Source organism: Triticum aestivum, chromosome 4A, assembly GCF_018294505.1.
Source record: "Triticum aestivum cultivar Chinese Spring chromosome 4A, IWGSC CS RefSeq v2.1, whole genome shotgun sequence".
Lineage (NCBI taxonomy): Eukaryota > Viridiplantae > Streptophyta > Magnoliopsida > Poales > Poaceae > Triticum > Triticum aestivum.
Genome location: NC_057803.1, coordinates 28605975 through 28894332, shown reverse-complemented (window position 1 = coordinate 28894332; position 288358 = coordinate 28605975). Strand labels below are relative to the sequence as shown.

Sequence of the window (288358 nt, the reverse complement as noted above, 5' to 3'; positions counted from 1 at the left end):
ATTCATTGCCTGAGCTGACAGCATATCAAGGTCAACATATTAACGGTTCTTACATCAATAGAAAACCGGGCATAACTCACAAATCCAGTACACATGTGAGTTCTAAATTGAATGAATTAAGTTGCAGGGTAGGCATAAAGACTAGTCTTACGTCTTAATTCCCATGTACATGGGGAACTGGGATCATTAAGTTGACCCCGAATGAACTTGGGTTTTTTGATGATTTTACGCTTCTCTATTGCACTGGTGCACGATCCCTTGGCTGACAACTAATCAAAGTCATCGTACTCGTCCTGATCGGCAACATCGTCGACACCCAGTACCCTTCTCTTCCCATGCATCGCTGAATGGCCGTTCTTATGCAAGGGGTCTTCCACAAAGAAAATCTGGGTAGCATCACTGGCAAGAATGAATGGGTTCGCGTGATATGCCATCGTTTTCCTGTTAACACAGGTCTTCCTGTACTCATCAATCCTTACCTGACCAAGAGGGATCCATGCGCACCTGAATAATGTCACCTCAACTTTCACATAGTCAAGCTCCCAAATCTCTTTGATGGTTCCATAGTATACCCTTTTATCCGCTTCATTTACAATCATGCATTCTATTCGAACAGGGCTGTTCTGATACGAGGTCTTCTTATCACGTTCCTTAGTGTAGAACGTGTATCCATTTATGTCATATGCTTGGTACGTCAACACCGTAGGTGATGGCTTTTGTGCCAACCTCGTAGCAATGTCATCGATGGATCCTTGTGCCAAACGATTCTTTAGCCATTCGGCGTACTTCTTAGTGTGCTCCTTCATCTCCACTTCTGATGAAGGCACCATCGGTAAGAAGCTTTTGACGTATCTCCGCCAAGTGTTCTTCGGCATAAGCGATGAGAACTGGGCTATTAAGCAGTACCGTAAAATGGGCTTTCTCTGCCAATTCTCCGGGTGCAGCCATTTGCGTGCCAGCAAGGGCCGGCTTACCTTTCAGCCTTCCCTCTAGGCGAGAGAGGGGAAAACCTATAGGTCTTTGTTTCATGTATTCGGTGCAAAACTCAACCACATCCTCTGCGGTATAACCTTGTAGGATGCTTGCCTCTGGATGGTTTCGGTTCCAACAAAAGCGCTTCAGTATTCCCATGAACCGCTCGAAAGGATACATGTCGCGAAGAAACACATGACCACAATACTTTATCTCGTCGACAAGGTGCACAATGAGATGCACCATGACATCAAAGAATGACGGTGGGAAAAACATCTCTAGGTTGGACAATATTCTTGCAATATCATCTTGCATATTATCCAACTCTTCAGGATCTACAACTTTCTGCCATAGTTTGTTGAAGAAATCACAGAGATCAATGAGTGTGTTTCTTATATCTTTGTCCATCGGATTCCTGATGGCCACCGGGAGGATTTGTGTCAACATTACATGGCAATCATGTGACTTCATGTGTCCCAACTTCATTTTACCTGAGCTCACATCCACGAGACTTCTGATGTTTGTGTAGTAGGAAGAGGGTGTCTTAACTGACAACAAATAGGTGAAGAACTGTATTGCTTCTTTTGTACTGAAACTGTAACTCTGGCGAGCTTTGATGAATTTGTCATCATCTTCTACTTCACTCTTGCATTGTGATTGATCAACAAGCATATCGAGCTGTGAACCGTCACCATCCTTTCTTTTACCTTTTATCTTGAGCAGAGTACCAAGGATGCTTTCACATACGTTCTTCTCTACGTGCATGACATCGATGCAGTGACATACACGTAGAATCTCCCAGTAAGGTAATTTCCAGAACACCGATTTCTTCTTAAACACTTGATCCTTGGGTGTTAGTTTCACTGTCAAAGGGTGGTTCTTGCCAAGCACATCATTAATTATTTTAGCCATGTTGTGGACCACCTCCCCATCATAGGGTCTTGGGGCCACACCTGCCTCTGTCGTACCATCAAATTCAGCTTTCATCTTTCGGTATGGGTGATTCATCCGCAAGAACCTATGATGATGCAAATACACTGTTTTGTGCCAGTTGGGAAGTCTTCTGCTAGCTGTCCTATCCATGCATGTGACACACCGTACATCTCCCCTTGTTTTCTACCCCGATGTGTTGCCTAATGCCGGCATATCTTGAATGGTGTGCACCAACATCGCATGTAGATCGAAATTCTCCTTTCTGTAAGCATCATAACATTTTACAGCAGGCGCATCTATCCACACTGTCAGCAGTTCTTCTACCAGTAGCTGAATGTAAATGTCGATGTCATTTCCAGGTTGCTTCGGGCCTTGGATAATCATTGACATCATAATGTATTTGTTCTTCATACACAACCAAGGAGCTAGGTTATATATGCACAGAAGCACCGGCCATGTGTTGTGATTGGTGCTCATATCGCCAAAAGGATTCATCCCATCAGTACACTCCCCAAGCCTTATACTTCTAGGATCCTTGGCAAATTTTTCAAACTTGTTGTCGATTAATTCCCACTGATCCCATCTTTCGGGTGCCTCATAAACCTATCCGCAATTCGCTCATCATGATGCCACCGCAACCTCTTTGCCTCTCTTGGGTTTGCAAACAAACGCCTCAACCTTGGAATTAAAGGCAAGTACCAAACAACCTTGAACGGTATTCCTGTGTTGATCTCGGCGTCCAATTTGTACTTGTCATTTGCTCTCCTGTGCTTGTATCGTGCATGCTTGCATGTGGGACATGCACGATAATCTTTGTACTCACCATGGTACAATATACAATCATTCACACAAGCATGTATCTTTTGTACTTAAAGTTCTAATGGGCAAACAATTTTCTTCACTTCATTCGTGCTTCTGGGGAGCACATTATCTTCCGGAAGAATTTCTTTCAAAAGACCTAACATCTCTGTGAAGCCCTTGTTTGATACACCGTTTGCTGCTTTAAATCTGAGAAGCGCCAGGGTGGCACTCAGCCTGGAATATTTCTTTTTGCAACCTGGATACAATTCTTTCTTGGAGTCTGCATCAATGGTTGGTAGATCCTTGTACCCAATCATATCCTTTTCTAGGCCCTCAAAATCTGCAATCATAGCACCAAAATCTGGCATATCAAGATCATCGTCATCTACGTGGACATCTTGGTTTTCCAGTGGGCGTTTCGGCTTTGCGGTGTTCCATTGGTAGCTTGACGCCTCTGCCCCGATGTTAGATTCAACATCCATGTGACACTGATCGGGGTTTGGCATCTCGCTGCCCTGGGTATCTTCATCCATGACCTCCTCTTCACTGTGTCTAGTCCAACGTGTATATCCATCCATAAATCCCCTAGAGACTAAGTGCATCTGGACATCTGCAACTTCATGTTACTCTGTATTGGCACAATCAGTACATGGACACATGATGTAATCCGTATCGCCAATTCTCCTCTTTGTACTTTCAGCCAAATTCATGAACTCTGTCACGCCACTGATAAAATCTGCGGTTTTCCGATTTTTCATCCATCAAGATCGTTCTATTTGCAGCAAATGAATGGTAATTAAAAACAAAATAGCAACATTAATACACGGATTAACTGCTGCCCAGAGATGCGTGCATAAATCACAAGGTTTTATTTTAATAATTACTGAGGGCGCTCCATGTTGTTATCCAGACGTGCAATGACAAAAATTAATGGCCAGTCAATTTACACGCAGAGATACTAGCACAACACTACACTTAGGTATTGAATACCTTAATTAAGCCACTCAAGAAAAGAATACCTTAATTAATTAGCCGCGTGGCGACCTCCACCCAGCAGACAGACAAGCGTGATGCGGCGGCACGCCGAGACAGCAGGGTCGAGGAGCAAAGCTTAGTGCGGCTACCGCCTGAAGTTCGACCATCACTATCATGCCATCGACCGTGATGGATGTGCTTGAATCACGCCGCCGCCGACCTCGATGGTTGAGCTCTTCCTATCTCCCGTCGCAGGCCGAGGATTCACCTCCTATGACGCCGCCACCGCCCACCGACCGAGGATTGACCTCTTCTTCGGTAGCCCCTGCCTAGGCCGCGCCGCCATCTCTATATGCAGAGCGACTGTTTTTTTACGAATATCCGCGAAGCGACTGCTCACACGGTATCTCGTCGTAACTCAATTATATGGACAGTGTAGTACATTGCATACGGTTATGTAACAGCAATCGTGTCTAACCTACGTTGTCTTCTCACACGGTTTGGTGCAGAAATCGTGTGTGACATTGTAATACCCAACACAAACGACATGTATAAACAGTGTGCCGTATACAACATATATATAGTGCCATTTGTAGTTCCCGACCGTTAGCTTATCTCCACAGTTTCCCCATTTGCCCCAAATCCCTACATAGCCTCCAAATTCCCTCACGCGGCGCTGACATTGGGGGAATGCAGACGAGTGGTGCTGATGGTTTCGCTGCGGCTGCTCCTGCTTGTATCGCCGCCATGATGACGGTCGCCACCGAGCACTTGCCTAAGGTCATCAGAAGGCAGGTGTACTACGGATCTGAATCATCTTGTCAGGTTCCAGTCTATCCCGATCTTTTTTAGCATGTCCAAAGTATAGATCCTTGCTGAATCCGTCCTGAATGACCCCCCTAGGAAAGCGATCTGCCACCGGATCTGGAGCTTGACTCCAGACTCCCGCAACACGAGTTCGACTCTGAGTTTTGCGCCACCGAGAAGTACCAAAAGCTGAGTTGTGTGCACGGGCACACTCCCGCTCAACGTGTATGCACGGAGGGATTCGACATTGGCAGGCGGTTTCTCAGTTTTCCCTTAGAGGTTAGTGCTAATTAAGTTCATCATTTTACTTCAGTTAATGCCACCGCTCATCCAGAATACTATTTAACATTGGCAGGGATACGAGGCTTGTGCCTTTGTTAACTGGCTGGATGAAGAATGGCATGGTAGGGCTCGGAGTGTTATCACCAAGCTCACAGAAGATAACGTAAAGCTGAAGAAGAAACTGGCTGATCTGGAATGTACAATTTGTACGATGAAGCAAGAAAGAATCAATCACAAGCAACAGATGAAAGCAAGATACAAGAAGGAACTAGCATGTGTAGCTGTGGTTGTCGCATTAGCCATGTTCTATGCACTGTTTGTAATGATGATTAGGGGTTTTGTTTGACAGTATTGCTAAAGCACATCTAGATGTGCTTTAAGTAATGCACATATAGGTCCTATGCCATTGATGTTACGCGAAGATTCATGCAGATATTTTTCTTTGTCTTTTTTATTTTCCTTTCTAGTTTGATTATTACTGGCTTTATCAATAAGAAGAGCTCAATGTATTGCTTGCCAACTGTCCTACTCCGTTTGTACCGGTACCGGTGTATAATCCCAAAACTCGTTCCTTGTTTTTGTCCTGAAAAAGGAAACCAGCCAAATAGCCAATAGGAGTCCTGCGCAACCAACCCTGAAAAAAAGGAGTCCTGCACAACCCCGGGAATTTGGAGTGACTGGGTACAAATAATTGCAGTTGATTATATCAGCGGTTAGATAATACGTCAACCCCCGCTTCAATCCCTGCTTTAATTGGCAGTTCCTCTTCTCTGCATACCCCGCTTAAGTGTCCACCATCTTCATCATCCCCGGCAGGCCGTGCTACACACTAGAATACACTCTGCAGCCATGTCGAGCGATACTGAGGACGACAGTTCGGCCAGCAGTCTGGTGCCCGATGATAGGTCAACATGGGAATCATCCCACTCGTCTTCCATGAGTCCGACGTCAAGCCTAGACATCGATTATATCCGGTTCATGGAAGGGACGCCGCCTCCGGAGTCATCAGACGACAACCAGATGGACGAGGAGCCATCGAAGGACGAAGAAGAGGATGACGATGATGATGAGGAGGAATGGTCGAACGAGGAGGAGGAGGACGACGACAGCAATGACGATGACGACGGCGGCGATGAAAAGCCAATGGTCAGCGGCAAGAAGCGTCCTCGCCAAGACGATGTCGCGGGGCCATCCAACAAGAACAACAACAAGAAGAAGGACTAAATTAAGCAGAATGTATATATCTCTATTTATCCTATCAATCTCATCGCACATGGTTAGTAATATGTATTCGACAGAGATCTAGAAATTCACCCAAGGACACACATGTGATTTTTCAAAGAACTTTGGTGCTCTAGAGCATGTGCTTATAGTTAAAATTTGAATTATGCACATTAAATGCCTAGAAACTCAATTAATGTATACAAAAGGCCAAACGAACACGGAATAATTCCAAATTTTAGCACGGTACTTCTATTTGGTCTAATATGCCAGTGCACAAAAATTAAGGCGGGAGAAGGCAGTGTACGTATGTCGTTTCGCACATGGAGGTGACACGTTCCCTCTCGGAACCAGAAGCCTTCTTGAGGGAAGCTCCGGTTTGCAAGAGGCTTACACCAAAGCTTGTCCTAATTCGGCCAAAAAATTTACTGCGGCATGTTGGTGCCATGTCATGACACCATGCGAAGTTTCATGATTCTCAGCCGTGTTTTGGATTTACAGGAATTAAAAAACCAAGTTTCTCAATCATTCCGGCCGAGCCACGACACCTAGATGTTTGAATTTTATTCCCATTTCTTGCATGGGACCTACAAAATTCACCCAAAGACACACATGTGATTTTTCAGCAAAGTGTGGTGCATTGGAGCATGTGCTTGTAGTTCAAATTTGAATTATGCACATTAAATGCCCAAAAACTCAATTAATGCATAAAAATGCCAAACGAACCCGGAATAATTCCAAATTTAAACATGACACTCATGTACTAGTTGCATGTTCACTGTATGTAAATGTTCTAGCAATTCAAACACCATCCTTTCCCTCCGTAACACCATTTTGTCTTTCAAAACATAATGAAAAAAATTAGGTATACCACAAACAGTTTACTAGAAAGAATCATGTGGGATGCGATATAAAATATCATGGCGCACCGTCTTATCTGGCTTACGCAGGAAGCTTTGTCGTCTACAGTCCACCGCCCCCACTTGAACCACACTTGTGCACCAGTTTCTCGCGGCACCGAGCGAATTTTTTTGCCACTGCGGAAATATCTATCTCCCCGCCCCTCCCTCCTACCAAAAGCCACATTTCCACTGTTCCTCCTTGCTTTCCAAGTTAAAACCTTCACTGCTGCTTACTGGCAGCTCAGCCTCCTCGCCGGCGACACTTCTTCTTGCAGCGCCGCCTCCTCGCCGGCTACCCTTCTTCTTGCAGCGCCTGAGGGAGTCCTGGACTAAGGGGTCCTCGGGCATCCGGCCTGTTAGCTATGGGCCGGACTAATGGGCTGTGAAGATACGAAGACCGAAGACTGCACCCGTGTCCGGATGGGACTCTCCTTTGTGTGGAGGGTAAGCTTGGCGATCAAATATGTAGATTCCTTTCTTTGTAACTGACTTTATGTAACCCTAGATCCTCCTAGTGTTTATATAAACCAGAGGACTTAGTCTAGAAAGAGAGATACTCATTACCATTACCATACAAGTTAGACCTCTAGGGTTTATCCATTATGATATCGAGGTAGATCAACTCTTGTAATACTTGTATTCATCAATATCAATCAAGCAGGACGTAGGGTATTACCTTCATAGAGAGGGCCCGAACCTGGGTAAACATCGTGTCCCCTGTCTCCTGTTACCATCGACCTTAGACGCACAGTTCGGGACCCCCTACCCGAGATCCGCCGGTTTTGACTCCAACATTGGTGCTTTCATTAAGAGTTCCACTGTGCCGTCCTCAAAAGGTTCGATGGCCCCTTCAATCGTCAACAATGACACTGTCCAAGGAGAAATCTTCCTCCTCGGACAGATTTTCATGTTCGGCGGCATCGCACTACGGGCCAACTCGTTTGGCCATCTAGAGCAGATCGATAGCTATGCCCCTGGCCACCATGTCCGATTTGGGAGCTTGAACTATGTCACGGACATCTGTGGAGATCTGATCTTCGCTGGATTCAAGACTGCGACGATCGCTCCTGGTCACCATGATGAACATGACCTAAATCTGTCATTGGACCACATTCGGGAGATAGCTCTTGTAACTGCTCTGGCCTTAGATCTGGAGCATACGGCGCCATCTAAGGACTGGAGGTTCAACCCCACCACAGGGGCCACAGATCCCCCAGCGTTGGAGCCGCACATGGACTTAAACTCACACAACATTTTTGTCACCGGAACCCCGGACTCGTCTCCGGGTGTAAGTTCTAATCCATGTGAGTCCGCGGAAGCCGAACTTGATCGTTTCTCAATCTTCGAGTTCAATGCCACAGACATCTTCTAGCACTCACCCTTGGGCGACGTGCTAAGCTCATTAAAGAACATGTCCTTGGTGGTGGACTCACGGCCGAACTATACCCGGTTCGAACTAGAAGTTGATGATAGGGAATTTCGCTCCCCACCCGCCACCCACTTTATAGCCATTGTCGAAGAGTTAACCAACATGCTCGATTATGGCTGCGATGACATCAACGGTATGGACGACGATGCCGGAGAAGAAGAGGCCCAGGACCCGCCGTTCACCGGATGCTGGATGACCACTTCCTCGTACAATGTGTACATGGTGGATGCTGAAGGAAATATGCCCTAGAGGCAATAATAAAGTTATTATTTATTTCCTTATTTCATGATAAATGTTTATTATTCATGCTAGAATTGTATTAACCGGAAACATAATACATGTGTGAATACATAGACAAACAGAGTGTCACTAGTATGCCTCTACTTGACTAGCTCGTTGATCAAAGATGGTTAAGTTTCCTAACCATATACATGAGTTGTCATTTGATTAACGGGATCACATCATTAGGAGAATGATGTGATTGACTTGACCCATTCCGTTAGCTTAGCACTTGATCGTTTAGTTTGTTGCTATTGCTTTCTTCATGACTTATACATGTTCCTATGACTATGAGATTATGCAACTCTCGTTTACTGGAGGAACACTTTGTGTGCCACCAAACGTCACAACGTAACTGGGTGATTATAAAGATGCTCTACAGGTGTCTCCAAAGGTACTTGTTGGGTTGGCGTATTTCGAGATTAGGATTTGTCACTCCGATTGTCGGAGAGGTATCTCTGGGCCCACTCGGTAATGCACATCACTATAAGCCTTGCAAGCATTGCAACTAATGAGTTAGTTGCAGGATGATGTATTACGGAACGAGTAAAGAGACTTGCCGATAACGAGATTGAACTAGGTATTGAGATACCGGCGATCGAATCTCGGGCAAGTAACATACCGATGACAAAGGGAACAACGTATGTTGTTATGCGGTCTGACCGATAAAGATCTTCGTAGAATATGTAGGAGCCAATATGGGCATCCAGGTCCCGCTATTGGTTATTGACCAGAGAGGTGTCTCAGTCATGTCTACATAGTTCTCGAACCCGTAGGGTCCGCACGCTTAACGTTCGTTGACGATATAGTACTATATGAGTTATGTATGTTGATGACCGAATGTTGTTCGGAGTCCGAGATGAGATCACGGACATGACGAGGAACTCCGGAATGGTCCGGAGATAAAGTTTGATATATGGGATAGTAGTGTTTGATCTCCGGAAGGGTTCCGGAATTCACCGGAAGGGGTTCTGGATGTTTCCCGAAATGTTTGGGCACGAGAACACTTTATCTAGGCCAAAGGGGAAAGCCCACGAGGCTTTTGGAAAGTGCAAAAGGAAGTTTTGAGGAGACCAGAGGCTAGACGCCAGGAACCCTGGCGTCTAGGGGGTAGACCCCGGGAACCCTGGCGTCTAGCCCTGGAGTCCGAGAAGGACTCTTGCCTTTCGGGTGAAACCGACTTTGAGGAGGCTTTTACTCCAAGTTTCGACCCCAGGGCTGAACATATAAATAGAGGGGTAGGGCTAGCACCAAAGACACATCAAGAAGCACCAAGCCGTGTGCCGACAACCCCGTCCCCTCTAGTTTATCCTCCGTCATAGTTTTCATAGAGCTTAGGCGAAGCCCTGCGGAGATTGTTCTTCACCAACACCGTCACCACGCCGTCGTGCTGCCGGAACTCATCTACTACTTCGCCCCTCTTGCTGGATCGAGAAGGCGAGGACGTCACCGAGCCAAACGTGTGCAGAACTCGGAGGTGCCGTGCTTTCGGTACTTGGATCGGTCGGACGTGAAGAAGTACGACTACATCAACTGCGTTGATATAACGCTTCCGCGAACGGTCTATGAGGGTACGTAGACAACACTCTCCCCTCTCGTTGCTATGCATCACCATGATCTTGCGTGTGCGTAGGATTTTTTTTGAAATTACTATGTTCCCCAACAGTGGCATCCGAGCCTAGGTTTTATGCGTTGATGTTGTGCACGAGTAGAACACAAGTGAGTTGTGGGCGATATAAGTCATACTGCTTACTAGCATGTCATACTTTGGTTCGGCGGTATTGTTGGATGAAGCGCCCCGGACCGACATTACGCGTACGCTTACGCGAGACTGGTTCTACCGACGTGCTTTGCACATAGGTGGCTGGCGGGTGTCAGTTTCTCCAACTTTAGTTGAACCAAGTGTGGCTACGCAAGATCCTTGCGAAGGTTAAAACAGCACCAACTTGACAAACTATCCTTGTGGTTTTGATCCGTAGGTAAGAATGGTTCTTGCTTAAGCCCGTAGCAGCCACATAAAACTTGCAACAACAAAGTAGAGGACGTCTAACTTGTTTTTGCAGGGCATGTTGTGATGTGATATGGTCAAGACATGATGCTAAATTTTATTGTATGACATGATCATGTTTTGTAACCGAGTTATCGGCAACTGGCAGGAGCCATATGGTTGTCGCTTTATTGTATGCAATGCAATTGCGCTGTAATGCTTTACTTTATCACTAAGCGGTAGCAATAGTCGTGGAAGCATAAGATTGGCGAGACAACAACGATGCTACGATGGATATCAATGTGTCGCACCGGTGACGATGGTGATCATGACGGTGCTTCAGAGATGGAGATCACAAGCACAAGATGATGATGGCCATATCATATCACTTATATTGATTGCATGTGATGTTTATCTTTTATGCATCTTATCTTGCTTTGATTGACGGTAGCATTATAAGATGATCTCTCACTAAATTTCAAGATAAAAGTGTTCTCCCTGAGTATGCACCGTTGCCAAAGTTCGTCGTGCCCAGACACCACGTGATGATCGGGTGTGATAAGCTCTACGTCCATCTACAACGGGTGCAAGCCAGTTTTTGCACACGTAGAATACTCAGGTTAAACTTGACGAGCCTAGCATATGAAGATATGGCCTCGGAACACTGAGACCGAAAGGTCGAGTGTGAATCATATAGTAGATATGATCAACATATTGATGTTCACCATTGAAAGCTACTCCATTTCACGTGATGATTGGTTATGGTTTAGTTGATTTGGATCACGTGGTCACTTAGAATATTAGAGGGATGTCTTTCTAAGTGGGAGTTCTTAAGTAATATGATTATTTGAACTTAAATTTATCATGAACTTAGTACCTGATAGTATTTTGCTTGTCTATGTTGATTGTAGATAGATGGCCCGTGCTGTTGTTCCGTTGAATTTTAATGCGTTCCTTGAGAAAGCAAAGTTGAAAGATGATGGTAGCAATTACACGGACTGGGTCCGTAACTTGAGGATTATCCTCATTGCTGCACAAGAAGAATTACGTCCTGGAAGCACCGCTAAGTGCCAAGCCTGCTGCAGGAGCAACACCAGATGTTATGAACGTCTGGCAGAGCAAAGCTGATGACTACTCGATAGTTTAGTGTGCCATGCTTTACGGCTTAGAACCGGGTATTCAACGATGTTTTGAACGTCATGGAGCATATGAGATGTTCCAGGAGTTGAAGTTAATATTTCAAGCAAATGCCCGGATTGAGAGATATGAAGTCTCCAATAAGTTCTATAGCTGCAATATGGAGGAGAATAGTTCTGTCAGTGAACATATACTCAAAATGTCTGGGAATCATAATCACTTGACTCAACTGGGAGTTAATCTTCCTGTTGATAGTGTCATTGACAGAGTTCTTCAATCACTACCACCAAGCTACAAGAGCTTCATGATGAACTATAACATGCAAGGGATGGATAAGACGATTCCCGAGCTCTTCGCAATGCGAAAGGCTGCGGAGGTAGAAATCAAGAAGGAGCATCAAGTGTTGATGGTCAATAAGACCACCAGTTTCAAGAAAAAGGGCAAAGGGAAGAAGAAGGGGAACTTCAAGAAGAACAACAAACAAGTTGCTGCTGAGGAGAAGAAACCCAAATCTGGACCTAAGCCTGAAACTGAGTGCTTCTACAGCAAGCAGACTGGACACTGGAAGCGGAACTGCCCCAAGTATTTGGCGGACAAGAAGGATGGCAAGGTGAACAAAGGTATATGTGATATACATGTTATTGATGTGTACCTTACTAGAGCTCGCAGTAGCACCTGGGTATTTGATACTGGTTCTGTTGCTAATATTTGCAACTCGAAACAGGGACTATGGATTAAGCGAACACTGGCAAAGGACGAGGTGACGATGCGCGTGGGAAATGGTTCCAAAGTCGATGTGATCGCGGTCGGCACGCTACCTCTACATCTACCTTCAGGATTAGTTTTAGACCTAAATAATTGTTATTTGGTGCCAGCGTTGAGCACGAACATTATATCTGGATCTTGTTTGATGCGAGATGGTTATTCATTTAAATCAGAGAATAATGGTTGTTCTATTTATATGAGTAATATCTTTTATGGTCATGCACCCTTGAAGAGTGGTCTATTTTTGATGAATCTCGATAGTAGTGATACACATATTCATAATGTTGAAGCCAAAAGATGCAGAGTTGATAATGATAGTGCAACTTATTTGTGGCACTGCCATTTAGGTCATATCGGTGTAAAGCGCATGAAGAAACTCCATACTGATGGACTTTTGGAATCACTTGATTATGAATCACTTGGTACTTGCGAACCGTGCCTCATGGGCAAGATGACCAAAACGCCGTTCTCCGGTACTATGGAGAGAGCAAGGGATTTGTTGGAAATCATACATACAGATGTATGTAGTCCGATGAATGTTGAGGCTCGTGGCGGATATCGTTATTTTCTCACCTTCACAAATGATTTAAGCAGATATGGGTATATCTACTTAATGAAACATAAATCTGAAACATTTGAAAAGTTCAAAGAATTTCAGAGTGAAGTTGAAAACCATCGTAACAAGAAAATAAAATTTCTACGATCTGATCGTGGAGGAGAATATTTGAGTTACGAGTTTGGTCTACATTTGAAACAAAGCGGAATAGTTTCGCAACTCACGCCACCCGGAACACCACAGCGTAATGGTGTGTCCGAACGTCGTAATCGTACCTTACTAGATATGGTGCGATCTATGATGTCTCTTACTGATTTACAGCTATCGTTTTGGGGTTATGCTTTACAGACGGCCGCATTCACGTTAAATAGGGCACCATTGAAATCCGTTGAGACGACGCCTTATGAACTGTGGTTTGGCAAGAAACCAAAGCTGTCGTTTCTTAAAGTTTGGGGCTGCGATGCTTATGTGAAAAAGCTTCAACCTGATAAGCTTGAACCCAAATCGGAGAAATGTGTCTTCATAGGATACCCAAAGGAGACTGTTGGGTACACCTTCTATCACAGATCCGAAGGCAAGACATTCGTTGCCAAGAATGGATCCTTTCTAGAGAAGGAGTTTCTCTCGAAAGAAGTGAGTGGGAGGAAAGTAGTGAAGGAAATATGCCCAAGAGGCAATAATAAAGTTATTATTTATTTCCTTATATCATGATAAATGTTTATTATTCATGCTAGAATTGTATTAACCGGAAACATAATACATGTGTGAATACATAGACAAACAGAGTGTCACTAGTATGTCTCTACTTGACTAGCTCGTTAATCGAAGATGGTTATGTTTCCTGACCATGAACAAAAGAGTTGTTATTTGATTAACGAGATCACATCATTAGAAGAATGATGTGATTGACTTGACCCATTCCATTAGCTTAGCACTCGATCGTTTAGTATGTTGCTATTGCTTTCTTCATGACTTATACATGTTCCTATGACTATGAGATTATGCAACTCCCGTTTGCCAGAGGAACACTTTGTGTGCTACCAAACGTCACAACGTAACTGGGTGATTATAAAGGAGCTCTACAGGTGTCTCCAAAGGTACATGTTGGGTTAGCGTATTTCGAGATTAGGATTTGTCACTCTGATTGTCGGAGAGGTATCTCTGGGCCCTCTCGGTAATGCACATCACATAAGCCTTGCAAGCATTGCAACTAATGAGTTAGTTGCGAGATGATGTATTACGAAACGAGTAAAGAGACTTGCCGGTAACGAGATTGAACTAGGTATTGAGATACCGACGATCGAATCTCGGGCAAGTAAAATACCGATGACAAAGGGAACAACGTATGTTGTTATGCGGTCTGACCAATAAAGTTCTTCGTAGAATATGTAGGAGCCAATATGAGCATCCAGGTTCCGCTATTGGTTATTGACCGGAGACGTGTCTCGGTCATGTCTACATTGTTCTCGAACCCGTAGGGTCCGCACGCTTAAGGTTTTGATGGCAGTTATATTATGAGTTTATGCATTTTGATGTACGGAAGTTTGTTCGGAGTCCCAGATGTGATCACGGACATGACGAGGAGTCTCGAAATGGTCGAGACATAAATATTGATATATTGGAAGCCTATATTTGGATATCGGAAGTGTTCCGGGTGAAATCGGGATTTTACCGGAGTACCGGGAGGTTACCGGAACCCCCCGGGAGGTATATGGGCCTTAGTGGGCTTTAGTGGAAGAGAGGAGAGGTGGCCAGGGCTGGGCCGCGCGCCCCTCCCCCTAGTCCGAATAGGACAAGGAGAGGAGGGCGGCACCCCCCCTTCCTTCTCTCTCTCCTCTTCCCCCCTCCCGAATCCTATTCCAACTAGGAAAGGGGGGAATCCTACTCCCGGTGGGAGTAGGACTCCTCCTGGCGCGCCCTCCTCCTGGCCGACTGCACCTTCCCCTGCTCCTTTATATACGGGGGCAGGGGGCACCCCTAGACACACAAGTTGATCCACGTGATCATATTCTTAGCCGTGTGCGGTGCCCCCTTCCACCATAATCCTCGATAATATTGTAGCGGTGCTTAGGTGAAGCCCTGCGACGGTAGTACATCAAGATCGTCACCACACCGTCGTGCTGACGGGACTCTTCCCCGACACTTTGCTGGATCGGGGTCCGGGGATAGTCGTCGAGCTGAATGTGTGCTAGAACTTGGAGGTGCCGTAGTTTCGGTGCTTGATCGGTCGGGCCGTGAAGACGTACGACTACATCAACCGCGTTGTGCTAACGCTTTCGCTGTCGGTCTACAAGGGTACGTAGATCACACTCTCCCCTCTCGTTGCTATGCATCACCATGATCTTGCGTGTGCGTAGGAATTTTTTTGAAATTACTACGTTCCCCAACAAGTAGAACTTGATGAGGTAACTGTACCCGCTCCCTTATTGGAAAGTAATTCATCACAGAAACCGGTTTCTGTGACACCTACACTAATTAGTGAGGAAGTTAATGATGATGATCATGGAACTTCAGATCAAGTTATTACTGAACCTCGTAGATCAACCAGAGTAAGATCCGCACCAGAGTGGTACGGTAATCCTGTTCTGGAAGTCATGCTACTAGATCATGATGAACCTACGAACTATGAAGAAGCGATGGTGAGCCCAGATTCCGCAAAATGGCTAGAAGCCATGAAATCTGAAATGGGATCCATGTATGAGAACAAAGTGTGGACTTTGGTTGACTTTCCTGTTGATCGGCAAGCAATTGAGAATAAATGGATCTTCAAGAAGAAGACCGACGCTGACGGTAATGTTACTATCTACAAAGCTTGACTTGTTGTAAAAGGTTTCCGACAAGTTCAAGGGATTGACTACGATGAGACCTTCTCACTCGTAGCGATGCTTAAGTCTGTCCGAATCATGTTAGCGATTGCCGCATTTCATGATTATGAAATTTGGCAGATGGATGTCAAAACTGCATTCCTGAATGGATTTCTGGAAGAAGAGTTGTATATGATGCAACCAGAAGGTTTTGTCGATCCAAAGGGAGCTAACAAAGTGTGCAAGCTCCAGCGATCCATTTATGGACTGGTGCAAGCCTCTCGGAGTTGGAATAAACGCTTTGATAGTGTGATCAAAGCATTTGGTTTTGTACAGACTTTTGGAGAAGCCTGTATTTACAAGAAAGTGAGTGGGAGCTCTGTAGCATTTCTGATATTATATGTGGATGACATATTACTAATTGAAATGATATAGAATTTTTGGATAGCATAAAGGGATACTTGAATAAAAGTTTTCTATGAAAGACCTCGGTGAAGCTGCTTACATATTGGGCATCAAGATCTATAGAGATAGATCAAGACGCTTAATTGGACTTTCACAAAGCACATACCTTGAAAAAGTTTTGAAAAGGTTCAAAATGGATCAAGCAAAGAAAGGGTTCTTGCCTGTGTTACAAGGTGTGAAGTTCAGTAAGACTCAATGCCCGACCACTGCAAAAGATAGAGAGAAGATGAAAGATGTTCCCTATGCTTCAGCCATAGGCTCTATCATGTATGCAATGCTGTGTACCAGACCTGATGTGTGCCTTGCTGTAAGTCTAGCAGGGAGGTACCAAAGTAATCCAGGAGTGGATCACTGGACAGCGGTCAAGAACATCCTGAAATACCTGAAAAGGACTAAGGATATGTTTCTCGTTTATGGAGGTGACAAAGAGGTCTTCGTAAATGGTTACATTGACGCAAGCTTTGACACTGATCCGGACGATTCGAAATCGCAAACTGGATACGTGTTTATATTAAACGGTGGAGCTGTCAGTAGGTGCAGTTCTAAACAAAGCGTCGTGGCGGGATCTACGTGTGAAGTGGAGTACATAGCTACTTCGGAAGCAGCAAATGAAGGAGTCTGGATGAAGGAGTTCATATCCGATCTAGGTGTCATGCCTACTACATTGGGTCCAATGAAAATCTTTTGTGACAATACTGGTGCAATTGCCTTGGCAAAGGAATCTAGATTTCACAAGAGAACCAAGCACATCAAGAGACGCTTCAATTCCATCCGGGATTTAGTCCAGGTGGGAGACATAGAAATTTGCAAGATACATACGGATCTGAATGTTGCAGACCCGTTGACTAAGCCTCTTCCATGAGCAAAACATGATCAGCACCAAGGCTCCATGGGTGTTAGAATCATTACTGTGTAATCTAGATTATTGACTCTAGTGCAAGTGGGAGACTGAAGGAAATATGCCCTAGAGGCAATAATAAAGTTATTATTTATTTCCTTATTTCATGGTAAATGTTTATTATTCATGCTAGAATTGTATTAACCGGAAACATAATACATGTGTGAATACATAGACAAACAGAGTGTCACTAGTATGCCTCTACTTGACTAGCTCGTTGATCAAAGATGGTTAAGTTTCCTAACCATATACATGAGTTGTCATTTGATTAACGGGATCACATCATTAGGAGAATGATGTGATTGACTTGACCCATTCCGTTAGCTTAGCACTTGATCGTTTAGTTTGTTGCTATTGCTTTTTTCATGACTTATACATGTTCCTATGACTATGAGATTATGCAACTCCCGTTTACCGAATGAACACTTTGTGTGCCACCAAACGTCACAACATAACTGGGTGATTATAAAGGTGCTCTCCAGGTGTCTCCAAAGGTACTTGTTGGGTTGGCGTATTTCGATATTAGGATTTGTCACTCCGATTGTCGAAGAGGTATCTCTGGGCCCACTCGGTAATGCACATCACTATAAGCCTTGCAAGCATTGCAACTAATGAGTTAGTTGCGGGATGATGTATTAGGACCGAGTAAAGAGACTTGCCGGTAACGAGATTGAACTAGGTATTGAGATACCGACGATCAAATCTCGGGCAAGTAACATACCGATGACAAAGGGAACAACGTATGTTGTTATGCGGTCTGATCGATAAAGATCTTCGTAGAATATGTAGGAGCCAATATGGGCATCCAGGTCCTGCTATTGGTTATTGACCAGAGAGGTGTCTCAGTCATGTCTACATAGTTCTCGAACCCGTAGGGTCCGCACGCTTAACGTTCATTGACGATATAGCACTATATGAGTTATGTATGTTGATGACCGAATGTTGTTTGGAGTCCGAGATGAGATCACGGACATGACGAGGAACTCCAGAATGGTCCAGAGATAAAGTTTGATATATGGGATAGTAGTGTTTGATCTCCGGAAGGGTTCCGGAATTCACCGGAAGGGGTTCCGGATGTTTCCCGAAATGTTTGGGCACGAGAACACTTTATCTAGGCCAAAGGGGAAAGCCCACGAGGCTTTTGGAAAGTGCAAAAGGGAGTTTTGAGGAGACCAGAGGCTAGATGCCAGGAACCCTGGCGTCTAGGGGGTAGACGCCGGGAACCCTGGTGTCTAGCCCTGGAGTCCGAGAAGGACTCTTGCCTTTCGGGTGAAACCGACTTTGAGGAGGCTTTTACTCCAAGTTTCGACCCCAGGGCTCAACATATAAATAGAGGGGTAGGGCTAGCACCAAAGACACATCAAGAAACACCAAGCCATGTGCCGACAACCCCGTCCCCTCTAGTTTATCCTCCGTCATGGTTTTCGTAGTGCTTAGGCGAAGCCCTGCGGAGATTGTTCTTCACCAACACCGTCGTGCTGCCGGAACTCATCTACTACTTCGCCCCTCTTGCTGGATCGAGAAGGCGAGGACGTCACCGAGCCGAACGTGTGCAGAACTCGGAGGTGCCGTGCTTTCAGTACTTGGATCGGTCAGACGTGAAGACATACGACTACATCAACCGCGTTGATATAACGCTTCCGCGAATGGTCTACGAGGGTACATAGACAACACTCTCCCCTCTCGTTGCTATGCATCACCCCGATCTTGCGTGTGTGTAGGAATTTTTTTGAAATTACTACGTTCCCCAACAGATGCACCAAAGGAGAATAGCGGCGACGACAAAGATGACCCAGTTGAGGATAAACCTCCCGAGATACAATCGAAACGCTGGTGTCAGCGGCGTCTCCCTAAGTCACGCCACAGTAAAGATAGCAACACCGGCACACGAGAAGATAACACTCCGAAAGGTGCCGAAGACAACAAAGACCCCATTGACGCAACTACCGAACGGGATGAACGGTAAGATTGGCAGGTTAGCCCTGGTAGACAAGCCACGCACGAGGACTCGGAGGACAGTAGTTATCTTCCGCTCTCCGAGGATGAGGCAAGCCTCGGCATCGAGGATTTCATCGTGCCAAAGGAACCTCTTGAGCAGGAGTGCTTCAAGCGCCAGCTAATAGCCACTGCAAGGAGCCTGAAAAAGAAGAAGCAACAGCTTCAAGCTGATCAAGATCTGCTCAACGCTTAATAGACCAACGTCCTAGCAGCCGAAGAATACAGCCTCAAGCTCCCGGCCAAAAGCTACCCGAAACGCAAATTACTACCTTAGTTCCACGACGAGGCACCGGAACACATACCACCATCGTGCAATGCGGCTGACCGACCACCACGTGGACGGGACAAAGCGGCAACTCAAGACGAACACCAGCCCACCCCGCCTCATCGCAAAGGCAGAGGTAAATCAGCTCACGGTCATACATATGACCTTCGACATGACCTGAACAATAAAGCAGGATATACCCGATCGATTTATGGATCGCAAGGACGTTCCTTGACACGTGATGATGGCTACCTATTCGAACGTGACAAACCTAGTCACACCCGAGCCGACAACCGTAGACGGACTCCATCGGAGCTACATTGCGACACGGCCCGATATAGAGGCGTTGCACACCCTCTTTGCTTCACCGATGAAGTAATGGATCATGAATTCCCCGAAGGGTTCAAACCCATCAACATTGAATCATATGACGAAACAACCGACCCCACGGTATGGATCGAAGATTTTATTCTCCATATCCACATGGCCCGCGGAGATGACCTCCACGCTATCAAATACCTCCCACTAAAGCTCAAAGGGCCAGCTCGGCACTGGTTAAATAGCCTGCCTGAAAATTCTATCGGTAGCTGGGAGGACTTAGAAGAAGCCTTCCTCGACAACTTCCAAGGTACATATGTCCGGCCACTAGACGCTGATGATTTAAGCCACATAGTCCAACAACCTAGAGAGTCAGCCATGAAATTTTGGACTAGGTTCCTAACCAAAAAGAACCAGATCGTTGACTGTCCGGATGCCTAAGCCCTAGCGGCCTTTAAACATAGCATCCGCGGCGAATGGCTCGCCCGCCACCTCGGCCAAGAAAAGCCAAAATCTATGGAAGCCCTCACGACACTCATGACCCGCTTTTGCACAGGTGAGGACAGTTGGTTGGCTCGTAGCAAAAACACAGCCAGCAAGGCAGGCCCCTCCGTGGTTAAGAACCACAACGGCAAGCTCCGACGCAGCAAACACAAACGCCGAAGCAATGATGACAACACCGATGACACTACTGTCAATGTCGGATTCAGCGGCTGCAAGTCCGGTCAGCGGAAAAAGCCATATAAAATAAACAATCAGGGACCATCCAGCATAGACCGCATACTCAACCATTCATGCCAAATCCATGGCACCCCAGACAAACCAGCCAACCATACCAACAGAGATTGCTGGGTTTTTAAGCAAGCCGGCAAATTAAATGCCGAGAACAAGGAAAAGGGATCGTAGAGCGAGGACGATGATGAGGAGCCCCTGCAGCCAAACACAGGGGGACAGAAGAAGTTTCCTCTCAGGTCAAAACGGTGAACATGATATATGCTACACACATCCCCAAGAGGGAGAGCAAGCGCGCACTCAGAGAGGTCTAGGCGATAGAGCCAGTCGCCCCAAAATACAATCCATGGTCATCGTGCCCGATCACTTTTGATTGTCGGGATCATCCGACCAGTATCTGGCATGGCGGATCAGCCGCATTAGTCCTAGACCCAATCATTGATGGATTCCACCTGACGCGAGTCCTCATGGACGGTGGCAGTAGCCTCAATCTGCTCTATCAGGATACAGTGCGCAAAATGGGCATTAACCCATCACGGGTCAAGCCCACAAGGACTACCTTTAAAGGAGTCATGCCAGGCGTAGAGGCCCGCTGCACGGGCTCAATCACACTAGAGGTTGTTTTCGGATCTCCGGACAACTTTCGAATCAAGGAGTTATTCTTTGGTATCGTCCCCTTTCGCAGCAGCTATCATGCGCTGCTCGGACAAACCGCATTCGTCCGATTTAACGTAGTTCCACACTATGCTTATCTCAAGATCAAGATGCCCAGCCCATGTGGCGTCATAACAGTCAATGGAAATACGGAACGCTCCCTCCATACAGAAGAGCACACAGCTGCCTTAGCAGCAGAAGTAGAGAGCGGCCTTCTCAAGCAGAACCTTCATTTGGCTGCCGAGCCCACGGACACCGTCAAGAGGATCCGAACTACCCTGCAGCAGGATAACTCGGCTCTTCAGGAGCTCGACTAGCAATCCGTCCGCCGTCTTAGTCCCGATCAAGTGGTGGCATTCACACTGCGCGTACATAACTACGCACTCAAAATTCCATTGGCATCGACGAAGGCATAGCTAGCTTGTGATCCACAGTACGGCTTAACCGACATCGGATACACACATACTTTCACTTTTATTCGTTTCTTTTTCAGGTTTCAATCCTGCAGGCCCCATTTGATGGCCTGATCATCGGTACTCTTGAAGGACAAACACACCAAGGCGGCAAGAATCACAAACATATGGGGGACTTCTCTATTTGGTTTTGTTAACGATCACTCTACCTATTTTTCAGGACCCACTTGCAGCTCTCCCTTGGTTAAGGCATAGTAACTACCCTCCTGCTTATTGCATTACTTGTATAAACGCGCTTTAACGCACCAATGAAATTATAATAAGAACAATTTGCGGCTCAAATTTTATGTCCCTAGCTTATCACTTGTTCTTTATTTTTCTTCCTGTTTTGTCTTTTCTGGTAACTTTATTAGGTAGCACCCTGATAATCCCCAAGTCCAAGGAATCATCGTAGCAATTTCCAAAGGTGGAAGTGATAAGTATGGAGTGTCGAACCCACAAGGAGCTAAAGGTAAGACCAATATTCTCTCAAGCCCTATCTGCCACTGATACGACTCTACGTACAACGAACGTTTGCTTCCAACTAGCAACGAGAAATAAAACTAGGTTATGGGTATAAAGAGGATAACTTTGTGTGATATCGGAGAGCTAAAATATAAAAGTAGGTGCTGTTATCATGAAGTTAGAATTTATTACTAAATATTATAAATAGCGAGTGTGGAATAATGGTGGACCGGTGTGTGGAATTGTCCTAGGCAATCGTTAACAAGACCGGTAATCACTGTTGCAGTTTCATATGAGGGAGAGGCATAAGCTAACATACTTTCTCTACTTGGATTGTATGCACTTATGATTGGAACTCTAGCAAGCATCCGCAACGACTAAAGATCATTAAGGTAAAACTCAACCATAGCATTAAAGCATCAAGTCATCTTTATTCCCATACGCAACAACCCCCTTACTCGGGTTTGTGTTTCAGTCACTCACCAACCCACTATAAGCGAATCATGAACGTGTTGCAACACCCTACAACGGGAACCCCTCACTCTTGCGCGACACGGAGGGCACCATAGGACATCATCAACGTAAAGCAAACAACTCATACCAATCTAGATCATCAATCAACCCAAAGACAAAAGATATCTACTCAAAACATCATAGGATGGCAACACATCATTGGATCATAATATGTGGCATAAAGCACCATGTTCAAGTAGGGATTACAACGGGGTGCAGGAGAGTGTACTGCGTAAAAGAGATGAGGATGGTGATGATGACGGTGATGTTGATGAAGACGATCACCGCGGCGATGATTCCCCTCCTGACGGCACTCCGGTGCCACCGAGAGAGGAGGAGGAGAGGTTCTCCCCCTTGTGCTTCCTCCTCCATGCCCCCCCTAGAATGGGAGAGGTTCTCCCTCTGGTCCTTGGCCTTCATGGTGATGATGGCCCCTCCGGGATCCTCCTCCGTGCCCTCCGGTGATGATGGTCCACTCTGGCAGGGTGCCAGATGAAGGAAATATGCCCTAGAGGCAATAATAAAGTTATTATTTATTTCCTTATATCATGATAAATTTTTATTATTCATGCTAGAATTGTATTAACCGGAAACATAATACATGTGTGAATACATAGACAAACATAGTGTCACTAGTATGCCTCTACTTGACTAGCTCGTTGATTGAAGATGGTTATGTTTTCTATCCATAGACATGAGTTGTCATTTGATTAATGGGATCACATCATTAGGTGAATGATGTGATCGACATGACCCATTTCGTTAGCTTAGCACTTGATCGTTTAGTTTGTTGCTATTGCTTTCTTCATGACTTATACATGTTCCTATGACTATGAGATTATGCAACTCCCATTTACTGGAGGAACACTTTGTGTGCTACCAAACATCACAACGTGACTGGGTGATTATAAAGGTGCTCTACAGGTGTCTCCGAAGGTACTTGTTGGGTTGGCGTATTTCGAGATTAGGATTTGTCACTCCGATTGTCGGAGAGGTATCTCTGGGCCCTCTCGGTAATGCACATCACATAAGCTTGCATGCATTGCAACTAATAAGTTAGTTGCGGGATGATGTATTATGGAACGAGTAAAGAGACTTGCCGGTAACGAGATTGAACTAGGTATTGAGATACCGACGATCAAATCTCGGGCAAGTAACATACCGATGACAAACGGAACAACGTATGTTGTTATGCGGTCTGACCGATAAAAGATCATCGTAGAATATGTAGGAGCCAATATGAGCATCCAGGTTCCGCTATTGGTTATTGACCGGAGACGTGTCTCGGTCATGTCTACATTGTTCTCGAACCCATAGGGTCCGCACGCTTAACGTTACGATGACAATTTCATTATGAGTTTATATATTTTGATGTACCGAAGGTTGTTCGGAGTCCCGGATGTGATCACGGACATAATAAGGAGTCTCGAAATAGTCGAGACATAAAGATTGATATATTGGATGACTATATTCGGACACAGGAATGGTTTCGGGAGTTATCGGATATAAAATGGATTACCGGGGGTTACCGGAATCCCCCGGAGGTTAATCGGCCTCATGGGCCCAAAGTGGAGCAGAGGAGGGGCGGCCAGCACAGGCTGCGCGCCCCTCCCCCTCTAGTCCGAATTGGACAAGCAAGAAGGGGCGGCGCCCCCCTTTCCTTTCTCTTCTCTCTCCCTTCCTTCCCCCTTTCCTAGTTGGACAAGGAAAGGAGGGAGTCCTACTCCCGGTAGGAGTACGACTCCTCCCTGGCGCGCCTCCTCCTGGCCGGCCGCCCCTCCCTCTTGCTCCTTTGTATACGGGGGCAGGGGGCAGCTCTAGACACAACAATTGATCCTTGAGATCTATTAGCCGTGTGCGGTGCCCTCCTCCACCATAATCCTCGATAATATTGTAGCCGTCCTTAGGCGAAGCCCTGCGACGGTAGAACATCAAGATCGTCACCACGCCGTCGTGCTGACGGAACTCTTCCCCAGCATTCTGATGGATCGGAGTCCACGGATCATCATCGAGCTGAACGTGTGCTATAACTCGAAGGTGCCGTAGTTTCGATGCTTGATCGGTCGGGCCGTGAAGACGTACGACTACATCAACCGCGTTGTGCTAACGCTTCCGCTTCCGGTCTACGAGGGTACGTAGACAACACTCTCCCCTCTCGTTGCTATGCATCACCATGATCTTGCGTGTGCATAGGATTTTTTTTGAAATTACTATGTTCCCCAACAGTGGTATCAGAGCCTAGGTTTTATGTGTTGATGTTGTGCACGAGTAGAACACAAGTGAGGTGTGGGCGATATAAGCCATACTGCTTACCAGCATGTCATACTTTGGTTCGGCGGTATTGTTGGATGAAGCGGCCCAGACTGACATTATGCGTACACTTACACGAGACTGGTTCTACCGACATGCTTTGCACACAGGTGGCTGGCGGGTGTCAGTTTCTCCAACTTTAGTTGAACCAAGTGTGGCTACGCCCGGTCCTTGCGAAGGTTAAAACAGTACCAACTTGACAAACTATCGTTGTGGTTTTGATGCGTAGGTAAGAACGGTTCTTGCTAAGTCTGTAGCAGCCACGTAAAACTTGCAACAACATAGTAGAGGACGTCTAACTTGTTTTTGCAGGGCATGTTGTGATGTGATATGGTCAAGACATGATGCTAAATTTTATTTCATGAGATGATCATGTTTTGTAACCGAGTTATCGGCAACTGACAGGAGCCATATGGTTGTCACTTTATTGTATGCAATGCAATTGCGCTGTAATGCTTTACTTTATCACTAAGCGGCAGCGATAGTCGTGGAAGCATAAGATTGGCGAGACGACAACGATGCTACGATGGTGATCAAGGTGTCGCGCCGGTGATGATGGTGATCATGACGGTGCTTCGAAGATGGAGATCACAAGCACAAGATGATGATGGCCATATCATATCACTTATATTGATTGCATGTGATGTTTATCTTTTATGCATCTTATCTTGCTTTGATTGACGGTAGCATTATAAGATTATCCCTCACTAAATTATCAAAGTATAAGTGTTCTCCCTGAGTATGCACCGTTGTGAAAGTTCTTCGTGCTGAGATACCACGTGATGATCGGGTGTGATAGGCTCTATGTTCAAATACAACGGGTGCAAAATAGTTGCACACACGGAATACTCAGGTTAAACTTGACGAGCCTAGCATATAACAGATATGGCCTCGGTACACGGAGACCAAAAGGTCGAGCGTGAATCATATAGTAGATATGATCAACATATTGATGTTCACCATTGATACTACTCCATCTCACGTGATGATCGGACATTGTTTAGTTGATTTGGATCACGTGATCACTTAAAGGATTAGAGGGATATCTTTCTAAGTGGGAGTTCTTAAGTAATATGATTAATTGAACTTAAATTTATCATGAACTTATTACCTGATAGTATCTTGCTTGTCTATGTTTGATTGTAGATAGATGGCTCGTGCTGTTGTTCTGTTGAATTTTAATGCGTTCCTTGAGAAAGAAAAGTTGAAAGATGATGGTAGCAATTACACGGACTGGGTCCGTAACTTGAGGATTATCCTCATTGCTGCACAGAAGAATTACATCCTGGAAGCACCGCTAAGTGCCAAGCCTGCTGCAGGAGCAACACCAGATGTTATGAACGTCTGGCAGAGCAAAGCTGATGACTACTCGATAGTTCAGTGTGCCATGCTTTACGGCTTAGAACCGGGTCTTCAACGACGTTTTGAACGTCATGGAGCATATGAGATGTTCCAGGAGTTGAAGTTAATATTTCAAGCAAATGCCCGGATAGAGAGATATGAAGTCTCCAATAAGTTCTATAGCTGCAAGATGGAGGAGAATAGTTCTGTCAGTGAACATATACTCAAAATGTCTGGGGTATCATAATCACTTGACTCAACTGGGGGTTAATCTTCCTGTTGATAGTGTCATTGACAGAGTTCTTCAATCACTGCCACCAAGCTACAAAAGCTTCGTGATGAACTATAATATGCAAGGGATGAATAAGACTATTCCTGAGCTCTTCGCAATGCTAAAAGCCGCGGAGGTAGAAATCAAGAAGGAGCATCAAGTGTTGATGGTCAATAGGACCACCAGTTTCAAGAAAAAGGGGAAAGGTAAGAAGAAAGGGAACTTCAAGAAGAACATCAAACAAGTTGCTGCTCAGGAGAAGAAACCCAAGTCTGGACCTAAGCCTGACACTGAGTGCTTCTACTGCAAGCAAACTGGTCACTGGAAGCGGAACTGCCCCAAGTATTTGGCGGATAAGAAGGATGGCAAAGTGAACAAAGGTATATGTGATATACATGTTATTGATGTGTACCTTACTAATGCTCGCAGTAGCACCTGGGTATTTGATACTGGTTTTGTTGCTAACATTTGCAACTCGAAACAGGGGCTACAGATTAAGTGAAGATTGGCTAAGGACGAGGTGACGATGCGCGTGGGATATGGTTCCAAAGTCGATGTGATCGCGGTCGGCACGCTACCTCTACATCTACCTTCGGGATTAGTATTAGACCTAAATAATTGTTATTTGGTGCCAGCGTTGAGCATGAACATTATATCTGGATCTTGTTTGATGCGAGACGGTTATTCATTTAAATCAGAGAATAATGGTTGTTCTATTTATATGAGTAATATCTTTTATGGTCATGCACCCTTGAAGAGTGGTCTATTTTTGATGAATCTCGATAGTAGTGATACACATATTCATAATGTTGAAATCAAAAGATGCAGAGTTGATAATGATAGTGCAACTTATTTGTGGCACTGCCGTTTAGGTCATATCGGTGTAAAGCGCATGAAGAAACTCCATACTGATGGACTTTTGGAACCACTTGATTATGAATCACTTGGTACTTGCGAACCGTGCCTCATGGGTAAGATGACTAAAACGCCGTTCTCCGGTACTATGGAGAGAGCAACAGATTTGTTGGAAATCATACATACAGATGTATGTGGTCCAATGAATGTTGAGGCTCGTGGCGGATATCGTTATTTTCTCACCTTCACAGATGATTTAAGCAGATATGGGTATATCTACTTAATGAAACATAAGTCTGAAACATTTGAAAAGTTCAAAGAATTTCAGAGTGAAGTTGAAAATCATCGTAACAAGAAAATAAAGTTTCTACGATCTGATCGTGGAGGAGAATATTTGAGTTACGAGTTTGGTCTACATTTGAAACAATGCGGAATAGTTTCGCAACTCACGCCACCCGGAACACCACAGCGTAATGGTGTGTCCGAACGTCGTAATCGTACTTTATTAGATATGGTGCGATCTATGATGTCTCTTACTGATTTACCGTTATCATTTTGGGGTTATGCTTTAGAGACGGCTGCATTCACGTTAAATAGGACACCATCGAAATCCGTTGAGACGACGCCTTATGAACTGTGGTTTGGCAAGAAACCAAAGTTGTCGTTTCTGAAAGTTTGGGGCTGCGATGCTTATGTGAAAAAGCTTCAACCTGATAAGCTCGAACCCAAATCGGAGAAATGTGTCTTCATAGGATACCCAAAGGAGACTGTTGGGTACACCTTCTATCACAGATCCGAAGGCAAGACTTTTGTTGCTAAATTCGGAGTTTTTCTAGAGAAGGAGTTTCTCTCGAAAGAAGTGAGTGGGAGAAAAGTAGAACTTGATGAGGTAACTGTACCCGCTCCCTTATTGGAAAGTAGTACATCAAAGAAACCGGTTTCCGTGACACCTACACCAATTAGCGAGGAAGCTAATGATAATGATCACTAAACTTCAGATCAAGTTACTACCGAACCTCGTAGATGAACCAGAGTAAGATCCGCACCAGAGTGGTACGGTAATCCTGTTCTGGAAGTCATGCTACTAGATCATGATGAACCTACGAACTATGAAGAAGCGATAGTGAGCCCAGATTCCGCAAAATGGCTAGAAGCCATGAAATCTGAGATGGGATCCATGTATGAGAACAAAGTGTGGACTTTGGTTGACTTGCCCGTTGATCGGCAAGCAATTGAGAATAAATGGATCTTCAAGAAGAAGACTGACGCTGACGGTAATGTTACTGTCTATAAAGCTCAACTTGTTGCAAAAGGTTTTCGACAAGTTCAAGGGATTGACTATGATGAGACCTTCTCACCCGTAGCGATGCTTAAGTCTGTCCGAATCATGTTAGCAATTGCTGCATTTTATGAATATGAAATTTGGCAAATGGATGTCAAAACTACATTCCTGAATGGATTTCTGGAAGAAGAGTTGTATATGATGCAACCAGAAGGTTTTGTCAATCCAAAGGGAGCTAACGAAGTGTGCAAGCTCCAGCGATCCATTTATGGACTGGTGCAAGCCTCTCGAAGTTGGAATAAACGCTTTGATAGTGTGATCAAAGCATTTGGTTTTGTATAGACTTTTGGAGAAGCCTGTATTTACAAGAAAGTGAGTGGGAGCTCTGTAGCATTTCTGATATTATATGTGGATGACATATTATTGATTGGAAATGATACAGAATTTCTGGATAGCATAAAGGGATACTTGAATAAGAGTTTTTCAATGAAAGACCTCGGTGAAGCTGCTTACATATTGGGCATTAAGATCTATAGATATAGATCAAGACGCTTAATTGGACATACCTTGACAAGGTTTTGAAGAAGTTCAAAATGGATCAAGCAAATAAAGGGTTCTTGCCTGTGTTACAAGGTGTGAAGTGGAGTAAGACTCAATGTCCGACCACCGCAGAAGATAGAGAGAAAATGAAAGATGTTCCCTATGCTTCAGCCATAGGCTCTATCATGTATGCAATGTTGTGTACCAGACCTGATGTGTGCCTTGCTATAAGTCTAGCAGGGAGGTCCCAAAGTAATCCAGGAGTGGATCACTGGACAGCGGTCAAGAACATCCTGAAATACCTGAAAAGGACTAAGGATATGTTTCTCGTATATGGAGGTGACAAAGAGCTCATCGTAAATGGTTATGTTGATGCAAGCTTTGACACTGATCCGGACGATTCTAAATCGCAAACCGGATACGTGTTTTTACTGAACGGTGGAGCTGTCAGTTGGTGCAGTTCTAAACAAAGCATCATGGCGGGATCTACATGTGAAGCAGAGTACATAGCTGCTTCGGAAGCAGCAAATGAAGGAGTCTGGATGAAGGAGTTCATATCCGATCTAGGTGTCATACCTAGTGCATCGGGTCCAATGAAAATCTTTTGTGACAATACTGGTGCAATTGCCTTGGCAAAGGAATCCAGATTTCACAAGAGAACCAAGCACATCAAGAGACGCTTCAATTCCATTCGGGATTTAGTCCAAGTGGGAGACATAGAAATTTGCAAGATACATACAGATCCGAATGTTGCAGACCCGCTGACTAAGCCTCATCCACGAGCAAAACATGATCAGCACCAAGGCTCCATGGGTGTTAGAATCATTACTGTATAATCTAGATTATTGACTCTAGTGCAAGTGGGAGACTGAAGGAAATATGCCCCAGAGGCAATAATAAAGTTATTATTTATTTCCTTATATCATGATAAATGTTTATTATTCATGCTAGAATTGTATTAACCGGAAACATAATACATGTGTGAATACATAGACAAACATAGTGTCACTAGTATGCCTCTACTTGACTAGCTCGTTGATCGAAGATGGTTATGTTTCCTATCCAAAGACGTGAGTTGTCATTTGATTAACGGGATCACATCATTAGGTGAATGATGTGATTGACATGACCCATTTCGTTAGCTTAGCACTTGATCGTTTAGTTTGTTGCTATTGCTTTCTTCATGACTTATACATGTTCCTATGACTATGAGATTATGCAACTCCCGTTTACCGGAGGAACACTTTGTGTGCTACCAAACGTCACAACGTGACTGGGTGATTATAAAGGTGCTCTACAGGTGTCTCCGAAGGTACTTGTTGGGTTGGCGTATTTCAAGATTAGGATTTGTCACTCCGATTGTCGGAGAGGTATCTCTGGGCCCTCTCGGTAATGCACATCACATAAGCTTGCATGCATTGCAACTAATAAGTTAGTTGCGGGATGATGTATTACGGAACGAGTAAAGAGACTTGCCGGTAACGAGATTGAACTAGGTATTGAGATACCGACGATCAAATCTCGGGCAAGTAACATACCGATGACAAAGGGAACAACGTATGTTGTTATGCGGTCTGATCGATAAAAGATCTTCATAGAATATGTAGGAGCCAATATGAGCATCCAGGTTCCGCTATTGGTTATTGACCGGAGACGTGTCTCGGTCATGTCTACATTGTTTTCGAACCCGTAGGGTCCGCACGCTTAACGTTACGATGACAGTTTCATTATGAGTTTATATATTTTGATGTACCGAAGGTTGTTCGGAGTCCCGGATGTGATCACGGACATAACGAGGAGTATCGAAATAGTCGAGACATAAAGATTGATATATTGGATGACTATATTCGGACACAGGAATGGTTCCGGGAGTTATCGGATATAAAACGGAGTACCGGCGGTTACCGGAACCACCCGGGGGGTTAATGGGCCTCATGGGCCCAAAGTGGAGCAGAGGAGGGGCGACCAGGGCAGGGTGCGCTCCCCCTCCCCCTCTAGTCCGAATTGGACAAGGAGGGAGGGGCGACGCCCCCCCTTTCCTTTCTCTCCTCTCTCCCTTCCTTCCCCCTCTCCTAGTTGGACAAGGAAAGGAGGGAGTCCTACTCCCAGTAGGAGTAGGACTCCTCCCTCGCGCGCCTCCTCCTGGCCGGCCGGCCCTCCCCCTTGCTCCTTTATATACGGGGGTAGGGGGCACCTCTAGACACAAAAATTGATCCTTGAGATCTATTAGCCGTGTGCGGTGCCCTCCTCCATCATAATCCTCGATAATATTGTAGCGGTGCTTAGGCGAAGCCCTGCGATGGTAGAACATCAAGATCGTCACCACGCCGTCGTGCTGATAGAACTCTTCCGTGACATTCTGCTGGATCGGAGTCCAGGGATCGTGATCGAGCTGAATGTGTGCTAGAACTCAGAGGTGCCGTAGTTTCGGTGCTTGATCGGTCGGGCCGTGAAGACATACGACTACATCAACCGCGTTGTGCTAACGCTTCCGCTTCCGGTCTACGAGGGTACGTAGACAACACTCTCCCCTCTTGTTGCTATGCATCACCATGATCTTGTGTGTGCGTAGGAAATTTTTCGTAATTACTACATTCCCCAACACCAGAGAGGGCCTAGATTTGTTTTTGGTGGCTATAGAGGCTTCTGGCAGCGGAACTCTCGATCTAGGTTAATTTTCTAAGGTTTCTATATTTATAGGAATTTTTGGCGTCGGTCTCACGTCAAGGAGGTGCCCGAGGCATCCACGAGGCAGGACCGCACGCCTGGGGGGAGGGGGGCACCCCCACCCTCGTGGATGCCCCAGGACTCTCCTGGCCCAACTCGTTTACTCTGGGGTCTTCTTCTGGTCCATCAAAAATCATCAAAAATTAGCACGTCAATTGGACTCCGTTCGATATTCCTTTTCTGTAGAACTCAAAAACAAGGAAAAACAGAAACTGGCACTGGGCACTAGGTTAATAGGTTAGTCCCAAAAATCATATAAAATAGCATATAAATGCATATAAAACATCTAAGGTTGATAATATAATAGCATGAATACTTCATAAATTATAGATACGTTGGAGACATATCAGCATCCCCAAGCTTAATTCCTGCTCGTCCTCGAGTAGGTAAATGATAAAAGAAATAATTTATGAAGTGTGAATGCTAGCAAGTGCATAAGTTTCATCAATGATAGTTCCAATCACCTTTTCTAGCATCATTATATATCATAACAGTAGCTCATTTTCATAAAACTTTTCATGATCTAGTAACAAGCTATTCACATGTTAAAGTATAGATCATAAACTCTCTTGAAACTAACAAACTATATTCTCAGTCATCAAACAATTGCAAATCATCTTATTTTTCAGGAAGGGTCTATGTTAGAGCTTTGATTTAGCAAACTCCACATACTCAACTATCATTTAGTCTTTCACAATTGCTAACACTCACGTGATATTTATGGGTTCAAAGTTTTAATCGGACACAGAGAAAGATAGGGGCTTATAGACTCGCCTCCCAACTTTTACCTCAAGGGTAATGTCAACAATAATAGTTCATGATAATTTACATCCAATTGGATATATATATATATATATATATATATATATATATATATATATATATATATATATATATCAGGATCTTTCCAACACAATGTGCTTGCTAAGGGATAAAATGTAAAAAGGAAAGGTGAAGATCACCATGACTCTTGCATAAGGTAGAAGATAAAAGTAAAATATAGGCCCTTCACAGAGGGAAGAAGAGGTTGTCATGCGCTTTTATGGTTGGATGCACCAAATCTTAATGCAAAAGAACGTCACTTTATATTGCCACTTGTGATAGGGACCTTTATTATGCAGTCCGTCGCTTTTATTTCTTCCACATCACAAGATCGTATAAAGCTTATTTTCTCCACATTAATAGATCATACATATTTAGAGGGAAATTTTTATTGCATGCACCAATGACAACTTACTTGAAGGATCTTACTCAATCCATAGGTAGATGGTGGACTCTCATGGCAAAACTAGTTTAAGGAATGTTTGGAAGCATAAGTAGTATCTCTACTTGGTGCAAAGAATTTGGCTAGCATGAGGGGGGAAAGCAAGCTCAACATGTTGGATGATCCAAGACAATATACTTTATTTCGGATATAAGAAAACATAACCCATTACGTTGTCTTCCTTGTCCGACATCAACCTTTTAGCATGTCATATTTTAATGAGTGCTCACAATTACAAAAGATGTCCAAGATAGTATATTTATATTGAAATCTCTCTTCCTTCAATATTCTTTCATGAATTTTTCAAGTGACCAATTCTACGTTTGCTAACTTCCAATAAGTTTACTAACTATACTTATTCTATGTGAAGTCATTACTCCCCATGGTATAAGCATATGAAACATATATAAATTGAGATTTATGATATTCAATTCATTCAACCATTTACTCATAGGATATATGTGAAGCATGTGAGTAATGACAAACTACTCCAAAAAGATATAAGTGAAGGACACTTAGTAGTCAAATAATTAACTAGCCATGAGAGGATTCTTTTCCATTTAAGATTTCAGATCCAATGATTTTATTCAAACAACAAGTAAAATTGAAAATGCGCTCCAAGCAAAACACATATCATGTGAGGAATAAAAATATAGCTCCGAGTAAGGTATACCGATAATTTTGAAGACGAAAGAGGGGATGCGTTCCGGGGCATCCCCAAGCTTAGACGCTTGAGTCTTCCTTGAATATTACCTTGGGGTGCCTTGGGAATCCCCAAGCTTAGGGTCTTTCCACTCCTTATTCTCCTCATATCGATATCTCACCCAAAGCTTGAAAACTTCAATCACACAAAACTTAACGGAACTTCGTGAGATAGGTTAGTATGATAAAGAGTAAACCATTCACCTTGGTACTGTCAAATAGAAAGATCATAATTGTTCACACACAATGCCTACTGTACCATATCATTTCTATAATTTGTATTGAGGAATATAAGTCATAGAAACTAGAAAACAAGCAAATTATGCAATGAAAACACAATCTGTCAGAAACAGAACAGTCTGTAATGATCTGAACACTAGACATACTTCTGCTACCCAAAAAATTATGAAATAAATTGGTGGACGTGAGTAATTTGTCTATTAATCTTCTGCAAAAAGAATCAGCAACAAAGCACTCTTCTGTAAAAAATGGCAGCTAATCTCGTGAGCGCAAAGTTTCTGTTTTTTTACAGCAAGATCACATTAACTTTCACCCAAGTCTTCCCAAAGGTCTTACTTGGCACTTTATTGAAACAAAAGCTATAAAACATGATTACTACAGTAGATTAATCATGTAAACACACAGAAACAGTAAGGGTAAATATTGGGTTGTGTCCCAACAAGCGCTTTTCTTTAATGCCTTTTAGCCAGGCATGATGATTTCAATGATGCTCACATGAAAGATAAGACTTGAACATAAAGATAGCATCATGAATGATTTCAACAATATAACCATCACATAAAGAATTATTTTAATGATCTACAAGCATAGAAATTTTTCTACTCTCCACATAAGCAAAATTCTTCTCACTCGGAATAGCGGGATCACTAGTTCCTAGAGTTGACACTCTTCCAAACCCGCTTTAGATGATAGTATTATTCATACTTCAAAAGATATAAGTGAAGTTCATGTGGCTTTCTACAATTAATATAAACTAACCAATGCCCAAGCTCAAAATGTATAAGTGAAGCACACGAAGCATTCTATAAAACCATACTCACAAGATTTAAGTGAAGCACAAAGAGCAACTCTATAAGATCATACTTAAAAGATATAAGTGAAGCACACGAAGTATTCTATAAAGTGATGAAGGGACATTCTCATAAGAGAAATAAAAACACAAAGGACACAAATCATGTGAACAAAACAAAAACCGAGGTATACCGATAATTGTTGAAGAAGAAAGATGGGATGCCAACCGGGGCATTCCCAAGCTTAGATGCTTGAGTATCCTTAGAATATTTACTTGGGGTGCCTTGGGCATCCCAAAGCTTGAGCTCTTGCCTCTCTTTATTCTTCTCACATTGGTAACTCCTCGTTCTTCGAACACTTCATCCACAAAAAACTTAACAAAAACTTTGTGAGATCCGCTAGTATAATAAAGCAAATCACTACCTTTACGTACTGTTGCAAACTCACTCCAATTTCATATTAGAACTATATCTACTGTATTACAACTTCACCATGGTTCATACCCCCCGATACTTCCCATAGATTCATCAAAATAAGCAAACAACACACGAAAAGTAGAATCTGTCTAAAACAGGACAGTCTGTAGTAATCTGAAGGTTTAGTAAACTTCTGTATCTCAGAAAATTATGAAATAAATTTGAAAATTTGAACAATTTATACAGAAGTAATGTGCATAAAGTTTCAGACCCATTTGACTTTTCAGTAAAAAAATGTAAAATCACGCGCTACAGCCAAAGTTTCTGTTTTTGTTCTGCACATAGTAAACAAGCAATCTAATCATCCTAAAACCAAAGCTTGGCACATTATTTTTTATAATACAATGGATATATACAAGGGGATAATTATTTACAGAGAAACTTCCATGAAAAATTCTACATTGTTTCCGTGAGCATGAACACAAGTGCTCAAGGTCGACCCTCACTTCTTCAATGCATAACTTTCCAATCACTTCTCTTTTTGAAAAACTTTTTAGGCATGAGTGGCAAGTAATTTTTTTTGGTATTCTCATTCTTTTAATTTTTTTTGTATGTTTCACCCACAACTAAACAGAAACAAAAAGGAAAAACAAAATCTACTTAGTGAAGAAAGCAAACAAACACACACGAGAATATCAACCCCACGCTATTGCTCCCCGGCAACGGCGCCAGAAAAGAGCTTGATAATCCCCAAGTGCAAGGAAGCATCGTAGCAATTTCCAAAGGTGGAAGTGATAAGTATGGAGTGTCGAACCCACAAGGAGATAAAGGTAAGATCAATATTCTCTCAAGCCCTATCTTCCACTGATGCAACTCTACGTACACCGAACGTTTGCTTCCAACTAGCAACGAGAAATAAAACTAGGTTGTGGGTATAAAGAGGATAACTTTGTATGATATCGGAGAGCTAATATATAAAAGTAGGTGCTGTTATCATGAAGTTAGAATATATTACTAAATATTATAAATAGCGAGTGTGGAATAATGGTGGATCGGTGCGCGGAATTGTCCTCGGCAATCGTTAACAAGACCGGTAATCACTATTGCAGTTTCATATGAGGGAGATGCATAAGCTAACATACTTTCTCTACTTGGATCATATGCACTTACGATTGGAACTCTAGAAAGCATCCGCAACTACTAAATATCATTAAGGTAAAACCCAACCATAGCATTAAAGCATCAAGTCCTCTTTATTCCCATACGCAACAACCCCCTTACTCGGGTTTGTGTTTCAGTCACTGACCAACCCACTATAAGCGAATCATGAACGTGTTACAACACCCTACAGCGGGAACCCCTCATGCTTGCGCGACACGGAGGGCAGCATAGGACAACATCAATGTAAAACATACAACTCATACCAATCTAGATCATCAATCAACCCAAAGACAAAAGATATCTACTCAAAACATCATAGGATGGCAACACATCATTAGATCATAATATGTGGCATAAAGCATCATGTTCAAGTAGGGATTACAGCGGGGTGCGGGAGAGTGGACCGCGTAAAAGAGATGAGGATGGTGATGATGATGGTGATGTTGATGAAGACGATCACCGCGGCGATGATTCCCCTCCCGATGGCCTCCCCCCTCCCCCTTGTGCTTCCTCCTCCATGGCCTCCCCCCTAGATGGGGAGAGGTTCTCCCTCTGGTCCTTGGCCTTCATGGTGATGATGGCCCCTCCGGGATCCTCCTCCATGCCCTCCGGTGATGATGGCCCCCTCTGGTAGGGTGCCAAAGAGGGCCTAGATTGGTTTTCGGTGGCTACGGAGGCTTTTGGCGGCGGAACTCCCGATCTAGGTTAATTTTCCGAGGTTTCTGTATTTATAGGAATTTTTGGCGGCGGTCTCACGTCAAGGAGGTGCCCGAGGCGTCCACGAGGCAGGACCACACACCTGGGGGGGGGGGGGTGGGCGCGCCCCCCACCCTCATGGACGCCCCGGGACTCTCCTGGCCCAACTCTTTTCCTCCGGGGTCTTCTTTTGGTCCATAAAAAATCATCAAAAATTGACACGTCAATTGGACTCCGTTTGAGATTCCTTTTCTGTAAAACTCAAAAACAAGGAAAAACCAGAAACTGGCACTAGGCACTAGGTTAATAGGTTAGTCCCAAAAATCATATAAAATAGCATATAAATGCATATAAAACATCCAAGGTTGATAATATAATAGCATGAATACTTCATAAATTATAGATACGTTGGAGACGTATCACACCCGTACACTTCGGTATGTTTGATGTTTGCCAGGGGCTTCATAGCACCCCACACTACGGCAAAAAAAGTCCGAACACTTTTTATAAGTATAGTTCGGCACCCCGAATTTAGCATTATATGCATTGGCTATGAATCATGTCTTGGGTCAATAGTTGGGTTGCATGGCTCCTGTGCTTGCTACCTTACATTCCACTATATCGGCTAAGGTAGTAAAGGGAGAACTACTGCGATTGTGCCTTGGTTTACCCAAAGGAGCACCTCAGTAGAGAAAGCCGAAAACTGACTGTCATGATGCGGCGAGAGCCGGTCAGCTGTTCGGAGGTTGCAAATCATTGGAGATTTCTTCCGCATCACGCGAAGGATCTGTACTTCCCGATCAGACGCTTATAGCACTCTAATTCGGATACTAGGGGCTGCGCCCATGTTTTCATTATTGAACTCCTATGGCTGAGTGAGGGCGTTAAAGCCGCATAGTATGGTTGCCTGGTTCGTTGCGCTAAACAACTCCTTCAAGGACCATAAAAATTGGATCAAGATTGTTTAGATTCCATCCCGAACACCTCCGTACTACCTACATGGGGGCAGAAGCCGATGACTGGTTAATCCTCAGATTTCATACAACACGGACGCACAGGAGGTAAAATTTAAAAACATAACAAGCATTATAGTACAAACCCACTTTGTTCTATCATACAAGGTAGAAGGAACTTGAATATATTCATTCAAATATCGTGTCTTTTGCACATTGATCCACAACAATGCGGGACCCCTCCACGACATCGCCAAAATATCTCTCGGGTGTGCGATGCTCCTTGCCCTCAGGCGGCCCCTCGGTCGTCAACTTGACGGCGTCCATCTTCGCCCACCAGACCTTGACATAGGAGAAGGCCAGACGCGCGCTTCAATGCAGACGGACCGCTTGATGACGTCCAGCCGAGGACATGCATCAACCAGCCTCTTCATGACGCCAAAGTAACTGCTAGGTATAGCTTCGGCTAGCCACAACCGAATTATTAAATCCTTCATGGCCAGTTCGGCCACCCTGTGCAGCTCGACCAGCTGTTTTAGCTGATCGCTGAAGGGCACTAGATGTTCTGGCGCATGATATTGCGACCAAAACAGCTTCTCCGTGGAGCCCCCTTCTTCGGCTCGTAAGAACTCCGCGGCGTCGGTCACATTGCGTGGCAGATCAGCAAAAGCCCCTGGAGAACTCCAAATCCGGGTCAGTAAAAGATATTTTCTCTTCACAATCTTGCTTTGCATATTCAATGCCTTACCCGCCGCGATCTTCCTGGCCTCCTGGATCTCCTGGAGGGTGCCCTGGGCTTTGCTCCGGGCCGTCTCCGCACTCTTAAGAGCCTTGGCGAGTTCGGCCTCTTGAGCCGACGCATTGTGCTCCAAGGTCTCGCTCTTCCTCATCATGTCCTGGAGCTCCTTTTGGACTTCGTTGACCCGGGCCTTAAGCCTCTTACGGGCGGCCTGCTCCTTGATAGCCTTCCCCTCAGCTTCGACCAGGGCCTCTCTTAGGGCCTCGACCTCGGTCGTCGCTTCTGTACATATCATGGCACTTCAGTCAAATGCAGGTCATTTTACTTTTTTCAAATACATAATGGGTTATCACATACCTTCTTTTTCTTGGAGCTGCCTCCTCACCTGGCCGAGCTCCTCCTCGGTCTGCTCCAATCTCTGCTTCAGTTCGGAGACCTCGGCAGTATGTGAGGCTGTGGCTAACAGCGATGCCTGCGTATTCATTTCAAACAATTTAGTTAGTTTCCTGCAATAAAGGATTGATCCTCTGTCTGTCTTTTCTTTCCGAACACCGAACAATGTCTCAGGGGCTACTGTCTATATTGGGATTTTCTCTTCTTGCACCGCTTACCTCAAAACCCATCAGCAGGTTGCTGCAGGCTTCGGTTAGTCCGCTCTTGGCGGATCGAACCCTTTCAATTACTGTGCCCATAAGAACAAGGTGCTCGTCCACAATGGAAGCGCCTCGTAGCACCTCCATCAGATTATCCGGTGCCCCTGGTTGGACAGGGGTCACCGGCGGAATAGGCATACCCCTTCTTTCGAAGGAGGTTGCGTACTGGATTCTGGAACCATACCGGTCTCTGGAATGGAGTCCGGCTAAGGGCCAAATTAAATACGACCCTCCTCACCACTAGTCTCCATGGGGATCGGCTCCCCCTGGTGTCCGGCGACAGAGGGATCACCTTCTGGCGCCTCCTGAGCCTCTCCCCGGCCTAGGAAAGTCCTTCGGGATAGCTCCTCTGCATCGTCCTTGGCCTTGGGGGAGTGACCGGCCGGCGGTGAGTCGCTGGCCATCGCCTGTGAATCCAACGAACCTCCTGACGAGGATCGCTGGGGGCGGTCATGGGCCGGACTGTAATAACGTAACCAATCATGTCAATATAATGAGGAGGAGAGACTTGGTTTATGGGCAGATATGAGTCTTAGCACTTACGATGCGGCCCGAGGCTTAGTGCGGGGGCGTTGCTCCGTACTATTTTCGACGTCCCATGCGGAGCTGCCCACGAGTGGGACTTTCGCATTCTTGGGCACCTCCGCCTCCAGAATTATGGAGGCTGCCCTCTTCTTCCTCCCCCCATCAGGGGGAGAATCGCTTTCCTCCTCCTCGTCGTCGTCGTCGTCTTCGGCGGCGGAGGTGTGGGTCTTGTTTTCGGACATCGCATCCGAAGCACCCTTGCGGCGGGGGCCACTCTGGACCCCCATGGCCTTCCCCTAGGCCTTCTTCTTCGGCGCCTTATAGGGCGCCGGTTCTAGCATCTTTGCTAAACGCGGGATGACCGGTTCTTCAGGCAGTGGAGCCGGACACCGGATCTGCTTTGCCCTCTTCATCCAGTTCTGAAGAAGCAATGATAATAATTGCTTAGATGTCATCCTCGAAACAAGCAAGTAGGGGATGTGTTAAAGATAACATACCTCGTTGGGGAGGTGGTTAATGTCGTGCCCGCGGTCCGAATCTATGGCCGGCGGTATCTCGTTGCCCTTGAAGATCAACTTCCACGCATCTTCATGAGTTGTTCCGAAGAGCCTCTCCAGGGTATGGTGCTTCTTCGGATTGAACTCCCATAGAGGGCGGCTTCGGCTCTGGTAGGGGAGGATCTGGTGCACCAGCATCACTTGGATTATGTCGACGAGCTTGATGTCTTTGTCCATCATGCTTTGGATGCGCGTTTGCAACGCTATCAGCTCGTCTGACGAACACCAGTTCGGGCTCTTCTCGACCCAGGAGGTGAGTCGCATGGGAGTGCCGGAGTTGAATTCGGCAGCCGTGGTCCAGGTGGCATCGCGGGGTTCTATGATGTAGAACCATTGTTTGTGCCATTCCTTGACGGTCTCAACGAAAGTTCCTTTTGGCCAGGAGACATTGGCCAGCTTGCACACCATGGCGCCTCTGCACTCCGCGTGCTAGCCATCCACTACATTCAGTTTCACATTGAAGACTTTGAGCCACAACCTGAAGTGGGGTTGGATGCGGAGGAAGGCTTCACACACGACAATGAACGCCGAGATATTGAGGAAGGAGTTCGGGGATAGGTCATGGAAGTCTATCCTGTAGTAGAACATCAGCCCGCAGACGAAAGGGTGGAGCGGAAACCCTAGCCCGCGGAGGAAATGGGGGATGAATACTACCCTCTCGCTGGGCTTTGGCGTGGGGACAATTTTTCCCTTGGCTGGAAGGCGGTGGCGATTTCCTTCACCAGGTACTCGGCCGCCTGAAGCTCGGCAATGGCCTTCTCCCTGACGGAGGAGGCCATCCACTTGCCTTGACCTCCGGATCCGGACATGGTTGAGTGCTTGCTCGAGTGGGAAAAAGATGAGGACTTGGGCGCTGGAGCTCAAGAGTGGAAGGGAAAAGGAAGAGAGAAGGCGTGGGAGAAGAAAGGGGATTCTTATCTCCTTATAAAGGCAGTGAATATCGAACGCCTCCCCACTCGCCTTAAACCTCGCCTATTCCCAAGGGTTGTGTAAACATGCACGGTTGGGTTACCCACGCCCGTATAGAGAAAAATCCTGCAATAAGGGGACACGATCTCTGCTTTGACAAGACGTGCCAATGGCCACCGCGACTCGAAACGTGGAGTGGCAGACAAAAAATGGTTTGAAATTATGACCGGACTGACGTGACGTCACATTACTAAAGTGGTCAGCAGATTGGATTCATGAAATATTATACTCTCTACGGCTGTGTGTTGTAGATCCGGACACGATTGTTTCATTCGAAGACTATCTTGAAGTTCGGAAAGTGGAACCCGCCTTGCAATGCCGAAAACAGATCTACGTGTCGGATACCTTGTCATTGAAGCTAGGTTCAGGGGCTACTGAGGGAGTCCTGGACTAAGGGGTCCTCGGGCATCTGGCCTGTTAGCTATGGGCCGGACTGATGGGCTGTGAAGATACAAAGACTGAAGACTGCACCAGTTTCTGGATGGGACTCTCCTTGGCATGGAGGGCAAGCTTGGCGATCAAATATGTATATTCCTTTCTTTGTAACTGACTTTATGTAACCCTAGATCCTCCTGGTGTTTATATAAACCATAGGACTTAGTCCGGGAAGAGAGATACTCATTACCATTACCATACAAGTTAGACCTCTAGGGTTTAGCCATTACGATCTCGAGGTAGATCAACTCTTGTAATACTCGTATTCATCAATATCAATCAAGCAGGACGTAGGGTATTACCTCCATAGAGAGGGTCCGAACCTGGGTAAACATCGTGTCCCCTGTCTCCTGTTACCATCGACCTTAGATGCACAGTTCGGGACCCCCTACCCGAGATCCGCCGGTTTTGACACCGACAGCGCCGCCTCCTCACCGGCGACCCTTCTTCTTGCAGCGCCGCCTCCTCGCCGGCAAACCTTCTTCTTGCTGTGCGGCCTCATCGCCATCGACCCTTCTTCTTGCCGCGCGACCTCTTCGATATGGCCAGGTAATCCACACCCCACCCACACCATCCTCCTCCTTTCCCATCCCACATGCCCTGACTGACAGAGCGACACCTTCCACCGAAATCACTGCCCCCTCCTCCAATTAAGAGCTGCCCACAGCCATTTTATATGCAGTATAACATGGAGCTGAGTAGCATGTGGCCGCACGCATGAACGAGGTCGCTATGGCTGCCATGTGTGACGACCGCCAGATCTTGGAGGAGCACCTCGTCTTCAAGGCCACCATCCACACCGCCGCACGGTTGTCTACTTTAAAATACAGTTCATGATGTTTTCTCGAGGCCACCGCCAGTGCCTTCTAGTGATTTGTCCTCTGTAATGTTAATATGCAATCTGATGTTCAATTAACAGTTTGGTCCTCTGAAATGTATGTTCAATTAACACTTTGGTCCAACAATTGCTACATTTCGTAGTACTGTTCTCAAGCATTCTTTGTTCTGTTAACTGTCTTATCTTCTAGTACATGTTTCCATTCTGCAATGTCGTGCTCAATTAACTGTTTTGGTTCATTTGGTCTGCTGTCCATTTAACTGTTTGGTTCAATTCTGCAATTTGATTTTCATTTGCTGTGGGTACAATTTTGTATTGTTATGCATGTGACACCAATCGAATTTGGCCATACTCAATACATATTCTACTGATAGTATGGCAACTCTTAGTTAACCCGATCAAGATCTTCCTTATGTGTGTTGCAGGGAAACAATGGGAGACACTATTGTTTACCATCAAGGTTTGTTCAAGCAGGGTCCTTTGGCTAATAGCACATTTTTGTGCAATTGCAGGAATCGTTCTAATATTTAGGTTTGTTACAATTTGGTCTTGCACATGTAGGTCCTGCTATCAGAGGCTTAGACCGACTGTTCGACCGATTTTGCATATGGGGAAATGAGATGTCCATGAATATCAGTCAAGTCAAGAAACTCAGAAAGATTTTTTGGATGAAGAAACTTGCGACTAATAACAGCAAGATCTTTGTTTGCACAATGAAGAAGACATCAGCCAACTATAGGATGGTACCAACTCTTTCACCTTGTTTTTACCCCTTGCGCCGTTTCAAACTTTACAACAACGATTTATGCATAGCTTTGTTTTCAGTACTTTTCAAAGCAGTTCACCGATAATTACCTCTCAAACCACCTGCATGGTCAAGAGGCGAGGAAGGTATTCATTCAACACCCACAGTACAATATTGAAGTCTTGCTGAATAGGACGAAGGTTGGGCGGGCAATTATCCATAGCCACTGGCCTAAAGTCGCAAGGATATTCAACATCACTGAAGGCTCAATATTTGCCTTCCGCTTCTGCAGTTTCCCAGACGAGATTCATCTGTCTATTTACCATGTATGATGCTAATTTCCAAAGGTTTTTGATGCTGCATGTGAAACTTGGTGCTGTTGTGTAATGGCGTAACTGAGTGCCGAAGCTATCTGATGTAATTCGATTATGAAATCCCGGTTGCTTTTATACGGATATGAAATATCTAGCATGTTTAATAAGAAATATCAGTTTGATTAGTACATGGATTATCAATAATAGGCTAATTGCCTTGCTTATTGGGGTTTTCTATTGCAAACGGTTACTCAGACAACACCGTGGGCGATGAACTCAAACAACCGCACGGTTTCTAGAAAGTAGGCGTGTTCGATCAACTAAAAATCACACACGGCTTCCGGCAGCGAACTGTTTGCGTTAGGCCACCTTGCACAAACGTTTCCACACAAAGAACTGTGTGGGATGTACATACCTATGGAAATGATTTTCTAGGATTCACCGTGTGGGATGTACATACCTACGGAAATGATTTCTGGGATTCACCATGTGGTATGTACATACCTACGAAAACGCTTGGATTTTCATGCCTTGCCCGATCGCACACGGCCCCAGCCTGGGTCCCAGGAGGGCCTATCCCCGACGATTTCTGGGTCATGTGGGAAGGACCCCCTATCGCCCACACTCACTTGGCGACGGTTCCAAATGCCGTCGGGGAAAGGGGTTTTAAACCGTTTGTTTAGGACGTCATTGTACCAGTGATAGCACTTGTATATGTTTCTCATGTATTAAGTGAAGCCAAATTCGATTTATTCCTGACATGCACAACAATACAAAATTCTACCCACGACAATTGGACATCGCAGTGTAGAATTGAACCAAGCAGTTAGCTAAACACCACAACAAATGAACCAAACATTAACTGAGCACCACACTGCACAATATAACATATTCCTAATGGAAGATCAGACAATTAACCAAACCAAGCATGCTTAACAACATGGAAATCTAGCAATTGTATTTGTTTCTCATGTATTTAGTACCGCCAAATTAGATTTATCTCTCACATGGTATACAAATAAAAGAATGCACCCACAACAATTGAACATCGCATTGCAGAATTGAACCAAATAGCCAACCGCGTCACGTCGGTGGCTCACAAGGCGTCGACGGTGGCCTCGACGGCGAGGTGCTCCTCCAAGATCTGGGGGTCAACACGAATGGCAGCCATCGCGACCTCATCCGCGTGTGCGGCCGCGATTTGCTTCTCTGCTGCCAAATGGTCCGTGGGATCCTGGCTATACCGCGCGCACCATGGCTTAGGGCGGCGCTTATTTGGTGGAGGGGTCGGTGATTTGGGTGGAAGGTGTCGCACCGGCGGTCAGGGCATGTGGGATGTGGGAGGAGAAGGAGGATGGCGGTCGGGTGTGGATTACCTGCCTGGATAGGGGAGGCCGAGCAGCATGGAGGAGGGTCGCCGGCGAGGAGGAGGCACTTCAAACAAGGAGTGAAGGTTTCAACTTGGAAAGGAAGGCGGAAACAGGGGAAATGTAGCTTTTGGTGACGGGGAGGGGGCGGGGAGGTAGATATTTCCGCGGAAGCCGAAAATTTGTAATCGCTTCAGCGAAAAAACTGGCGCGCAAAGTGTCATCAGACACGGTCCCTTATTCAGAAATGTGTACGATACGTGAACATCAAAATGATTCAAATAGCTTAACCCGTGTGTGTTGAGTTTGAACCTCGAAAATTTTGGTTCGAATTTCCCTGGTTACAGTCGTCATCCATGTCATTGCATAATTTGGGTACACAAAGGAGACTAACTTCTTAATCGAGCAAGTTCAACAATTAAACAGAGCTAGCTGACCTAAACATTACTCTAACAAATTAAAGACCGATGCTCTTAATTAAATAAAATAAAGAGTACTACTATGGCTGGTGCTCGTCGATCTCCACCACCGCCTCCATGTCCAGCTCACGCCCGACGGTCTCCTGGGGAAGGGGCTCCATGGCATCAATTTTACCATACTTGGCAAGCATTTCGCCATCCGCGTACGCCATATCTTTGGAATAGGCCGCCACGAGCTAGGCGTGGGCGGCCGCGATCTGGGCTCTGGCGGGCTCCGTCGTGCCAAGGTATGCTGCGCAGGAATGGACGGCTGCTCGAACTCTCTTGGTGATTGCCAACTCTTCGGTCGTGGGTTGCCAACCGTTGTCGGAGAAGCTTCGTTCGATTTGTCCGGTGACCGCCACGAGCTGGGCGTGCACGACCTTGACATAGTAGTGGGCGGCCTCCATCAGGGCTAGGGCCGCCACTGCGGAACGAACAGCTGTTGTGCCGCTCTTGCCAGTTGCTATCCCCGAGGCAGATGCTGCTGCCGCCGCCTGAGAAGCAACAACGATCGTTTGGGCTGCCTTGGCCGCCTAGACGCAGACTGCAGTCACCCTCACGAAGCTTATTAGCACGCGCCTGGCAGCTACGGCCGCGCTCTTGCTAGAGTGGGCGGCCGAAGTTGCCCTCACAACGTGGGTCCACGTCCCCATCTTTCACCACCGATGAATGAACAGTGAAATGATATTTGGGGAGTGAGTTAGTGTGCTTGACACGCCGGCTATGGACTATAGCCGACGCAACTTCTCGCGTAAGCCGTAGGCATACTATACACCGACGGTGCTCCTAGATATTTTGTGCTGCATCTCACTGATACGTCTCCATCGTATCTACTTTTCCAAACACTTTTGCCCTTGTTTTGGACTCTAACTTGCATGATTTGAATGGAACTAACCCGGACTGATGCTGTTTTCAGCAGAATTGCCATGGTGTTATTTTTGTGTAGAAATAAAAGTTCTCAGAATGACCTGGAAATCAACGGACAATATTTTTGGAATATATAAAAAATACTGGCGAAAGAATCAAGGCTAGGGGGGCCACACCCTGTCCACGAGGGTGGGGGGCGCGCCTACCCCCATGGGCGCGCCCCCTGCCTCGTGGGCCCCCTGATGCTCCACCGACCTCAACTCCAACTCTATTATTCACGTTCAGGGAGAAAAAAAATCAGAGAGAAGGATTCATTGCGTTTTACGATACAGAGCTGCCGCCAAGCCCTAATCTCTCTCGGGAGGGCTGATCTGGAGTCCGTTCAGGGCTCCAGAGAGGGGAATCCGTCGCCATCGTCATCATCAACCTTCCTCCATCACCAATTTCATGATCCTCACCGCCGTGCGTGAGTAATTTCATCATAGGCTTGCTGGACGGTGATGGGTTGGATGAGATTTATCATGTAATCGAGTTAGTTTTGTTAGTGTTTGATCCCTAGTATCCATTATGTTTTGAGATTGATGTTGCTATGACTTTGCTATGCTTAATGCTTGTCACTAGGGCCCAAGTGCCATGATTTCAGATCTAAACCTATTATGTTTTCTTGAATATATATGTGAGTTCTTGATCCTATCTAGCAAGTCAACAGTCAGCTATTATGTGTTATGATCCGTTAACCCCAAAGTGACAATAATCAGGATACTTATCGGTGATGACCATAGTTTGAGGAGTTCATGTATTCACTAAGTTTTAATGCTTTGGTCCGGTACTCTATTAATAGGAGGCCTTAATATCCCTTAGTTTCCAATAGGACCCCGCTGCCATGGGAGGGTAGGACAAAAGATGGCATGCAAGTTCTTTTCCATAAGCATGTATGACTATATTCGGAATACATGCCTACATTGTATTGATGAACTGGAGCTAGTTCTGTGTCACCCTATGTTATAACTGTTGCATGAGGAATCGCATCCGACATAATTGTCCATCACTAATTCATTGGTTACGAGCTTTTCACATATTGATCTTTGCTTAGTTACTTTTCCGTTGCCATCGTTACAATTACTACAAAATTGCTACTGTTACCTTTGCCACCATTACCGGTACTATCATATTACTTTGCTACTAAATACTTTGCTGCAGATATTAAGTCTTTTAGGTGCGGTTGAATTGACAACTCAACTGTTAATACTTGAGAATATTCTTTGGCTCCCCTTGTGTCGAATCAATAAATTAGGGTTGAATACTCTACCCTCGAAAACGGTTGCGATCACCTATACTTGTGGGTTATCAAGACTATTTTCTGGCGCCGTTGACGGGGAGCATAGCTCTATTCTTTGAGTCACTTGGGATTTACATCTACTAATCACTATGAAGAACTTGAAAGATAAAAGAACCAACATTTTTCCCTCAACTACGAGGGGAGGTAAGGAACTGCCATCTAGCTCTGCACTTGATTCACCTTCTGTTTTGAGTAAACTTGCGACACCTACTAAATTATATGATATAGCAACCCTGTTCACTAATGATGAGAAAACTCGCTATTACTTTATCCTTAAGTTGTTTCCGTTCTCATTAAAGGGTGATGCTAAAACATGGTTTAATTCTCTTGATCCTAGTTGTGTGCGTAGTCCCCAGGATATGATTTATTACTTCTCTGCTAAATATTTCCCCGCTCATAAGAAACAAGCTGCTCTAAGGGAAATATATAATTTTGTGCAAACTGAAGAAGAGAGTCTCCCACAAGCTTGAGGGAGGCTTGTCCAATTACTTAATGGTTTGTCTGATCATCCTCTCAAGAAAAATGAAATACTTGATATCTTTTATAATGGACTAGCTGATGCTTCCAGAGACCACCTGGATAGTTGTGTTGGTTGTGTTTTCAGGGAATGAACTGTTGATCAAGCCGAATTGCTATTGAATAATATATTGAGTAATGAAATGATTGGAAACTTCCTGAACCAACTCCTAAGCCAACTCCGAAGAAAAGGGGTATTCTATTTCTCAGTCCTGAAGATATGCAAGAGGCAAAGAAATCTATGAAAGAAAAAGGTATTAAAGCAAAAAATATTAAGAATTTACCACCTATTGAAGAAATACATGGTCTTGATAACCCGACACAAGTAGTAAAGGTAAATTCTCTCTATAGATTTAACGAAGGTGATATTCCTCGTTATAAGTCTGCTAGCGAATGGTTGAATGAGTTTGATAATTTTATTGTTGAACAAGAAAACTTCAATGCTTATGTTGGTAGACAATTGAAACGTAATGCTTATATGATTGAACACTTGAGTGATTATATGTCTAGAGTTAAAGGTGAACTTAAACTTATTAGTAAACATGCTTATATGGTTACCGCTCAAGTAGAACAAGTGCTTAAAGTTTAGAATGATTTGCTCAATGAAATAAATAATAAGAAAAATGATAATGTTGTTAGAGTTATGACTAGAGGGGATAAAATGACTCAGGAACCTTTGTATCCTGAGGGCCACCCTAAGAGAATTGAGCAAGATTCTCAGAGAACTAATGTTGATGCACCTAGTTCTTCTAAGAAGAAGAAAAAGAAAAATGATAGGACTTTGCATGCTTCTAGTGAACCTGTTGTTGACACACCTGAGAATCCCAATGATATTTCTATTTCTGATGCTGAAACACAATCTGGTAATGAACATGAACCTAGTTATAATATTAATGTTGATGCTCAACCTAGTAATAACAATGATGTAGAGATTGAACTAGCTGTTGATCTTGATAAACCACAATCAAAGAATCAACGTTATGATAAGAGAGACGTTGTTCCTAGGAAGCACGGTAAAGAAAGAGAACCATGGGTTCAGAAACCCATGCCTTTTCCTCCTAAACCATCCAAGAAAAAGGATGATGAGGATTTTGAGCGCTTTGCTAAAATGATTTGACCTATCTTTTTGCGTATGCGTTTGACTGATATGCTTAAAATGAATCCTTATGCTAAGTACATGAAAGATATTGTTACAAATAAAAGAAAGATACCGGAAGATGAAATTTCCACCATTCTTGATAATTACACTTTTAAAGGTGGAATACCAAATAAACTAGGTGATCCAGGAGTGCCAACTATACCATGCTCCATTAAGAGAAACTATGTTAAAACTGCCTTATGTGATCTCGGAGCTGGTGTTAGTGTCATGCCTCTCTCTTTATATCGTAGACTTGATTTGAATAAGTTGACACCTACTGAAACATCTATGAAAATGGCTGATAAATCAATTGCTATACCTGTCGGTATTCGTGAGGATGTGCATGTTGTGGTTGCAAACGTTACTATTTTAACGGAGTTTGGTATTTTTGATATTCCCGAGGACGATAGTATGTCCATTATCCTTGGTAGACCCTTTTTGAATACTGCAGGGGCTGTTATTGATTGCAACAAAGGCACTGTCACTTTTCATGTTAATAGTAATGAGCGTACGGTACACTTTCCGAGGAAACAACCTCAAGTCCACAGTATCAATTCTATTGGAAAAATTCAAACAATTATTATTGGAGGTTTTGAACTTCCTCTTCCTACTGTCAAGAAGAAATATGATATTCTTATGTTGGGGACGTGCATATCCCCGTTGAGGTAACCTAGTGTTATTCGAAATTTCTCCGGTTTCATGTGAATCGGAATGACTTTGTTAACAGGATTTGATTAACCTTGTTAGTGGATTCCTTTTGATGAGCATGAGATGCATGAATTTAGAAAGCACAACTCTCTGTACGCTCCTTTCACTTTCTGTTGTTTAGATTAAATAAAGCAAAAGTAGTATTTTTTGTCTATTTTCTGAATTATCCTTGCAATAAAAATACCCCAAAAATAAAAGTTCTCCAAATGTCCCAAAAATGAAATATGATTTTTTATAGAATATTTAAGAATTATTGACACTAAGAACACACTAGAGGGGGCAACCACCTGGCCACGAGGGTGCGAGCATGCCCCCTGCCTCGTGGGCCCCTCGTGGCCCCCCTCCACTTATTCCGGCACCCACACACTCCTTCTTCCTCTAGAAAAAATCACCACACAGCTCAAACCCGAGTTCTAGCTCATCTTGCTGCCATTTTCGATCTCCTTGCTCAAAGCTCCATTCAGAAAACTGCTTTGGGGGATTGTTCTTCGGTATGTGACTCCTCCGATGGTCTAATTAGTTTTTGTTCTAGTGCATTATTGATTGCAGATTTTTGCTGCTTAGGTGACCCTGTTCTTGAGCTTGCATGCCAAATTTATTTGGTCCCAAGTAGTTTTAATGCATGACATAGTCTCTAGGCACTAGTAGGAGTAGTTGCTATCAATCTTGTTGAGTATGGTTCACTTTTATTTTGAGTTACTAAAAATTTCAGAATTTTTTCAGAGGAAGAAATATGTTTAGGAAAATGTACCAAGGTGGTTCCTCAAGGAAGCAAGGACCCAGGCCCGCAATACGTGAGCCGGACTATGAACTACCAAGAGAAGCTCAAGTGCGGCCTTGTGAATGGCCGTCAGGATATTTTATGGTCCAAGCAGGAATTAAGGAGGAATTTGACGCGTATGTGCATAATGCTGAACTTGAGGGCTTCGTGTCAGATAAGTGCTCCCAATATTATCACCTAACTGATTCCTTTTTGAGAAGGTTTAAATTTACATTATCACGCAATTCTCACACTGTCCTATTTGATCTGTATGATAAATCTTATACCATGGACTTAGAAGATTTTAATACTGCTTGTAAACTCCCGGAGTGGGGTAATGTTAGTGAACCTCGCAAATCTAAATTTAAAGAATTTCTTGCTAGTATCACTATGGGGGAATCTAGAGAGATAACACAGTCTACCATAGGGAGCATTCATTTTCCTGCCATACATTATTTCTCTCTTTATAGGTAGATGCATTAATGGTAAGGATGAGGCTTGTCACATGTGCATTCCAGATCTTACTGTCCTCAAGAGTGCTGTATTAGGTGATAAACAATATAACTTGGGGGATATTGTTGCGCGTAGGTTGCATCTTAATAGTTTAAGTGGAGACTTGTTTGGTGGAATTTATGCAGCTCGTGTAGCTAATTTTCTTGAGATACCCATACATGAAAATGATATGGAGTTGCCTCCTTGTTATGTAGATTTTAATGCTATGGTTCGTCATCAGTTTATTGAGAGGAATGAAAAACCTCTCTAGTACCGACTAATCTTTGACATGCGTCGCACTGTCCATGTTGCTCTCCCTGCTCCTGCTTTCTTTGACTTTCAGACAAAAGGGAGATATGTTATAACCAGGGAGGAGGCAAACGAGTACGAGAGGACGACGGAGGCAGCTCGCCTCCAGGCTGCAGCTCATCAGGCAGTAGCTGCTGCCTCTCAGTACGACCCCAGCTTCAACTTCGGATATCCACCAGGCCAGCCATGGCCATAGACCAACTTTGGCCAAAAGCCTAAGCTTGGGGGGGGGTACGTACTTCTCACCGACATTACATTCATGTTCACACACTCATGCCAGTTGTCGGTGCTCATACTTTTTAATTGTATCATCCATGCTAGTTAATTTTCTGTTTTAAGCTTTCTTCTTGTGTGTTTGAAAAACCTTTAGAAAAACCAAAAAAATTAGTTGTAACTTTTAGCTAGTTTACTTTCCATGCCTGTAGTAGTAATAATTAAAAGAAAACCCCAAAATATTTCTTGTTCTTCTTTTGCTTGTTGGGAGCTTTCCCGTGTAAATAGTTTTATTTCTTTTCTTTGGGGGTCGAGAGGAGAAGACCATAATGAAAATGTTGATGTGGCTCTCATATGCACCATTGTTGATTTAACCAAGAGCCCATATTACCTTGTCTTCTCCTTTGTATTGAATGCTTGCAGATTCCAGCTTGGTCCAATTGCACGTGTACTATTATTATTATCCACACTGTTCGGTCGTGCAAGTGAAAGGCAATAATGACGATATATGATGAACTGATTGAGATGAGAAAAGTCGGTATGAACTCGACCTATCTTGTTTTTGTAAATATGATTAGTTCATCGTTCGTGATTCAGCATATTATGAATGAAACATGTTGCAATGACAATTAGAGATTATAGTAGCTCATGCCATGCTTAAGTAGCTAGGAGTTTATAATGGTTTACCTTGCGTGTCAACATGCTATTAAAATGGTTGTGATGTGGTATGATAGGCTGGTATCCTCCTTTGAACAATTCGAGTGGCTTGACTTGGCACATGTTCACGCATGTAGTTGAAACAAAATCAACATAGCCTCCACGATATTTATGTTCATGGTGAATTATATCCTACTCATGCTTGCATTCAGTGTTGATTAATTTTAATGCATGTTCATGACTATTGTCGCTCTCTAGTTGGCCGCTTCCCAATTTCTTTCTAGCCTTCACTTGTACTAAGCGGGAATACTGCTTGTGCATCCAATTCCATAAACACCAAAGTTATTCCATATGAGTCCACCATACCTTCCAATATGCGCTATCTACCTGCCGTTCCAAGTAAATTTGTATGTGCCAAACTCTCAACCTTCAAATGAAATTCTGTTTTGTATGCTCGAATAGGTCATGTATCAACTAGGGCTGTCTATATCTTCCATGCTAGGCAGGTTATTCTCAAGAGGAGTGGACTCCGCTCCTCACTCACGAGAAAATGGCTGGTAACCGGGATGCCCAGTCCCATGCTCAAATCAAATCAAAATAATTGCAAACAAAACACCCCCAGGATTGTTGTTATTTGGAGGCACCCGTTGTTTCAGACAAGCCATGGATTGATGTTTGTTGGTGGTAGGGGGAGTATAAACTTTACCATTCTGCTTGGGAACCGCCTATAATGTGTGTAGCATGGAAGATATTGAGATCTCTCGGTTGTTATGTTGACAATGAAAGTATACCGCCCAAAATATTATTCATCTCTATTTCAAAAATCGAGCCCTGGCACCTCTACAAATCCCTGCTTCCCTCTATGAAGGGCCTATCTATTTATTTTTATGTTGAGTCATCATCCTCTTATTAAAAAGCACCAGTTGGAGAGCACCGTTGTCATTTGCATGCATATTAGTTTACATTGAGTATGACTGTGACTGGATCTCTTTTACCATGAATTACAATTTCCAGTCAGCCCTTGATCTTCAGAGGTGCTCTGCATTTATGTTTTGCAGTCTTAGAAAGGGCTAGCGAGATACCATCTTGTTATATCACATTATGATTGTTTTGAGAAAGTGTTATCATCCGAGATTTATTATCTTTGCTCGCTAGTTCATTATGTCATTGATATGAGTAAACATGAGACCCAAATGTCATTGTAAATATGGTTAGTTCATAATCTTTGCTGAAAATTTGAATGCTGGATTTACATATTACAACAACAAGAGCAAACAGAGTTTGTAAAAGTTTTTCTTTATTACTTCCAGTTTATCAACTGAATTGCTTGAGGACAAGCAAAGGTTTAAGCTTGGGGAGTTGATACGTCTCCATTGTATCTACATTTCCAAACACTTTTGCCCTTGTTTTGGACTCTAACTTGCATGATTTGAATGGAACTAACCCGGACAGACGCTGTTTTTAGCAGAATTGCCATGGTGTTATTTTTGTGCAGAAATAAAAGTTCTCCGAATGACCTGAAAATCAATGGAGAATATTTTTGGAATATATAAAAAATACTGAAGAAATAATCAAGGCCAGGGGGCTCACACCCTGTCCACGAGGGTGGGGGCGCGCTTACCCCCCATGGGCGCGCCCCCCTGCCTTGTGGGCCCCCTAATGCTCTACCGACCTCAACTCCAACTCTATATATTCACATTCGTGGAGAAAAAAACCAGAGAAGGATTCATCGCGTTTTACGATATGGAGCCGCCGCCAAGCCCTAATCTCTCTCGGGAGGGCTGATCTGGAGTCCGTTCAGGGCTCCAGAGAGGGGAATCCGTCGCCATCGTCATCATCAACCTTCCTCCATCACCAATTTCATGATCCTCACCGCCGTGCGTGAGTAATTTCATCATAGGCTTGCTGGACGGTGATGGGTTGGATGAGATTTATCATGTAATCGAGTTAGTTTTGTTAGTGTTTGATCCCTAGTATCCATTATGTTTTGAGATTGATGTTGCTATGACTTTGCTATGCTTAATGCTTGTCACTAGGGCCCAAGTGCCATGATTTCAGATCTAAACCTATTATGTTTTCTTGAATATATATGTGAGTTCTTGATCCTATCTAGCAAGTCAACAGTCAGCTATTATGTGTTATGATCCGTTAACCCCAAAGTGACAATAATCGGGATACTTACTGGTGATGACCATAGTTTGAGGAGTTCATGTATTCACTAAGTGTTAATGCTTTGGTCCGGTACTCTATTAAAAGGAAGCCTTAATATCCCTTAGTTTCCAATAGGACCCCGCTGCCACGGGAGGGTAGGACAAAAGATGTCATGCAAGTTCTTTTCCATATGCACGTATGACTATATTCAGAATACATGCCTACATTGCATTGATGAACACGAGCTAGTTCTGTGTCACCCTATGTTACAACTGTTGCATGAGGAATCGCATCTGATATAATTATACATCACTGATCCATTGCCCACGAGCTTTTCACATATTGATATTTGCTTAGTTACTTTTCCGTTGCCACTGTTACAATTACTACAAAACTGCTACTGTTACCTTTGCCACCGTTACCACTACTATCATATTACTTTGCTACTAAATACTTTGCTGCAGATATTAAGTCTTTCAGGTGCGATTGAATTGACAACTCAACTGTTAATACTTGAGAATATGCTATGGCTCCCCTTGTGTCGAATCGATAAATTAGGGTTGAATACTCTACCCTAGAAAACTATTGCGATCCCCTATACTTGTGCATTATCACTCACATGGTTGGTGATAATAAACTGTGTGCGATCTACTTGATTTATCGTCTTGATTTGAATTACGTAATGAGGTCACAGCTACAAAGGATGGTGTTTGAATTGCCAGAACTTTTATCTGCAGTGAACATGCAACTATAGGTGTGTCGTCAAAAAATGGAATTATTCATGGTTTGTTTGGATATTTTTATACATTCACTTGGTTTTGTAGGCATTTCAGGTGCATAATTCTAATTTCAACTACATGCACATGCTCCAGTGCATATAAACGGGTTGAAAAATCAAATATGTGTCCTTGGTTGCATGCTTAGGTCCCATGCAAGAATTGGGAATGAATGTCACACACCCTGCCACTGTCACTCGGCCGCAAACATTGAGATACCTGGTTTTTAAATTCTAGTAAATCCAAAACTCATTTGAAATTCATGAAACTTGGCATGCTATCATGGAGCGGCATCAACATGCCGCGGTAAAATTTTTGTCCCATATGGGACAGGCTTGGGTATAAGCTTCTCACAAACCAGACCTTCTCACAACAAGCGTGATGGTTTTGGTAGGGAACGTTCCACCTTTAGGGACGAAATGATATATGTTGCCTCTTATTGCTTTCAAAAAATTTCCAGTGTCAACATAGAACAACATGAGTGTTGTGTTTAATTTTGGAATTTTTCGGGGTACGTTTGGACATTTTTATACATTAACTGGGTTTCCCAGGCATTTTATGTGCATAATTCAAATTTGAATTACATGCACATTCTCCAGTGCATATAAACTGGTTGAAAAATCAAATCTGTGTCCTTGGTTGCATGCTTAGGTCCCATGAAAGAAATGAGAATGAATTTCAAACACCCTGCTATCGTCATTCGATCGCAAACATTGAGATACCTAGTTTTTAAATTCTAGTAAATCCAAAAGTCGTCTAAAATTCATGAAACTTGGCATGCTATCATGGAGCAGCATCAACATGCCATGGTAAAAATTTTGTCCCATTTGGGGCAAGTTTGGGTAGAAGCTTCTCACAAACCAGAGCTTCTCACAACAAGCATGATTGTTTCGGTAGGGAACGTGTCACCTTTGGGGACGAAACAATATTCGCTGCCTCTTATTTCTTTCAAATTTTTTTGTGTGTCAACATAGAACAATAGGAGTGTTGTGTTTGATTTTGGAATTTTTCGGGGTTCGTTTGGACATTTTTACACATTAACTCGGTTTCCCATGCATTTTATGTGCATAATTCAAATTTGAACTACATGCACATTCTCCAGTGCATATAAACTGGTTGAAAAATCAAATTGGTGTCCTTGGCTTAGGTCCCATGCAAGAAATGGGAATGAATTTCAAGCACCCTACTACCGTCACTCGGCCGCAAACATTGAGGTACCTGGTTTTTCAATTCTAGTAAATCTAAAACTCGTCTGAAATTCATGAAACTTGGCATGCTATCATGGAGCGGCATCAACATGGCGTGGTAAAAAATTTGTCCCATTTGGGGAAAGTTTGGTTATAAGCTTCTCACAAACCTTAGCTTCTCACAACAGGCATGATGGTTTCGGTAGGGAACGTGCCACCTTTGGGGACGAAACGATATCGGTTGCCTCTTATTGCCTTCAAAAAATTTCGAGTGTCAACATAGAATAACAGGAGTGTTGTGTTTAATTTTGGAATTTTTTGGGGTTCGTTTGGACATTTTTACACATTAACTGGGTTTTCCAGGCATTTGATGTGCATAATTCAAATTTGAACTACATGCACATTCTCTAGTGCATATAAACAGGTTGAAAAAACAAATATGTGTCCTTGGTTGCATGCTTAGGTCCCATGCAAGAAATGGGAATGAATTTCAAACACCCTGCCACCGTCGCTCGGCCGCAAACATTGAGATACCTGGTTTTTAAATTCTAGTAAATCCAAAACTCGTCTGAAATTCATGAAACTTGGCATGCTATCATGGAGCGGCATCAACATGCTGTGGTAAAAACTTTGTCCCATTTGGGGCAAGTTTGGGTATAAGCTTCTCACAAACCTTACCTTCTCACAACAAGCATGATGATTTCGGTAGGGAACGTGCCACCTTTGAGGACGAAATGATATCCGTTACCTCTTATTACTTTCAAAAAAATTCGAGTGTCAACATAGAATAACAGAAGTGTTGTGTTAAATTTTGGAATTTTTGGGGGTTCGTTTGAACATTTTTGCACATCAACTGGGTTTTCCAGGCATTTTATGTGCATAATTCAAATTTGAACTACATGCACATTCTCCAGTGCATATAAACTGGTTGAAAAAACAAATATGTGTCCTTGGTTGCATGCTTAGGTTCCATGTAAGAAATGGGAATGAATTTCAAACACCCTTCCACCGTCACTCGGCCACAAACATTGAGATACCTGGTTTTTAAATTCTAGTAAATCCAGAACTCGTCAGAAATTCATGAAACTTGGCATGCTATCATGGAGAGGCATCAACATGCCGTGGTAAATTTTTTGTCCCATTTGGGGAAGGTTTGGGTATAAGCTTCTCACAAACCTTAGTTTGTCACAACAAGCGTGATGGTTCCGGTAAGGAACTTGCCACCTTTGGGGACGAAACGATATTTGTTCCGTCTTATTGCTTTCAAAATTTTCTAGTGTCAACATAGAACAATATGAGTGTTGTGTTTACTTTTGGAATTTTTCGGGGTTCATTTGGACATTTTTATACATTAACTGGGTTTTCTAGGCATTTCATGCGCATAATTCAAATTTGAACTACATACACAAGCTCCAGTGCATATAAATTGGTTGAAAAATCAAATCTGTGTCCTTCGGGGCATGCTTAGGTCTCACGTAAGAAATGAGAATGAATTTGAAACACCAGGGCACTGTTGATTGCAGGCAAAACGTTGAGATACTTTGTTTTTAAATTCTAGTAAATCCAAAACTCGTGTGAAATTCATGAAACTTGCCATGCTATAATGGAATGACACCCGACATGCTGTGGTATTTTTCATGTCCATTTTGAGAGAAGGCACACTCGAATAATATCCAACAAAGGAATTTTGAAATAAATAGCTGCCACTGTAACATCTCTAACATTTTGTATAATTGAAATTGTGTGCGTTCTGTTAACTATTCACGTGACGCCATGCCTCACTCTTTTAATTGCTAGAAGGTGCCATGTGGACAGGTGCTTGAGTGCTTGACTAAACGGAAGGCGTGCCGACAGCTTCCCCAGGAAGCCAAGAGAAAATGTGTCGTGCATGATTTCTGTAGCTCTTGATCGCAAACGTTTTAGATAGAACACCCGTATGCAAAGTGAGAGCTATGGTCTTCCCCCTTAAGTCGAGGGAAAATCTGTAGCGCGGGATTTGTGCAACCCTTCAACGCAAATGGTTGTTTTGGATGACCCGTATGCAACCACGTACAAACAATTTGGTAAGATTTGCATCTATCATATTGGGTATGTTGCCATTTGTCAAACTGGAAAGATTTACATTTGTTGATCTAGTAATGTTACCATTTTTCAATCCTTGTAACACTGCGATTTGTCAACATATGCAGCTAGAAATCACTAGCACTATCTAGTTTTTGCAACTAAAATTCATTAATTCAGTATATATTTCATTCATAGATTAAGCAATCGTTCTTAATTTATACAAACAGTTCAACTCGATAGCTGAACCGACCAAACCTTTCCCCAATTGTTGCCAACCACGTAGTGAAATAGCTAGTTCAACTATATATACTAGCTAATTTTAAGTACGTTGTACAGTTCGACCACACATCTATAGTCAGATGAACTAAAAAATAGCCCCTAAATACTACTACTACCACGGAGGGGCTTTGTGGTACTTTCGACAACCTCTCCTCTCCCGAGCGCGCTCAGTAAGAGTCAGAGGAGGAGGAGCCTACCGACGAGCTCGAGAAATGGGGTGCCTGCCGCTGTTGCACGTTCAGCGATGCTCGCAAGCTCGAATGCCCACTATCTCTCCAGACGATCCCTCTTGAAGGGGTCGGACTGCTCATAGATCTCCTGATTCCTCGCCTCTGCGTCGACATGTGCTGCGCCCACTGCTGCGGTAAGGCCCTTTGCGTGCTCGACGAGGCGCTCCTCCTCCCGCAGGAACTCGATGTAGCGCACAAGGTCACTGACGCATGTGCTGGCCTCCACCTCCGCCTCCCTCCTTCAGGTTGCAATGGCAGAGCGGGTGATGGTCCCGACGGTCGATGGTGGGCTGGCGGCCACGACGGCCAATGATGGGGTGGCGGCCACGACAACCACCTCCCGCCTTCGGGCCGCGGTGGCAGAGCGGGTGATGGCCATGGTGGCCGGCAGTGGGGTGGCGGCCACGACGGCCACCTCCCGCCTTCGAGCCGCGATGGCGGAGTGGGAAATGGACCTGGCTTTCGAAGGTGGTGTGGCGGCAACGGCGGCCGGCAACAGCTGTCGACGGGCAGTGGCGGCAGAGCCTGTGGTGGGTGTTCCGTGCACACCCAAAAGGGACGCCAGCCGCACTACACTATGCCGGGGACTGCGCCGCCACCGCGGTGTAACCTCCCAGTTGGAGCTGTCCTCTGATGATGATGGAGTGGCTGAGCAACGACGACAGACCGGTGCCATTAGCGGTTGTGGGAGAAGCACACGAGATAAGCTACAGGGAGGGAGGGGGAGGGGAAAATGTGACGCAGGACTCGCCGACCGTGAGGGTTTTTATAGCAGGTCGGTAAGCATTGGGATTTTGGGGGATTTCACCGAGTCAGGCAGGAAGCTTGCATCGGAACCTGCGAGGTTGCGTGGGAACGGGCTCACCAACAATTCAGTGGCGCCACCGTTTGGCAAAAGAACGGCTCCGCGTGATGTGCAAGCTTGCGTTGTAAGCCGTCTGAGGCAGCGAGGTGACAAGACGTGCGAGAGGAGGACGAAAGGACACGTACACATACGGTTAATACAAAAAAAATGTTTGCGATTTAATTACCTACTATACCCCTGTCCTGGTTTATAAGTAGGATTTAACTAATAAAATACGAATGCATGTCGCCAAAGATTATATCGTTGGAGTCGTATTTGAACATAGTTTTCAGCTATACAATTTTTGTAACATGCATTAACATTTTTTTGGTTAAATTTAAGGTTATATACCAGCAAGCGTTTGCCCACAAAACACATGGCTTATTCCATTACAAATAGCTCGGATGGATCAATTGTATGCCACGTATCGCACATGCAACTCTAATCTGATTCGTGCTTGATGTCTCCGACATCGCTCGTACAGTTTGTCTTATTTGCCACGTATCACTGTGCTGGCGTCTGCTCGCGTCCCTCGGCAAGCTCTGCTCACTGTTAGGCGCCGCGGCGCACTCTGCTCGCGTCCGTTGACGCGCTCCGCTCGCGTCCGTCGGCGCGCTCGGCTTGTGGACAATTTTTCCTTGCGCGTTCAATTCCTATATATATATATACAGCCGGTCTATTCTGATAATATTATCAGAATAGTTATTCTGATAACACTTCCGCACTGCACACTCAATGCAAGTGCACGTCATTGTCTGAACCAAGTGTGCTGCAGTACTCACACGAGTGAACTTCGTGTCGAAAAAAACAACACGCAGTGTTTTTCTGGTACTGTTTTCACTCTAACTTTTTAACCGTTTATCGAAACAAGGCGTATAATATATCGTTGGAAAGCTATTGATTAGGCGCAACTTCGCCATGTTGAACACTTTTCGAAATTCCTCTCGGTTTAAGAGCAGTTTCAAAAATAGTGCGGCGGATGACGAGTGGCAGCAAGTGTATTTTCATGATTTTTTTTCTAAACCGCTCATCAGTATAAGGCAAATGATACGCCGTTGGAAAAATATCGTCGAGGCACATATTTTTCATATCTATTATTTTATCTAATTCGTTACGGTTTAAGAGCAGTTTCGAATTACTAAATCGCGGAATTCTGTTTTTTATTTTTATTTTGCAATTTTCGGTACTGTTTTCGCTCTAGTTTTTGAACCGTTTGTCGAAATGAGGCATGTAATACATCGTTGGAAAGCTATGGACGAGGCGCAACTTTCATGTGTAGAAATGGTTTTCAGATTCCTGACGGTTTTAAGTTAATTTTGAAAATCGTGCGGCAGACGACGAGTGGCAGCGGCTGTTTTTCGTGAAATTTTTACAAAACGGTTGTCGAAATGATTCAAATGATACGCCGTTGGAAAGATATCGATGAGACGCAACTTTTTCATGTAGAACACTCTCTCTAATTCCTTACGGTTTAAGAGCAGTTTTAAATTTACCAAAATGCGGACACTGTTTTTTTGCGACACCCAAATCGACGTGGGTACTTCATCCGACTGAAAACCGCACTGCATCGGATGAAAAATTGCACTGCATCAGACGTGTTAGAGAACTGCATGGTTGATTTTATTCAAACATAATTTTTTTCAAGGACGAGAAAGTAGAGTGCAATTCACATCGGTTGTAAATGAACAACAACACTATCAAGAAGTGAACCGCATTACTTTTTTCACTTTCGTAACAAATTTTCTGCACTTACGGGATGAACAACATCATACAGCCGACCACACTGCTTCAGAATGAAAACCGCACTATATCGGACAGGCAAGCGAGCTGCATAATTTCTTTTGTCGGACAGACAAGTGCACTACATGATTTTTTTTAAATGCATTTTCAAGAGTCTGACTTTCTTTAAGAACAAAGGGCACTGCATTTTCAAGTCTCCTTTTTTTGCTGCTTTCTGGCAACAAGCGAACTGCATCTTTTTTCCTTTGGACTACTTTGTCGAGAGCAAGGAACTACAATATGGTTTTTTCATACATCATTATTTTTTATAGTCTAAACGAGGGAACGGTGCAAAATGAACTGCAACTGAGTTTTTAATTTATGTGTTTTTAGCACAATGAGAACTCCATGATCATAAAAAAATTGAGAAAAAAACTCAACCCGTGGATCACGGCACCCATGTACAACACAAACTGCATAGTCGCCCAAGTTGGCTGCAAAACAACGTTCAAAAAAGGCACAACAATGCTCATCGGTGATGTGTGGCAGAGAGGACTGCACGGATTGAAGAAACGTTCTTCATGCATCCAGTGACTGGACTAAAAGTGTAGATGGGGAACATGAAGGGCGTCGGCGTACTACATGGGCTCGTGGTCAGAACTGCAAGCCGCCATCGATAGAGCCGCATGCCGCCCTGGGCCGAGCTGCACACAACATATAAGTGAAATGCGCCTCCCATGCCATTTAAAAAGAAGTGAACCGATCACTCACGGCGATGCGCTAGCAAGCCACGCAAAATGGTGCCCGAGCCTTTTTTGTGTGGACTGCGCGGAGGGCAAGCTGCATGGTGTGCACTGTCGTACTGCACATCCATGGCCATGCACACGTGAAACTTGAACCAAATGAGCTACAGGCAGTGGACGGAAGCACGGGCACAGTTCATTGGTTGTTGGGTACTGCATCGACGACCAAAGTGTCCTGCAACAAAAGAGCAACCTGCACTGCTCGCCGTCAGTGAAGAACAAATATTTGAAGAATTTGATGTGGGCATTTTTTTGTACCTGCGGCATGGATGGAGGCAACAAGAAACTGCATGTTGGTGAAGAGAGAGCTGCACGCGAGGGGTTCGCCGAGCTACAGGCAATAATCGCGTGAAGGACAGGGGTGGTAGTCTTTTCTTCTTTCCCTGTTGACATTGGCAGTAGGGGGGAAATGAGTGTGAGCGCTGACAGTAGGGAAGGGGAACGACTGCGAGCGCGAGGGTGGGTGGACCAGCAGTTTACAATCTCTTGTCCCTGAGAATTTGCAAAACAAAAAGGACTTCATCAAATAAATGGAACGGCATTGCAGGGTTGAACGAAGCTCTCAAATATAAACAGAGGACTTCACAATACACACAAACTTCATAATTTATCAAAAGAAACCCAGGGGTGCTCCACTAAGGACAAACGAAATGAAGTGCCTGTAAACTAAACAACCTGCACAGTCTTGAAATGGGAGGCAGTTAGGTCGCTGGTTCTTGTCGTTGGGAGGCCCTGCGTGTGGGGAGAACTGCTCGACGGAGACACACCGGAGAGATTATGAACCAAGGGCGGAGCCATTCCTTATTTTTGCAATTCTCTCCTAAGAAAAAAAATCAAATGTAAATGCACATAAACATTGAACCGAACTTCATAACACTAAAAACAAAACCAAATTTGAATTGGGTCGTTGGTTGTGCTGGGGAGGAGATGTGCCTCGGCTGCGGCTGGCAAGCCGGAGCGGTGGAGCCTTTCGCCGCTACGGCTGGTCGCCGCCCCGAGGTAGAGGAGGAGAGGAGGTAGGCCAGGAGAAGTGCACCAGCGGCGGCGGCTCGATTCAGATCGATGGCGAGCGACGGATCTGGGCATGGGTGATGGGCGACACAGAGCAGGGATGGCGCGAGCCTAGGCCGACAGTGGGGTGGGTCGACGGTGAAAGGGAGGTGCGGTGGGAGGTGGGAGGCGGCGGGACAATGCGAGGCCTGACCGGCGGAGGGTTGGGGCAATGCTCCCCATGGTTTGGAGGGGCGACACCATGGCGCGGACAGTTGGAGCACCGGCGGGGGTAGGTGGCCGGGGAAGGGAAGGGAGCCGCGGCTGGGGAAGGGAGCACCGGCGGTGGGCAACGAGACTGGATCCACGGCGGTAGAAGAAGGTCAGGAGGAAGGTGGGTGGGGAGGGGGTCGGCGTGTATCAGAGTGGCTAGGGAAAAGCCAACTAGTGGGGGACTTCTTTTTGTTTATATCTGCAGTTCGCTTTGCGGTGGGTGGGTGGTCGGTTTTGTTTCTCTGCGTTAGCGAGTGTTATCAGAATAAGGGTAGGTGTTATTAGAATAAGGTCGTAAGGGGTGTTATCATAATATATATATAAATATATATATATATATATATATATATATATATGTATGTATATATATATATATTTATATATATAGGAAAATGATTGTGTACTTCTGGGAGTACGTACTCCCTCTTCTCATATACCACATAGATGAATCTTTTATACCACTTTATTATTTTTAATATACTTCATTAGTAATTATTAGATACCCCAAAATGAGTTCCATGAAAAAATTCATGTGAGTCTACATATTTTTAAATGTTTACGTATATACTGATGTGTTTATACGTGAAAAAGGTATATTACAAAAAGTACATCGTAGATGATATTTTTTCAACAAAACTCGTATTGGGGTATCTTAAAATATTTAATGAAGTATATTGCGAATAATAAAGAGGTATAATTAATGCGTATATGAGGTATATTAAGAATGGGAGTACATGCTCCCAAGAGTACAGAAGAGGAGTCACATATATATATATATATATATATATATATATATATATATATATATATATATAGGGAAAATCCATCCTACCACCCGGTGGTAGTTACCCCACATATCTCATATACTACCATGTGGTACTATATATACCATTTTATTATTTTAAATATGTTCATATAATATATCTAAGATATTTCAAAGCAAGTTACATGAAAAAATTGCATATGAGCCCATAATTTTTGTTATATTTGTGAAATACGTACATATTTGTACGTAAAAAAGAGCATACTCAAAAAATGGTACATACTACCTAAAAATTTGTATATATACTACCTAATCATTGTTATATACTACATACTACACGTACATACTCTCGATTTCGATAGATACTACATACAACATACAAAACGCAAGTGGTGGTAACTACCACTGCTTGTAGGAAACATTTGTCCTATATATATATATATATATATATATATATATATATATATATATATATATATAGGAGTAATATTTTCTACAAGTGCTTGCCACAGAACTAGTTAAGGGTTTCAACGGTGCAAAAGTTCTCAAAAATTCTGAAAAAAATACTGAACCAACACACCTATAATATAACATGATCCAACGAAGGGATTAAAAAAATACGACTGTATGTGTCCTGGACAAAAAAACAAATATTTCAGTATATATTTATGTCGCAGTGACCTGAAATGCTTATTATTTTTGCCGAGGACACATAGATGCATATTTTGACAATCCCTCCGTTGGATCATCTTATTACATTAGAGAGATGCTCCCATATTTATTTCATATTTTTTGATAACTTTTGAACCGTTAAAAGTTTAGGGACACTAAACTAGTTCTGTGGCAAGCTATGGTAGACACAGTTTTACCTATATATATATATATATATATATATATATATATATATATATATATATATATATATATATATATATATATATATATATAGGAGTAGGATTTTCTACAAGTGCTTGCCACAGAACTAGTTAGGGTTTCAACGGTGCAAAAGTTCTCAAAAATTATAAAAAAAATACTGAACCAACACACCTATAATATAACATGATCCAACGGAGGGATTAAAAAATACGACTGTATGTGTCCTAGACAAAAAAACAAATAGTTTAGTATATATTTATGTCACAGTGAGCTGAAATGCTTATTATTTTTGCCGAGGACACATAGATGCATATTTTGACAATCCCTCCGTTGGATCATCTTATTACATTAGAGAGATGCTCCCATATTTATTTCATATTTTTTGATAACTTTTGAACCGTTAAAAGTTTAGGGACACTTAACTAGTTCTGTGGCAAGCTATGATAGACACAGTTTTACCTATATATAGGAGTAGGATTTTCTACAAGTGCTTGCCACAGAACTAGTTAAGGGTTTCAACGATGCAAAAGTTCTCAAAAATTCTGAAAAAAATACTGAACCAACACACCTATAATATAACATGATCCAACGGAGGGATTAAAAAAATACGACTGTATGTGTCCTGGACAAAAAAACAAATAGTTCAGTATATATTTATGTCGCAGTGAGCTGAAATGCTTATTATTTTTGCCGAGGACACATAGATGCATATTTTGACAATCCCTCCGTTGGATCATCTTATTACATTAGAGAGATGTTCCCATATTTATTTCATATTTTTTGATAACTTTTGAGCCGTTAAAAGTTTAGGGACACTTAACTAGTTCTGTGGCAAGCTATGGTAGACACAGTTTTACCTATATATAGGAGTAGGATTTTCTACAAGTGCTTGCCACAGAACTAGTTAAGGGTTTCAACGGTGCAAAAGTTCTCAAAAATTTTGAAAAAAATACTGAACCAAACGAGATGGGTGAATTTCGTCCGGCTTTCGTTTTTTCGGACGAAATCCAAAACTCTGCCGCGGAGCGCTCTGCTCGTGTCCCTCTGCGCGTTTTGCCAGCGGTTGGGCGTGCACACGATCATGTCGGGGGGGGGGGGGCATATGCATGTGGTTGCGCCACGCGCATTGCCATGCAATGCAGTTATGTGCGACGCGATGGAGTTACGCGCTGCAAATTAGAACTGCCATCAGGGCCTGACGATATTCCTGGCCGTCCGGCTTACCCTTTAATTCCCGCGGCTATTATAACCTTAGTCTCTTCAACCTTTCAATCGCGCCCCACAACAGAACAAGCACACCCACGACGACACATAGAGAGGAGATGTCCAGCGGAGCTCCAATGGAGTTCGGCGAGTATAGACTGGAGACCCACGCGAGGGAGACGGATCTCTCGGTGGTGTACACCATCGACCGAGCCGTGGTGGACAACTACATCAACAATGTTGAGAAGTTGCTTACTCGAGACAAGTACAAGGTGGTCGGCATCAACCTCCAGTACACCATTGGTTGTCCCGACATAGATCAGAAGGTTGCCGTCGCCCAGTTGTGCATGGGCCATCATGTCCTCATCTACCACTATTGCATGGCCACAGAGCCTTGCGACCGTTTCAACAGGTTTGTCAACAACACCGACTACAAGTTTGCCACGGTGGAAACCACCGACAATGTAAACACGCTCCGTGTTACGGGCTTGGCCTACAAGAACCTTGTCGGAATCCGTGACCACTATAGGGTCTGGGGTAGCACGATGAAGGACTCCCTGGTTGAACTCGCCTCGGCCATCATCGACCCCTACAACGAAAAGATGAAGCAGGATGCCCAGAGAATAAGCCCCCTATCCTGGCACAGGGTCTGGATGCGGCAACTGGATGAACCTCACCTTAGGTTCGCGGCCAAGAGCGTGTACACATGATACGAGATGCACAGGCGGATCGTTGACATGAGGAAGTGCCTCGTTACCAAAATCGACGAGCCCGGATCGAGCCACAAGCAGAGTAAGCGTCACAAGAAGTAGATGATTAATTGATGATCATTTATGCTAGTTAATCATGCATGTAATATATAGTTTACTTTATTGGTGTGTGGAAATGTCATGAGTGTAGTAGCCACCTATGTAATTATGCATGTAATAGTTTACTTTGGTGTGTGCAAATGCCATGGTTGTAGTAGCCACCTATGTAAGTGGATGTTTAATTTGGTTATGCAAGCATATCCTTATAAGTGTGTGTGTGTGTGTGTCTATATATATATATATAGTGTTACTATTCATCACTCAGGGTGCAGAATAAGTTATTCTTTACCCGAGGTAATCTTAGATCAGCTCATAATTAAATTACGTTTGGAATTCAAATAGTTACATTCCTATTGATTCACTACGTAAAATTTGACATAAGAAAATAAAAATATAGGTCATAAGACAAGAAAATTTGCAGTTTATATGTATTTTAGACTATGTTTTTACGTTTGTAATTTTACATAACAGAAAATATTTTTTACGGTGATTATATATTTTCTTACGGTCTTTTTTGCGTCGGAAATAAGACAAAACTTACGGAGCGTAAAATTATGGTGCATTGATGGTAAAATAGAGGGGGTGAAGAACAACTATTCCTCACCCAGGGTAACGAATAGCACGACCCTATATATATTCTGATCACGGGATCAGAATAATATTCTGATCATAACCTGAACTGCCTGAGTAACGCGCCTGACCTTCCCCGAGTACTAGGTTGAACTTCAGCAAATAGGTGTCCAAATGGGGCTTGCGATATACCGTTGGAAAGCTATGGACACCAGTATCATGACCCAAGTTAAATTTTTAGCAAAATGTAAGCGGTTTAAGAGCAGTTTTCAAAACCATTTTTTTGTACAAAAAACGTGAATCATATTTTCGATCACATTTCTAAACCGTTTATCGGAATGAGGTCAATAATATGGCGTTGGAAAGCTGCTGCAAAACCGCTCCTTCCACATGTTGACAGTTTTCTCTAATTCCCTATGGATAAAGAGTAATTTGGAAAATCGTAGAATTTCGCAAACCGAATAGCCGAGTTTGTATTTTCAATGTAATTTCTAAACGACTAATCCAATTGAGGCAAATGATATGGCGTTGGAAAGCTTATGAAAATGCGCTACTTTTTCATGTTTAAAGTTCTCTAATTTTGAACAGTTTAAATGTAATTTAGAAAACGGGCCAAGTTCCACCGAGTTCATATTTTTGAGCTAATTTTTTAACCGTAAGTCCGAATGCAGCAAATGAAACGGCATTGGAAAGCTTGAGGAAATGCGAAACTTTTTTGTATGTATTGTTTCCCCTAATTCCTGACGGTTTTAAGTCAATTTCGAAAATGGCCGAAAACGTATTTTTGCCGTAATTTCTACAAACTTTATGGGAATTGGGCAAATTATATACCATTGAAAAGCTACGAAAAATGTGAAACTTTTTCATGTTGATGGTTTTCTCTGATTCCTAGCTGTTTTCAAGTAATTTCGAAAACGGCGGTATCATTCGTTCTGCCTCTATCGCGAAACAGATTCTTCGAAAATGCACCGCGTGAAGAACCTGAACTTCTCGGCATGTCTACCTGAACTTCACTCTGTTTTCGAGGTGCTTTTTTTTGCTCGTAGTTCTCCATCCACTCCCCGGAATTCAACGAGTGATATACCGATGGAAAGCTACTGTAAACACACAACTTTCCCGTTTTGATTACTTTCCCATACTCGCGATGGTTTTAAAAGTATTTCATCTGAAATTCATTCAGTGTAGTACTCGCGATGGTTCCACCGCGTCACGAAACGTGGAGTGGCAGACGAAAAACGGTTTGAAATTATGACCAGACTGACGTGATGTCACATTACTAAAGTTGTCAGCAGATTGGATTCATGAAATATTATACTCTCTACGGTTGTGTGTTGTAGATCCGGACACGATTGTTTCGTTCGAAGACTATCTTGGAGTTCGGAAGGAGGAACCCGCCTTGCAATGCCGAAAACAGATCTACGTGTCGGATACCTTGTCATTGAAGCCAGGTTTAGGGGCTACTGAGGGAGTCCTGGACTAAGGGGTCCTCGGGCGTCCGGCCTGTTAGCTATGGGCCGGACTGATGGGCTGTGAAGATACGAAGACCGAAGACTGCACCCGTTTCTGGATGGGACTCTCCTTGGCGTGGAGGGCAAGCTTGGCGATCAAATATGTAGATTCTTTTCTTTATAACCGACTTTATGTAACCCTAGATCCTCCTGGTGTTTATATAAACCATAGGACTTAGTCCGGAAAGAGAGATACTCATTACCATTACCATAGAAGTTAGACCTCTAGGGTTTAGCCATTACGATCTCGAGGTAGATCAACTCTTGTAATACTCGTATTCATCAATATAAATCAAGCAGGACGTAGGGTATTACCTCCATAGAGAGGGTCCGAACCTGGGTAAACATCGTGTCCCCTGTCTCCTGTTACCATCGACCTTCGATGCACAGTTCGGGACCCCCTACCCGAGATCCGCCGGTTTTGACACCGACAGCGCCGCCTCCTCACCGGCGACCCTTCTTCTTGCAGTGACGCCTCCTCGCCGGCAACCCTTCTTCTTGCTGCGCGGCCTCATCGCCACCGACCCTTCTTCTTGCTGCGCGACCTCTTCGATATGGTCAGGTAATCCACACCCCACCCACACCATCCTCCTCCTTTCCTGTCCCACATGTCCCGACTGACGGAGCGACACCTTCCACCGAAATCACTGCCCCCTCCTCTAATTAAGAGGTGCCCACGGCCATTTTACATGCAGTATAACATGGAGCTGAGTAGCATGCGGCCGCACGCATGAACGAGGTCGCTATGGCTGCCATGTGTGTCGACCGCCAGATCTTGGAGGTGCACCTCGTCTTCGAGGCCACCATCGACCCTGTCGCACGGTTGTCTACTTTAAAATACAGTTCGTGATGTTTCCTCGAGGCCACCACCAGTGCCTTCTTGTGATTTGTCCTTTGTAATGTTAATATGCAATCTGATGTTCAATTAACACTTTGGTATTTTGAAATGTATTCAATTAACACTTTGGTCCAACAATTGCTACATTTTGTAGTACTGTTCTCAAGCATTCTTTGTTTTGTTAACTGTCTTATCTTCTAGTACATGTTTCTATTCTGCAATGTCGTGCTCAATTAACTGTTTTGGTTCATTTGGTCTGTTGTCCATTTAACTGTTTGATTCAATTCTGCAATATGATTTTCATTTGTTGTGGGTACAATTTTGTATTGTTATGCATGTGACACCAATCGAATTTGACCATACTCAATACATATTCTACTGATAGTATGGCAACTCTCAGTTAACCTGATCAAGATCTTCCTTATGTGAGTTGCAGGGAAACAATGGGAGACACTGAAGTTTACCATCAAGGTTTGTTCAAGCAAGGTCCTTTGGCTAATAGCACATTATTGTGCAGTTTTAGGAATCATTCTAATATTTAGGTTCGTTACAATTTGGTCTTGCACATGTAGGTCCTGCTATCAGAGGCTTAGACCGACTGTTCGATCGTTTTTGCATATGGGGAAATGAGATGCCCATGAATATCAGTCAAGTCAAGAAACTTAGAAAGATTGTTTGGATGAAGAAACTTGCGACTAATAACAGCAAGATCTTTGTTTGCACAATGAATAAGACATCAGCCAATTATAGGATGGTACCAACTCTTTCACCTTGTTTTTACCCCTTGCGCCGTTTTAAAATTTACAACAGCGATTTATGCATAGCTTTGTTTTCAGTACTTTTCAAAGCAGTTCGCCGATAATTACCTCTCAAACCACCTGCATGGTCAAGAGGAGAGGAAGGTATTCATTCAACACCCACGGTACAATATTGAAGTCTTGCTGAAGAGGACGAAGGTTGGGCGGGCAATTATCCATAGTCACTGGCCTAAAGTTGCAAGGATATTCAACATCACTGAAGGCTCAATATTTTCCTTCCGCTTCTGCAGTTTCCCAGACGAGATTCATCTGTCTATTTACCATGTATGATGCTAATTTCCAAAGGTTTTTGATGCTGCACGTGAAACTTGGTGTTGTTGTGTAATGGCGTAACTGAGTGCCGAAGCTATCTGATGTAATTCGATTACGAAATCCCGGTTGCTTTTATATGGATATGAAATATCTAGCATGTTTTATAAGAAATATCAGTTTGATTAGTACATGGATTATCAATAATAGGCTAATTGCCCTGCTTATTGGGGTTTTCTATTGCAAACGGTTACTCAGACAACACCGTGGGCAATGAACTCAAACAACCGCACAGTTTCTAGAAAGTAGGCGTGTTCGATCAACTAACAATCACACACGGCTTCCGGCAGTGAACTGTTTGCGTTAGGCCACCTTGCACAAACGTTTCCACACAAAGAATTGTGTGGGATGTACATACCTATGGAAATGATTTCCTGGGATTCACCGTGTGGGATGTACATACCTATGGAAATGATTTCTGGGATTCACTGTGTGGGATGTACATACCTACGGAAATGCTTGGATTTTCATGCCTCGCCCGACCGCACACGGCCCCAGCCTGGGTCCCAGGAGGGCCTATCCCTGATGATTTATGGGTCATGTGGGATGGACCCCCTATCGCCCACACTCACTTGGCGACGGTTCCAAATGTCGTCGGGGAAAGGGGTTTTAAACCGTTTGTTTAGGATGTTGTTGTACCAGTGATAGCACTTGTATATGTTTCTCATGTATTAAGTGCAGCCAAATTCGATTTATTCCTCACATGCACAACAATACAAAATTCTACCCATGACAATTGGACATCTCAGTGTGGAATTGAACAAAGCAGTTAGCTAAACACCACAACAAATGAACCAAACATTAACTGAGCACCACACTGCACAATATAACATACTCCTAATAGAAGATCAGACGGTTAACGAAACCAAGCATGCTTAACAGCATGGAAATCTAGCAATTGTATTTGTTTCTCATGTATTTAGTACAGCCAAATTAATCTCTCACATGGTATACAAATAAAAGAATGCACCCACAACAATTGAACATCGCATTGCAGAATTGAACCAAATAGCCAACCGCGTCACGTCGGTGGCTCGCGAGGCGTCGACGGTGGCCTCGACAGCGAGGTGCTCCTCCAAGATCTGGGGGTCGACACGAATGGCAGCCATCGCGACCTCATCCGCGTGTGCGGCCGCGATTTGCTTCTCCGCTGCCAAATGGTCCTTGGGATCCTGGCTATATCGCGCGCACCATGGCTTAGGGCGGCGCTTATTTGGTGGAGGGGTCGGTGATTTGGGTGGAAGGTGTCGCGCCGGTGGTCGTTGCATGTGGGATGTGGAAGGAGAAGGAGGATGGGGGTCGGGTGTGGATTACCTGCCTGGATAGGCGAGGCCGAGCAGCGTGGAGGAGGGTCGCCGGCGAGGAGGCGACACTTCAAACAAGGAGTGAAGGTTTCAACTTGGAAAGGAAGGCGGAAACAGGGGAAATGTAGCTTTTGGTGAGGGGGAGGGGGCGGGGAGGTAGATATTTCCGCGGAAGCCGAAAATTTGTAATCGCTTCAGCGAAAAAGCTGGCGCGCAAAGTGTCATCAGACACGGTCCCTTATTCAAAACTTTGTACGATATGTGAATATCACAAATGATTCAAATAGCTTAACCCGTGTGTGTTGAGTTTGAACCTCGAAAATTTTGGTTCGAATTTCCTTGGTTACAGTGGTCATCCATGTCATTGCATAATTTGGGTACACAAAGGAGACTAACTTCTTAATCGAGCAAGTTCAACAATTAAATAGAGCTAGCTGACCTAAACATTACTCTAACAAATTAAATACCGGTGCTCTTAATTAAACAAAATAAAGAGTACTACTACGGCTGGTGCTCGCCGATCTCCGCCGTCGCCTCCATGTCCAGCTCACGCCCGACGATCTCCTGGGGAAGGGGCTCCATGGCATCAATTGTACCATACTCGGCAAGCATTTCGCCATCCGCGTCCGCCATATCTTTGGAATAGGCCGCCATGAGCTGGGCGTGGGTGGCCACGATCTGGGCTCTGGCGGGCTCCGTCGTGCCAAGGTATGCTGCGGAAGAAGAGACGGCTGCTCGAACTCTCTTGGTGATTGCCAACTCTTCGACCGTGGGTTGCCGATCGTTGTCGGAGAAGCTTCGTTCGATTTGTCCGGTGACCGCCACGAGATGGGCGTGGACGGCCTTGACATAGTAGTGGGCGGCCTCCATCAGGGCTAAGGCCGCCACTGCAGAACGAACAGCTGTTGTGCCGCTGTTGCTAGTTGCTATCCCCGAGGCAGATGCTGCTGCCGCCGCCTGAGAAGCAACAACGATCGTCTGGGCTGCCTTGGCCTCCCGGACGCAGACTGTAGTCGCCCTCACGAAGCTTATTAGCACGCGCCTGGCAGCTACGGCCGCGCTCTCGCCGGAGTGGGCCACCGAAGTTGCCCTCACAACGTGGGTCCACGTCCCCATCTTTCACCATCGACAAATGAACAGTGAAATGATATTTGGGGAGTGAGCTAGTGTGCTTGACACGCCGGCTGTGGACTCTAGCCGACGCACCTTCTCGCGTAAGCCGTAGGCGTACTATACACCGACAGTGCTCCTAGATATTTTGTGCTGCATCTCACTGACACGTCTCCATCGTATCTACTTTTCCAAACACTTTTGCCCTTGTTTTGGACTCTAACTTGCATGATTTGAATGGAACTAACCCGGACTGACGCTGTTTTCACCAGAATTGCCATGGTGTTATTTTTGTGTAGAAATAAAATTCTCGGAATGACCTGAAAATCAACAGAGAATATTTTTGGAATATATCAAAAAATACTGGCGAAAGAATCAAGGCCAGGGGGCCACATCCTGTCCACGAGGGTGGGGGGCGCGCCCCCTGCCTCGTGGGCCCCCTGATGCTCCACCGACCTCAACTCCAACTCTATATATTCACGTTGGGGAGAAAAAAATCAGACAGAAGGATTCATCGCGTTTTACGATACGGAGCTGCCGCCAAGTCCTAATCTCTCTCGGGAGGGCTGATCTGGAGTCCGTTCGGGGCTCCGGAGAGGGGAATCCGTCGCCATCATCATCATCAACCTTCCTCCATCACCAATTTCATGATGCTCACCGCCGTGCATGAGTAATTTCATCATAGGCTTGCTGGACAGTGATGGGTTGGATGAGATTTATCATGTAATCGAGTTAGTGTTGTTAGGGTTTGATCCCTAGTATCGATTATGTTCTGAGATTGATGTTGCTATGACTTTGCTATGCTTAATGCTTGTCACTAGGGCCTGAGTGCCATGATTTCAGATCTGAACCTATTATGTTTTCATGAATATATGTGAGTTCTTGATTCTATCTTGCAAGTCAATAGTCACCTATTATGTGTTATGATCCGTTAACCCCGAAGTGACAATAATCGGGATACTTATCGGTGATGACCGTAGTTTGAGGAGTTCATGTATTCACTAAGTGTTAATGCTTTGGTCCGGTACTCTATTAAAAGGAGGCCTTAATATCCCTTAGTTTCCAATAGGACCCCGCTGCCACGGGAGGGTAGGACAAAAGATGGCATGCAAGTTCTTTTCCATAAGCACGTATGACTATATTCAGAATACATGCCTACATTGCATTGATGAATTGGAGCTAGTTCTGTGTCACCCTATGTTATAACTGTTGCATGAGGAATCGCATCTGACATAATTGTCCATCACTAATTCATTGGCTACGAGCTTTTCACATATTGATCTTTGCTTAGTTACTTTTTCGTTGCCATCGTTACAATTACTACAAAACTGCTACTGTTACCTTTGCCACCATTACCGGTACTATCATATTACTTTGCTACTAAATACTTTGCTGCAGATCTTAAGTCTTTTAGGTGTGGTTGAATTGACAACTCAACTGTTAATACTTGAGAATATTCTTTGGCTCCCCTTGTGTCGAATCAATAAATTGGGGTTGAATACTCTACCCTCGAAAACGGTTGCGATCACCTATACTCGTGGGTTATCAAGACTGTTTTCTGGCGCTATTGATGGGGAGCATAGCTCTATTCTTTGAGTCGCTTGGGATTTATATCTACTGATCACTATGAAGAACTTGAAGGATAAAAGAACCAACATTTTACCCTCAACTATAAGGGGAGGTAAGGAACTGCCATCTAGCTCTGCACTTGATTCACCTTATGTTTTGAGTAAACTTGCGACACCTACTCCTGCTATTCATTCTGATATGTCGCATGTTATTGATGATGCCACTTTTGCTTTGCATGATACTTATGATGAAACTACTTCTATGCTTGATAATACTGTGCCACTAGGTGAATTTCTTGATGAACAACTTGCTAGGGTTAGAGAGAATGAAATCATTGAAACTGATAAAATTGATGAAAGTGACGATGAAGATTCTCCCCTAGATATGAATTGCCTGTTGTGCCTGAGGGTTATGTTATGGATGAAGAAACTGCTAGAGACTTCTTAGCTTGCAATGATAGATATGATCTTAAGAAACTGCTAGCTAAGCTTAAAGAAAAATCTTTGAATGCTAGAATGAAATATGACCCTGCTTTTGCTACTTCACATGTCTGTATTTCTGATAAGGATTATGATTTCTCTATCGATCCTGAGTTAATTACTTTGGTTGAATTTGATCCTTTTTATGGCTATGAATCTGAAACTGTTGTGGCGCATCTTACTAAATTATATGATATAGCCACCCTGTTCACTAATGATGAGAAAACTCGCTATTACTTTATCCTTAAGTTGTTTCCGTTCTCATTAAAGGGTGATGCTAAAACATGGTTTAATTCTCTTGATCCTAGTTGTCTATGTAGTCCCCAGGATATGATTTATTACTTCTCTGCTAAATATTTCCCCGCTCATAAGAAACAAGCTGCTCTAAGGGAAATATATAATTTTGTACAAACTGAAGAAGAGAGTCTCCCACAAGCTTGAGGGAGGCTTGCCCAATTACTTAATGGTTTGCCTGATCATCCTCTCAAGAAAAATGAAATACTTGATATCTTTTATAATGGACTAGCTGATGCTTCCAGAGACCACCTGGATAGTTGTGTTGGTTGTGTTTTCAGGGAATGAACTGTTGATCAAGCCGAATTGCTATTGAATAATATGTTGAGTAATGAAATGATTGGAAACTTCCTGAACCAACTCCTAAGCCAACTCCGAAGAAAAGGGGTATTCTATTTCTCAGTCCTGAAGATATGCAAGTGGCAAAGAAATCTATGAAAGAAAAAGGTATTAAAGCTAAAAATGTTAAGAATTTACCACCTATTGAAGAAATACATGGTCTTGATAACCCGACACAGGTAGTAAAGGTAAATTCTCTCTATAGATTTAACGAAGGTGATATTCCTCGTTATAAGTCAGCTAGCGAATGGTTGGATGAGTTTGATAATTTTATTGTTGAACAAGAAAACTTCAATGCTTATGTTGGTAGACAATTGAAACGTAATGCTTACATGATTGAACACTTGAGTGATTATATGTCTAGAGTTAAAGGTGAACTTAAACTTATTAGTAAACATGCTTATATGGTTACCACTCAAGTAGAACAAGTGCTTAAAGTTTAGAATGATTTGCTCAATGAAATAAATAATAAGAAAAATGATAACGCTGTTAGAGTTATGACTAGAGGGGATAAAATGACTCAGGAACCTTTGTATCCTGAGGGCCACCCTAAGAGAATTGAGCAAGATTCTCAGAGAACTAATGTTGATGCACCTAGTTCTTCTAAGAAGAAGAAAAATAAAAATGATAGGACTTTGCATGCTTCTAGTGAACCTGTTGTTGACACACCTGAGAATCCCAATGATATTTCCATTTCTGATGCTGAAACACAATCTGGTAATGAACATGAACCTAGTGATAATATTAATGTTGATGCTCAACCTAGTAATAACAATGATGTAGAGATTGAACTTGCTGTTGATCTTGATAACCCACAATCAAAGAATCAACGTTATGATAAGAGAGACGTTGTTGCTAGGAAGCACGGTAAAGAAAGAGAACCATGGGTTCAGAAACCCATGCCTTTTCCTCCTAAACCATCCAAGAAAAAGGAGGGTGAGGATTTTGAGCGCTTTGCTGAAATGATTTGACCTATCTTTTTGCGTATACGTTTGAGTGATATGCTTAAAATGAATCCTTATGCTAAGTACATGAAAGATATTGTTACAAATAAAAGAAAGATACCGGAAGCTGAAATTTCCACCATGCTTGCTAATCACACTTTTAAAGGTGGAATACCAAAGAAACTAGGAGTTCCAGGAGTACCAACTATACCATGCTCCATTAAGAGAAACTATGTTAAAACTGCTTTATGTGATCTCGGAGCTGGTGTTAGTGTCATGCCTCTCTCTTTATATCGTAGACTTGATTTAAATAAGTTGACACCTACTGAAACATCTATGCAAATGGCTGATAAATCAATTGCTATACCTGTTGGTATTTGTGACGATGTGCCTGTTGTGGTTGCAAACGTTACTATTTTAACAGACTTTGTTATTCTTGATATTCCCGAGGACGATAATATGTACATTATCCTTGGTAGACCCTTTTTGAATAGTGCGGGGGCTGTTATTGATTGCAACAAAGGCACTGTAACTTTTCATGTTAATAGTAATGAGCATACAGTACACTTTCTGAGGAAACAACCTCAAGTCCACAGTATCAATTCTATTGGAAAAATTCAAACAATTACTATTGGAGGTTTTGAACTTCCTCTTCCTACTGTCAAGAAGAAATATGATATTCTTATGTTGGGGACGTGCATATCCCCGTTGAGGTAACCTAGTGTTATTCGAAATTTCTCCGGTTTCATGTGAATCGGAATGAGTTTGTTAACAGGACTTGATTAACCTTCTTAGTGGATTCCTTTTGATGAGCATGAGATGGATGAAGTTAGAAAGCACAACTCTCTGTACGCTCCTTTCACTTTATGTTGTTTAGATTAAATAAAGCAAAAGTAGTATTTTCTGTTTGTTTTCTGAATTATCCTTGCAATAAAAATACCCCAAAAATAAAAGTTCTCCAAATGTCCCAAAAATGAAATATGATTTTTTATAGAATATTTAAGAATTATTGACACTGAGAAAACACTAGAGGGGGCAACCACCTGGCCACGAGGGTGCAGGGCGCGCCCTACCCCCTGGGCGCGCCCCCTGCCTTGTGGGCCCCTCGTGGCCCCCTCCACTTATTCCTGCACCCACACACTCCTTCATCCTCTAGAAAAAATCACCACACAGCTCAAACCCGAGTTCTAGCTCATCTTGCTGCCATTTTCGATCTCCTTGCTCAAAGCTCCATTCAGAAAACTGCTTTGGGGGATTGTTCTTCGGTATGTGACTCCTCCAATGGTCCAATTAGTTTTTGTTCTAGTGCTTTATTGATTGCAAATTTTTGCTTCTTAAGTGACCCTGTTCTTGAGCTTGCATGCCAAATTTATTTGGTCCCAAGAAGTTTTAATGCATGATATTCTCTCTAGGCACTAGTGGGAACAGTTGCTATCAATCTTGTTGAGTATGGTTCACTTCTATTTTGAGTTACTAAAAATTTCAGAATTTTTTCAGAGGAACAAATATGTTTAGGAAAATGTACCAAGGTGGTTCCTCAAGGAAGCAAGGACCCAGGCCCGCAATACGTGAGCCGGACTATCAACTACCAAGAGAAGCTCAAGTGCGGCCTTGTGGATGGTCGTCAGAAGATTTTATGGTCCAAGCAGGAATTAAGGAGGAATTTGACACGTATGTGCATAATGCTGAACTTGAGGGCTTCGTGTCAGATAAGTGCCCCCAATATTATCACCTAACTGATTCCTTTGTGAGAAGGTTTAAATTTACATTATCACGCAATTCTCACACTGTCCTATTTGATCTGTATGATAAATCTTATACCATGGACTTAGAAGATTTTTAATACTACTTGTAAACTCCCGGAGTGGGGTAATGTTAGTGAACCTCGCAAATCTAAATTTAAAGAATTTCTTGCTAGTATCACTGTGGGGGAATCTAGAGAGATAACACAGGCTACCATAGGGAGCATTCATTTTCTTGCCATACATTATTTTTCTCTCTTTATAGGTAGATGCATTAATGGTAAGGATGAGGCTTATCACATGTGCATTCCAGATCTTACTGTCCTCAAGAGTGTTGTATTAGGTGATAAACAATATAACTTGGGGAATATTGTTGCGCGTAGGTTGCATCTTAATAGTTTAAGTGGAGACGTGTTTGGTGGAATTTATGCAACTCGTGTAGCTAAGTTTCTTGAGATACCCATACATGAAGATGATATGGAGTTGCCTCCTGGTTATCTAGATTTTAATGCTATGGTTCGCCATCAGTTTATTGAGAGGAATGAACAACCTCTCTAGTACCGACTAATCTTTGACATGCATCGCACTGTCCATGTTGCTCTCCCTGCTCCTGCTTTCTTTGACTTTCAAACAAAAGGGAGATATGTTATAACCAGGGAGGAGGCGAATGAGTATGAGAGGACGACGGAGGTAGCCTGCCTCCAGGCTGCAGCTCATCAGGCAGTAGCTGTTGCATCTCAGTACGACCCCAGCTTCAACTTTGGATATCCACCAGGCCAGCCATGGCCATAGACCAACTTAGGCCAAAAGCCTGAGCTTGGGGGGGGGTACGTACTTCTCACCGACATTACATTCATGTTCACACACTCATGCCAGTTGTCGGTGCTCATACTTTTTCATTGTATCATCCATGATAGTTAATTTTCTGTTTTAAGCTTTCTTCTTGTGTTTGAAAAACCTTTAGAAAAACCAAAAAATTAGTTGTAACTTTTAGCTAGTTTACTTTCCATGCCTGTAGTAGTAATAACTAAAAGAAAACCCCAAAATATTTCTTGTTCTTCTTTTGCTTGTTGGGAGCTTTCCCGTGTAAATAGTTTTATTTCTTTTCTTTGGGGGTCGAGAGGAGAAGACCATAATGAAAATGTTGAAGTGGCTCTCATATGCACCATTGTTGATTTAACCAAGAGCCCACATTACCTTGTCTTCTCCTTTGTATTGAATGCTTGCAGATTCCGGCTTGGTCCAATTGCACGTGCACTATTATTATTATCCACACCATTCGGTCGTGCAAGTGAAAGGCAATAATTACGATATATGATGAACTAATTGAGATGAGAAAAGTCGGTATGAACTCGACCTATCTTGTTTTTGTAAATATGATTAGTTTGTCGTTCGTGATTCAGCCTATTATGAATGAAACATGTTGCAATGACAATTAGAGATTATAGTTGCTCATGCCATGCTTAAGTAGCTAGGAGTTTATAATGGTTTACCTTGCGTGTCAACATGCTATTAAAATGGTTGTGATGTGGTATGATAGGGTGGTATCCTCCTTTGAACAATTCGAGTGGCTTGACTTGGCACATGTTCACGCATGTAGTTGAAACAAAATCAACATAGCCTCCATGATATTTATGTTCATGGTGAATTATATCCTACTCATGCTTGCATTCAGTGTTGATTAATTTTAATGCATGTTCATGACTGTTGTCGCTCTCTAGCTGGCTGCTTCCCAATTTCTTTCTAGCCTTCACTTGTACTAAGTGGGAATACTGCTTGTGCATCCAATTCCATAAACCCTAAAGTTATTCCATATAAGTCCACCATACATTCCAATATGCGGTATCTACCTGCCGTTCCAAGTAAATTTGTATGTGCCAAACTCTAAACCTTCAAATGAAATTCTGTTTTGTATGCTCGAATAGCTCATATCAACTAGGGTTGTCTATATCTTCCATGCTAGGCGGGTTATTCTCAAGAGGAGTGGACTCCGCTCCTCACTCACGAGAAAATGGCTGGTAACCAATGCCCAGTCCCATGCTCAAATCAAATCAAAATAATTGCAAACAAAACTCCCCCAGGCACCCGTTGTTTCAGACAAGCCATGGATTGATTTTTGTTGGTGGTAGGGGGAGTATAAACTTTACCATTCTGCTTGGGAACCGCCTATAATGTGTGTAGCATGGAAGATACCGAGATCTGGCGGTTGTTATGTTGACAATGAAAGTATACCGCTCAAAATATTATTCATCTCTATTTCAAATATCGAGCCCTGGCACCTCTACAAATCCCTACTTCCCTCTACGAAGAGCCTATCTATTTACTTTTATGTTGGGTCATCATCCTCTTATTAAAAAGCACCAGTTGGGGAGCACCGCTGTCATTTGCATGCATATCAGTTTACATTGAGTATGACCGTGACTGGATCTCTTTTACCATGAATTACAATTTTCAGTCAGCCCTTGATCTTCAGAGGTGCTCTGCATTTATGTTTTGCAGTCTCAGAAAGGGCTAGCGAGATACCATCTTGTTATATCACATTATGATTGTTTTGAGAAAGTGTTGTCATCCGAGATTTATTATCATTGCTCGCTAGTTCATTATGTAATTGATATGAGTAAACATGAGACCTAAATGTTATTGTAAATATGGTTAGTTCATAATCTTTGCTGAAAATTTGAATGCTGGATTTACATATTACAACAACAAGAGTAAACAGAGTTTGTAAAAGTTTTTCTTTATTACTTCCAGTTTATCAACTGAATCGCTTGAGGACAAGAAAAGGTTTAAGCTTGGGGGAGTTGATACGTCTCCATCGTATCTACATTTCCAAACACTTTTACCCTGGTTTTGGACTCTAACTTGCATGATTTGAATGGAACTAACCCGGACTGACGCTGTTTTCAGCAGAATTGCCATGGTGTTATTTTTGTGCAGAAATAAAAGTTCTCTGAATGACCTGAAAAATGGAGAATATTTTTGGAATATATAAAAAATACTGGCGAAATAAACAAGGCCAGGGGGCTCACACCCTGTCCACGAGGGTGGGGGCGCGCCTACCCCCCATGGGCGCGCCCCCTGCCTCGTGGGCCCCCTAATGCTCCACCGACCTCAACTCCAACTCTATATATTCACATTCGGGGAGAAAAAAACCAGAGAGAAGGATTCATCCCGTTTTACGATACAGAGCCGCCGCCAAGCCCTAATCTCTCTCGGGAGGGCTGATCTGGAGTCCGTTTAGGGCTCCAGAGAGGGGAATCTGTCGCCATCGTCATCATCAACCTTCCTTCATCACCAATTTCATGATCCTCACCGCCGTGCGTGAGTAATTTCATCGTAGGCTTGCTGGACAGTGATGGGTTGGATGAGATTTATCATGTAATCGAGTTAGTTTTGTTAGGGTTTGATCCCTAGTATCCATTATGTTCTGAGATTGATGTTGCTATGACTTTGCTATGCTTAATGCTTGTCACTAGGGCCCGAGTGACATGATTTCAGATCTAAACCTATTATGTTTTCTTGAATATATGTGAGTTCTTGATCCTATCTTGCAAGTCAATAGTCACCTATTATGTGTCATGATCCGTTAATCCCAAAGTGACAATAATCGGGATACTTACCGGTGATGACCATAGTTTGAGGAGTTCATGTATTCACTAAGTGTTAATGCTTTGGTCCGATACTCTATTAAAAGGAGGCATTAATATCCCTGAGTTTCCAATAGGACCCCGCTGCCACGGGAGGGTAGGACAAAAGATGTCATGCAAGTTCTTTTCCATAAGCACGTACGACTATATTCGGAATACATGCCTACATTGCATTGATGAACTGGAGCTAGTTTTGTGTCACCCTATGTTATAACTGTTGCATGAGGAATCGCGTCTGACATAATTACACATCACTGATCCATTGCCTACGAGCTTTTCACATATTGATATTTGCTTAGTTACTTTTCCGTTGCCACTGTTAAATTACTACGAAACTGCTACTGTTACCTTTGCCACCGTTACCACTACTATCATATTACTTTGCTACTAAATACTTTGCTGCAAATATTAAGTCTTTCAGGTGCGATTGAATTGACAACTCAACTGTTAATACTTGAGAATATGCTATGGCTCCCCTTGTGTCGAATCAATAAATTAGGGTTGAATACTCTACCCTCGAAAACTGTTGCGATCCCCTATACTTGTGCGTTATCACTCACATGGTTGGTGATAATAAACTATGTGCGATCTACTTGATTTATCGTCTTGATTTGGATTACGTAATGAGGTCACAGCTACAAAGGATTGTGTTTGAATTGCTAGAACTTTTATGTGCAGTGAACATGCAACTATAGGTGTGTCATCAAAAATGGAATTATTCAGGGTTCGTTTGGATGTTTTTATACATTCACTTGGTTTTGTAGGCATTTCAGGTGCATAATTCTAACTTGAACTACATGCACATGCTCCAGTGCATATAAACGGGTTGAAAAATCAAATATGTGTCCTTGGTTGCATGCATAGGTCCCATGCAAGAATTGGGAATGAATGTCACACACCCTGCCACTGTCACTCGGCCGCAAACATTGAGATACCTGGTTTTTAAATTCTAGTAAATCCAAAACACGTTTGAAATTCATGAAACTTGGCATGCTATCATGGAGCGGCATCAACATGCCGCGGTAAAAATTTTGTCCCATATGGGGCGGGCTTGGGTATAAGCTTCTCACAAATCAGAGCTTCTCACCACGAGCGTGATGGATTCGGTAGGGAACGTGCCACCTTTGGGGACAAAATGGTATATGTTGCCTCTTATTGCTTTCAAAAAATTTCCAGTGTCAACATAGAACAACATAAGTGTTGTGTTTAATTTTGGAGTTTTTCAGGGTTCATTTGGACATTTTTATACATTAATTGGGTTTCCCAGGCATTTTATGTGCATAATTCAAATTTGAATTACATGCACATTCTCCAGTGCATATAAACTGGTTGAAAAATCAAATATGTGTCCTTGGTTGCATGCTTAGGTCCCATGAAAGAAATGGGAATGAATTTCAAACACCTTGCTACCGTCACTCGACCGCAAACATTGATATACCTGGTTTTTAAATTCTAGTAAATCCAAAACTCGTGTGAAATTCATGAAACTTGGCATGCTATCATGGAGCAGCATCAACATGCCATGGTAAAATTTTTGTCCCATTTGGGGCAAGTTTGGGTAGAAGCTTGTCACAAACCAGAGCTTCTCACAACAAGCATGATGGTTTCAGTAGGGAACGTGTCACCTTTGGGGACGAAACAATATTCGCTGCCTCTTATTGCTTTCAAATTTTTTTGAGTGTCAACATAGAACAATAGGAGTGTTGTGTTTGATTTTGGAATTTTTCGGGGTTCGTTTGGACATTTTTACACAATAACTGGGTTTCCCAGGCATTTTATGTGCATAATTCAAATTTGAACTACATGCACATTCTCCGGTGCATATAAACTGGTTGAAAAATCAAATCGGTGTCCTTGGCTTAGGTCCCATGCAAGAAATGGGAATGAATTTCAAACACCCTACCACCGTCACTCGGCCTCAAACATTGAGATACCTGGTTTTTCAATTCTAGTAAATCCAAAACTCGTCTGAAATTCATGAAACTTGGCATGCTATCATGGAGCGGCATCAACATGTCGTGGTAAAAAATTTGTCCCATTTGGGGAAAGTTTGGTTATAAGCTTCTCACAAACCTTAGCTTCTCACAACAAACATGATGGTTTCAGTAGGGAACGTGCCACCTTTGGGGACGAAACGATATCGGTTGCCTCTTATTGCCTTCAAAAAATTTCGAGTGTCAACATAGAATAACAGGAGTGTTGTGTTCAATTTTGGAATTTTTTGGTGTTCGTTTGGACATTTTTACACATTAACTGGGTTTTCCAGGCATTTTATGTGCATAATTCAAATTTGAACTACATGCACATGATCCATTGCATATAAACTGGTCGAAAAAACAAATATGTGTCCTTGGTTGCATGCTTAGGTCCCATGCAAGAAATGGGAATGAATTTCAAACACCCTGCCACCGCCGCTCGGCCGCAAACATTGAGATACCTGGTTTTTAAATTCTAGTAAATCCAAAACTCGTTTGAAATTCATGAAACTTGGCATGCTATCATGGAGCGGCATCAACCTGCCATGGTAAAAACTTTGTCCCATTTGGGGCAAGTTTGGGAATAAGCTTCTCACAAACCTTAGCTTCTCACAACAAGCATGATGATCTCGGTAGGGAACGTGCCACCTTTGGGGACGAAACGCTATCCGTTGCCTCTTATTGCTTTCAAAAAATTTCGAGTGTCAACATAGAATAACAGAAGTGTTGTGTTAAATTTTGGAATTTTTGGGGGTTCTTTTGAACATTTATGCACATCAACTGGGTTTTCCAAGCATTTTATGTGCATAATTCAAATTTGAACTACATGCACATTCTCCAGTGCATATAAACTGGTTGAAAAAACAAATATGTGTCCTTGGTTGCATGCTTAGGTTCCATGCAAGAAATGGGAATGAATTTCAAACACTCTTCCACCGTCACTCGGACACAAACATTGAGATACCTGGTTTTTAAATTCTAGTTAATCCAAAACTCGTCAGAAATTCATGAAACTTGGCATGCTATCATGGAGCGGCATCAACATGCCGTGGTAATTTTTTTGTCCCATTTGGGGCAGGTTTGGGTATAACTTCTCACAAACCTTAGTTTGTCACAACAAGCGTGATGGTTTCGGTAAGGAACTTGCCACCTTTGGGGACGAAACGATATCCGTTCCGTCTTATTGCTTTCAAAATTTTCTGGTGTCAACATAGAACAACATGAGTGTTGTATTTACTTTTGGAATTTTTCGGGGTTCATTTGGACATTTTTATACATTAACTGGGTTTTCTAGGCATTTCATGTGCATAATTCAAATTTGAACTACATGCACAAGCTCCAGTGCATATAAATTGGTTGAAAAATCAAATTTGTGTCCTTCGGGGTATGCTTAGGTCTCATGCAAGAAATGAGAATGAATTTGAAACACCAGGGCACTGTTGATTGCCGGCAAAACGTTGAGATACTTTGTTTTTAAATTCTAGTAAATCCAAAACTCGTGTGAAATTCATGAAACTTGGCATGCTATAATGGAATGGCACCCGCCATGCTGTGGTATTTTTCATGTCCATTTTGAGAGAAGGCACACTTGAATAATAGCCAACAAAGGAATTTTGAAATAAATAGCTGCCACTGTAACATCTCAAACGTTTTGTATAATTTAAATTGTGTGCGTTTTGTTAACTATTCACGTGACGCCACGCCTCACTCTTTTAATTGCTAGAAGGTGCCATGTGGACAGGTGCTTGAGTGCTTGACTAAACGGAAGGCGTGCCGACAGCTTCCCCAGGAAGCCAAGAGAAAATGTGTCGTGCAGGATTTCTGCAACTCTTGATCGCAAACGTTATAGATAGAACACCCGTATGCAAAGTGAGAGCTATGGTCTTCCCCCTTAAGTCGAGGGAAAATCTGTAGCGCGGGATTTGTGCATCCCTTCAACGCAAACGGTTGTTTTGGATGACCCGTATGCAACCATGTACAAACAATTTGGCAAGATTTGCATCTATCATATTGGGTATGTTGCCATTTGTCAAACTGGAAAATTTACATTTGTTGATCTAGTAATGTTGCCATTTTTCAATCCTTGTAACACTGCGATTTGTCAACATATGCAGCTAGAAATCACTAGCACTATCTAATTTTTGCAACTAATATTTAGTAATTCAGTATATATTTCATTCATAGATTAAGCAATTGTTCTTAATTTATACAAACAGTTCAACTCGATAGCTGAACCGACCAAACCTTTCCCCAATTGTTGCCAACCACGTAGTGAAATAGCTAGTTCAACTATATATACTAGCTAATTTTAAGTACGTTGTACAGTTCGACCACACATCTATAGTCAGATGAACTGAAAAAATAGCCCCTAAATACTACTACTACCACGGAGGGGCTTTGTGCTACTTTCGACAACCTCTCCTCTCCCGAGCGCTCTCAGTAAGAGGCAGAGGAGGAGGAGCCTACCGACGAGCTGGAGAAATGCAATACGGTGCCTGCCGCTGCTGCACGTTCAGCGATGCTCGCTAGCTCGAATGCCCACTGCCGCTCCAGATGATCCCTCTCGAAGCGGCCGGACTGCTCGTAGATCTCCTGATTCCTCGCCTCTGCTTCGACATGTGCTGCGGCCACAGCTGCGGTAAGGCTCTTTTGTTGGGGAACGTAGTAATTTCAAAATTTTCCTATGCACACACAAGATCATGGTGATGCATAGCAACAAGAGGGGAGAGTGTGATCTACGTACCCTCGTAGACTGACAGCAGAAGCGTTATGACAACGCGGTTGATGTAGTCGTACGTCTTCACGGCCCGACCGATCAAGCACCGAAACTATGGCACCTCCGAGTTCTAGCACACGTTTAGCTCGATGACGATCCCCGGACTCCGATCTAGCAAAGTGTCAGGGAAGAGTTCCGTCAGCATGACAGCGTGGTGACGATCTTGATGTTCAACTGTCGCAGGGCTTCACCTAAGCACCACTACAATATTATCGAGGACTATGGTGGAAGGGGGCACCGCACACGGCTAAGAGAACGATCTTAGAGATCAACTTGTGTCTAGGGGTGCCCCCTGCCCCCGTATATAAAGGAGCCAAGGGGGGTGCGGCCGGCCCTAGGAGGAGGTGCGCAGGAGGAGTCCTACTCCTACCGGGAGTAGGACTCCCCTCCCTTTCCCTAGTTGGATTAGGACTTGGGGGGAAGGAGGAGAGGGAAGAAAGGAAAGGGGGGGGGGCGCCGCCCCCCTCCTTGTCCAATTCGGACTTGGGAAGTGAGGGGCGCGCAGCAGCCCCTAGGCCTCCTCTCCTCTTTCTCCACTGGGCCCATTAAGGCCCATTAGGTTACCGGGGGGTTCCGGTAACCTCCCGGTACTCCAGTAAAATGCCGGTTTCACCCGGAACACTTCCGATGTCCAAACATAGGCTTCCAATATATCAATCTTTATGTCTCGACCATTTGAAGACTCCTCGTCATGTCCGTGATCACATCCGGGACTCCGAACTAACTTTGGTACATCAAAACTCATAAACTCATAATATAACTGTCATGGAAACACTAGTAGAAAACATGGCTTTGGTCCAGGGCGGGTCAGCCCATTAGTCCCGGTTCAGTCCAGAACCGGGACCAATGTGGGCATTGGTCCCGGTTCGTGAGCCCAGGGGGCCGGCCGGGCCACGTGGGCCATTGGTCCCGGTTCATCTAGACCTTTTGGTCCCGGTTGGTGGGATGAACCGGGACCAATGGGCCTCACTCCTGGCCCACCACCATTGGTCCCGGTTGGTGGCTTGAACCAGGACCAAAGGCTCCCCTTTAGTCCCGGCTCATGTCACCAACCGGGACCAATGAGGTGCCTATATATACCCCTCGCTCGCGAGCAGAGCACCCCAGTGCTCTGTTTTTCTCTGGATGAGGGGGAGAGGGCTTGGTGGTTCTCTAGCTCACCTCCTATGCACATAAGGTGTTCGATGGAATGCCTGAGCCACACTACTTAACCTTTCTCCTCTCCAAGCTCGACCTCCAAGCTCCATTTTCCATAATATTTGTCTAGGTTTAGCGGTCCATCATGCCCCGTCCCCGTCTTCACCGCCGTCGATCACCCGCGCCGAGCTCATCGCCGGCACCACCGTGGTGAGCCTCTTGTTCTTATTTTCTTTCTGAAAGGAAAAATATTCTTACTTGTATGTTTACATAGATACTTGTATTATTTTCTTACTTTTATTATTGCATCTTATATAGTGCGATGGTTTTGGTATCCGCCCCGTCAGCCCTCGTCCTGTCTATGATTCGGATGTGGTATATATATTATCTTTATAACTATTGGTTCATTTATTGTTTATGAAAATTATGCCGACCAACATGACATAGATTTTATTTATGTTGGATGTATGTGAATCGGAAATGCCAACCGACCCTATTGTCGAGAGGTTAAATTTAGTTGAAGAAGAAAACAATTTGTTGAAGGAAAAATTAAAAAAATTGAGGAGGAGAAGATGATATTGGAGTTGCATGTTGCGGATGTCGTCGATGATCACAAGATCAAGATGGATGCAATGCGCTTGAAGATTAGAAAGTTTAGAAAATATGCCATTCATACCAAGGCTTGGTATCATTATGCCGTTGGATCAATTGTTACCTTGGTTGCGATTATGATCGCATTTGTTTTCACATTGAAATGTTTTACATAGTTTCAATGTATGGTTTAATTAATTAGATGCTCTGGAGAGCTATATGTTGTTAGATGAGAACTATGTATGCACTTTGGTTTTAATGTGATGATGAACTTCTATTAATTTGGACACTTAATTATATATAATGCACGCAGATGAACCGGCAATGGATGTACGGTGACAGACACACCTACGAGTACATTAAGGGCGTGCATGAGTTTCTCGATGCGGCTGAGGCAAACAAGCAGAACGGTTTTATGTGTTGTCCATGCACTGAATGTGGGAATATGAGGTCTTACTCTAACCGGAAAATCCTTCACTCCCACCTGCTTTACAAGGGTTTCATGCCACACTATAATGTTTGGACGAGGCACGGAGAAATAGGGGTTATGATGGAAGACGGCGAAGAAGAAGAGTACGATGACAACTATGTGCCCCCTGAATACGGTGATGCTGCAACGGGGGGAGCTGGTGAAGATCAAGAGGAACCAGACGATGTGCCCAATGATGCTGCAATGGGTGAAGCTGCTGAAGATCAAGAGGAACCAGACGATGTACCCGATGATGATGATCTCCGCCGGGTCATTGTCAATGCAAGGACGCAATGAAAAAGTCAAAAGGAGAAGCTGAAGTTTGATCGCATGTTAGAGGATCACAAAAAAGGGTTATACCCCAATTGCGAAGATGGCAACACAAAGCTCGGTACCGTACTAGAATTGCTGTAGTGGAAGGCAGAGAATGCTGTGGCTGACAAAGGATTTGAGAAGCTACTGAAAATATTGAAGAAGAAGCTTCCAAAGGATAACGAATTGCCCGATAGTACATACACAGCAAAGAAGGCCGTATGCCCTCTAGGATTGGAGGTGGAGAAGATACATGCATGCCCTAATGACTGCATCCTCTACCGCGGTGCATACAAGGATCTGAACGCATGCCCGGTATGCGGTGCATTGCGGTATAAGATCAGACGAGATGACCCTGGTGATGTTGACGGCGAGCCCCCCAGGAAGAGGGTTCCTGCGAAGGTGATGTGGTATGCTCCTATAATACCATGGTTGAAACGTCGGTTCAGAAACGAAGAGCATGCCAAGTTGATGCGATGGCACAGTGAGAACCGAAAGAAAGATGGGAAGTTGAGAGCACCCGCTGACGGGTCGCAGTGGAGAAAAATCGAGAGAAAGTACTGGGATGAGTTTGCAAAGGACCCAAGGAACGTATGGTTTGCTTTAAGCGCGGATGGCATCAATCCTTTCGGGGAGCAGAGCAGCAATCACAGCACCTAGCCCGTGACTCTATGTATGTATAACCTTCCTCCTTGGATGTGCATGAAGCGGAAGTTCATTATGATGCAAGTTCTCATCCAAGGCCCTAAGCAACCCGGCAATGAAATTGATGTGTACCTAAGGCCATTAGTTGAAGAACTTTTACAACTGTGGAATGGAAACGGTGTACGTATGTGGGATGAGCACAGACAGGAGGAATTTAACCTTAAGGCATTGCTGTTCGTGACCATCAACGATTGGCCCGCTCTCAGTAACCTTTTAGGACAGACAAACAAAGGATACCACGCATGCACGCAGTGTTTAGATGACACTGAAAGTATATACCTGGACAAATGCAGGAATAATGTGTACCTAGGCCATCGTCGATTTCTTCCGACCAACCATCAATGTCGAAAGAAAGGCAAGCATTTCAAAGGCGAGGCAGATCACCGGAAGAAGCCCGCCATGCGTACCGGTGATCATGTACTTGCTATGGTCAATGATTTACACTACGTAATCTTTGGAAAGGGTCCCGATGGACTAGCTGTTCCGAATGACGCTGAGGGACACGCACCCATGTGGAAGAAGAATTCTATATTTTGGGACCTACCCTACTGGAAAGACCTAGAGGTCCGCTCTTCAATCGACGTGATGCACGTGACGAAGAACCTTTGCGTGAACCTGCTAGGCTTCTTGGGCGTGTATGGGAAGACAAAAGATACACCTGAGGCACAGGAGGACCTGCAACATTTTCACGAAAAGGACGGCATGCCTCGGAAGCAGTATTAAGGTCCCGCCAGCTACGCTCTTACGAAAGAAGAGAAAGAAATCTTCTTTGAATGCATGCTCAGTATGAAGGTCACGACTGGCTTCTCGTCGAATATAAAGGGAATAATAAATATGCCAGTGGAAAAGTTTCAGAACCTAAAGTCTCATGACTGCCACGTGATTATGACACAACTGCTTCCGGTTGCATTGAGGGGGCTTCTACTGGAAAACGTCCGATTAGTCATTGTGAAGCTATGTGCATTCCTCAATGCAATCTCTCAGAACGTGATCGATCCAGAAATCGTACCAAGGCTAAGGAGTGATGTGGCGCAATGTCTTGTCAGTTTCGAGCTGGTGTTCCCACCATCCTTCTTCAATATCATGACGCACGTCCTAGTTCATCTAGTCAACGAGATTGTCATCCTGGGGCCTGTATTTCTACACAATATGTTCCCCTTTGAGAGGTTCATGGGAGTCCTAAAGAAATATGTCCGTAACCGTGCTAGGCCAGAAGGAAGCATCTCCATGGGCCATCAAACAGAGGATGTTATCGGGTTTTGTGTTGACTTCATTCCCGGCCTTAAGAAGATAGGTCTCCCTAAATCGCGGTATGAGGGGAGACTGACTGGAAAAGACACTCTTGGAAGAGACTCAATAATATGCAGGGATGGATATTCTTGGTCTCAAGCACACTATACAGTTCTACAGAACTCTACCTTGGTGACCCCGTATGTCGATGAACACAAGAACAGTCTGTGCTCCAAACACCCGGAGCAGTGCGGCGACTGGATTACATGTGAATACATTAGGACTTTCAGCAGTTGGTTGGAAACACGTCTCAGAGGTGACAACACTGTTTGTGATGAGTTGTACTTGTTGTCCAGGGGACCATCTTTGACTGTATTGACTTACAAAGGATACGAGATAAATGGGAATACATTTTACACGATCGCCCAAGATCAAAAGAGCACCAACCAAAACAGCGGTATCCGCTTTGATGCAGCAACCGAGAGCGGAAAGGACACATATTATGGTTACATAGTGGACATATGGGAACTTGACTACAGACCTGATTTTAAGGTCCCTTTGTTTAAGTGCAAATGGGTCAATCTGTCCGGCGGCGGGGTACATGTAGACCCACAGTACGGAATGACAACAGTGGATCTGAAAAATCTTGGGTACACTGACGAACCGTTCGTCCTAGCCAATGATGTGGCACAGGTTATCTATGTGAAGGACATGTCTACCAAACCGAGAAAAAGAAAAGATAAGGAAGCGAATACATCATACGATGAGCCAAAGCGCCACATAGTTTTTTCAGGAAAAAGGGACATCCTGGGAGTGGACGGCAAGACACACATGTCTGAAGATTATGAAAAGTTTCATGAAATTCCTCCCTTCAATGTCAAGGCTGACCCAAGCATCCTGATAAACAATGAAGATTATCCATGGTTACGGTGCAATAAGCAAATGACACAAGCGAAGAAAAAGTGAAGACTTTCTCCCGCAACTATTATGATGATACCATGCCAACTTTGTAACACACGAACATGCTATCATTGTCTGTTTTGTACATGCACATGCTATGCGGGTGAAATTATGATACCATGCCAACTTTCAACTTTTTCAGAGTTCATTTGAAATGCTTTCATGTCTTATGGTTCGGCCCTCGTAATACCATTATTCAAATTTTATCTATTCAAATTTGAAAACTAATGGCACTAACAGAAAATTCATAATTTTTTCTAAAACTGATGGCACTAACAGAAAGTTTATAATTTTTCTGACCCAAAAGCAAAAAGAATTAAAAAATGCAAAAAACAAAAGAAAATAAATAATGCAAAAAACAAAAAAAATGGAAAAGGTAAAGTTAATCACAAACTTGTGATTCAAACAAATATCAAAGAATTCAAATTTTAACTATTCATATTTGAAAACTAATGGCACTAACAGAAAGTTTATAATTTTTCTAAAACTAAAGGCACTAACAGAAAGTTTATAATTTTGCTCCTCGCCGCCGGCCCATGACCATTAGTCCCGGTTTGTGCCACAAACCGGGACTAAAGGGTTGGTCCTCGTTGCAGGCAGAGTTTAGTCCCACCTCGCCAACCGAAGGGGGCTCACACCGGTTTATAAGCCCTTCCCTCTCTACCTTGTTGAGCTCCTCTCAAAGTGAAAATAGATGCCCTAATAGAGAAAAGTTTAACCTAAATTCATAGTGAATTTCTCTGAAATTCATAGAAATTTAGTATGAATTTAGGTTGAATTTTCTCTATAAGCGCATCTATTCTCATTTTTTTAGTAAGTTAATCACAAACTTGTGATTCACACAAATTTCAAAGAATTCAAATTTTAACTATTCAAATTTGTAAACTAATGGCACTAACAAAAATTAAAGCAAAAAACAAAAGAAAATAAATAATGCAAAAAACAAAACAAAAAAACTGGAAAAAATAGCAACAATAAGTATTTTGTTGTAATTAGAAACAAAATAAAATAAATAAAGCAACAAAAAAACAAAAAAAGTGTTTTCAAATTTGAAAACTAATGGCACTAACAGAAAGTTAATAATTTTTCTAAAACTAAAACCAAAAAGAATAAAAAATAAAGTAAAAAACAAAAGAAAATAAAATAAAGCAACAAAAAAACAAAAAATGCCACCTACTGGGCCCCCACGGCCTGAATACGACTAGAAACCCATCCAAGGGCCAGGATTCAGGACCGCATGAGGCCCAGTAGGCCCATAGGCATAGCAGTGACAATTAGGCCCGTAAGCCTGCAATGGAGAGAAGCCCGAGAGGGGTGCGGCAGTGGGGCTTATAAACCACTGCGCACCCCTCTCAACTAGCGAGGTGGGACTAAACTTTCAACACAGCAGCCGCATAAGGCCTTTGGTCCCGGTTGGTGGCACCAACCGGGACTAAAGGGGGTCATTGGTCATAGTTGGTGACACGAACCGTGACCAATGCCCCCCTTTAGTCCCGGTTGGTTCTACCACCCGGGACCAAAGGCCGCCGCTTCCCGCCCTTTGGGCTGCTGAAAATAGGCCTTTGGTCCCGGTTGGTGGCACCGACCGGGACTAAAGGGGGGCATTGGTCACGGTTTGTGCCACGAACCGTGACCAATGCCTTTTCTATATAACTAGCACTTGTGAACATTTCCATTCAGTTTGTCTTCCCCGCCCGACGCCGCCAGGCTGCCCCTCTGCGCCTCGCCGTCGCCCTCATCGCCCTGCCTCCGACGCCGTCCCACGCCGCCCAAACGCCGTCGCCACCCCGCGCCGCCCCGACTCCGTCGCCACGCGCCACCCCGCACCATCGCGGTCACCTTCCCGCGCCGCCCCGCGTCGCGCCCCTACGCTGTCGCCGCCCCGCGTCGCCACCCCGATGCCATCGCTGCCCCGCCTCTACCTCGCCGTCGCCGCCCCGCGCCGCCATCGCCTCTCGCTTTGGTCAGGGCCGGCACCGCCCCCCTCTTCCCCCTGTTTTTAATTTTTTTGCAAATTCATATATGTTTTTTCCTGATTATATGTATATGTATAGTATAGTATGTGTGTATATGTATGCAAAAGATACATTAACAGAAAAAATAGTATTTTTTTCCGTTCATAGATTTTTTTGGTGATATTGATTATTGTAAATATGCAAATGTTTGCATATTCATATGAACAATGAATTAGGCAAAACCTTTACTTTTTTTTCTAAAATTTCTATTTGAACATTATTTTAGAAAAAACAAGCAATACTACTTCATGTATTTTTAAGAAGGAAGAAGAAGAAAAAGAATGAGAGGAAAAAGGAAATAAGAAGAGTAAGAAAGGAGAAGAAGAGGGGAGAGGAAGACGAGGAGAAATAAATAAGAAGAAGAAAAAAGAAGAAAAAGAAGAGGAGAAGAAGAAATGAATAGAGGAAAAGAAGAGAAAAATAGAATATATATATTCTATTTTTCTCTTTTTCTCCTCTATTCCTTTCTTCTTCTCCTCTTTTTTTCTTCTTTTTTATCTTCGACACATGGGGCGGTCGAGAACGTCGGACATTCATGAGAGAGGCGAGGAAGAAGGGGAAGAAGAGGGAGAAGAAGAGGAGAGGAAGAAGAGGAAGTCTTCTCCTCTATTCTTTCTTCTCTTCTTTTTTCTTTTTCTTCCTATATGTATTAGTTTTTTTATTTAGGTTGTTAATTAGTAGATATTAATTTTGTTCATATATGTATGGATGCATGTGATATGTATGTATCGGGTATGTCATTGTCGATATACCCCCTACCTGATAACTTCGACATGAGGGGGTCGAGAGGGGGTCTAGGGTCGCCGAGGGGTCGAGGGTCATCGAACATGAGAGGAAGAAGAGGAAGAAGAAAAAAGAGGAGAAGAAAGAATAGAGGAGTTCTCCTTTCACCAGCTTGAAAACGAGGGTCGTCGAGGGTCGCCGAGCGGTAGATGAGAAACCCTAAATAGAAAGTATCGTCGGTGTGAGATACATGTACCGTCGGTGTCGGACACTACATCCACGTCCCATAAGTGGCGCGGGCTTCGACGCCCACGTCACTTGTGGGACATGGATGTAGTGTCCGACACCGACGGCCACATGTATCTCACACCCACGATACTAGCTATTTAGGGTTTCCTCTATCGTTCGGCGACCCTGACCCTCGACGACCCTCGTTTCCGATAAAATAAAGAGGAAGAATAAGAAAAAAAGAGAGAAGAAGAAGAAAAAAAGAGGAGAAGAAAGATTTCTTCTTCTCTCTTTTTTTCTTCTTCCTCTTCTTCTCTTTTTTTTCTTCTTCTTCCTCTTTATTTTATCGGGAACGAGGGTCGTCGAGGGTCGCCGAGCGGTAGAGGAGAAACCCTAAATTGAAAGTATCTTCGGTGTGAGATACATGTGGCCGTCGGTGTCGGACACTACATCCACGTCCCACAAGTGGCGCGGGCTTCAACGCCCACGTCACTTGTGGGACGTGGATGTAGTGTCCGACACCGACGGCCACATGTATCTCACACCCATGATACTTGCTATTTAGGGTTTCCTCTACCGCTCGGTGACCCTCGACGACCCTCGTTCCCGATAAAAAAAATAGGAAGTAGAAGAAAAAAAGAGGAGAAGAAAGAATAGAGGAGTTCTACTCCTCTATTCTTTCTTCTCCTCTTTTTTTCTTCTTCTTCCTATTTTTTTATCCTTGAAGCGTTGTCAAGGCCACCCCAAACCCTAGGGAAGCAGCATCGAGGCCACCCCAAACCCTAGAGAAGCAGCATCGAGGCCACCCCAAACCCTAGAGAAGCAGCATCGAGGTCACTAATTAATATTAGTTCTACGTTTGCCACTAATATATCCATCTGTCATGTTTGAATAATAATTGCCATGTTGTCAATATTTGTAGAAACTATGGACACCGCCCGAGACGAAGTACAAGAAGAGTTGTTGGGGGACATAATCGCACGAGGAAGTGATGCCGTCTGCTCATTGTTTCTCAACGACACCGATGGTCTGGAAGCAGCTGGCTATGATTATGATGGCTCCGGTGACCTAATGCCGGTGCAAGAAGGAGACCGTGAAGACGGCTCCGGTGACCCAATGCCGGTGCAAGAAGGAGACCGTGATGACGTCTCCGGTGACCGAACCGAGTCCGGCCAGGTATATATACTAGTTAAGCTTCTGCTAACTAGCTAATTGATGCATTCATTGTTTTGGTATGTACACATATTAATTAAGTCTTTGTTCTTTTTTCTAGCCCTCCAGATCGAGCACAACTTCGGTAAAGAGACGAGGCCCAAAGAAAAAGTTGAGCCCGGCTGAAAAGTTTGAGATCATAGCAATCGCGCCCGACGGCCAACCGATTGAACCCCTCCGGACAAAGAGCGCATTTGTTGCTCAGTGCGGGGTTTTGGTTAGGGACAAGATCCCGATTAGCATCCAGCAATGTTTAAGCCGGCTACAGAAGACCTGAGATGTCTTCTGTCAATGATATGCAGAAAAATGATCTTTGGACTGAGCTGAAGTCAAATTTCACCCTACCGCCAGAGGATAATCCAGAGAAGCCAGTTAAAGAGCAATTAATCAAGTCTTTTGCTCTTAAGAGGATGGTAGAACTATTCAGGAGGTGGAAGAAAGATCTGAATAAGTTTGTCGAAAATAATGAGACACCAGAATTCAAGGGCAGATATGAGAAGATCAAAGATCACTGGCCCGCATTTGTGGCCCACAAGACATCGGAAAAGAGTAAGAAGATGTCGGCGACAAACAAGCAAAATGCTGCGAAGAAGAAGCATCATCATCGCACGGGGTCAGGTGGCTACCTCGTAGCCCGGCCTAAGTGGGCCAAGACTGAGAATGATCTGGTTGATAAAGGGATCGAACCAGAGACAATTAATTAACTGGCCAGACCATTGCCGGACTTGGTTCTTCGGGGCTGGCGGAACCTTGGACCCTGTAACAGGGAAGTGCATTTGGATGAACGATCAAATGGACATACCGGTCAGGAAGCTTCAGCAGTATATTGAAGCAGCGCAGCAAGGGACGTTCTTTCCAGACAAAGAGAATGACGAGCTCACAATGGCCCTCGGGAATCCTGAGCACCCTGGACGTACACGAGGCACGCCAGGCTCCATTCCATGGAAGGTTGGGTTTCCGAACGCAGGCAGTTACAAATCCCATGAGAGGAGGAAAAAATTTCAGCAGACCCAAATGCAGGCGCTGCAAGCAAGGGTACAAGCGATAGAGGAATGAGAAGCAAATCGCAGCAAACGTACTGCCGAAGCTTCCCCGAAGCTACCCCGCCATCTCAGCGGAGAAGCAGCGTGGCTTCCACCGAGCTGCTTCAGCCAGAGCATGCCTTGACGGCTCCAGCCAGCTATCCCGTGGATGCTATCACAGAGTCTCAAAATTGCCACCTTATGACGCAATGGATGAATTTGAAGGTCAAGGCGGCTGTTGGCTCTGTTTATCCTACTGAACCCGGCACAACTTTTCATTGTCGGCCGATTCCAGAAGGATATGCTAGGGTGATGGTGGATGAAATAACGGAGGGATTTGAGGACCTCTAGCTTGACCACCCTACCGGTGAAGGGGAGACTAGGGTGGGGTCTGCTCTGAAGACTCCATGCCTATGGCGGAAGGAGCTCATCAACCTTCCGAACTGGACGCATCCGCCTCCTCCTCCTCCTCCGACAAGTCAGGGCACTCCGCCTCCTCCACCGCTCCTCCTCCGGCGAGTGACGAACAGGGCACTCGACCGGCTCCTTCTCCAGCGCGTGGCGGCACTCCGCCTCCTTCTCCGCCCGTGCCGATGCGCCCGAGCAGCCAGCCTCCTCCTTCTCCGCCTTGTCAGCAAGGGCGGAAGAGACCTGCCGCCGCTCCAGCTCCTCCGGCGCGTCGTAGTCCTTCTCCTCCGCCTCGTAAGCAAGTAAAGAAGACAACCGCTCCGTCTGCTCTGCCGGTGTCTAGCAGTACAACCAAAGGCGGGAGGAAATACAGATTTGGTCCTTCTCTGAAGACTCCAGAGAAGTTACCATACGAGAGGACCCCGGAGAAGAACGCCGAGATCGCACGAGAAGAAGTGAGGAACTACTTTGAAGGGGTGAAAGCAAAGAAACATCCACCTCCGGAGGAGAAGGTAGATCCGGTGAAAGCGAAGCGCACTCTGGCTGCCCTGACAAAACCACCCAAGTCTCTGCCGAAAGGAAACTATGAGCGCATTATTGGAAAGGAATTTGCCGAAGCGGAGCAGTCGGGAAGTACTGTCAGTGATCAAAGGCTGAAAGAACGACGAGCTGGGAAACAAATTGCCCAGCTCGGCGAACAAGCGAAGCAATTGTGCCCCCCGCTCAAGGTGCCTAACGACAACGTTGCTAATGATCCGAGGATGGTGCCTGGTTATAGCAATCTTGGCGATTACCTGCCCGACGATGTACATTATGATTTCATAGAGGTGCAGATACAAAGATACGAGTACGGGAAGCCTCTCATCAAAGATGAAAGATCTCTATCAACGATGATGCGAAGATTGCATGATTGGTACTTGAAAATCTGCAGAGACTCTGGGGGGAGGAGTACTTTGTATGTGAAAGTTAAAAAGGAGCATGACCTCGTTGAAATTGAACTGTTGCCTGTTCCATTCGAGGAGTTCTTTCAGTTTTTCAATCAATTGGCCCTCGATAAAACAACGGTCGCCTGCTACTGTCTGTAAGTAGTACTACTTCTGTCGTTAAGTCTCTCTATATAGCTCAGCTCTTTCATTGCATGTATTTATAATCATCCTCAATATATTATGCAGATTGAAGATCGCCGAATTGAAGAAAAGACAAGTCGGTGATATTGGGTTCATTAACACATATCTCATAGATGCAACTCAGGTTAAATTTCATGCCGCAGATACCGAGGCCAACTTGCTACGATCGTTGGTAATAAATGAAAACAAAGATATAATACTCTTTCCTTACAACTTCAAGTGAGTGTTACTGTCTTGTGCGTATTCGGTTTCCCTTATATATTAGTCAAGGTTATAGTAATGTAATTGATGAGTTATGCATGCTTGTGCAGTTACCACTATATTCTCCTAGAGATTAAGCTTGAGCAGGGACTAGTAACCGTCTTAGACTCAAGACGAAAAGATCCCCAGGACTATGCAGACATGACTCAAATGCTCGAGAAGTTAAATCGATCATTATCCACCATATCAGCAACTTTGTTCATTTCCTGATATATCAAGTAATTGTTTTCTTTGTCTGGCAGGGTTTGGAAAATATTCTCCAAAAAAGCTCCAGGACTCCCGAAGAAGCTGCAATTTAGACACCCGAAAGTAAGTACTATAGTAGCATGTTCCGTGCATCTCCTATTGATTCAAGCGCTAGTTTCATCAATACCATTTGGCATTCTTGCTTATCAGTTTGATTGACCTCTATTTCTTGTAAAGTGGTTGTGGCAGGAACAAGGGAATGATTTCTGTGGATACTACGTTTGCGAGTCCATCCGCCACACGACCTGTGAGCGGGGCTACACTGACGAACAATATGAAGTACGTAAATAACAACATTCACAATTTTATTTTATTACCATCATTTGTGTTGAGTTTCATTCATTCATATATATATATATATATATGTATTGACCCCCTTCTTCAAATTAGATGTTTCAGAAGCGGGATGAACTCCTAGCACCAGCTCGCATGCGAGCAATTCAAGAGGAATTGGCGGCATTCTTTCTTGACCACGTGATCGCTGAAACGGAGAATACTATGTGGACCATGAGTCCGTATGATTATATTTGTAAGAGATAATTATTGTATAAATGTAGCCGATAGTGTCGGATAGATATACGAGAACTTGTTGTTCGACCAATCTCTCGGAGAAGGAGAGGTGGTCGATATCACTTCTCTCTGTATGCATATATGTTCATGACGATCTTCTGTTTCCTTCGTTTTCTTACTAGCTAGCTAGCGTGTCTAGTCCTCTCTATACGTATGTATACTACGTAGCGTCGACCAAGCACGGACATAAGAGAGGATACTTCTCTCTATTAATTATAGCTAGCTAACACAATATATGAAATACCTAAATTAACGCCCCAAAACCCCCAACCCCCCCCCCCTTTCAAAAAAAAACAAAAACCCCAGCTACAGAAATGCTGACGCGTGGATGCCTATTGGTCCCGGTTGGTGCCACCAACCGGGACCAAAGGGTCTCCTGCCTGGGCTCCACGCACAGGCCACGTGGAGGCCCATCAGTCCTGGTTCTGGATTGAACCGGGACTAAAGGCACAGGGCATTAGTACAGACCCTTTAGTCTCGGTCCAGTAACCGGGACAAAAGGCCCTTACGAACCGGGACAACAGGCCCTTTTCTACCAGTGAAACCTTAAGCGTGCGGACCCTACGGGTTCGAGAACAATGTAGACATGACCGAGACACGTCTTCGGTCAATAACCAATAGCAGAACCTAGATGCTCATATTGGCTCCCACATATTCTATGAAGATCTTTATCGGTCAGACCGCATAACAACATACGTTGTTCCCTTTGTCATTGGTATGTTACTTGCCCGAGATTTGATCATCGGTATCTCAATACCTAGTTCAATCTCGTTACCGGCAAGTCTCTTTACTCGTTTTGTAATACATCATCTTGCAACTAACTCATTAGTTGCAATGCTTGCAAGGCTTATGTGATGTGCATTACCAAGAGGGCCCAGAGATACCTCTCCGACAATCAGAGTGACAAATCCTAATCTCGAAATATGCCAACCCAACATTTACTTTTGGAGACACCTGTAGAGCTCCTTTATAATCACCCAGTTACGTTGTGACGTTTGGTACCACACAAAGTGTTCCTCCGACAAACAGGAGTTGCATAATCTCATAGTTACAGGAACATGTATAAGTCATGAAGAAAGCAATAGCAACATACTAAACAATCGGGTGCTAAGCTAATGGAATGGGTCATGTCAATCACATCATTCTACTAATAATGTGATCCCGTTAATCAAATGACAACACATGTCTATGGTTAGGAAACATAACCATCTTTGATTAACGAGCTAGTCAAGTAGAGGCATACTAGTCACGTTTAGTTTGTCTATGTATTCACACAAGTATTATGTTTCCGGATAATACAATTCTAGCATGAATAATAAACATTTATCATGATATAAGGAAATAAAATAATAACATTATTATTGCCTCTAGGGCATATTTCCTTCATCTTTGCGTGCTCGACGAGGCGCTCCTCCTCCTCCCACAGGAACTCGATGTAGCGCGCAATGTCGTTGACGCATGTGCTGGCCTCCACCTCCGCCTCCCTCCTTTGGGTTGCAATGGCAGAGCGAGTGATGGTCCCGACGGTCGACGGTGGGCTGGCGGCCACGACGACCGACGATGGGGTGGCGGCCACGACAACCACCTCCCGCCTTCGGGCCGTGGTGGTAGAGCGGGTGATGGCCACGGTGGCTGGCAGTGGGGTGGCGGCCACAACGGCCACCTCCCGCCTTCGAGCCGCGACGGCGGAGCGGGAGATGGACCTGGCTTTTGAAGGTGGTGCGGCGACAACGGTGGGCGGCAACAGCTGTCGATGGGCAGCGGCGGCAGAGCCTGTGGTGGTTGTTTCGCGCACCCCCAAAAGGGATGCCACACGCACCACACTATGCCGGGACTGCGCCACCACCGCGGTGTAACCTCCGAGTTGGAGCTGTCCTCTGATGACGGTGGAGTGGCTGAGCAACAACGATAGACCGGTGCCATTGGCGATTGTGGGAGAAGCACATGAGATAAGCTACAGGCAGGGAGGGGGAGGGGAAAATGAGATGCAGGACTCGCCGGCCGTGAGGGTTTTTATAGCAGGTCGGTAAGCATTGGGATTTTGGGGGATTTCACCGAGTCGGGCAGGAAGCTTGCGTCGGAACCTCCGAGGTTGCGTGGGAACGGGCTCACCGACGATTCATTGGCGCCACCATTTGGCCAAAAAAACGTCTCCGCGCGATGTGCAAGCTTGCGCTGTAAGCCGTCCGAGGCAGCGGGGTGATAAGATGTGCGAGAGGAGGACGAAAGGACACGTACACATACGGTTAATACAAAAAAATGTTTGCGATTTAATTACCTACTATACCCCTGTCCTGGTTTATAAGTAGGATTTAACTAATAAAATACGAATGCATGTCACCAAAGATTATATCGTTGGAGTCGTATTTGAACATAGTTTTCAGCTATACAATTTTTGTAACATGCATTAACATTTTTTTGGCTAAATTTAAGGTTATACACCAGCAAGCGTTTGCCCACAACACACACGGCTTATTCCATCACAAATAGCTCGGATGGATCAACTATATGCCATGTATCACACACGCAACTCTAATCTGATTCGTGCTTGATGTCTCCGACATCGCTCGTACAGTTTGTCTTATTTGCCACGTATCACTGTGCTGGCGTCTGCTCACGTCCCTCGACAAGCTCTGCTCGCCGTTAGGCGCCGCGGCGCGCTCTGCTTGCGTCCGTTGACGCGCTCCGCTCGCGTCCGTCGGCGCGCTCGGCTTTGGACAACTTTTCCTTACGCGTTCAACTCCTATATATATATATATATAGAGAGAGAGAGAGAGAGAGAGTAGCACTATTCTAATCCCAGGATTAGAATAACTATTTGGATCACGATCACCATATATAGGGCCGATTAGGTGTTCCCGAACTCCCGAACGGTGGGAAAGAAAAAAATCAGGGCCCCACTGTCCCCGCACCCCATCTCTTCCACCTCCCGTCCCGAACTCCACCATCCCACCTTCCCGCCGCCGGGATCCAGCCAATGGCGAGTCGGCGCCCACCACCAACCCACCTCTCCTACCGCCGAGATCCAGCCACGAATCCACTTCCCCGCCATGGGGATCCAGCCGCCAATCCACCTCCCTGCCGCCGGGATCCTGCTGCTACACAACCACCACCAACCCAACCTCCCATCGCCGGGATCCTGTCGTCGCGCGACAGCCACCAACTCACCTCCCGCGTCACCGGAATTCGCCCCTCAGCGGCCTTCCTCCTCTGCTGCCATGACCTTCCACCTCTGCCACCGCGGCCTTCTTCCCTCACGTGCCTCCCCAGATCGGTGACACGATGCATGTTCCCCCACCGGTGACCCTCCCCCTGAGTTCACTCTCTTCCCTCCATCACCGGCCTGAGAGCTACCCATGCCACCCCGCACTGCCACCTTGCTCCTCCCGGTCAACCTCCCGGATCCGGCGCTCCTGTACAGAGCAGTGCCACCACGCTACACACTAGTCAGCATTAGCGCCCCTCTTCCTCCATGTTGTTGCTGCCCTCTTCCTCCATGATGTTGCTGCCTTCGACTCTGCCCCCGCACTCCATAGCCTCCGCATTGAGCTGCCCTCTCCTTCAACTGGCAGTGCACATAAGATATTTGTGTATATGCCTCAAACAAAAAAATGTGTTTTCTTTGTAAGTTTCTACCTTGGCTCGGTGCATTCTATCTCTTTGTTTACAGGAGAAGTTCATATACAGCGACAACAACAAAGTTCATGTTGTCAGAAAAATGAAGTCCATGTATATGGAAGATGATGATTGTTGTGTGTATGTAGGGGAACACAAAAACACTTGTGGCTGACAAATTTTTCTGGTTTATGCACTTCCTAGTGTTTAGACATTACTCCCCTAAAAATGAAAATATTAGATTGTTGTGTATTACTTTTGGTTTCTTGTAGCTGATCAGCTGAGTGAAGCTTCTCAGAAGTTACTTTTAGTGTATACTTTCAAGCAAAGCATGATAAGTTTCATTAGTTACTCCTTGTTGGAATGCTTAGATATACAAGGTTGGATGTTCTGAATTCTGATTGTTATCGGCCTACTTGTTCGCCAAGTATTGATCTCCTTCATTTCTTGTACCCATTTTGCAGTTCATGGACAAATCAATGCAGCGTCATGAACTCATCTTCTATAGCACATAAGTAGGCGTGCATGCCAGATTGGTTCCTTCCACTACCTAGCTGATGTTGTTTGTACCCAGACTACCCACAGTGCCTGATGAAGCTTCAAGACCGCAAATAGACAAGCCCATGGAGAAACAACATCCTTGTGTATCTTGAGCTGCTGCATCACTTGATGGAACGAGATATGGTGTCGGGAACACAGTAGGATTAGCAAGTAATTTCGAGAGTAATCTTGTATGCGCCCTGGGCTCAGTTTGCGTCGCGATAAATTGTTTTCAACATGTAATACATTTTTTCGCCGCATGCCAGGTGAGATGACGAACTGGGTGAGCTTTTTGTGTTTGCATTGTGTGGGACCGTGGGAGAGTGATTTTTCTTCAGAAGGTTCAGAGTTCTATTGGGTTAAGGCGAACTCAGCTTATCGTACAATCTTGTTCAAACCATGATTTTTCTTCAGAAGGTTCAGAGTTCTATTGGGTTAGAAACATGTACAATTTGTCAGGTTGTTTCAAGTCGTCTAAATCTGAAGTTCTAGACTGTATGATCCACTGGGTTGCCTGTGCCGGTCGTCGAAGCCTACCGAGGTGGTGCCCCACTGCTGCCAGCGTCTCACTGCACCCCTCCTCCACACCACAAGGATGACCAAGATATCAGGTTGTTGTTGTTGCTCTTCTACTACATCTTCAGGTTCAGAAAAGGCAACAACAATGTTTCGCTGTGTAGTGTAGGTTGCGGCGGCAGGACCATTTTCCTCTTGAAATTGTTTTAATTTATGTGTTTCTCCTACTGCCAATAGAGGAGAAGAAAGGCCAGCACCGAGCTACTGTTGCTACTGCTTGTTTTAGCTTGCATAGCCAATTTGGGCGTTACCAGGAAGAAGATAAAGAGAGAAAATTATGGAGTGAAAGAGATAAAAGAGTCGAGTGCCTATGTGGTGTGGATATGAAACGTGTGGTGTGTGAGAGGATAAGGGATGTGTGTTACTATTCAGTGATAAAAATAACTTGTGGTTTGGAGAAAAAGCAACGTTCTATTTACCTAGTGCTCACGATCAGCTATAAAGCTTGAACTTCTTGAACTTTTTTTAACTCTGATTCACACTAGAACTTTATAAAAGAATTTGAAATTATTTGCTGTAATATTTTCACTACTTACAGTTCAAAACCAAGAATAGTTAAATTTCAAGATATGTAATACTTGACAATAAAGAAGAAAAATAACATTCAAAAAAGTCAAAAACTTCAATGACATAAATAAGCAGATTTCATCCACTCTCTCACTTCTAAACACATGGGAAAAGCCATGTAAAATTCACGCGAGAAGTTCATCATTAAAAAAAGGCAAAGTTCAAACAAGCACAAAAGGAAGAAAGTATCACGTCACTAATAATCAGAAAGGAAGTTCATCATTAAAAAAAGATGAAGTTCAAACGAGAACAAAAGGAAGAAATTATCATGTCACCGAAAATCAAAAAGGAAGTTCATCATTAAAAAAAGACAAAGTTCAAACGAGAACAAAAGGAAGAATTAAAAGGCAAACTCTACAAATTTTGTTGCTAGAAGTTCAAGTGATCGGCCCGAGAAAAATTCATAATTCTTATGAGAGAGGTTCACCTTGTATTTCCATGCTTGATTTTTTTCGTATAAAAATCGAATACAATTCTTTAATCAAAATATAAAAAGGTGAAGTTCAAACTAAAATAACACAGAAGTTCGGAGTTTATTAAAACCTAGGATTTACCATTCAAAAAATAAAAAACACAATGCCATTTTTTGCACTTTTAAAAACAACTCATAAACGGAAAAAAATGGTTGCTAGAAGTTCAAGTGCTCGGCGAGGAAAAGTTCAAAAAATTCTTGTGAGAGAGGTTCACCATGTATTTAGATGTCCAAAATACATAAAAATGTAGTTTTTTGTGTTTTAAAATAATTCTCTCAAACTAGAGAGAAGTTCAAAGTGATAACAACCGGAAGTTCACGTACTACATGGTGTGTATTTCATATAAGAAAAATACAATAAAGTGAAACTGAGTGAAGTTCAAACAGACATGTCCTAGAAGTTCAACTACTTCACGCGGCGCAAAAAACAACACGTCAAAAACAGAGTGAAGTTCAAACAAACATGCCCCAGAAGTTCAACTACTTCACACAGTGCATTTTCATTCACGATGAACGCATAAATCATGATCTCGCCATTTTTTAATTTACCTCAAAATGACAGGAATATTATTTGTGTAACTTCAAGTCCTCGGTCGAAGAAATTTAAAAAAATTATTGTGAGAGACGTTTGTACAAAAGGAATATTATTTGTGTAACACTAACGAATGGATGAGAAAATTACACACAAAAATACGTCACAGAAGTTCAACGTGAAAACAGCAGGAAGTTTAACTACTATGCTGAATGAATTTTAGATGAAAAACTTTTAAAATCGTCGCGAGTATGAAAAGATGATTAACACGGGAAACTTGCGTGCTTACAACAGCTTTCCATCCGTATATCACCTGCTCAATTCCGGTGAATGGACGGAGAGTTACGAGCAGTGGATGGAGACCTACGAGCAAAAAAATCACGTGAAAAATAGAGTGAAGCTCAGGTACACGCGCCGAGAAGTTCAGGTTCTTCACGCGGTGCATTTTCGAAGAATCTGTTTTGCGATAAAGGCAGAACGCATGATCCCGCCATTTTTGAAATTACTTGAAAACGGCTAGGAATCAGAGAAAACCATCAACATGAAAAAGTTTCGCATTTTCTGTAGCTTTTCAGCGGTATATTAGTTGCCCCATTCCGATAAAGTTTGTAGAAATTACGGCGAAAATACGTTTTTCGCCATTTTCAAAACTAATTAAAGCCGTATGGAATTGGGATAAACAATACATACAAAAAAGTTTCGCATTTGTTCAAGCTTTCCAACGCCATATCATTTTCTGCATTCGGACGTACGGTAAAAAAATTAGCTCGAAAATACGAACTCGGTAGGACTTGGACCATTATCTAAATTACTCTTAAACCATTCAAAATTAGAAAAACACTTTCAAGATGAAAAAGTAGCGCATTTTCATAAGCTTTCCAACACCGTATCATATGCCTCCATTGGATTAGCCGTTTAGAAATGACAATGAACTCAGCTGTTTGGTTTACGAAATTTATGTTTTTTCAAATTACTCTTTAACCATAGGGAATTAAAGAAAACTTTCAACATGTGGAAGGAGCGGTTTTGCAGCAGCTTTCCAATGCCATATTATATGCCTCATTCCGATAAATGGTTTAGAAATGCGATCGAAAATATGATTCACGTTTTTTGTGCGAAGAAGAAAACGGTTTTCAAAACTGCTCTTAAACCGCTTATATTTTGCCAAAAATTTAAGTTGGGTCATGATATTTGTGTCCATAGCTTTCCAACGGTATATAGCAAGCCCCATTTGGGCAATGTTGACGGAAGTTCGACCTAGTTCACACGGAAGTTCAACGTACTACTAGCGGGGCAGGTCAGGTTGTGATCAAAATATTATTCTGATCCCGTGATCAGAATATTGTTTATGTATGTATGTCATTGTTTGAACCAAGTGTGCTGCAGTACTCACACGTGTGAACTTCGTGTCGAAAAAAACTGCACGCGGTGTTTTTCCGGTACCGTTTTCACTCTAATTTTTTAACCATTTATCAAAACAAGGCGTATAATATACGGTTGGAAAGCTATTGATTAGGCGCAACTTCACCATGTTGAAAACTTTTCGAAATTCCTCTCGGTTTAAGAGCAGTTTCAAAAATAGTGCGGCGGATGACGAGTGGCAGCGAGCGTATTTTCATGATTTTTTTCTAAACCGCACATCAGAATAAGGCAAATGATACGTTGTTGGAAAGATATCATCGAGGCGCATATTTTTCATAACTATTATTTTCTCTAATTTGTTACTGTTTAAGAGCAGTTTCGAATTTACTAAATCGCGGAATTCTGTTTTTTAAATTTTTTTGCAATTTTTGGTACTGTTTTCGCTCTAGTTTTTGAACCGTTTGTCGAAACGAGGCGTGTAATACGTCTTTGGAAAGCTATGGACGAGGCGCAACTTTCATGTGTAGAAATGGTTTTCAGATTCCTCACAGCTTTAAGTTAATTTTGAAAATCATGCGGCGGACGACGAGTGGCAGCGACCGTTTTTCATGAAATTTTTACAAACCGGTTGTCGAAATGATTCAAATGATATGCCATTGGAAAGATATCGACGAGACACAACTTTTTCATGTAGAACACTCTCTCTAATTCCTTACGGTTTAAGAGCAGTTTTAAATTTACCGAAATGCGGACACTGTTTTTTCGCGACACCCAAATCGACGTGGGTACTTCATCCGACTGAAAACCGCATTGCATCGGATGAAAAATCGCACTGCATCAGACATGTTGGAGAACTGCATGGTTTATTTTATTCAAACGAAAAAAATTTCAAGACGAGAAAGTAGGGTGCAATTCACATCGGTTGTAAATGAACAACAACACTATCAAGAAGTGAACCGCATTACTTTTTTTCGCTTTCGTAACAAATTTTCTGCACTTACGGGATGAACAACATCATACGGCCGACCGCACTGCTTCAGAATGAAAACAACACTGCATCAGACAGGCAAGCGAGCTGCATAATTTCTTTTGTCGGACAGACAAGTGCACTACATGATTTTTTTTAAATGCATTTTCAAGAGTGTGACTTTCTTTAAGACCAAAGTGCACTGCATTTTCAAGTCTTCTTTTTTTGCTACTTTCTGGCAACAAGCGAACTGCATCTTTTTTTCCCTTGGACTACTTTGTCGAGAGCAAGGAACTACAATATGGTTTTTCATACATCATTATTTTTTACAGTCTAAACGAGGGAACAGTGCAAAATGAACTGCAAATGAGTTTTTAATTTATGTGTTTTTAGCACAATGAGAACTCCATCATCATAAATAAATTGAGAAAAAACTCAACCCGTGGATCAATGCACCCATGTACAACACAAACTGCATAGTCGCCCAAGTGGGCTGCAAAACAACGTGCAAAAAAGGCACAACGATGCTCATCGGTGATGTGTGGCAGAGAGGATTACACGGATTGAAGAAACGTTCTTCACGCATCCAGCGACTTGACTGAAAGTGTAGATGGGGAACACGAAGGGCGTCGGCGTACTGCATGGGCTCGTGGTCAGAACTGCAAGCCACCGTCGATAGAGCCGCATGCCGCCCTGGGCCGAGATGCACACAACATATAAGTGAAATGAGCCTTCCATGCCATTTAAAAATAAGTGAACTGATCACTCACAGCGATGCGCTAGCAAGCCACGCAAATTGGTGCCCGAGCCTTTTCAGTGTGGACTACGCGGAGGGCAAGCTGCATGGTGTGCACTGCCGTACTACACATCCATGGCCATGCACACGTGAAACTTGAACCAAATAAGCTACAGGCAGTGGACGGAAGCACGTGCACCGTTCACTGGTTGTTGGGTACTGCACCGACGACCAAAGTGCCCTGCAACAGAAGAGCAACCTGCACTGCTCGCCGTCAGTGAAGAACAAATATTTGAAGAATTTGATGTGGGCATTTTTTTGTACCTGCAACATGGATGGAGGCGACAAGAAACTGCATGTTGGTGAAGAGAGAGCTGCACGCGAGGGGTTCGCCAAGCTAGAGGCAATAATCGAGTGAAGCATGGGGGTGGTAGTCTTTTCTTCTTTCCCTATTGACTTTGGCAATAGGGGGAAACGAGTGTGAGTGCTGATAGTAGGGAAGGGGAAAGACTGCGAGCGCGAGGGTGGGTGGACCAGCAGTTTACAGTCTCTTGTCCCTGAGAATTTGCAAAACAAAAAGGACTTCATCAAATAAATGGAACGGCATTGCAGAGTTGAACAAAGCTCTCAAATATAAACAGAGGACTTCACAATACGCACAAACTTCATAATTTATCAAAAAGAAACCCAGGGCCGCTCCACTGAGGACAAACCAAATGAAGTGCCTATAAACTAAACAACCTGCACAGTCTTGAAATGGGAGGCGGTTAGGTCGTTGGTTCTTATCGTTGGGAGGCCCTGCATGTGGGGAGAACTGCTCGACGGAGACACACTGAAGAGATTATGAACCAAGGGCGGAGCCATTCCTTATTTTTGCAATTCTCTCCTAAGAAAAAGAATCAAATGTTAAACGCACGTAAACATTGAACCGAACTTCATAACACTAAAAACAAAACCAAAATTGAATTGGGTCGTTGGTTGTGCTTGGGAGGAGATGTGCCTTGGCTGCGGCTGGCAAGCCGGAGCGGTGGAGCCATTCGTCGCTACGGCTGGTCGCTGCCCCGAGGTAGAGGAGGAGAGGAGGTAGGCCAGGAGAAGTGCACCAGCGGCAGCAGCTCGATTCATATGGATGGCGAGTGGCGGATCTGTGCATGGGTGATGGGCGACACAGAGCAGGGGTGGCACGAGCCTAGGCCGACAGTGGGGTGGGTCGACGGGTGAAAGGGAGGTGCGGTGGGAGGTGGGAGGCAGTGGGACAACGCGAGGCCTGACCGGCGGCGGGTTGGGGCAGTGCTTCCCATGGTTTGGAGGGGCGACACCGTGGCACGGACAGTTGGAGCACCGGCAGGGGTAGGTGGCTGTGGAAGGGAAGGGAGCTGTGGCTGGGGAAGGGAGGGGAGCACTGGCGGTGGGCAACGAGACTGGATCCACGGCGGCAGAAGAAGGTCGGGAGGAAGCTGGGTGGGGAGGGGGTCGGCGTGGATCAGAGTGGCTAGGGAAAAGCCAACTAGTGGGGACTTCTTTTTGTTTATATCTGCAGTTCGCTTTGCGGTGGGTGGGTGGTCGGTTTTGTTTCTCTGCGTCAACGAGTGTTATCAGAATAAGGGTAGGTGTTATTAGAATAAGGTGTGGGCCCAAACGAGATGGGTGAATTTCGTCCGGCTTTCATTTTTTCGGACGAAATCCAAAACTCTGTCGCGGGATATATATAAACACTATTCTGATCACGGGATCAGAATAATATTCTGATCATAACCTGAACTGCCTAAGTAACGCGCCTGACCTTCCCCGAGTACTAGGTTGAACTTCAGCTAAAAGATGTCCAAATGGGACTTGTGATATACAATTGGAAAGCTATGGACACCAGTATCATGACCCAAGTTACATTTTTGGCAAAATGTAAGTGGTTTAAGAGCGGTTTTCAAAACCATTTTTTCTTTGTACAAAAAACGTGAATAATATTTTCGATCACATTTCTAAACCATTTATCGGAATGAGGTTAATAATATGACGTTGGAAAGCTGCTGCAAAACCGCTCCTTCCACATGTTGAAAGTTTTCTCTAATTCCCTATGGATAAAGAGTAATTTGGAAAATTGTAAAATTTCGCAAACCAAACAGCCAAGTTCGTATTTTCAATGTAATTTCTAAACGGCTAATCCAATTGAGGCAAATGATATGGCGTTGGAAAGCTTATGAAAATGCGCTACTTTTTCATGTTTAAAGTTTTTTCTAATTTTGAACGATTTAAATGTAATTTAGAAAACGGGCCAAGTTCCACCGAGTTCGTATTTTTGAGCTAATTTTTTAACCGTAAGTCCGAATGCAGCAAATGAAACGGCGTTGGAAAGCTTGAGAAAATGCGAAACTTTTTTGCATCTATTGTTTCTCCTAATTCCTGACGGTTTTAAGTCAATTTCAAAAATGGCCGAAAACGTATTTTTGCCGTAATTTCTACAAACTTTATATGAATTGGGCAAATAATATACCATTGAAAAGCTACGGAAAATGTGAAACTTTTTCATGTTGATGGTTTTCTCTGATTCCTGGCCGTTTTCAAGTAATTTCGAAAACAGCGTGATCATTCGTTCTGCCTCTATCGTGAAACAAATTCTTCGAAAATGCACCGCGTGAAGAACCTGAACTTCTCGGCATGTCTACCTGAAATTCACTCTGTTTTCGACATGCTTTTTTTTGCTCGCAGATCTCCATCCACTACTCGTAGTTCTCCATCCACTCCCCGGAATTCAACGAGTGATCTACCGATGGAAAGCTGTTGTAAACACGCAACTTTCCTGTGTTGATTATTTTTCCATACTCGCGATGGTTTTAAAAGTTTTTCATCTGAAATTCATTCAGTGTAGTCGTTGAACTTCTTGCTGTTTTCATGTTGAACTTCTGTGACGTATTTTCATTTGTAATTTCCTCATAAATTCGTCAATGTGACACAAATGATATTCCTTTTGTACAAACCTCTCACAATAAAATTTTTAACTTTCTCCGACCGAGGATTTGAACTTACACAAATGATATTTCTACCGTTTTGAAGTAAATTAGAAAATGATGAGATCATGATTTCTGCCTTCATCACGAATGGAAATGCACTGCATGAAGTAGTTGAACTTCTCGGGCATGTCTGTTTGAACTTCACACTGTTTTTGACGTGTTGTTTTTTGACGTGCTGTTTTTTGCACTGTGTGAAGTAGTTGAACTTCTAGGACATGTCTGTTTGAACTTCACTCTGTTTTTGACGTGTTGTTTTTTGATGTGTTGTTTCTTGCACTGCATGAAGTAGATGAACTTCTAGAATACGTATGTTTGAACTTCACTCTGCTTCACCATGTAGTACGTGAACTTCCGGTTGTTATCACTTTGAACTTGTCTCTAGTTTGAGAGAATTATTTAAAACACAAAACAACATATTTTTTAATGTATTTTGGACATCTAAATACACAGTGAACCTCTTTGAACTTTTCCTCGCCGAGCACTTGAACTTCTAGCAACCATTTTTTTCGTTTATGAGTTGTTTTTAGAAGTGCCAAAAATGGCGTTGTGTTTTATTTTTTGAACAGGTAAATCCTAGGTTTTAATAAACTCCAAACTTCTCTGTTATTTCAATTTGAACTTCACCTTTTTATATTTTGAGTAGAGAATTGTATTCGATTTTATACGGAAAAAATCAAACAGGGAAATACAAGGTGCACCTCTCTCGCAAGAAAGGAAATATGTTTTTAAATAAGCATCAAACATTTCTTTTGTAAATTGCACTTCATAGTTTTATTTTTCTTAGAGATGGTAATAATTTGAGTTTCCCGTATACATCGAACTACTCCTCTTTTTTAATTTTAACTTCGTCATTTTTATTCTTTACTAACAAGGAAAATCTGAGTTTCTTTATAAATATCGAACTTCTCCATTTTGTAATTTGTACTTCTTGGTTTATTTCTTTTAGCATCAAAATATCCTAATTTTTTCATAAATATTAGACCCCCTTCATATTTTTTAAATTTTTATTTATTTGTTAAAACATAGACACAAACGAGAGCGAGAATTATGTGTGCATAAAGTGGGTAGCAATTTCCATCTTACCCTGGTCGAGCACTTGAACTTCTAGCAAGAAATGTTTTTCATTTTTATGAGTTGGTTTTAAAAATGCCAAAATGGCATTGGTTTTTGTTTTTCGAACATGTAAATCTTTGGTTTTAATAAACTCCAAACTTCCATATTTTAATTCGAACCTCGCGTTGGTTTTAATTTCTATTACTGGTCAGAATCCTAGTTTTCAATAAACATTGAACCGCTCCATTACTTTAAATTGAACTTCTAGGTTTCTTTTTCGAAACGGGGAAATCCATCTACTAATTAAATCTTCTAAACTTTTTTTTGTTATTTTAATTTGAGCTTCCATTGTGGAAACTTGTTGAACAAGAGGAACTTTTTGAATTTTTCCGGTGTGTGCACTTGAACTTCTAGCAACAAAATTTTTGGACTTTGCCTTTTTACTCCTATTTTCTCATACGAAACACACTCCATGTAGTACATGAACTTCTGTCTGTTCTCAATTTGAACTTCTCTCTATTTCACTTTAGTAACAAAAAAATCTGAGTTTTTTATAGACATCGAACCGCTCTAACTTTTTTTTCTGATCTGAAATGCATTCCGTGTAGTATTTGAACTTTCCACTGTTTTCACTTTCAACTTCTGTCACGTATTTTTCTTCCTAATTTTCAAAGATTTATTGGAGTTACACAAATGATATACCTTTTTAGCAACCCATTGAAAGTATGCAACTTTTATCTAATACGGTTAAAATTTTGTTTTGAACAACATACACGGATTTTTAACCCTTTTTTTGAAATAATGCATATGATATACCCTTGGAAAGTTGTTGAATATGAGAAACTTTTTTCACATAGAGCATTTTATTTCAATTTTGCAATGGATTAATAGAATTATTTTAAAACATAAAAATGACGTGTTTTGTGTGTTTTGAACATGTAAAGACACAGTGAACCTCTCTCACAAGAATTTTCGAACTTTCTCCGGATGAGGACTTGAACTTCTAGCAACACAAATTTTGGACTTTGCGTTTTTATCCATTTTTTTAATAAAAATCGTACCGGTTAGTTATTTTAACTAGAACTTTTAGTTCTCTATGAAAATGGGAAAATTATTCGAACTTCTCTATTTTTAAATTTGAAATTATTGATTTTATTCTTTTAGTATTCTTCTATAAACATCAAATTGCTTCATTTTCCTAATTTGGACTTCTTGGTGTTATTCGTTAGTAATGGGAAAACTGCTAGTTATATAATAAATATCGAACCGCTCAATTATTTAAAGTTGAACTTCTAGGTCTTATCTTTAAAAAAGGAAAAAATTGTTTCTTATAAACTTTTTGAATTGATTGGTATTTTTTGTTACAAATATTGAATGGCTCTATTATGTTACTTTCAAATTTTTTGGTCATCATTTTCCAATCACGGAGAAATCCGTGAGAATTTTTCTTTTGTACACACATAACATTTTTTCCAAACTCTCCATTTTATTAAATTTGAACTTCGAGAGTTAACATCTTCTAGGTGACGCTTGTTTTTTCTTGGTATACGAACATCGAACAACTCTCTTATTTTAATTTGAACTTCCTTGATTTATTTTTTAGTAATTGAAGAAATCCAAGTTTTGTAATAAACATCTAACCGCTCCACTTTTTAAATTTGAACTTCTAGGATTTTTGACGTTCTTGGTTATTTAAATTTGAACTTCTATGTTCTGTTAGAAATTTGGAAACCACTTTTTTTCTTGACTTCAAAATTTTAGTTTTCTTCCAAAAAAATTGGAGGGGGCGGGGTATCCACACTAAATTTCCTATGGTTCATATTTTTCCCATTTTTTATCCAAAGTTTTGTAAATTTTTAGACCCGAACTTCCAAACTTTTAGACTTGCAAATTTGTGAAACATCATTTTTTGGACAAGCAGGTGATCACAAGAAGCTTCATTTCAATATAAAAGGAGAAAAGAAAATTGTGCAAGGATGTACTAGAGCTTCGACGCACTCTTTTCTGCATTTGGGGAGCATTTGCACCCAATACACACGTGCGCACACACACACATATCCCGTTTGCATCACATTTTTTTAAAACATGGCATATTTTGCTTATGGTATCTTTTCAAAATGAATATTTTCAATTTTTGTGAGTGGTTTTGTTATAACCGTGTGATCAAGAAACAAACACAGTAACTTCAGAACCTTCACTTTTTTATTTAGGCATAAATACAAACACATTTTTGATGAACAATATCTTGCCTGCAAGTATCATACTTCTTTTATCGGACTCGAGTTCTCTACAATATTGAACCTCCATTAGGAAGCTAGCAAGCAACACTAGTGCTCTCAGATGAAAATCAATCTACCAAAAAATAGCCTCTCCACCTCCACGGTTCATTCATGATCTACAGTTGCTTTGTTCGACTCCACCGTTGGGTGGTGCAGCCTGCTGCTGCATTCGGAGAAACTGCTTTACCTAGGCAGCAATACAAAAGAAGCAACTTCTTGCAACAATTTGGAAGAAGCAAGATATGTGTTTTTGCGAACCGACAGAAGGAGCTGAGAATCCCAAGGTAACTGTGGTAAACACATGTGACAGAAGATTCATTTTAATGAAACCTGACAACCTCCCAAGAAACAAATGCTACATGTTCAGAAAAATGGGATCTTCTGTCAAATGTGGCAAGAAGGCATGCTTGGTCCAACAGTTTTGTGCAGGGATCCGGTTAGCTCGCCATGGTGTCCACCACATGCAGTTGAAGATGAGGGGGCGGCGGAGAAGACACGGGCATGAAGGTCACATCCTAGGACTCAGGCAGGTTGCCGCTTCGGCCTTGGGCAGGTCGTGGAGGGTGCTGTGGGAGACCCGCAAGGAGCACCTGGATGGACTGCTCGCACGCGAGGCGTGAACTTCATTTGCTCGAGATGGATGGTTGGGCCGGCGCGGGCATGGCTAGGGGCAGAAGAGGGAGGAGGCACGGGTGGGGCCGAGCTAGAAGGCCGCATCAATGGCGAGCATCTGGATGACCCCGATCTAGATCCTTGTTGGGGAAGCGCCAGAGGAGGAGGATGGAGTGGTTCGGCATGGGGGTGGCGCAGCGCCGACCCGCGGTGGTCGGGAGGCCTGGCGTGGCTGATGTGCGCCGTGGGCAAGAGGCGCGTCGGGGCCGGAGGTACGGTGACAGGAGGCGCGTGGGGACTAGGGGACCATGGATGGAGGCACGTCGGGGATGGGGTGGGTGGCGGCGGAGGCGCATCCGGGCAGGGGTGGCCAGCGGCGGAGGCGCAACAGGGCAGGGGTGGGCGGAGGCGGAGGCGCGATGCAGGGAGGGAGGCGGCGGTGGAGGCGCGATGCAGGGAGGGTGGCGGCGACGGCGCACTCCAGGGAGGATGGGGTTAGCGGCGGCGTGATCCAGGGAGTCAGGTCACGACGGCGATCCGAGAGGTTATCGAGGAAGGTTAGGGGAGGGGATCAGGCGAGCGGGTGGGTGGGATTTTTTTCTGTACCGTCGGGTGGGCAGGATCTAGGAGCATCCCGTCAGGCCCTTATAGGGCTTGCTGTGATCCAAATAGTTATTCTAATCCTAGGATTAGAATAGTGCTATCCTATATATATATATATGTTGTTCTATATGAAATCCCATCGCACAACACACATGTCTTATTAGCAGCAACCGTCTATGTTATTATCGGTCTTCACACACATTTCTGATTACATACCTGTTTGCCGCGTATCACACACATCTTGTTAAGTTGAACTGTTTATTTTCTCATGTCTCAATGCAAACAGTTCATCCGAGTGAACCGCATGCCATATATTGCACACACGTTCATCTGGCTGACCATTTCTTTTGTGTTGCCTAATCACAAATAGTTCATCCGAGTGAACCATATGCTGTATATCACACACACCTCCATCTGGCTGACCATTTCATTTGTTCCTCCTCACCGCAAATAGTTAATTGAACTGAACCGTATGCCCTACATCGCACATGCAACTAAAATCTGAACCGTGTTTGATAGCTCCGCCATCACAAGCATTTTGCACCTTTTTTGACGGGTTTTTTACACCACCGTTTGCGATTATGGCATCGCACACAGTTTCGTCGAAGGGCCTCTGATCGTAGTGTCGCGTTAGCAGCATCCTGCAGTAGTGCAACTCCGGTGCTTCGGGGGTCTCTTTTGGTCCATCAAAAATCACTTTAAATTTTCAGCCCATTCTGAGAAATTTTATTTCTACACAAAAAAGACACCACGGTAGTTTTGCTGAAAACAGCGTCAGTCTGGGTTAGTTCTAATCAAATCATACCAAAATCATATAAAACTGATGTAAACATGTCATGAATACTTCATAAACTATAGATACGTTGAAGACGTATCAATACCTCTCCGATACTCGGAGCAACAAATCCTAATCTCGATCTATGCCAACTCAACAAACACCTTCGGAGATACCTATAGAGCATCTTTATAATCACCTAGTTGCGTTGTGACGTTTGATAGCACATAAGGCATTCCTCTGGTATCCGGGAGTTGCATAATCTCATAGTCGAAGGAATATGTATTTGACATGAAGAAAGCAATAGCAATAAAACTGAACGATCATTATGCTAAGCTAACGAATGGGTCTTGTCCATCACATCATTCTCCTAATGACGTGATCAAGTTATCAAATGACAACTCGTGTTCATGGTTAGGAAAACTTAACCATCTTTGATCAACGAGCTAGTCAAGTAGAGGCTCACTAGGGACGGTGTTTGTTTATGTATTCACACATGTATTTAGGTTTCCAATCAATACAATTCTAGCATGAATAATAAACCTTTATCATGAAAGAAATATAAAATAAATACTTTATTATTACCTCTAGGGCATATTTCCTTGAGTCTCCCACTTGCACTAAAGTCAATAATCTAGATTACATTGTAATGAATATAACACCCATGGAGTCTTGGTGCTGATCATGTTTTGCTCGTGGAAGAGGCTTAGTCAATGGGTCTGCTATATTCAGATCCGTATTATCTTGCAAATTTCTATGTCTCCTTACTTGACTTGTTCATGAATGGAGTTGAAGTGTCTCTTGATGTGTTTGGTTCTTTTGTGAAATCTGGATTCCTTCGCCAAGGCAATTGCTCCAGTATTGTCACCAAATATTCTCATTGGACCCGATGCACTAGGTATTACACCTAGATCGGATATGAACTCCTTCATTTGCTGCTTCTGAAGCAGCTATGTATTCCTCTTCACACGTAGATCCCGCCACGACGCTTTGCTTGGAACTGCACCAACTGATAGCACCACCATTCAATATAAACAAGTATCCCGTTTGTGACTTAGAGTCATCTGGAACAATGTCGAAGCTAGCATCGACGTAAGCATTTACGATGAGCTCTTCGTCACCTCCATAAACGAGAAACATATCCCTGGTCCTTTTCAGGTACTTTAGGATGTTCTTACCCGCTGTCCAGTGATCTACTCCTAGATTACTTTGGTACCTCCCTGCCGAACTTATGGCAAGGCACACATCAGGTCTGGTACATAGCATAGCATACATGATAGAACCTATGGCTGAGGCATCTGGTACACAGCATAGTGCTACCTCTTGAGCATGCGTTGGTTTTCCCTTGAAGAGGAAAGGGTGATGCAGCAAAGTAGCATAAGTATTTCCCTCAATTTTTCAGAACCAAGGTATCAATCCAGTAGGAGATTACACACAAGTCGCCTAGTACCTGCACAAACAAACAAGAACCTCGCAACAAACGCGATAAAGGGGTTGTCAATCCCTTCACGGTCACTTACGAAAGTGAGATCTGATAGAGATAATAAAATAAATACTTTTGCTATTTTTATGATATAGATTGCAAAATAAACGGCACCAGAAATAGCAGTTGACGGGAGATTAATATAATGGAGAATAGACCCGGGGGCCATAGGTTTCACTAGTGGATTCTCTCAAGATAGCAAATTCTACGATGGGTGAACAAATTACTGTCGAGCAATTGATAGAAAAGCGAATAGTTATGAGAATATCTAGGCATGATCATGTTTATAGGCATCACGTGCGCGACAAGTAGACCGAGACGATTCTGAATCTACTACTATTACTCCACACATCGACCGCTATCCAGCATGCATCTAGAGTATTAAGTTCATAAGAATAGAGTAACACATTAGGCAAGATGACATGAGGTAGAGGGATAAACTCAAGCAATATGATATAAACCCCATATTTTTATCCTCGATGGCAACAATACAATACATGCCTTGCTGCCCCTACTGTCACTGGGAAAGGACACTGCAAGATTGAACCAAAGCTAAGAACTTCTCCCATTGCAAGAAAGATCAATCTAGTAGGCTAAACCAAACTGATAATTCGAAGAGACTTGCAAAGATATTAAATCATGCATAAAAGAATTTAGAGAAGAATCAAATATTGTTCATAGATAATCTTGATCATAAACCCACAATTCATCGGATCTCAAAAAACACACCGCAAAAAGAATTACATCAAATAGATATCCAAGAGAATCAAGGAGAACTTTGTATTGAGATCCAAAGAGAGAGAAGAAGCCATCTAGCTAATAACTATGGACCCGAAGGTCTATGATAAACTACTCACACATCGTTGGAGAGGCTATGGTGTTGATGTAGAAGCCCTCCACCATCGATTCCCCCTCCGGCGAAGCGCCGGTAAAGGCCCCAAGATGGGATCTCAAGGGTACAGCAGGTTGCGGCAGTGGAAATAAGGTTTCGTGGTGCTCTTCGATGTTTTCGGGGTATGTGGGTATATATAGGAGGAAGAAGTAAGTCGATGGAGCTGCGAGGGGCCCACGAGGGTGGGGGCGCGCCTGCCCCCTGGGTGCGCCCTCCTGCCTCGTGGCCTCCTTGCTTCTTTCTTGACGTCCACTCCGAGTCTCCTGGATCACGTTTGTTCCAAAAATAACTCTCCCGAAGGTTTCATTCCATTTGGAATCTGTTTGATATTCCTTTTCTGCGAAACACTGAAATAGGCAAAAAATATCAATTTGCACTCGGCCTTTGGTTAATAGGTTAGTCACCAAAATAATATAAAAGGTATATTAAAGCCCATTAAACATCACAATCAAAAATTATAGATACGTTGGAGACGTATCAAGCATCCCCAAGCTTAATTCCTGCTCGTCCTCGAGTAGGTAAATGATAAAAATAGAATTTTGATGTGGAATGCTAGCTAGCATAATTCTCAATGTAATTTTCTTTATTGCAGCATGAATGTTCAGATTCGAAAGATTCAAGACAAAAGTTTAATATTGACATAAAAATAACAATACTTCAAGCATACTAACAAAGCAATAGTGTCTTCTCAAAATAACATGGCCAAAGAAAGTAATCCCTACAAAATCATATAGTATGGCTATGCTCCATCTTCACCACACAAAATATTTAAATCATGCGCAACCCCGATGACAAGCCAAGCAATTGTTTCATACTTTTGATGTTCTCAAACTTTTTCAATATTCACGCAATACATGAGCGTGAGCCATGGACATAGCACTATAGGTGGAATAGAATGGTGGTTGTGGAGAAGACAAGAAGGAGAAGATAGTCTCACATCAACTAGGCGTATCAACGGGCTAAGGAGATGCCCATCAATAGATATCAATGTGAGCACTAGAGAGGCTAGCAATGGTGGAAGGGTGAGAGTGCGTATAATCCATGACTCAACATTAGTCATAAGAACTCACATACTTATTGCAAAAATCTATTAGTTATCGAAAGAAAGTACTACGTTCATGCTCCTAGGGGGATAGATTTGTAGGAAAAGACCATCGCTCGTCCTCGACCTCCACTCATAAGGAAGACAATCAATAAATAAAGCATTCTCCGACTTCATCACATAACGGTTCACCATACGTGCATGCTACAGGAATCACAAACTTTAACACAAGTATTTCTCAAATTCACAACTACTCAACTAGCATGACTCTAATATCACCATCTTCATATCTCAAAAGAATCATCAAGTATCAAACTTCTCATAGTATTCAATGCACTTTTTATGATAGTTTTTATTATACCCATCTTGGATGCATATTGCTACCTCTTGAGCACTGCGTTGGTTTTCCCCGAAGAGGAAGGGATGATGCAGCAAAGTAGCGTAAGTATTTCCCTCAGTTTTTGAGAACCAAGGTATCAATCCAGTAGGAGGCTACGCGCGAGTCCCTCGTACCTGCACAAAACAAATAAATCCTCGCAACCAACGCGAATAGGGGTTGTCAATCCCTACACGGCCACTTACGAGAGTGAGATCTGATAGATATGATAAGATAATATTTTTGGTATTTTTGTGAAAAAGATGCAAAGTAAAATAAAGGCAAAGTAAAAAGCAAAGGAAATAACTAAGTAGTAGGAGATTAATATGATAAAGATAGACCCGGGGGCCATAGGTTTCATTAGTGGCTTCTCTCGAGAGCATAAGTATTCTACGGTGGGTGAACAAATTATTGTTGAGTAATTGATAGAATTGAGCATAGTTATGAGAATATCTAGGTATGATCATGTATATAGGCATCACGTCTGAGTCAAGTAGACCGACTCCTGCCTGCATCTACTACTATTACTCCACTCATCGACCGCTATCCAGCATGCATCTAGAGTATTAAGTTAAAAACAGAGTAATGCCTTAAGCAAGATGACATGATGTAGAGGGATAAACTCATGCAATATGATGAAAACCCCATCTTGTTATCCTCGATGGCAACAATACAATACGTGCCTTGCTGCCCCTACTGTCACTGGGAAAGGACACCGCAAGATTGAACCCAAAGCTAAGCACTTCTCCCATTGCAAGAAAGATCAATCAAGTAGGCCAAACCAAACTGATAATTCAAAGAGACTTGCAAAGATAACCAATCATACATAAAAGAATTCAGAGAAGATTCAAATATTATTCATAGATAGACTTGATCATAAAACGACAATTCATCGGTCTCAACAAACACACTGCAAAAAGAAGATTACATCGAATAGTTCTCCATAAGAGAGGGGGAGAACATTTTATTGAGATCCAAAAAGAGAGAAGAAGCCATCTAGCTAATAACTATGGACCCGTAGGTCTGAGGTAAACTACTCACACTTCATCGGAGGGGCTATGGTGTTGATGTAGAAGCCCTCCATGATCGATGCCCCCTCCGGCGGAGCTCCGAAACAGGCCCCAAGATGGGATCTCGTGGATACAGAAAGTTGCGGCGGTGGAATTAGGTTTTTGGCTCCGTATCTGATCGTTTGAGGGTACGTAGGTATATATAGGAGGAAGGAGTACGTCGGTGGAGCAACAGGGGGCCCACGAGGGTGGACGGCGCGCCTGGGGGGTTAGCGCACCCCCCTACCTCGTGGCCTCCTATTTTGTGTCTTGATGTAGGGTCCAAGTCTCCCGGGTCTTGTTCGTTGAGAAAATCACGTTCCCGAAGGTTTCATTCCCTTTGGACTCCGTTTGATATTCCTTTTCCTCGAAACCCTAAAACAGGCAAAAAGTAGCAATTCTAGGTTGGGCCTCCGGTTAATAGGTTAGTCCCAAAAATAAAATAAAAGTGGAAAATAAAGCCCAATAATGTCCAAAACAGTAGATAATATAGCATGGAGCAATCAAAAATTATAGATACGTTGGAGACGTATCACCCATCACATTAGGACTAATTTTATAGCCAAAGCAAATTACCATGTTGTTCTAAAAGACTCTCAAAATAATATAAGTGAATCATAAGATATCAATAATTTCTATAAAATAAAACCACCACCGTGCTCTTAAAGATATACGTGAAGCACTAGAGCAAAATTATCTAGCTCAAAAGATATAAGTGAAGCACATAGAGTATTCTAATAAATTCCGATTCATGTGTGTCTATCCAAAAGGTGTGGTACAGCAAGGATGATTGTGGTAAAATAAAAATCAAAGACTCAAATCATACCAGACGCTCCAAGCAAAACACATATCATGTGGTGAATAAAAACATAGCCTCAAGTAAAGTTACCCATAGACGAAGACGAAAGAGGGGATGCCTTCCGGGGCATCCCCAAGCTTAGACTTTTGTTTGTCCTTGAATTTTACCTTGTGGTGCCTTGGTCATCCCCAAGATTAGGCTCTTTCCACTCCTTATTCCAAAATCTATCAGATCTTTACCCAAAACTTGAAAACTTCACAACACAAAACTCAACAGAAAATATCATGAGCCCTGTTAGTATAAGAAAACAAACCACCACTTCAAGGTACTGTAATGAACTCATTCCTTGTTTGTATTGGTGTTAAACCTAATGTATTCCAACTTATCTATGGTTCATACCCCCCGATACTAGCCATAGATTCATCAAAATAAGCAAACAGCACACGCAAAACAGAATCTGTCAAAAACAGAATAGTCTATAGTAATATGTAGGTTTTGAATACTTCTATAACCCCAAAAATTCTTAAATAAAGTGGTGGACGTGAGGAATTTGTCTATTAATCATCTGCCAAAAGAATCAACCTAATCGCACTCTCCAGTAAAAAAATGGCAGCAAATCTCGTGAGCGCTGAAGTTTGTGTTTTTTACAGCAATATCGCAAAGACTTCCCCCGAGTCTTCCCAAAGGTTCTACTTAGCACAAACACTAATTAAAAGCATAAACCCACATCTAAACATAAGCTAGATGAATTATTTATTACTAAACAGGAACAAAAAAAGAAATAAAAATAAAATTGGGTTGCCTCCCAACAAGCGCTATCGTTTAACGCCCCTAGCTAGGCATAAAAACAAGAATATATCTAGGTATTGTCATCTTTGTGATGAGGACATGACTACCTTGGATACGACCAAAAATATTGCATACATGCATATTTGTCAGGTGATTTCTAATGCAAACTATTCAATAATCTATTTATGTTATCCAGAACAAAAATACTTCACACACTTTTGTGTTTTGTCTAATTGCAGGTGTATGGGATATTTGTACAATCCACATGATGAGGACATGACTACCTTGGATACGACCAAAAATATGGCATACATGCATATTTGTCAGGTGATTTCTAATGCAAACTATTCAATAATCTATTTATTTTTATCCAGAACAAAAAATACTTCACACACTTTTGTGTTTTGTCTAATTGCATGTGTATGGGACATTTGTACAATCCACATATGAAGATAAGGGAAAAGGAGAAGTTTAGGTTATGTTCGAAAAGTCCTCTCACGTCACTTTTGCGCCAAGAGAAGATAGAGTCCAAGTCTCTCACGTTCTAGATTCAGATTCGGACTGTACAGACATACCTGACTCAAAACGGCAACAACTTTTTCATACGGACTCCGAATTGGGTGATTCTTTTTTTTTGTTGGAAACTAGATTTCATGCTCTTTCCAACCCAATTAGATTCATCTTCAAATTTGTCCGGAGCGTTGAGTTATGGATGAAACAATCTGACGTTGCAGCAGAATCCGAGTCAAACTACAAGCCCAAAGGTGTTGCATCACCTCCACTTGGGCCCATGAGCCTTGTACGACCTAGGGTTAGTTTTAGGCTGCCTTGGGACGTCCTCCCACCTCCTTGGCCGCAACTCCTTGCTCCTATATAAGTAGATCCATCTAGTAGATTTTTCCTTGTGATTTGTTTAGTTAAAAGTTAGCCATTGCAACTTTGTGTACTTCGTTTGTGTCCAACGACCAGACCAAGACCGCTTACGGATCCCCGCCATTATCAATACTTCATATATATTTGCAATATTCAGATTGCTTTATCATATTCTTGATCGTTCTTCGATTGCTTGCAGGAATAGACCTTCGTGGTCAGGCTGACCGTGCTTCCGGCATCGTCAGTAACCTCAGGAGATTGGTTTAGTAATTGCTAAGGCGCAACGTCGTGCATGTTTGTAGTCGGATCGTCAAAGTCGTCTCCACCAAATCGATAGTTATTATCTCATGGAAAGATTGGGACACCCTCGCCTCTATCACTTTGGTATGCAATCCATAAGTGGCTCTCATAATAGATTCATAAGGTAATTTAATTTTCTTCCTAGGAAAGTATTCCATGCCTTTTCTTAACGGAAATTGGAATCTAATATTTCCTTCTTTCATATCAATAATTGCACAAGTCGTTCTAAGGAAAGGTCTACCAAGAATAATAGGACATGTAGGATTGCAATCTATATTAAGAACAATGAAATCTACGGCACATAATTCCTATTTGCAACAATAAGAACGTCATTAGTTCTTCCCATAGGTTTCTTAATAGTGGAATCCGCAAGATGCAAATTTAAAGAACAATTATCAAATTCACGGAAACCTAACATATCACACAAAGTTTTTGGAATGGTGGAAACACTAGCACCCAAATCACATAAAGCAAGGCATTCATGGTCTTTAATTTTAATTTTAATAATAGGTTCCCACTCATCAAAAAGTTTTCTAGGGATAGAAACATCTAATTGAAGCTTTTCTTCATAAGATTTCATTAAAGCATCAATGATATGTTTGGTAAAAGCTTTATTTTGACTATAAGCATGAGGAGAATTTAGCACGGATTGCAAGAAGGAAATACAATCTATCAAAGAGCAATTATCATAATTAAATTCCTTGAATCCGAAATAGTGGGTTCATTGCTATGTAAAGTTTTGACCTCTTCAATCCCACTTTTACCAATTTTTGCATGAAGATCTAAAAACTCTGAATCATTGGGACGCCTTTTAACTAAAGTTGACTCATCTCCAATCCCATCATTATCAAGATTCATATTGTAAAACAAATATTTAATAGGGGACACATCAATCACTTTTAGATCTTCATCATTATTATCATGAAAACTAGAAGAACACGCTTTCACAAAGCAATCTTTCTTAGCACGCATCCTAGCGGTTCTTTTTTGCACTCATCAATGGAAATTCTCATGGCTTTGAGAGACTCATTGATATCATGCTTATGTGGAATAGATCTAAGTTTCAAAGAATCAACATCAAGAGAAATTCTATCCACGTTCCTAGCCAACTCATCAATCTTAGGCAATTTTTCTTCAAGCAAAGCATTGGAATTCTTTTGCGAAATCATAAATTCCTTAACACTAGTCTCAAAATCAGAGGGCATCTTATTAAAATTTCCATAAGATTTGTTGTAGGAATTACCATAACTATTAGAGGAATTACTAGGAAACGGCCTAGGATTAAAGTTTCCTCTGTACGGGTTGTTACCAAAAAAATTCCTAGCAACAAAATTCACATCCATAGATTCATTATTATTCTCAATCATAGTAGACAAAGGCATATCATTAGGACCAGAAGAAACACTCTTATTAGCAAACAATTTCATAAGTTCATCCATCTTTCCACTCAAAACATTAATTTCTTCTATAGCATGAACCTTTTTATTAGTAGATCTTTTCGTGCCCCATTAAGAATAATTAACCATAATATTATCTAGGAGTTTAGTAGCTTCTCCTAAAGTGATTTCCATAAAAGTTCCTCCTTTGGGCAAAGAGCTTCTCCTAAAGTGATTTCCATAAAATCATATTTGCACTTATTCCATGAATCAATACTATTTTTAGGCAAAGAGGAAAACCAAGTTTTAGCACAATCTCTAAGTGAAAACGGAAATAGCTTCAACTTAACAATATCATTATCCACATCTTTCTTCTTTTGTATTTCACATAAATCAACAAAGCTATTTAGATGGGTAGCGGCATCTTCACTAGGAAGGCCTGAAAATGGATCTTTCATAACAAGATTCAGCAAAGCAGTATTAATTTCACAAGATTCAGCATCGGTAAGAGGAGTAATCGGAGTGCTAATAAAATCGTTATCGTTGGTATTGCAAAAGTCACACAATTTAGTATTATCTTGAGCCATCGTGACAAACAATCCAACACACAAGCAAACAAGAGGCAAGCAAAAAGAGGCGAACGGAAAAGAGGGTCAATAAAACGGCAAGGGTGAAGTGGGGGAGAGGAAAACAAGAGGAAAATGGCAAATAATGTAATGCGAGGGATAAGAGTTTGTGATGGTTACTTGGTATGTCTTGACTTGTGCGTAGATCTCCCCTGGCAACGGCGCCAGAAATCCTTCTTACTACCTCTTGAGCATGCGTTGGTTTTCCCTTGAAGAGGGAAGGGTGATGCAGCAAAGTAGTGTAAGTATTTCCCTCAGTTTTTTAGAACCAAGGTATCAATCCAGTATGAGATTACATGCAAGTCGACTAGTACCTGCACAAACAAACAAGAACCTCGCGACCAACATGATAAAGGGGTTATCAATCCCTTCACGGTCACTTACGAAAGTGAGATCTGATAGAGATAATAACACAAATATTTTTGGTATTTTTATGATATAGATTGGAAAATAAAGGTTGCAAAATAAACGGCACCAGAAATAGCTAGTTGACAGGAGATTAATATAATGGAGAATAGACCCGGGGGTCATAGGTTTCACTAGTGGCTTCTCTCAATATAGCAAATTCTACGGTGGGTGAACAAATTACTGTCGAGCAATTGATAGAAAAGCGAATAGTTATGAGAATATCTAAGCATGATCATGTATATAGGCATCACGTCCGCGACAAGTAGACAGAAACGATTCTGCATCTACTACTATTACTCCACAAATCGACCGCTATCCAACATGCATCTAGAGTATTAAGTTCATAAGAACAGAGTAACGCATTAGGCAAGATGACATGATGTAGAGGGTTACACTCAAGCAATGTGATATAAACCCCATCTTTTTATCTTCGATGGCAACAATACAATACGTGCCTTGCTGCCCCTGTTGTCACTGGGAAAGGACACCACATGATTGAACCCAAAGCTAAGCACTTCTCCCATTGCAAGAAAGATCAATCTAGTAGGCCAAACCAAACTGATAATTCGAAGAGACTTGCAAAGATATTAAATCATGCATAAAAGAATTCAGAGAATAATCAAATATTGTTCATAGATAATCTTGATCATGAACCCACAATTCATCGGATCTCGACAAACACACCGCAAAAAGAATTACATCGAACAGATCTCCAAGAGAATCGAGGAGAACTTTGTATTGAGATCCAAAGAGAGAGAAGAAGCCACCTAGCTAATAACTATGGACCCGAACGTCTGTGATAAACTACTCACACATCATTGGAGAGGATGTGGTGTTGATGTAGAAGCTCTCCGTGATCGATTCCCCCTCCGGCGGAGCGCCGGAAAAGGTCCCGAGATGGGATCTCACGGGTACAGAAGGTTGCGGTGGTGGAAATAGGGTTTCGTGGTTCTCTTTGATGTTTTCGGGGTATATGGGTATATATAGGAGGAAGAAGTACGTCGGTGGAGCTGCAAGGGGCCCATGAGGGTGGGGGCCGCGCCCTCCTGCCTCGTGGCTTCCTCGCTTCTTTCTTGACGTCCACTCCAAGTCTCCTGGATCATGTTTGTTCCAAAAATAATTCTCCCGAAGGTTTCATTCCATTTGGATTCTGCTTGATATTCCTTTTCTGCGAAACACTAAAATAGCAAAAGAAACATCAATTTGCACTTGGCCTTTGGTTAATAGGTTAGTCCCAAAAATAATATAAAAATGTATATTAAAGCCCATTAAACATCCAAAACAGATAATATAATAGCATGGAACAATCAAAAATTATAGATACGCTGGAGACGTATCAAGCATCCTCGAGCTTAATTCCTGCTCGTCCTCGAGTATGTAAATGATAAAAACAGAATTTTTGATGTGGAATGCTACCTAGCATAATTATCAGTGTAATTTTCTTTATTGTGGCATGAATGTTCAGATCCAAAAGATTCAGGAAAAAAGTTTAATATTGAAACAACAATAATAATACTTCAAGCATACTAACAAAGCAATCTTGTCTTCTCAAAATAACATGGCCAAAGAAAGTTATCTCTACAAAATCATATGAAAGAATTCCTTATTTAACACTACTTTAAATTTCGTTTCCTTATTTGACACTGAAAACATTTTTCTTCCCTATATAACAACGAGTCTAAATTTTATGTCCTTTATGACACTTTCGTCTATTTTGAGTATAAAAGACACTTGAAAATACCCTTTTGCCCCTCATGTAATATGTGCGTGTGCGGGACAGTAGCAAACACAACATCAGTACGGGGCAGTATCGCGCACACACACGCAGCAGCACATACACGCACAACAACACACACGCATGCGCGCACACACAACAACACACAGTGGAGAAGCCACGTTATATGTGTAGTGGCTTGACAACACAGGATTTTGGTACGTCGTTCCCGCATACCATGCTACTGAACGAACGAAAATTGGAATTTGGACTACACAGGCTCATGCATCATCTGCTATTCTGCCTGCAATTAGTTGGGCCACGGGGCCATATAGTAAGAAGAAGGCCTAAATCACATGATCTCCTACATGCCTCTCCAATGGCCGGGTACAACCGCCGCACCGCAGCGTATTCCCATCCTTTGGCCAGCGTGGCGATCTCCAATCTAGCCTCTGATCTGGCCGTGAGATGTGAGGCACGACCACCTCCGGCCGTCCGGCGAGCTGCTGAGTGACCACCGCAGTCAGATGCACGCACGCAGCACACACAGCAGCACACATGTACATGGCAGCACACACCAAGCAACACACGCAACAGCGCACACGCGCGCGCGCACACAGCAGCACACACTTACGCACACAAACACGCAGCAACACATGCACGCACACGCACATCATCAGTAGCACAGATGTGGGCACGCGCACGGCAGCACGCACCCACTCACGCACAAACATACTACATGAGGGGTAAAATGGTCTTTTTAGACGCCATTTAGGCTAAAAATGGATAGAAGTGTTATAAAAGGCATAAAATTTAGACTTGTTGCTAGATAGGGAAGAAATCATTTGTCGATGTCAAATAGGGCATAAATTTTAAGCACGGTATTAAATAAGGAATTCTCTCAAATCATATAGTCTGGCTATGCTCTGTCTTCACCACACAAAGTATTTAAATCATGAACAACCCCGATGACAAGCCAAGCAATTGTTTCATACTTTTGATGTTCTCAAACTTTTTCAATCTTCATGCAATATATGAGTGTGAGCCATGGACATAGCACTATAGGTGGAATAGAATGGTGGTTGTGGAGAATACAAAAAGGAGAAGATAGTCTCACATCAACTAGGTGTATCAACGGGCTATGGAGATGCCCATCAATAGATATCAATGTGAGTGAGCAGGGATTGCCATGCAATGGATGCACTAGAGCTATAAGTGTATGAAAGCTCAACAAAAGAACTAAGTGGGTGTGCATCCAACTCGCTTGCTCACGAAGACCTAGGGCATTTTGAGGAAGCCCGTCATTGGAATATACAAGCCAAGTTCTATAATGTAAAATTCCCACTAGTATATGAAAGTGAAAACATAGGAGACTCTCTATCATGAAGATCGTGGTGCTACTTTGAAGCACAAGTGTGGTAAAAGGATAGCATCATTGTCCCTTCTCTCTTTTTCTCTCATTTTTTCTTATCTTTTTTCTATAGAATTCGTTCGGAGTCTCATCCCGACTTGTGGGGGAATCATAGTCCCCATCATCCTTTACTCACTTGGGACAATGCTCTAATAATGATGATCATCACACTTTTATTTACTTACAACTCAAGAATTATAACTCGATACTTAGAACAAAATATGACTCTATGTGAATGCCTTCGGCGGTGTACCGGGATGTGCAATGAACCGGGTGGGGGCGCACCTGCACCCCTGGGCGCACCCTCCTGCCTCATGGCCTCCTCGCTTCTTTCTTGACGTCCACTCCAAGTCTCCTGGATCACGTTTGTTCCAAAAATAACTCTCCCAAAGGTTTCATTCCGTTTGGATTCCGTTTGATATTCCTTTTCTGCGAAACACTGAAATAGGCAAAAAAAACAACAATTTGCACTGGGCCTTTGGTTAATAGGTTAGTCCCAAAAATAATATAAAAAGGTATATTAAAGCCCATTAAACATCCAAAACAGATAATATAATAGCATGGAACAATCAAAAATTATAGATACGTTGTAGACGTATCACATAGCATCCATGATAGTACCTATGGCTCAGGCATAGGGAATAACTTTCATTTTCTTTCTATATTCTGTAGTGGTCGGGCTTTGAGTCTGACTCAACTTCACACCTCGTAACACGGGCAAGAACCCTTTCTTTCACTGATCCTTTTGAACTTCTTCAAAACTTTGTCAAGGTATGTGCTTTGTGAAAGTCTTAATAAGCGTCTTCATCTATCTCTATAGATCTTGATGCCCAATATATAAACAACTTCACCAAGGTAGTTCATTGAAAAACTCTTATTCAAGTATCCTTTTATGCTATCCAGAAATTCTGTATTATTTCCAATCAACAATGTGTCATCTACATATAATATCAGAAATGCTACAGAGCTCCCACTCACCTTCTTGTAAATACAGGCTTCACCAAAAGTCTGTATAAAACCATATGCTTTGATCACCTCATCAAAGTGTATATTCCAACTCCGAGATGCTTGCACCAGTCCATAGATGGATCGCTAGAGCTTGCACACTTTGTTAGTTCCTTTAGGATCAACAAAACCTTCTGGTTGCAACATTTACAACTCTTCTTTAAGAAATCCATTAAGGAATGCAGTTTTGATGTCCATTTGCCAAATTTCATAATCATAAAATGTGGCAATTGCTAACATGATTTGGACTGACTTAAGCATCGCTGCGGGTGAGAAGGTCTCATCGTAGCCAACCCCTTGAACCTGTTGAAAACCTTTCGCGACAAGTCGAGCTTTGTATATGGTGACATTATCATCAGCGTCATTAGGTTTGATGGCTCCTTCGAACATCGATAGCGATGCAGTCCAGGGTGAGACTTTTCTCCCTGGACAGATCTTTGTATTCGGCGACTTCGCACTACGGGCCAGCTCGCTTGGCCATCTGGAGCAGATCAAGAGTTACGCCCCTGGCCATCAGGTCAGGTTTGGAAGCTTAAACTACACGGCCGATGTCCGCGGAGACTTGCTCATCGACGGATTTGATCCCCTGCTTAGTGCGCCACACGGTCACGATGAGCATGATTTAGCTTTGCCATCATACCGTGTCTAGGAGATCATGCCAGCAACCGCTCCACCCCTCAATTGGGAACTAGTTGGGCCATCCATGGACGGGTGGATAGACCTTGCCACGGAGGCCGTATCCTCAGCGGCGATCGAGCCGAATATTGACCTTACCCTTCACGAGAGCCGTGATGCCACACCGCCGGATCCTTCCCCGGCCACGGACTCCGAACCACCAGCGCCCGTGCCTATCGAATTCGACAGGGCGCCGATCATGGAGTTTACCTCTGCGGATATCTTTCAGCACTCGCCCTTCGGCGACATACTGAACTCATTAAGGTCTCTCTCCTTGTCAGGAGAGTCCTGGCCGAACTATGTCTGGCAGGATTGGGGTGCGGATGATGAAGAAATTCGCCGCCCACCCACCACCCACTTAGTAGCCACTATCGACGATTTGACCGACATGCTCGACCCCGACTCCGAAGACATCGATGGTATGGATGACGATGCAGGAGACGAACAGGAACCACTGCCCATAGGGCACTGGACGCCCACTTCATCATATGATGTATGCATGGTGGACACACCCAAAGAAAACAACGACGAGGAATGGAAGGACGCAACGAAGGGTTGTTCCCTCAGGAAGTAGTCAAAGCGGCGGCGTAAGCGCCGCTCCAAATCCTGCCTCGGCAGAAACAGCGGTCACATAGACCCAGCGATCGAGCAGGGTGAACCATCGCCCGACTAGGGCAACATGGAGAATCAAACCGAACAACCCGATTCCGTCGAAGATAATAGTCCGGACGATATCACACCGGACAGGCGCCCAGTATAATAGAATGCCCATCAAAGGCTTGTTGCCACTGTGAGGAGTCTAAAAACGCAGAAGCAAAAGCTCAGGGCTGTGCAAGACACACTCAGAATCAGATGGAGTCAAGTGCTCAACACTACAGCGAAGTACGACGGTAATTGCCACACCAAGAGCTACCTGAAGCGGAAGTTGCTACCTGAATTCAACGAGGAGGCCTTAGATCCCCCGCAATTAGAAAACAAAACGGCCCATCCGGTCGGATAGACGACCTCGCGGCCAATATAGAGCGGCAAACGATGCCACACATAAGCCAGTACGCGATCCACGCGAGGGCTCGCATCAAAAGGACGGCGCAACCAGATCCATATATGGGCCACGCAAGCGCGCTCCAGTATGCAATACAACATAACAAACATCCGAACACCACGGTACACCCAAATACAGGGGTGCCGCACACCCCCTATGTTGCACCGATGAGGTGCTGGACCATGAATTCCCAAAGGGACTCAAACCCGTAAATATAGAGGAGTACGATGGAACAACAGACCCTGGGGTCTGGATTGAGGACTATATCCTCCATATATACATGGCTCGAGGAGACGATCTCCACGCCATCAAGTACTTACCCCTTAGGCTCAAAGGGCCAGCTCGGCACTAGCTTAAAAGCCTCCCCAAAAACTCCATTGGAAGCTGGGAAGAGCTCGAAGACGCCTTTTGGGCAAATTTTCAAGGGACCTATGTCCGACCACAGGATGCAGACGATTTAAGACACATAACTCAACAGCCAGAGAGTCAGCCCGAAAGCTTTGGAACAGGTTCCTCACTAAGAAGAACCAAATAGTTATCGGGGACGCTGAAGCCCTAGCAACTTTCAAGCATAGCGTTCGAGGCGAATGGCTCGCCAGACACCTCGGCCAAGAAAAGCCGAGAACAATGGCAGCATTAACAAGCCTCATGACAAGCTTTTGCGTGGGCGAGGATAGCTGGTTAGCCCGATGCAGCACCAGCGACCCAAGTACATCCGAAGTCAGGGACAGAAACGGGAAATCATGACGCAGCAAAAACAAGCGCCAGAATAAAGAAGACAGCCCGATGAGCACGGCGGTAAATGCCGGATTCAGAAGCTCTCGGCCAGGTCAGTAAAAGCCACCCTCCAAAGGGAACATAGATGAACTGTCCAACCTAAACAAGATTCTGGACCAAATATGTCAGATCCATAGTACCCTCGACAAACTAAAGCATCTGACAGGTCGTTAAGACCACGGACACAGTTGGACGAGTCCGGTACAGCTATATGTAATTGGTACAGGTTTGATGGCTATACGCCTATTACAATACAAGGGGCTCAACGCACATGCACAAGTGTCAATCTGGCTCAACTTCACTCATTTTGAACTATATATTGTTTATTCAGTATAACTTAGCTTTTGCACGGCAACTTTTCAATTAAGTTCCTCTCTTTTTCAGATGACCATCGTGCTACACCCGTCCAGAATACAGCACAATGGAGACACAGGCACAGACGTGCAGCAGGGACCCATTCCAAGGATTCTTTTTAGATTAAGACCATGCGTAAACCTTTTTTACTGTCTCTTGTTGATACACATCCCCCGGATTCTCAGTACAATGGAGAAGGATGCTGACGTATTGGCATGTGGCCATGTCAGAAAATTGCACGTACCTGGACACCAGGGGCTTATTACAAAGGGCGCTGTTTAGGCCCGGTTTACACCATAAAGACTGAATACCTTAGGGAGTGTTCGGCGTCGCGAGTTTGGCCTTATATGCATCAGCTCTGAATCATGTCTTTGGTCAAATGTTGGGTTTGCCCGGCTCCTGTGTTTTGCTACCTTACGTTCTGCTCTATCGACTAAGGCGGCACCAGGAGAACTACTGCGATTGTGCCCTGGTTCATCTGGACAAGCACCTCAGTAGAGAAAGTCGAAAACTGACTATCATGATATAGCATGAGACTGGTCAACCACTCGATGACCTGAATCTTCGGGATTCCTCCGCCTTAATGAAGGGCCGTTTCCTGGACAGGCATGTACGCACCCCGAATTCGGATGAGTGCGGAGCCACCATGGGCTATATAGTAGCCCCACTGTCAAACTCCTCTGGCTAAGTGAAAGTGTTAAAGCATTATAGTCTGGTTGCCATGTTCGCTGCGCTATCACCTCCTTAATGGGCCAAGACGTTGGATCAAGTGTGAACATGTGTCTTCTGCGAATACCCCCGCATTATATGCGTGGGGGCTGAAGCCGACAATAGCAATCTTTCAGGTTATATACATATATACATAAACAGCCGCACAGGAGGCATCATAATACTTTCGGGAAAAAGTATAAATATAGCCTTGATAAACTTAATAAAACATTGTTTTTACAATAGGAATACATGTCATTCAAACATAATATTCTTCGAGCACTGGGCCTCTATCGAACGAGTGCCTTCAAGAACTTCTTCAAAATAGTGCTCGACAGCCACTCGGCCTATGGCCGAACCCCGCGCCGCGACAGTGGTGGCATCCATCTCCGCCCAGTATGTTTTGACATGGGCAAGGGCCATCCGCGAGCCTCCTATGCACGCTGACCTCTTCATCGCATTAGTGCGCGGCACCGCACCAAGGAACTGCTGCACCAAACTAAAATAGTTGTTCGGCTTTGGCCTTTCCGGCCACAGATGATCCACAACAGATCTCATGGCGAGTCCAGACAATCTATTCATCTCGGCCCATTCGGCAAGCCGATCAGTCAATGGAAGCGGACGCTCTGGAACATTAAACTGTGACCATAATAGCTTATCCACTTCACGATATGTTTGATCTCGGAAGTATTCGGCCGCATCGACAGCACTCGCCGCCAAGTCCAGATATGCGTCTGCCGAACTCCACAGCCGGTCCAGAGGGGCATACTGAGGATCTCCAAACTTCCTCCGCAGCATGAAGGGTTTCCCAGCCGCGATATCCCCAGCTTGATGCAGCTCCTCCTTCTTCGCTCTCATCGCAGAGCGGGTGTCTTTGGTCGCCATCGTGGCCTTTTCCAAGGCCGTCGCCTTCGCCCGATTTTCTTCTTCAAGAAGCTGCCAACGGTCGGCAGTGTATTTTAACTTTACAGCTATCTTGGCCATTTTCTCTTTGCTCTCGCAATGAGCGGCCTTTTCGGCTCTTAACTCTTCGGCCGCCTTTAAAGCGGCCGTGTTACTACTCCTTGATTGCTCCTTGGCTCGGGCAAGCTCCGCCCGATGGGCCTCCACGGTGGCAGCTCCATCTGCAGTCACAACATATTAAAGATACTGGCATCATGTTGCTCTTATTATGTGACGGTCACCAGAAAAATCACTTACCATGTGCCTCGTTAAGCCGCTTGTTGACAAGCACAATGTCGGCATCTGCCGCATCCAGTTGCCGCTTTAGTCTGGCAAACCCATCAGTCCGGCTAGCCATCGGAGCTTCAACCACCTGCACATAAAGGTGGTCTGGTCATTACCTGGGACTACGATCCTCTGTTTGCCTCCGTTCTCGACGACAACCAGAGTCTCAGGGGCCACTATCTACACAGGGCACAACTTAAAATGTGCGGTACTGTCAAAAATGTACATCATTTCACGTACCTCAAAACCCGTTAGTAGACTCATAAAGGCTTCATGCAACCCGCTTTCGGCGGACGAAATCCTTTCAATCACAGTACCCATCAACGTACGGTGCTCTTTTGAGATAGTTGCTTGCTCTAGCAGATCCCTCAGTACGTCCGACCGCATACCAGATGGTGTCGGACTCTTTCAGTGGCTCTCTTCAAGAGCCGGATACTGGGGAATTCCGGTGGCATAGGATTGTCTTGTGGCCTCGCCGGATCCGGAGAGACCCTCCACGACGACACTTCAAGGTCGCCCTCTTCTTGAGATGGGGAGTCTGGGGGAGGCGTTTCGCTCTCCATCATCTCCGGAAGAAGATCCCACGAAGACGAGCTCTGCTGGGAAGGGCTAAGATCCGAGCTGCAAGATAAATGCTTCGGTTATTTTCCTCAGAAGTAAGGTAGGATACCTTTACTATTAAGTACTTTTTGATTACTTACAGCTCGTTAGAGGGCTGATCCCCGCGCGTACATTTTGCGGCAAGAGCCCCCTCCGAGGCAGGACCCTCTGGTGGAGATTTCTTCTCCCGTTTGGAAACCTTGGTTTCTGGATCTTCAGAGGTAGTCCTCTTCCTTCCCCGAGGCGAGAGAATGTCAGATTCTTCCCCTGGGTTGTCCTCCCTCATGGAGACGCTCATTCCCTCGGTTGGAATAGGTAGCGATGGAGGCCCGCTTTCGCCCTCTTTATTCCCCCCTTCATCTTCCTTTGAGGGCACCAGGTAAGGTGCTGGCTCGAGCATCTTTTCCAGCACCGGATTGTCCAAGCCTTCAGGAAGGGGGGCCGAATACCGGATCATCTTCGCCTTTGTTATCCAGTCCTGCTCAAAGAGCGATTCTTCAGAATGATGTCATGATAAAAAAGACAGTGTGTTCGGCCATGGGGTTACTTACTTGGGCCGCGGTGCGGTTGCTACTCAGGCCCACATCCTCGGTAGTGTCCGGACACTCTATTTGGGGTCCGAAGAACGATTTGTACATCTCCTTGTGCATCAGGCCGAGGAAATTCTAAATAGTGTGCGGTCCTTCCGGGTTGAATTCCCACATGCGGACGGGCTGGCGTTTGCAAGCCTACACTTGACGAACCAGCATGACTTGCATTACCATAACCAGACTGAAATCTCCCTCGAAGAGATCTGGGATGCGGCTCTGCAGTATGGGCATGTCCTTGGACGGGCCCCAGTTCAGCCCCCTGCTGATTCATGACATCAGTTGTGGTGGAGGGCCCGAGCGAAAGGTGGGGGCGGCTACCCACTTGGCACTTCAGGGAGCTGTGACGTAAAACCACTCCCATTGCCACAATCCGAACAGCTCTGGAAAGGAGCCCTTCAGCCATGGAGCGCCGGCAATTTTGCTTATTAGAGCACCTCTGCACGCTGCGCAACTGCCCCTAGATCATCTTCGGCTTCACATCAAAGGTCTTGAGCCACAGGCCGAAGTGAGGGGTAATGCAGAGGAAGGCCTCACAAACGACAATAACTGACGAGATGTGAAGGAGGGAATCCGGGGCTAGGTCGTGAAAATCCAGCCCGTAATAGAACATAAGACCCCTAACAAAGGGATCCAGAGCGAGGCCTAGTCCCCGGAGGAAGTGGGAGACGAACACAACACTCTCGTTGGGTTCGGGAGTAGGGATGACCTGCCCTCGGGCGGGCAGCCTATGTGAAATTTCGGCGGTCAGGTATCTGGCCTCCCTCAACTTCTTGATATCCTCCTCCGTGACGGAGGAAGGCATCCACCGGCCTTGAAGGCTGGATCCGGACATGATTGAAGGTCCGAAGCACCTGACCTGGGCTTTGCGTGTTAGAACTTGAGGCGGGGGAAGGATTCGATTGAGCACGGGAGGGAAGAAGTAAAAGCCTTGTCCCTTTATAAAGAGGGTGAATATCAAGCGTCCTCCTCGTGGCCGTTTGGAACTTGCCTAAAATCTAGGAGTCCTAGGCACGGTTGGGTTACCCATGCCCGTATTGATGAGAATCCCGTAATAAGGGGAACACGATCTCTACTTTGACAAGACGTGTCGAGAAACCGCCTCGCTTTATGTGCGGGGCTGGTTAAAGAAAAATGGTTCGAATAATTACCGGGCCATGGCATGATGTCATGCTGGTAAAAACGTGTCAGCAGATTGGATTTGTGGAAATATTATTCTCTCTACGATGGTATGTGGAACTTATTTTGCAGGGTCGGACACTATCTTTGTATTCAAATTCTTCTGTGGTGTATTCGGATGAGGAACCCGCCTTGCAATGTCGAAGACAACACTGCACGCCGGACTCATCGTCATTGAAGCCTGGTTCAGGGGCTACTGAGGGAGTCCTGGATTAGGGGGTCTCCAGATAGCCGGACTATATCCTTTGGCCGGACTATTGGACTATCAAGATACAAGATTGAAGACTTCGTCCCATGTCCGGATGGAACTCTACTTGGCGTGGAAGGCAAGCTAGGCGATACGGATATGCGTATCTCCCCCTTGGTAACTGACCTTGTGTAACCCTAGCCCCCTCCTGTGTCTATATAAACCGGAGGGTTTTAGTTCGTAGGACAACATACAATCATACCATAGTCTAGCTTTTAGGGTTTAGCATCTCCGATCTCGTGGTAGATCAACTCTTGTAGTACTCATATTATCAAGATAATCAAGCAGGACGTAGGGTTTTACCTCCATCAAGAGGGCCCGAACCTGGGTAAAACATCGTGTCCCCTGCCTCCTGTTACCATCTGCCTTAGACGCACAGTTCGGGACCCCCTACCCGAGATCTGCCGGTTTTGACACCGACAGTTAGTCTTCTTCTTGAAGATCCATTTATTCCCAATGGCTTGCCGAACATCGGGCAAGTCCACCAAAGTCCACACTTTGTTCTCATACATGGATCCTATCTTAGATTACATGGCCTCGAGCCATTTATCGAAATCTGGGCTCATGATACCTTCTTCATAGTTTGTAGGTTTGCCATGGTCTAGTAACATGACTTCCAAGACAGGATTACCGTACCACTCTGGTGCCGAACGTGCTTTGTTCGACCTACAAGGTCCGGTAGTAACTCGATCTGAAGTTTCATGATCATCATCATTAGCTTCCTCTCTAGTTGGTGTAAGCGTCACGGGAACAAATTTCTCTGATGTGCTACTTTCTAAATTGAGGGACGGTACAATTACCTCATCAAGTTCTACTTTCCTCCTACTCACTTCTTTCGAGATAAACTCCTTCTCTAGAAAGGTTTCATTCTTGGCAACAAAGATCTTGCCTTCGGATCTGTGGTAGAAGGTGTACCCAATTTTTTCCTTAGGGTATCCTATGAAGATGCACTTCTCCGATTAGGGTTTGAGCTTATCAGGTTGAAGCCTTTTGACATAAGTGTCGCAATCCCAAACTTTAAGAAATGACAGCTTAGGTTCACTACAAAAAAAGACACATCCGTGACATTTTGGGCCGAATGAAAATTTTTTATGTCATACATATGACACTTCTATGACGATAATTGTGACAAAACCCGGTATCATCATAGATGTGGTGGGCTCCTACTTCTATGACAAAAAATCATGACAGAAAATGGGCTTTTCGTCCTGGGCGGGCCAGAGACGCAGCTGCATGACATTCTTTGGGCCGTCCATGACGGAAAAAACCGTGGTAGAAGCGAGGGCGAGGAAAATTTCAGGGAGTTCCCAGTTACGGTGGGAGGTCTGGGCCGAGCGATGCGCGTTTCTCTCGTACACGTACGCGCGTCTGTGCGAGGCATTGGCTCTAACTGAACCCGAGCGAGGCGTTGGGATCTAACTGAATCCGAGCGACTGCACTGCACGCTACGCGTTACTGAACCCGAGCGATTGATCGATGGCTGTTAACTGAACCCGATCGAGCGATTCCTTCGCTGCTGCTGCTAACTGAACTGATCGATGCTGCCTCTGGGATGAATAATGAGCGTTGCGTGGAGGGGGGTTTGGATGAACAGTGAGCGGTGGCGTTGCCTCTGGATGAACAGGACCCCATGGTGTGGTGGAGGGCTGGATGAACAGTAGATGGTGGAGGGGTGGTTGAACAGTTGCCGGTGGAGTGGCATGCGGTGGAGGCTGGATGAATAAGCCCATGGAGGCTGGAGGAGGTCGACGGTAGCCCGTGGAGGCTGGAGGAGGTTGATGGTGGAGATGAACAGTATCCCGTGGAGTCCCATTTTGCGGTACGCCACACCCCTCCTAATGAACAGGACCCCCATTTCGACTGTAGCGCTCCAACACAAGTCCGTTTCGTCTGTTTTGCGGTACGCCACACCCCTCTCGATGAACAGGACCCCCGTTTCAACCGTGGAAGGTCCGTTTCGTCTGTTTTGCGGTACGCCACACCCCTCCCGATCAACAGGACCCCCATTTCGACCGTAGGAGGTCTGTTTCCTCCGTTTTGCGGTACACCAGACCCCTCCCGATCAAGAGGACCCCATTCAGGCCTCGTTTCCATCGCCTGTTCCGTCCAAGCCCTCCCGATGAACACGACCACACATTCTGTTCCGACCCAGCCGGTTGGCTCCCATGTGTTCTGTTGCCTTCCGATGAACACGACGCATTCCGTTGCCTCCCCATGAACATGACGCATTCCATTGCCTCCCCATGAACACGACGACGATGATGTTTCTCTGTTCCAACCCAGCCATGTACACGAGCCCTGGCCATACGTATGCGCGAGTAGGCGTTCGAGACACCGCCCGTATGTACACATACGTGGTTGTATTTTCTTTCTTGCACCCTGGCCATTGTACGTACGTGTACATGCTACGCGCGCGCCTCTACTACGACACGTGCGCGCCTCTACATCCACCAGTATATATGTACGTACACATTCGCGACCAGAATGACAATGCTACGTACGCTTCGACCAGGTGGGTCCCGACTATCAGGCACTTCCTTGCCTGTGAAGATGTAGCTGGTGGGTCCCAGCAGTCAGGGGGCCAAATCGTTTTTTTGCCCGGACGCACTTCCTTGCGTGCGAAGATGTAGCTGGTGGGTCCGAGCAGTCATGGGAAAACATTTTTTCACGAAATATGGTGGCCCGTCCGGTGGGTCCCCGCTGTCAGTTGGAGGAATAAATATTTTGCACGTAATAAGGAGGCACTTCCTTGCTGCGGCCGTGGACCCAGCTGTCAGCCTCTCCACATACAGTCCACGTCCGATGGAAGCCATTCCTTGACCACTTGACCACGCCACGCTGAGAGCACCAGGGCGGTGGACGACAGCGAGGCCTAGGAAGGGGACGACACGGAGCCAGGGAAGACGCGACAGTGGATGCCCACGCGTAGAGGAGTATGAGGGTTTATTGGTTCGCTGCGGTGTGAGGCTGCCGTCGCCGCAGAATAACAGGGGGTGTGGGTGAGTAGAGGTATGGCCTGGCCAGCGGTGGGAGTAGTAGGGGGCGGTGAGGCCTCCGCCGCATCGCAGCAAGCCACGGGAGGCAGGAGCATGAGGCACGACCGGCGCTAGTTTGGGCGGTTGGTGCAAGAAGACCAGAGGTTGAAGAAGCACTACGGCCGTTGGATGGACATCGTACAGTCACTGGAGCTAGAATCGTGCATATTGACTAAGTTGACAAAGCCCTCCGTCCCCGTCAACTTAGTAGGCCCACAAGTCAGCCTGCCACTATACTCGGTCCCAGCTAACAGGGGGAGTATTCTTTTTTTTTGTGCGTAATAAGGAGGCACTTCCTTGCTGGCGAAGATATAGCTGGTGGGTCCGAGCTGTCAGCGGCGGTAACTTTTTTTCATGAAATACAGAGGCCCTTTCGGTGGGTCCCTGATGTCAGGTGGAGGAATCATTATTTTGCGCGTAATAAGGAGGCATTTCCATGCGTGCGGCCGTGGACCCAGCTGTCGGCCTCTCCACGTACAGTCCACTTCAGATGCATGTCGGTCGTTGACCACGTTGACCAGGCCGCGCTGAGAGCACCAGGGCGGTGGACGACAGCGAGGCCTAGGAAGGGAACGACACGGAGGCAGGGAAGACTCGGTAGTTGTTTCCCACGTGGAGGGGAGTACGACCGTACGAGGATTTACTGGTTCGTCTACCGTCGCCGGAGAATAACAGCAGGTGTGGGTGACTAGAGGGATGGCTAGGCCAACGATGGGAGTATGGTGGGGCGGTGAGGCCTGCGCGGCAGCAGAGCCGGCCGTGGGGAGGAGGGAGCAGGCAGTCCCGCTGGCGCTTGTTTGAGCGGATGGAGCAGGAAGAGCAGAGATTGAAGAAGCACGACGGTCGTTGGATGGCCATCCAACAGTAACTGCTTGTGCGTCAACCTTTTTTTAGGAAAGCCTCAAATCTGTGGAAAACAGCATACAGCCCATCTGCCATTATTTCTAATAATTTACAGCCCATTTGCTAATTATTAAGGTTTTTTTGGAGCCCATATTCTTTTTAATAGCATTACAGCCCATATTGTGGCCACGGTTAAAACATTATACGAAATTTTGCATATTTCGGTGCGGTCCGAACTGTTTTTAATCCCCAAATTTCGACTCACATTCAAACTGATTTTAAAAATAAATGTATATCAATATAAAATCCAACAAATTCTCCACACATAAAAATTAATGTAATTTAAAATCTCAAAATTAAAAAAAAGATATTTGAAACTAATTGCCGGTTTGACGTGTTTTAAAAATGTACATCCCATTTCTCATTACTGATGGGCCATTTTCTCGGCCAGCCAAATGAAAGCTCTCCTCGTATTGAAAGATTTGCAGCCAAACAGGCCTGACATAGTGACTTACTGGCAAATCATAGAAAAAAACTGGGTTGTGGCCGTGGACCCAGCTGTCAGCCTCTCCACATACAGTACTCTTCTGATGGAATGTCGTTGACAAAGTTAACCATGCCGCGCCGAGAGCACCAAGGCAGTGGGTGACGGCGAGGCCTAGGAAGGGGACGACGCGGAGCCGGGGAAGACGCGGCAGTGGATGCCCACGCGGAGAGGAGTACGAGGGTTCACTGGTTTGGCTGCGGTGTGAGGCTGCCGTCGCCGCAGGGCCTGGCTAGCAGTGGGAGTAGTAGGGGCGATGAGGCCTCAACGGCAGCACAGCCGGCCATTGGAGGCAGGAGCAGGCGGTCTCCCCGGCACTGGTTTGGGCGGCTGGTGCAAGAAGAGCAGCGATTGAAGAAGCAGCAGGACCATTCGATTCAAATCCAACAGTTACTGCTGCTAGAATCGTTTGTTAACTAAGTTGACAAGCCCTGCGTGCGCGTCAACTTAGTAGGCCCACAGGTCAGCCTCCCAACCGGTGTGCCCTAGATGTCAGTGGGAGGAATATTTTTTTTCACGTAATAAGGAGGCAGTTGATTGCGTGCGGCCAGGCCAGCGGAGGGAGTAGGGTGGGCCGAGGAAGCCTGCGCGGCATCACACTGGGCCACAAGAGGAGGGAGCAGGCAGTCCCGCTGGCGCTAGTTTAGGTGGCTGGAGCAGGAAGATCATACATTGAAGAAGCACGTCGGTCGTTGGATGGACATCCAACAGTCACTGCTACTAGAATCGTGTGTTCACTGGCAAAGCCTTGCGTAACCAAGTCATCCTCGAAATCTGTGGCGTGTACAACCCATCTGCTATTATTTTTATAATGTTTACTCATTTTCTAATTCATATGTAATTTAGTACAGCCCGTTTTCCATTTTTAGAATTGCTGGCCATTTTCTGGTCAGTACGAGGGTCAAAAAATTAACAAAATATGTGGGAAATTTTGAAAATTCACAAATTTTTGTTGGGGAACGAAATATTCTTAATCCAAAAATTAATAGCCATACTAAAACAATTTTAAAAATAAATTAGTACTATGTCATGTTAAATCCAATGAAATACGTATAAGATATCAGTGAAGAACAAAAACAAAAAAAGAAACTTATATCCCATTTGCTATAATTTTTTTGGAATTTTCAACCCCTTTCGATATTACTTTTAACAGACATTGACCATACTCTTAAGCCAGCCCGGAATGCATCCCTCGTCGTCTTGAAAGATTTGCAGCCCAGTAATTTGGAGAAAACAAATAGGCCTAGCTTGGGTATTCTTCAAAAAGAAATACTGGGCTACCTATTTTCCCAAAGAACTGGTGCATGAGCATTTAGCTTTATTTACTTATTTACTTATTTATGTTTAGGGGACAATGAGCATGTACCTGCGCCGGATTCATGTGAGAGCCTCCCTTCCAGTTAATTATGGGCTTCTATATTGGGCCTTCATCAGTGGGCTGCATGTTATCAACAAGTGGAAAATGTGTTCCGTACGAAAAATAGTATGCGCTACGTATGGTACGGGGCACTAAAGGATCGAACCGTGCAACGACTTCCAAAACATCGTGTTTGTCGTTCTAACAACACATTTATTCAACCAACAGATGGAATATACTACTAATTGTACATTGAAAACAACAGCAGCAGCAACCAGGGCTGGGGGTGCAACAGAAGCAATAAGCAGGCCAGAAGAGTGAAGACGCATCTCTCTCTTCCAAACCAAACATCATCCATCATTACAAAAGGGCTACCAAAAAAGAACAAGTGTATGCATCAAACTAAATAAAGATCCTACTACACCAAGTGTACGCATCTAACTAAGTGGCTCAGTTAGACGTTACTATTTATTAAGCTGTGGAGATTGGCTAACGGCTTGAACCAGATGGTTTCCTGACGGGGGAAACTCCAGCCAGCAGGTCGAAGTCTGATACTTGCGACCCTCTCTCCTACTTTGGCTGCAGAGCGTGGTGGCACATATCAGGGTATGGTGCATGCAGAGACGCATGGTACGCTGTGTACACACAGTTTTGCCTGATGAACAAAACCGCGCTGCCATCATGATCCTTGCATGATACTGAGATTGTCCACACGCGAAACAATGAGCTTGATTACCTCTGTGGGGAGCGAATTCCAGCCACTCTTTTGGCGGACGCTGCTCGGTTCTGCCATTGTTAGTGCTTGGGTTTCGGACGAGAGCGGAGGCGCCTTAGCGGGGATGGAAGATTGGACGAGATTATGTGCGGACCAAGATGGAGAAGCGAATATGCGCTGCGGGAAGTGGATAGGTGATGATGACTATAGGACGCCGCTTGACTTAGGAGACACATACCAGCAGCGTAGGGTCATGTTGATGCCAGACAACTTGCTTGAGTGATCACAGTACTGGTACTCCCTACAGTGATATGCCCTAACTTGCTTGAGTAGAGTAGTAGAGTAGGACTCTGCTCTACTACTAGCACCAGAGGAGTAGTATATTCTAATATAAAATAGTTACAAACTTCAATGCCCGAGCGTGGAACGACTACGAACCGTGCTCAAAGACCGTGGCCCTGTTTGGATCCATGGGTTAGAGTTAGTTTGGGTTAGTTTGGACTCAACTAACCAAAAAATATCCAAACAGCAGGGTTAGGTTGGGTTAGATCCATCTAAACCACCCCAAAAAACTAACCCACCCAAGAGGTGCTAATTTGAGTTAGTTCTTCTCGGGACCACTAAAAAACACATTTTTCTCTCGCTCTTCCCGTGGCAGATCCCACCCCACTTCCTTGAAGCTTCTCATCCTCTTCCCGCCTCCCTCTCGCACCGCCCATGAAGGTGCCTCGCCGTATCTGCGCTCCATCTAACCCTGCCATCCAAACATCTTTTTGGTTAGAGTTAGTTCAGAGCTAGTTCAAGGTTAGAATCTAACTCTAACCTCTCAATGAGTTAGAGTATACAAACAGGGCCCGTGTCTACATGGTGTTTGGACATGGGTGACAACCTCAACGCCAACGGTGCTGCTCCTGTTGCACCGTATGTGTTTCTGTCCTTCCTGTTTGAAATCGTGGTAGAATTCATGTTTCTACTCTCTATCCTACTACTATGCTAGTCCAGATGATTAGTTTCATCTCTGTTATAGTCGTCATGATTTATTTTGTGCTTATTCGGATTAAATCTCGTAGTAACTTGCTCATATATTCAACTGGCGCAACGTCCCCTACAGCCACTCTCGTTTCATGGACGGCCTGGTCGATGCCTCCAAGGAGCCCTTCGTCCACTGCTATGAGTGCCCGATGCCATTTTGTGGCTCGCCGGCGGACATGGTGCATCACCTCACGGATGCGTGCAGCGGTCACTGCTGGCCCTTGGCGGAGAACATCAAGTATGAGACGTGCTACCCGTTCACCATGCCGGAGTCGCTGGAGGATCACCGCCGCCTGCTAGTCTTGGAGGAGGACGACAGTGTCTTCCTCTTGATCGTGGGCACCGGAGAGGCCCGCGCAGGCCGCCGCCCCGTCTCTGTAATGTGCATCGGGGGCGACGCCGCTGACGCTGACACTAACACGAGGCCGATATACGGGTGCGTGGTCAGTGTTACTACCCCTCCGGGTCGCGTGGGCCGCGACACCGGCCCCATCGAACAGACTTGGACTCTGGGGAGCTGGGACTATCCCGCCAATGTGGACTTGGAAAACCCATGGCATCCTTTACCCGCCAACACGGTGCACGGGGACTCCAAGGAGGTTCACCTGGACATACGCATTATCAAGTTAAATGTTGATCATTAGTCTTCGCTCAATGTAATCCGCTGTCTAAGCATGTGGAGACTTCCATGCAGGATCTTGCTCTATTGGAGTATCGCGCATGAATAAAAGTGTATCTGTTTATGGTTTAGTCGAGAATCTTCCATGTATGAATTTTTACTACAGTACTGGTGAAAGACTTACGATGAACCATTTCTTACATCTCCTCTACCCTCTTGCAAGTCATCATGATTTAATCCCTCCGTCTAGGTGTATAAGGGCATGGTTAATATTACTTAATAGTATCGCCAACTGTTGACTATAAGAAAGTGCCATGTCATCTCTAGCCAACATGTATAACAATCGATACTCAAAAACTAATTCTTACTAGTGTGTATGCACGTGCAATGAACATCTTAACAATATGGTGTGATTCCACCAAAAAAATACTTTGAAAAATGAATTCTGAGCAAAAAAAATAGTGTTGATGCACACGGATTAGAGTTTAGAAATTTACTAATTGGTAGTACAAAATGCAAATACTGCCTGCGGTCATCCAGAAATTTTCGAAGAATATAAAAAAAGTACGTTGGTGGAACCCACAAATTGTTTACTTCAACTTTAGTTTCTCCTCCAGACCATCTCACATCGGCTCACAACCAACTCTTTTTTTTACTCATCACAACCTGACAATTGCAGCATAGTAGAGGAGGCATAGGTCTTCTTTTCGGGAAGGTATGACACGGTGCACCGATGGTTCCAGAACCAAGTAGATTCAGCTGCAGGCACTGTTCACTGCGAATCCCTCCAATATCAGCTGTTAGATTTAGGAGATGAGTGGCTAGGATTGATGCTCTAGGTGCAATTCAGGACTCGTATACTATATAGTAGTATAGATAGTATAGAAAAGAGCATTTCTTGCAAAGCACAATAAGTGTTATTTCTTCACAAGTTTTGGATGCAGGTTGAACAGTTGAACGCTTTTGTTTGCAAAAGATACCTTTTTATCTATTTCACCCGGATGTTTGTGAGCTCTAGAGATGAAATAATATCCGAAGAAACCTATCGATACCCGTTACACATGAGATGACCCCCACATCCTTTGTCAAAATAAACAACTCCATGATCAATGCATTTCACTCTTCGGTGCAACGCATGGGAACCTTACTACTATAGATTAGTACGACCAAAAATTGAACTAACATTATATATAGTACGATAAATGCTGATGCATGTCACCTAAAATTATATCATTCAAAACTATGTTCAAATACGAATCCAACGATATAGTTCCTGTTGACATGCACTAACATTTTGTCAGTTAAATCTTCAGTCAAATTCAATGGGGGGCTAATAAACCACGACCAATGTAGTACAAGTGTAGAGGGCGGCACTGCACGGGAGTCTCACCTCTCACCCCGCTCGTGGGGCGGCAGTAAAGTCGTCATATCACAAAACCCAACCACTCCCAGTAATAAGTGGCCTAGTAAAATAAACGGACAAGCAACCATCACATCCCTCCATCTTTTTTGCATTTCATCTCTATGCATTTACTTTCTCCAGTTCATCTCGCACACTCGATCCCTAGCTACTACTCCTAGGGCCAGTTCTTTTGGCGGCTTCCCCAGCTTTTTCCACAAGACTAGTCACAGTGGAGAGTAACAATAAGGCGCCTTACTCATTTATTTGGGCTTCTAAACTACTACTCTGTCCTAGTTTATTCCTCACCATTGTAATTTGTGCTAAATTTTGACCAAAGATTTAACTGGTTTATTCCTCACCATTGTAATCCCTCCGTCTAGGTGTGTAAGTCATCTTACGAAAACCAAATAATCCAAAAACACTTAGGAGCGGCGCATTAACTTCTACCTCGTTTCTTGTTTCTTGACATATCAACCAATAAGAGATAAAGAGTGTGCATGCTTTTAATGACTTGAGATATCAAACACAACATGCAGTGGTTAGTTCATTGCATGCAATACTATTAATTAGCAAATAAACATTAACATTTCTCGTTTTGTCCTCCTCCTTGGTCACGGTGCATAGCCTAAGAGCAAGTACAATAGAGACTAGTCAGCAGGCTATAGCATCTTCCACATCAGCAAAATCATAGCTGGAGGAGAGAGAAGTGAGAAGAAAGGACCAAGCGGGCGCTTCGTGAGTCGCCGGGAGATAGCACAAACAACGAGGAAAAGGAGCCTGCATGCAGTCCATGCGGGCGCTACGGCCGGCGTTCCGCACCCCCTAGCCAATCATGTCACTTTCCTTTGCCTAGCACATTATGCATGCATTAAATGTATAGCCAACACTACAGCCATTCTACTGTATGAACTTTTTCAAATACAGGCTACAAGTGACATGGCTCTACTATAGAGCCGGCAGTAGGCTTTACTATTAACCTTGCTCTAAGATGACTTACTCACCTAGACGGATGGAGTAGTGCATGTGACATGCACTAACATTTCATTAGTTAAATTTATGATCAAAATTTGACACAGATTACAGTGAGGACCAATAAACCAGGACGGAGGTAGTAGTTATGGTATTACTAATCTAGAAGCCTAAAAGAACTGGCCCCTGGTACTCCTACTAGTAGTAGTACTGAAGTTGGAATTCCAATTGCACGGCACAACTTGTTAGGCAAAAAATTCGATACAGGGTGTAGGAAGCGGTTTGGGAATTTGCATGCCTTTCGAAGCAGTGAGATACTCTGTACAAAGTACGACAGAGAAATAACCACGAAAAAGGAAGCTAAAAGTAAACAATCAAATGAGCATTTTTTCATTTGTTTTGCATTGAATCGTTTCACAAGCTTGACTAGTGTTGTTTTTCTACTTTTACAAAAACCGCATCGTAATGTTAAAGCATGCATTTGCACGTACATAAGTAATAGTAGTACTCCCTCCGTCTAGGTGTATAAGTCTTCCCTCCTTCTTGGTCACGGTGCACAACCAAAGATGACTTATTGACGTGGACGGAGGGAGTAGCACAGTCTACAAGCATATATCGAGAGAGACGTGTAGTGCAATAGTATATAGTAAAGTTTGTGCTATATGCACATACTTGCAAAATGCGTACGAATACACAAGGTTTCCAAACTTTCCCTTTTACATACTTAATTAAGGACGCTAAAAATTCCTAAACGTTCAGGATTTATCATTTGCGTCCCAAAACTAATGAGATCGCCTTACGAAACAAAAATTATACTCCTCCTAAAAGCCATGGCGCTCGCAGGAGCGCTTGCGGCGCGCCACGAGTGCCCTGGTGCACGGCCGTTTCCCAGCGCGCCGACACAATGCCTCCTCCTCAGCCTCGCAACTCGCGAGGTGCCGATTGGCGGCTTGCCGGCGAGCGAGCGCGATCTCACCGGTGTGGTGATCCGGCACCAACAGGTACTCCTCCTCGCTGGAAGCATGCACCCGGTCCACGTACCGCCAAGCGTAGATGAGGCGCTTGGGCCCGATTGCACTCAGGGCGTCGGCACGGGCGTCCTCCGCCACCCTCACGGCCCTCGCACGTGCCTTCTGCCAAAGAGCCAATTGCCTGACTCTCTCGGACTCGACATAGGCCTCCCAGGCAGCTTGTTCCGTGGTGCGCTTCTCTTCCACAACCTTCTTCTCTGCCTCTATTTTGGCGCGCTCTGCTGGAGGCAAAGCCTCCCACCAGGCGACATCCATTTCTTTCCAAAGCTCCTCAAGGCCCGGGGGCTCAGCGGGCAGCGCGGCGTTCTCCTCGTAGCGGGGAGCCGACGCGTCCTCCGGCGCGCGTGATGGCGACATTGGGAACACCGATGCGTCCACCTCGACGCGTCGCGGCGAGGAGCGAAACACCAACGCGTCCTCCTCGACTAGTGGCGGCGAGGAACGGAACGGCAATGCGTCGCATCGTGGCGAGGAGCGGAACACTGACGTATCCTCCTCGACTAGTGGCGGCGAGGAACGGAACAGCGACGCGTCGCGTAGCGGCGAGGAAAGGAACACCGACGCGTCCTCCTCGACTAGTGGCGGCGAGGAATGGAACAGCGACGTGTGACCGTTCGCGTGGTGCAGCAAGGGGATCCTAGGGCTTGGGAGGGGCGATGCCATGGTGGTCGACGTGAGAGGGAGGGGGAGGAGATAGCGATGAACGTGAAGGTGAGGGGAAGGAGATAACGATGTCGTGGGAGGCGCAGTATTTATAGCGAGCAATGGCACACCTATGTAAGATATGGACCGAGCTGCATTGACTTAATTGCAGGTCCAGTTGCGTCACTAGCATGTGGGGCAGACCCCTGTTGGGCCCATATGTCAGTGACCCAATGCACCTACAGTTAAGTAACAGCTATGTGGGCATATTTGTTGGAGTAAATTACGGGAGAGTGAAGGGGTGGAAATATTGCTGGTCCCAACGGATTGGACGAGCGTGGGGGAGGAGAGTCATGCATGCAGATTTTTTTTACACGGGGTGGAGTGGTGGGACCGCCGAAGGGAGAAGGAGAGTTTGGCAGGCATATTGTTTCCACACATGGAGAGGAAAAGATTTGGAGACGAATAGGCTTCCTGCAGGTATGGGGAACGGTGCATAATAAGTGATCTTGCATGCCGGGCTAGGTATAGTCTCAAGTCATTAAAAACATACACGCCCCACACATGTTCATATTTCAAGGTGCACTAAATTATTGCATGCGATGATTAAGGCTGGCCATAATGGTGTATCGTAGCTGGTATCATGCACACGGGAATAGCAAACATGCTGATGTGGCAAAGAATTAAAGAAGAGAGGGGTGTTGGAGTAACTAGTGTTCATGCATGCATCTCGTTTTCCATTCACATTTTACAAGTAAAATTCGTGGACAAACTTTGACCCAAAGTACGATGGGGACTAGTAAACCAGAATGGAGGTAGTAGTTTTTTTAATCAAAAAAGGGTTTCCCCTTCCGATTTTCATTACTGAAAACCAGCATCTAAATCTAACCATAGTATTTGCCCTAGAACTACCAGGTTCAACATCTCGCAACATAAACCCATACAACCTCCATCGCAAAAAAAACATACAACCATACGCCAAGGAGGTACGTAGTACTACGAATTCCATTTTCACTCCATACCAATCATTCTAAAAACTACTTACTACTTATAACGCGCCATTGAAAATTGGAACTCTTAACCCTGCTAAAAAATGATATTTTAAACGTGGCTACTCGATCTGTGGCAACTAGCGAGCCACCGTGCTCCAAGTCGTTCACCTGTGGTCCCGACCATCAACTCCTACGGATCAAATTATCACGCGAGCTGACTATTCCTACAAAGGTGCTCCACCACGTACCCGGTACCCGTGAATGCAGCAATCGTGCACCTAGGGTTTTATGGTTTATTTGTTAACGTCGCCTTTACGAAACACTCATGTGTGCGAGACAGCGAGAGGTCGACTGCGTGCGTGCGCCTCTTCTCTTCGTATATGTACTCCACCGTGTGTCTGGTGTCCAAAAAATTATAATAACTACTAGCAATGTGCTAATGCGTTGCCACACGATCAAAGTAGTTTAATACATAGTCACCGATTTGATAGAAAAAAAGTGTAGTTTTGAAATACGTATATCACTAAAAATATGTTATGTTTCACTCAAAATATATTCCTTTGGCGGTTTTGATGAGATAAGGGAGGAATGTTGTTGGTTTCAAGATTCGAGAAGTGGTATATGTCTAATTTCTACTCTTACTAGCAAGATGCCTGTGCGTTGCACAGAACATCAAGATCTTGTGGGAGAAAAGGATGAACGAGGGAAGGCCTTATCTGCAAATGTGGTGAAGAGTGCGGGTAAATTGCCATATTTTCCTTCCTATCCGTCAGATATAAATCGGACGACCTACATTGCAGGATGGCAGGCCCATCATCATCACTAACTCTATTTTTTATACCTACTCTTATAAAAAGCTTTGTCAGTGATGATCGTGTGCCTTCCATCCTGCAATATAGGTCGTCCGATTTATATCTGACGGATAGGAAGGAAACTATGGCAATTTTGCAAAAAGATACCCACACCCCTCTCCATATTTGCTAATAAGGCCTTCCCTCGTTCATCATTTTTCCCCACAAGATAAACTACTCATACAAATGCATCTTGATGTTCCGTGCAACGCATGGGCATCTTGCTAGTTGTTGCAAAATGCCCATGTGTGTGTGAGAGAGAGGGAGAGTGTCCGTGTACAAAAAGAGGGGTACGCTTTTTGTACCCCTATAACTGTGCATAGGCAGTCTGAGCCACAGGCACCACCACACTGAGCAAGGCAAGGGAGGTGAGCCAAGGTAAGGCCGAAGCTCAGGAGAAGCAGAACGACGCCAAGACCAAGACCACAAAGAGCGAAGGGGACGAAGCGGACCCCCCGGCAAGATCCTTGCCGGGAGGCGGTTTTAGCAAACCCGGCAAGCCCCTTGTCGTGGCAGCTCGCCCCACACCTATGGAGTGAGTCACCCTTGAGTCCACTGCCCCCATGGGGCAAGGATTCGGGAGACATCCCCGTGGTGGCATGCAGATCTTTGTGAAGACATTCAAGATCAGATACACCCTTTAGAAGATGATGATCCTTGGCGGGATCCCAGCCAAGGAGGACCACAAGGCCCCCGGCAAGAGCCTTGCCGGGGATGACAGCAGGCGCCACAGCAAGACCCTTGCCGGGGCCCCGGCAAGGCCCTTGCCAAGAACACCCGTAGGGCCACCATCAGGCCCACGCCAGTCAAACCTCCACCGCTGTTCGCATGCAGCTCCCGACCCAACCAGCTGGGCAGGCACCTGCGTGGGGGCATGCGGATCTTCGTGGACACCCACCACTGCGCCACCTCAGCTGCCTGCCTGCCTACATGGCACCGCGAGCGCCGCTGGCTAGGGCGCGTGTCGACACGAGAGGGAGCGGCGACGGACGAGACAGGGCTCTCCCCCGTCCCCGATAAAGCAAGGACACCTGGGCAAGACGCATTAATTGCGCCTTGTCATGTACTGCGAGGGATAACCTCACATCACTGTACCCTTTCCACCTCCTGTGTGCCACTGTGGCAACCCCTTTCCTATAAAAGGAGGCCCGAGGCGACCAGGAGGAGGATTCGGCTTTTTGGAGCTCCTCACGCCCCATAGCTAGCTCAAGAACACAGATATACAATCCAACAAATCAGGAGTAGGGTTTTACGCATCCCCGCGGCCCGAACCTGGATAAACGAACCGTGTGCTATCTGTTTGATCCGCTCTTCTCACGACCCCGCGCCCCGCAACCGTAGTAGGGATTCTTGTGATCCCATAGGTGTCGTTCCCACCGACATCTTTGGCGCGCCATGTAGGGGGCGCAGTTGTGAGAATCAGCTCTAGCAGTTAGCCTGGCATTCCTTCATCTTCGTGACCCTTGAAGAAGAAAGGAGGCCAGAAGATCGACACTCGAGCGATCGCAAACAGAAGCTAATTGCACTGAACCCTTATTTGTGCTACCCTTCTTATTTGAGGTTATTCCCCCCGGAGATATTTGCTTTGTATGAGAAACCTGCACGCCGGGGGGCTCTACCACGATCGGCAATGCCCTTGCCCTGTTTCGAGTCCGCTCAACAGCTCAAGCGGCTGTGTCGAGAATGGCAGAGTAGCCTTCCACGATCAGCAACACCCCCGATTCTAACTCGAGTCAAGCTCGACAGTTCGAGCGGCCACGTTCAGAACGGAAAGGTGGCTCGTCCGATAGCACGCGTACCCGGCTGGCATGGGGATCCGTCCCCAAAACGCCGCTAGGGGCTTCCGCACTGGCAAGCCTTCCCGATCGACGTAGGGCACGCATACAAAGGGGAATCGAACGGGGAAATAACATGCATGAAAATTAAGAGTACTTCAAAGTTATATTACATCACATCATAGTTGCGGTTCTAACTAAAGATAAAATTTGTCTTGGTCGGGAACCCATAGCGGCGAAGAAGAACGGGATGCCTAATCCTGGCGATGGCCTTCCACCCTCTTGATTTCGTCGATGCAGTCGGTGATGGGCTTGATGCGCTCCTTGAGCACTGTGAGGTCAGCACCATTCGGCAAGCTCTTCATCGCAGCCGCGAAGTCAAGATCGGGATTCCAGTACGCCGTCTTGGTGACGACCTTGGTCACGACCCTCCGGCAAAGTCGCCGGGCCTCCTCGGCCAGCGTGACCGTCCTGTTGGAGTGAAGATAAGCCAAGGCTCCGAGGACGCCCTCGAAGAACAGGGTCAACTTGGTGTTGATGGTCCCACTGCGCTCAGGGGCGTACCTCACGTGTGGCATCCCCATGGTGGCCAACTGCGAGGTGACCCTGCCGGCGACCTCCTACAGACGGCTGATCCATCTGTTCTCGCCCACCACATAATCCTGGTGGGAGGCGGCCTCGTTTGCCCGCAACTGCTTCTCGTCCTCCAGGCTCCTGGTCAAGGTCTCCTCCCAAGCCCTGCTCTCCGACAGCATCTTCTCAAGATCCTCCAGCTTCAGCTTGAGGTCTCTGACGGATTTTTTTGCTTCGGAGAGCTCCCCGGCCCTGCTGATGACCGCTCCTTGCGCCTCCACCAAGGCGCTGTTGAGCGTGCTCTTCTCATTGGACAGCTTGAGGGCCTGCTCCTTCAGCTCTTCCTGCGCCACCTCCAACTCCCTTACCTTGCCGGCATGGGCCAGAGCCTGGGCATCGAGTGCCTCCTTGTGCCTTTGCTCAAGCTCGCGGGTCCGCCGTGCGACAAGGGTCTCGAGCTCCTCTTCCTTGCCACGGAGCGCTGCGGCAAGCTTCGCCTCACGCGCGGTGTGGTCCTCTTCCTGGGAATCCAAGGTGGCTTGATGCTGGTTTCGGGCGGCCTCGGCCGCGCCAGCCAAGTTCGCCGCCTTTTCCTGGGCCTTCTCGATGTCGGCCATCTTCATGGTGAGCTCCACATCGCGCTTGGCCAATTTCTCCTGAAAGGCCCTTTGCTCCTCGCGAGCCTGGTGGAACCAGGTCTGCGTGTCGGCAACGCGCGCCGTGAAGTCCACCTCTGCGTTGTCCACCGTTGCCATCCTGGATTTGACCTTGTCCAGGCGAGCACGGTAGAGCACTTGGAGCTTCCGGAAATTGGCCCCCATGGCATGGAAAAGCTGCTCTTCTGGAGAACCATCGCCACCAAAGCCCGGCTCATCAACCACCTCGAGCCCGGTGGCGGCAAGCACCTCACGTCGAAAACTTCCCCTTCGGCGGGCGCCTGGCTTGACGCCCCTAGGAGGTGGACGAAGAGATCGTCGCCCACCTACAGATATCTGCCGGGGCCCGAGGTTGAGGAGGAGGGAGGCTGGTCACCCACCACCTCTTCCTCGGCGGAGGCCTTGCCGGCCTCACCGGCAGGTCCACCGCTGGCGCCCTTGGCAGAAGTCCCGCCGCGGTGTCCTTGGCAGCATCCTTGGCGGCCTCCTCGGCAATGTTCCCAGCAACGGTATCCACGTCCTCCATATCTGTTGAAGGAGGGCCTGGGCAGCAATGGGAGCAATGAAGCCAAGAAAAGAATAAGGGAAAACAGAGACGAAGGACAGGCGACTCACCAGTGCCAAGCTGTGAAGCAGAAGTCCCCTCTCCGCCAGCATTTGGCGCCGTGGCACAGCCACGAGCGACCAAGTTCCCCTCTTCCTCCATTGGTGTGGGCTCCGTGCATGATGCCCTTGCCGGGGACGCCCCCCGCGGCGGCGTAGTCGATGGGGGTGGTGTGTTAGGAGTAGCCCTCTGTGGCTCCTCCTGCTGCCGCTCCCCTCCTGCAAACCCGGCAAGGTCAGCATCATAGCATCGAGCACCTACCACATGTCGAGTAAGAAGAGGGTGACGAACTTACGCTGGGGGCTACGCCGGGGGCTGCTATCTGGGCTGCTCAGCACCACCAGTGGTGTCTTTGAAGCCCCAGCCGGGGCTGGTTGCTCGCCGAGGTCCTCGCCCTCTTCACCCTCTGGGCCAACGTCTCTGTCTCCCTACCGAAACAAAAATGGATCAAGACAAGCGACCCAATTCGAGGAAATGGAAATGATAGTAAGGAACGGAGAACTTACTCGTCATCCGTCTCCTCCTCTTCCACCAGTTTCCTTTTCCTCTCCGGGATGAGAGGCCCGAGATCAAAAGGGAGCTCCACATCATCATATGAGTCGACGCCTGCCGGCGGAGGCGAAGGAGGCGGCGGGGTTTGTGCGCGCCCGGATGAGGAAGGGGCTGTTGTCTTCTTCTTCTCAGCGGCCTTCGTCAGCCTCTTGGCTGCCGTGGCCGTCATGTGGCGCCCAGACCCCTCCAGGGTCAATTGAGGCCGCGCAGCCCTGCCGGGCCGGACCGGCTCACCGAAGCCAGCCCGCCGCGGGACTCGCCCTCTTCCCCTGGTTGGTGTCGAGCCCGCCGCAACGTCCTCCTCCTCCCCCGACGACTCGTCGGCCGCGTCTTCGACGAGCGGAGATCCAGTGTCGGCGCTGCTGACCTTCCCGGAGGCCGCCGCCCACCGGGTGAGCTCCTCTTCCTTCGCCGCCGTTGCGGCCTTGTCCTCCACTCCCCCGGCGCTGCCGGCCTCCATGGCAAGCTGTGCCTCCCTCGCCCTAGTGGCGACGTAGTCCAGCTCTGCTTGGGTGGTGTCCATGATAAGCCACCACTCGGCGTCGGCATTGACGTACACCTCGATCAGGGTGTCGAAGAATTGCTGCACATCCTCGTCCTTCGGCTCCTCCCAGCTCGGGACAGGGCCGTGCGCATTACAGTCCGGTATCATGGCGATGATCTCGGACTGACGTGAATTGTTGCACAACGGGACCACCCCCGCTGGCAGCTTGAAAATGGCCCCTTGAGGGCCTTGCCAACCTTTGCGGCAGCCCTCGCGGCCTTGCCGGTCCGCTCGACCTCTCCATCGCGACACACATCAAGATGGAAAAGCCGTTGGCAGAAGTGGGCATACGCCAGCACTGTGGAGTTGTGATCGAGGCCGGGGCGGAGTCGCATAATGTCAGCCGGGTTCGTAAAGAGCCAAGCTGGCCTCCCCTTGATGTGCAACGGGGCGATTCGGCGGCGAATGAAGTCCGCCCCGATCATCTCAAGGGTGAGTCCAGCCTGGGTGAGCCGAAGAATCCTGGTGGTGGCGACGGTGAGCCTCCCATCGGCGGCGTCGACATCGCTCCAATCGCTGCTGCGGACCGGCGGCACTCGGCGAACCTTGCAGAATTCCGGCGGGTTTTCATCTTCAATCTAGCACCACCGGCCATGCCATTCCTCCCACCTCTCCTTCACGGCACCGTCCGGGTACGCCCCCTTAGATCTTGGGATCCAGGTGATGCAACCGGAGACGGCTCCTCCCGGCTGGATTCGAGGGAAGAAGTAATGGTGGAAGAGCGTCGTGTTGGCTGTACCTCGGCAAAGCCTTCGCAAAGGTGCGTGAAGAAAGCCATGCACGCCGCCGCATTCGGAGTAAAATCCAAGAGGCGAAAGCCGAAGGTGCGCATAACATCGCAGAAGAAATCGGAGAAGGGGGCATAACCCGCAACAAAAGTAATCAACGAAGAAGGGGTACCGATTTGGGACAGGATCAGCGCAAGCGGCAGGAATGATGCGCGTCGCCGGGTGTCCCGAATCCTCTCCCCCCGTCTTCACTCCCCTTAAGGGCGTGAAGGAGGCCCGGAGCTCTTGAACATCAACCGTCAAGGGGAAGAAGAAGGCGGACTTCGTCTGGTCCCCCGACAGCGCGCTCTCCGACGGCTCCACCGTCCCGGCGCCCTTAGCCACCCCCTTGCCCTTGGCGAATTTGGGAGCCATGGCGACCAAGAAGTTCAGAGGGCTGAGGAAGGGGGATGGCAAAGCAGCAGCGGCGGCGGGCGATAGCGAAAGCTTAGGAAGGAAGGAAGAGAGGGAACAGCGGCTCTGAGATTGGAAAAGGCACAAGGGAAGAGGAGAAAGTGAGCAGCGCGCCCACGGTTATTCCTTCTTATGGGGGAAAAACGCGGGCCGCCTCCTTTCACATTAACTGTGATGTGACGCATGCCCGCGGGAAGCAACCCCACGCATGCCGCCCATGTCACACATGCCTCCCCATGCTGCGCCACGCGCGGGAAGCATGGGAAGCACAGCGTGTGAAGAGACTTACCGCGGTAAAAACCACCCCGCCTGCCCGCGCACCGTTTTTGGGCCTAGCCCAACGACGCGATTGCGCTTACGTGTGGCCCAGGCCCGGGGGCTCCTGTCGGTGTACAAAAAGAGGGGTACCCTTTTTGTACCCCTATAACTGTGCACGGGCAGTCTGAGCCACAAGCACCACCACACTGAGCAAGGCAAGGGAGGTGAGCCAAGGTAAGGCCGAAGCTTAAGAGAAGCAGAACGACGCCAAGACCAAGACCATAAAGAGCGAAGGGGACAAAGCGGACCCCCCCTCCCGGCAAGATCCTTGCCGGGAGGCGGTTTTAGCAAACCCGGCAAGACCCTTGTCGTGGCAGCTCGCCGCACACCTACGGAGTGAGTCACCCTTGAGTCCACTGCCCCCATGGGGCAAGGATTCGGGAGACATCCCCGTGGTGGCATGCAGATCTTTGTGAAGACATTCAAGATCAGATACACCCTTTAGAAGATGATGATCCTTGGCGGGATCCCAGCCAAGGAGGACCACAAGGCCCCCGGCAAGAGCCTTGCCGGGGATGACAGCAGGCGCCACGGCAAGACCCTTGCCGGGGCCACGGCAAGGCCCTAGCCAAGAACACCCGTAGGGCCACCATCAGGCCCACGCCAGTCAAACCTCCACCGCCATTCGCATGCAGCTGTCGACCCAACCAGCTGGGCAGGTACCTGCGTGGCGGCATGCGGATCTTCGTGGAGACCCACCAATGCGCCACCTCAGTTGCCTGCCTGCCTACATGGCACCGCGGGCGCCGCTGGCCAGGGCGCGTGTCGACACGAGAGGGAGCGGCGACGGACGAGACAGGGCTCTCCCTCGTCCTCGATAAAGCAAGGACACCTGGGCAAGACGCATTAAATGTGCCTTTTCATGTACTGCGAGGGATAACCTCACATCACTGTACCCTTTCCACCTCCTGTGTGCCACTGTGGCAACCCCTTTCCTATAAAAGGAGGCCCGAGGCGACCAGGAGGAGGATTCGGCTTTTTGGAGCTCCTCATGCCCCATAGCTAGCTCAAGAACATAGATATACAATCCAACAAAGCAGGAGTAGGGTTTTACGCATCCCCGCGGCCCGAACCTGGATAAACGAACCGTGTGCTATCTGTTTGATCCGCTCTTCTCATGACCCCGCGCCCGGCAGCCGTAGTAGGGATTCTTGTGATCCCATAGGTGTCGTTCCCACCGACAGAGAGTGGAGGAGGACGGAGTGCATGTGTGACAAAGACACAAGGAGTGTGTGTGCGATAGGTATCAGATTAAAATGAGGCGATAGTGTGTGTGTGTGCACGATCGAGAGGGCGTGTCTCAAGAAGGGAAGAAAAATCTACATAGATACAAGGAGCGGGAGAGATACATGTATGCGATGGTGGAAGCACCAGTGTGCGGGTGTATAAACCTATCTAGAGGCTAGCTAGTCGATAATGTTTGTGAGAGAAATACGAGTCGGGGTGCGAAAGCGAGAGTTTTGTGTGAGAGAGAGACGGTAGTCGGGTGAAAGCACAAGTGCTCCCTAGGTGGTTTTGATAATTGATGACAACATATCTCTTGTTGGACTAACATTTCTATCTAGCATGTTTCAGGTAAGTTCAACAATGGAGTGGCATGGACTAAAGGTTGTGGGAACTCCTTCAAGATGCTAAGGACAAAGGATTGGCTAAAGCTTCAAGCTCAAGACTCTTCATTTTACATTTTAGTGATCCAAGATCACATTGAGTCCATAGGAAAAGCCAATACTATCAAGGAGGGATGAGGTGTTGCTTAATGACCCTCTTGCTTCATGTGCTTAATGATATGCTCTAAAATCCTCAGCTACTTTCCCACTTCCACATATGACCTAAACCCTAAGCCAAACTCGGTCCTACCGATTCTTCCTATCCGGCGCCACCGAGTTTCACTTGTCATAAGCCACTGCCAAACCCTAATCATTTCGGTCTCACCGATGGGATCTCGGTCTCACCGAGATGGGCTTGCAAACTCTCTGTTACCCATTGCAATATTCTCGGTCCCACCGAGATATGCAATCGGTTCCACCGAGTTTGCTTGGCCAAATCTCAGTTTCACTTATTACCCAAATCGGTCCCACCGAGTTTGAGTAATCGGTCAAACCGAGTTTTGGATTTACCCTAACCCTAGCACATCGGTCCCACCGAGTTGATCCAGTCGGTCCCACCGAAATCTCTAACGGTCACTAGGTTTACATTTTCGGTCCGACCGAGTTTATTGATTCGGTCCCACCGAGATTGGAAAACTGTGTAACGGTTGGATTTTGTGTGGAGGCTATATATACCCCTCCACCTCCTCTTCATTCGTGAGAGAGCCATCAGAACACACACACCATTCCAACTCATATGTTCTGAGAGAGAACCACCTACTCATGTGTTGAGACCAAGATATTCCATTCCTACCATATGAATCTTGATCTCTAGCCTTCCCAAGTTGCTTTCCACTCAAATCTTCTTTCCACCAAATCCAAATCCTATGAGAGAGAGTTGAGTGTTGGGGAGACTATCATTTGAAGCACAAGAGCAAGGAGTTCATTACCTACACACCATTTGTTACTTCTTGGAGAGTGGTGTCTCCTAGATTGGCTAGGTGTCACTTGGGAGCCTCCGACAAGATTGTGGAGTTGAACCAAGGAGTTTGTAAGGGCAAGGAGATCGCCTACTTCGTGAAGATCTACCGCTAGTGAGGCAAGTCCTGTGTGGGCGATGGCCATGGTGGGATAGACAAGGTTGCTTCTTCGTGGACCCTTTGTGGGTGGTTGCTTCTTCGTGGACCCTTCGTGGGTGGAGCCCTGTGTGGACTCGCGCAACCGTTACCCTTGGGTGGAGCCCTGTGTGGACTCGCGCAACCGTTACCCTTCGTGGGTTGAAGTCTCCATCAACGTGGATGTAGGATAGCACCACCTATCCGAACCACGGGAAAAACATCCGTGTCTCCAATTGCGTTTGATCTCTCCAAACCCTTCCCTTTACATTCTTGCAAGTTGCATGCTTTACATTCCGCTGCTCATATACTCTTTGCATGCTTGCTTGATATGTATTGTGTGTGTTGAAATTGTGCCTAAACTCCACTTAAACCGAAAAAGCTTAAAAATTGCAACTTGAGCATTATGTGTCTAATCACCCCCCTCTAGACACATCTACTTCTAGATCCTACAAGTGGTATCAGAGCTTTGGTCTCCATTGCCTTGGTTTAATCACCATTGGAGGAAGATGGATGTGTCTACATTAGGGAGTCTTAGACATAGAGTGCCTATTCTTGATGGAGAGTATTTCCATGAGTGGAAAAATGAGATGCTTGTAATCTTCAATCAATATCATTTGAACAAGTATATTGCTAGCCCTTGTGCACCTCATATTGATCCTTTGCATCCTACCCTAGATGAAGATATTGACATGATTCGCAATCTTAGAACTATTGAGCTCATCATTAGAGGATTGCCCAAAAATTTGATTGCTAGTTTGCCTACTCACAATTGTGCCTATACCATATGGAAATTTCTTGAGGAACGATTTCCCGATTATTCCTTGAAAACTTTGGATGAAATTCTCCATAAATCTATTGCCTTGAGTAAGATGAACTCTAGTGATCCTAGTTTTGGTAAATGTCTTTTTGAACTTGCCAATCTTAAGCATGCTAAAGGAGATGTTGGAATCATTAATGATATCATATTCAAAGCTATAAGAATTCATAAAAGTAACCACTTTGATGATCATTTATCTAATGAATTACCCTCTCTAGGAAATGATGAGTCACAAGATCATGATGAACATGAATATTATGATGATGATGATAGTGACTTCGATCTTGATGATGCAATGAGACATTTTGGTCTTATGGCAAATCTTCGGGGATATGAATCAGGAGGAAAGGAATGGGTTCTTGATAGTGGATGTACTGATCATATGACCGGAGATGAAGAGATGTTTCGTGAGCTTGCTGAAAACAACGGCCCTCGAAAATATGTCACCTTTGGTGATAATTCAAAGGGTAAAGTGGTTGGCCTTGGTAAGGTGGCCATCTCACATGATAGTTCCATTCAAAATGTCATGCTCGTTGAATCTCTTGGCTACAACTTACTTTCAGTATCTAGACTTGCTGATTTCGGTTTGAATGTCCTATTTACTGAGGTAGATTGCCAAGTATTTCGTCGAGACAATCATAAAATGGTCTTTACGGGTATGCGTAGAGGTGATCTTTACATTGTCGATTTCTCTAAAAAGGCACAACCTAAAACTTGCTTTGTTGCTAAATCCTCAAAAGGTTGGTTGTGGCATAGACGACTAGGTCACGTTGGCATGAGAAACCTTGACAAGCTTATTAAAGGAAATCATATCCTTGGAGTTAACGATGTCATATTTGATAAGGATAGACTTTGCAGTGCTTGTCAAGCAGGTAAACAGGTTGGAGGAAGACATCCCGTGAAGAACATCATGACCACAAGGAGGCCACTCGAGCTACTTCACATGGATCTTTTTGGTCCCAACGCCTACAAGAGTCTCGGTGGAAATTCTTTTGGTCTAGTTATAGTTGATGATTTTTCAAGATTTACGTGGGTGTTCTTTCTTAATGACAAGTCGCAGGTCCAGAAGATCTTCAGAAACTTCGCTAGGAAGGCCCAAAATCAGTTTGATGTGAAGATCAAGAAGGTTCGGAGTGACAACGGAACGGAGTTCAAGAACGCAAATGTGGACACCTTTCTTGACGAAGAAGGGATTTCACACGAGTTCTCGGCTACGTACACACCTCAACAAAATGGAGTTGTTGAGAGGAAGAACCGGACGCTCATCGAAATGGCAAGAACGATGCTTGATGAATACAAGACGCCAAAGCACTTTTGGGCAGAAGCGGTTGAGACAGCTTGTCACGCAACAAATCGCTTATATCTTCACAAGCTACTCGGCAAGACGGCATACGAGCTTCTCACCGGTAACAAACCCCAAGTTGGATACTTTCGAGTATTCGGCTCAAAGTGCTACATTCTTGATAAGCATCGTCGTTCAAAGTTTGCTCCTAAAACTCATGAAGGTTTTCTACTTGGTTATGGCTCAAACTCTCACACTTACCGTGTCTACAACAATTTCACCCGAAAGGTTGAAGAGACGGTAGATGTGAAGTTTGATGAATCTAATGGCTCGCAAGTAGAGCAATTGCCAATTGATGTAGGAGACAAAGACTCTTCAGAAGCAATTCAAGACTTGTCCATCGGCAAAATTCGTCCAACGGAGGTGAAGGAGAGTACTTCATCCGTCCAAGTGGAAGCTTCTACTTCACGACAAGGTGAACCAAGAATCGACACGGAAGCATCCACAAGTGGGACACACCAAGATGAAGAAAACGAGGAAGTACGTCAAGATGAACATCAACAACCTCCTTCTCCACCACGACAAGAGAACGACGACGTCAACAATGAAGAAGGCCAAGAAGAAGAACAAGATGAAGAAGATGTTCAACGAAGACCCAAGCAAAAGCTCTCACGAGTTCGAGCAAGAATTGCCAAAGATCATCCCGTCGAGCAAATCCTCAATGATATACAAACCGGGAGAATCACTCGCTCAAAAACTCGTTTAGCTAACTTTTGTGAAAACTATTCATTCATCTCTAGCATTGAACCAATGAAGGTTGAAGAAGCATTGGAAGATCCGGATTGGATAAACGCTATGCATGAAGAGCTACATAATTTTGAGAGAAACCAAGTTTGGACATTGGTTGAGAAGCCCGACAACAACCACAACATCATTGGTACCAAATGGGTGTTTCGCAACAAGCAAGATGAAGATGGACAAGTGGTTCGCAACAAAGCACGTCTCGTCGCCCAAGGGTACACACAAGTCGAAGGTATGGACTATGGTGAGACGTATGCTCCCGTTGCTAGACTTGAGTCCATTCGCATCTTACTTGCCTATGCTAATCACCATAATATCACCTTGTACCAAATGGACATTAAAAGTGCTTTTCTAAATGGTGAAATAGAGGAGGAAGTTTATGTCAAACAACCTCCCGGCTTTGTCAATCCTAAGAAACCAAATCATGTTTACAAACTTCACAAAGCTCTTTATGGTCTTAAACAAGCTCCTAGAGCATGGTATAAATGCTTGACCAAGTTCCTTACTACAAGTGGTTTTGAAATTGGTAAAATTGATTCTACTCTTTTTACTAAAAGGGTTAATGGAGAACTATTTGTATGCCAAATTTATGTTGATGATATCATATTTGGTTCAACTAACCCTCTCTTTAGTGAAAAGTTTGGAAAGCTAATGTCAGAGAAGTTTGAGATGTCTATGATGAGTGAACTCAAATTCTTTCTCGGGTTGCAAATCAAGCAAACTAAGGAAGGTACATTTGTCTCTCAAACAAAGTACACCAAGGACTTATTCAAGAAGTTCAATATGCAAGAATGCAAAGGTATGTCTACACCCATGCCTACTAGTGGACATAATGATTTGACCAAAGATGGTGAACCTGTTGATCAAAAGGTTTATCGCTCTATGATTGGTTCATTGTTATACCTATGTGCTTCACGTCCCGATATTATGCTAAGTGTGTGCATGTGTGCACGATATCAAGCTGCTCCTAAAGATTGTCATCTTAAGGCTGTGAAAAGGATAGTGAGATATTTAATCCATACACCAAATTTTGGCATTTGGTATCCTAAGAGGTCTTCTTTTGATCTTGTTGGCTATTCTGACTCGGATTATGCCGGAGACAAGGTTGATAGAAAGTCCACTTCGGGTACTTGTCAATTTCTTGGCAGATCTCTTGTGTCTTGGTCTTCCAAGAAACAAAACTCGGTATCCTTATCCACCGCCGAAGCGGAATACATTGCCGCTGGTTCATGTTGCGCTCAATTACTTTGGATGACCCAAACTCTTAAAGATTATGGGATTTATGTGAAACATGTTCCACTGCTTTGTGACAATGAAAGTGCTATCAAAATTGGTCATAATCCTGTACAACATTCTCGAACTAAGCATATTGAAGTTCGTCATCATTTCATTCGAGATCATGTTGCTAAGGGTGACATCAATCTTAAGCATGTTCGCACCGACAAGCAATTAGCGGATATATTTACTAAACCACTTGATGAGAAAGTGTTTTGCAGGTTGAGAGGAGAATTGAACATCATTGATGCTTCGAACTTGGAGTAGAAACTCCATTGGATACATGCAAGACATGAGCTTATGACTAATCCATGATATATCTCTTATGATAACTATCTTATGTCTTGGATATATTTGCACCTTGCATGTTGTCTAACCCATGTAGGTGCTTGGTTGAATCTAATTCCATGAGATTGCGACTCACTCATATCTTGAGCAATCTCTACATCACCAAGACTCTACACAATAGTGGTTGAAGACAGGGAAGCACAAAACCACTCAAACATATCCTTTGACAAATTCTATGTTAAGCTTCATGATTGTCATTTTTGGATACACAAGTGCTCTTCCTTGCAAGAACTAACCCATGTAGGTAGATGAACTCAAACTCCAAGTGGTGCTCCCAACTCTTGATGAACTACATCAACCTTGAGCACCCACACAAGTTCAACTACATGAGCAAGAACCACACCACCACCCAAGGTATGTTATTCCATCTTAGAGAAGCTTTACTCCAAGACATGAGTCAAAGCAACTCAACAAGATGTGAATACATCAAGATGCTTAAACGAAAAATGGTAACCCCATTTTGAGCTTAAACGATGAGTATGACCTATGATCAAGTGTTCTCACTTGACTCCTAAGTCAATATACTCTAACATAGGTGACTATGTCACCGCCCAATTCTAGATGAAGTTCTCTTGTGTTCTTTTCTGAGTTATTGCATTTGTCCCTTGCATATTTGTTTCCTTCTTTTTCAAACAAACAAAACAAAAAACTTCATCTAGAAACTTTCACTCTTTTCTTTTTTGGTTCTTGTTCTGCATATTTCTGCATCAAATTCATTGCAAATCTTTGTGAGATCTTACTTGACTAGTGAGCTGAGGTGACAAGTGTTTTTCTCTGTGATGAACTCGGTTTCACCGAATTGCCATTTTCGGTCCAACCGAATCCCTTCGGTACTACCGAAACATGCCACTCGGTGCCACCGATTTCGCAACAGGAAAAACAGTTTGCCACATATTCTATATTTCTTCTGATCCAGCTCCACTCAATGAATCTTGTCCTCTACAAGCATCACAGTTTTATTCCCTGCTTTGTACTGAATCTCAAGGACCAAACCTATTCGACGGATTCCAGGAAAAACCTTCTTGGAAATTGATGTCAAAGGGGGAGAGAGAGATCACATCAAAGCTTATCATCAGGGAGAGAGAGATCACATCAAAAGCTTATCACCTACAAAGGAGAAAGTACTAAGGGGGAGAGAATACTCAAGGATCCCATATATTAAGGGGGAGAAAGAAATCTCCAAGGGGGAGAGAATACTCAAGGATCCCAGATGCTTGATGTTCAAGAGGAGAGATGCCACATGTCTTTTTGGGGGAAAGACATGTTCATATGAACTCATTTGAATTAAGTTCTATTCATATCTTTCAGCTCTGATTTTCTGTTTCCTATCTTCTCCCAATATCCCATGTACGATTCAGGGGGAGCAAGACACCTAAGGAAAAGAAATCAGTCAAATTCATTGCATATCTTTATTCTTGGGGACATGTTGAATTCAATGTGGTACCTTGTACTCACTCTCTACATGTCATCCCAGTCTTGGTATTCTTGTGGTTTCTTTTGTTTGCTCTGGCTAGTGGACGTACCTGTGTTATCTAACCTTGTTTGTGCAGGTCCATTCCATCCTAAGCCAACTCAAGACCACAAGGTAAGTATATGCATCAAAATCATGAGTATGAGGAGTTCTTGCTTATGTACATACTGTTTGCAAGAAGGACTCATGAGCATGAAGGTATTTTCCTTGATAATCTTTTGCTCTGATGCATATGGCCAAGATACATGTAACACATTGCCTACTCTGTCATGGTTATGCTCTCACATGCCTCTATATTTCATATTTACATGAGTGCATACATGTAGGGGGAGCCTATGCTCGTTACATGTCCTTCCAAAGCTTTACTTGCTGTTCTTTATATCTTTATCTAAAGCTTTGATGTATGTTGCCATCAATTACCAAAAAGGGGGAGATTGAAAGCACAAGTGCTCCCTAGGTGGTTTTGATAATTGATGACAACATATCTCTTGTTGGACTAACATTTCTATCTAGCATGTTTCAGATAAGTTCAACAATGGAGTGGCATGGACTAAAGGTTGTGGGAACTCCTTCAAGATGCTAAGGACAAAGGATTGGCTAAAGCTTCAAGCTCAAGACTCTTCATTTTACATTTTAGTGATCCAAGATCACATTGAGTCCATAGGAAAAGCCAATACTATCAAGGAGGGATGAGGTGTTGCTTAATGAGCCTCTTGCTTCATGTGCTTAATGATATGCTCCAAAATCCTCAGCTACTTTCCCACTTCCACATATGACCTAAACCCTAAGCCAAACTCGGTCCTACCGATTCTTCCTATCCGGCGCCACCGAGTTTCACTTGTCATAAGCCACTGCCAAACCCTAATCATTTCGGTCTCACCGATGGGATCTCGGTCTCACCGAGATGGGCTTGCAAACTCTCTGTTACCCATTGCAATATTCTCGGTCCCACCGAGATATGCAATCGGTTCCACCGAGTTTGCTTGGCCAAATCTCAGTTTCACTTATTACCCAAATCGGTCCCACCGAGTTTGAGTAATCGGTCAAACCGAGTTTTGGATTTACCCTAACCCTAGCACATCGGTCCCACCGAGTTGATCCAGTCGGTCCCACCGAAATCTCTAACGGTCACTAGGTTTACATTTTCGGTCCGACCGAGTTTATTGATTCGGTCCCACCGAGATTGGAAAACTGTGTAACGGTTGGATTTTGTGTGGAGGCTATATATACCCCTCCACCTCCTCTCTCATTCGTGGAGAGAGCCATCAGAACACACACACCATTCCAACTCATATGTTCTGAGAGAGAACCACCTACTCATGTGTTGAGACCAAGATATTCCATTCCTACCATATGAATCTTGATCTCTAGCCTTCCCAAGTTGCTTTCCACTCAAATCTTCTTTCCACCAAATCCAAATCCTATGAGAGAGAGTTGAGTGTTGGGGAGACTATCATTTGAAGCACAAGAGCAAGGAGTTCATTACCTACACACCATTTGTTACTTCTTGGAGAGTGGTGTCTCCTAGATTGGCTAGGTGTCACTTGGGAGCCTCCGACAAGATTGTGGAGTTGAACCAAGGAGTTTGTAAGGGCAAGGAGATCGCCTACTTCGTGAAGATCTACCGCTAGTGAGGCAAGTCCTGTGTGGGCGATGGCCATGGTGGGATAGACAAGGTTGCTTCTTCGTGGACCCTTTGTGGGTGGTTGCTTCTTCGTGGACCCTTCGTGGGTGGAGCCCTGTGTGGACTCGCGCAACCGTTACCCTTGGGTGGAGCCCTGTGTGGACTCGCGCAACCGTTACCCTTCGTGGGTCGAAGTCTCCATCAACGTGGATGTAGGATAGCACCACCTATCCGAACCATGGGAAAAACATCCGTGTCTCCAATTGCGTTTGATCTCTCCAAACCCTTCCCTTTACATTCTTGCAAGTTGCATGCTTTACATTCCGCTGCTCATATACTCTTTGCATGCTTGCTTGATATGTATTGTGTGTGTTGAAATTGTGCCTAAACTCCACTTAAACCGAAAAAGCTTAAAAAAATTGCAACTTGAGCATTATGTGTCTAATCACCCCCCTCTAGACACTTCTACTTCTAGATCCTACATCGGGAAGGGGAGTGGAAGCAGGAGTTGTGTGTGTGTGAGAGAGAGAGAGAGGAGAGACGGTAGTCGGGGTTGTTGGATCGGTAAACAAATGAATAATGTCAGTCTGGGATGGAGACGAAAAGGAGACCGCAACAAATGTTGTGTCTACAGGAGAGAGAGAGAGACAGAGAGAGAGTAATTTTAGTGGTATGAGTCATATGTAGAGACATATAGGGTGTGTGAGATAATCCCAGAGAGAGAAAGACAAAGTGAAAGACGAGTGGAGACTTTGTGTGTGGCGGTGCAAAAGAAAGCTTAGGTACCGAGTGATACCAGAGAACAGTAGAGACGTGAGAGATAATGAAAACCGTGTAATGTATAATGATAGGGAGAGTGTGACACTTCTCAAGGGAGACGTCGAGAGACCATGTTTGCGAGGATAGGAGAAACATGAAGTGAGCGTGCGGGTGAGCTGGAGAAAAGAGAGTGATAGCTACCTGAAGGAGCATGCACGCGAGAGAGATGGGCGTGAAAGGAGTGAACAAAAAAGGGATTCAAATATTTGAATTTGAGATGATGATACATGTAATCCATACTCGAACCAAAATTGATCTATCAAACATGCAAACTCATATGAATTCACACACATCTATGTTATTTAATATGTAGATATTATTGATCCATACATTTTAGTAGAACATAATTTGGTTAAATTTTTTTGAATTCAACCTTAAGATTTTGAGATCGTTGTATTTGTAAATCATATTATACATATAAAGGAGCAGAATTCTTTGTTGTGCTTTTGAAAGTATATATAAAAATGATGTATATAGAATGTAATTCCAATTGAAAATGGATCCCACCCAAAAAATAGAATACAAACGGGATTAGAATTGAGTTGGCACGGTAAACGTGCACTCTGCAAAATTTGAACGAAGCGGGGAAAGTCGCAGTAACTGCCCGAAACCAAAATCTGCGAGATGGAAATCACTACTGCCTATCCCTGCCACGCAAAGCCTATCTGCTGGATTTCTATAGGTTTCGATAGGGGTAGGTTTGTAATTTCACCTAAACGTGACGTAGCCGCCTCTCACCCGAATTCATACACGGTGGGCGCCAAAACATAGTGTGTCCTCGGCCGAAATCGACTCCCTCCCCGATTCATATTCATACACGGTGGGCGCCAAAAACAAACTCTCGTCGGCAAATATTCGGTGTATGCGAGATTACCGTCCTATCCCCAACCGGCTAATGTTGCTGTGATGTAGTAGAAATTTGAAACGGGGGCTAAGTTTGTAAATTTCCTCGCATTTGAGACAAGCGCGCCCTGAATACATGGTTCCCCCTTCCTCTCTACCTCCCTTTTCCCCATTCGTACTCCGTGGGCGCCAAAACACCCTCTCCACCCCACCCTCCTCCGTCCGCCGCCATCCGCCACCCCATCCACCACCGTCCTCCTCCACCATACCGGAGCTGATACCCCGACGCCGTCGTCCATTACAAGAGATCGACCTCTCTCATCCACGGCTTTGGACCGGGATCCTTGCATCCCGTCCTCTCGCTTCATCTCTGCCGTCGTCCACCTTGTCGGCGCCGCTCCTACGACCGTCTCGTCCACCGTGCCCTGCCGCCACCGTCTACCCTCCTAGATCTGCTTCCACGCCGCCGACAGCCATCGCTACCGCAGCACCGTCAAATTCTCAGCAGATGCATACACGACGCCGCACCAGAGGTGGTACTCTTTCATATCTGCTCAACTTATTTATCGCAGCAAGAAAATAGACCGCCACTGCTTTACTCTGATTTCTTGTCTTGGTTGCGATGTTGCCTTTGTCCGGTTTGCACCTTCAGATCCGCCATGGCACGCTCAACACTATACTCCCAATGCTTATGGTTTTCCCCTTTTATATTCCACACTAGTTAAATCACAGTAGAATAAATTTCAAAATTGGGTCAGTTGATTTTTCAGAGCTCGCCGGAGTTCGCCAGTGCGACCGAAGGGGCTCGGGTGGTTGTGGGGCCTCGCCGAACAAAGAAAACTTGACGCGGGTGGGGGTTGGGGCGGGGGTGGGGGGGGGGGTGGCGGAGGAACACATGCGGTGGGGGCCGGCGGCCCATGCGGTGTTTTGTATGGGAAGAATCGGAGACGAGGAAGAAGAAGGGTTAGGACACGTAGGATCTTCATCCAACCGCCAGAAATGGTCGAGAGACAGCTGGGAGTTGCATTCTTAATGCGCTCTGGTTCATCATGTGTGGGCACTGCGCAACCAACATTTTATTATCCAAAATCTGCTTGCTCTTCTTTACCATGTTCCTCTTCCGTTCTTCTTTAATATGTACTCTCTCCGTTCCTAAATACAAGTCTTTGTATAGATTCCACCATGGACTACATATGGAGCAAAATGAGTGAATCTACACTCTAAAATGTATCTGGATACATCTGTATGTGATACATAGTGGAAATCTCTACCAAGACTTATATTTTGGAACGGAGGGAGTATGATAGTAGTATAGTATGTTCCTTGTACTGAAGATGAGTAGGGACATTTGCAGTGTAGAGGTCTATACGGTCGGTTGTGATGGACACTTTAAGCCTTTTTGATTCGTAGGATCTTGTGAACATAGGAATAGGATTTGTAGTGGCCTGCCCACTTGAATCCTATAAGAATAGCAAGGAAATGCGGGGAGTTGTGTCGCCTTTGAGAGTTACACTGATATTAACAGTACTGCACCTTCACTTGAAGAGAGCTGGTATCCGAAGCCTTTCTAGCCGTACCGGCAATACTAGCACATATATTCCAGCAAGTTCCACTTTGCTGATTTTACTCTGATGCTTAAGGTTTTCCCGTTATATCTACACTATGATCTGGGTAGCTGCTTTGTATCGCACTAGCAGTAGTCCACTCTTGAAGCTAGACACTGCAATGACTTACAACATTGGCACCAAGGCATTGAGTGCCATTCTGGATGCAATGAAACTCATACGCTCCCCACCTGTTGATTCTTGTTCAGAATATGATCCTAATGACTATTCTAACCTCAAGGAGTCAAAGGCAGATGGCCTGTCCTGTTCACCCATCAAGGTGCCTGTTCTAATTTGGCAATGTTTTATTGATTGCGGGTATCTTGCATATGTTGTCTTGCATTTCTTCTACTTTGTTGCACCGCCATCTGCTTAGTTTACTCATCATATATGTTGAGATGCCATGCCCATCCATTATCAATACATATTCCATCTGTCATCATACCATGTTTTTCCACTCAAATGTTGTTCTTGTGCATCAGACATCAAAAAGGAAGAGGGTGATTGCCGAACCTGAAGGAGCACCAGCAAAGTCCTTGAAAAACGTGGTGGTGCCGGAGAAATCAGACAGCACCCCACTTATATTAGCTGTACAACCAGTGACACAAAACGTAGGACCAACTCCAGCAGACTGTACCCATACTTCACTGGCCACACCACTAGCCCCACCACACAGGACCTGCACTCCAGCAAAAGGTATACCAATTTCATTTGCCATAGCACCAGTTGTACCACAGAAAAATCCCACTCCAGCAAAAAGTACAGCAAGTCCTTCGGCCGAAGACCTATCCCAACTGCAGAGACGGCCAATTCCTACAGATTGGAACCCCATTCCATTTATTCCCAGTTTAAAAAACAATGCTTCCAATGTTGTTAGGGATTACGTCCATATATTCCCATCATGGGAAGATTATTGTGAAGACAAACACCATTTTCACATCTTCCTGTCCAACTTACGTGTAAGCGCTATTATTCATGGTTATTATTTTCCTGTTTTCTGCTGATTGAACACATCAATGATTTACATTACATTGTTGTAACTAGGCGAGGGTCAATCTGGATAGTCATGACGAGCAAAGCTTGCTTGTGCTTTTCAAGGAAGCATTGCAGCAGTATCTGTGTTACCGGAGGAAATCACACTTTGATGGCAAATCTATAAATGAATTTCCGGTGAAGTCTCCTGTGCTAAATTTAGAAGACATTGAATGGAAAAACCTTATTATGCACTGGTCTCGTTCCCAGGATGAGGTACTGTCTATGAAATCACATGACAATTTGAACTTCTACTTTTCCGCATGTGCCTTACGGATCTTTTTTGCAGGAAATCTCCTCGAAGAAGAATTCCGGTTTGACAAGAACAACAGGATATCACAAATATGTTGCCCGCTGCTTTGCTCTTGTTAGTACCTATTGTCCTGTATCATTGTACTTTCATACATACCTGGTTCATTATGTGACAGCAGTATGCATGATAGCTTGCTTATCAATTGTTCACTCCAAATTATCTGATCTGTATGAATGGTTACATTAGTGTACAATATATCCAATGCCAATGTTTTTTTAGCTCTGCAATGTTCTTGTAAGTACATGCTGTCCTTTATCAGTGTACTTATAATGACAGGTAGTTGTTCATGTACCATCACTCTGCAGCTTATTTTCCTTTGCCCTCCATTTTCTACACATCAGATCTATATTTACTCTTACCATAAGGTTGGTACTGAAGAAGTTTAGCTGTGCAATGCTCTTGGTTGTACCTTTTGCATGTATCGTTGCACTTACATTTATAGCTACTTGGTTATGTAGCATCACTGTTCATCTTATCTCCAATATTCTCCATTTTTTCGTATATTATCACATCTATAATTACTCTTAACAAAATGTAGAATAAAGGCAATGCTTTTGAAGAAGATTCTGTGGTAAACTTCTTGAATTGCCCCCCCCCATCAGCATGGACAAGGCCTTTATAGAGCCTGTCTTCACCAATAATGTAAGTTTGTCCATCTCAAGCCTTCAAACTTTGTTGTATATATTTGGTTAGGCATGACTTCAACAGCTGTTTATTTTTTGTGTTTGCATCAAATTGCTTGTTTAAAGTTTATTATGTAATTCATAAACAAAAGTTTGTCCTTTCTCAATTTAAGTTTTCAGTTGTACAACCAAGTTCCTTCTTCATACCATGTAAATTAACCTATACAGAGCAAGTGATCTTCTTTTGCACTGCATGTATGCTTCTGTTCTTCATCCGTAATCCAGTGGTGTGGTGAACCTACCCACTACAGCACAATGTCATATTCTGCAATGTCTTAACTATGAACAATGTCATATCATTCTACTATTATTTAAATCGTCTCTTTATTTGCCAATCTGAAATGGTATAAATTGACAACACACTAATCGTTGATACTTATGAGTTCTTGATCTGTAATCCAGTGGTGTCGTGAAGCTGCCAACTCCTTCACAATGTCATTTCCTGCCATGTCTTGACCTGAACAATACCATATTGTGTTAATGCACTTCTAAACTGTGTCACTTTATTCGTCAGTAAGAAATGTGATAATTGTCAGCATTGATACTTTTATATGCAAAACATGTCATCTGTCTGCTTGTTTATCTTTCAGAGTGAGGAAGATATAAGTGTTGAACAAGTGCAGTATCATCATCTTGCTCAGCTGCTTGCGCTGCAGCTCCCCAGCAGGGCCAACCTTTCTTGAACTCTATTGAAGTGCTGTCAGTTTTGTATATTATTTTGTCGGCGTGTTTATTTGCACTAGTGGCGATCTTTGATGCCCAGTGTATGTAATCTGCTGTCTGCTTTTGCTTTATTATCATAGTGGTGAACTTTGATGCCTAGTGGATGTAATATGCCATAATTTATTTATTGTATAGTCTAGGTTTTTTCTTATTCACGATGCTGCAGTTATTTTACTGTATATATATCCTGTCTTCGCAGTAAACCGGCCAAACCGTAAAATTATGGTACATAATCGGGCCGTCATGCCATCACGATGTAGGTTGGGCCTGAAACATGCCGAACAGCTCGCGGGCCGGTAGCAGCCCGAAATGAACCCCAGCCCATGATTGTGCAAATCAAATCACGGGCTTTTAACAGGCCAAAATTGTCTCGGTCCTTGTTTGGCCTAATCAGATATCGGCTGCGAGCAGGCCGGATGCAAACCGGGCCGTAGTTAGGCCCAACTATATGACGGGCTTTTAACAGGCCAAAATTAATATAGGGCCGAAATGTTGAACGGGCCCTTAACAGGCTAAAACTAATATCAGGCCGAATTACTAAGTGGGCCTTTAGCAAGTGGGCCCAAAAGCATAGTGTCCAGTTGACGGGCCGAATCTGATATGGGCATTAATTGAGCCCAAAGCCTCTTAAAGGGCCGGAACTGATCTGGGCCGTAATTTGGCCCAAAACGTGGTAGGCTTTTAACGGGCCGGATCTCATATGGGCCACTATTAGGCCCGGAGCGTGGCAGGCCATTAATGGACGAGATCAAATATGGGCCGGCATTTGGCCCAAAACATGGCAGCCAGTTAATGTGCCGGCCTACTAGGGTCCTCAAAATCTTGTGGGCCTACAGCTGGACCGGCCCATTAATGTCGGCGAAATCTCGTGGGCCTTTAGCTGGGCCGGCCCATTATGATCCACAAGAATGTTGTGGGCCTTTACCTGGGTCGGCCCATTATGGCACACAAAAATCTTGTGGGCCTTTACCTGGGCGGCCCATTATGGCCCGCAAAATCTTGTGGGCCTTTAGCTGGGCCAGCCCATTATGGTCCGCAAAATCTCGTGGGCCTTTAGCTGCACCGGCCCATTATGGTCCACAAAATCTTGTGGGCCTTCAGTTGGGCCGGCCCATTTAAACTTGATGGGCCAGTCCACGTGTCAACATATCATAGGCGCGTCTCGCCCATTGGATGAGTGACACATGTGCCAACGCGGACCTGACACGTGTCTCCTCCAGCCAATGATGATTTTACACGTGGAAAATCCCCATTGGTTGGGGTTCTTAACGGGTTATCGGATCCAAAACCCGACCCGATAGCTTAACGGCGTTCCGTTACGGTGGATGCCACGTGTCGGTCACCCTTGATGAAAGCACTTCTGTGACGCGCGATTTCTCGTCATGGAAGTGGATACTTCCATGATGATAATTTTGGTAATGTCATGGAACACTTCTACGACAGCACAGGTATGACTATCTTGATTCTGTCATAAAATCGTCATGGATGTACATGCATGACAAAAAATGCGACCTACTGTGACAAACATGTATCATCACGGAAGTGTATTTTTTTGTAGTGGTTTCTTGCCAAACCATAGTTCGTATGTTGTCGTCTCAATGGATTTAGACGGTGCCCTATTTAACGTGAATGCAGCTGTCTCTAATGCATAACCCCAAAATGATAGTGGTAAATCGGTAAGAGACATCATAGATCGCACCATATCTAATAAAGTATGGTTACGACGTTCGGACACACCATTACATTGTGGTGTTCCAAGTGGCGTGAGTTGTGAAACAATTCCACATTGTTTTAAATGTAGGCCAAACTCATAACTCAAATATTCGCCTCCGCGATCAGATCTTAGAAACTTTATTTTTCTTGTTACGATGATTCTTTACTTCACTCTGAAATTCTTTGAACTTTTCAATTGTTTCAGACTTGTGTTTCATTAAGTAAATATACCCATATCTACTTAAATCATCTGTGAAGGTCAGAAAATAACAATAACCGCTGCGTGCCTCAACATTCATCGGATCGGATACATTGGTATGTATTATTTCCAATAAGTCATTAGCTCGCTCCATTGTTCCAGGGAATGGAGTTTTAGCCATCTTTCCCATGAGGCATGGTTCACAAGTATCAAATGATTCATAATCAAGTGATTCCAAAATTCCATCAGTTTGGAGTTCCTTCATGTGCTTTACACCAATATGACCTAAACGGCAGTGCCACAAATATGTTGCACTATCATTATCAACTTTGCATCTTTTGGCATCAATATTATGAATATGTGTATCACTACTATCGATATTCAACAAGAATAGACCACTCTTCAACAGTGCATGACCATAAAAAGATATTACTCATATAAATAGAACAACCATTATTCTCAGATTTAAATGAATAACCATCTCACACTAAACATGATCTAGATATAATGTTCATGCTCAACGCTGGCACCAAATAACAATTATTTAGGTCTAAAAGTAATCCCTAAGGTAGATGCAGAGGTAGCGTGCCGACGGTGATCACATTGACCTTGGAAGCATTCCGTACGCGCATCGTCACCTTGTCCTTAGCCAATCTTCGTTTAATCCATAGCTCATATTTCGAGTTACAAATATGAGCAACCTGAACCAGTATCAAATACCCAGGCGCTAATATGAGCATTAGTAAGGTACACATCAATAACATGTATATCAAATATACCTTTGTTCACTTTGCCATCCTTCTTATCCGCCAAGTATTTGGGGCAGTTCCGCTTCTAGTGACCAGTTCCTTCGCAGTAGAAGCACTCAGTTTCAGGCTTGGGCCCAGCTTTGGGCTTCTTCCCGGGAGTGGCAACTTGCTTTCCATTCTTCTTGAAGTTCCCTTTGTTTCCCTTGCCCTTTTTCTTGAAACTAGTGGTCTTGTTAACCATCAAAACTTGTAGCTCCTTCTTGTTTTCTACCTCCACGGCCTTAAGCATTGCGAAGAGCTCGTGAATTGTTTTGTTCATCCCTTGCATATTATAGTTCATCATGAAGCCTTTGTAGCTTGGTGGGAGTGATTGAAGAACTCTATCAATGACACAATCAACTTTAATATCAACTCCCAACTGAGTCAAGTGATTATAATACCCAGACATTTTGAGTACGTGTTCACTGACAGAACTGTTCTCCTCCATCTTGCAGCTATAGAACTTGTTGGAGACTTCATATCTCTCAACCCAGGCATTTGCTTGAAATATTAACTTCAACTCTTGAAACATCTCATATGCTCCATGACGTTCAAAACGTCTTTGAAGTCCCGGTTCTAAGCCGTAAAGCATGGCACACTGAACAATAGAGTAGTCATCAGATCGAGCTTGCCAGACGTTCATAACATCAGCTTCAGCTCTTGAAGCAGGCCTTTCACCTAGCGGTGCATCAAGGACATAATTATTCTATGCACCAATGAGGATAATCCTCAAGTTACGGACCCATTCCATGTAGTTGCTACCATCATCTTTCAACTTAGCTTTCTCTAGGCACACATTAAAATTCAGGGGAACGGTAGCTCAGGCCATTGATCTACAACATAGATATGCAAAACTATAAGATTAAGTTCATGATAAATTAAGTTCAATTAATCAAATTACTAATGAACTCTGATACGTCTCCAACGTATCTATAATTTTTTATTGTTCCATGCTATATTATATTCTGTTTTGGACATTATTGGGCTTTATTATACACTTTTATATTATTTTTGGAACTAACCTATTAATCGAAGGCCAGCCCAGAATTGTTGTTTTTTGCCTATTTTAGGGTTTCGCAGAAAAAGAATATCAAACAGAGTCCAAACGGAATGAAACCTTCGGGAACGTGATTTTCGGAACGAACATGATCCAGAGGACTTGGACCCTACGTAAAGCAATCAACAAGGAAGGCACGAGGTAGGGGTGTGCCTACCCCCTGATACATCTCTGTCGTATCTATAATTTTTGATTGTTCCATGCCAATATTCTATAACTTTCATATACTGTTGGCAACTTTTTATACTATTTTTGGGACTAACATATTGATCCAGTACCCAGTGCCAGTTCCTATTTGTTGCATGTTTTTTGTTTCGCAAAATATCCATATCAAACAGAGTCCAAACGGGAAAAAAACTGATAGAGATTTTTTTGGAATATATATGATTTTTGGGAAGAAAAATCCACGTGAGACGGTGCCCGAGGGAGGCATGAGGCAGGGGGGCGCGCCCCTGACCCTCGTGGCCAGCTCGTAAGGCGGTTGATGCCCATCTTTCTCCGCAAGAAAGCTAATATCTGGATAGAGATCGTGTTAAAATTTCAACCCAATGGGAGTTACGGATCTCCGGGAATATAAGAAACGGTGAAAGGGAAGAACCTGAGAACGCAGAAACAGAGAGACAGATCCAATCTCGGAGGGGCTCTCGCCCCTCCCACGCCATCGAGGCCATGGACCAGAGGGGAAACCCTTCTCCCATATAGGGAGGAAGTCAAGGAAGAAGAAGGAGGAGGGGGCTCTCTCCCCCTCGCTTCTGGTGGCACCGGAGTGCCACCGGGGGCCATCATCATCACCGCAATCTTCACCAACAACTTCACTACCATCATCACCAACTCTTCCCCCCTCTATGCAGCGGTGTAACCCCTCTTTTACCCGCTGTAATCTCTACTTAAACGTGGTGCTCAACGCTATATATTATTTCCCAATGATACATGGCTATCCTATGATGTTTGAGTAGATCCGTTTTGTCCTATGGGCTATTTGATGATCGTGATTGGTTTGAGTTGCATGTCTTATTATTGATGTTGTCCTATGGTGCTCTCCGTGTCGCGCAAGCATGAGGGATTCCCGCTGTAGGGTTTGCAATATGTTCATGATTTGCTTATGGTGGGTGGCGTGAGTGAAAGAAGCACAGACCCGAGTAAGTAGGTTGTTTGCGTATGGGATAAAGAGGACTTGATACTTTAATGTGATGGTTGGGTTTTACCTTAATGATCTTTAGTAGTTGCGGATGCTTGCTAGAGTTCCAATCATAAGTCCATATGATCCAAGTAGAGAAAGTATGTTAGCTTATGCCTCTCCCTCAAATAAAATTGCAATAATGATTACCGGTCTAGTTAACGATTGCCTAGGGACAAATAACTTTCTCATAACAAAAAGCTCTTTACTAAAACTAACTTAGTTGTGTCTTTATCTAAACAGCCCCTACTTTTTATTTACGTAATCTTTATTATCTTGCAAACCTATCCAAAAACACCTACAAAGTACTTCTAGTTTCATACTTGTTCTAGGTAAAGCGAACATCAAGCGTGCGTAGAGTTGTATCGGTGGTCGATAGAACTTGAGGGAATATTTGTTCTGCCTTTAGCTCCTCATTGGGTTCGACACTCTTACTTATCAAAAAATGTCGCGATCCCCTATACTTGTGGGTTATCAAGACCTTTTTCTGGCGCCGTTGTCGGGGAGCAATAGTGTGGGGTGAATAGTCTCGTGTGTGCTTGTTTGCTTTATCACTAAGTAATTTTTTATTTGCTATTCTTAGTTGTTCTTTAGCTTTAGTTATGGATATGGAACACGAAATACCAAAAAAATTAGGTGTACTTGCTGCTCATGGAGATGAGGAACCTCCTAAAACCCTCGATGCTTGTTATGTGATAGATATTATGTACTACTTTGATAATCCTGAGAAAACCCCATTCAATTATGTTATGGGAGACATGTTGGATCAACGTGAATACTTTAGGGATTATCGCTTGACTCAAAAAGGGAAACTATTATGGGATCAAATTTATATATTGAAGTGGTATGCTCGGCAAGTATGCTTGAATTATGATTATACTTGTTGCTCTAGGATGAAGGCTCCACACCTTCCCTTTTCATGCAAATTTAATGATAATGAAACCTTAGCTTCTTATGCTAATGGTATATATGGTTACTATGATGTGGAACATATAGAAGAATTTGTTGCTTTTAAGGGTGCTTATGAAATTGAATCTTTGTTTGAAAAGCATGAAGCTTTTGATGATGATGTTTATAGGCCTGAAAATTTGGCTATATTGAAATATTGCTATGATAATTATGAATATAATTCCTATATTAATGCGCTTATTGAGAAAGTCTCCGCTATCCAAGAAGAGACTAATATTTTGCAGGAATCTATGGAAGAAGAAGTTGATGAAACTGTGAGCTCATTGGATTAAAAAGATGAGGAGGAAAGCGAAGAACAAAAGGAGGAAGAGCGGATTGATCACCCGTGCCCACCTTCTAATGAGAGTAACTCTTCAACTCATACATTCTTTAATTTCCCTTCGTGCTTACCGAAGGATGATTGCTATGATGATTGTTATGATCCTGTTGATTCTCTTGAAATATCCCTTTTTGATGATGCTTGCTATGCTTGTGGCCAAGATGCCAATATGAATTATGCTTACGGAGATGAACTTGCTATAGTTCCTTATGGTAAACATGAAATTGTTGCTATTGCACCCACGCATGATAGTCCTATTATATTTTTGAATTCTCCCGACTACACTATCACTACTAGGGAAAACCTTATACACAGAATCTTAGCAGCAGCGCGGCATAAAAAGAGGCGCTGCTGCTAATTAGTAGCAGCGCGGTTACGGAAAGCGCGCTACTGGTGCAAATTTAGCAGCAGCGTGTGATGTTTCAACCGCGCTGCTACAAAAATCCACCGACAGTACACAACGACCTAAGTTATCAGTAGCGCGGCGTCAGGAAGCGCGTTGCTGCTAATGCCATAGTAGTAGCGCTCTTTTTAGTCACGCCGCTGCTGCTAATTTTGAAATTGTCCACACGGTTGGCCCATTTAGTAGTAGCGCCTGATAGGAAAGCGCACTGCTGCTACGCTCTTAGCAGCAGCGCACTTTTGCTCCCGCGCTACTGCTAAGACGCAGCACCCACCACCTTTTTCCAGCTCCCCCTCCCATCTCCTCTCCTCCCTTTCCCCTACCTCCCACATCCTCCCTCTCTCACTCTTCTTCTTCCTCAATACTTCTCCCCCCATTACTCTCCCTCTTCTACCTACCTTTCTCTCTCTTCATTACTTCTAGCTACAACTACACCACCTCCATTAATGCATCTCCTTTCTCTTTTTCCTTCCCCCTCCACTAGTTGAAGTTGTCTCCTCCAAAATTAGGTAGCTAGGTAGATGTAGCATTTAGTTAAGTGACCTATTTGCCCCTAACTAGATCTATCTTTGTCAAGAAGAGCTTTGTGCACTTTTGATCTCCCTACAACATCATCTCCACTGTGTGCTTGATCTCGAGATAGAGGTGATTAAAATTTCATGCTTTTGAAAAATGGAAATATGTTTATGTGTGTGTGATATGTTTATGGAAATTTTGTGTGTGGCATGAGTTGACGCCAAATTGTGCTTTTGAGTTGCCTATGTTTTGCTGAAATGTCGATTTATTTCCGTTTCAGCGAATTTCGGGCAAACTCTAGATCTATATATGTCCTATTTTTAAGGAAGGTCATGCCAAATTTTTGTATGACTTTGATGAATGCACGTATTTTTATAATCAATTTGTTTATTATTACCGTGCAGAGTTGACGATGGTCAGTGGAACGATGGTGGACAGGTGGTTGCGGTCGGCGGTGCAGGACATGAAGGAAAATAACCTGATAGAGGTTTTATGTCCGTGTTGAAAATGCAAAGGAATAGTTTGGCTCGACCCCCATGACGATGGTCGTGTCGAAGCGCACCTGCTCATGACTGGTTTCATGGATAGCTATACTCGGTGGATAATTGAAGATGAGGATGACGATGTTAAGGATGCCGACGGGGCAGGCAATGATGACACGGGGCAAGATGAAGAGATGATCGATAATGGCGGCGGGGAAGAGGCCGGACATGGCGGCGGAGAAGGGGCCGGACATGGCGGCGGAGAGAACGACATGGATGTGTGTGTGTGTGTGTGTGTGTGTGTGTGTGTGTGTGTTCCTATTTTGTATACACACTTAGCCATTATTATGCATGGGTCCAATGATGTAATATATATGTTCCTATTTTGCATACATATTTAACCGTCAAATGATGCAATATATCACCTTCCCTTCGTTCACTTCTCTCGGAAAAAAAAGTGAGAAAATAAAGGAAAAGAAAAAGGGAAACTGGTTATAGCAGTAGCGCTTTACTGAAAAAGAGCTACAGCTAGTCAAGGTAGCAGTAGCGTTTCTGTATACAACCGCTATAGCTGCCTTTAATAGTAGTAGCGCGTTTTGTCTAAACGCGCTACTGCTATGTCCACTTAACCCAAAATTCTCACTCTCCCTGCTTCATCCCACCCCTTTTCCCCCAAATCCCCACTCTCTTCCCCCCGTCGCACTACCGCGCCCGACCCGGACCCGGCGCTCGCCCCCGACACAGGCGCTTGCCCCCGACCCCGGCGCACTCGCCCCCTCCCTCCTCTGCTTCCTACCCTCCCAACCTCAGCCGTCGTCGGGCCTGCCTCCTCGCCCCTGCACCCTCTGTAAACCACCCCCCCTCTCCCTCTGGTAGCTAGGGTTCTTCGGTTAATTTACTTAGGTTTTAGTTATGTTAATTAGGTTATCTATTTAGTTATGAATTTAGATAGGTTTCAAAATTTGCTGAATTTATATGCAAATTTGAACCGGACATGTGATATGTGGATATGTCATGTTTTGGACATGTCATGTAAATGATCCGAGTGGCCTATGTTACGCCGGAATGTTGATTCATTTCCGTTCCGGTGAATTTTAGGCGCTCGATATGTCCATTTTTTAGCAAAGGTCATGCCGAAATTTCCCGTGAATAAAGGCATGATTTGTGCTACATAGTTGGCATATCGAGTGCTAGCACATAGATTTCTTTTTTATGTCATTTCTCATTTATTCATACTTTTAGAAATAAACGAGGACACTTAATCATAGGAAACATGTCGAACAACGAAGAAACTGGGCCTTCTAACCAAGATGCATACGAGATGGATTATCAGGGTGAACAAGACTATCTCGACTTTTTGATTGCTAAGCAAGGTTTGCAGGTCCGCCTCGATGATGGTACTGACGCCGACATCGACACCGACGGCGCCGGCACTGATGGCGGTGCCGAGACCGGTGGGGAAGGTACCGGCGGGGAAGATACCGGCAGGGAAGGTACCGGCGCCGATGCCACTACCGAAAAGAGGAAGCATGAGAAGCAGAGGATACGAAAACCTAACAAACTAGGGATTGGACGACTTGTGATCACAAAGATGGCACCTGGCAAGTTTGAGCCGTTAGAGCCGGAAGAACCTCGCAAGTGCTATGGGAACCAAGTAGGATGCATCCTACAGGAATGCGCGAGCATCAACGACGATGACTTAAGGAGTAAAGAACATTTGACGCAGTTGCTCCTAATGAAGTTGCACAAGAGAATCAAGTTCCCCGACCGGGATGATAACATAGAACAACCGTGGGATGATCTGAAGATGAAAAAGATTAACAATCACGCCATGGGCATGTTCAGCAATGATTTGGCCTCCTAGAAAGTGAGGGTGAAACGAGCTATTGAGGCTGAGGAACCCCTGTCCAAGATTCTGGAGGAAAATCCGACACTTACAGAAGAGGAGTTCGAAAACTTCAAGGACACTTGCGCTACCGAGGACGCCAAGGCTAAGGCTGTGAAATTCAAGAGCCTTCAGCAAAGGAACACGGGGAATCATCGCCTCAGAAGCCGTGGCTACCTTGGTAAAAGGCCCATATGGGATAAGGAGGACGCAGAACATGAAGCCGCGGGTCTCCCAGACACCTTCGCGAAGTTCACCAACCCCTTGGAGCGTGACTTCATCAGGGCCCGCTACAAGTGGGACAAGGAGAAAAAGGTTTTTTACATGGACCAGATCACGAGGAAATTGATTAGACTACTGGAGAAGCAACACCAACTTGTAGCCAAAAGCCCTACTTCTCCGATGAGGCCCAAGTGGGACACCCCTCTCAACCGGGCCTTGAACGAACTTAAGGGACTCCCTTTGGGCCAGCGGCCGCAATATGGTCGTGTGCACGGCGCTGGAGATGGCGCCACGTGGAAGGTGTTTTACAACGAGGGCCCGGAGGCCAAGAAGCAGAAAAAGAAGTTTAGTCAGGCGGACATCGACGCGAAGGTGAAGCTTGCGGTCGAGAAAAAAGCAGCTGAGGACGTGAAAAAAGCAGCTGAGGAAAAATATGAGTTGCTACAGCAGGCAGTCAATGCAGATGTAACTGCCTGCAAAAATGATTTCGCTACTAACTTGGTTCCAGTTATCATCAACTGGACGAAGGAAAATCCAGACAAGACGGTACATGATTTCCCGTTGCCCAGTTTCGTCGGGAGCAACTCCATGAACAACAACACCATTGCCCATCACTTGCCCACGCAACTGGGCCTCCTCTCGCAGCCGCTCCCGCTCATAGCAGCCCGTCCTCAGTCTCTGGCGCGCTCGGTGGGCCTTCGTCTGTTTGGAGATGTTTCTGACAAGGCGGCTCGATTTTACAATTGTCCGCCTTTTTGCGCTACATATGAGCTCCATCATGAAGGGTGAAGAAGTCTCACAAATCTGTGTGGCGGACCGTACTACATGCACGAGTCTTTCTTGAGTCTCGGCAACTTTGAGCGTGAAACTGCTTGGGAGTACCTCCAAAACTTCATGGTACAGAATAAGGACCGGGAAATTGTCCTCATGCCTTATCATCCAAAGTAAGTTAGTTCCGGACAACCCTTTCATACATTTCAATCATTCCTTCTCTCTCTATGGGGAATAATTTGAGGTGTCTTTTCCCCGCAGCAACGGGCGCGCCGTCCTTATCGTTCTTTACCCGCAAGTCTCCCACGCCGTGTATTTTGACTCTTCCAGAGACTATGAGAAAAAAGACTACACCCACATAATGAATATTCTAGATGATGCTCTCCAAGGCTTCAGCATTAGAGGTGGCCACATGCAGATCGGGAAACAAAGGAACAAGAAGATGGGTTTCGCGCATAAAACTAACTTCTCCTGCATCCATGTCCCAAAACCAAGCAAGAAGGATGGATTCTACATCATCCATCTCATGATTCAGTTCAACACGGATCACCAAAAGCTTCGCATGAGAAGCAGAAATGATGATCATATCCACAAGTGGATAGAATCTCATGGAGAAGCGGATTATAAACTTAGAGATGACTTCTTTTGCATCCAAAGCGACATTGCGACGATCATCATGAAAGAAGTCGTCGATGAGAAGGGGATGTTCCACCACGGCCCTATATCGCGAGCTGACGTTCGAACTCGCATAGGCATGCAACTTCTAGACCTCACGTTGTTCAAGAAGCTAGGGTCCATCCTCGATGATATGGAAGGATGGAACTTCTAGTGATTTATGATGCCGATGATGATGATATGTGTCGGTTGAACTTGTATACTTTTTGTAGCGATGAAACTTTGTGATGTCCATGGTCCCTGCCGAACTTGCGTAATGCTACTTTGTTAGTTTGTGTACGATGACCTGCGTACCTCTAGTTAATTAATTTACGTATTGTATGATGCATCTAGTTGCTAACCCTTTCTTTTTCGGTGTTGCTCTAGTATATTTTGTTGCATATATATGATTGTACATCCTCTTCATGAACATGCATCTCTAACAGGTACCTAGTTTCTTGATGGCGAGATGGAAGTGCTATGTCGTGTACAAAGGGAAGGTTCCGGGGGTGTACAACGAGTGGCATCAGTGTCAGGCGCAAGTGAATGGGTTCTCGGGCGCCAGCCATAAAGGCTTCAAAAGCAGACAAGAAGGAGAAGCTAGTTACTTGAGGTTCACGCTAGCGCGAGAGAGGACTAGTAACCGCCACCTCATGTACTGCATAGTTCCGCTCCCACTCATAGTGATAGCTCTTCTCATGTATACCTTTGTTTAGATGGATGACGTTGTAGTTGCAAGTATTCAAGACTTGCATGTATCGCTATTTTCGAGATGATGACAAGATACCACTTTGTGTTGGATGATGATTATGATGAGACTATTTGTATGTATATGCTATGATTACATTTGTGGTCTCGCAGGCATTTGTATGTGTATCATGATGACATTTGTATGTGCTAATGATTCTTCTATAAAGCCTGTTCAAATACAAAACAAATATGCCGAATTTTTTTACTAAAATTAGCAGTAGCGAGTGGAGAAAAGTTAGCAGCAGCACGGTAGTAGCAGTAGCGCGTACAGGAGAAGCACGCTATAGCTATTAGCAGTAGCGAGCTTCCACTGGGAGCGCTGCTGCTACACTTGTGTAGCAGTAGCGCTTGTGAGCACGCGCTACTGCTACGTGTTAGCTGTAGCGCCTTATTAGTAGCACCGGTACCCACGCTACTGATACACCTAAAACCCGCGCTATTGCTAGCCTTTTCCCTAGTAGTGTATACCGGAGAAGTTTGCACTTATTAAGGATTATATTGATGGGTTGCGTTTTACTGCTACACATGATGATTTTGATAGATATAATATGCATGTGCTTGCTGCTCCTACTTGCAATTATTATGAGAGAGGAACTACATCTCCGCCTCTTTATGTTTCCAACACGAAAAAATTGCAAGAAACGGTTTATACTATGCATTGGCCCTTAATTTGTGTGCGTGAATTTTTCTTTTATGACATGCCTACGCATAGGAAGAGAGTTAGACTTCGTTGGTTCATGATATATGTTACTTTGTGCTCACTACTAAATTATAAATCATTGTTAATTAAAATTGGCTTTGATATACCTTGGGATCTGGGTGGATTCATTACTTGAGCACTATATGCCTAGCTTAATGGCTTTAAAGAAAGCGCTGCCAGGGAGACAACCCAGAAGTTTTAGAGAGTCATTTATTTCTGTTGAGTGCTTTTATATAGTTTAAAAACAACAAAAATAAAGAGGGGAACCCAAAACTTTTCAAAAAGAAAAGCGAAAGTGAGAAAGACAAGCACTGTTGAAGTGGGAGCTAGCCTTGAACTTTGTTCATGCTCACGGAAACTTTGTGAATCTTGATTACAGAAACTTTTCAATAAAAATAATTATCCCCTTGTACAATTCCATTGTATTATAAAAATAATGTGCCAAGGTTTGCCTTTAGGATGTTTACAATGCTTGTTGGTTTGTACGATGCAGGACAGAAACTTTGGCTGTAGTGCTGTGACGCCCCCGATTTGACCGTACACTAATCATACACGCCAACGTGTATGATCAAGATCGGGACTCACGGGAAGATATCACAACACAACTCTACAAATAAAATAAGTCGTACAAGCATCATATTACAAGCCAGGGGCCTCGAGGGGTCAAATACAAGAGCTCAATCATAGACGAGTCAGCGGAAGCAACAATATCTGAGTACAGACATAAGTTAAACAAGTTTGCCTTAAGAAGGCTAGCACAAACTGGGATACAGATCGAAAGAGGCGCAAGCCTCCTGCCTGGGATCCTCCTAAACTACTCTTGGTCGTCGTCAGCGGGTTGCACATAGTAGTAGGCACCTCCAGTGTAGTAGGAGTCGTCGTCGACGGTGGCATCTGGCGCCTGGGCTCCATCGTATGGTCGCAGCAATCGGGTATAGAAAGGGAAAAAAGGGGGAAGCAAAGCAACCGTGAGTACTCATCCAAAGTACTCGCAAGCAAGGAGCTACACTACATATGTATGCATTGGTATCATATGGAAAAGGGGTGTCATATGTGGACTGAACTGCAGAATGCCAGAATAAGAGGGGGATAGCTAGTCCTATCGAAGACTATGCTTCTGGCCACCTCCATCTTGCAGCATGTAGGAGAGAGCAGAAGGTAAGTTCACCAAGTAGCTTCGTGTAGCATAATCCTACCCGTCGATCCTCTCCTCGTCGCCCTGTTAGAGAGCGATCACCGAGTTGTATCTGGCACTTGGAAGGGTGTGTTTTATTAAGTATCCGGTTCTAGTTGTCATAAGGTCAAGGTACAACTCCAAGTCGTCCTATTACCGAAGATCATGGCTATTCGAATAGATTAACTTCCCTGCAGGGGTGCACCACATTTCCCAACACACTCGATCCCCTTTGTCCGAACACACTTTCCTGGGTCATGCCCGGCCTCGGAAGATCAACACGTCGTAACCCCACCTAGGCACAACAGAGAGGTCAGCACGCCGGTCTAAATCCTATGGCGCAGGGGTCTGGGCCCATCGCCCATTGCACACCTACATGGTGCGAACGTGGCCGGTAAGCAGACCTAGTCTTCCTAATACAAGAGCAGGCGTTCCAGTCCAATCTGGCGCGCGCCGCTCAGTCGCTGACGTCAAGAAGGCTTCGGCTGATACCACGATGTCGAGTGCCCATAACTGTTCCCGCGTAGTTGGTTAGTGTGTATACGCTAGTGGCCAGACTCAGATCAAATACCCAGATCTTGTTAAGCGTGTTATTTTGAAATAACCACGGAGTCAACCTGCCCTAGGTGATCTCAACCTGCCCTATCGCTCTGCCTCAAAGTAACAGTCGGGGGCCGCCGGGAACTCGGGCCCACGACTACCTGGATGAAGCCACCTACCTTCAGCCCCCACATCAGAATAACTTGTGGGTACTCAACGAGCCGACCCGACTTTAGTCACCACCTGTATAGTATGTATATATGTATAAGTATATACCCGTGATCACCTCCCGAGTGATCACGGCCCGATAGTATAGCGTGGCAGACGGACAAGAATGTAGGGCCACTGATGATAAACTAGCATCCTATACTAAGCATTAGGATTGTAGGTAAAGGTAACAACAGTAGTAGCAAGGATAGGCTATGCATCAGGATAGGATTAACGGAAGCAGTAACATGCTACACTACTCTAATGCAAGTAGTAGAGAGAAGAGTAGGCGATATCGGGTGATCAAAGGGGGGCTTGCCTGGTTGCTCTGGCAAGAGAGAGGGGTCGTCAACACCGTAGTCGTACTGGGTAGCAGCGGCGACGGTCTCGGTGTCTAGCGAGAGAAGAGGGGGAAGAAATAATAAATATTAAGCAAATAGATGCATAGCGATGCATGACATGACAAGTAGCGGTGCTAGGGGTGCCCTAACGCGGTAAGAGGTGGTACCGGTGAAGGGGGAAACATCCGGGAAAATATCCCTGGTGTTTTGCGTTTCTGGACAGATGAACCGGAGGGGGAAAGTTGCATTTTTGCTATGCCAGGGATGTGTGGCGGACATACGGGTTGCGTATCGGGATTCGTCTCGTCGTTCTGAGCAACTTTCATGTACAAAGTTTTTCCATCCGAGCTACGGTTTATTTTATATTAATTTTAAAAGATATAAATCATTTTTAGGATTTATTTAATTAATTTAATCAACATTATCCAGAACAGTGCACGCTGACGTCAGCATGGCGTCAGCAGTCAACAGAGGCGTTGACTGGTCAACTAACGTGTGGGTCCCGTTCGTCATTGACTGTTTAGTCTAATTAGGGTGTAATAAACTAACTAGTTAATTAGATTAATTAAAAATGATTAATTAACTTAATTAATCCTTTTTTTAATTATTATTTATTCATTTATATATTTATATTTTTTAATTTCTTTTTTCATTTAAATCGTTTTGGGTGTGGGCCCATATGTCATAGGCCCAAGGGGGCTATCGGGCACTAGGTTAGCGGGCGCGGGCGTCAGCGCCCGACGTGGCCAGGGGGAGGAAGGGGCCGGCACGTGGCTCGTGGCCATGCCCGGAGCAGCGGCGCGGCGGCAGGAGGCCGGAGTGGGGGCAGCGACGTGAGGGGCGGGGCCAGGAGCGGCGCAGGACGAGTGCTGTGGCGGAGCGGGACGGCAAGTGCGGCAGTGGCCTCGACACGCGGTGCATGGCCACGAGGAGCAGGTGGTAGGGCGGAGCTGCCCGCGGCGCAGTGGAGGCGAAGGGCGCCGGCGGGGACACGCGCGAGCCGTGGCGGGGGCGCGGGGCTACAGGGGAGCTAGAGCAGCGGCAGTAGCAAAGCAGCAGCTGCAACAGAGCAGCAGCAGCGGGAGGGGGTTGCGGGCGTGCGCGTAGGCGAGGCGCAGGGCGCGCTGGGGAGCAGGGGAGCAGGGGCACGGCCACGCACCGGGCACGGACGGCGTGGGCGCGGCGAACAGAGGAAGGCCTGGGGCGCGGGCGGGCGGCTTGCAGGGCGCGCCAGAGCGGTAGTGGGCATGGCTGGCGCGTGTGTGGGCACGCTAGCACGCGCGCGCTTCGTTGCAGGCAGGTGCGGTGCGCACCGAGCGGCCGGCGTGGAGCAGGAGGAGCGGAGGGCCGAGGGGCGCGGTGGCGACAACGGGCGAGGCCAGCGAAGCCGGCGGGCGGCGCGCACGGTGGCGGCCGGGGCGAGGGTGAGAGAGGAGGGAGGGGCGCGTGCTCACGGAAGGATGCAGGGAAGGGGGCAGTGGTTCTTGGGGAGGACGACGGCGACGACATGCGTAGGGGGGAGGCAGACCGGTGAGGGCATCCGGCGGAGTGTTCTCCGGCGAGTTCTTCGGGCGGCGGCGACGGTGATGCCCCGATCCAGTTCGGGATCGGGGAGGGGGCGGCGTGGGGGAGTGGGGAGTGGAGTGGTGGATGGGGTGGATAGGGTTCCGCCGTCAAGGGGATAAGGGGAGTGGGGGTGGGCCGGAGCTGGGCCGGCCTGTGGCCTGCTAGGCCGAAGCCCAGGGGGGTTCTGTTTTCCTTTTTTTGTTAGTTTTGTCTTTCCCTTTTTCTTTTTTATCTCTCTTTTCTGTTTTAATTCATTTTATGTATTTAGGTTTTTTATAAAAGCATGGTTCCCTCACCATAAATACCTAAGCATTTATTTGCACACTCCGAACATTTTAGTTTAATATTTTGAAAACTTTTGTTGTTTGCCTTTAATTAAAATTTGAATTCGAATTGTTTTGAACTAAGGCGAGATTTGTCTACAGTAACTGAGGTGACGTGGCATCATTACGAGGGGGTTATTGTAGATCAATTACCCAGGCGTCACAATTCTCCTCCACTACAAGAAATCTCGTCCCGAGATTTAAGAGGCGTAAGGGGGGATTCTAGTTAAGAAATTCTAGCGAGTGTTCTCGTTGCTAGGTACTCTTATCATAGAGGTCGATCCATTACGTTGATGTCTTCATTTCTATGCTTCAGGTCATCATGATGAAATCAGCATCCTTTCTTCGGGAACTCCATCGTACGTATGACAAGGGGTAACTTCGGAAAAATGGACCACTACAATGTTGCTTATCTGGTAAATAACAGCATGAAAGGTGGCAGAAAGTAACTCTCGAATTGAAACTTAAGAAATCATCGAGAGCAAAGTAAGAAGGTGCAAAATGGAAGTTTCGAGCGGGCAGGCTATAGTTCGATGCCTGAAGTAGGGCCTGAAAGGGGTTCAAAGCAACAGGATAACTGAATTGATGATCTCTTAGAAGTGACTCATGAATTTACATACAAGGCCACGTGCAAGGAACAACCTTGGGATCAGCGGGTGTACAGAAGAGTTAGGTTTCGATCCTATGGAACTATGGGTTATGGGCCCACCAAGTGAGTTAACGGTAGGAAGGGCGGTGACGTCTTGTATGACCATATAAGCAAGACATGTCAGCGGATAGCCTGTCAGTTATGTCGGCAATAACGTCGGTACCAAGGGCGAGGGACGAAGAGAACCATTTTCCTGCTCGTTGAACGAGGCGGACCATTAGGAAAGGTTCTCGTCCATCGGTGGTTACCGGACTGTCATCAACAATAGTAGTAGGGTCTTACTAACAGAGTGGTATAACGAAGTGCTTACCTAAGCAGGGAATTATCACTGCTCAGTTAAGTCAGATTGCTGGAAAGGTTAAACAAAACAATGGAAATGATAGTATGGTTATCGGATTAAACAGAACAGTGGAAAGGAAAATGTGCTTAAACACATATTTCAGGGGTATATCCTTCCCAAGGACAAGCAGAGCATGATAACCATGACATGATATTAAGTAGAAAAGCCTCTAGGCGAGGGGAGAGAAATTTCATGACATTATCCATATAGCGGTGTTTGGATAATTGAGCAAGAAACATTTAGCATTGGGCTTCAAATGTTCTTGTTGATGAAGGGAGTACCACAGACATGCTTCGAGATAGCATTGGCAGGGTCTTCAATCAAAGGTCGGACTTTGGATACTCAAGGGATTCATTAGGAACAACTTATAGTATAAGTCTTACAATTTCCTCAGGAAAGAATGGGTAACTTTGCTAAAGAGGATACTATAACAATAGGGCCTCCGGCCAGGTGGGCTAGGTATGACACCACCTTACTGGGTCATATAAAGATCATCGTTATAACTCTTGGAAATATGTTCCAACCATCATATCAGACCAAGATTCAGTTCTCATAGGTGGCAGGATACCTCAGACTCAGGATGCTTGAGAAGAAAAGGTGTAACACAAATTGACGGGATGACATTGTAAGATTCTCGGGAAATGAACTATGGAAGTGAGTTCCGAAACAAGAGTTCATCATTAAACCAAGGAGAGGATGAGGAGGTGGCTGATGGACTCAGCGATAACTCATCGAGATTTCCAAAAAGATGGATTTCCACAATTATGTGAACAAGGAGATAACATTTGTCAGATCAAATGATACAATGATGTATGCTTGAGGAAAACACACATATTTAAACAGTGGTTGAAAGATGCACCCAAAATATGGGCTCGGTAGCACGATCAATGTTAGAATGGTGATACAATTAGTAATAGTCTAAGAATGGACTGTCGACCATTAACTTCAAAGTTATAGGGTTGCTAGAAGTTTTGAATTCGGACGTCATAGTTCAATTGTCAGTTTTCCGGTTAGAATAAACATGGGGACCAAGAAAGAATGGTGTTGGTGAGAAGTATCACTATACCAAGAATTCTCAAGAGGTGGTGAAATTCTCACAATATTCTTGACATAAAAGAAGGTGATACTTCAAGGTAGACCATCACATAAGTTGGGTAGCAAAGAACTCAAGGTACAACACAAAACAAGAACATGTTTTGTGTTGGTAGGAAAGCAAGGTTGTTCTTGATATTAACGAAAATCATCGAGGGAAAAGGAGGGTATTTCTCATCATGAATTCGATATATATCTTGGAAGAGCTCAAAATGTTGATGATGTTCACGACACAATTGTCACGAGATTTCATGAAGATGTAATCGATCAGCGATGGTATCAAGTCAAAGGAATGATGAAGCGCGTGGTTATTGGAACCACGGGTATGGCACAAACTCGAAATCAAGCTTGTTGTTCAAGGACAATTGACATAACGAGGAAGATCGACGTAAGATTAGCTCACCATCAAAAATTTTGCTCCGGGAAGAAGGACCGGGTAGCACAGTTAAAATCGGCACGACAAGGATATAGCCAAGCAGGCTAGGGATGACGTGATCAAGTTCAAACTCGTAAGTAATGAAGGTTACCAAAAGCCGATTAATCACGATGCGGTTGAGTCAGTTATTGGTGTTCTCGAGTGAGAAACAACTCAGAACCTGGGGAAAAGTTGGAATCGGTGAGAAATAACAGTTGATGAAGAACCCATAAGAAGTTATGCAGTTCCATGACATTATCAAGATATCATAGTGTAATACTCAACGGCAGATCAAAGTAAAGGTTGGACAGGTGCAATGATCTGCACAAGACAAGTACTTCAACTTGTCCGATAAATGGTATTAATGAGAAAATATGGTCGGAACCATGATTGCAAAGGACCAAACATAGATACAGGACGAACTTATAACAAGGGGATTATTATCATGTACTAGAAGCTTCGATGATAAGTTTCACATCGGGTCCATGGGCATGAACGCAAAGGCTCGAGGTCGACTCCCACTTCTTCCATGCATAACCTTTCATTTTACTTCTCGCTTTTGATGAATCTGTAGTGTAGAAATTTTATCTAGAAAAATACCAGAAGAGTATGACTCGTGAAAACTTTCGAGTTCACACTTAATAAGGAAGGCATAGGTTCAACCCGTCAGGGTATCGTGGAAACATATACCACAAGCTTCAATAGTAAATACCACAAGCTCAAAAGTAGAGCATGGTTGACAAAAGTAGAGGATACAATTTACCAAAGGCATTATGTATCATGTAAAGAACTCACAAGAATTTTGGTTGTGAGGGACATTTTCGGATAATAACCCGACAATGGGTATGGCGGTCCACAACGGAGCTGATGTAAGCATCAGCACACAATCAAAATAAGAAACAATGCAAAGGCATTGGAGTATAGAAACAACTGACTAACTAAAAGCTCAAATGCAAAGGAATTATCATTTCCAAATCAAGGGATCAAAAGCAATGCTCTGATTAGGGATGGATAAGTTGAATAGCCTTAGGGCTACAATCGATGGCAATTTGGTTGGTCGAGATCTAGCTCATGTTTAAAATGACGTCTGAGCTGGAAGGATAATCCTAGGATTCGACTGATGATTGTGAACATTTGCTACTTATTGAATCAATGGACTCAAAAATGATAGTGACCAAGGATGCCACTAGTATTTGTATACTTATGGGATTAACCATAATGCATGCCAGCCAGAATTTCAAGAGCAATAGGCGGTTGAGGATTCTTGGAAGATTGAATGGTATTTCGAAGACCCCTTTTTTGAAATACATGAATCAACTGAGGAGGAACGGATACTCGATAAGTGCAAGGAATTATCCATAGGGGTAATAATGCGAAAAAGAGCTGCAAAGCAGTAGACACAAAGGATTCTTGGAATATCAGAGAAATTTTTCAGGGTATCAAGTAATAACAAGGGCAACTTGGGATGAATGTATGAACGACAAATGTAGGTAGTTGTCCATAAGGGTTCATCGGTGGTAGGGAATTGTAAAAGCGATGGAACATAGTCTCGAGAGAACATCATAGAGTGTCTTCGGAATCTTCTGGTGAAGCAAGCAATCGTTTGGACCGAGGGGCTCTCCAGGAGAAAGTATTTACGAGAACCTAGAGTTAGAGTTAGCAAATCATTTAACCCTAATAGAAGAGAGATTAGAATCCCGGAGTATAGACGAGGAGTAAAAGATCCTAATACCACCCAATGGCGACGTGGGCCCGTAAGACATACAACCATGTTAGTAAAAAGTTTTGCAATGTCTAGACTCAACTTCGGTCAAGGAGTTAGAAAGGGGATTCCTACAGGCAGTCGGCTCTGATACCAACTTGTGACGCCCCCGATTAGACCGTACACTGATCACACACACCAACGTGTACGATCAAGATCAGGGACTCACGGGAAGATATCACAACACAACTCTACAAATAAAATAAGTCGTACAAGCATCATATTACAAGCCAGGGGCCTCGAGGGCTCGAATACAAGAGCTCGCTCATAGACGAGTCAGCGGAAGCAACAATATCTGAGTACAGACATAAGTTAAACAAGTTTGCCTTAAGAAGTCTAGCACAAACTGGGATACAGATCGAAAGAGGCGCAAGCCTCCTGCCTGGGATCCTCCTAAACTACTCCTGGTCGTTGTCAGCGGGCTGCACATAGTAGTAGGCACCTCCAGTGTAGTAGGAGTCGTCGTCGACGGTGGCTTCTGGCTCCTGGGCTCCATCGTCTGGTCGCAGCATGACGTCAGCAGTCAATAGAGGCGTTGACTGGTCAACTGACATGTGGGTCCCGTTCGTCATTGACTGTTTAGTCTAATTAGGGTTTAATTAAACTAACTAGTTAATTAGATTAATTAAACAGGATTAATTAACTTAATTAATTAATTGTTTTAATTATTATTTATTTATTTATATATTTATATTTTTTAAAATTCTTTTTTTATTAAAATCGTTCTGGGCGTGGGCCCATATGTCATAGGCCCAGGGGGCCTATCGGGCACGTGATTAGCGGGCGCAGGCATCGGCGCCTGACGCGGCTAGGGGGGAAGGAAGGGGGCCGACACGTGGCTCGTGGCCGTGACCATAGCAGCGGCGCGGCGGCAGGAGGCCGGAGTGGGGGCAACGACGTGAGGGGCGGGGCCAGGAGCGGCGCAGGGCAAGTGCTGCAGCGGAGTGGGACGGCAAGTGCGGTAGCGGCCTCGACACGCGGTGCGTGGCCACGGGGAGCAGGTGGTAGGTCGGAGTTGGCTGCGGCGCAGTGGAGGCGAAAGGCGCCGGCGGAGGCACGCGCAAGCCGTGACGGGGACGCGGGGCTGCGGGGGAGGTAGAGCAGCGGCAGTAACAAAGCAGTAGCTGCAACAGAGCATCAGCAGTGGGAGGGGGTTGCAGGCGTGCGCGTAGGCGAGGCACAGGGTGTGCTGGGGAGCAGGGGAGCAGGGGCGCGGCCACGCACCGGGCGCGGACAACGTGGGCGCGACGAACAGAGGAACGCCCGGGGCGCGGGCGGGCGGCTTGCAGGGCGCGCCAGAGAGGTGATGGGCGCGGTCGGCGCGGGTGTGGGCGCGCGAGCACGCGCGCGCTTCGTTGCGGGCAGGCGTGCTGCGCACGGAGTGGCCGACGTGGAGCAGGCCGAGCAGAGGGCCGAGCGGCACGGTGGCGACAACGGGCGAGGCCAGCGAAGCCGGCGGGCGGCGCGCGCACGGTGGTGGCCGGGGCGAGGGAGAGAGAGGAGGGAGGGGCGCGTGCTCATGGAAGGGTGCAGGGAACGGGGTAGTGGTGCTTGGGGAGGACGACAGCGACGATGTGCGTAGGGGGGAGGCAGACCGGTGAGGGTGTCCGGCGGAGAGTTCTTCGGTGAGGTCTTCGGGCGGCGGCGACGGTGATGCCCTGATCCAGTTTAGGATCGGGGAGCGGGCGACGTGGGGGGAGTGGGGAGTGGAGTGGTGGATGGGGTGGATAGGGTTCCACCGACAAGGGGATAAGGGGAGTGGGGGTGGGCCGCAGCTGGGCCGGCCTGTGGCCTGCTGGAAGATTTGTTATAGTTCATCACAAAGCTCTAGCAGCTTGGTGGCAATGACTTTGGAGAAACATCACTATCCATCTGGAAGATCAACTCCCACTCGATTCAAGTGATTGTTGCACTCAGACAATCTGAGCACAAGCTCAACGATTGAGCTTTTCTCCGTTAGTTTGCAGGTTAAGAAAATCGTCGGAGGTCTTATACCTCTTGATGTGGGCACGAGCCTGAAATCCCAATTTCAGCCCTCGAAACATCTCATATGTTCCGTGACGTTTCGAAAACATCTTTGGTGCCTCAACTCTAAACCGTTTATCTGAACTATCACGTAGTTATCAAAATGTGTATGTCCGATGTTCGCAACATCCACAAACGACGTTTGGGGTACAGCACACTGAGCGGTGCATTAAGGACATAAGCTTTCTACTGTCCGCATAATCGCTACTGTCAACTTTCAACTATATTTTGTCTAGGAACAAATCTAAACAGTGGAACTAAAGTGCGAGCTTACGACATAATTTGCAAAGATCTTTTGACTATGTTCAGGATAATTAAGTTCATCTTATGAACTCCCACTCAGATAGACATCCCTCTGGTCATCTAAGTGATTACATGATCCGAGTCAACTAGGCCGTGTCCGATCATCACGTGAGACGGACTAGTCATCATCGGTGAACATCTTCATGTTGATCGTATCTACTATACGACTCATGCTCGACCTTTTGGTCTCTGTGTTTCGAGGCCATGTCTGTACATGCTAGGCTCATCAAGTTAACCCTAAGTGTTTTCGCGTGTGTAAATCTGTCTTACACCCGTTGTATGTGAACATAAGAATCCATCACACCCGATCATCACGTGGTGCTTAGAAGCGACGAACTGTAGCAACGGTGCACAGTTAGGGGAGAACACTTCTTGAATTTGTTGTAAGGGATCATCTTATTTACTACCGTCATTCTAAGTAAACAAGATGCATAAACATGATAAACATCACATGCAATCAAATAGTGACATGATATGGCCAATATCATTTTGCTCCTTTTGATCTCTATCTTCGGGGCTCCATGATCATCATCGTCACCAGCATGACACCATGATTTCCATCATCATGATCTCCATCATCGTGTCTTCATGAAGTTGTCTCGCCAACTTATTACTTCTACTACTATGGCTACCGGTTAGCAATAAAGTAAAGTAATTACATGGCGTTGTTTAATGACACGTAGGTCATACAATAAATAAAGACAACTCCTATGGCTCCTGCCGGTTGTCATACTCATCGACATGCAAGTTGTGATTCCTATTACAAGAACATGATCAATCTCATACATCACATATCATTCATCACATTCTTGTTGGCCATATCACATCACATAGCATACCCTGCAAAAACAAGTTAGACATCCTCTAATGGTTGTTGCATGTTTTACGTGGCTGCTATGGGTTTCTAGCAAGAACGTTTCTTACCTACGCAAAACCACAACGTGATATGCCAATTGCTATTTACCCTTCATAAGGACCCTTTTCATCGAATCCATTCCAACTAAAGTGGGAGAGACTGGCACCCGCTAGCCACCTTATGCACCAAGTGCATGTCAGTCGGTGGAACCTGTCTCACGTAAGAGTACGTGTAAGGTCGGTCCGGGCCGCTTCATCCCACAATACTGTCGAAACAAGATTGGACTAGTAACGGTAAGCATATTGAACAAAATCAACGCCCACAACTACTTTGTGTTCTACTCGTGCAAAGAATCTACGCAATAGACCTAGCTCATGATGCCACTGTTGGGGAACGTAGCAGAAATTCAAAATTTTCCTACGTGTCACCAAGATCTATCTATGGAGAAACCAGCAACGAGGGGAAGGAGAGTGCATCTACATACCCTTGTAGATCGCTAAGCGGAAGCGTTCAAGAGAACGGGGTTGAAGGAGTCGTACTCGTCGTGATCCAAATCACCGGAGATCCTAGTGCCGAACGGACGGCACCTCCGCGTTCAACACACGTACAGCCCGGTGACGTCTCCCACGCCTTGATCCAGCAAGGATAGAGGGAGAGGTTGAGGAAGACTCCATCCAACAGCAGCACAACGGCGTGGTGGTGATGGAGGAGCGTGGTAGTCCAGCAGGGCTTCGCCAAGCACCGCGAGATATGAGGAGAAGGGAGAGAGGTAGGGCTGCGCCAAGAGGAGAAGTTCTCATGTGTTGGGCTGCTCCAAACCTCAAGTATATATAGGGGAGGGAGAGGGCTGCGCCCCCATCTAGGGTTTCCCCCCCAAGGGGTGCGGCCAGCCCTAGATGGGGCTTGGGGAGGCGGCCAAGAGGGGGAGAGAGGGGAGGCGCGCCTGGGGTGGGCCTTAGGGCCCATCTGCCCTAGGGTTTGCCCCCTCCCACTCTCCCTTGCGCCTTGGGTCCCTTGTGGGGGGCGCACCAGCCCACCTAGGGGCTGGTCCCCTCCCACACTTGGCCCACGCAGCCTTCTGGGGCAGGTGGCCCCACTTGGTGGACCCCCGGGACCCTCCCGGTGGTCCCGGTACATTACCGATATCGCCCGAAACTTTTCCGGTAACCAAAACAGGACTTCCCATATATAAATCTTTACCTCCGGACCATTCCGGAACTCCTCGTGACGTCCGGGATCTCATCCGGGACTCCGAACAACATTCGGTAACCACATACAAGCTTCCTTTATAAGCCTAGCGTCATCGAACCTTAAGTGTGTAGACCCTACGGGTTCGGAAGACATGCAGACATGACCGAGACGTTCTCCGGTCAATAACCAACAGCGGGATCTGGATACCCATGTTGGCTCCCACATGTTCCACGATGATCTCATCGGATGAACCACGATGTCAAGGACTTAATCAATCCCGTATACAATTCCCTTTGTCTAGCGGTACGATACTTGCCCGAGATTCGATCGTCGGTATCCCGATACTTTGTTCAATCTTGTTACCGGCAAGTCTCTTTACTCGTTCCGTAACACATCATCTCGTGATCAACTCCTTGATCACATTGTGCACATTATGATGATGTCCTACCGAGTGGGCCCAGAGATACCTCTCCGTTTACACGGAGTGACAAATCCCAGTCTCGATTCGTGCCAACCCAACAGACACTTTCGGAGATACCTGTAATGCACCTTTATAGCCACCCAGTTACGTTGTGACGTTTGGTACACCCAAAGCATTCCTACGGTATCCGGGAGTTGCACAATCTCATGGTCTAAGGAAGAGATACTTGACATTGGAAAAGCTTTAGCATACGAACTACATGATCTTTGTGCTAGGCTAAGGATTGGGTCTTGTCCATCACATCATTCTCCTAATGATGTGATCCCGTTATCAACGACATCCAATGTCCATAGCCAGGAAACCATGACTATCTGTTGATCACAATGAGCTAGTCTACTAGAGGCTCACTAGGGACATATTGTGGTCTATGTATTCACACGTGTATTACGATTGCCGGATAATACAGATATAGCATGAATAAAAGACTATTATCATGAACAAAGAAATATAATAATAACACTTTTATTATTGCCTCTAGGGCATATTTCCAACATCCATAGCCCGTTAATTAGCCGCGTCGATGTGAGACTTTCTCCCTTTTTGTCTTCTCCACATAACCCCCACCATCATATTCTCTTCCACCTATAGTGCTATGTCCATGGCTCACACTCATGTATTGTGTGAGGGTTGAAAAAGCTGAAGCGCGTTAAAAAGTATGAACCAATTTCTCGGCTCATCATCGGGGTTGTGCATGATGTGAATATTTTGTGTGGTGAAGATGGAGCATAGCCAGACTATATGATTTTGTAGGGATAACTTTCTTTGGACTTGTTATTTTGAAAAGACATGATTGCTTTATTAGTAGGCTTGAAGTATTATTGCTTTATGTCAAATGATAGACTATTGCTTTGAATCACTCGTATCTTAATATTCATGCCATGATTAGATACATGATCAAGATTATGCTAGGTAGCACTCCACATCAAAAATTATCTTTTTTATCATTTACCTACTCGAGGACAAGCAGGAATTAAGCTTGGGGATGCTGCTACGTCTCCGTCATATCTATAATTTTTGATTGGTCCATGCCAATATTCTATAACTTGCATATACTTTTGGCAACTTTTTATACTATTTTTGGGACTAACATGTTGATCCAGTGCCCAGTGCCAGTTCCTGTTTGTTGCATGTTTTTTGTTTCGCAGAATATCCATATCAAACGGAGTCCAAAAGGGATAAAAACTGATAGAGATTTGTTTTGGAATATATATAATTGTGGGGAAGAAAAATTCACATGAGACGGTGCTCGAGGGAGGCACGAGGCAGGGGGGCGCGCCCCACCCCGCTAGGCGCGCCCCTGACCCTCGTGGCCACCCCGTAAGGCGGTTGATGCCCTTCTTTCACCGCAAGAAAGCTAATATATGGATAGAGATCGTGTTAAAATTTCAGCCCAATCGAAGTTACGGATCTCTGGGAATATAAGAAACGGTGAAAGGGAAGAATCTTAGAACGCAGAAACAGAGAGAGATAGAGAGACATATCCAATCTCGGAGGGGCTCTCGCCCCTCCCATGCCATGGAGGCCATTATTCTCTGATTTAAATGAATAACCATCTCGCACTAAACATGATCCAGATATAATGTTCATGCTCAACGCTGGCACCAAATAACAATTATTTAGGTCTAAAAGTAATCCCCAAGGTAGATGCAGAGGTAGCGTGCTGACGGCGATCACATCGACCTTGGAACCATTCCGGACGCGCATCGTCACCATGTCCTTAGCCAATCTTGGTTTAATCCATAGCTCCTATTTTGAGTAACAAATATGAGCAACCTGAACCAGTATCAAATACCCAGGCGCTAATATGAGCATTAGTAAGGTACACATCAATAACATGTATATCAAATATACCTTTGTTCACTTTGCCATCCTTCTTATCTGCCAAGTATTTGGGGCAGTTCCGCTTCCAGTGACCAGTTTCTTCGCAGTAGAAGCACTCAGTTTCAGGCTTGGGCCCAGCTTTGGGCTTCTTCTCGGGAGTGGCAACTTGCTTGCCATTCTTCTTGAAGTTCCCTTTGTTTCCCTTGCCCTTTTTCTTTAAACTAGTGGTCTTGTTAACCATCAACACTTGATGCTCCTTCTTGTTTTCTACCTCCATGGCCTTAAGCATTGCGAAGAGCTCGTGAATTGTTTTGTTCATCCCTTGCATATTATAGTTCATCACGAAGCCTTTGTAGCTTGGTGGGAGTGATTGAAGAACTCTATCAATGACACAATCAACTGCAATATCAACTCCCAGCTGAGTCAAGTGATTATAATACCCAGACATTTTGAGTACGTGTTCACTGATAGAACTGTTCTCCTCCATCTTGAAGCTATAGAACTTGTTGGAGACTTCATATCTCTCAACCCAGGCATTTGCTTGAAATATTAACTTCAACTCTTGGAACATCTCATATGCTCCATGACGTTCAAAACGTCTTTGAAGTCCCGGTTCTAAGCCGTAAAGCATAGCACACTGAACTATAGAGTAGTCATCAGATCGAGCTTGCCAGACGTTCATAACATCAGCTTCAGCTCTTGCAGCAGGCCTTTCACCTAGCGGTGCATCAAGGACATAATTATTCTGTGCACCAATGAGGATAATCCTCAAGTTACGGCCCCAGTCCATGTAGTTGCTACCATCATCTTTCAACTTAGCTTTCTCTAGGCACACATTAAAATTCAAGGGAACGGTAGCTCAGGCCATTGATCTACAACAAAGATATGCAAAACTATAAGATTAAGTTCATGATAAATTAAGTTCAATTAATCAAATTACTAATGAACTCTGACACGTCTCCAACGTATCTATAATTTTTTATTGTTCCATGCTATATTATATTCTGTTTTGGACATTATTGGGCTTTATTATACACTTTTATATTAGTTTTGGGACTAACGTATTAACCGGAGGCCCAGCCCAGAATTGCTGTTTTTCTTTGCCTATTTTAGGGTTTCGCGGAAAAAGAATATCAAACGGAGTCCAAACGGAATGAAACCTTCGGGAACGTGATTTTCGGAACGAACATGATCCAGAGAAATTGCACCCTACGTCTAGCAATCACCGAGGAAGGCACGAGGTAGGGGGGCGCGCCTACCCCCTGATACGTCTCCGTCATATCTATAATTTTTGATTGTTCCATGCCAATATTCTATAACTTCCATATACTTTTGGCAACTTTTTATACTATTTTTGGGACTAACATATTGATCCAGTACCCAGTGCCAGTTCCTGTTTGTTGCATGTTTTTTGTTTCGCAGAATATCCATATCAAAAGGAGTCCAAACGGGATAAAAACTGACGAAGATTTTTTTTGGAATATATATGATTTTTGGGAAGAAAAATCCACGCGAGACGGTGCCCGAGGGAGGCACGAGGCAGGGGGCGCGCCCCTGACCCTCGTGGCCACCCCGTAAGGCGGTTGTTCCCTTCTTTCGCCGCAAGAAAGCTAATATCCGGATAGAGATCGTGTTAAAATTTTAACCCAATGGGAGTTACAGATCTCCAGGAATATAAGAAACGGTGAAAGGGAAGAATCTGAGAACGCAGAAACAGAGAGACATATCCAATCTCGGAGGGGCTCTCGCCCTCCCACACCATGGAGGCCATGGACCAGAGGGGAAACCCTTCTCCCATCTAGGGAGGAGGTCAAGGAAGAAGAAGGAGGAGGGAGGATCTCTCCCCCTCGCTTCCGGTGGCACCGGAGTGCCACCGGGGGCCATCATCATCACCGCAATCTTCACCAACATCTTCACCGCCATCATCACCAACTCGTCCCCCCTCTATGCAGCGGTGTAACCCCTCTTTTACCCGATGTAATCTCTACTTAAACATGGTGCTCAACACTATATATTGTTTCCCAATGATGTATGGCTATCCTATGATGTTTGAGTAGATCTGTTTTGTCCTATGGGCTATTAGATGATCGTGATTGGTTTGAGTTGCATGTTTTATTATTGATGTTGTCCTATGGTGCTCTCTGTGTCACGCAAGCGTGAGGGATTCCTGCTGTAGGGTTTGCAATATGTTCATGATTTTCTTATGGTGGGTGGCGTGAGTGACAGAAGCACATACCCGAGTAAGTAGGTTGTTTGCGTATGGGATAAAGAGGACCTGATACTTTAATGCTATGGTTGGGTTTTACCTTAATGATCTTTAGTAGTTGCGAATGCTTGCTAGAGTTCCAATCATAAGTGCATATGATCCAAGTAGAGAAAGTATGTTAGCTTATGCCTCTCCCTCAAATAAAATTGCAATAATGATTACTGGTCTAGTTACCGATTGCCTAGGGACAAATAACTTTCTCGTAACAAAAAGCTCTTTACTAAAAATAACTTAGTTGTGTCTTTATCTAAACAGCCCCTACTTTTTATTTACGTAATCTTTATTATCTTGCAAACCTATCCAAAAACACCTACAAAGTACTTCTAGTTTCATATTTGTTCTACGTAAAGCGAACACCAAGTGTGCGTAGAGTTGTATCGGTGGTCGATAGAACTTGAGGGAATATTTGTTCTGCCTTTAGCTCCTCGTTGGGTTCGACACTCTTACTTATCGAAAACGGTTGCGATCCCCTATACTTGTGGGTTATCACCCCCCCCAGGCGCGCCATCCACCCTCGTGGGCCTCTTGTTGCTCCACCGACGTACTCCTTCCTCCTATCTCTACCTAATATTAAAGGGAGGATTGTTTCTCCACCTTTTTTGGTTCAATCAATTGTTTTGTATCACACCCTTTTTTCATACATCATCCTATTTTTTTTCTTCGTACGTCGTCCAGCCACCTGTTTTTTTTCCTCTGCATGCGCCCGCCAACCCGAAAAGAAACATGCTTCAGGTGGGACTCAAACCTAGCACACGGTGAAAGAGTCCACCCGCACTAACCAGCCCATCTTCCTACTATCTTGTTTGTGCAAAATGAGTAAGATGTCCTTTTATATGGGTTAAACGAATTTTGTTAAAAAAACTTCTAATGAAGGAAATGTTGGGGAACGTTGCAGAAAATTAAAATTTTTCCTACGATTTCACCAAGATCCATCTATGAGTTCATCTAAGCAACGAGTCTAGGGAGAGAGTTTGCATCTACATACCACTTGTAGATCGCGTGCGGATGCTTGCAAGGTGATGATGTAGTCGTACTCGACGTGATCCAAATCACCGATGACCTGCGCCGAACGGACGGCACCTCCGCGTTCAACACACGTACGGAACAGCCACGTCTCCTCCTTCTTGATCCAGCAAGGAAGGGAGGAGAGGTTGAGGGAGATGGCACCAGCAGCAGCACGACGGCGTGGTGTTGATGGAGCTGCAGTACTCCGGCAGAGCTTCGCTAAGCACTATGGAGGTGGAGGAGGTGTTGGGGAGGGAGAAGGAGGCAACCAAAGGCCAGGGCGTTCAGGTATGAAGTCCCTCCTCTCCCCCACTATATATAGGGGTGCCAAGGGGGGGTGGCCGGCCCTAGGAGATCCAATCTCCTAGGGGGTGCGGCGGCCAAGGGGGGTTTCCCTCCCCCCAAGGCACCTAGGAGGTGCCTTACCCTCCTAGGACTCTTGCCCCCTTGAACCCTAGGCGCATGGGCCTATGTGGGGCTGGTGCCCTTGGCCCATTAGGCCAAGGCGCACCCCCTACAGCCCATGTGGCCCCCCGGGGACAGGTGGACCCACCCGGTGGACCCCCGGGACCCTTCCGGTGGTCCCGGTACAATACCGATAACCCCGAAACTTGTCCCGATGCCCGAAACAGGACTTCCCATATATAAATCTTTACCTCCGGACCATTCCGGAACTCCTCGTGACGTCCGGGATCTCATCCGGGACTCCGAACAACATTCGGGTTACTGCATATACATATCCCTACAACCCTAGCGTAACTGAACCTTAAGTGTGTAGACCCTACGGGTTCGGGAGACATGCAGACATGACCGAGACTCTCTCAGTCAATAACCATCAGCGGGATCTGGATACCCATGATGGCTCCCACATGCTCCTCGATGTTGTCATCGGATGAACCACTATGTCGAGGATTCGATCAAACCCTGTATGCAATTCCCTTTGTCAATCGGTACGTTACTTGCCCGAGACTCGATCGTCGGTATCCCAATACCTTGTTCAGTCTCGTTACCGGCAAGTCACTTTACTCGTACCGTAATGCATGATCCCGTGTCCAACACCTTGGTCACATTGAGCTCATTATGATGATGCATTACCGAGTGGGCCCAGAGATACCTCTCCGTCATACGGAGTGACAAATCCCAGTCTCGATCCGTGTCAACCCAACAGCTACTTTCGGAGATACCTGTAATGCACCTTTATAGTCACCCAGTTACGTTGTGACGTTTGGTACACCCAAGGCATTCTTACGGTATCCGGGAGTTACACGATCTCATGGTCGAAGGAAGAGATACTTGACACTTGCAAAGCTCTAGCAAAACGAACTACACGATCTTTTATGCTATGCTTAGGATTGGGTCTTGTCCATCACATCATTCTCCTAATGATGTGATCCCGTTATCAACGACATCCAATGTCCATAGTCAGGAAACCATGACTATCTGTTGATCACAACGAGCTGGTCAACTAGAGGCTTACCAGGGACATAGTGTGGTCTAAGTATTCACACGTGTATTACGATTTCCGGATAATACAGTTATAGCATGAATAAAAGACAATTATCATGAACAATGAAATATAATAATACTTTTATTATTGCCTCTAGGGCATATTTCCAACAGTCTCCCACTTGCACTAGAGTCACTAATCTAGTTACATTGTGATGAATCGAACACCCATAGAGTTCTGGTGTTGATCATGTTTTGCACGCGAGAGAGGTTTAGTCAGCGGATCTGCGACATTCAGATCCGTGTGCACTTTGCAAATCTCTATGTCTCCATCTTGAACATTTTCACGGATGGAGTTGAAACGACGCTTGATGTGCCTGGTCTTCTTGTGAAACCTGGGCTCCTTTGCGAGGGCAATAGCTCCAGTGTTGTCACAGAAGAGTTTGATCGGCCCCGACGCATTGGGTATGACTCCTAGGTCGGTGATGAACTCCTTCACCCAAATCGCTTCATGTGCTGCCTCCGAGGCTGCCATGTACTCCGCTTCACACGTAGATCCCGCCACGACGCTCTGCTTGCAGCTGCACCAGCTTACTGCTCCACCATTCAACATATACACGTATCCGGTTTGTGACTTAGAGTCATCCGGATCTGAGTCGAAGCTAGCGTCGACGTAACCCTTTACGACGAGCTCTTCGTCTCCTCCATAAACGAGAAACATGTCCTTTGTCCTTTTCAGGTACTTCAGGATATTCTTGACCGCTGTCCAGTGTTCCTTGCCGGGATTACTTTGGTATCTTGCTACCAAACTTACGGCAAGGTTTACATCGGGTCTGGTACACAGCATGGCATACATAATAGATCCTATGGCTGAAGCATAGGGGATGACACTCATCTCTTCTTTATCTTTTGCCGTGGTCGGTGACTGAGCTGAGCTCAGTCTCATACCTTGTAACATAGGCAAGAACCCCTTCTTGGACTGATCCATTCTGAATCTCTTCAAAATCTTATCAAGGTATGTACTTTGTGAAAGACCTATGAGGCGTCTCGATCTATCTCTATAGATCTTGATGCCTAATATATAAGCAGCTTCTCCAAGGTCCTTCATTGAAAAACACTTATTCAAGTAGGCCTTAATGCTGTCCAGAAATTCTATATTATTTCCCATCAGGAGTATGTCATCTACATATAATATGAGAAATGCTACAGAGCTCCCACTCACTTTCTTGTAAACGCAGGCTTCTCCATAAGTCTGCATAAACCCAAACGCTTTGATCATCTCATCAAAGCGAATGTTCCAACTCCGAGATGCTTGCACCAGTCCATAAATGGATCGCTGGAGCTTGCATACTTTGTTAGCGTTCTGAGGATCGACAAAACCTTCCGGCTGCATCATATACAGTTCTTCCTTAAGATGCCCGTTAAGGAATGCTGTTTTGACGTCCATCTGCCATATCTCATAATCATAGTATGCGGCAATTGCTAACATGATTCGGACGGACTTTAGCTTCGCTACGGGAGAGAATGTCTCGTCGTAGTCAATCCCTTGAACCTGTCGATAACCCTTAGCGACAAGTCGAGCTTTATAGATGGTAACATTACCATCCGCGTCCGTCTTCTTCTTAAAGATCCATTTGTTTTCTATCGCTCGCCGATCATCGGGCAAGTCTGTCAAAGTCCATACTTTGTTTTCATACATGGATTCTATCTCGGATTTCATGGCTTCAAGCCATTTGTTGGAATCCGGGCCCGTCATTGCTTCTTCATAGTTCGAAGGTTCATTGTTGTCTAACAACATGATTTCCAGGACAGGGTTGCCGTACCACTCTGGTGCGGAACGTGTCCTTGTGGACCTACGAAGTTCAGCAGTAACTTGATCCGAAGTACCTTGATCATTATCATGGTTTTCCTCTTCAGTTGGTGTGGGCATCACAGGAATGGTTTCCTGTGCTGCGTCACTATCCCGCTCAAGAGGTAGTACTTCATCGAGTTCTACTTTCCTCCCACTTACTTCTTTCGAGAGAAACTCTTTTTCCAGAAAGCATCCGTTCTTGGCAACAAAGATCTTGCCTTCGGATCTTAAGTAGAAGGTATACCCTATAGTTTCCTTAGGGTATCCTATGAATACGCATTTTTCCGACTTGGGTTCGAGCTTTTCAGGTTGAAGTTTCTTGACATAAGCTTCGCATCCCCAAACTTTTAGAAACGACAGCTTAGGTTTCTTTCCAAACCATAATTCATACGGTGTCGTCTCAACGGATTTAGACGGTGCCCTATTTAAAGTGAATGTAGCTGTCTCTAGAGCGTATCCCCAAAATGATAGCGGTAAATCGGTAAGAGACATCATAGACCGCACCATATCCAATAGAGTGCGATTACGACGTTCGGACACACCGTTTCGCTGAGGTGTTCCAGGCGGCGTGAGCTGTGAAACGATTCCACATTTCTTTAAGTGTGTACCAAATTCGTGACTTAAGTATTCTCCTCCACGATCTGATCGTAAGAATTTTATCTTTCGGTCACGTTGATTCTCCACCTCATTCTGAAATTCCTTGAACTTTTCAAAGGTCTCAGACTTGTGTTTCATTAAGTAGACATACCCATATCTACTCAAGTCATCTGTGAGAGTGAGAACATAACGATATCCTCCGCGAGCCTCAACGCTCATTGGACCGCACACATCGGTATGTATGATTTCCAACAAGTTGGTTGCTCGCTCCATTGTTCCGGAGAACGGAGTCTTGGTCATTTTACCTAAGAGGCATGGTTCGCACGTGTCAAACGATTCATAATCAAGAGACTCTAAAAGTCCATCGGCATGGAGCTTCTTCATGCGCTTGACACCAATGTGACCAAGGCGGCAGTGCCACAAGTATGTGGGACTATCGTTATCAACTTTAAATCTTTTGGCATCTACACTATGAACATGTGTAATATTACGCTCGAGATTCATTAAGAATAAACCATTGACCATCGGAGCATGACCATAAAACATATCTCTCATATAAATCGAACAACCATTATTCTCAGACTTAAATGAGTAGCCATCTCGTATTAAACGAGATCCAGATACAATGTTCATGCTCAAACTTGGCACTAAATAACAATTATTGAGGTTCAAAACTAATCCCGTAGGTAAATGTAGAGGCAGCGTGCCGACGGCGATCACATCGACTTTGGAACCATTCCCGACGCGCATCGTCACCTCGTCCTTTGCCAGTCTCCGTTTATTCCGCAGCTCCTGCTGTGAGTTACAAATATGAGCAACGGCACCGGTATCAAATACCCAGGAGTTACTACGATTACTGGTAAGGTACACATCAATCACATGTATATCAAATATACCTTTGGTGTTGCCGGCCTTCTTATCCGCTAAGTATTTGGGGCAGTTCCGCTTCCAGTGACCCTTCCCCTTGCAATAAAAGCACTCAGTCTCAGGCTTGGGTCCATTCTTTGACTTCTTCCCGGTAACTGGCTTACCAGGCGCGGCAACATCTTTGCCGTCCTTCTTGAAGTTCTTCTTACCCTTGCCCTTCTTGAACTTAGTGGTCTTATTGACCATCAACACTTGATGTTCTTTCTTGATTTCAGCCTCTGCTGACTTCAGCATCGAGAACACTTCAGGAATGGTCTTTTCCATTCCCTGCATGTTGTAGTTCATCACAAAGCTCTTGTAGCTTGGTGGGAGCGACTGGAGGATTCTGTCAATGACCGCCTCATCTGGGAGGTTAATGTTCAGCTGGGTCATACGGTTGTGCAACCCAGACATCTTCAGGATGTGCTCACTGACAGAACTGTTTTCCTCCATCTTACAACTGTAGAACTTGTCGGAGACATCATATCTCTCGACCCGGGCATGAGCTTGAAAAACTAGTTTCAGCTCTTCGAACATCTCATATGCTCCGTGATGCTCAAAACGCTTTTGGAGCCCCGGTTCTAAGCTGTAAAGCATGCCGCACTGAACGAGGGAGTAATCATCAGCGCGAGTTTGCCAAGCATTCATAATGTCTTGGTTCTCTGGGACGGGAGCGTCACCTAGCGGTCCTTCTAGGACATATTGTTTCCTGGCAGCTATGAGGATGATCCTCAGGTTCCGGACCCAGTCCGTATAGTTGCTGCCATCATCTTTCAGCTTGGTTTTCTCTAGGAACGCGTTGAAGTTCATGTTGACATTAGCGTTGGCCATTGATCTACAAGACATATTTGCAAAGGTTTTAGACTAAGTTCATGATAATAAAGTTCTAATCAAATTATGAACTCCCACTTAGATTAGACATCCCTTTAGTCATCTAAGTGTTACACGATCCGAGTCGACTAGCCCGTGTCCGATCATCACGTGAGACGGACTAGTCATCGTCGGTGAACATTTTCATGTTGATCGTATCTTCCATACGACTCGTGTTCGACCTTTCGGTCTCCGTGTTCCGAGGCCATGTCTGCACATGCTAGGCTCGTCAAGTTAACCCTAAGTGTTTTCGCTGTGTAAAACTGTCTTACACCCGTTGTATGTGAACGTAAGAATCCATCACACCCGATCATCACGTGGTGCTTAGAAACGACGAACTGTAGCAACGGTGCACAGTTAGGGGAGAACACTTCTTGAAATTTTATAAGGGATCATCTTATTTACTACCGTCGTCCTAAGTAAACAAGATGCATAATACATAATAAACATCACATGCAATTATATAGTTGTGACATGATATGGCCAATATCATATAGCTCCATTGATCTTCATCTTCGGGGCTCCATGATCATCTTGTCACCGGCTTGACACCATGATCTCCATCATCATGATCTCCATCATCGTGTCTTCATGAAGTTGTCACGCCAACGACTACTTCTACTTCTATGACTAACGTTTAGCAATAAAGTAAAGTAGTTTACATGACGTTATTCAATGACACGCAGGTCATACAAAAAATAATGACAACTCCTATGGCTCCTGCCGGTTGTCATACTCATCGACATGCAAGTCGTGAATCCTATTACAAAGAACATGATCTCATACATCACAATTCATCATTCATCACAACTTCTGGCCATATCACATCACATGATCAATCGCTGCAAAAACAAGTTAGACGTCCTCTAATTGTTGTTGCATCTTTTACGTGGCTGCAATTGGGTTCTAGCAAGAACGTTTTCTTACCTACGAATCACCACAACGTGATTTTGTCAACTTCTATTTACCCTTCATAAGGGCCCTGTTCATCGATTCCGCTCCAACTAAGGTGGGAGAGACAGACACCCGCCAGCCACCTTATGCAACTTGTGCATGTCAGTCGGTGGAACCGGTCTCACGTAAGCGTACGTGTAAGGTTGGTCCGGGCCGCTTCATCCCACAATACCGTTGAGCAAGAAAAGACTAGTAGAGGCAAGTAAGATGACAAAATCCACGCCCACAACAAAGTTGTGTTCTACTCGTGCAAAGAGAACTACGCATAGACCTAGCTCATGATGCCACTGTTGGGGAACGTTGCAGAAAATTAAAATTTTTCCTACGGTTTCACCAAGATCCATCTATGAGTTCATCTAAGCAACGAGTCTAGGGAGAGAGTTTGCATCTACATACCACTTGTAGATCGCGTGCGGAAGCTTGCAAGGTGATGATGTAGTCGTACTCGACGTGATCCAAATCACCGATGACCAGCGCCGAACGGACGGCACCTCCGCGTTCAACACACGTACGGAACAGCCACGTCTCCTCCTTCTTGATCCAGCAAGGAAGGGAGGAGAGGTTGAGGGAGATGGCACCAGCAGCAGCACGACGGCGTGGTGTTGATGGAGCTGCAGTACTCCGGCAGAGCTTCGCTAAGCACTATGGAGGTGGAGGAGGTGTTGGGGAGGGAGAAGGAGGCAACCAAAGGCCAGGGCGTTCAGGTATGAAGTCCCTCCTCTCCCCCACTATATATAGGGGTGCCAAGGGGGGTGGCCGGCCCTAGGAGATCCAATCTCCTAGGGGGTGCGGCGGCCAAGGGGGGTTTTCCCTCCCCCCAAGGCACCTAGGAGGTGCCTTACCCTCCTAGGACTCTTGCCCCCTTGAAACCCTAGGCGCATGGGCCTATGTGGGGCTGGTGCCCTTGGCCCATTAGGCCAAGGCGCACCCCCTACAGCCCATGTGGCCCCCCGGGACAGGTGGACCCACCCGGTGGACCCCCGGGACCCTTCCGGTGGTCCCGGTACAATACCGATAACCCCGAAACTTGTCCCGATGCCCGAAACAGGACTTCCCATATATAAATCTTTACCTCCGGACCATTCCGGAACTCCTCGTGACGTCCGGGATCTCATCCGGGACTCCGAACAACATTCGGGTTACTGCATATACATATCCCTATAACCCTAGCGTAACTGAACCTTAAGTGTGTAGACCCTACGGGTTCGGGAGACATGCAGACATGACCGAGACTCTCTCAGTCAATAACCATCAGCGGGATCTGGATACCCATGATGGCTCCCACATGCTCCTCGATGTTGTCATCGGATGAACCACTATGTCGAGGATTCGATCAAACCCTGTATGCAATTCCCTTTGTCAATCGGTACGTTACTTGCCCGAGACTCGATCGTCGGTATCCCAATACCTTGTTCAGTCTCGTTACCGGCAAGTCACTTTACTCGTACCGTAATGCATGATCCCGTGTCCAACACCTTGGTCACATTGAGCTCAATATGATGATGCATTACCGAGTGGGCCCAGAGATACCTCTCCGTCATACGGAGTGACAAATCCCAGTCTCGATCCGTGTCAACCCAACAGCTACTTTCGGAGATACCTGTAATGCACCTTTATAGTCACCCAGTTACGTTGTGACGTTTGGTACACCCAAGGCACTCTTACGGTATCCGGGAGTTACACGATCTCATGGTCGAAGGAAGAGATACTTGACACTTGCAAAGCTCTAGCAAAACGAACTACACGATCTTTTATGCTATGCTTAGGATTGGGTCTTGTCCATCACATCATTCTCCTAATGATGTGATCCCGTTATCAACGACATCCAATGTCCATAGTCAGGAAACCATGACTATCTGTTGATCACAACGAGCTGGTCAACTAGAGGCTTACCAGGGACATTGTGTGGTCTAAGTATTCACACGTGTATTACGATTTCCGGATAATACAGTTATAGCATGAATAAAAGACAATTATCATGAACAATGAAATATAATAATACTTTTATTATTGCCTCTAGGGCATATTTCCAACAGTCTCCCACTTGCACTAGAGTCACTAATCTAGTTACATTGTGATGAATCGAACACCCATAGAGTTCTGGTGTTGATCATGTTTTGCACGCGAGAGAGGTTTAGTCAGCGGATCTGCGACATTCAGATCCGTGTGCACTTTGCAAATCTCTATGTCTCCATCTTGAACATTTTCACGGATGGAGTTGAAACGACGCTTGATGTGCCTGGTCTTCTTGTGAAACCTGGGCTCCTTTGCGAGGGCAATAGCTCCAGTGTTGTCACAGAAGAGTTTGATCGGCCCCGACGCATTGGGTATGACTCCTAGGTCGGTGATGAACTCCTTCACCCAAATCGCTTCATGTGCTGCCTCCGAGGCTGCCATGTACTCCGCTTCACACGTAGATCCCGCCACGACGCTCTGCTTGCAGCTGCACCAGCTTACTGCTCCACCATTCAACATATACACGTATCCGGTTTGTGACTTAGAGTCATCCAGATCTGAGTCGAAGCTAGCGTCGACGTAACCCTTTACGACGAGCTCTTCGTCTCCTCCATAAACGAGAAACATGTCCTTTGTCCTTTTCAGGTACTTCAGGATATTCTTGACCGCTGTCCAGTGTTCCTTGCCGGGATTACTTTGGTATCTTGCTACCAAACTTACGGCAAGGTTTACATCGGGTCTGGTACACAGCATGGCATACATAATAGATCCTATGGCTGAAGCATAGGGGATGACACTCATCTCTTCTTTATCTTTTGCCGTGGTCGGTGACTGAGCTGAGCTCAGTCTCATACCTTGTAACATAGGCAAGAACCCCTTCTTGGACTGATCCATTCTGAATCTCTTCAAAATCTTATCAAGGTATGTGCTTTGTGAAAGACCTATGAGGCGTCTCGATCTATCTCTATAGATCTTGATGCCTAATATATAAGCAGCTTCTCCAAGGTCCTTCATTGAAAAACACTTATTCAAGTAGGCCTTAATGCTGTCCAGAAATTCTATATTATTTCCCATCAGGAGTATGTCATCTACATATAATATGAGAAATGCTACAGAGCTCCCACTCACTTTCTTGTAAACGCAGGCTTCTCCATAAGTCTGCATAAACCCAAACGCTTTGATCATCTCATCAAAGCGAATGTTCCAACTCCGAGATGCTTGCACCAGTCCATAAATGGATCGCTGGAGCTTGCATACTTTGTTAGCGTTCCGAGGATCGACAAAACCTTCCGGCTGCATCATATACAGTTCTTCCTTAAGATGCCCGTTAAGGAATGCTGTTTTGACGTCCATCTGCCATATCTCATAATCATAGTATGCGGCAATTGCTAACATGATTCGGACGGACTTTAGCTTCGCTACGGGAGAGAATGTCTCGTCGTAGTCAATCCCTTGAACCTGTCGATAACCCTTAGCGACAAGTCGAGCTTTATAGATGGTAACATTACCATCCGCGTCCGTCTTCTTCTTAAAGATCCATTTGTTTTCTATCGCTCGCCGATCATCGGGCAAGTCTGTCAAAGTCCATACTTTGTTTTCATACATGGATTCTATCTCGGATTTCATGGCTTCAAGCCATTTGTTGGAATCCGGGCCCGCCATTGCTTCTTCATAGTTCGAAGGTTCATTGTTGTCTAACAACATGATTTCCAGGACAGGGTTGCCGTACCACTCTGGTGCGGAACGTGTCCTTGTGGACCTACGAAGTTCAGCAGTAACTTGATCCGAAGTACCTTGATCATTATCATGGTTTTCCTCTTCAGTTGGTGTGGGCATCACAGGAACGGTTTCCTGTGCTGCGTCACTATCCCGCTCAAGAGGTAGTACTTCATCGAGTTCTACTTTCCTCCCACTTACTTCTTTCGAGAGAAACTCTTTTTCCAGAAAGCATCCGTTCTTGGCAACAAAGATCTTGCCTTCGGATCTTAAGTAGAAGGTATACCCTATAGTTTCCTTAGGGTATCCTATGAATACGCATTTTTCCGACTTGGGTTCGAGCTTTTCAGGTTGAAGTTTCTTGACATAAGCTTCGCATCCCCAAACTTTTAGAAACGACAGCTTAGGTTTCTTTCCAAACCATAATTCATACGGTGTCGTCTCAACGGATTTAGACGGTGCCCTATTTAAAGTGAATGTAGCTGTCTCTAGAGCGTATCCCCAAAATGATAGCGGTAAATCGGTAAGAGACATCATAGACCGCACCATATCCAATAGAGTGCGATTACGACGTTCGGACACACCGTTTCGCTGAGGTGTTCCAGGCGGCGTGAGCTGTGAAACGATTCCACATTTCTTTAAGTGTGTACCAAATTCGTGACTTAAGTATTCTCCTCCACGATCTGATCGTAAGAATTTTATCTTTCGGTCACGTTGATTCTCCACCTCATTCTGAAATTCCTTGAACTTTTCAAAGGTCTCAGACTTGTGTTTCATTAAGTAGACATACCCATATCTACTCAAGTCATCTGTGAGAGTGAGAACATAACGATATCCTCCGCGAGCCTCAACGCTCATTGGACCGCACACATCGGTATGTATGATTTCCAACAAGTTGGTTGCTCGCTCCATTGTTCCGGAGAACGGAGTCTTGGTCATTTTACCTAAGAGGCATGGTTCGCACGTGTCAAACGATTCATAATCAAGAGACTCTAAAAGTCCATCGGCATGGAGCTTCTTCATGCGCTTGACACCAATGTGACCAAGGCGGCAGTGCCACAAGTATGTGGGACTATCGTTATCAACTTTAAATCTTTTGGCATCTACACTATGAACATGTGTAATATTACGCTCGAGATTCATTAAGAATAAACCATTGACCATCGGAGCATGACCATAAAACATATCTCTCATATAAATCGAACAACCATTATTCTCAGACTTAAATGAGTAGCCATCTCGTATTAAACGAGATCCAGATACAATGTTCATGCTCAAACTTGGCACTAAATAACAATTATTAAGGTTCAAAACTAATCCCGTAGGTAAATGTAGAGGCAGCGTGCCGACGGCGATCACATCGACTCTGGAACCATTCCCGACGCGCATCGTCACCTCGTCCTTCGCCAGTCTCCGTTTATTCCGCAGCTCCTGCTGTGAGTTACAAATATGAGCAACGGCACCGGTATCAAATACCCAGGAGTTACTACGAGTACTGGTAAGGTACACATCAATCACATGTATATCAAATATACCTTTGGTGTTGCCGGCCTTCTTATCCGCTAAGTATTTGGGGCAGTTCCGCTTCCAGTGACCCTTCCCCTTGCAATAAAAGCACTCAGTCTCAGGCTTGGGTCCATTCTTTGACTTCTTCCCGGTAACTGGCTTACCAGGCGCGGCAACATCTTTGCCGTCCTTCTTGAAGTTCTTCTTACCCTTGCCCTTCTTGAACTTAGTGGTCTTATTGACCATCAACACTTGATGTTCTTTCTTGATTTCAGCCTCTGCTGACTTCAGCATCGAGAACACTTCAGGAATGGTCTTTTCCATTCCCTGCATGTTGTAGTTCATCACAAAGCTCTTGTAGCTTGGTGGGAGCGACTGGAGGATTCTGTCAATGACCGCCTCATCTGGGAGGTTAATGTTCAGCTGGGTCATACGGTTGTGCAACCCAGACATCTTCAGGATGTGCTCACTGACAGAACTGTTCTCCTCCATCTTACAACTGTAGAACTTGTCGGAGACATCATATCTCTCGACCCGGGCATGAGCTTGAAAAACTAGTTTCAGCTCTTCGAACATCTCATATGCTCCGTGATGCTCAAAACGCTTTTGGAGCCCCGGTTCTAAGCTGTAAAGCATGCCGCACTGAACGAGGGAGTAATCATCAGCGCGAGACTGCCAAGCATTCATAATGTCTTGGTTCTCTGGGACGGGAGCGTCACCTAGCGGTCCTTCTAGGACATATTGTTTCCTGGCAGCTATGAGGATGATCCTCAGGTTCCGGACCCAGTCCGTATAGTTGCTGCCATCATCTTTCAGCTTGGTTTTCTCTAGGAACGCGTTGAAGTTCATGTTGACATTAGCGTTGGCCATTGATCTACAAGACATATTTGCAAAGGTTTTAGACTAAGTTCATGATAATAAAGTTCTAATCAAATTATGAACTCCCACTTAGATTAGACATCCCTTTAGTCATCTAAGTGTTACACGATCCGAGTCGACTAGCCCGTGTCCGATCATCACGTGAGACGGACTAGTCATCGTCGGTGAACATTTTCATGTTGATCGTATCTTCCATACGACTCGTGTTCGACCTTTCGGTCTCCGTGTTCCGAGGCCATGTCTGCACATGCTAGGCTCGTCAAGTTAACCCTAAGTGTTTTCGCTGTGTAAAACTGTCTTACACCCGTTGTATGTGAACGTAAGAATCCATCACACCCGATCATCACGTGGTGCTTAGAAACGACGAACTGTAGCAACGGTGCACAGTTAGGGGAGAACACTTCTTGAAATTTTATAAGGGATCATCTTATTTACTACCGTCGTCCTAAGTAAACAAGATGCATAATACATAATAAACATCACATGCAATTATATAGTTGTGACATGATATGGCCAATATCATATAGCTCCATTGATCTTCATCTTCGGGGCTCCATGATCATCTTGTCACCGGCTTGACACCATGATCTCCATCATCATGATCTCCATCATCGTGTCTTCATGAAGTTGTCACGCCAACGACTACTTCTACTTCTATGACTAACGTTTAGCAATAAAGTAAAGTAGTTTACATGGCGTTATTCAATGACACGCAGGTCATACAAAAAATAATGACAACTCCTATGGCTCCTGCCGGTTGTCATACTCATCGACATGCAAGTCGTGAATCCTATTACAAAGAACATGATCTCATACATCACAATTCATCATTCATCACAACTTCTGGCCATATCACATCACATGATCAATCGCTGCAAAAACAAGTTAGACGTCCTCTAATTGTTGTTGCATCTTTTACGTGGCTGCAATTGGGTTCTAGCAAGAACGTTTTCTTACCTACGAATCACCACAACGTGATTTTGTCAACTTCTATTTACCCTTCATAAGGGCCCTGTTCATCGATTCCGCTCCAACTAAGGTGGGAGAGACAGACACCCGCCAGCCACCTTATGCAACTTGTGCATGTCAGTCGGTGGAACCGGTCTCACGTAAGAGTACGTGTAAGGTTGGTCCGGGCCGCTTCATCCCACAATACCGTTGAGCAAGAAAAGACTAGTAGAGGCAAGTAAGATGACAAAATCCACGCCCACAACAAAGTTGTGTTCTACTCGTGCAAAGAGAACTACGCATAGACCTAGCTCATGATGCCACTGTTGGGGAACGTTGCAGAAAATTAAAATTTTTCCTACGGTTTCACCAAGATCCATCTATGAGTTCATCTAAGCAACGAGTCTAGGGAGAGAGTTTGCATCTACATACCACTTGTAGATCGCGTGCGGAAGCTTGCAAGGTGATGATGTAGTCGTACTCGACGTGATCCAAATCACCGATGACCAGCGCCAAACGGACGGCACCTCCGCGTTCAACACACGTACGGAACAGCCACGTCTCCTCCTTCTTGATCCAGCAAGGAAGGGAGGAGAGGTTGAGGGAGATGGCACCAGCAGCAGCACGACGGCGTGGTGTTGATGGAGCTGCAGTACTCCGGCAGAGCTTCGCTAAGCACTATGGAGGTGGAGGAGGTGTTGGGGAGGGAGAAGGAGGCAACCAAAGGCCAGGGCGTTCAGGTATGAAGTCCCTCCTCTCCCCCACTATATATAGGGGTGCCAAGGGGGGGTGGCCGGCCCTAGGAGATCCAATCTCCTAGGGGGTGCGGCGGCCAAGGGGGGTTTTCCCTCCCCCCAAGGCACCTAGGAGGTGCCTTACCCTCCTAGGACTCTTGCCCCCTTAAACCCTAGGCGCATGGGCCTATGTGGGGCTGGTGCCCTTGGCCCATTAGGCCAAGGCGCACCCCCTTACAGCCCATGTGGCCCCCCGGGACAGGTGGACCCACCCGGTGGACCCCCGGGACCCTTCCGGTGGTCCCGGTACAATACCGATAACCCCGAAACTTGTCCCGATGCCCGAAACAGGACTTCCCATATATAAATCTTTACCTCCGGACCATTCCGGAACTCCTCGTGACGTCCGGGATCTCATCCGGGACTCCGAACAACATTCGGGTTACTGCATATACATATCCCTATAACCCTAGCGTAACTGAACCTTAAGTGTGTAGACCCTACGGGTTCGGGAGACATGCAGACATGACCGAGACTCTCTCAGTCAATAACCATCAGCGGGATCTGGATACCCATGATGGCTCCCACATGCTCCTCGATGTTGTCATCGGATGAACCACTATGTCGAGGATTCGATCAAACCCTGTATGCAATTCCCTTTGTCAATCGGTACGTTACTTGCCCGAGACTCGATCGTCGGTATCCCAATACCTTGTTCAGTCTCGTTACCGGCAAGTCACTTTACTCGTACCGTAATGCATGATCCCGTGTCCAACACCTTGGTCACATTGAGCTCAATATGATGATGCATTACCGAGTGGGCCCAGAGATACCTCTCCGTCATACGGAGTGACAAATCCCAGTCTCGATCCGTGTCAACCCAACAGCTACTTTCGGAGAAACCTGTAATGCACCTTTATAGTCACCCAGTTACGTTGTGACGTTTGGTACACCCAAGGCACTCTTACGGTATCCGGGAGTTACACGATCTCATGGTCGAAGGAAGAGATACTTGATACTTGCAAAGCTCTAGCAAAACGAACTACACGATCTTTTATGCTATGCTTAGGATTGGGTCTTGTCCATCACATCATTCTCCTAATGATGTGATCCCGTTATCAACGACATCCAATGTCCATAGTCAGGAAACCATGACTATCTGTTTGATCACAACGAGCTGGTCAACTAGAGGCTTACCAGGGACATTGTGTGGTCTAAGTATTCACACGTGTATTACGATTTCCGGATAATACAGTTATAGCATGAATAAAAGACAATTATCATGAACAATGAAATATAATAATACTTTTATTATTGCCTCTAGGGCATATTTCCAACAGGAAACGAGTTAAATGGAGGAGTAAGTTCCGCTATCATGACCATGGAAGGAAGGCAAAAAAAGAAGGAATAAATTCCATCCTTATAATGATGAGAAAGGGAAGGAATTAATGGAAAGAATAAGAGATGAAATAAATTCTATCATTTATTATAAGGCAGGAAGGGAATGAATTAAAGGAAAGAACGAAAGAAGGAATAAATAAATTTCCCTATTATATATGAGGTATGAAGAAAAGAATTAAAAAAGAAATAAATTTCACAAGGAAATAATAAAAGAAAGAATATTTTTTGCTAACTACATGAGGCATGAAGAGAGGGAATTAAAGAGGAAATAAAATTCACTGGAAACTAAAATTAGAAATAAAAAATTCATTGTTAAGGAATTAATAGAACAAAATAAATTCCATTGTGGACTGATTAAATATATCATCAGCTGTGCGTGCATAAAACAAGTTCCATGGTGCCTCTACCTAGGAATATATGGGTCACGCTAATACATCAAAAAAGACTCGTGGACGATCTTGTCAAAAGTGACCATGTTACTTTTGAATGTCCTCGTGATGTTGTTTTTGTTGAATCTCATGTGATGTAGGAGTACGTGAGAGCTGACAATAGGTATATGTCACTCTACCTTCTACTATTATAGGTGATCTAGTCACTTCCCATTTATGAATTTATTTGCAAGTTTTGCGGCAGTGGAGGCAAAAGAATGAAGTCACCCCAAATCGTTGCGCAGGTGCTCTATATTGCGGAAGGTCGCGCATGCATTGGCAAGGTTGAGCCATATTCGATTCATTTTTCGGAGTTAAGGTAGAACAAAACCGAATAGTTGACAACATAGATGAATCTCTAAGGGTGTGTAAGAGTTTGTTTCTCCCGTTGCAACGCATGAGCATTTGTGCTAGTATATACCTATGTACCCCCAAACTACCATATACGGAGCCAAAACCCTAATTCCACCGTCGTAACTTTCTATATCCATGAGATCCCATCTTGGGGCCTTTTCGGGAGCTCCACCGGAGGGGGCATCGATCACGGAGGGCTTCTACATCAACACCATAGCCCTTCTGATGAAGTGTGAGTAGTTTACTTCAGACCTACGGGTCCATAGTTATTAGCTAGATGGCTTCTTCTCTCTTTTTGGATCTCAATACAAAGTTCTCCCCCTCTCTTGTGGAGATCTATTCGATGTAATCTTCTTTTGCGGTGTGTTTGTTGAGACCGATGAATTGTGGGTTTATGATCAAGTTTATCTATGAACAATATTTGAATCTTCTATGTATTATTTTATGTATGATTGGTTATCTTTGCAAGTCTCTTCGAATTATCAGTTTGGTTTGGCCTACTAGATTGATCTTTCTTGCAATGGGAGAAGTGCTTAGCTTTGGGTTCAATCTTGCGGTGTCCTTTCCCAGTGATAGTAGGGGCAGCAAGGCACATATTGTATTGTTGCCATCAAGGATAACAAGATGGGGTTTATATCATATTGCATGAGTTTATCCCTCTACATCATGTCATCTTGCTTAAAGCGTTACTCTGTTCTCTTGAACTTAATACTATAGATGCATGCTGGACAGCGGTCGATGTGTGGAGTAATAGTAGTAGATGCAGGCAGGAGTCAGTCTACTTGTCTCGGATGTGATGCCTATATACATGATCATACCTAGATATTCTCATAACTATGCTCAATTCTGTCAATTGCTCAACAGTAATTTGTTCACCCACCGTAAATACTTATGCTCTTGAGAGAAGCCACTAGTGAAACCTATGGCCCCCGGGTCTATCTTCCATCATATTAATCTTCCAATACTTAGTTATTTCCTTTGCCATTTATTTTACTTTGCATCTTTATCATAAAAATACCAAAAATATTATCCTATCATATCTATCAGATCTCACTCTCGTAAGTGACCATGTAGGGATTGACAACCCCTTATCGCGTTGGTTGCGAGGATTTATTTGTTTGTGTAGGTGCGAGGGACTCGTGCGCGGCCTCCTACTGGATTGATACCTTGGTTCTCAAAAACTGAGGGAAATACTTACGCTACTTTGCTGCATCATCATTTCCTCTTCAAGGGAAAACCAACGCGGTGCTCAAGAGGTAGCAAGAAGGATTTCTGGCGCCGTTGCCGGGGAGGTGATGGGGAACGTACAGAATTTTAAAATTTTCTACGCATCACCTAGATCAACCTATGGAGTAATCTAGCAACGAGGGGAAGGAGAGTGCATCTACATACCCTTGTAGATCGCTGAGCGGAAGCGTTCAAGTGAACGGGGTTGATGGAGTCGTACTCGTCGTGATCCAAATCACCAATGATCCTAGCGCCGAACGGACGGCACCTCCGCGTTCAACACACGTACGGTTGGGAGACGTCTCCTCCTTCTTGATCCAGCAAGGTGAGAGGAGAAGTTGAGGGAAAACTCCGACAGCACGGCGGCGTGGTGGTGATGGAGCTCGTGGTTCTCCGGCAGGGCTTCGCCAAGCACTACGGAGGAGGATGAGGTGTTGGAGGAGGAAGAGGGCTGCGCCAGGGGAAGGGTGCGGCTGCCCTCTCTCTCCCTCACTATATATAGGGGGAAGGGAGGAGGGGGAGGCGCCCTAGGGTTCCCTAGGGGAGGGGCAGCGGCCACAGGAGAAACCCTAGATGGGTTTGGGCGCCCCCACCCCCTAGGAAACTTGCCCCCCAAGCCGGGAGGGGCGGCTGCCCTAGGGGTGGTGCCCCCACCTCTCCTGGTTACGTGAGATGGGGTGGGAGGGGCGCTCAGCCCCTTAGTGGGCTGATGTGCCCTCTCCCCTTGGCCCATAAGGCCCCCCAACGCTTGCCGGGGCCTCCGAAACCCCTTTCGGACACGCTGGTCATCACTTGGTACCCTCGGAACAATTCCGGACTTCAATACCCTTCGTCCAATATACCGATCTTCACCTCTGGACCATTTAGGAGCTCCTCGTCATGTCCGGGATCTCATCCGGGACTCCGAACAACCTTTGGTAACCACATACTATTTCCCATAACAGCTCTAGCATCACCGAACCTTAAGTGTGTAGACCCTACGGGTTCGGGAACCATGCAGACATGACCGAGACAACTCTCCGGCCAATAACCAATAGCGGGATCTGGATACCCATGTTGGCTCCCACATGTTCCACGATGATCTCATCGGATGAACCACGATGTCGAGGATTCAATCAATCTCGTATACAATTCCCTTTGTCCAGCGGTATTGTACTTGCCCGAGATTCGATCGTCGGTATCTGATACCTTGTTCAATCTCGTTACCGGCAAGTCTCTTTACTCATTCCGTAACACATCATCTCGTGATCAACTCCTTGGTCACATTGTGCACATTATGATGATGTCCTACCGAGTGGGCCCAGAGATACCTCTCCGTCACACGGAGTGACAGATCCCAGTCTCGATTCGTGCCAACCCAACAGACACTTTCGGAGATACCTGTAGTGAACCTTTATAGCCACCCAGTTACGTTGTGACGTTTGGCACACCCAAAGCACTCCTACGGTATCCGGGAGTTGCACAATCTCATGGTCTAAGGAAATGATACTTGACATTAGAAAAGCTTTAGCATACGAACTACACGATCTTTGTGCTAGGCTTAGGATTGGGTCTTGTCCATCACATCATTCTCCTAATGATGTGATCCCGTTATCAACGACATCCAATGTCCATGGTCAGGAAACCGTAACCATCTATTGATCAACGAGCTAGTCAACTAGAGGCTTACTAGGGACATGGTGTTGTCTATGTATCCACACATGTATCTGAGTTTCCTATCAATACAATTCTAGCATGGATAATAAACGATTATCATGAACAATGAAATATAATAATAATAACTAATTTATTATTGCCTCTAGGGCATATTTCCAACAGTCTCCCACTTGCACTAGAGTCAATAATCTAGTTCACATCGCCATGTGATTAACACTCACAGGTCACATCGCCATGTGACCAACATCCAAAGAGTTTACTAGACTCAATAATCTAGTTCACATCACTATGTGATAAACACTCAATGAGTTCTGGGTTTGATCATGTTATGCTTGTGAGAGAGGTTGTAGTCAACGGGTCTTGCCATATTCAGATCCCTATGTATTTCGCAAAACTTTTATATCGTAGATGCTGCTACCACGTTCCACTTGGAGCTATTCCAAATTGTTGCTCCATTATACGTATCTGGTATCTCTACTCAGAGCTATCCGGACAGGTGTTAAGCTTGCATCGACATAACTCTTTACGTCGAACTCTTCATCACCTCCATAACCGAGAAACATTTCCTTATTCCTCTAAGGATAATTTTGACCGCTATCTGGTGATCCAGTCCTAGATCACCTTTGTACCCTCTTGCCAGACATGTGGCAAGGCACACATCAGGTGCGGTACTCAGCATGGCATACCGTATAGAGCCTATGACAAAAGCATAGGGGACGACCTTCGTCCTTCCTCTTTCTTCTGTCGTGGTCAATCTTTGAGTCTTACTCAACTTCACACCTTACAACTCAGGTAAGAACCCCTTCTTTGACTGATCTATTTTGAACTCCTTCAAAAACATGTCAAGGTGTGCGTTCTTTGAAAGTATCATCAGGCGTCTTGATCTATCTCTATAGATCTTGATGCCCAATATGTAAGCAGCTTTATCCAGGTCTTCCTTTGAAAAACACTCTTCAAACAACCGTTTATGCTTTCCAGAAATTCTACATTATTTCGGATCAACAATATGTCATCCACATATACTTATCAGAAATGTTGTAGTGCTCCCACTCACTTTCTTGTAAATACAAGTTTCTAGCAAACATTGTATAAACCTAAAAGCTTTGATCACTCCATCAAAGCATATATTCTGACTCCGAGATGCTTGCTCTAGTCCATAGAAGGATCGCTGGAGCCAGCATACCTTTTAGCATCCTTAGGATCGACAAAACCTTTTATTGTATCACATACAACTTTTCTTACGAAAACTGGTAAGAAAACTTGTTTTGACATCCATCTGTCAAATTTCATAATCGAAAAATACAGCTAATGCTAACATGATTCCGACGGACTTAAGCATCGCTACGGGTGAGAAATTCTCATCGTAGTCAACTCCTTGAACTTGTGAAAAGACTCTTTCCCACAAGTCGAGCTTCATAGATGGTAACATTACCGCCCACGTCCGTCTTCTTCTTAAAGATCCATTTATCTCAATGGCTTGCCGATCATCGGGCAAGTCCACCAAAGTCCATACTTTGTTCTGATACATGGATCCTATCTCAGATTTCATGGCTTCTAACCATTTGTCGGAATACGGGCCCACCATCGCTTCTCCATAGCTCGTAGGTTCATTGTTGTCTAACAACATGATATCTAAGACAGGATTATCGTACCACTCAGGAGTAGTACATATCCTTGTCGACCTATGAGGTTCGATAGCAACTTGATCCGAAGCTTCATGATCACTATCATTAACTTCCTCTTCAACAGACGTAGGCGCCACAGAAAACATCTTTCTGTGTTGCATCACTCTCTGGTTGAAGTAAAGGTTCGACAACCTCATCAAGTTCTATCTTCCTCCCACTCAATTCTTTCGAGAGAAACTCCTTCTCGAGAAAGGACCCGTTCTTAGCGACAAACAATTTGCCCTCGGATCTGAGATAGAAGGTATACCCAACTTGTCACCTTTGGGTTTCCTATGAAGATGTGTTTGTCCGCTTTGGGTTCGAGCTTCTCTGGCTGAAGCCCTAAGCATCGCATCCCCAAACATTAAGAAACGACAACTTTGGTTTCTTGCCAAACCAATGTTCTTATGACGTCGTCTCAACGGACTTAGATGGTGTCCTATCTAAAGTGAATGCAGCTGTCTCTAACGCATAACCTCAAAATGAAAACGGTAGATTGGTAAGAGACATCATAGATCGCACCATATCTCATAGGGTTCGATTACGACGTCCGGACACACCATTACCTTGTGGTGTTCCAGGTGGCTTCAACTGTGAAACAATTCCACAATGTCTTAAGTGATTGCCAAACTCATAACTCAGAAAATCCCCTTTTGATCAGATCGTAGGAACATGATCTTTTTGTTATGATGATTCTTAACTTCACTGTGAAATCGCTTGAACTTTTCAAATGTTTCAGACTTGTGCTTCATCAAGTAAATATACCTATATCTACTCAAATCGTCAGTGAAGATGAGAAAATAGCGATATCCACCGCACGCTTCAATTCTCATTGGATCACACGCATCAGCATGTATGATTTCCAACAAGTCACTTGCCCGTTTCATTGTACCTGAAAACGGGGTCTTAGTCATCCTGCCCATGAGGCATGGCTCGCATGTGTCAAGCGATTCAAAATTAAGTGACTCCAAACATCCATAAACATGGAGTTTCTTCATGCATCTTACGCCAATATGACCTAAGCGGCAGTGCCACAAGAAAGTGGTACTATCTACATCTTTTGGTGTGAACATGTGTATTACTACGACCGAGATTCACTGAACCATTCACATAGGGTGCATGACCATGGAAGGTATTATTCATGTAAACAGAATAACCATTATTCTCTAACTTAAATGAATAACCGTATTGCAATGAACATGATCTAATCATATTCATGCTCAATGTAGACACCTGATAACATTTACTAGGTTCAATACTAATCCCGAAGGCAGATGGAGCGTGCGATGGTGATCTCATCAACTTTGGAAAGACTTCCAACACACATCGTCACCTCGCCCTTAGCCAGTCTCCGTTTAGTCCATAGCTTTTGCTTCAAGTCACCAATAATAGCAACTGAACCGGTATCCAATACCCCGGTGCTACCAGGAGTACTAGTGAGGTACACATTAATAACACGTATATACTTTGTTGAAGTTGCCAGCCTTCTTATCTACCATGCATTTGGGGTAATTCCGCTACCAGTGACTATTCCCCTTACAATAGAAGCACTTAGTCTCGGGTTTGGGTTCAACCTTGGGATCCTTCACTGGAGCGGCAACTGGTTTGCCATCCATGAAGTTTCCCTTCTAGCCCTTGCCCTTCTTGAAACCAGTGGTCTTGTTAAACCGTCAACACTTGATGCTCCTTCTTGATTTCTATGTTTTGCGGTCTTAAGCACCGCTAACAGCTCTGGGATCAACTCCATCCCTTGCATGTCATAGTTCATCACGAAGATCAGTAGCTTAGTGATAGTGGCTAGAGAAGTCTATCAATCACTATCTTCTCTGGAAGTTTAACTCCCACTTGATTTAAGTGATTGTAGCACCCAGACATTCTGAGCACATGCTCACTAGCTGAGCTATTCTCCTCCATCTTGTTGGCAAAAGAACTTGTCAGAGGTCTCACACCTTTCAACACGGGCATGAGCCTGAAATCCCAATTTCAGCTGTTGGAACATCTCACATGTTCTATGGCGTTCAAAACGTCACTGGAATCCTGATTCTAAGCCTAAAGTATGGTGCACTAAACTATCAAGTAGTCATCAGGACGTGTCTGTCAGGTGTTCACAACATCCACAGACGACGTTGTAGGGGTTTGCACATCAAGCGGTGCATCAAAGACGTAAGCCTTCTGTGTAGCAGTGAGGACACTCCTCGGACTACGGACCTAGTCCGCATCATTGCTTACAATATCTTTTAACTTAATCTTTCTCTAGGAACGTATTGAAACAGGGAGCTACAACGTGAGCTATTTATCTACAACATATTTGCGAAGACAATTTAGACTATGTTCATGATAATTGAGTTCATCTAATCAAATTATTTAATGAACTCCCACTCAGATAGACATCCCTCTAGTCATCTAAGTGAAACATGATCCGAATCGACTAGGCCGTGTCCGATCATCACGTGAGACGGACTAGTCATCAACGGTGAACATCTCATGTTGATCGTATCTTCTATACGACTCATGTTCGACCTTTCGGTCTTCCGTGTTCCGAGGCCATGTCTGTACATGCTAGGCTCGTCAAGTTAACCTAAGTGTTTCTCATGTGTCCCGAGGCCATGTCTGTACATGCTAGGCTCGTCAACACTCGTTGTATTCAAACGTTAGAATCTATCACACCTGATCATCACGTGATGCTTCAAAACAACGAACCTTCGCAACAGTGCACAGTTAGGGGGAACACTTTTCTTGAAATTTTAGTGAGGGATCATCTTATTTAAGCTACCGTCGTTCTAAGCAAATAAGATGTAAAACATGATAAACATCACATGCAATCAAATAGTGACATGATATGGCCAATATCATTTTGCTCCTTCTGATCTCCATCTTCGGGGCTCCATGATCATCGTTGTCACCGGCATGACACCATGATCTCCATCATCATGATCTCCATCATCGTGTCTTCTTGAAGTTGTCTCGTCATCTATTACTTCTACTACTATGGCTAACGCTTTAGCAATAAAGTAAAGTAATTACATGACGTTTATGTTGACACGCAGGTCATAAATAAATTAAGACAACTCCTATGGCTCCTGCCGGTTGTCATACTCATCGACATGCAAGTCGTGACTCCTATTACAAGAACATGATCAATCTCATACATCACATATATCATTCATCACATCCTTTTGGCCATATCACATCACAAGGCATATGCTGCAAAAACAAGTTAGACGTCCTCTAATTGTTGTTGCAAGTTTTTACGTGGCTGCTATAGGTTTCTAGCAAGAACGCTTCTTACCTACGCGAAAACCACAACGTGATATGCCAATTTCTATTTACCCTTCATAAGGACCCTTTTCATCGAATCCGATCCGACTAAAGTGGGAGAGACAGACACCCGCTAGCCACCTTATGCAACTAGTGCATGTCAGTCGGTGGAACCAGTCTCACGTAAGAGTACATGTAAGGTCGGTCCAGGCCGCTTCATCCCACGATGCCGCCGAATCAAGATAAGACTAGTAACGGCAAGCAAATTGACAAAATCGACGCACAAAACAACTTGTGTTCTACTCGTGCATAGAAACTACGCATAGACCTAGCTCATGATGCCACTGATGGGGAACGTAGCAGAATTTTAAAATTTTCTACGCATCACCAAGATCAATCTATGGAGTAATCCAGCAACGAGGGGAAGGAGAGTGCATCTACATACCCTTGTAGATCGTTGAGCCGAAGCGTTCAACTGAACGGGGTTGATGGAGTCATACTTGTCGTGATCCAAATCACCGATGATCCTAGCTGAACGGACGGCACCTCCGCATTCAACACACGTACGGTTGGGAGACGTCTCCTCCTTCTTGATCCAGCAAGGTGAGAGGAGAAGTTGAGGGAAAACTCCGACAGCACGATGGCATGGTGGTGATGGAGCTCGTGGTTCTCCGGCAGGGCTTCGCCAAGCACTACGGAGGAGGATGAGGTGTTGGAGGAGGAACAGGGCTGCGCCAGGGGAAGGGTGCGGCTGCCCTATCTCTCCCTCACTATATATAGGGGGAAGGGAGGAGGGGGAGGCGCCCTAGGGTTCCCTAGGGGAGGGGCGGCGGCCACAGGGGAAACCCTAGATGGGTTTGGGCGCCCCCACCCCCTAGGAAACTTGCCCCCCAAGCCGGGAGGGGCGGCTGCCCTAGGGGTGGCGCCCCCACCTCTCCTGGTTACATGAGATGGGGTGGGAGGGGCGCTCATCCCCTTAGTGGGCTGATGTTCCCTCTCCCCTTGGCCCATAAGGCCCCCCAACGCTTGTCGGGGCCTCCGAAACCCCTTTCGGACATGCTGGTCATCACCTGGTACCCCCGGAATAATTCCGGACTCCAATACCCTTCGTCCAATATATCGATCTTCACCTCCGGACCATTTCGGAGCTCCTCGTCATGTCCGGGATCTCATCCAGGACTCCGAACAACCTTCGGTAACCACATACTATTTCCCATAACAGCTCTAGCGTCACCGAACCTTAAGTGTGTAGACCCTACGGGTTTGGGAACCATGCAGACATGACCGAGACAACTCTCCGGCCAATAACCAACAGCGGGATCTGGATACCCATGTTGGCTCCCACATGTTCCACGATGATCTCATCGGATGAACCACGATGTCGAGGATTCAATCAATCCCGTATACAATTCCCTTTATCCAGCGGTATTGTACTTGCCCGAGATTCGATCGTCGGTATCTGATACCTTGTTCAATCTCGTTACCGGCAAGTCTCTTCACTCGTTCCATAACACATCATCCCGTGATCAACTCCTTGGTCACATTGTGCACATTATGATGATGTCCTACCGAGTGGGCCCAGAGATACCTCTTCGTCACACGGAGTGACAAATCCCAGTCTCGATTCGTGCCAACCCAACAGACACTTTTGGAGATACCTGTAGTGAACCTTTATAGCCACCCAGTTACGTTGTGACGTTTGGCACACCCAAAGCACTCCTATGGTATTCGGGAGTTGCACAATCTCATGGTCCAAGGAAATGATACTTGACATTAGAAAAGCTTTAGCATACAAACTACACGATCTTTGTGCTAGGCTTAGGATTGGGTCTTGTCCATCACATCATTCTCCTAATGATGTGATCCCGTTATCAACGACATCCAATGTCCATGGTCAGGAAACCGTAACCATCTATTGATCAACGAGCTAGTCAACTAGAGGCTTACTAGGGACATGGTGTTGTCTATGTATCCACACATGTATCTGAGTTTCCTATCAATACAATTCTAGCATGGATAATAAACGATTATCATGAACAATGAAATATAATAATAATAACTTAATTTATTATTTCCTCTAGGGAATATTTCCAACAGGAGGTTCGCGCAAGACAAGTCAAGATTTGGCTCCCGACAATGAGTCACTTGTGGCGCCGTTGCAGGTCAAGACATACCAAGTACCCATCACAAACCCTTATCTCTCGCATTACATTATTTGCCATTTGCCTCTCGTTTTCCTCTCCCCCACTTCACCCATGCCGTTTTATTCGCCCTCTCTCTCCGTCCTCCCTCTCTTTCTCTATTTGCCTCTTTTTGCTCGTTTCTTGTTCGCTTGTGTGTTGGATTGCTTGCTTGTCATTATGGCTAGTCCCCTACCTTCTTCCTTGTCTCCCGAAAATGAAGTTCTTAATTTTAAGCAAAGGGAAGGAGAAAACCTAAAAGACGCTTGGTATAGAATTTGCAATGCTCAAAATAGATCTACCAGGAAGCAATCTACTTCTATTCTTCTCCGCAATTTTTATGTGGGTGCTATTCCTTGGCACAGATATTTCCTTGATACCATTGTCGGAGGGAATTTCTTGGGAAGCCACACTTTCAGTTCCAATAATGCTATGATAGATTTGTTTGGCTCACCCCCTCTTTTGGTTAATGGAACTATGTTAACTTTGGAGTTGAAAATAAAGTTGCTACCGTTGAGTTAATTGAAAATTTAGATAAAAAGATCCACAACCAAATTACCCAATATGGATCTAAAGTAGGAGTAACTTTGAAAAATTAAAGAGAAGGAACCTATAGTTAATGAAAGAATAAATCATGATTCCACTAGAATCGATAAACTTGAGGGTATCATTACCAACTTGGGAACCGCTTTTTCTTCCATAAAGAATACTCCAAGTCCTCCAACTAAAATTGCCAAGTTTATGTATGTTCCTAAAAATAAGGGTGAATCATCTAGCAAAGAAACTCCGGCTCTCAAATCTATAAGTATTCATCCGAATCTTTTTGCTATCTTTAAGGAACCATTTGCTACTAATGATTTTTTCGATCTTGTGCCTAGAAATTTGATTATTCATAAAAGGAAAGAAAATCCTAAAGGTGATAGATGTCTCATTAAAGAATTACCAACTAAAGATACCTAGATCTATCCTTGCTTTTATGCCTAGCTAGGGGCGTTAAACGATAGCGCTTGTTGGGAGGCACCCCAATTTTATTTTTATTCCTTGCTTTTTTCTCCTGTTTAGTAATAAATAATTTATCTAGACTCTTTTTTGGTTGTGTTTTTTGTGTTTAATTAGTGTTTGTGCCAAGTAGAACCGTTGGGAAGACATGGGGAAAGTCTTTTTAATCTTGCTGTAAAAAACAGAAACTTTAGCGCTCCTGAGAATTGCTGCCATTTTTATTTGGAAAGTGCTATTTAGTTAATTATTTCTGCATATGATTAATAGATAAATTCCTCACGTCCAGCAATTTATTTTAGAATTTTTGGGCTTCCAGATCTTGCGCTAGCTACAGATTACTACAGACTGTTCTGTTTTTGATAGATTCTGTTTTTCGTGTGTTGTTTGCTTATTTTGATAAACCTATGGCTAGTAAAATAGTTTATAAACCATAGAGAAGTTGTAATACAGTAGGTTTAACACCAATATAAATAAATAATGAGTTCATTACAGTACCTTGAAGTGGTGTTTTGTTTTCTTTCTCTAACGGAGCTCATGAGATCTTCTACTTTAAGTTTTGTGTTGTGAAGTTTTCAAGTTTTGGGTAAAAGATTCGATGGATTATGGAACAAGGAGTGGAAAGAGTCTAAGCTTGGGGATGCCCATGGCACCCCAAGATAATCTGAGGACACCTAAAAGCTAAAGCTTGGGGATGCCCCGGAAGGCATCCCCTCTTTCGTCTACTTCTATCGGTAACTTTACTTGGAGCTATATTTTTATTTACCACATGATATGTGTTTTGCTTGGAGCGTCTTGTATTATTTGAGTCTTTATTTTTTTAGTTTTCCACAATCATCCTTGCTGTACACACCTTTTGAGAGAGACACACATGATTCGGAAATTGTTAGAATACTCTATGTGCTTCACTTATATCTTTTGAGTTATATAGTTTTTGCTCTAGTGCTTCACTTATATCTTTTAGAGCACGTCGGTGGATTTGTTTTATAGAAACTATTGTTCTCTCATGCTTAACTTAGATTATTTTGAGAGTACTAAAAAACAGCATGGTAATTTGCTTTAATTATGTTAGGCATTCAATATTAATAAAAAAATTCTTATGAGTGTGTCGAATACTATGAGAAGTTTGATACTTGATAATTGTTTTGAGATATGGAGATGGTAACATTAGAGTCATGGTAGTCGAGTAGTTGTGAATTTGAGAAATACTTGTGTTAAAGTTTTTGATTCCCGTAGCATGCACGTATGGTGAACCGTTATGTGATGAAGTCAGAGCATGATTTATTTATTGATTGTCTTCCTTATGAGTGGTGGTCGGGGACGAGCGATGGTCTTTTCCTACCAATCTATCCCCCTAGGAGCATGCACGTAATACTTTGCTTTGATAACTTGTAGATTTTTGCAATAAGTATATGAGTTCTTTATGACTAAGGTTGATTCCATGGATCATACACACTTTTCTTCCTTCCACCATTGCTAGCCTCTCTAATATCGCGCACCTTTCGCCGGTATCATACACCCACCATATACCTTCCTCAAAACAGCCACCATACCTACCTATCATGGCATTTCCATAGCCATTAAGAGATATATTTCCATGCAACTTTCCACCGTTCCGTTTACTATGACACGCTCCATCATTGTCATATTGCTTTGCATGATCATGTAGTTGACATTGTATTTGTGGCAAAGCCACCATTCATAATTCTTTCATACATGTCACTCTTGATTCATTGCATATCCCGGTACACCGCGGGAGGCATTCACACAGAGTCATATTTTGTTCTAAGTATCGAGTTGTAATTGTTGAGTTGTAAGTAAATAAAAGTGTGATGATCATCATTTTTAGAGCATTGTCCCAAGTAAGGAAAGGATGATGGAGACTATGATTCCCCCACAAGTCGGGATGAGACTCCGGACGAAAAAAAAGAGGCCAAAGAATCCCAAATAAAAAAGGCCATAAAAGGCCCAAATAAAAAAATATGAGAGAAAAAGAGAGAAGGGACAATGCTACTATACTTTTACCACACTTGTGCTTCAAAGTAGCACCATGATCTTCATAATAGAGAGTCTCCTATGTTATCACTTTCATATACTAGTGGGAATTTTTCATTATAGAACTTGGCTTGTATATTCCAATGATGGGCTCCCTCAAAATGCCCTAGGTCTTCGTGAGCAAGCGAGTTGGATGCACACCCACTTAGTTCATTTTGTTGAGCTTTCATATACTTATAGCTCTAGTGCATCGGTTGCATGGCAATCCCTACTCACTCACATTGATATCTATTGATGGGCATCTCCATAGCCCGTTGATACGCCTAGTTGATTGCTACCTCTTAAGCACTACGTTGGATTTCCCCGAAGAGGAGAGGATGATGCAGCAAAGTAGCGTAATTATTTCCCTCAGTTTTTGAGAACCAAGGTATCAATCGAGTAGGAGGCTATGCGTGAGTCCCTCGTACCTACACAAAAACAATAGCTCAATGCAACCAACGCGCTTAGGGGTTGTCAATCCCTTCACGGTCACTTGCAAAAGTGAGATCTGATAGAGATGATAAATGATATTTTTGGTATAGATATCCAAAGTAAAAAGTAAAAGGCAAAGTAAAAAAGCAAAGCAATAATAAAGTGATGGAGATTGATATGATGAGAAAGAGACCCGGGGGCCATAGGTTTCACTAGTGGCTTCTCTCAAGAGCATAAGTATTCTACGGTGGGTGAACAAATTACTGTTGAGCAGTTGACGGAATTGAGCATAGTTATGAGAATATCTAGGTATGATCATGTATATAGGCATCACGTCCGAGACAAGTAGACCGACTCATGCCTGCATCTACTACTATTACTCCACTCATCGACCGCTATCCAGCATGCATCTAGAGTATTAAGTTAAAAACAGAGTAACGCCTTAAGCAAGATGACATGATGTGAGGGATAGTTTCATGGAATATGATAAAAAAACATCTTGTTATCCTCGATGGCAACAACACAATATGTGCCTTGCTGCCCCTTCTGTCACTGGGAAAGGACACCGCAAGATCGAACCCAAAGCTAAGCACTTCTCCCATGGCAAGAAAAACCAATCTAGTAGGCCAAACAAAACTGATAATTCCAAGAGACTTGCAAAGATAACCAATCATACATAAAAGAATTCAGAGAAGATTCAAATATTATTCATAGATAGACTGGATCATAAACCCACAATTCATCGGTCTCAACAAACACACCGCAAAAAGAAGATTACATCAAATAGATCTCCACGAGAGGGGGGAGAACATTGTATTGAGATCCAAAAAGAGAGAAGAAGCCATCTAGCTACTAACTATGGACTCGTAGGTCTGAAATAAACTACTCACACTTCATCGGAGGGGCTTGGATGATGATGTAGAAGCCCTCCGTGATCGATTCCCCTTCCGGCGGAGCTCCGGAACAGGCCCCAAGATGGGATCTCGTGGATACAGAAAGTTGCGGCGGTGGAATTAGGTTTTTGGCTCTGTATCTGATCGTTTGGGGGTACGTGGGTATATATATGAGGAAGAAGTACATCGGTGGAGCAACAGGGGGCCCACGAGGGTGGAGGGCGCGCCTGGGGGGGCAGGGGCGCCCCCTACCTCGTGGCCTCCTGTTAATTGGCTTGACGTAGGGTCCAAGTCTCCTGAGTTGTATTCGGTGACAAAATCACGTTCCCGAAGGTTTCATTCCATTTGGACTCCGTTTGATATTCCTTTTCTTCGAAACCCTAAAACAGGCAAAAAACAGCAATTCTGGGTTGGGCCTCTGGTTAATAGGTTAGTCCCAAAAATAATATAAAGGTGGATAATAAAGCCCAATAATGTCCAAAATAGTAGATAATATAGCATGGAGCAATCAAAAATTATAGATACGTTGGAGACGTATCAAGCATCCCCAAGCTTAATTTCTGCTCGTCCTTGAGTAGGTAAATGATAAAAACAGAATTTTTTATTCGGAGTGCTACTTGGCATAATTTTAATGTAATTCTTCTTAATTGTGGTATGAATATTCAGATCCGAAAGTTTCAAGACAAAAGTTCATATTGACATAAAAATGATAATACTTCAAGCATACTAACTAAGCAATTATGTCTTCTCAAAATAACATGGCCAAAGAAAGTTCATCCCTACAAAATCATATGGTTTAGTCATGTTTCATTTCCGTCACAGAAGAATGCTCTCATCATGCACAACCCCGATGACAAGCCAAGCAATTGTTTCATACTTTAGTAATCTCAAACCTATAAACTTTCACGCAATATATGAGCGCGAGTCATGGACATAGCACTATGGGTGGAATAGAATATAATGAAGGGGGTTATGTGGAGAAGACAAAAAAGGGAGGAAGTCTCACATCAACGAGGCTAATCAATGGGCTATGGAGATGCCCACCGATTGATGTTAATGCAAGGAGTAGGGATTGCCATGCAACGGATGCACTAGATCTATAAATGTATGAAAGCTCAACAAAAGAAACTAGTGAGTGTGCATCCAACTTGCTTGCTCACGAAGACCTAGGGCACTTGAGGAGGCCCATTGTTGGAATATACAAGCCAAGTTCTATAATGAAAAATTCCCACTAGTATATGAAAGTGATAACATGAGAGACTCTCTACTATGAGATCATGGTGCTACTTTGAAGCACAAGTGTGGTAAAAGGATAGTAACTTTGTCCCTTCTCTCTTTTTCTCTCATTTTTTTGGGCCTTCTCTTTTTTTATGGCCTTTCTCTTTTTTTTTGGGGGGGGGGGCTTCTCTTTTCTTTATGGCCTTTCTCTTTTTTTGATTCCTCACTTGGGACAATGCTCTAATAATGATGATCATCACACTTCTATTTATTTACAACTCAATGATTACAACTCGATACTAGAACAAAGATGACTCTATATGAATGCCTCCAGCGGTGTACCAGGATATGCAATGAACCAAGAGTGACATGTATGAAAGAATTATGAACGGTGGCTTTGCCACAAATACTATGTCAACTACATGATCATGCTAAGCAATATGACAATGATGAATGTGTCATGATGAACGGAATGATGGAAAGTTGCATGGCAATATATCTCGGAATGGCTATGGAAATGCCATAATAGGTAGGTATGGTGGCTGTTTTGAGGAAGATATAAGGAGGTTTATGTGTGAAAGAGCGTGTCATATCACGGGGTTTGGATGTACCGGCGAAGTTTGCGCCAACTCTCAATGTGAGAAAGGGCAATGCACGGTACCGAAGAGGCTAGCAAGGATGGATGGGTGAGAGTGCGTATAATCCATGGACTCAACATTAGTCATAAAGAACTCACATACTTATTGCAAAAATCTACAAGTCATCAAAAACCTCGGCACTATGCGCATGCTCCTAGGGGGATAGATTGGTAGGAAAAGACCATCGCTCGTCCCCGACCGCCACTCATAAGGAAGACAATCAAATAACACCTCATGTTTCAAATTTGTTGCATAACGTTTACCATACGTGCATGCTACGGGACTTTCAAACTTCAACACAAGTATTTCTCAATTTCACAACTACTCATAGCATGACTTTTGATGTTATTACCTCCATATCTCAAAACAATCATCAAGCATCAAACTTTTCTTAGTATTCAACACACTCATAAGAAAGTTTTATTATTAATCTTGCATACCAAGCATATTAGGATTTTAAGCAAATTACCATGCTATTAAGACTCTCAAAATAATCTAAGTGAAGCATGAGAGATCAATAGTTTCTATAAAACAAATCCACCACAGTGCTTTAAAAGATATAAGTGAAGCACTAGAGCAAAACTATATAAAGCTCAAAAGATATAAGTGAAGCACATAGAGTATTCTATCAAATTCCAAATTATGTATGGCTCTCTCAAAAGGTGTGTACAGCAAGGATGATTGTGTTATACTAACAAGCAAAGACTCAAATCATAAAAGACGCTCGAAGCAAAACACATATCATGTGGTGAATAAAAATATAGCTCCAAGTAAAGTTACCGATAGAAGTAGACGAAAGAGGGGATGCCTTCCGGGGCATCCCCAAGCTTTGGCTTTTAGGTGTCCTTAGATTATCTTGGGGGTGCCATGGGAATCCCCAAGCTTAGGCTCTTGCCACTCCTTTTTCCATAATCCATCAAATCTTTACCCAAAACTTGAAAACTTCACAACACAAAACTTAAAGTAGAGAATCTCGTGAGCTCCGTTAGCGAAAGAAAACAAAACACCACTTCAAGGTACTGTAATGAACTCATTCTTTATTTATATTGGTGTTAAACCTACTGTATTCCAACTTCTCTATGGTTTATAAACTATTTTACTAGCCATAGATTCATCAAAATAAGCAAACAACACACGAAAAACAGAATCCGTCAAAAACAGAACAGTCTGTAGTAATCTGTAGCTAGCGCAAGATCTGGAACCCCAAAAATTCTAAAATAAATTTATGGACGTGAGGAATTTATCTATTAAACATCTGCAAAAATAATTAACTAAATATCACTTTCCAAATAAAAATGACAGCAGTTCTCGTGAGCGCTAAAGTTTCTGTTTTTTACAGCAAGTTCAACAAGACTTTCCCTAACTCTTCCCAACGGTTCTACTTCGCACAAACACTAATTAAACACAAAAAACACAAGAAAAACAGAGGCTAAATAAATTATTTAATACTAAACAGGATCAAAAATCAAGGAATAAAAATAAAATTGGGTTGCCTCAACAAGCGCTATCGTTTAACGCCCCTAGCTAGGCATAACAAGCAAGAATAGATCTAGGTATTGCCATCTTTGGTAGGCAATCCATAAGTGGCTCTCATGATAGATTCATATGGTAATTTTATTTTCTTTCTAGGGAAGTGTTTCATGCCCTTTTTTAATGGAAATTGAAATCTAATATTCCCTTCCTTCATATCAATAATTGCACCAACCGTTCTAAGGAAATGTCTACCGAGAATAATAGGGCAAGAAGGATTGCAATCTATATCAAGAACGATAAAATCTATGGGCACATAATTCCTATTTGAAACAATAAGAACATCATTAATTCTTCCCATAGGTTTCTTAATAGTGGAATCCGCAAGATGCAATTTTAGAGTGCAATCATCAAAATCACAGAAATCTAGCAAATCACACAAAGTTTTGGGAATAGTAGAGACACTAGCACCCAAATCACACAAAGCATAAAACTCATAATCTTTAATTTTAATTTTAATAGTAGGTTCCCACTCATCATAAACTTTTCTAGGGATAGAAACTTTCAACTCAAGTTTTTCTTCATAAGATTGCATCAAGGCATCAACGATATGTTCGGTAAAGGCTTTATTTTGACTATAAGCATGAGGAGAATTTAGCACGAATTGCAACAAGGAAATACAATCAATCAAAGAGCAATTTTCATAATTAAATTCCTTGAAATACAATATAGTGGGTTTAGCATCATCTAGGGTTTTATTTCTTTTAATCCCACTTTTATCAATTTCACCATCAAGATCTAAATATTCCAAATTTTTAGAACGCCTTCTAGGTAAAGGTGGATCATATTAAGTCCCATCATTATCAATATTAATATTGAAAAAAAAGATTTAATAGGGTACACATCAATAACTTTTAGATCTTCATCATTATTTTCATAGGAACTAGAACAACACGCTTTAATAAAGGCATCTTTCATAGCACGCGTCCTAGCGGTTCTTTCCTTGCACTCATCAATGGAAATTCTCATGGCTTTGAGAGACTCATTGATATCATGCTTAGGAGGAATAGATCTAAGCTTTAAAGAATCAACATCAAGAGAAATTCTATCAACGTTCCTAGCCAAATCATCAATCTAAAGCAATTTTTCTTCAATCATGGCATTAAAATTCTTTTGCGAAGAAATAAATTCTTTAATATTAGATTCAAAATCAGAGGGAATCTTATTATAATTTCCATAAGAATTGTTGTAGGAATTACCATAATTATTAGAGGGATTACTACGATAAGGCCTAGGATTGAAATTTCCTCTATACGCGTTGTTACCAAAATTGTTCCTACCAACAAAATTCACATCCATAGATTCATTATTATTCTCCATCAAAGTAGACAAGGGCATATCATTAGGATCAGAAGAAACACTCTTATTAGCAAATAATTTCATAAGTTCATCCATCTTTCCACTCAAAACATTAATTTCTTCTATCGCATGCACCTTTTTATTAGTAGATCTTTCAGTATGCCATTGAGAATAATTAACCATAATATTATCTAGGAGTTTAGTAGCTTCTCCTAAGGTGATTTCCATAAAAGTGCCTCCCGCAGCCGAATCCAAAAGATTTCTAGAAGCAAAATTCAATCCGGCATAAAAATTTTGTATAATCATCCACAAATTTAAACCATGAGTAGGGCAATTACGTATCATTAATTTCATTCTCTCCCAAGCTTGTGCAACATGTTCATGATCAAGTTGCTTAAAATTCATAATATCGTTTCTAAGAGAGATGATCTTAGCGGGAGGAAAATACTTAGAGATAAAAGCATCTTTGCACTTGTTCCATGAATCAATACTATTTTTAGGCAAAGATGAAAACCAAGCTTTAGCATGATCTCTAAGCAAAAAAGGAAATAGCTTCAATTTAACAATATCATTATCGACATCTTTATTCTTTTGCATGTCACACAAATCAACGAAGCTATTAAGATGGGTAGCGGCATCTTCACTAGGAAGGTCGGAGAACGGATCTTTCATGACAAGATTCAGCAAAGCAGCATTAATTTCACAAGATTCAGCATCGGTAAGAGGAGCAATCGGAGTGCTAAGGAAATCATTATTGTTGGTATTGGTGAAGTCACACAATTTGGTATTATCTGGAGCCATCGCGACAAACAAGCAATCCAACACACGAGAAAACAAAAAGCAAACGGGTAAAAAGAGGCAAATAGAGAAAGAGAGGGAGAATAGAGAGAGAGGGCGAATAAAACGGCAAGGGTGAAGTGGGGGAGCGGAAAACAAGAGGCAAATGGCAAATAATGTAATGCGGGAGATAGGGATTGTGATGGGTACTTGGTATGTTGAATTTTGCGCAGACTCCCCGGCAACAGCGCCAGAAATTCTTCTTGCTACCTCTTGAGCACTACCTTGGATTTCCCCAAAGAGGAGAGGATGATGCAGCAAAGTAGCGTAAGTATTTCACTCGGTTTTTGAGAACCAAGGTATCAATCCAGTAGGAGGCTACGCGCGAGTCCCTCGTACCTACACAAAAACAGTAGCTCAACGCAACCAACGCACTTAGGGGTTGTCAATCCCTTCACGGTCACTTATGAAAGTGAGATCCGATAGAGATGATAAATAATATTTTTGGTATTTTTGGTATAGAGATGCAAAGTAAAAAGTAAAAGGCAAAGTAAAAAAGCAAAGCAATAATAAAGTGATGGAGATTGATATGATGAGAAAGAGACCCGGGGGCCATAGGTTTCACTAGTGGCTTCTCTCAAGAGCATAAGTATTCTATGGTGGGTGGACAAATTACTGTTGAGCAATTGATAGAATTGAGCATAGTTATGAGAATATATAGGTATGATCATGTATATAGGCATCACATCCGAGACAAGTAGACCGACTCCTGCCTGCATCTACTACTATTACTCCAATCATCGACCGCTATCCAGCATGCATCTAGAGTATTAAGTTAAAAACAGAGTAACGCCTTAAGCAAGATGACATGATGTAGAGAGATAGTTTCATGCAATATGATAAAAACCCCATCTTTTTATCCTCGATGGCAACAATACAATATGTACCTTGCTGCCCCTTCTGTCACTGGGAAAGGACACCGCAAGATCGAACCCAAAGCTAAGCACTTCTCCCATGGCAAGAAAAACCAATCTAGTAGGCCAAACCAAACTGATAATTCCAAGAGACTTGCAAAGATAACCAATCATACATAAAAGAATTCAGAGAAGATTCAAATATTATTCATAGATAGACTGGATCATAAACCCACAATTCATCGGTCTCAACAAACACACCACAAAAAGAAGATTACATCAAATAGATCTCCACGAGAGGGGGGGATAACATTGTATTGAGATCCAAAAAGAGAGAAGAAGCCATCTAGCTACTAACTATGGACTCGTAGGTCTGAAATAAACTACTCACACTTCATCGGAGGGGCTTGGATGATGATGTAGAAGCCCTCCGTGATCGATTCCCCTTCCGGCGGAGCTCCGGAACAGGCCCCAAGATGGGATCTCGTGGATACAGAAAGTTGTGGCGGTGGAATTAGGTTTTTGGCTCCGTATCTAATCGTTTGGGGGTACGTGGGTATATATAGGAGGAAGAAGTACATCGGTGGAGCAACATGGGGCCCACGAGGGTGGAGGGCGCGCCTGGGGGGGGGGGGGTAGGCGCGCCCCCCTACCTCGTGCCTTCCTCCTTGATTGCTTGATGTAGGGTCCAAGTCCTCTGGATCATGTTCGTGAACATGATTTTCGGAACGAACATGATCCAGAGGACTTGGACCCTACATCAAGCAATCAACGAGGAAGGCACGAGGTAGGGGGGCGCGCCTACCCCCCCCCCCCCAGGCGCGCCCTCCACCCTCGTGGGCCCCTGTTGCTCCATCGACGTACTCCTTCCTCGTATATATACCTACGTGCCCCCAAACTACCAGATACGGAGCCAAAACCCTAATTTCACCGTTGTAACTTTATGTATCCAAGAGATCCCATCTTGGGGCCTTTTCCGGAGCTCCGCTGGAGGGGGCATCGATCACGGAGGTCTTCTACATCAACACCATAGCCCTTCCGATGAAGTGTGAGTAGTTTACTTCAGACCTACGGGTCCATAGTTATTAGCTAGATGGCTTCTTCTCTCTTTTTGGATCTCAATACAAAGTTCTCACCCTCTCTTGTGGAGATCTATTCGATGTAATCTTATTTTGCGGTGTGTTTGTTGAGACCGATGAATTGTGGGTTTATGATCAAGTTTATCTATGAAAAATATTTGAATCTTCTCTGAATTCTTTTATGTATGATTGGTTATCTTTGCAAGTCTCTTCGAATTATCAGTTTGGTTTGGCCTACTAGATTGGTTTTTCTTGCCATGGGAGAAGTGCTTAGCTTTGGGTTCGATCTTGCGGTGTCCTTTCCCAGTGACAGAAGGGGCAGCAAGGCACATATTGTATTGTTGCCATCGAGGATAACAAGATGGGGTTTTTATCATATTGCATGAAACTATCCCTCTACATCATGTCATCTTGCTTAAAGCGTTACTCTGTTCTCTTGAGCCTAATACTCTAGATGCATGCTGGACAGTGGTGATGTGTGGAGTAATAGTAGTAGATGTAGGCAGGAGTCGGTCTACTTGTCTCGGACATGATGCCTATATACATGATCATACCTAGATATTCTCATAACTATGCTCAATTCTGTCAATTGCTCAACAGTAATTTGTTCACCCACCGTAAATACTTATGCTCTTGAGAGAAGCCACTAGTGAAACCTATGGCCCCAGGGTCTATCTTCCATCATATTAATCTTCCAATACTTAGTTATTTCCTTTGCCATTTATTTTACTCTGCATCTTTATCATAAAAATACCAAAAATATTATCCTATCATATCTATCAGATCTCACTCTCGTAAGTGACCGTGTAGGGATTGAAAACCCCTTATCGCGTTGGTTGCTTGGATTTATTTGTTTGTGTAGGTGCGAGGGACTCGTGCGCGGCCTCCTACTGGATTGATACCTTGGTTCTCAAACACTGAGGGAAATACTTACGCTACTTTGCTGCAGCACTCTTTCCTATTCAAGGGAAAACCAACGCAGTGCTCAAGAGGTAGAAAACTCCCACTTAAATAGACATCCCTCAAGTCATCTAAGTGATACGTGATCCAAATCAACTAACCGATGTCCGACCATCGCGTGAGATGGGGTAGTCATCAATGGTGAACATCTCTATGTTGATCATATCTACTATATGATTCACGTTTGACCTTTCGGTCTCCAGTGTTCCGAGGCCATGTATGTACATGCTAGGCTCGTCAAGTTTAACCCAAGTATTCTGCATGTGTAAAACTGTCTTACACTCGTTGTATATGGACGTAGAGTCTATCACACCCGAGCATCATGTGGTGTCTCGAAACGACGAACTGTAGCAACGGTGCATACTCAGGGAGAACACTTTTACCTTCAAATTTAGTGAAGGGATCATCTTATAATGCTATCACCGTTCTAAGCAAAATAAGATGCAAATAAGATAAACATCACATGCAATCAATATATGTGACATGATATGGCCATCATCATCTTGTGCTTTTGATCTCCATCTCCAAAGCATCGTCATGATCTCCATAGTCACCAGCTCGACACCTTGATCTCCATCGTAGCGTCGTGGTCGTCTCGCCAACTATTGCTTCTACAACTATTGCTAACTCATACCGATAAAGTAAAGCAATTACATGGTGTTTGCATTCCATACAATAAAGAGACAACCATAAGGCTCCTGCCAGTTGCCTGATATGTTACAAAACATGATCATCTCATACAATAACGTATATCACATCATGTCTTGACCATTTCACATCACAACATACCCTGCGAAAACAAGTTAGACGTCCTCTACTTTGTCATTGCAAGTTTTACGTGGCTGCTACGGGCTTCTAGCAAGAACCGTTATTACCTACACATAAAAACATGACGGTGATTCATCAAGTTTGTTGTTTTAACTTTCTTCAAGGACCGGCCGCAGTCAAATTCAATTCAACTAAAGTAGGAGAAACAGACACCCGCCAGCCACCTTTATGCCAAACTAGTTTCATGTCAGTCAGTGGAACCGGTCTCATGTGCGTGGACATCTAAGGTTTGTCCGGGCCGCTTCATCCCACAATACCGCCGAATCAAAATAAGACATTGGTGGTAAGCAATATGACTATCACCGTCCACAACTCTTTGTGTTCTACTCATGTATATCATCTACGCATAGACCTGGCTCTGATGCCACTATTGGGAATCGTTGCATGGAAAACAAAAAAATCTATGCTCATGCAATGATCTATATATCCATGGAGATGCATGGGAATGAGGGGGGAGTGTGTCTATGTACCCTCGTAGACCGTAACAGGAAGTGTTTCACAACGCGGTTGATGTACTCGAACTTCTTCGTGCTTCAACCGATCAAGTACACAATCATCAGCCTCCGGTTCGAACCGGACACAATTCGGCTGTGAGCCTCCCGCTCAAGATAGTTCTCTTAACGAGTTTAGCACGTCGCCTAGAGGCGAGTGTCAGAATATGTCTGTGGCGCTGAATTCGGCGATCGATGGCCGATCATGCTCGGCATGCGCGGACGCACATAGTTCGGAACTCGTAACCGGAAATGAGTCCGTAGCTCCGGTGACACAGATGTTACTTGAAGTTAAGTCTGTGTTCGGCTCCAACGCCGGGGGGTCTGCGGCTTCCATGGCGGGGTTGAGCTTCTTGTCCTCGGATGGCATGACCTGCTCTGGATCTAAGGCCAGAGCGGTTTCAGGTGCAATTTTCTGGGTATGGCCCGATGACAGATCTAAGTCATGTTCATCGTGGTGGCCGGGAGCGGCTGTCGTGGTTGCGAATCCATCGAAGATCAAGTCCTCACGGATATCTGCGACGTAGCTCAAGCTTTTGAATCTGACCTGGTGGCCAGGGGTGTAGCTTTCGATCTGCTCCAGATGGCCAAGCGAGTTGGCCCGCAGTGCGAAGCCGCTGCACACGAAGATCTGTCCGGGGAGGAAGACTTCTCCTCGGACAGCATGTTGTAGATGATTGAAGGAGCCATCAAGCCTTTTGAGGACGGCACAGTGGAACTCTCAATGAAAGCACCAATGTCGGTGTCAAAACCGGCGGATCTCGGGTAGGGGGTCCCGAACTGTGCGTCTAGGATCGATGGTAATAGGAGACGGGGGGACACAATGTTTACCCATGTTCGGGCCCTCTCTGTGGAGGTAATACCCTACTTCCTGCTTGATTGATCTTGATGAATATGAGTATTAAAAAGAGTTTATCTACCACAAGATCGTAATAGCTAAACCCTAAGAGTCTAGTCTGGCTATGATTATGAGGATTCTGCCTATATATGGACCTAGCCCTCCGGTTTATATAGACACGGGAGGGATCTGGGGTTACACAAGGTCGGTTACAGAGAAAGGAATCTTCATTGTTAGTCGCCAAGCTTGCCTTCCACGCCAAGGAGAGCCCTGTCCGGACATGGGTAGAGTCTTCGGTCTTCGTATCTTCACGGCCCAACAATTCGGCCCATATCTGATAGGTCGGATGCCCAAGGACCCCTTAGTCCAGGACTCCCTCAGGGGGCGCCGCACATGGCTAACGATTAATCTGGCATGTGCTAGGGCGCCCCCGCCCACATATATATAGCTGGCAGGGAGAGGGAAGGCTTCTAGGAGGCTCCCCAAGTAAGCCGAATCCTACTTGGGGTCCTCCCCAAGTGGCGCCCTCCTGCCATTTTAACCGAGGGAGAAGGAAAGAGGGGGGAGAGGGAAGGAAGTGGGAATCCTAATCCACACTTTCCTTTCCCTTCTCCACTTTCCTTCCCCTCCTTAGGTCGGCCCATATGGGGGGCGCAACAGCCCTTTGTGGCTGGTGTGTTTCCCCTCTTGGCTCATAAGGCCCATATCTTTTGCTGGGGGTGCCCGGAACCCCTTTTCAGTGACCCGCTAAGTACCCGGTAACCCCCGAAACACTTTTGGTGTCCGAATACCCTCGTCATATATATCAATCTTTACTTCCCGATCATTTCGAGACTCCTTGTCATGTCCGTGATCTTATCCTAGACTCCAAACAACATCCGATCACCAAATCACATAACTCATATAATATTATATCGTCATCGAACGTTAAGCGTGCGGACCCTACAGATTCGAGAACTATGTAGACATGACCGAGACACCTCTCCGGTCAATAACCAATAGCAGAACGTGGATGCCTATATTGGCTCCGACATATTCTACAAAGAACTTTATCTGTCGAACCGATATGACAACATACATAATTCCCTTTGTCCATCGGTATGTTACTTGCCCGAGATTCTATCGTCCGTATCTTCATACCTAGTTCAATCTCATTACCGGCAAGTCTCTTTACTCGTTCCGTAATACATCACCTCGTTACTAACTCCTTATCGTTTGCTTTCAAGATTATGATGTGTATTACCGAGAGGGCCCAGAGATACCTGATGTCTACGCAACCTTCTTCTTGCAGACTCGTGTTGGGCCTCCAAGTGCAGAGTTTTGTAGGACAATAGCAAATATTCCATATGGGGGACGCCGCAGCCCTGTTGGCCGCTACGTTTCCCCTCTTGGCCCATTTAGGGCCATATCTTTGCAGGGGTGTGCCCGGAACCCCTTCCGGTGACCCGATATGTACCTGGTACCCTTCAGAACACTTCTGGTGTGTGAATACTATATATATATATATATATATATATAGGAAAATGGTTGTGTACTCCTGGGAGTACGTACTCCTGTACCTCATATACCCCATAGATGAATCTTCCACACATTTTTATTATTTTTAATATAATTCACTAATAATTACTAGATACCCCAAAATGAGTTTCATAAAAAAAATCATGTGACTGTACATATTTTTTAAGGGTACGTATATACTGAATTGTTCGTACATGAAAAAAGGTATATTATAAAAAGTACATCACAAATGATATTTTTTCAATCAAACTCATATTGGAGTATCTTAGAATATTTAAAAATTATATTAATAATGATAGATGGGTATAATCAATGCGTACGAGAGGTATATTGAGGATGGGAGTACATACTCCCGGGAGTACAGAAAATGAGTCCTATATATATATATATATATATATATATATATATATATATATATATATATATATATATATCAATCTTTACCTCTCAACCATTTCGATACTCCTCATCATGTCCGTGATCTCACCCGATACTCCGAACAATATTCGGTTACCAAATCACATAACTCATATAATACAAAATCGTCATCGAACGTTAAGCGTGCGGACCCTACGGGTTCGAGAACTATGTAGACATGACCGAGACACCTCTCCGGGCAATAACCAATAGTGGAACATGGATGCTCATATTGGCTCCTACATATTCTACAAAGATCTTTATCGGTCGAACCATTATGACAACATACTTTATTCCCTTTGTCCATCGGTATGTTACTTGCCTGAGATTTGATCGTTGATATCTTCATACCTAGTTCAATCTCTTTACCGGCAAGTCTCTTTACTCGTTCCGTAAAGCATCATCTTGCAACTAACTCATTAGTCACTTTGCTTGCAAGGCTTCTTATGATGTGCATTACCGAGAGGGCCCAGAGATACCTCTCCGATACTCGGAATGACAAATCCTAATCTCGATCTATGCCAACCCTGTTGGGGAACGTTGCAGAAAATTAAAATTTTTCCTACGGTTTCACCAAGATCCATCTATGAGTTCATCTAAGCAACGAGTCAAGGGATTGAGTTTGCATCTACATACCACTTGTAGATCGAGTGCGGAAGCGTTCAAGGGGATGGTGATGATGGAGTCGTACTCGTCGTGATTCGGATCACCGATGACCAAGTGCTGAACGGACAGCACCTCCGCGTTCAACACACGTACGGGATGGACGACGTCTCCTCCGTCTTGATCCAGCAAGGAGGAAGGAGAGGTTGAGGAAGGCAGCTCCAACGGCAGCATGACGGCGTGGTGTAGTTGGTGCAGAAGTACTCCGACAGGGCTTCGCCAAGCACGTACGGAGGAGGAGAGGTGTTGGGAGGGGAGGGGCTGCGCCTTGAGTTGTGTTCAGCAGCCCTCCCCTCACCCCTCTATATATAGGAGGAGAGGGGCAAGGGGGCCGGCCCTCTAGGGGAAACCCTAAAGGGGGGCGGCGGCCAAAGGGAGAGGGAAAAGGGGTGGCTTGCCCCCCAAGCTAGGGGGGCGCCCCCTTTAGGGTTTCCCCTCCCCTTGCCCTAGCCGCATGGGCCTAGGTGGGGAGGCGCGCCCAGCCCACTAGGGGCTGGCTCCCTCTCACACACAGCCCATGTGGCCCCCCCGGGAGGGGTGGCCCCACCCGGTGGACCCCCGAAACCCTTCCGGTGGCCCCGGTACAATACCGGTATGCCACCGAAACTTTCCGGTGTCCGTTTAACCACTTTCCTTATATAAATCTTTACCTCCGGACCATTCCGGAACTCCTCGTGACGTCCGGGATCTCATCCGGGACTCCGAACAACATTCGATAATCACATACTTGTCTTCCTGATAACCCTAGCGTCACCGAACCTTAAGTGTGTAGACCCTACGGGTTCGGGAGACATGCAGACATGACCGAGACGACCTCAGGTCAATAACCAACAGCGGGATCTGGATACCCATGTTGGCTCCCACATGCTCCTCGATGTTGTCATCGGATGAACCACGATGTCGAGGATTCGATCAACCCCGTATGCAATTCCCTTTGTCAATCGGTATGTTACATGCCCGAGACTCGATCGTCGGTATCCCAATACCTCGTTCAGTCTCGTTACCGGCAAGTCACTTTACTCGTACCGCAATGCATGATCCCGTGATCAAACACTTGGTCACTTTGAGCTCATTATGATGATGCATTACCGAGTGGGCCCAGAGATACCTCTCCGTCATACGGAGTGACAAATCCCAGTCTCGATCCGTGTCAACCCAACACACACTTTCGGAGATACCTGTAATGCACCTTTATAGTCACCCAGTTATGTTGTGACGTTTGGTACACCCAAAGCACTCCTACGGTATCCGGGAGTTACACGATCTCATGGTCTAAGGAAGAGATACTTGACATTGGAAAAGCTCTAGCAAACGAACTAACCGACCTTTGTGCTATGCTTAGGATTGGGTCTTGTCCATCACATCATTCTCCTAATGATGTGATCCCGTTATCAAAGACATCCAATGTCCATAGCCAGGAAACCATGACTATCTATTGATCACAACGAGCTAGTCAACTAGAGGCTCACTAGGGACATATTGTGGTCTATGTATTCACATGTGTATTACGATTTCTGGATAATACAGTTATAGCATGAATAAAAGACTATTATCATGAACAAAGAAATATAATAATAACACTTTTATTATTGCCTCTAGGGCATATTTCCAACAGTCTCCCACTTGCACTAGAGTCAATAATCTAGTTACATTGTGATGAATCGAACACCCATAGAGTTCTGGTGTTGATCATGTTTCGCGCGCGAGAGAGGTTTAGTCAACGGATCTGCGACATTAAGATCCGTATGTACTTTGCAAATTTCTATGTCTCCATCTTGAACATTCTCACGGATGGAGTTGAAACGACGCTTGATGTGCCTGGTCTTCTTGTGAAATTTGGGCTCCTTCGCAAGGGCAATAGCTCCAGTATTGTCACAGAAAAGTTTGATCGGCCCCGACGCACTGGGTATGACTCCTAGGTCGGTGATGAACTCCTTCACCCAAATAGCTTCATGCGCTGCCTCTGAGGCTGCCATGTACTCCGCTTCACATGTAGATCCCGCCACGACGCTCTGCTTGCAGCTGCACCAGCTTACTGCTCCACCATTCAACATATACACGTATCCGGTTTGTGACTTAGAGTCATCCAGATCTGTGTCAAAGCTAGCGTTGACGTAACCCTTTACGATGAGCTCTTCGTCACCTCCATAAACGAGAAACATGTCCTTTGTCCTTTTCAGGTACTTCAGAATATTCTTGACCGTTGTCCAGTGTTCCTTGCCGGGATTACTTTGGTACCTTCCTACCAAACTTACGGCAAGGTTTACATCAGGTCTGGTACACAGCATGGCATACATAATAGATCCTATGGCTGAAGCATAGGGGATGACACTCATCTCTTCTATATCTTTTGTCGTGGTTGGGCATTGAGCCGAGCTCAATCTCACACCTTGCAATACAGGCAAGAACCCCTTCTTGGACTGATCCATTTTGAACTTCTTCAAAATTTATCAAGGTATGTGCTTTGTGAAAGACCTATGAGGCGTCTCGATCTATTTCTATAGATCTTGATGCCTAATATATAAGCAGCTTCTCCAAGGTCCTTCATTGAAAAACACTTATTCAAGTAGGCCTTAATGCTGTCCAAGAATTCTATATCATTTCCCATCAAAAGTATGTCATCTACATATAATATGAGAAATGCTACAGAGCTCCCACTCACTTTCTTGTAAACGCAGGCTTCTCCATAAGTCTGCATAAACCCAACCGCTTTGATCATCTCATCAAAGCGAATGTTCCAACTCCGAGATGCTTGCACCAGCCCATAAATGGATCGCTGGAGCTTGCATACTTTGTTAGCGTTCTTAGGATCGACGAAACCTTCTGGCTGCATCATATACAGCTCTTCCTTAAGATAACCGTTAAGGAATGCCGTTTTGACGTCCATCTGCCATATCTCATAATCATAGTATGCGGCAATTGCTAACATGATTCGGACGGACTTAAGCTTCGCTACGGGAGAGAAAGTCTCATCGTAGTCAATCCCTTGAACTTGCCGATAACCCTTAGCGACAAGTCGAGCTTTATAGATGGTGACATTACCATCCGCGTCCGTCTTCTTCTTAAAGATCCATTTGTTTTCTATTGCTCGCCGATCATCGGGCAAGTTAGTCAAAGTCCATACTTTGTTTTCATACATGGATTCTATCTCGGATTTCATGGCTCCAAGCCATTTGTTGGAATCTGGGCCCGCCATCGCTTCTTCATAGTTCGAAGGTTCACCGTTGTCTAACAACATGATTTCCAGGACAGGGTTGCCGTACCACTCTGGTGCGGAACGCGTCCTTGTGGACCTACGAAGTTCAGTAGCAACTTGATCCGAAGTACCTTGATCATCATTATTTTCCTCTTCAGTTGGTGTAGGCATCACAGGAACATTTTCCTGGGCTGCACTACTTTCCCGTTCAAGAGGTAGTACTTCATCGAGTTCTACTTTCCTCCCACTTACTTCTTTCGAGAGAAACTCTTTTTCCAGAAAGGATCCGTTCTTGGCAACAAAGATCTTGCCTGTCAGGACCCCGACTCAATGCCACATCGATCTAGCATGTAACACCTCATATCACTTTGTGGCCTCACGCACGGAATTCCCACGGGTGTCGCCTTACCTTTGCCCGGGACCGTTTGCGCCTTTTGGCACACGTATATGACAGTGTCGCTAGCATCCATATGATAAGGAGCCCGGGCTGACATGGCTAGTCGTAAACCCAAAGTGGCACAAACTTATAGGGACAGGCATCCATGACCCAGCATCGAACGTGTCGGTCATCAACGAGTGAATCCAGGCTGTAGCACTGGGCTAGCAGGACTCCGGTGAACCGGGCTGTAGCGGGCTAACAGGACTCCGGTATTCATCGCGTGACATTTCCCCGAAGGGACAGACACAGGAACGAAGAAGGACACATGCCGGCCAGCCTAAGTGTTCCGGAGCAGTAGCAAGCTACCATGGCTCAGTGGAAACACTAGGAGACATTTCCCGGTAAGAGAGGCTACTAAAGATAAACAACTAGATGGTCAGATCCCACACATACCAAGCATTTCAATAACATACACACAATATGCTCGATATGTGCAATACAACATGGCATCACAAAATGACTCTATGACTCAAGTAGTTTATTCAATAGGCTCCGAGGAGCGAGATATCACAAACATGGGTCTCACGACCCAACAATCAGAGCATACAAGTCAAAGCACAAGCGGAAGCTATCATGTCTGAGTACAGACATCTATAAATGAAAAAGGCTGAGAAGCCTGACTATCTATCAGATCCTGCCGAGGGCACAAGATCGTAGCTGAGGTAACAAGCTAAACGTCGAAGACCACGCGGAATTACTAGTGAGACTGAAGTCTCTCTGCAAAAACATAAAATAGGCAAATGTGAGTACAATGTACCCAGCAAGACTTACATCAGAACTATCTACATATGCATCATTATCAACAAAGGGATGGTGGGGTTTAACTGCAGCAAGCCAGCTTTGACTCGGTGGCTATCCTAAACTACGACTGCAAGCGACTCTTTTGAGGTGGCGCACACGAGTCCACATATTCACCATATCAATACACCACTATGGATCCGCTCCCGTCTCCCTACGAGAACGCCATCCATAACACTCACGCTTATCTTGCGCATTTTAAAGTATCCACTTTCACTTGTCTATGAACTGATATAAGCAACCCAGAAGTCCTTTTCCGCGGACACGGCTATTCGAATAGATGATATTAACCCTGCAGGGGTGTACTTCTTCATACATGTTTCCACCACTTAGCGTCTGCACACGACATGTGCTCGGCAGACTTCAAGCGAAAGCCGACGTGGGTGTAGACCACGACCTACCTAAACACCTAAGTCTCTAGTCCAGGTTTATCGCCTATTCGGGTTCCATCCATGAGGAGATCCGGCCGGAGTTTCGCTCACAGCCCCAAACGATGTGAACAGGGTTTCGTGACACCAAACGGGTGCCCGGTATACCCGGCCACGTGCCTACCGCATCACAGCCCACCCCTACGGTCAGCGCTGTCCACGGCCTCCAGCATACTACAAACACCAGAAACTACTTGCAACTCCTGGACAGAGGACAAGGGTGAATAAGAAGTCGAGCGGGGTCATATTTCAGGGCCCAATGTATGGTAGTAGCTGAATCATGGATCACAAACACAGAACTCAGTTCCTGAGGACGGCTGCAATGAGACAACCCACCATGTACTCCTACATGGCCTCTCACCGCTACCTTTACCAAATCGTGTTCACACACTTAGCTCACACACAGTAGGACATGTTCACACACCTCTAATTCATCCCCGATGAATCAGACCTGACTCAACTCTAAGCAGTAGCAGGCATGACAAACAAACATGAATGAGTAGGCACAACAGGGCTCAAACAACTCCTACTCATGCTAGTGGGTTTCATCTATTTACTGTGGCAATGACAGGTCATGCAGAGGATAAAGGGGTTCAACTACCGCAGCATGTAACAGTTGAATCGGTGTTGTCCTAATGCAGTAAAAGAGAGCAGGAGCGAGAGAGTGGGATTGTATCGGAATGAACAAGGGGGTTTTGCTTGCCTGGCACTTCTGAAGATAACATTGAGTCTTCATCAGTGTCAACGATCACATCATCGGTATCACGTCTATCGAGAGGGGACAAATACCGGCAACACAGAAGGGAACACAATCAATGCAATGCACAATATGATGCATGATCATGACATGGCAAAATGAATGTGTTTTGGGCTAATGCAACTAGCAACAGATTAAATGAAGTTGGTTTGAATACAAGATTCAAATTCAAACTCCATATGTGATTATTCAAATGCCATTTATATGATTTGTGCTAAACAGCATCTATAAGTTGTTCTGACATGCATGGAAATGGTACAGATGGATTCCTTGAATTTTTCTGATAATTTTTCATATATAATTTATTTAATTTGGAGTTACGGTTAATTTTCTATGATTTATTGAACTTTTAGCTATTTTCTGGAATTATTAAATCATTTAAGATTATTTAAATTCCAGAAAATACTTATTGCGTCAGCCTGACATCATTATGACGTCAGCAGGTCAACAGGGCGCCTCCAGTCAAACCTGACCAGTGGGGTCCACTGGTCAGTGACACTGGGGCTAATCCCGCGTTGACCCGGGCTTTGACCCACTACGGGGCCCACTGTCAGTGGGTCATTGGCTTAACTAAAAGTAGTTATTAACTTAACCAAAGTTAGCAGGGGCCGGGCCCACCTGTCATGGACCTAGGGGAGGTCAAACCCCTGGTCAGCCGAGGCTAACACGCCGGCGGCTCGTCGCCGGTGAAGCCCGAGACGGCGGAGGGGGTCGGAATTCCTCCTCCGGCGACCAAATGGCCGGCGGAGGGCAGCTACGCGTAGCTGGGAGTCGTCCGCATCCATTTGTGCAAACCGCAGGGGCTGAGGTGGCTCGAGCTCACCGGAACGGGGTCCGCGGCGGCGACCGGAGTTCGGGCCAGCACGGGCACGGGGCTACGCTTAGCGAGCGAGCGAGCTGAGAGGCTGGGCGGGCTCCTGGGAGATCCACGAGCTCGAGGTCGTGCTCGGACGCGAGTTTGGTGACCTGCAACGACGGCGGCGGCATCGCCGGCGGAGCCGAGCTCGCGGCTCCGGTGGAATCGAGGCTACAGGGCGAAATCGAAGGGGGAAAGAGGGAGGGGAGGCGTGGGAGCTCACAGCGGTGCCGTAGAGGAGGTCAGCGAGCTCGGGGAGGGGCTGGTGACGACGGGAGGTCGCCGGCGATCTCGGTGGCCCGAGGAGGAAGAAGACGTCGGGGACGGCGCTCCGGGGCTTCCGGCGTCACATGGGTTGGTGGAGACGAAGAAGAAGGTGCGGCGGTTCTTCTGGAGGCATCGGCGAGGCGAGGGGTGGTCGGTGGCCGCGGCGAACAACGTCGGTGGCGACGGCTGCGCTCGGCACGAGAGGGAGAAGGAAACAGAGGAGGGGGAAGAGCTCGGGAGAGAGTGAGGGAGTTCGTGGGGGCCACGTGGCGTCTCCAGGGAGTAGTGGAGGCAAGCAGGGAGGCAGGAGGTGGCCGAAGCAGGGAGGAGGTGGCCGGGGCGCGTGGCCGCGCGCGCCGGGCGCGTGCTCGTCCTCCTGGCAGAGGAGGAAGGCGACAGGGGAGGCGCTGGTGGGCTGGGCCGGCCAGGGGGGGGGAGCTGGGCCGGCTCGTGGCGCCAGGTAAGTGGCCCAGGTGAGCTCTGTTCTTTTTATTTTATTTTATTTTGTTCTGTTTGTTTTATTTAATATATTTTGCCATTGTTTTCAAATTCAAAATAATTTCATACAGTGCCAAAACATTCTGAAATATTTTATGTTACCTCTCTGGATTATTCCAAAAGTACATAAAACATTTCAAAGCATTTGAAAATATATTCATTATATATTATGAATATATCCCCAAATTCAAATAGATTATTGATTTAAATTCAGAGACCAAATAATTCCTTAAAAATATTCCAGAATTTTGGTTTGATATATAACTCTTGCCAAAATTCACAAAACTATTTTTAGGGCATTTTGGATTCACAGAATGCAATTTAAAGGGTGCTTGCCCTTCTTTTAATTAGGGTTTTGAGGCTTCTGAATTCCTCAGTTCAAATTTCATTTGAATTTAAACATGATGCAGCAACCAAGCTAGTCCAAGGCCAGGGTAAAGCTAGGGATGTGACAACTCACCCCCACTAAACAAGAATCTCGTCTCGAGATTCAAGCGTAGGGTAAGGTGAAAGGTAAACGCAACTAGTATAATCTTCACGATCCAGGTTGCACTTCAACTGAACGTTGATTTGTTCACCATCATTGTCTCGACGTCTTCCTCTGAGAACTCCAACTGTCATGACAACGAGAGGGGAAGGAGACTCTAGAAGGGTCGATCTCCTCGAAGATCGAACAACTCACGGAAAGAGACATAGGACCAACTATCGGGTTGAGACACGAGATACACATCAAGAGGGGTGGAAAGAAACGGATGACGAAGGTTCACTAGGTGGACAACAATTCCACACCTAAGAAGGTGGTAAACGATTGTCAACGTAGCGAGGAGTTGAGTTGCCATGATACCACGAAGAAACATCCTGGAGGAGGGTGATTCATAGACTATTACCCTAAGTGGCAAAAAGAATTACCTTTGATTCAAAGATCATTGAAACTCTTTATACCAGCCTAAGGCAATCACAAGCGATCATTTGGAGGGGTCGGTAGAATGGCATACTCAGACTTCGATGATGTGGATTACCTTGTTGAAGACAACGCAATGGATGAATTTGCTTATCACCGGAAATGGAAGAGATCCACGGTAGAATGGCACATTGGCGGTGCAAGCTGGGAACAAAATGCAAATGCTGGGAATGATTCTAGTAACTGGGGAAGAACCCAACAATAGAGAGTGAATTCACTGTTTGAGTAGGTCATAGCATTGCCGAGGAAACTGAGAGTAATCCCAGTTAGAGCCGATGATAACACGTAACGCTTGTGCGTGCTCTCAAGAACTTGAGCAATTCCATAATCATCAAGGTTTTACCAACATCCGTGTCAAGGGTCCGGTAACACAACTTACTACCATGATGAATGGTGATGGAGGATGCAGATGCAAAGGAAGATAACACCTTCTCGGATTTCACCTTAGCGAGGCCAAGGGAAACGAAATCTGGATGACCGACCGAGAGACATTTAGCACTCCGCTTCTAATGTTCTCCTTGATGTGCTAGCGTAACCCATTCATAGATATGGTTTGATATCTAGAACATCAAATAAAAGGTCGGACTTCGGGATCTCAAAATCCATAGGGGCAACTAGGGAGTAAATCCTACGAAAACCCTATGGGGAGGTGGCCAATTCCATCAAATAAGATACTATAATAATAGGTCTTTCGGCTGGGTGGTGCTGGCCTCGACATCCACTTTACCGGTTTTCGAGGGACCGATATTATAGTTCTTGGGAAATGTTCCAAACCATCATATCTGCCTGAGATTCAGATCTGGTTGGTGTCAGGATATTCCAGACTCATCGAGTCTAGGAAGAAAAATGAAAGTTTGCAACACAATTCGACGAGACAACGCTGCGAGATTCTCGGGGAATGAACTACGATAGTAAGCTCCAAAACATGAGCTGGTTCTGCTACAAACATGTGAACACGCTGTCCCAGACAAACATGACCACGTGGTAGTCTTATAATAAAACACTACCGAGTTCAGGTGGGGAACCATCATTAATGACATCGAAGTCTCCACGCGTGGAAGTCCAAAGAGTTCACCTTGGACAGACTCCTTTATCTTTGAACAACTCAATCAGTGGCTTGGTGTGCTCGGAACACATATGGAATGAAGGTTGCAAGTCTCCAGACCGCAGAATACTTCGCACGTATGCATGACTGACTTGGGATGATTCCAGAGGAAGCAAAACTAACTTTCTCAAATCCACGGCGGCAACTTTCACCAAATGCACGTGTATAAGAGGAAGTCACTCCTTTCATCAAACAAATACTTCATGAGTTAGCATGAAGAAATGCTTTCAAAAGTTTCCAACACTAGCTTAATGTTCAACAAAATCATGGAGGAGATAAGGATGTTGTCAATGGGCTCAACAACAATTCTTCCGGGCTTCCCTTTAAAAGGAATTCCATAGTTAAGAGAACAAGTGTTAGCATTGGTCAGACCCAAAAGATATAATGGTGTATGCTCGAGGGATCAACCACGAGTAAGACAACATTACGAATATCGTTGGTTCTGGTCTGATTGGATGATAGCCCATACTCAAATTATAGATGGGGTAAGACAATAGGTCCAACAACTGATCACAGGGACCAATCGATGAAGATATCATCTTTCTTCAACACACACTACACAAGATTATCCCTTTGGAACGAACTAAGTCAGGCAAGCTTTTATCCTCCAACTCTCCAAGTTGTTGTCTAGCTTAACCAACTAGCTCCGGGATATCCAACACAGATTTTTGGAGAAAGGGTGGTTCACAAGAAACCAACTTGATCACGAGCTCAACATAACAGTCAGGGAACAACCTGGTAATACTTCCGAGAAGATATTCGGAAAATCACGAACCACCGGTATGTTACTAAGCTCGAGAACAATCTTGCCTTTCAGGGCAAGGCGATATGATCAAATGAGTGAGGACTTGACAAGATCCTAACTCATCAATCGAAGGGTGCACCGAAATAAGGACTAGGTAGCATGATCAGTCCTAGAATGATGATTCACTAACCAACATGCTAAGAATGAAATTATTATCCTTTAACTACCAAGCAACAAGGTTGCTAGGAGTATTGAATTCACACATCACGATTCACTTGTCGGCGTTCCGGTTGCGACAACACGGAACCGAGGAATGAAAAAGGATGGCGAGAAGTATCACTATGTCAAGAATTCACAAAAGGTGGTGCAATTCTCATGAAATTCTTGATATAAAGATGGTAATACTCCAAGGTAGAACAGAACAAAAGTTGGGTTAGCAACTTGATCTGCAGAGTACAACTACTTTGACCCAATCCTGGATATGGAAGAGGTACTGGAGTTTGTTTCTCCAAGTCATTCAGGACAGAATGGCTTGACGGACCACAAGAGTAATAGACATCGATGAACGAATGCATGCATACTCTTGACTATCAATTGATAGACGAGGGTCAGAATGCAACTAAAGAGAACAACTCAAAGGAACATATAATTTTCTGAGTTGTGGATGCATAGATTAGTATGTCGAACCAAGTTCAACATATTTCTTCCGGATAACCCATGCAGAAAGGTAGAACTGGCAGAGTCACGATTTATGAATGGAGAACTCCTCAAGAGTACTCTAATTGTGATCTTTTGATCCAATAAACATCTGCCATAAGCGGTTCATAGTATTTGGAAGAAGGAAATACCACGGACCTCGAGGACTATCGCAAAGTTACTAATATCCTGAAGGAACTAGCAAACACTATCAACATGAAGTAAGTAGAGTGAATCTCGGGTTCAGAACCCAGGAGTAGAATACCTACTACTAAGTAGCATCACGGGATGCTTCCGAGAATAAAGGCCAGAATCTTCACACTAGGACCACAAAACATTGCTAGATTACTAGGTGACTCCCTAAACACCTAGGGCCATAATAATAATTCCAACATATATGTCGAGGCAATAATTACCTCAACACACCGATTAGTGTGGTTAATCTGGCCCATGGGAACATCGGAAACAGAAGGAAGGGATTTGCAAATGCATCGGACTATTTAGAAACCTGGGATGACTCGGACAGCATAACGGCTATAACTGCTCAAAAAGATTTGAGAAAATCACAAAAACGGTGGCATAACCACTCAGAAGCACAATATCAAGGTTCCGAGATCAACAATTAACATACGGAAGTAGTAGGAACTGAACTGAGACTTAAATCCAACAATCTTATAAGTCTACTGATTAGTAAAACGTGATCCTGATAGAAAGAAGAGATAGCCTAGTTCTTAATCCCCGTAGGAAAGATAAGATGACTCAGATCAGAAGGGCATGAGGTAAAGGAGTAAAAAGAGCCTTACGTTCCATCCCACAATCAATTCCCTTATATAACTAAAGAATTTCTAAACTCAACTTCGACCAGTTTGGCTTGGTAATCCTACAGGCAGTCAAGCTCTGATACCAACGCTGTCAGGACCCCGACTCAATGCCACATCGATCTAGCATGTAACACCTCATATCACTTTGTGGCCTCACGCACGGAATTCCCACGGGTGTCGCCTTACCTTTGCCCGGGACCGTTTGCGCCTTTTGGCACACGTATATGACAGTGTCGCTAGCATCCATATGATAAGGAGCCCGGGCTGACATGGCTAGTCGTAAACCCAAAGTGGCACAAACTTACAGGGACAGGCATCCATGACCCAGCATCGAACGTGTCGGTCATCAACGAGTGAATCCAGGCTGTAGCACTGGGCTAGCAGGACTCCGGTGAACCGGGCTGTAGCGGGCTAACAGGACTCCGGTATTCATCGCGTGACATTTCCCCGAAGGGACAGACACAGGAACGAAGAAGGACACATGCCGGCCAGCCTAAGTGTTCCGGAGCAGTAGCAAGCTACCATGGCTCAGTGGAAACACTAGGAGACATTTCCCGGTAAGAGAGGCTACTAAAGATAAACAACTAGATGGTCAGATCCCACACATACCAAGCATTTCAATAACATACACACAATATGCTCGATATGTGCAATACAACATGGCATCACAAAATGACTCTATGACTCAAGTAGTTTATTCAATAGGCTCCGAGGAGCGAGATATCACAAACATGGGTCTCACGACCCAACAATCAGAGCATACAAGTCAAAGCACAAGCGGAAGCTATCATGTCTGAGTACAGACATCTATAAATGAAAAAGGCTGAGAAGCCTGACTATCTATCAGATCCTGCCGAGGGCACAAGATCGTAGCTGAGGTAACAAGCTAAACGTCGAAGACCACGCGGAATTACTAGTGAGACTGAAGTCTCTCTGCAAAAACATAAAATAGGCAAACGTGAGTACAATGTACCCGGCAAGACTTACATCAGAACTATCTACATATACATCATTATCAACAAAGGGATGGTGGGGTTTAACTGCAGCAAGCCAGCTTTGACTCGGTGGCTATCCTAAACTACGACTGCAAGCGACTCTTTTGAGGTGGCGCACACGAGTCCACATATTCACCATATCAATACACCACTATGGATCCGCTCCCGTCTCCCTACGAGAACGCCATCCATAGCACTCACGCTTATCTTGCGCATTTTAAAGTATCCACTTTCACTTGTCTATGAACTGATATAAGCAACCCAGAAGTCCTTTTCCGCGGACACGGCTATTCGAATAGATGATATTAACCCTGCAGGGGTGTACTTCTTCATACATGTTTCCACCACTTAGCGTCTGCACACGACATGTGCTCGGCAGACTTCAAGCGAAAGCCGACGTGGGTGTAGACCACGACCTACCTAAACACCTAAGTCTCTAGTCCAGGTTTATCGCCTATTCGGGTTCCATCCATGAGGAGATCCGGCCGGAGTTTCGCTCACAGCCCCAAACGATGTGAACAGGGTTCCGTGACACCAAACGGGTGCCCGGTATACCCGGCCACGTGCCTACCGCATCACAGCCCACCCCTACGGTCAGCGCTGTCCACGGCCTCCAGCATACTACAAACACCAGAAACTACTTGCAACTCCTGGACAGAGGACAAGGGTGAATAAGAAGTCGAGCGGGGTCATATTTCAGGGCCCAATGTATGGTAGTAGTTGAATCATGGATCACAAACACAGAACTCAGTTCCTGAGGACGGCTGCAATGAGACAACCCACCATGTACTCCTACATGGCCTCTCACCGCTACCTTTACCAAATCGTGTTCACACACTTAGCTCACACACAGTAGGACATGTTCACACACCTCTAATTCATCCCCGATGAATCAGACCTGACTCAACTCTAAGCAGTAGCAGGCATGACAAACAAACATGAATGAGTAGGCACAACAGGGCTCAAACAACTCCTACTCATGCTAGTGGGTTTCATCTATTTACTGTGGCAATGACAGGTCATGCAGAGGATAAAGGGGTTCAACTACCGCAGCATGTAACAGTTGAATCGGTGTTGTCCTAATGCAGTAAAAGAGAGCAGGAGCGAGAGAGTGGGATTGTATCGGAATGAACAAGGGGGTTTTGCTTGCCTGGCACTTCTGAAGATAACATTGAGTCTTCATCAGTGTCAACGATCACATCATCGGTATCACGTCTATCGAGAGGGGACAAATACCGGCAACACAGAAGGGAACACAATCAATGCAATGCACAATATGATGCATGATCATGACATGGCAAAATGAATGTGTTTTGGGCTAATGCAACTAGCAACAGATTAAGTGAAGTTGGTTTGAATACAAGATTCAAATTCAAACTCCATATGTGATTATTCAAATGCCATTTATATGATTTGTGCTAAACAGCATCTATAAGTTTTTCTGACATGCATGGAAATGGTACAGATGGATTCCTTGAATTTTTCTGATAATTTTTCATATATAATTTATTTAATTTGGAGTTACGGTTAATTTTCTATGATTTATTGAAGTTTTAGCTATTTTCTGGAATTATTAAATCATTTAAGATTATTTAAATTCCAGAAAATACTTATTGCGTCAGCCTGACATCATTATGACGTCAGCAGGTCAACAGGGCGCCTCCAGTCAAACCTGACCAGTGGGGTCCACTGGTCAGTGACACTGGGGCTAATCCCGCGTTGACCCGGGCTTTGACCCACTACGGGGCCCACTGTCAGTGGGTCAGTGGCTTAACTAAAAGTAGTTATTAACTTAACCAAAGTTAGCAGGGGCCGGGCCCACCTGTCATGGACCTAGGGGAGGTCAAACCCCTGGTCAGCCGAGGCTAACACGCCGGCGGCTCGTCGCCGGTGAAGCCCGAGACGGCGGAGGGGGTCGGAATTCCTCCTCCGGCGACCAAATGGCCGGCGGAGGGCAACTACGCGTAGCTGGGAGTCGTCCGCATCCATTTGTGCAAACGGCAGGGGCTGAGGTGGCTCGAGCTCACCGGAACGGGGTCCGCGGCGGCGACCGGAGTTCGGGCCAGCACGGGCACGGGGCTACGCTTAGCGAGCGAGCGAGCTGAGAGGCTGGGAGGGCTCCTAGGAGATCCACGAGCTCGAGGTCGTGCTCGGACGCGAGTTTGGTGACCTGCAACGACGGCGGCGGCATCGCCGGCGGAGCCGAGCTCGCGGCTCCGGTGGAATCGAGGCTACAGGGCGAAATCGAAGGGGGAAAGAGGGAGGGGAGGCGTGGGAGCTCACAGCGGTGCCGTAGAGGAGGTCAACGAGCTCGGGGAGGGGCTGGTGACGACGGGAGGTCGCCGGCGATCTCGGTGGCCCGAGGAGGAAGAAGACGTCGGGGACGGCGCTCCGGGGCTTCCGGCGTCACATGGGTTGGTGGAGACGAAGAAGAAGGTGCGGCGGTTCTTCTGGAGGCATCGGCAAGGCGAGGGGTGGTCGGTGGCCGCGGCGAACAGCGTCGGTGGCGACGGCTGCGCTCGGCACGAGAGGGAGAGGGAAACAGAGGAGGGGGGAGAGCTCGGGAGAGAGTGAGGGAGTTCGTGGGGGCCGCGTGGCGTCTCCAGGGAGTAGTGGAGGCAAGCAGGGAGGCAGGAGGTGGCCGAAGCAGGGAGGAGGTGGCCGGGGCGCGTGGCCGCGCGCGCCGGGCACGTGCTCGTCCTCCTGGCAGAGGAGGAAGGCGACAGGGGAGGCGCTGGTGGGCTGGGCCGGCCAGGGGGGAGCTGGGCCGGCTCGTGGCGCCAGGTAAGTGGCCCAGGTGAGCTCTGTTCTTTTTATTTTATTTTATTTTGTTCTGTTTGTTTTATTTAATATATTTTGCCATTGTTTTCAAATTCAAAATAATTTCATACAGTGCCAAAACATTCTGAAATATTTTATGTTACCTCTCTGGACTATTCCAAAAGTACATAAAACATTTCAAAGCATTTGAAAATATATTCATTATATATTATGAATATATCCCCAAATTCAAATAGATTATTGATTTAAATTCAGAGACCAAATAATTCCTTAAAAATATTCCAGAATTTTGGTTTGATATATAACTCTTGCCAAAATTCACAAAACTATTTTTAGGGCATTTTGGATTCACAGAATGCAATTTAAAGGGTGCTTGCCCTTCTTTTAATTAGGGTTTTGAGGCTTCTGAATTCCTCAGTTCAAATTTCATTTGAATTTAAACATGATGCAGCAACCAAGCTAGTCCAAGGCCAGGGTAAAGCTAGGGATGTGACATTGCCCTCGGATCTTAAGTAGAAGGTATACCCAATGGTTTCCTTAGGGTATCCTATGAAGACGCATTTTTCCGACTTGGGTTCGAGCTTTTCAGGTTGAAGTTTCTTGACATAAGCATCGCATCCCCAAACTTTTAGAAACGACAGCTTAGGTTTCTTCCCAAACCATAATTCATACGATGTCGTCTCAACGGATTTAGACGGTGCCCTATTTAAAGTTAATGTAGCTGTCTCTAGAGCGTATCCCCAAAATGATAGTGGTAAATCGGTAAGAGACATCATAGACCGCACCATATCTAATAGAGTGCGATTACAACGTTCGAACACACCGTTACGCTGAGGTGTTCCAGGCGGCGTTAGTTGTGAAACGATTCCACATTTCCTTAAGTGTGTACCAAATTCGTGACTTAAGTATTCTCCTCCACGATCTGATCGTAGGAATTTTATCTTTCGGTCACGTTGATTCTCTACCTCATTCTGAAATTCCTTGAACTTTTCAAAGGTCTCATACTTGTGTTTCATTAAGTAGACATACCCATATCTACTCAAGTCATCAGTGAGAGTGAGAACATAACGATATCCTCCGCGAGCCTCAACGCTCATTGGACCGCACACATCGGTATGTATGATTTCCAACAAGTTGGTTGCTCGCTCCATTGTTCCGGAGAACGGAGTCTTGGTCATCTTGCCCATGAGGCATGGTTCGCATGTGTCAAACGATTCATAATCAAGAGACTCCAAAAGTCCATCAGCATGGAGTTTCTTCATGCGCTTGACACCAATGTGACCAAGGTGGCAGTGCCACAAGTATGTGGGACTATCGTTATCAACTTTACATCTTTTGGTATTCACACTATGAATATGTGTAGCATTACGCTCGAGATTCATTATGAATAAACCATTGACCATAGGGGCATGACCATAAAACATATCTCTCATATAAATAGAACAACCATTATTCTCGGATTTAAATGAGTAGCCATCTCGTATCAAACGAGATCCAGATACAATGTTCATGCTCAAACTTGGCACAAAATAACAATTATTAAGGTTTATAACAAATCCCGTAGGTAAATGTAGAGGTAGCGTGCCGACTGCGATCACATCGACCTTGGAACCATTCCCGACGCGCATCGTCACCTCGTCCTTCGCCAGTCTCCGCTTATTCCGCAGCTCCTGCTGTGAGTTACAAATATGAGCAACGGCACCGATATCAAATACCCAGGAGTTACTACGAGTACTGGTAAGGTACACATCAATTACATGTATATCAAATATACCTTTAGTGTTTCCGGCCTTCTTATCCGCTAAGTATTTGGGGCAGTTCCGCTTCCAGTGACCCTTCCCCTTGCAATAAAAGCACTCAGTCTCAGGCTTGGGTCCATTATTTGACTTCTTCCCGGCAACTGGCTTACCGGGCGCGGCAACCTCCTTGTCGTCCTTCTTGAAGTTCTTCTTACCCTTGCCCTTCTTGAACTTAGTGGTCTTATTGACCATCAACACTTGATGTTCTTTCTTGATTTCAACCTCTGCTGACTTCAGCATAGAAAATACTTCAGGAATGGTCTTTTCCATCCCCTGCATATTGTAGTTCATCACAAAGCTCTTGTAGCTTGGTGGGACCGACTGAAGGATTCTGTCAATGACTGCCTCATCAAGGAGGTTAATATTCAGCTGGGTCATACGGTTGTGCAACCCGGACATCTTGAGTATGTGCTCACTGACAGAACTATTTTCCTCCATCTTACAACTATAGAACTTGTCGGAGATGTCATATCTCTCGACCCGGGCGTGAGCTTGGAAAACTAGTTTCAGCTCCTCGAACATCTCATATGCTCCATGATGCTCAAAACGCTTTTGGAGCCCCGGTTCTAAGCTATAAAGCATCCCGCACTGAACGAGGGAGTAATCATTAGCACGAGACTGCCAAGCATTCATAATGTCTTGGTTCTCTGGGACGGGAGCGTCACCTAGCGGTCCTTCTAGGACATATTGTTTCCTGGCAGCTATGAGGATGATCCTCAGGTTCCGGACCCAGTCCGTATAGTTGCTGCAATCATCTTTCAGCTTGGTTTTCTCTAGGAACGCGTTGAAGTTCAAGTTGACATGAGCGTTGGCCATTTGATCTACAAGACATATTTGCAAAGGTTTTAGACTAAGTTCATGATAATTAAGTTCATCTAATCAAATTATTGAACTCCCACTCAGATTAGACATCCCTCTGGTCATCTAAGTGTTACACGATCCGAGTCGACTAGGCCGTGTCCGATCATCACGTGAGACGGACTAGTCATCGTCGGTGAACATTCTCATGTTGATCGTATCTTCCATACGACTCGTGTTCGACCTTTCGGTATCCGTGTTCCGAGGCCATGACTGTACATGCTAGCCTCGTCAAGTTAACCCTAAGTGTTTTGCATGTGTAAAACTGTCTTACACCCGTTGTATGTGAACGTAAGGATCTATCACACCCGATCATCACGTGGTGCTTCGAAACGACGAACTTTAGCAACGGTGCACAGTTAGGGGAGAACACTTCTTGAAATTGTTGTAAGGGATCATCTTATTTACTACCGTCGTTCTAAGTAAACAAGATGCATAAAACATAATAAACATCACATGCAATTATATAAAGTAGTGACATGATATGGCCAATATCATATAGCTCCTTTGATCTTCATCTTCGGGGCTCCATGATCATCTTGTCACCGGCATGACACCATGATCTCCATCATCATGATCTCCATCATCGTGTCTTCATGAAGTTGTCACGCCAACGACTACTTCTACTTCTATGACTAACGTGTTTAGCAATAAAGTAAAGTAGTTTACATGGCGTTCTTCAATGACACGCAGTTCATACAAAAATAAAGAGAACTCCTATGGCTCCTGCCGGTTGTCATACTCATCGACATGCAAGTCGTGATTCCTATTACAAGAACATGATCTCATACATCACAATATATCATTCATCATTCATCACAACTTCTGGCCATATGACATCACATGACAATTGCTGCAAAAACCAAGTTAGACGTGCTCTAATTGTTGTTGCATCTTTTTACGTGGCTGCAATTGGATTCTAGCAAGAACGTTTTCTTACCTACAAATAACCACAACGTGATCTTGTCAACTTCTATTTACCCTTCATAAGGACCCTTTTCATCGAATCCACTTCAACTAAAGTGGGAGAGACAGACACCCGCCAGCCACCTTATGCAACTAGTGCATGTTAGTCGGTGGAACCGGTCTCACGTAAGCGTACGTGTAAGGTTGGTCCGGGCCGCTTCATCCCACAATACCGCTGAAGCAAGATAAGACTAGTAGCGGCAAGCAAGTTGACAAGATCTACGCCCACAACAAAACTGTGTTCTACTCGTGCAAAGAGAACTACGCATAGACCTAGCTCTGATACCACTATTGGGGAACGTTGCAGAAAATTAAAATTTTTCCTACGGTCTCACGAAGATCCATCTATGAGTTCAACTAAGCAACGAGTCAAGGGAGTGAGTTTGCATCTACATACCACTTGTAGATCGAGTGCGGAAGCGTTCAAGGGGATGGTGATGATGGAGTCGTACTCGTCGTGATTCGGATCACCGATGACCAAGTGCTGAACGGACAGCACCTCCGCATTCACCACACGTACGAGACGGACGACGTCTCCTCCGTCTTGATCCAGCAAGGAGGAAGGAGAGGTTGAGGAAGGTAGCTCCAACGGCAGCACGACGGCGTGGTGTAGTTGGTGCAGAAGTACTCCGACAGGGCTTCGCCAAGCACGTACGGAGGAGGACAGGTGTTGGGAGGGGAGGGGTTGCGCCTTGAGTTGTGTTCAGCAGCCCTCCCCTCACCCCTCTATATATAGGAGGAGAGGGGCAAGGGGGCCGGCCCCCTAGGGGAAACCCTAGAGGGGGGCGGGGGCCAAAGGGAGAGGGAAAAGGGGTGGCTTGCCCCCCAAGCTAGGGGGGCGCCCCCTTTAGGGTTTCCCCTCCCCTTGCCCTAGCCGCATGGGCCTAGGTGGGGAGGCACGCCCAGCCCACTAGGGGCTGTCTCCCTCTCCCACACAGCCCATGTGGCCCCCCCGGGAGGGGTGGCCCCACCCGGTGGACCCCCGAAACCCTTCCGGTGGCCCCGGTACAATACCGGTATGCCACCGAAACTTTCCGGTGTCCGTTTAACCACTTTCCTTATATAAATATTTACCTCCGGACCATTCCGGAACTCCTCGTGACGTCCGGGATCTCATCCGGGACTCCGAACAACATTCGGTAATCACATACTTGTCTTCCTGATAACCCTAGCGTCACCGAACCTTAAGTGTGTAGACCCTACGGGTTCGGGAGACATGCAGACATGACCGAGACGACCTCAGGTCAATAACCAATAGCGGGATCTGGATACCCATGTTGGCTCCCACATGCTCCTCGATGTTGTCATCGGATGAACCACGATGTCGAGGATTCGATCAAACCCCGTATGCAATTCCCTTTGTCAATCGGTATGTTACATGCCCGAGACTCGATCGTCGGTATCCCAATACCTCGTTCAGTCTCGTTACCGGCAAGTCACTTTACTCGTACCGCAATGCATAATCCCGTGATCAAACACTTGGTCACTTTGAGCTCATTGTGATGATGCATTACCGAGTGGGCCCAGAGATACCTCTCCGTCATACGGAGTGACAAATCCCAGTCTCGATCCGTGTCAACCCAACAGACACTTTCGGAGATACCTGTAATGCACCTTTATAGTCACCTAGTTACGTTGTGATGTTTGGTACACCCGAAGCACTCCTGCGGTATCCGGGAGTTACACGATCTCATGGTCTAAGGAAGAGATACTTGACATTGGAAAAGCTCTAGCAAACGAACTAACCGACCTTTGTGCTATGCTTAGGATTGGGTCTTGTCCATCACATCATTCTCCTAATGATGTCCATCACATCATTCTCCTAATGATGTGATCCCGTTATCAACGACATCCAATGTCCATAGCCAGGAAACCATGACTATCTATTGATCACAACGAGCTAGTCAACTAGAGGCTCACTAGGGACATATTGTGGTCTATGTATTCACATGTGTATTACGATTTCTGGATAATACAGTTATAGCATGAATAAAAGACTATTATCATGAACAAAGAAATATAATAATAACACTTTTATTATTGCCTCTAGGGCGTATTTCCAACAAACCCAACAAACACCTTCAGAGATACATGTAGAGCATATTTATAATCACCCAGTTATGTTGTGACGTTTGATAGCACACAAGGTATTCCTCCGGTATCCAGGAGTTGCATAATCTCATAGTCAAAGGAATATGTATATGACATGAAGAAAGCAATAGCAATAAAACTGAACGATCAATGTGATAGGATGAGTCTTTTCCATCACATCATTCTCCTAATGATGTGATCCTGTTCATCAAATGACAACACATGTCTATGGTTAGGAAACTTAACCATCTTTGATTAACGAGCTAGTCTCGCAGAGGCTTACTAGGGACATGATATGTTGTCTATGTATCCACACATGTATCAAGTTTCCGGTTAATATAATTCTAGCATGAATAATAAACATTTATTATGATATAAGAAAATATAAAATAACAACTTTATTATTGCCTCTAGGACATATTTCCTTCATCTTGTGCATCACAACATTCTCCTAATGATGTGATCCCGTTATCAAATGATAACTCATGTCCATTGTTAGGAAACCTTAACCATCTTTGATCAACGAGCTAGTCAAGTAGAGGCTCACTAGGGGCATGGTGTTTGTTTATGTATTCACACATGTATTTATGTTTCTGATCAATACAATTCTAGCATGAATAATAAAAATTTATCATGAATAACAAAATATAAGATAACAACTTTATTATTGCCTCTAGGGCATATTTCCTTCAGCACACACAAAAGCAAATACTTGCACCCAGCGTGGGCAAGAGGGTTGCCAATTCCCTTAAACTCGTTAATTGCAATGATTAAATTTTGTACAGGTAGATAGATAAATTGCAAAACAAAATAAAAGTAAATAAATTGCAACAAGGTATTTTTGGTTTTTATAATATGATAAAAGTAGACCTGCGGCCATAGTTTTCACTAGAGCCTTCTCTTTCGAACACATAGCATACAGTGGGTAAACAAATTACTGTTGGGCAATTGATAGAAAAGCGCATAGTTATGACGTTATTCATAGCAATAATAACATATATGAGCATCACGCTCGTGACAAGTAGACCAACTCCTGTCTGCATCTACTACTATTACTCCACCAATTGAAAGCTATCCAGCATGCGTCTATGGTATTAAGTTCATGACAATAGAGTAACGTTTTAAGCAAGATGACATGATGTAAACAAAGTAAACCCAATCAATATGAATAAACTGTGTCGTTTTATCCTTACTAGCAAAAATACAATACGTGCATCGCTACCCTTTTTGTCACCGGGTGAGGACACTGCAAGATTGAACCTACTACAGAGCACCTCTCCCCTGAAGATAAATTAATCTAGTTGGCCAAACCAAACAGATAGATGAGAGAGAAATGCAAATCTGCCATAATCATGCATAATAAAGTTCAGAAAAGACTCGATTATTTTCATTGAATATCTTATCATAAACCCACAATTCTTTAGATCCCAACAAACACACCGCAAAAGAAGATTACATCAAATATAACCCCAAGAAGATTGAAGAGAACATTGTATTGAATATCAAAGAGAGAGAGAAGAAACCATCTAGTTACTAGCTATAGACCCGTAGATCCATGGTAAACTACTCATGCATCATCGGAAGACAGTAAGGATGATGTAGAAGCCCTCCGTGATCGATTCCCCCTCCGACAGAGTACCGGAAAAGGCCTCTAGATGGGACCGCGGAAGAATAGAAGTTTGCGGCAACGGAAAAATAGTTTCGGGTGGCTCTCTAGGGGTTTCCCAATATATGAGAATTTATAGAACTGGAATTAGGTCAAATGGAGCCACGTGGGGCCCACAAGGTAACAGGGCGCCCTCCTGGGCGCGCCCTATTGCCTTGTCGTTCACGTTCCTGGATGGTGCTTTTCTCGTGACAGTGTCATAATTGATAAATAAATATATCTACATTGCTTCACATGCTGGATGATTTTGGTGGCCTTATGTGTGACGTAGACTTGACTAAGGAGGGTTTAAAAAGGGGCTTTGGTTGTGAAACTCTGTTTGTGCACAACCTGTATCCTCTATTGAGAAGGAACTGGATGGAGCAAGGTCTACATGCGTTAAATTCCTTAAGGATCTCCCGCACTCGCTTAATTTACCCAATGGGGTAAACAAAAATTGGGTCCAGAACTACTGCATACTTAATGCAAAACTTCTGTATGTACTACCCTAGTGCGGGAGTGTGAATTGATGATCCCACTACATTGGTAAAAACATCTTGTTTTGGTTGGAGATGACTGTCAACTGAGTGCAATGGTAATATTGTCTGAATTGCCTCACCCTCTTTATAAACCCTCTTTATACTGTGTGATTTCACTTCTTAGTCATTGTTGCATTTACCAAATGATCTGTTTTTGATAATTTCAATTCTTAATTTTCATTGTTTATCCCTATGTATGTAAAAAGCTGGATTTGCGACAAGTTTATTTGGGAGAATAATTATGCTCAAATTTAATAGACATCTGCTAAACATACAATATCATATGAATCCTCCTATCAGCTTATCTCCAAATGTTCAATTCTATGAGAGGAATTAGCACGGCGGCCAAGTTCAAGGTGTACTTCCATGCCGGTGGTTGAGCTCGATGGCAATCCGACACAGACGGCGTCCACCAACAGCTCCTCCTCCAAGGACAAAGTGGGCCACGTGCAACAGACATGTGTATATATTTGCTTTTTCATGTCATTTATTTACTTATAATTCATGTTTGGTCTTAATTCTTGCTTTTTGTTTGTAGTAGTTGTTCATGGGGTGAAATTTCTTCACGACGTTGGTTCGTTTGCATAGCCAAATTCTAATGATTATATTTTATTACTCTCTATCGTTGGATAGAAAAATATTATTTTATTGTCTTTGTCCTCATTTTGCTCTCTTGAACCACAAAGTTTCTTGGCATCATGTACCTCTATCGTGAAGCCTTTCCTTCTTTTACTCTTTATACATAAGCTATTGCACTAAGGTACATGCGCATAGAAACCAGAGGTCATGATCAGGAATATTGCTGACGAGCCGTGTATATGGAGACCCCCGTGAAGAATTGGTGTTGTAGGTGCCATGGGCAGGGGCATAATTCTGCGAAATGCAATATGGAGTCGTCTGTTGACCACCTGAACCAGGCAGCGTATAGTTACTTTTCATTTTGCTTCAATCACATGGCGTCACATGTCGTATGCCCTTACGTGCTATGTAACGATTAGTCACAAGTGGGGTAATGCTTTGTTTTATATCTAATGTAGAATCGTGCTATTTGGGAGGTGAGATTGTTGTATAGGTTTTAAAGTACGTATTTAAATTTTTTTCATATACGTTGCAATGCAGCCGATTTGATATTTTTTAGGATGTATGATGTTTTCTCTTCCGTTACAACGCACGGATATATTTTTGCTAGGTGTTTCTAATTAATAAAGTTATCTATGTTTTTTTCAGGAAAAAAAACACTGATTTTCTGAGCAAACGCGCATACCGGAGGAGAGGAAAACCATCGGTCGCCCGCGATGCAATTCACTGGCCACCACATAGACTGAGAGAGGTATAGCGCGTACAGGCAAGTTTTTTTTTTAGGTAAGCGCGTACAGGCAAGTGCTGCGATATTGGAGAAAGTGGATCTCCTAGGCCCCCTCGCGCATGAGCGCGTCGCGGGCCTGGGCCAAGAGCACGCGCTCGCTCGCGCCCTCCGCACCGATCAGTTTCCTCTCCGTTGCCTGAAGAGAAAAACCCAACTTCGTCTCTGAATGGGAAAAAAAACGCTCGTAAAAGAAACGCGTCGCTTCGGGACCTGACATTTGCCTCGCGTCGCGACTGACCACCATCCGTCGTTGCGGCGGTCGTCGCGAGTCGCCGTGAAAGTTCACCGTTCGTGAGCGGCGACGAACATGCGGAGCAAACCCCAAGTGCCACCAGGACCAACACCACAGTCGTTTCCCATTCCGATTCGACAGTTCAGTCACCGCAACAGTACATAGAAGACGAGCCTCATGAGTCACGATACAGATGACAGCACGATACAAGTTCTCTTCCTTTCTGTCTGGACTCGCAGCTCCCTTGGCCTCCACGAAACGCCTCGCCAAACAGCACACGACACAACAACAACGCGCGCAAGGGTTTTGTTGGACGGTACGTGCGTGCGTGCGTACGTACGTGCTCAAGTTTTGTACGACCCGTTCTGTCTCGCGTGAACGTACTGGCAGTAGTACAGTACGTAAGCACACGTACAGTAGCTCGCAGGACAGGTGGCGGCACATCGCGTCGCCGTCAGGGAGGACGGCCGCTGACGTACGTAGGTACCACCTGCCCAGCTGAACCTTTCACGTTTCACGAGACAACGGTCGTGGAGCACCAACATTTATTTATAGCGCTGCTTTTACCTTGTGCCACAAAAAACGCTCACCATTTTCTTATCTGTCTGTACCGATGAAGCTGCTTTTCGTGGGGTTGTACCCAAGCAGGTGGTGTTTTTTTTTTTCTAGGCTTGTACGTACAGAGGAAGCTGTTTTTTCTGCCAGACTTCGAGGCCGCCTTGAAGACCCCGTAGCAAGGGCTAGGGCTAGAGAGACGGCTAAGGCCTCCTTTGGTTTAGAGGAATTTCATAGGAATTCTAGAGTATAGGATTCTTATAGGATTTTTTCCTTTAGAGCCCTTTGGTTTATAGGAATGGATTCCTATTCCTACATAGGATTGGTTCCTATCCTCCACATTTCATAGGAAAATAAAAAAGAGCCTAGACTCAATGGAAAAATTCTTTTGGTGTCAACCAAATGACATCTTGTTTTCTAGTCCTACTCATAAGATTTGAGATACATGTCATATCATTTTCTACAAGATTCTTATTCCTATGATAATCCTATCCTATGAACCAAAAGAGGCCTAAAACAAGAGAACACTCCGACGTTAATCATTGCTGGTTCCAAGAGAGGGGTGGCTTGACGGCATCACCGACGAGAGACGAGATGACGTCCACTGTTTGCCCGTGTAGCATGCTCGAAACTAATAATAAAACAAGAAAACATAGCGCTGCCGCCGAACGATATAGGATTCACCTATATCGTTCCAAGACGCGCAAACATCACGACGTCTATGGTAAAAGGACCAAAGGAGAGCCACGCCGTGTAGACATCGGAAAAGGAACCCTTTTTGTGAACCAAAAGCCACTCCATTGCGCGTGCGCTACGATTTGGCTAAGCTAGCCAGGCAATCCGACCCGACCGGTGGAAGAAAAGGTGGTACGAGCAATGACGGGCTCACCTTTACATGACATGACACGGCGAGCGGGCGTAACCAGCACTCCGCACCCCGCCCGCAAACAGCAGCGGCGGGCAGAAACTTACCGCGGACGTGGATCGGATCGGGCGACCGGCACCGCCCCGCCGCGCGCCACACGGCTTCCGCTTGCCTTCTACCTCCTCCGGCCCTTTCCTTCCGCCCGCTCCTCCCCCCGCCTATTTATCCCCGCCCGCGCCGCACTGCCGTTTTGTTTCGTCTCGTTCCGCTTGGCTTCTCTTCCCTCGCCCGCGCCGTCAAACACCCACGCTCCCCCGCTCGCGCCAACACGTGTAGGAGAGAGGTAGAGAGGAAGAGTCTAGAAAAATCTCGCGGAGAGCCACAGAGCGTAGCTAGCCAGCCTCGTCGGTCTCCATGGGGGCGGGGAAGGAAGCTCCCGGCGCCGTCGAGGGCGCCGCCGAGCCGCCGCCGCCGGTCGTGCTCAAGATGGTCTTGCATTGCGCCGGCTGCGCCAAGAAGGTCCGCAACAGCATCAAGAGCATGCCCGGTACGCGCCCGCTCCATCCCGCCGCCGATTTCTTCTGCCCTTCTCTGCATTTTTGTTTGGTCTGGTGCTGAATCGCTGCTTCTCGACAGGTGTGCAGTCGGTGGTGGCCGACGCGGCGGCGAACAGGGTCGTCGTGGCGGGGACGGCCGACGCGGCCGCGCTCAAGGCGCGGATCGAGTCCCGGACCAAGAAGCCCGTCGAGATCGTCTCCTCCGGCGCCGGCCCCGGCCCGGCCAAGCCCGCAGCAGCCCCCGCCGCGGCCGAGAAGAAGAGCCCCGACAAGGAGGGCGACAAGAAGGATCCCGACAAGGGGGATAAGGCCGGCGCCTCCAAGCCGCAGCCGCCCAAAGAGGAAGACGCGGCGAAGAAGCAACCGCCCACCCCCACCGAGGAGAAGAAGCCCACGGAGCTCCAGGTCGGTACACAACACACGCAGCAAATCCTACCCCCACGCAATACTCTGCCCCCAACCACCACGCCCGTCCCACCGACCTCGCGGCTCACGATCTCTCCGCTTCGATTTCTCTTTCGCAGGAGACCACGGTGCTGCTCAAGATCCGCCTCCACTGCGACGGCTGCGCCGACCGCATCAGACGCCGGATATACAAAATAAAAGGTGCTGTTTTGCTCGGATTCTTCTTGATTCTTTGATTTCTCTGCTTGTTCTGCTGTTAATTTTGTGTCTTCCGTTCGAAATTGACGATTCTCTGTGTGTCTTGTCTACTCCAGGGGTCAAGCATGTGGAGCTGGAGGGCAATGCCAAGGACGAGGTCAAGGTCACGGGCACCATGGACGTCCCCGCCATGGTGGCGTACCTGACCGAGAAGCTCAACCGCGCCGTCGAGGCCGTCGCGCCCGGCAAGAAGGACAAGGGCGCCGGCGACGAGAAGAAGGACAACAAGGGCGCCGGCGACGCCGAGAAGAAGACAGACAAAGAGGCGGGCGGCGACCACGTCGTCATGAGCCAGGACAAGGGGAAAGGCATCGAGGTGGCGGGCCCGTCCATGGCGTCCGCCGCGGCCTCCGTGGCGCCCGCGCCGGTCCAGGCGAGGACGCACCACGTCTCGCCGTACGGCCAGGTGCCGTACCCGCAGCCGCAGGGGCCCCCGCCCAGCTACTACAGCCCCTACGGCGGCAATGCCGACGGCGCGGGGTACGCCGGCGCCGGCAGCGGCAGCGGCGGCTACTACCAACAACAGCAGCACCCCAGCGCCAACGGCTACTACCAGCAGCAGCACCCGGGCGGCGACGCCGGCGGCTACTACCAGCAACCAAGAGAGGCCGGCGGCTACTATCAGCAGCAGCACCCCAGCGGCGGCTACTACCAGCAGGAGCACCCCAACCACCAGGCGTACCAGCCGTACCCGCCGCCCTACCACTTCGACACGGCGCCGCCCTCGCAGATGTTCAGCGACGAGAACCCCAACTCCTGCTCCGTCATGTGACGCGACCCGCCGCCCGAAAACTCATTCATCAGCGCCGACGACCTGCACTCGCCGGCCGGCCGGCCGGCCGGCAGAAGAGCAATGCTGACATACTAGCAGACAGCGACGAGAGGCTCCACTAGCTTAGCTTAGCCCTAGTTTTTACTCGGACCGGAGGCATCCATCCTCCATAACCGATGCGTGCCTCCGATCAAATTTTGGTTCCCCTGCCTTCCATCGCGCGTCCGATGGTCGATCTTGTTCCTGCCACGAGCTCCATTGCTTAATTAATTTGATTTTAAGCCCCAGTGGTTTGGCTAAATTAAGAGATGAATGAGATGATCAACGAATAGGTCGCAAATTGCGTGCGCGCTCGTTGGCGGCGAGCTAGGCTGGCGTTGAATCGTGGACCGGTGTGCTTAATCTAGCCTCGGTCGCCGCCGCTGTCGTCGATCCGAGAGCGACGTGGTGATCAATCGCCGATCGGGACAATTGAAGAGGCGACGATTTCCACATTAAGAAGCGATTAAGTACGGGGAGTTAATCCTCGTTCATTGGACCGTGCGTCGTGGCGGGCAAGAAAATTTGCAGGCATTGAATTTTGGATTTTGGAGGCTGGCCGCCTTGAACCTTTGATGGTAGCGAAGGATCTGATGGATGGTGGCGGCAAAATTGGTGTTGTGCTCTCGCCCGCGTCGCCCGTCCGACGCGGCGCCCGGGAGGATGGATAGGGATTTTTTTGTCCAAAAAGACCACCTGACGAATCGAATTGCTAGAAAAGACCCTACTAAAACAAATTGACAAAAAAGACCAGCTGAACCGTGGCGGCAGGTGCGGCAGCCGACATGTGGCACCTGCCGTCACAGGAGCAGGCAGCTACTCGGGCTTAACAGGTTTATTCGTCCGGAAAGTAGCTGCAACGGAACGGATTGGAGGGGTGGGCCCTGCCGCCACGCGGCCAGACGGCACCAACTCGCGCGTGCAGGTTGGGTGGGCCCTGCCGCCACGGTCTGAGGCGGCAGCCGCTGTGTGGCAAGGGCGCCCTGTACGCGGAGGTCATGCTGCTTTGTTTAATCCATGCGGCTAGCGCAGGGGAGAGATCAGCATCAGGATGGGGTATTGTTTAGTGTGGCCGTGTATGCACGGCGAGCTGACGAGTACTGACCGATTTTTTTGGCCGTTTTGGAGAAGCCAGCTCGTGATTAGTACTGAAATCAGTTGGTCCATTAACCCAAGTACTAGTACTAGCAAGTTTCTTCCAAGTTGATATGCATTTGAAAGGGTTCGAGCTGCCGTGTAGCCGTACGCAGCGGCTGCCGCCTCGGGCCGTGGCGGCAGGGCCCACCTGGCCTGTCGCAACACGCGCAGCAGTAGCTGCCGTCTCGCTGCGTCGCACCTGTGCGCACCATTCCTGCACGTTCCGTTGCAGCTTGCACGCGGACGAAAAAACCTGTTAAGCATGGGCTGCCGCCTGCGCCCGTGGCGGCAGGCCAGCACCTGTGGCGGCAGGTGCCACGTGTCGGCTGCCGCACCTGCCGCCACGGTGCAGCTGGTCTTTTTTGTCAATTTTTTTAGAGGAGGTTTTTTCTAGCAAGTCGATTCGTCAGGTGGTCTTTTTAGACAAAAAACCGATGGATAGGTACGCATGGGCATGGAGTACGCCGCTCGCTCTATCTGGAATATTCTTCCGGCGTTGATATTCCTTGTGGATATTTTCGGAATTATTCTACGTCGATGTTTGCTTTGGATATTTTTGGTACTTATTATTCTGTGTATGTGTGTGTGTCCTATGTGTGTTGGACGGCCGTGGTTTTTGATATTTTCCGTGTGCGTGCGTGCTGGCCAAGCTGCATTTTGCGGCCTGATGTACATGTACTGCTGGTAATAATGCATTATTAAGGCTTCCGATGACATACTCGATGGTGATCCGGGAGAAGGATTAGGCATTGTTTTTTCGTTTCTGAGATGAGTATGCGTCACGGCTGGCCAGGCCGTCGTTTTTCTTCTTGTTTCTGAAAGTAGGCCGTCGTTTTCTCTTTGTATATTCACATCCGCTTTTTGACATTATCGAATGGACGACGGACGGCGCAAGCGACATGCGCGGCCCCGGTGAATCCAAGGGCCAGCCTATTTACTACGTTATCCTGCGAGAAATCAATCTTTTTGTCGCAATCCGTGGGAAAAATCCTAATCTTGGGGTGATTTGGCTTCGAGACCATTTCCGAGCAATCTCGAAGGTTAATTAGGTGCGCCAACGCTAGCTGCTCTTTTTCATATTTTTTCTTCCTAATAATCTGAGTGGACTGGCTGAACTTTTGGGTGTTGACGAAATGGGCCGTGGAATTCAGTGGAAGACGTGCCTGGGTTATCCGGAAGGGAAACAAAAAATATAAGTATATGCTTGGAAAATCACATACTGATACGTCCTTTTCGCCCACATTTTGCAGGCAGGCTCGTCGTACCACCTACCCATGGGTGGATACGTACCACTGCAGCAACTGCCTGCGAGTCAGTGAGTCAGGAGTACGCCCGCGTTTGAAGGAAGCGGAAATTGTTGCGCCCCGGAATAAACAACACGCAGTGTATTTACGTACTCCACGGCGAGGGATAGACTTTGGACGCAAATGCAGTACTGCTCGTTTCTCCTGTTGCGGCTAGTAGCCAGGTTCGATGGTTGCCTAAAACAATCCCGCTAAACAAACAAACAGGGGTATTGCTGCCTCGATTTCCAAATTACTCCCTTCGTCCGAAAATACTTATCCTAGAAATGGTTATATCTAGATTTTTTTTAGTTATAAATGCTTCCATTTTTATCAATTTTTAGGACAAATATTTCCGGACGGATGGCAGGAGGAAACGAAACCACCCTATCCTATCCACTTCCAAGTGCCTGCCCATAAAATATCACTTTGGTGGTACCTCTGCGTTTTTGTTTGCTCTATATATACAATCGTTCGTTCAGACGGTGCCAAATTAGTGGGGGAAAAGAAACACACGCACGGATGTATATGTATGGTCTGTTGAACAGACTAGAGATGGATCGAGGAGACTAAACCCCCTGCTGGTCGTATGTTGTGCGTTTTTGTCCCCACGCATGTGTTGTTTGACCGGGAATATTCTCCACGCAAGCACCGTGTCAGCAGCGCAAATTAATGGGACGTTGAAACCACCAAGGAAATTATTAGCTGCCACCAGCGACATTTGATTACGACTTGCACATCATGTGCAGAAGCAGGATCCTTCTCCTCTGGCTCTGGCGCTGGGCTGGGAGTATCATGTCATGTGTATTTGGCCCTGGCCGTACGAGCGACGGCAGGCCAGGGGACTCGTGAAACCATGCCCCCGTCGGCGGGCCGATTTTTTCATGTTCATTTGATTATTATACGTCGGCGTCTTAATCAAGTTTGTACAAAAAGATTGTCGGTGCTCGGAGTACGTACGGCTTGTCGACTCCGATTATGCGATCGTTATGTTAATATATATATAATAGGATAGGAAGCCGGGACGAACCAGTCTAGAAACCATTGGATGGATAATGATCATGCTGGCCGAACCCGAAATTATTGTAAACGAGCGAAGAAATTGCTAGGATCATGCGCGTAATCTGTGGATTGCCGGTGAGCATCAGTCAGGGGATCGGATAGGGCCGTAGTGGTTGGTTGTGTTCCCCTGCCTCGAGGATCAGACGCACGATATTCAAATGATGAAGTATGTTTTGGATCATCTCAGCCGAGTGAGTTGATCGAGCTGGCACGCGTGCTAATCTTTTTTGAATGAAACCAATCAGGTCCGTGTTATAGCAACCGACCGGCCGATCTTTTTCCCACACTCTTACGAAATCAGTCATGATTGGATTGGATCGAATCCGTGGAGCACATTGCTCACGTGGACATGTTGTAGTCGAATGCCTGAACATATTAACCGGGTTGCATTTGCGTCCATGGACAGGTCCTGAGAGCATCTTCAACAGCGGCGCTAAGCACCGCGCGTAAAAAACCTGTTTGCCGCGCGCGCTTCGACTGGTTTAGCGCGCCCGCTTGCGCTGGCTCCAGCAGCCGCGCTATAATGCAGCGCGCGCGCCGCTCCAGCAGAGCATAAAAATACAGCGCGCGCGTCGCACAAACCACATATACATGTATTATGAGCAAAAATGATCAAACAAACAAAATAAATCAACATTAAATAGTTCAATTTCGTTATCATTACAACTCAAACAAAAAGTTTATCGTTCAGTACAACAAATGCAATAAATACAACAAATAGTTCATGAACAATACAATGTCGAATGCAGATATCATCATGCTCTTTGTCGTTCATGCCATGCCCACCACTCTTCAATCAAATCATTCTGAAGTTCATTGTGCGTTGCGGGACGCCGAATGGCATGATATGAGGCAATAAAACGGGCTACCCTTTCAGCCCTCCGTCGCACTCGCACGGGATATCCCAAGAGCTCATACTGTGAGTAGTCTAAATCTTGGCCACGCTCATTCTCGATGATCATGTTGTGCATGATCACACAAGCGTGCATGATGTATCAAAACATTTTTTGATCCCAAAATCTAGCCGGTCCTCTCACAATAACAAATTGGGCTTGCAAAATCCCAAATGCTCTCTCCACATCTTTTCTAGCCGTCGCATGAGCATTGTGGAAGTCAAGATTTTTCTTACCTTCCGGCTTTTTCAACGGCTTCACGAAGGTTTGCCACTTTGGATAGATGCCATCCGCTAGATAATAGCCATAGTTGTACGTACGGTCATTTGCTACAAACTGCACCGGTGGCAACTCACCATTTGCAATCTTATTCATCAGTGGTGACCGGTTGACAACATTGATGTCATTCAAAGATCCAGGCATTCCAAAGAATGCATGCCAAATCCAAGTCTCCTGATCGGCCACCGCTTCAAGGATTATAGTGGAACCCTTTTTTGACCGTGGAATTGCCCATGCCATGCATTTGGACAATTCTTCCAACTCCAATGCATGCAATCTATTGAGCCAAGCATGCCAGGAAAACCGCGAGCTTTGTTCATCGCCAATAGCCTTGCGACGTCTTTAGCATTGGGAGATCTCAAATACTCCTCGCCAAACACTTGCACAATTCCCACTGCAAAGCGCTTGACACACATGATGGCTTGGCTCTCACCCATAGCCAAGTGATCATCAACAAGATCAGCCGGTATACCGTATGCCAACATACGCAAAGCGGTTGTCACCTTGTGAAAGGTGCTATGCCCGAGCTCTCCGGCGGCATTCCTCCTTTGCTGAAAAAAACGGTCATGGCTCGCTAGTTTCTCTGCAATGCGCCTGAACAACTCGGTGCTCATCCTAAACCGGCGACGAAAATACGGCTCGAGGTATATGGGATTCTCCGCAAAATAATGCCTGATCAATCTGTTGTGGGCATCGATCCTATCTCTCCAAATTTTCTGCCGACCCATAACCGAACCACCGTGTTTCGGTTTTTTTTATATGCATAGCTAGGATCATTGCAAGATCCTCCTCCTCTTCCATATCAAATTCTTCTTTGGAAGAATCATACGACGAACTCATCTACAATGTTCAATACTATACTATAAAAACTACAATTCAAAACATGCATCAAATTCATGAAGTTTGAGCAATACATACCTTGTAGGCGTTTCGTCAAACACCTTGCGGGCGCGGTGCGGCAGCGAGCACTCGGGCGTTGTTCCTCGGACGACGGAGGCGCGCGAGCGCCGACGGGACCAGGAGGGGATGGGGCGGAAGCGCGGGCGCGCGGGGATAGGCCGGGGAAGCCTGAACGGTCGCCGGGGGGCGCAGGCGGCGGCGGCGGCGCGACCGGACGGGGGGTGGAAGTGGGAGAGGAAGTGCGAGCGCGAGCGCTGGAGTGTGCCACGCGCTGCAGCGGGCGCCCGAAATACACCGCGCGGCTAAGTGTTTTCGACCGCGCGCCCAACCCATTATAGCGCGCGCCGTTTTTGCGCTGGAGCGACCCGCCGCGTTGCGCGCGTGCTAAAACGGCCTAATTTGCGGCGCGGCGCTAGTTTAACGCGGCTTGTTGGAGATGCTCTGATCCATGTAAACTCCCGCCTAAACGTTTCACTGCCCTTTTGGCCATGTTCTACTTTATTTCGTTCAGCTGCCTTTTTTTTTTTTTTTGCTTTCACGTAACCGCAAAGACAACAGGGGAGCAGACAGGACGGTTTCCGGCCACGCGGAGACCGGTGGGCCTCGGTTGCTCATGGGCGCCCTTTAATCACATGCTTGGGCCTCCTTTAGCCCTACCTCTGGTTTGCCCACTCCGAGCTTAATCGTCGTCTTTCTGCTACCCATTTCCTTGCCTAAAAAACAAAGGTACCCATTTCCGCCATGTCTGTCTGTCTGTCTTTGTTACATTTTTCTCATGGCCATAGCTGCCAGCCTGCCACCTCTGCTAGCTTCCCTTTCGTTCTTGGTGCGCCAGCAGGGTGTGGTGAGAGTCGCCACGTCGGTTACTTTGGGTTCAAGTGTCCAACTAACTGTAGGTAACTTGCAAGGACAGAAATTAACTGATTATTACTGATGTAGTAAGATCTACTCACTGCTCTGCACAACAGATTAGTTAGCTACCCTCTACCAACAAAAACAGCTTCCTAGTTTTTCTCTGTCAGATGTCATGTTCAGTCTGGTATGGCATCCAGTTGCGCACCCCAAGCTCGGTTCTTAGAGCATCTACACGCGGATATATGCCCCTCAGACGCCCATAGATGCGGACCGCATACGATTTCAGTAGTTGCATCTACATTGGAGTATCTCATATTAGATTCTTAAATCCATACAAGGACATGCAAATATAATAAACCTACATGCTACGTCGATCATCTAGGTACTCATCATCGGAGATGTCGACGATCTCCGTGCCCGGCTTCGGCAGCATGGGCGGCAGCTGCAGCTCCGGCGCCTCCGCTCGAGCCTCCTCCTCTTTATCTCCACGTCGAGTTCTGCGAAGAGTGCGTCGGATGCCGCTTGTTACTACCAGAGGAATGCCTGGTTGGCCTCCACACAAGCCTCATCCTGGATGGACTCCAGAACGGCCTACTGCTCCGCCATCAACTCTGATTGGGCGACGACGAACTTCGCCTCTGCTTGCTCCATGTTGATGCCCGGCAGCTCCACCTCCTCCACCTTCATCGGAGCCAGCATCTCTTCCTCCTCTTCCCCGACCGCTCCTCCTGCTCCTCCGGCTCCGGCGAGTTCGGAGGCAGCCCGGCAGCGCTGCGGGCGACGCGTGCGGCTTGTCTCTCTCGGATCTTCTGCTGGATCTAGTACCGGTGCTCCGGCGTGAGGATTGTGTAGTAGATGATCTTCCTCCGGACAATGACGGAACGTGTGCAGAGCGGAAGAGGGAGGAGGTGGATGGGTTCAAATTGGCTGCACGAAGAGGGGGATGTGGATGGGTTAGGGTTGCGGGATGCCGACCGGGTTAAGTAGACGGATTTGGTCTCGGGTGGTGAACCGGAGCGGCGCCACACGGCGTTCACACCCGCGGCGACGGAGAAGGCGTTCGTCGGATTGCCGGTTTTCGGGCGAGTCCGCGTGGGACCCCTTTGTCAGTCCTCCGTGGCGAGCGCGGTTAGACACCCCTATATCCGCCCGATATTTGAGCTGGATATGAGTGATGCCAGTCAGTCCGGACATTTGAGACCCGTTTGAGGGGGAGCGTCTGGGTAAAAAAATCGTGACCGGATGGCCCGTCTAAATGTACGAGGCGGGTTTGGGGCTGCAGATGCTCTAAGGTGCAATTGATCACTCCAAGCTAAAATGTTGGCAATAAACAAACATACTGTGTATACATTTGCACACATATTACTGTTCACGAATGCAATATTCGATGCTCTCCGGTAGTCCTGTTGCAGGTTGGATGGCTGGCTAAACAAATAGAGGTAGGCAGGTGGTGCGTACTGCGTAAGCAGCCAGCTCATGTGCTCCCGGAACTTTCATTTTCTGATCGAGGAGGAGAAAACGAGACCACCTTACCCTATCCAGTTCCAAGTGCCAGCCCATGGTATATCACTTTAGGTCTGTTCGGTTCCTCTTCGCTCTCTGGACTGCGCTCCCGAAGCGAAGGGAACTGCAGCTTATTTTCACGGAGCAGCTCAAACTGAGCTT

General features: G+C 45.0%; 1 protein-coding gene across 1 annotated transcript; it reads left to right on the top strand.

Moving 5' to 3' along the window:
• Positions 1-278497: 278497 nt before the first annotated feature.
• Positions 278498-280532, top strand: LOC123084907 (heavy metal-associated isoprenylated plant protein 6). The gene is made up of 4 exons (XM_044506437.1): positions 278498-278800; positions 278890-279215; positions 279335-279416; positions 279530-280532. The coding sequence occupies exons 1-4, from the start codon at positions 278668-278670 to the stop codon at positions 280243-280245; spliced, it is 1257 nt and encodes a 418-aa protein (XP_044362372.1). The 5' UTR covers positions 278498-278667; the 3' UTR covers positions 280246-280532.
• The last annotated feature ends 7826 nt before the right edge of the window (positions 280533-288358 follow it).

Bases quoted from the DNA above. Each gene is read 5' to 3' on its own strand.
- LOC123084907 (XM_044506437.1), top strand. From the start codon at position 278,668: ATGGGGGCGGGGAAGGAAGCTCCCGGCGCCGTCGAGGGCGCCGCCGAG. The intron at 279,216-279,334 runs GTCGGTACACAA...TCTCTTTCGCAG, and splicing joins AGAAGCCCACGGAGCTCCAG to GAGACCACGGTGCTGCTCAA. The intron at 279,417-279,529 runs GTGCTGTTTTGC...TGTCTACTCCAG, and splicing joins CCGGATATACAAAATAAAAG to GGGTCAAGCATGTGGAGCTG.